At 39.4% G+C, this 260,141-nt stretch overlaps 13 protein-coding genes across 30 annotated transcripts in view; 7 read left to right on the plus strand and 6 right to left on the minus strand.

The window, feature by feature from the left end:
* The first annotated feature begins 4,218 nt into the window (after positions 1 to 4,218).
* On the plus strand, positions 4,219 to 5,648 carry rbp4l (retinol binding protein 4, like). The gene is made up of 5 exons (XM_054757254.1): positions 4,219 to 4,375; positions 4,581 to 4,698; positions 4,777 to 4,913; positions 5,054 to 5,166; positions 5,235 to 5,648. Exons 2-5 carry the CDS (start codon positions 4,582 to 4,584, stop codon positions 5,456 to 5,458), a joined length of 591 nt encoding a protein of 196 aa, XP_054613229.1. The 5' UTR covers positions 4,219 to 4,375; position 4,581; the 3' UTR covers positions 5,459 to 5,648.
* A 2,775-nt stretch (positions 5,649 to 8,423) lies between these two features.
* Positions 8,424 to 62,952, minus strand: si:ch211-243g18.2 (uncharacterized protein LOC559906 homolog). Of its 2 annotated transcripts, none has more exons than XM_054757961.1 (12): positions 62,832 to 62,952; positions 29,400 to 29,544; positions 22,662 to 22,814; positions 19,287 to 19,551; positions 15,759 to 15,884; positions 15,594 to 15,676; positions 15,334 to 15,490; positions 12,663 to 12,827; positions 12,471 to 12,596; positions 10,404 to 10,621; positions 9,908 to 9,936; positions 8,424 to 8,712 (listed from the first exon to the last, which is right to left on the minus strand). In XM_054757961.1, the coding sequence occupies exons 4-12, from the start codon at positions 19,539 to 19,541 to the stop codon at positions 8,597 to 8,599; spliced, it is 1,275 nt and encodes a 424-aa protein (XP_054613936.1). In that variant the 5' UTR covers positions 19,542 to 19,551; positions 22,662 to 22,814; positions 29,400 to 29,544; positions 62,832 to 62,952; the 3' UTR covers positions 8,424 to 8,596. The 2 variants fall into 2 exon arrangements, with proteins under 2 accessions (XP_054613936.1, XP_054613935.1); XM_054757960.1 differs by having other exon boundaries at positions 8,424 to 8,730.
* ndufa8 (NADH:ubiquinone oxidoreductase subunit A8) lies at positions 59,310 to 62,370 on the minus strand. Its single transcript, XM_054757966.1, has 4 exons — positions 62,168 to 62,370; positions 61,481 to 61,644; positions 61,133 to 61,298; positions 59,310 to 59,612 (listed from the first exon to the last, which is right to left on the minus strand). The coding sequence occupies exons 1-4, from the start codon at positions 62,216 to 62,218 to the stop codon at positions 59,475 to 59,477; spliced, it is 519 nt and encodes a 172-aa protein (XP_054613941.1). The 5' UTR covers positions 62,219 to 62,370; the 3' UTR covers positions 59,310 to 59,474.
* Positions 62,389 to 77,425, plus strand: morn5 (MORN repeat containing 5). Of its 3 annotated transcripts, none has more exons than XM_054757963.1 (6): positions 62,389 to 62,431; positions 62,878 to 63,014; positions 63,095 to 63,242; positions 65,878 to 65,989; positions 66,057 to 66,188; positions 76,551 to 77,425. In XM_054757963.1, the coding sequence occupies exons 2-6, from the start codon at positions 62,968 to 62,970 to the stop codon at positions 76,649 to 76,651; spliced, it is 540 nt and encodes a 179-aa protein (XP_054613938.1). In that variant the 5' UTR covers positions 62,389 to 62,431; positions 62,878 to 62,967; the 3' UTR covers positions 76,652 to 77,425. The 3 variants fall into 3 exon arrangements, with proteins under 3 accessions (XP_054613938.1, XP_054613939.1, XP_054613940.1); XM_054757964.1 differs by having other exon boundaries at positions 62,393 to 62,436; XM_054757965.1 differs by lacking the exon at positions 62,389 to 62,431 and adding an exon at positions 62,726 to 62,757.
* Positions 77,426 to 79,306: 1,881 nt separating this feature from the next.
* On the minus strand, positions 79,307 to 103,500 carry lhx6a (LIM homeobox 6a). 2 transcript variants are annotated; one of them, XM_054757150.1, is made up of 10 exons: positions 103,079 to 103,500; positions 102,710 to 103,009; positions 102,114 to 102,170; positions 101,826 to 102,011; positions 100,340 to 100,461; positions 84,687 to 84,907; positions 81,871 to 81,971; positions 81,683 to 81,778; positions 81,373 to 81,547; positions 79,307 to 80,072 (listed from the first exon to the last, which is right to left on the minus strand). In XM_054757150.1, the coding sequence occupies exons 2-10, from the start codon at positions 102,773 to 102,775 to the stop codon at positions 79,993 to 79,995; spliced, it is 1,104 nt and encodes a 367-aa protein (XP_054613125.1). In that variant the 5' UTR covers positions 102,776 to 103,009; positions 103,079 to 103,500; the 3' UTR covers positions 79,307 to 79,992. The 2 variants fall into 2 exon arrangements, with proteins under 2 accessions (XP_054613125.1, XP_054613126.1); XM_054757151.1 differs by having other exon boundaries at positions 84,687 to 84,904; positions 102,710 to 103,500.
* Positions 103,501 to 103,655: 155 nt separating this feature from the next.
* On the minus strand, positions 103,656 to 120,244 carry rbm18 (RNA binding motif protein 18). 2 transcript variants are annotated; one of them, XM_054757153.1, is made up of 6 exons: positions 120,049 to 120,244; positions 119,462 to 119,575; positions 114,115 to 114,241; positions 109,917 to 109,997; positions 108,422 to 108,522; positions 103,656 to 104,830 (listed from the first exon to the last, which is right to left on the minus strand). In XM_054757153.1, exons 2-6 carry the CDS (start codon positions 119,566 to 119,568, stop codon positions 104,659 to 104,661), a joined length of 588 nt encoding a protein of 195 aa, XP_054613128.1. In that variant the 5' UTR covers positions 119,569 to 119,575; positions 120,049 to 120,244; the 3' UTR covers positions 103,656 to 104,658. The 2 variants fall into 2 exon arrangements, with proteins under 2 accessions (XP_054613128.1, XP_054613127.1); XM_054757152.1 differs by having other exon boundaries at positions 109,911 to 109,997.
* Positions 120,245 to 120,390: 146 nt separating this feature from the next.
* On the plus strand, positions 120,391 to 146,989 carry mrrf (mitochondrial ribosome recycling factor). Of its 2 annotated transcripts, XM_054757800.1 has the most exons (8): positions 120,391 to 120,460; positions 121,037 to 121,183; positions 126,433 to 126,585; positions 126,660 to 126,812; positions 132,692 to 132,810; positions 138,376 to 138,467; positions 143,255 to 143,414; positions 146,665 to 146,987. In XM_054757800.1, exons 3-8 carry the CDS (start codon positions 126,435 to 126,437, stop codon positions 146,740 to 146,742), a joined length of 753 nt encoding a protein of 250 aa, XP_054613775.1. In that variant the 5' UTR covers positions 120,391 to 120,460; positions 121,037 to 121,183; positions 126,433 to 126,434; the 3' UTR covers positions 146,743 to 146,987. The 2 variants fall into 2 exon arrangements, with proteins under 2 accessions (XP_054613775.1, XP_054613776.1); XM_054757801.1 differs by lacking the exon at positions 121,037 to 121,183 and having other exon boundaries at positions 120,394 to 120,460; positions 146,665 to 146,989.
* Positions 146,990 to 162,609: 15,620 nt separating this feature from the next.
* Positions 162,610 to 171,812, minus strand: LOC129170455 (programmed cell death 1 ligand 1-like). 2 transcript variants are annotated; one of them, XM_054758061.1, is made up of 10 exons: positions 171,605 to 171,812; positions 169,390 to 169,450; positions 169,043 to 169,308; positions 168,870 to 168,966; positions 166,603 to 166,869; positions 166,465 to 166,524; positions 165,419 to 165,538; positions 164,963 to 165,040; positions 164,549 to 164,655; positions 162,614 to 163,648 (listed from the first exon to the last, which is right to left on the minus strand). In XM_054758061.1, the coding sequence occupies exons 2-10, from the start codon at positions 169,442 to 169,444 to the stop codon at positions 163,631 to 163,633; spliced, it is 1,068 nt and encodes a 355-aa protein (XP_054614036.1). In that variant the 5' UTR covers positions 169,445 to 169,450; positions 171,605 to 171,812; the 3' UTR covers positions 162,614 to 163,630. The 2 variants fall into 2 exon arrangements, with proteins under 2 accessions (XP_054614037.1, XP_054614036.1); XM_054758062.1 differs by lacking the exon at positions 166,465 to 166,524 and having other exon boundaries at positions 162,610 to 163,648.
* Positions 171,813 to 178,972: 7,160 nt separating this feature from the next.
* plgrkt (plasminogen receptor, C-terminal lysine transmembrane protein) lies at positions 178,973 to 186,999 on the plus strand. Of its 2 annotated transcripts, XM_054756527.1 has the most exons (6): positions 178,973 to 179,121; positions 179,353 to 179,498; positions 185,446 to 185,576; positions 185,714 to 185,823; positions 185,961 to 186,043; positions 186,853 to 186,991. In XM_054756527.1, exons 2-6 carry the CDS (start codon positions 179,418 to 179,420, stop codon positions 186,928 to 186,930), a joined length of 483 nt encoding a protein of 160 aa, XP_054612502.1. In that variant the 5' UTR covers positions 178,973 to 179,121; positions 179,353 to 179,417; the 3' UTR covers positions 186,931 to 186,991. The 2 variants fall into 2 exon arrangements, with proteins under 2 accessions (XP_054612502.1, XP_054612503.1); XM_054756528.1 differs by lacking the exon at positions 185,961 to 186,043 and having other exon boundaries at positions 186,853 to 186,999.
* Positions 187,000 to 187,863: 864 nt separating this feature from the next.
* rln1 (relaxin 1) lies at positions 187,864 to 190,500 on the plus strand. Its single transcript, XM_054756529.1, has 2 exons — positions 187,864 to 188,050; positions 189,736 to 190,500. Exons 1-2 carry the CDS (start codon positions 187,876 to 187,878, stop codon positions 190,020 to 190,022), a joined length of 462 nt encoding a protein of 153 aa, XP_054612504.1. The 5' UTR covers positions 187,864 to 187,875; the 3' UTR covers positions 190,023 to 190,500.
* Positions 188,341 to 217,938, minus strand: jak2a (Janus kinase 2a). Of its 6 annotated transcripts, XM_054756523.1 has the most exons (24): positions 217,689 to 217,938; positions 212,206 to 212,463; positions 210,796 to 210,919; positions 210,598 to 210,718; positions 209,610 to 209,755; positions 208,060 to 208,351; positions 207,854 to 207,973; positions 205,269 to 205,426; positions 205,089 to 205,200; positions 204,342 to 204,528; positions 204,149 to 204,270; positions 203,788 to 203,922; positions 200,103 to 200,190; positions 199,906 to 200,033; positions 199,699 to 199,837; positions 199,483 to 199,634; positions 198,051 to 198,201; positions 197,838 to 197,971; positions 197,576 to 197,765; positions 195,424 to 195,548; positions 195,176 to 195,348; positions 193,600 to 193,717; positions 192,207 to 192,320; positions 188,346 to 192,131 (listed from the first exon to the last, which is right to left on the minus strand). In XM_054756523.1, the coding sequence occupies exons 2-24, from the start codon at positions 212,441 to 212,443 to the stop codon at positions 192,027 to 192,029; spliced, it is 3,372 nt and encodes a 1,123-aa protein (XP_054612498.1). In that variant the 5' UTR covers positions 212,444 to 212,463; positions 217,689 to 217,938; the 3' UTR covers positions 188,346 to 192,026. The 6 variants fall into 6 exon arrangements, 5 of the variants coding, with proteins under 5 accessions (XP_054612499.1, XP_054612497.1, XP_054612500.1 ...); XM_054756522.1 differs by having other exon boundaries at positions 188,344 to 192,131; positions 199,906 to 200,190; XM_054756525.1 differs by lacking the exon at positions 217,689 to 217,938 and having other exon boundaries at positions 188,344 to 192,131; positions 212,206 to 212,455.
* A 5,964-nt stretch (positions 217,939 to 223,902) lies between these two features.
* On the plus strand, positions 223,903 to 258,602 carry rc3h2 (ring finger and CCCH-type domains 2). 4 transcript variants are annotated; one of them, XM_054757329.1, is made up of 21 exons: positions 223,903 to 224,224; positions 226,350 to 226,578; positions 230,179 to 230,480; positions 230,544 to 230,661; positions 232,605 to 232,838; positions 235,004 to 235,179; positions 237,114 to 237,314; positions 237,380 to 237,512; positions 239,266 to 239,384; positions 239,522 to 239,634; positions 240,699 to 240,926; positions 241,000 to 241,184; positions 243,590 to 243,879; positions 243,964 to 244,110; positions 246,070 to 246,222; positions 247,471 to 247,635; positions 248,607 to 248,859; positions 250,918 to 250,990; positions 251,792 to 251,939; positions 253,394 to 253,530; positions 253,670 to 258,602. In XM_054757329.1, the coding sequence occupies exons 3-21, from the start codon at positions 230,250 to 230,252 to the stop codon at positions 253,812 to 253,814; spliced, it is 3,249 nt and encodes a 1,082-aa protein (XP_054613304.1). In that variant the 5' UTR covers positions 223,903 to 224,224; positions 226,350 to 226,578; positions 230,179 to 230,249; the 3' UTR covers positions 253,815 to 258,602. The 4 variants fall into 4 exon arrangements, with proteins under 4 accessions (XP_054613304.1, XP_054613306.1, XP_054613303.1 ...); XM_054757331.1 differs by lacking the exon at positions 226,350 to 226,578 and having other exon boundaries at positions 253,617 to 258,602; XM_054757328.1 differs by lacking the exon at positions 226,350 to 226,578.
* Positions 258,603 to 259,708: 1,106 nt separating this feature from the next.
* The window catches only part of LOC129170453 (rab GTPase-activating protein 1), a 111,995-nt gene continuing 111,562 nt past the window's right edge, over positions 259,709 to 260,141 (plus strand). For both annotated transcript variants that reach the window (XM_054758058.1, XM_054758059.1), the window contains exon 1: positions 259,709 to 259,851. The gene's annotated coding sequence lies outside the window, so the exon portion shown is untranslated. The remainder of the gene's footprint in view (positions 259,852 to 260,141) is intronic.

Consider the following 260,141-nt stretch of genomic DNA (forward strand, 5'->3'; position numbering starts at 1 on the left):
AACACTGACAAGTTAACAGACTAGTAGCGAACGGAAAAGAAGACGGCTTTGTTTGTGTCGAATACAGAAGATGAGGACTTTGATGGATTTGTGGATGAGGATTGATGAAAAATAACGTGAGTACATTCTAAAATACTTCAATTAAGTACAACCCAACTCAGTTTTGCTCCCGCTGCCGCATGCATGCTAGCGTATGTTTTTTTTTTTTTATTGTAGTGTCGCTGGGAGCACGTCCTGTTCCCAGCCTTATTTGCGGTAATGTTTTGGTGCAAATGCTCTTAAAGTTACATGTTTGACCAGGAAATAGCAAGCTCAAAAGAAGACGGCTTTTTTATGTGGAACAACTGACAGTTTGTGTGGATCTTGTGAATGATTGTGACTGAGCTAGGACTCAGTAATTAAAGTCTACACACGACAGCCTCATTGATTGAAAAACAAAACTTTTTCGTGCATGAAGCTTCTACTTGAGTTGGTAATTTGGCCGCTATATGCGGTCAGATATTGACCAAGGGAGACAAAATGGGTGGCCGCTGGCCGCATTGGACAGGTGACTGCTATACACAGGGTCTATAACATGTAAATTTGCTGGGGGGGGATTTTTCAGTGGCTGCTATAGGCAGGTGGCCGTTCTATAAAGGTGGCCGCTAAGACAGGTTTGACTGTATTTAAATTTGTTTGATGATCTGAAACATTTAAGTGTGACAAACATGCAAAACAATAAGAAATCAGGACGGGGGCAAACCCTTCTTCACACCATTGTATATGAATACTGTCTGTCTCATATAATTTTTTTATTGACAGGTTTTTTATCTAAAAAATCATACTTATATCATTTTTTGTTATTTATATACCTGTATATTTTCTGTTATAGTATTATCTCCGACAGTGTGTTACTTATGTTCTTAGTATTTCACAATTACCTTTTTTGTTTTCTCTATTTGTCCATTTGAGTCCACGCAAGAAGGATTAAAGGCCAAGTGGCAGAGTGGAAAAAATAGACTTGATTGGCTTCCGTGCTTGCGTCTCTGTCTCACTGAGGACACTTTGTTTGCCAACCGTCAAATGAGTGTTCTTTACTGTACGTGCTTTTTGGATTGTTACCGTCATGACAACAATAACATTAAACAGATTATGTCAGCAGTAATCTCAGGTGACCGGGGTTAATCCAGGAAGTCAAAGTTCGTGAGTTCACGGTGTGCGTGCCATCCAATCCGCTGTATCTTTACACACATTTGTCAAATAAGAGGTTGTTATAAAACGTTATAAATTCAGCGTTAATTAACAAAAAAATTGTTGATTGCTTACGTGGGCCTGCATAAATGACTAAAACACTGTAATATAGATGCCAGACCACTAGTTGGCACTGTCACCAAAATAAAAATAAAATAAAAAACACATTTTAACAGTGTCGGGCTGCCTGAAGTCAATTACTTAGCAAAAATGTATACTTACGTACTTCTTCTTTGCTCCTTTTTAATTATGGGCCTTATTATGGGCCATACGTCTGTCTTTTCTTCTTCTATCTTACACTAATACAGGCCAAACCATGCAAAGACAGGTCTCGATGGTGGCCAGTGTGCTTCTTACAGTGTGTAACCGTGGCAACACAGCTGATGAACCAAGTTGAAAAGTGGCCACTTGATTAGGAACCACCTCGCTTCAAAACCCCAACACATGATATGTCACTGGATAGATCTCGGTTGAAAAAGGGCGGATTGCTCGAGGTGCAGGAATTCGAGCATGTTGGGGTCTTGTTCACGAGTGAGAGAAGGTCTGCAGTAATGCGGTCGCTGTACCGGACCGTAGTGGTGATGAGAGAGCTGAGCCAGAAGGAAAAGCTCTCAAGTTACTGGTCGATCCATGTTCCCACCCTCACCTATTGTCATCAGCTTTGGGTCGTGACCAAAAGAACAAAATTGAAAATACTATCGGCTGAAATGAGTTTCCGCCGAGATAGGGCGAGGAGCTCGGTCATCCGGGAGGAGCTCAGAGTAGAGCCGCTGCTCCTTCACATGGAGAGGAGCCAGTTGAGGTGGCTCGGGCATCTAGTCCGGATGCCTCCCGGACGCCTCCCTGTTGAGGTGTTGTGGGCATGCCCAGCCGGGAGAAGGCCCCGGGAAAGACCTTGGACATGCTGGAGGGATTATGTCTCCCAGCCTGGGAACGCCTTGGTGTCCTCCCGGTGGAACTGGTGGCCGGAGACTTCCCTACTGAGACTGCTGCCCCTGTGACCCAGACCCGAATAAGCGGAGGACAATGCATAGATGGTGGGGGTAGGAGCCCCGACATTCTGTGTAAACCTGGCGATGAAATTGACAATCATGATTAGGAAGCCACCATTCAGGTCATACCGTGTATATAACAAGCTAGCAAACTGCAAGGTTGGACTTTTCATGACAGAAAATAATTGAGAATCACTGGGCTAGAGGTTCGTAAGCAACAGGCAGGCCAATTACAAATTTCAGCTGAAATTTTTCTTGTTGTAAATTGCAACCACTCAAGTTAGCCTCTCCCCTTCCGCTATGTTGCCAAGGTTGCGATGATTGAGGGTGATTAGGCTCCCATTTGGGGCGTGTTGAGTTCGGTAGTGATGGCGCCCCACATTTTTCCTCAGTTTCATGTTTTCAATGACCCTCTTTGGCATTTATGTGAGATTTTAAATGTGACTTAAAGGGTCCCTGATATGATTTATCAACTTTGCTCAAATGTTATATATTGTCATAATTATGTTATACACTGTTAAATTTTTGAAAGTGATCGGTAAATTTGCAAAAATGACATCTATATTTGACGCCGCCAGCCATGATGAGCTAGCTCTCGCTGTTCAGTCTCATTCCTGGAAGTGACACAATCGGAGTACCATCATTCAGGTAAACAAACATGGCGGTGTACATGACAGAGGATGTTTACAGTGATTACATTCAACATTCAAGAGTTTTATTGTCATATGCACAGTAAAACAGGTAGTTCTGCTATGCAATGAAATTCTAATTCTGTTCATTCTCCCAAAAAAGAAAGAAAACAAGAAAATTAATAAGAACATAAGAAACATAAATACCAATAAATTAAGCATCAACAACAGAAGATTTGAGCGATGTGTCAATAGTTGTTGAGGAGAAAAGAAGGGAGAAACATTTGAAGATGAAATGGAGAACTTGCAGAACATGGACTTAAAGCCTTAAGACACAGAGATGGAGATTGGTCACCTTCAAAACACAGAATGGTAAGTGTGAATTACTCTGGAGTTGCTTGTCCTTCAATTATTGTTTTAAATTAGCTTCTTAATGAGCGTACAGGGGTCTTTATAGCTGATTTATTTCACATTTTGTCACGGTCGCAGTGGCAGCCGCTGTGAAAACATATGGCTGTGAAAAGATGTATATAACGTGTATAATGCTTTACAGCCTTGTCGCTATCATGGAATAGTGTTTAGAAGACATTATGTAAGCAAGACATGACTTACTCTGTTCTGTGGCAACATTGACGTAGTGGTCTTGTCTTGTTTTTTTCCTGTGAACTATTCAGCTGGCGGAATAGCATTCTTTTTCAAAATGCATTTACACCGTACTTTCAGGCCAAATGCTTCTTATAAAGGTGTTCCTTCATAGCAGTCATCAGTGGAATGATCACTGCAAAGAACAGAACTCGAGGTGGGCGTCCAGCTGTCTCTTATTCTCTGCACTTGCTTCGTCCTGTTTTGTCTTAAACCTTCCTCTTTTGGAAAAGAAAACAAGCTTACAGTATCACTCGGATACTGTGAAACACGACGTTTGGGCATGACTAGTATTTTGATGAAATATATAACGAACCAAGTCAAGGCTACCTCGAGAAGCATTTGTTTACTCTTCTTTAGCTGAGAGGAGTCACTACGATGACGTCACTACGACACTGAACACCAAGAGCTAACTCGTAATGGCTGGCGCCGTGAACTATAAATATCATTTTTGCAAATTTACCATTTGTATTCAAAAATCTTAATTAATTCCTCTCTCGGTTAGCTCAAGCAACACAAAGAAAAATGAATACTATGGCTGGTAGCTAGCAGTCTTGCCTCACAACATGATCCCAGTCTGGGGTCTTTTAAAAAAAAAAAAAAACAGTGTGTGATTGCTCCTCTAAATTAGTTACATAAAAGCCCAATTGTTTTTATCGTAAATCTATGGCCGGTTCCAACATAGAAACCAGATTACGGTAAGGATTTCTCACCAACAGGATTACCTCTAGATTTAAGCACCTTATTTAGTTCCCGGCAATGAAAATCAGGCGTAAGCTGGTCTGCGTCTGCCATATATAAAGACGTGGCGTGGACGCCAGACCCACTCTGGTGTTTGTCCACGTCCACCTCATTCTTCATCATTGCTTCCACTTTGAGAAGGTAAGACAAAGATATTTGTGTCTGGCTGGAGCATTTGTGTGGATGCCTTCAAGTGTTACGTTTAGTGTTTTGGTTTAAAGACCCTCTGTGATGTTTTCTCCCATAGAATGCAGGAAACAGTACATGTTATCCCTTAATCTTTGTTTGGGATTCTTTCACCCGGACCCACAGTTTTCTAATATGAATAAAACATTTCTTCTCCCAGAATGGCGTCCTCCAAACTGGTCCTTCTTCTGGTCCTGCTGTCCTGCATCGAGAGCAGTCTGGCCACCTCCTGTGTGGTCGACAGCTTCATGGTCAAAGAGGACTTTGACCCCAAGAGGGTGAGTGCAGCCGAAGCTGTTTCTCTGACAGCAAAAACCTACAAAAAACAAATGGCCGACTTCCTTGATTTTCCACAGTATTCCGGGAAGTGGTACGCCCTGCAGAAGAAAGATCCGGAAGGCTTGTTCCTGCAGGACAACATCTCCGCAGAATACACCATTGACGATGACGGCAGCATGACGGCTTCCTCCAAAGGACGTGTCACTCTCTTCGGGTAAGTCAGTATAGTCCGAAAACTGTTGGAGAGTCTTAGGTTGCCGGGTCAAAAAGTTGTTGTCCAGACTGTTCTTGATCATAGAGATGGAGAAGTGGAAATTCTCTATGTTTACATACATCTGTAATGATTTCTTGTAGCTTCTGGGTGGTATGTGCCGACATGGCCGCCCAGTACTCCGTCCCAGACCCCGCCACCCCCGGCAAGATGTTCATGAATTACCAGGGACTGGCCAGCTACCTGTCCAGTGGAGGTCAGTGTCATCCCATACCCCCTTTCCACTCCCCTCCTTCTTCCTAACACTTTTCCATCCACCGCCAGGTGACAACTACTGGGTGATTGACACCGACTACGACAACTACGCCATCACCTACGCCTGCCGCACAGTGAAGGAGGATGGCAGCTGCGACGACGGCTATGCCCTGGTCTTCTCCAGAAACCCCCGCGGTCTGCCCCCAGCCATCCAGCGCGTTGTGCGTCAGAAGCAGGAGGACATCTGCATGGCTGGTCAGTTCCAGCCCGTGCTGCAGTCCGGAGCTTGCTGAGGAAGAGAATGCGAGTGCCACCGAGCTGCAGTGTTTGTGGCTTCAACGCAGGAGATGTTTGCATGAACAAATTCTGTAAAAGCATACAAGAGCGACCACACTTTACATCCTCCACCTGGAGTCCAAAGTTCTGTTGGTCTATGAGTGAATGTGACATCACAACATAAAATAAAGTATTTTTTTCTAACAACTTCGTCTTTGTTTTGTTTTTTTTTTAAGGGGGGGGGGACATAAAAAGCCTCTTTGCTATGCTAGCTGAGGCTTGAGAATATGCTGAACTTTGAGCTGCTGATCCCTCCTGAGCCCATAAGAACCTGCAGCCAAACCCTGACGGTGGAACACAGAGCAGTAATGGGCTTACTGGTGGTCTGATGTCTGCGTACTCTAGTCCTGTTACTAGTGGAGGTTCTGGCTTGAATGACGCCCTGGGCGGACCAATGCTGTGCCCCCCCTCCCCTTTTTTTTACACAATTACACTACGAGTTCTTCTTTACAAAAACAATTTCTTGTAACTATATTAATTTATACCTTTATCTTTGGCCCCTGGTTTCCTCTTCTTCTTTCCAAGTTGTGCACCTGATGGCTTTAACTTTCTCATTTCCAGTTTTGTTGACAAAAATAGCGTCACTCAACTAGCAGTGAAGGCTAAACCTTCACTGACATTGACTCAGTCGCGATTCCCTCTTATTTATGATTTTTCTTGTGAAAAAACACATTTGAGACTCTTGCGACTCTTTGAGACTCATTATATCTGCGATATGATGAATATAATATAATATGAAGAATGAAATATGTTTTCTTTTTGAGCAATTACTGCTGTAATTTATTTTTTTTAACCGTATAATTAAGCTGAGCCAGGGCTGAGGCACAGCAGTGAAGTGATTCCCCACCCCCACCACACTCTGTTTGGTTTGGTTATGATCTGACCAGCATGGGGGTGCGAGTATCCCGCCTGTAGAGGGCGCACATCTGCCACATCCTGACTTGATGAGCGCTGAACACAATGTGATTCTGAACTCACCTGCCATAATATTTGGAAGCCATGCACTGTGAAAAGCCCAACTGTTAAGAAGTATCAGATAAGCAGTTCAGCTTTTGAATGAGCAGAGTTTTTATGGGCAGAGTTTTGATACTTAAACTGGCTTAGCTCGACTGATCAACCTGTCAACAAGCGGGTTGATGAAAAAGTCTTTGTGTCCAAACTGTTTTGGGAGCTTCTGAAGTGTCCATCATCACTCATGACCGGAAAATTCCCGGGACAAATCAAGAAATCCGAGACATTCCCAGCGTTTGATCTGTGGCTGGGGAGGAATTTGGATATTGAGCTCCGTTTATCAAACAAGGAGAGTCTTTTGTATTAAAAAAATGGGCCATCTGTTGAGATAAGGAACCTGTAATAATATAACGTGTACTATGAAGTAGCACCATCTGTATTTGTAACCTTCTGGAACCCATCCATCCATCTTCTTCCATTTATCCGAGGTCAGGTCGCAGGGGCAGTAGGGAAGCCGAGACTTCCCTTTCCCCAGCTACTGCATACAGCTCCTCTTGGCGGATCCCGAGGCGTTCCCAGGCCAGTAGGGAGACTAAGTCTCTCCAACGTGTCCTAGGTCTTCACTGAGGCCTCCTACTGGTCGGACGTGCAGAATCCTGACCAGAAGCCTCAAAGTTTCTCCTGAATGACAGTGGTTCTCACCGTATCTCTAAGGGAGCGGCCAGCCACCCCACGGAGAATACTCATTTTGGTCGCTTGTACTTGCGATGTTGTCCTTTCAGTCACTACCTAAAGCTCATGACCATAGTTGAGGGTAGGAACGTAGATGGACTTGTAAATTGAGAGCTTTGCCGTTCGGCTCAGCTCTCGTGTTCCATCCTTGTCTCACTTGTGAACAAGACCCAGAGGTACTTAAACTCCTCCACTTGGGACAGGATCTCATCCCCAACCCGGAGATGGCACGCCGCCCTTTTCAGGGTGAGAACCATGGACTCGGACTTGGAGGTGCAGATTCTCATCCCAGACGCTTATGGAACCTAACGCTATGTATTGATGTTCTTGAAGTTAAAACTGAAAGCTCTATCCATTGTGCCCGTGACCCCCAGCAACACACGCCACAACCTCTTAATTGTAGGGTTGATGAAGTCACATGGTAGCTTGCCTTTTAAATAAAGCCTGTAAAATAGGGATGCCCAAAGCTTCTTCCAGTGAGGGCCACATAGTGAAAAATGAAAGGATGCAACCTCGCCACTTTGATATTTTGTAAAGCAACTCATGTTAGATTACAACATTTTTCTCAGAGCAATTTTGACTTGATTCTTGTAAAATTTTTGCTGTTGTTTTCATTGTTTAATTGTATTTTTAGAATGTGCTGCAGGCCGATAAAACACAGCAATGTCCCGTAAATGGCCCCCGGGCTGCACTTTGGACACATCTTCTGTAAAATGCCTATAAAACCTATTTTTAGACTATGATTGTATATCAGCCGAACGGTGGCCTAGTGGTTAGCATGTTGGCCACACAGTCAGGAAGAACTGGGTTCCAATCTCTGTGTGGAGTTTGCATGTTGTTTTCTTCAGGTACTCCAGTTTCCTCCCACATTCCAAAAATAATAAAAAATTAATTAGTGTACCCCGCCTCTCACCCGAAGTCACCTGGGATAGGCTCCAGCATATTTCAGAGCTGGGAGGACCAAAAAAGTTGAATCTGTGTTATGATGTCAAACCAGGTTTCATCAAGATCTAATTCAGACTGCGTTCACACTTGGCAACAATTTGAATTCAACTGGGAAAAAAAAATCCCCTTTAACAAAATCAAATATTTTGACCAAACTCTTAATTGTTTACATCAATATCATATTAAATCAATAACAATGTGAGAACATCACTGTGACTTTGCTATTAGAATTGCAAAGGTAAGGCAACATTTATTCCAACAAACACAACTGCCATTATTGTCTTAGATGCACTACAGTACACTCTACTACACTAAGAAATAAATATTATAATATTCAGTCCACTGAATTTTTTGTTTAACGCTTATTTAGCTGGTTCTTCAGCTACAAATCTAATCTAAACTTGGTATAAGGATACATGACTATGTTGTATTATTCAAAGTAACGAACAATACGTGATATTTCTTTCCTATTTCTTGGTCTCCTCGATTTGCTCCACCTCGCTGGATTCGTCCACCACCTTGCCATTGACCATGGTCTGGGTCACCACCTTCACGATCTTCCTGGTGCGAACGTCAGGCTCTTCTGCACAGACAATGTTTTCTGATTCATTTACAATCACTTCTACAATTAATTTTTACTTGCTACTACCAAAAACCCGTAACTACTATACCTACATTCTACCCGCTATTACCAAAAAAACACTACCTGGTACCTGTTATACAAACTTTCTACTACCTACTACCAAAACTGGTAACTACTATAGTGCTACCTATGACCCAAATCCACGCCCTGGTACCTACTATACCTGCATTCTATGACCTACTGCCAAAAAAACACTACCTGGTACCTGTTATACAAACTTTTTACTAGCTACTCCAAAAACCAAAACCTGGTAACTACTATACCTACATTCTGCTAACTACTACCCCAAACCCACAATCTGGTACCTACTATACCTGCTTTCTATGACATATTACCAAAAAACCAATACGTGGTACCTGCCATACAAACAGTTTACTGCCTACTACCAAAAACACTACTTGGTTTTAACCATAAAAACGTTCTACTACCTATTACTGAAAAAACAAAACACAGCACCTACTGTACAAGTGTTCTGCTCCCTAAAAACCCATTACCTGGTACCTAATATGCATACTTTCTACTACCTACAGTACTACCAAGAACCCAAAAGCCATTTTCTGCTGTACTGGCAGTACATTCTGCTACCTACTACCAAAACCCCACTACCTCGTAGCTACTGTACCTACTTACTACTACCTACTACCAAAAACCTAATACTTGGTACCTACAGTAGAAAACATTATACTACCTAATACCAAATACTTTCTACAACCTCCTACTACAAACTCACTACCTGGTGCCGACTATGTGTTGACTATGCTGTCCTTCTTCAATAAATTAATCTCCAAATCTAAAACAAAATACTCAATTCATGATAAAAAAAAAAAAAATCTCATGTTGACCTAAGACCTAAGCTGTATTTTTTTTTTAACAAAAAATGGAAATATTACAAGAATAAATTCTGAATTTTAATTAGTGAATGTCAAAATGTATGTGCTGTCATAGTATTGTGAAATTAAAACTTTTTTCTTTTAATGCAATTATTTTATTCTTGAAAACTTTTATATTTTTTCTACTTTTTCATTGTATTTTCTTTGTATATTCCGTGCTGCTCTAATGCTTTCAAAATGAACACATTACCAGTCCTGCTGATATTACAAATTGTTTTATGGTTTAAATATCAAAAAGTACTCACTTTTTGGTGGAGGTGGAACTTCCTTAACACTGAGGGACAAAAAGACAGAAAACCCAAGTGAAAATAAACAAATCGACATTCTGCCTTCACAGTTGAAAATCAACTACGTGCTAATAAACACAGAATGTGGAACTAAGTGAGTAGAAACATTTACATTACTGAAATATCAACAACTTCAGCCAGTAAATGCTAACAGCAGGTGTTAGCTAACAGTAGAGCACATGCTAACTAAAACTCAGGCTAGTTAGCAGCTAACACTACTTGCTAGCAACCATTATAGACAGATGAAATAACATAACCTGGCTAATAATACTCCAGAGGCTCAGTAATCTACACTTTACATCTATCTTATGACTTTGAAGACGGCTAAGCTAGTTTTGTAGATTACGCTAAACTAAGTGGTTGTAGCATTCCTGTTAGCACACTGTATTCATGGCGTAAACAGAAACATCTAAGTTGGCACACACACCATTTTGGAAACGTAAATTGCTCTAACCTCTCCTCGCCCTCCAGCAGGCGCCTGTAGGTGGCGATCTCCATCTCCAGGTTCTGCTTGATGCGGAGGAGCTGCTCGTAGTCGGTTTTGGTGCGCTGCATGTCCAGCCGGAGCTGCGAGAGGTCTTCCTCCAGCTGGTTGAGCGTGACCTGCAGACGCTCCATCTCGGCAGAGTACTTGTGACTCGTCTCGCCCAGGTTACCCTCCAGGGCAGCGACCTGAGGGTCATGGTGGAAACGTAGGAACAACAAGAAATTGGGATTGCTAATACTGACTCATGCCACCGTCTGTCTGCCAAACCGCAAAGAATCTCCACCTTATCTGAAAATGACTTCACGGCCAATTAGCAACAAAACCCTGTGAAGAGACGAGGCATTGCCCTTCCAAAGCAAATATTGGACGGCGAGACGCAATCAGCCAACTCATAGCTGGGAATCTACCCCGTGCTGTGACTCAACAAAGGCTGGAAATATAACATGTTCGTCTGAGCAACCCTTTACTGGCAACACACAATTACTACAGATTATATGTAAGGCGCTGATAGAATAGTGTAGAACAAAGTTGTACTGCTTCCGAAAACCACTACCTGGTACCTGCTATACAAACTTTGTACTACCTACTACCAAAAACCGAAAACCCTGTAATTACTATACCTACATTCGACATTCGACATTCGACTATCTATGACCAAAAAAACACTACCTGGTACCTGTTATGCAAACATTTTACTATCTACCACCAAAAACCCAAAACCTGGTACCTACTATTCTTGCATTGTACGACTTACTACCAAAAACCTACTACCTGGTACCTACAATACAAACCTTATAGTACCTCCTACCCAAAGAACCTAAAACTCATTTTCTACTGTACTTAAATTCTGCCACCTAATATTAAAACCCAGCACTTGGGTTACTATGCATTGGGGGTGCTCCGATAGATCAGCCACCGTTCAGTATTGGCCAATTTCCGTACAAAATGTGCAGTATCAGCATATGCCGATACTTGGAAATATAACATGTATCGGCATATGCCGATACTTGCTTTTAAACTCCGATCCCCTTCGCCGATCAGATCCACCCCCATTGCTGCAGCCAGCCTATAGCAACCAAATGTACACTTAATCTATGTGATCAGTATCAGTATCGGACGATTTCGCTCGTGAATGAACAGTATCGGTATTGGCAGCATAAAAACCTGATGGGAGCATCCCTACTGTACATACTTTCTACTATCTACCAAAAACCTACAACCTGGTATTTAAAAGAAAAATTTTAAAACCACAAACCCTGTTTCTACTCTACCTACATTCTGCTACCTACTACCAAAACCTCACTACTTGGTACCTACTACACAATACTTTTTACTACCTACTACCAAAAACCTCTCTATCTGGTACCTACTATGCATACTTTCTACTACCAGCTACCAAAGACCCACTTCATAGATCAGTACCTACTTTCAACTACCTACAATACAAACTTTCTATGACCTACAACCAAAAAACCGACTACCTGTTACTTACCCTAACTACATTCTACATCCATTCCTAAAAATCTACTACTGGCTACTTCCAATACCCGCATTCTGTGACCTCCTACAACAAAACACAGTACCTGGTACCTGCCTAGTTATTACTACAGACTACCTGCTACGACAACCTACTCACCACCGGATACCTACCCATACCAACTTCCTGTAACCTATCAACCTAATACCTATGAACTAATTCCTGTTACATATGATAGATACTTTTTACTGACTACTTACTACCTGCAACCAATTACCTGCTTATTCCGACGACCAGCTCCAAGTATTGACACCAGGACCATCTGGGTAGCTACTAACACCTACTTCTTACTAATGAAAAGTCATTACCGATGACTTATTACTAACTTCTACGACAGTATCTAATCGCTACTACCAACTACCGGGTTCTGGATAGACTCTGTTGACCCAAATTGAACCTAGTGGTTGTTATATTTGCAGTTGTCTTACTGCATGTGTGAGCGTGGGTCACTTGACGTGATACATGAGGGTTTCTTTTGCAGTGCAACCAGTCCTGACCTGCTTGTGCAAACTCTCCAGCTCCACTTCGAGGTTTTGGAGGAAGCGCTGCCTCTCGACCAGCTCGCTCTGGGCACCCCTCAGGGCCTCGTTGCTTTCCTTGACGTCATTCTGCACCGTCTCCAGCTACACAGGAGGACGTCTGGTCCGACTTTGTGCCGTGAAAGAATAATAATACAGGCAGCATACTACCTTCTTGCGATACCAGTGCTCGGCATGCTCCTTGTTTTTCTTGACAATCCCCTCGTACTGGATCCGTAGATCGGACAGGATGGTTGCCAGTTCTGGTCCCTGGGCCGAGTCCACCTCCACGTTCACCTCATCCCTGGCGATGCGGGACTTCATCTGCTCCATTTCCTGCAGACCGGAGGCACTATCTTGCATGTTTGGTACAAACGTACATGTCTTGGACATATGCGAGAGGCAGTGGAACTGAATGAGAATGTGAGAACATCTGCATTATTTACATGTTGTCCATCAATAGTTAATGAAGCGGTGCTCGGCTTACCCTCCACCTTTTGGCATCCTCCTCTTTTGTACACTTTGTGTCCTCTAGTCGTCTCCTCCCCTCCACAAGAGAGTGGTTATACTATACCGTACTACATCTCACATACGCTGGGTGGACAGAAGCAGCAGGTTGAAGTAACAAGAGCTACCTGCCTTCCTTTTTGTCTGCTGTAACCAGAGGACCCCTCCCTCCCCAAAAGACCACTTGAGACCAACTAATTGGGTCATTCTAATATAGAGCAGTGCAGACTACTTGCTGTTTGAGTGATTTTTTTATTGGATGGGTGCATAGCGGCAAATAAATATTAATAACCATTTACTGAAATCATAATTTTTTATTACAATTTAATCGTCCACCATCCATTTTCTATGCCGCTTATCCTCATTAGGATCGCGGGGGTATGCTGGAGACTATCCCAGCTGACTTGGGGTGAGAGGTGGGGTACACCCTGGACTGGTGGCCAGCCAATGGCAGGGCACATATAGACAAACAAGCATTCACACTCACATTCATACTGATACAATTTAATCAATACAATTCAAATGTTTATTTTGACTTTTTAAATCATTAAAAACATGACATTGACTGAATGGGCCTAATGTGTTAATTGTCTTAATTAAATAGTTAAATCGACTCCTATAAAAAATATTTAGAAAGCCTCATGTATAATCATTTTTTGTTACTTTTTTGGGGTTTTAAAAAAAATGTAAAAAGCTTTTCAAAAAAGTATAGGATTAGAACATTTTAAACACAGATAAATAATAATAATTTTAAAAAACGTCATTGATTTCTTTTATAATATATTTACATTTCTAGGATAATAATGAAAATATTTCTATAAAATATCCCAGAAAATTAAATATATAATGAAAGATATACATTTTTCAAAAGTGAATCTATACATTTAAATATTTTTCCTTTTTAATTATGTATTTATTTTTGTTATATATGATTTTATAACCATAGTCAACTTCATTTCATTTTTCAATAGATTTTTAAACAAAATTGTACTTATTCTGTCTTATAGTGAAATATGGGATCCATTTTCAACATTCGCTTAAATGGCTTAATTATTAATAGTTGTTGTACAAGTAGAAACATTTATCTCCAAATTTGGTGTATTTTTATGTATAAAAAACTGTACATTCTTTGTCTTCTTAATAAAATAGTAAATAACAAATAGTAGAATCTTTACAGTCCATTTTCAACACCCGCTTGAAAGACAAAACATTGATGCTGTCCAAGTAAAAACATGTACTGTATCTCCAAAATCGGTGGTACGTTTTAAAAGTTATTTTCATTATTATCCTAGAAAAGTTAATATATAATGTAATAAATCAATAAAAATGAATTTCTAAATTAATATACACGTGTATAAATGTTTGTCATATTATTATTATATTATTTGATGATAATAGTAAACTTGATTTCATGTTTAATTAAAAATCAATTCTATGCTTAAACACCTATCTCCAAATTTGGTGTATTTTTATGTAATAATGAAATTGTAGATTCTTCTTCCTAATAAAATAGTAAATAACAAATAGTAGGGTCTTTACGGTCAATTTTCAACGCCCGTTTAAATGACAAAATATTTTTGCTGTCCATGTAAAAACATGTATCCCCAAAATAGGTGGATTTAATCATAATAATAATAATCATCATCATCATCATCATAAAATACTAAATTCAAAATGTTTTCAAAAATATTTTCCGGTACTCCAGCATTTTTATCCCAGAAAAAATAATATATCATGAAATAATCAATAACTTTTTTTTTTATAAATGAATATATTTATTTTTGTATGTGTGTTTGTTATATCACGGCAATATTATTTTATGATAATAATAAACTTGATTTCATTTGTAATAAAAAAATAAAAGAAAAAAATTCTATTCATTCTGTCTCATAGTGAAATATGGCGTCCATTGTCAACATTTGCTTAAACGACCAAAAATACTGCTGCTGCAAGTAAGAACACATATCTCCAAATTTGGTGTATTTTTATGTAATAATAAAATAGTAATTAAGAAATAGGGTCTGTAGAGTGAATTTTCAAAACCTGTTGAAATGACAAAATATTTATAATATTCAAGTAAAAACATGTATCTTCAAATTTGTTGGATTTAAATAATAATAAACACAAAAGAATGATGTCTGTGGGATCCATTTTCAGCACCCATTTAACACGTTTGCTTTCCAAGTAAAAACCTTGATAAATAAATAATAAATGAAATAAAAAATAATGGGATGTGATGTTTTGCTTTTCACAAGACAGTGACAATTCCTGACATGGCTCCAATAAAAGGCTACTAAGGACGTCTTTTAGCCACGGGTGAATGAAGATGCGGTACCTCCTCATGGTTCCTCTTGAGGAAGTAGAGCTCCTCTTTCAGGCTGTCCAGATCTCCTCTCAGGGAGGCGATGATCTGCTCGTGGTCGGCCTTGGCTTTCTTCAGCGCCACGCAGTCTCGCTCCACCGACTGACACATCACCAGCTCCGTCTCCCACCTGGTTGGACCCATGCCACCACAAGTATCAGCAAACCAGTCACTCAGCAGGAAGTGAAAGCAAAAAAAAACAAAAACACTCTTGGTGTTCATTGACTACTCACTTGATTCTGAAGTCATCAGCAGCCAGTTTTGCGTTATCGATCTCCAGCATGAGGCGAGCGTTTTCCAAAGTCTTCTTCCTCACCTGGTGAACATTAACATGACGAAGGTGGTGGAAAGGCACAGTAATGATGAACTTCCTGTACTCTGCGGTGGTCCTACAGCACCTCTTGCTCCACGGCGTGCGCCTGGGCCATCATAGTATCCAGGTCGTGGCCCTTGGGGATGCGCTCCATCATCACGCGCTTGATCTTCGCCTCCAGGTCGGCGTTGGAACGCTCCAGCGAGTGCACCTTAAGGACCGACACATCAAAACACCCCAAACACCACTCCGCCGCTTTACATGCTTGGAATGTTAGAATAATCATTATTTCATATATCTTTATTTTCCCTAACTTTAAAAATATATACAGTATATATATATCTTTATTCTCTCTAATTTTAAATAAAAAATAAAATGTCTTTATTTTCCCTAACTTTAAAAAAATAAAATATCTTTATTTTCCTAATTTAATTTCCTATATTTAATACAGAGCAGTGCTTCAAACGCATGGAATACTACAACTTTTGGGGGTCATTTTACTTTTTTTTAAATATAAAATTTGTTTGTTATGTTCCCTAATTTTGCATCCTACCCCTCTGATTTGCATTTATATTTAATACAGAGCAGCTTCACATGTATGAAATCTTCCAAATTTTTTCTGTAATTTTCCTTTCTTTATTAATTAATTTTTTTTGTTAGGTAATTAGCAATTTTTGTTTTTTTTAATATATAAAATATTTTTGTTATGTTCCCTAATTTTGTGTCCCCAACCAGATCCAGACCTGCATTTATATTTAATACAGAGCAATGCCTCACAAGCATGGATTATTCCAACTTTTTTTCTGTAATTTTCCATTTTCTTTTTATTCTAAAATATCTTTGTTATGTTCCCTAATTTTGCATCCTACCACCAGGTCTGCATTTATATTTAATACAGAGCAGTGCTTCACATGCATGGACTATTCCAACTTTTCCTCTGTAATTTTCCTTTTTTTTATATCATATATTTTTGGATGTTCTCAAATTTTTCCTTATTACAACACAGAGCAATGCTTCAAATGCATAGAATATTCCAACTTTTTCGGGGGCCTTTTTACTTTTTAAAAAATATAAAATGCGTTTGTTACATTCCCTAATTTGGCATCCTACCCGCAGATCTGCATTTATATTTAATACAGAGCAGTGCTTCACATGTGTGGAAAATTACAACATTTTTGTAATTTTTCATTTAAAAAAAAGCAATTTATGATCCCTAATTTTGCTTCTTATAACCGGATCCAAAATTAGGGAACCTAATTTTGCTTCTTATAACCAGATCCCCGCAAGGTGGTCGGTGCCAGTCGTGGCGGCAAGCCCCGAACCCGATGGTGGACACCAGAGGTCAGGGCGGCCGTCAAGCTGAAGAAGGAGTCCTATCGAGCATGGATGGCTTGTGGGACTCTTGAAGCAGCTGACAGGTACCGGCAGGCCAAGCGGCACGCGGCTTCGGCGGTGGTCGAGGCAAAAACTCGGGTGTGGGAGGAGTTCACTGAGGCCATGGAACACGACGTTCAGTCGGCCTCGAAGAGGTTCTGGCAAACCGTCCGGTGCCTCAGAAAGGGGAAGCAGTGCCCGGTCCACACTGTTTACAGTGGGGACGGGGGCCTGCTGACCTCGACTGAGGATATAGTTGGGCGGTGGAAGGAATACTTTGAGGCCCTTCTCAATCCCACTGACATACCTTCCATAGAGGAAGCAGACACTGAGGACACGAACGCGGACAGTTCCATCACCGTGGCTGAGGTATCTGGGGTAGTCAAAATGCTCCCCAGTGGCAAAGCTCCGGGGGTGGACGAGTTTCGCCCTGAATTCCTCAAGGCTCTGGATGTTGAGGGACTGTCTTGGCTGACACGTCTCTTCAACATTGCGTGGAAGTCAGGAACAGTACCTCTGGATTGGCAGACTGGGGTGGTGGTCCTCCTTTTCAAGAAGGGTGACCGGAGGGTGTCTTCCAACTATAGGGGGATCACACTCCTCAGCCTCCCTGGGAAAGTCTATTCCAGGGTGCTGGAGAGAAGGGTACGACCGTTAATCGAACCTCGGCTACAGGAGGTGCAATGTGGTTGTCGTCCTGGTCGTGGAACACTGGACCAGCTCTACACCCTTGGAAGGTTACTGGAGGGTACTTGGGAGTTTGCCCAACCGGTCTACATGTGCTTTGTGGACCTGGAAAAGGCATTCGACCGTGTCCCTCGCGGTGTCCTGTGGGGGGTGCTCCGGGAGTATGGGATTGGTGGCGCGCTACTACGTGCCATTCGGTCCTTGTACAACCGGAGCAGGAGCCTGGTTCCCATTGCCAGTAGTAAGTCAAGCCTGTTTCCGGTGAACGTTGGCCTCCGCCAAGGCTGCCCTTTGTCACCGATTCTGTTTATAATTTTCATGGACAGAATTTCTAGGTGCAGCCAAGGTGTCGAGGGAGTCCAGTTCGAGGGCCTTAGGATCTCATCTCTGCTATTTGCAGACGATGTGGTCCTGATGGCCTCATCGGGCTGTGACCTGCAGCGTTTACTGGGACAGTTTGCATCTGAGTGTGAAGCTTCTGGGATGAGACTCACCACCTCCAAAACCGAGGCCATGGTTCTCAGTCGGAAAAGAGTGGATTGCTCCCTCCGGGTTGGGAATGAGGTCCTGCCCCAGGTGGAGGAGTTCAAGTATCTCGGGGTCTTGTTCACGAGTGAGGGAAGGTTGGAGCGTGAGGTCGATAGGCAGATCGGCGCAGCGTCTGCAGTAATGCGGTCGCTGTACCGGACCGTCGTGGTGAAGAGAGAGCTGAGCCGGAAGGCAAAGCTCTCAATTTACCCTTCGATCTATGTTCCCACCCTCACCTATGGTCATGAGCTTTGGGTCATGACCGAAAGAACGAGATTGCGGATACAAGCGGCTGAAATAAGTTTTCTTCGTAGGGTAGCGGGACTCACCCTAAGAGACAGGGTGAGGAGCTCGGTTATCCGGGAGGAGCTCAGAGTAGAGCCGCTGCTCCTTCACATCGAGAGGAGCCAGCTGAGGTGGCTCGGGCATCTAGTCCGGATGCCTCCCGGACGCCTCCCTGGTGAGGTGTTTTGGGCATGCCCAGCCGGGAGAAGGCCCCGGGGAAGACCTAGGACACGCTGGAGGGATTATGTCTCACAGCTGGCCTGGGAACGCCTTGGTGTCCTCCCGGTGGAGCTGGAGGAGGTGGTTGGGGACCGGGAAGTCTGGGCTTCCCTACTGAGACTGCTGCCCCCGCGACCCAGACCCGGATAAGCGGAGGAAAATGGAATGGAATGGAATGGAATAACCGGATCCACATTCATATTTAATACAGAGTAATACTTCTCATGCGTAAAAGATTATTTTTGTAATTTTCCTTTTTTTTTTTTTAAATAAAATATTTTTTTATGTTCCTAATTTTGCTCCCTCCAAGCAGATCCAGATCCGCATTTACATTTAATGCAGAGCATGAATGTGTGCAAACAAACGTTTTTGAAACCATTTCCGTCACCTAACAGCCACCATGGTGTGTATTTTTTTTGTGGAGCAGCCACGATTGTGCTGTACAAAGTCTGCCTAGCAACAAGCGGGGACCATTGGGATTGTGTTGTGGAACAGGTTACTGGGTGTCCTTGGATCTGACCTTGTCCAGGTACTTGGCCAGGCGGTTGTTGAGGCTCTGCATGGCCTCCTTCTCGTTGGCGCTGTTGCCATGCAGCCCGTTGAGCGGGAGACCAGACGGGCCGTTGAGGTCGTGGCCAATGGAGGCGGATCGGGTCAGCGGGCCGGCGGAGAAGGAGACGGAGGCGCGGGAGCGGCCCATGTCCATCAGGGAGCGGCAGGAGAAAGACGGCTGACGGCTCACGGAGTAACCTCGTAGTGACATGCTGGAGGCCATGATGGGAGGGCTGTGAGGCGGGATAGCAACATAAATGGGTTTTTTTTTGCTTAAGTGTCACACGTCATACGAGGACTTGAAAGCCCTCAAAGCAAAGAGGTTTTATTCCTGCATGAAGGAAGACTCGAGGAGCCTCCCGACCAAACTCCACATGATGAAGGCTTCTCTTCCAACCAAGAGTCAGCATCAGGACATTCAGGACAGCGCTCATTTTGTGTCCGCTTCAATTAACACAAAAAATGCAACCGATCCAAAAGGAAATACTCGCCAGGAGAAGGCACCTCAAAGCCTCAACAACATTTTGTATTCAGGACTTAAATACATACAAATATTCTTGCCAAATCACCGGTGACTCTGCAAATCCTTTTAACAAAGCAATAATATTACGACAAGGACATTCATGAAGACTACTTAGGAAGAACTAAGACATGGAAAAATTTGCAATTATTTTACAAGAATGAAGTCAAAATATTACGAGAAAAAAGTTGGAATCTAACGAAAAAAGTATGGCTGTGAAATGATTAAATGTTGTAATCAGATTAACCATATTTTAAAAATGGATTAATCATGATTAATCACCATTAGCAAATATGTGTTTGCCCCCTTCCTGATTTCTAATTGTTTTGTCACACTTAAATGTTTCAGATCATCAAACAAATGTAAATATTAGTCAATGACAACACAACTCAACACAAAATGCTGTTTTTAAATGAAACGTTTTATTATTAAGGGAGAAAAACAATCCAAAGCTACATGGTCCTGTGTGAAAAAGTGATTGCCCCCCAAACCTAATAACTGGTTGGGCCCCCCTTAGCAGCAACAACTGCAATCAAGCGTTTGTGATAACTTGCAATGAGTCTCTTACAGCGCTGGGGAGGAATTTTGCACAATTGTTGTCATTCAGCCACATTGGAGGCTTTTACAGCATGAAGCGCCTTTTTAAGGTCATGCCACAGCATCTCAATAGGATTCAGGTCAGGACTTGGACTAGGCCACTCCAAAGTCTTCATCCATTCAGAGGTGGACTTGCTGGTGTGTTTTGGATCATTGTCCTGCTGCAGAACCCAAGTTGCTTTCAGCTTGAGGTCACCAACAGATGGCCGACATTCTCCTTCAGCAGAATTCATGCTTCCATTTATCACAGCAAGTCTTCCAGGTCCTGAAGACCATCGCACTACCACCACCATATTTTACTGTTGCTGTGATGATGTTTTTTTGAAATGCGGCGTTACTTTTACGACAGATGTAATGGGACACACACCTTCCAAAACGCTCAACTTTTGACTCATTAGAGTATTTACCCAAAGGTCTTGGGGATCATCAAGATATTTTCTGGCAAAATTGAGACGAGACTTAATGTTCTTTTTGTTCAGCAGTGGTTTTGGTCTTGGAACTCTGCCATGCAGGCCGTTTTTGCCCAGTGTCTTTCTTATGGTGGAGTCATGAACACTGACCTTAACTGAGGCACGTGAGGCCTGCAGTTCTTTGGATGTTGTTGTGGGGTCTTTTGTGACCTCTCGGATGAGTCGTCGCTGAGCTCTTTGGCGTCATTTTGGTTGGCCGGCCACTCCTGGGAAGGTTCACCACTGTTCCATGTTTTGGCCATTTGTGGATAATGGCTCTCACTGTGGTTGGCTGGAGTCCCAAAGCTTTAGAAATGGCTTTATAACCTTTTCCACACTGATAGATCTCAATTACTTTCTTTGTGGTGGGCCAACAGAGGGGGCAATCACTTTTTCACACAGGACCATGTAGCTTTGGATGTTTTTCTCCTTTAATAATAAAAAGTTTCATTTAAAAACGGCATTTTGTGTTCAGTTGGGTTGTCATTGACTAATATTTACATTTGATGATCTGAAACTTTTAAGTGTGACAAACATGCAAAAAAAAATACAAAATCATGAAGGGGGCAACCACTTTTTCACACCACGGTATATTTGTGTGTATTAAGAGCTAAATGAACTGAATGAACTGAATATGTCAGTCAAGCTAAAAGGTACAACGTCTCTTTAATAGTAGCAGAACGTCTGAATCACCCTTGAAAGCCTGTTATTATGATCAGTGTGGGGTTGCGTTCAAAGACATCGCGTCAAGGTAAATTGTTTTCAGTGTATTTTCCAGCATACTGAAATGTAGCAAATTGTACATCCGAATTAAGAGTTAGGAAGTGAGCGATAAGAATATCCACGTCATGTTTTTCTTTATCGTCACGCATCATAAAGCCATTTTAAAAAAATGCATCTGGCGTTCTTGTAACGAGAATGAGGAAGCGCGATTCCCAGCTTGAACGGACTGGAGTCGTGTGTGAGGCGCAGATGCGTACAGTACAGTACACGGTGTTGGAATTGCACTGCTGTTGATGTGTTCGGGTCGGAATGAAGTTAGAAAAGGGTGTGGGACGGCGTGGGGACGCTCCGCTGTGCTTCCGTCTGCCGTCACAACAAAGAGGCGTGTTTGCTCTGGTGAGCAAGCGTTCATTACACAAAAAAATGTAACCTAATTCATTACTGTTACTGCCATGACTGCATAGTTTTGACAGCCTTAGAAAAAAAAGTCTTAATTTTCTGATAATTTTTAAAAATTATTATTATTTTGATGCATTTAAAATAAAAACCCGGCAGAGCATATTTGTTTTGGTTTTTTTATATGAAAAGATGCTATGTCCTATAAGAGTCCTTCTGTTCCTGTCGCCACATTTGCCATTCTCATTTCCAGGTGTCACCTTACTTCCTGTATGGGACAAGTTAATGTGTGCATGGCGGACAGTCGGCCTTTGTGTGTGTGTGAGGGGTTTTGTCCGTGATCGCTGGCCTAGAGCTCTGGAGGCGGATTAGCCGTCAAGAGAAGCTCTCTTGTGTCTCTGTCACCTGATCCTCACCCGAAGAGCGCAGAGGAGGCAGGAGGGCACAGATGCTCGTTGTTCACGTGGGAAAATAATGGCAGGAATATGATTGACAGCCAACTCCACTACCGCAGACAAGGGACGAGGTGGTCCTGTGCTTTTCTCTGAGTGATATTGGCGATGTTATCATAATTATCGGTCATCTCCAGCCAAGCGGTGACTATGATGAATATTAGCGAGAGAGAGCGAGGCTATGAAATAAGAAATCTCCAGCTTACCGAGATTGTCTTGAGACGAGAGCTTCAACGTGACCACTCGGTTCTGGCAGAGCAGCAGGCTTTGTGCTGCTGATGCTGCACCTGCGCTTGTTTATATTCAGGTGTGCAGGGAGGGGGCGGAGCCTGCAGGTCCGACGCAGAGGGGTGTTGCACCTGTTGAATATGAAGAAATAGTTCATCATTCTATAAAAATATTCTATACCAGGGGCGGCCAAAGGGTTTTCCAGCGAGGGCCACATAGTGAAAAATGAATATCATTTTGTGTTACAAGTGAAAAAGACGATTTTTACTATCAACTTGGCTCTGGGCTTTTTTGTCCCCCTGTTCTTTTTTTTATTTATTTATTTATTTTTTCTAAATATTTCAACTTTCTTCTTAAATTATTTTCATAAGTTTTCTTCGGGTAATACACTAGGTCCCCAACTTAGTCAAAAATATGCACATTGAAGTAAATTTGACATTATTTTGCCTAAATTAAGCATTCTGAAGCCTAGAAATGGCTAAATGAAGTAAAATACAAACACACTAGGTCCCCAACTTACGAACACAATTGGTTCCAGACGACCGTTCTTATGTTGAATTGTTCTTAAGTAGGGGAAAAGGTAATATTAGCAATGATATAGGTACTACATGTACATGTATACATATACAGTATATGTGTATGTATGTAAATATGAGTTTGGATGCAGTAGTAATATTAAACCAGGATCATTAATGAAAAAAACAATAATAAAAGTGATATAATAATACGTAATGATAAATGTTATTTACCTTTGAAGAGGAGTGGTCCAGCATACGTCGTTGTGGTGGAGTTGGAGGAGTTATTGACAAAAAGGACAAATGGTGGTGGTGGTTAGACTCTTCTAAAAGAGGTAGTGTTCTGTGGGTGGTGTAGAATTAAGCAGGCCTATTAACTCTTCATAAACTTTAATCACACACTCTGTCCGGGTTGTACAATTTAGCTTTCCATTTAGCTTTATCTCCCCAGCGTCTAACGCTGCCTCTGTTGGTCCCATTAGCAGTGTCACAGTGCCCTCTACTGGTCAAGCATGTACAGTAGCAGTATAAATACTAATTGAGCGACTACAAGGCAAAATAAAATAAAATATAGACCAGTTGGCTTGTGTTGGTATCCGCAAATGTTCGCTAGTCGGGTGTTTGTAAGTTGGGGACCTGGTGTATTATGATGTTATTCTCATAATATTATGACCTTTCTCCCAACCATTTTTTCCTAAAATTACAAGTTTATTTTGTTTTGTTTGTTTCTCATAATATTATGACTTAAAAAAAAAAAAATATTTCTTTAATATTTCAAGTCAATGCGACTAAAATGGATTATTTTCCCTTGTAATGTTATGAGTTATTAATATTTATGAGTTTATATATTAACTTTTTTCCTCTTAATATTGTAACTTTATTCTGCTGTTTTTTTTTTTCATTTTCAACTTTCTTCTTGTAAATTTTTCTTTTTATAATTATGACTTCATACCATTCATATTTTGACTTTATTTTTGTAACATCATAACTTTTCCCACAACCTAATTTTCCAAAAATGTACATTTTATTTTGTTTTGTTTGTTTTTCATAATACTTAAAAAACAGCTTTCTTTAACATTTCTTTCAAAAATAATTAATTATCAATTATTAAATTCATAATATTTAATACATTATAAAAATATTTACAATAAAGTAATAAATACAAGTTTAAAAATAAAGGAGATTGGAAATTTGGGAGTTGATATAGCCAAGAATTTTTTTTAAAGTCATAATATTACTGTATGACAAAACAAACAAAACATAATAAAGGTTTAATTTTTGGAAAATTAGATAAATAAAAAATGATCAGAAAAAGTTCAGAAAAAGTCTTAATTTTATGAGTTTTTATCAACATTTGTATTTATTATTTTATTTGATTGTTCATTTGTATATTTTATTAAATATTATTAATTAATACATTCATTTTAAATTATGTTTTCCAAAGAAATATTAAACAAAGTTGTTTGAAAAAAAGACTAAATATTTTTTGGAAAATTTGATTGGGGGAAAAAGTTATAAAATTATGGGGAATGAGGTCTAAATATTACCGGAACAAAGTAATACTATTACGAGAAGAACGTACTCAAAGGTTATTTACAAAGAAAAAAGTGGAAAAATCTGCCGTAATATTGCAAGAATAAGTCTAAATATTAAGACAAAAAAGTTTGGAATTTAATGAAAATAATCATTATTGTTTTTTTTAATTAATAATGTGATTCTTTATTATTATTTTATTATATTTTATTCTATGTATTCATTATTATTCATATATATATATATATATATATATATATGTATATAAAATTGTGTGAATGCCGGTTTAATATATAAAAAGGTACATAAAACACAACAAAGTTAATATTATTATTGTATTTATTATTAGTATTTTATTATATTTAATTATATGTATTCTTTATCATTTATATGTATCTTGAAAATATAATTTCACAAATAAAAAATAAATTAACGTAATATTATTATTAGTGATGTCCAATATTTGCTTTTTGCCAATAACTGATACGTCGATATTGCCCAACTCTCAATTTCCGATTCTGATATCAACCGATAGCCATACCAATATGAGTAACATCGCATATCTTTTTCTTGAGTAAAATTGCTGCAAAGTAACAATACTCTTAAACGAGTAGAGTTGTTGTTGGCTACTCCACCCAGCTCTGAGTAGATCATTCAAGTATTACATGTTTTTAATAAGGATACATTTGCCTTTCTTGTGCCTTGATTGATGTTACTTTTGGAAAGGTTTCATTCATTTTTTAAAAGAGGTATTGTTTAAAATACATGAATTTGTTGATTATTATTTTGATTGATAACTTTCATGTTCTTATTTTATATTTTTATTTTATTAAATTCAAACTTTATATATACACAGTGTATATATATATATATATATATATATATATATACTGTATATACAGTATATACTGTGTATGGTTTTTGGGCACTACTTGGTGCTCTATAGCTGATTTCGCTTTATGAAGTACATTTCCTTGCATTCACTTCCAGCGCAGCCTCCAATATGGCAGCGACGCTGACATACAGCTCAGTGAAGCGGCGTCTACGTGTATGGTTTCCCAGCGTGCTTTGCTGTACTGTTGTTGTAAATAGCCGCTAAATGATGTTATGTTATGTTATGTTATGTTATGTTATGTTATGTTATGTTATGTTATGCTATGCTATGCTATGTTATGTTATGTTATGTTATGTTATGTTATGTTATGCTATGCTATGCTATGCTATGCTATGCTATGCTATGCTATGCTATGTTATGTTATGTTATGTTATGTTATGTTATGCTATGCTATGTTATGTTATGTTATGTTATGTTATGTTATGTTATGTTATGTTATGTTATGCTATGCTATGCTATGCTATGCTATGCTATGCTATGCTATGCTATGCTATGCTATGTTATGTTATGTTGAATGGTCTGTATCAGCTTTCGTTGTCGCGGAAAAAAAACCCGATGCTGGCCGATATCATGTTTTTATGCAAGTATTGGCCCGATTTTTCATTGGTGGCCGATAATATTGGACATCCCTAATTATTATTGTAGTTATTATTATTATTTTATTAATAATGTCATTTTTCTGACTATTTTATTATATTTCATTATAGTTATTCATTATAATTTATAATATATATATATATATATATATATATATATATATATATATATATATATATAAACGTATATTAATAAATGTAGTATTATTATTGTATTTATTATTATTAATATAATTTTTTAGTATTATATTTAATTACATGTATTCATTAAAAATTTTATGTTATAGATATAATTTAATATAGAAAAAAGTATATTAATAAATTCAGTACTATGATTGTATTTATTATTATTTTATTAACAATGTAATTTTTCGTAATATGTTGTGATATTTCATTCTGTGTATTCTTTATTATTGATACATATCTTATAAATAGAATTTTATATACAAAAACGCATATGAATAAATGTTTGATTATGATTGTATTTATTATTATGACATTTAATATATTATATATTTTTGTCCCCAGTGATCAGTCACCATGGGTGGTGGGGGGGGTTGGTAAAAACAAGCTACACTTGCAGTTACCACTGGTGGCCAAAAAAGGGCAGCAACAAGCTGCATTGAAAATCCTTATTTGTGCTTTTACACATTTGCTTGATGTTTTTCAAATATACTGTATATATAAACTATAAATACATATATATTATAAAGAATACATTCTATCATTTATATTATGATATGAATTATTTAAAAAGTAATATTATTCTGCTTATGTTGATAGTCATAACACATAAGCCTGTTTTTAATGACGTGATATCGTGTAGTACTTGCAGTACTTGAGTACAAGAAAGGCTTAAAAGGTTGGAATAAATGACAGAAGAAGTACGACTCAGCTTTCACTTCCTCCTTGGCTTCTCTCTGCTGGACTTTGGCCGTTAAATAAATAAACGTGTGATTAAACGAGCAGGACGTCAGGATGCTCGCCGCGACCCCACTTGACCCCCAGTGACCCCTGTCACAAGTGATCATGTGACGCCTTCGCGGCCGCACGCGGCCTGACACCGAGGGGGGCCGAGTCGCCGGCTTTGACCGTCTTGGTCGGATCAGGTCAAAAAAAAAGAAAGTGTAGCAGAACACGGTGCATCTGCGCGCACGAGTGCCGCCTCTCAAAGCGACGACTTCCTGTTTGAAGTCCCGCTGCCGCCTTTCACTTTCGCTCACTGGTGGACAAACAAACAAAAATGCTTTGCAGTCGTTACTTTCTTCGTTTGGACAAGAACACGCCAGCAAATCCTGGCAATGATGCCCCCTAGTGGCTGCGATCAGTATAGCAAAAACATCCAAGCAATCCCACTAATGCAGGCGTGTTCAAAGTGCGGCCCGGGGGCCCTTCGTTGACAGCGGCTGTTTTTTATTGGCCCGCAGCAAATTCTAAAAATATAATTTGACAAGGAGAAAAAACACAGCAAAAATGTAAAGAATCTGCAGTAATTTGACAAGAATAAAGCCAAAGTCAACAAGAAAAAGTAGTCATTTTAGGAGAATAATGTCGTAACGTAATTAGGAAAAATAACATCATTTTTATAGCATAAAGTTGCAATATTTAAAAAAATATGACCTATTCTGATATTATGGCAATAAAGTCATAATTAGAAGAAGAAAATTTACAAGAAGACAGTTTAAATAGTTGGAAAATTTAACCAAAGGGTGAGGGTTAGGGTTACAGCTGTAATTTTACGAGAATAAAGCCCAAATATGAAGAGAAAAAAGTCCTCTTTTAAGGAGAAAAACGTTGCAATTTTACAAGAATAAATTTGTAATATTTTGAGGAAAATAATGTCATTTTAGCAGCATAGAGTTGAAGTATTAAAAATAAAACCTTCTTTTTCTTTCAAGTCGTAATGTTATGGGAAACAAACGAAAAAAATTAAGTTATAATTTTTGGAAAATTAGGTTGGGAGAAAATTATAATATTATGGAAGTAAAGTCAAAATATTACGGGAATAAAGTCATAATTAGGAGAAGAACATTTACAGGAAGGAAGTTGAAATAGTTGGAAAATTTTTAAAAAATGAAATGGAAAAAAAGCTGTAATTTTACGAGAATAAAGTCAAAATACTAAGACAATTAAAAGACGTCTTCTAACGAGAAAAAGTTGCAATTTTACAAGAATACATTTGTAATATTATGAGGAAAAATAATGTCATTAAATATCACTCAAAAAACAGCAAAAATTTAAGAAAGCTGCGGTAATTTTACAAGAATAAAGTCAAAATATTAAGACAAAAATTATGTCATGGAGCAAAAAAAGTAGTAATTTTATGAGAATAATCTTGTAATATTATAAGGAAAAATGAAGTGTCATTTTGGTAGCATAGAATTTAAGTATTAAATTAAACACTTTTGTTTAAAGTCGTAATATTATGAAAAACAAACAAAACAAAATAAAGTTGTCATTTTTGGAAAATTTTATTGGGGAAAAAATTAAAATATTAAGGGAATAAAGTCAAAATTACAAGAAGACAAACGACCGATGTTCATGCTGAAAATAATGGGCTTTTCCACCGAGAATACAAAAGGTTATTGTTGAAATATACTGAATATAACTTGTTAGCATAAGCATGTGTACAAGTGTTGCTTTACAAAAGTTGCATCATTTCATTTTTCACTATGAGGTTTGGACACCCCCGCATTATCCTTTTTTTTGGTAAAAAATGAACACAGTTTGGAAATACAGTACAGCACATTTCTGTGCTAAACTGTAAGGACGCCAAAGTATTGTAGTTCATGTTTTTGGTTTTTTTTTGCCGGCTGGCTGACCTGACTGATGTCTGACATCCTTTGGGGCCCCGACACCGCATCAGCTTGATGGGCGCATTTCAGCCCAGCAGCTATTTTCTGATAAGAGCATACTACCAATCCAAGGAAAGAAAAAAACATAACAACACATGTTAACCACTCTGTAATACACCCCACCCAACACACCCCACCCCCAAAAACATCAGAGTGTTTGTGGGGATGATGATTTCAGAAGGCTTGCGATATGTTTGGAGATATGCATCTATAAGCCTGAGCTGCAGAGTGGATGGGAGCTTGAAAGGGAAAAAGTGACGCACGGCTATACGTGTGTGTGTGTGTGTGTGTGTGTGTGTGTGTGTGTGCGTCGTGTTTTAACCTTTTATTTAAGTGGAAAGTTGGCCAGGAGCCCGGTGTTGTCCTCTGCGTGGCCCGGGAAAGTCCTCCTCCTCCTCCTCCTCCTCCTCCGGACGCCGCCACTGCAGCGGTGACGTTAATGGTGGTGCCTTGCTCAACAGCACTTCCTGAACCAAAAACATAACCCATTTGCTATTTGCGACAATAAACACAATTAGTGCAACACATAAACATCCCTGGATGACAAATATGTAACATTTATACGTAAATATACAAATATATTAAATATACTGGCGTACGTGTCACTGCAGTCCCTCACACATCATGAAATTCTGCCCCCTTGTGGCCATCACAAGTATAGGGGATGACTTGTGGCGGCTGTTTTTGTGGACATCATGCAATTTTTTTTCAATTTTTGTTGAAAAACAGAAGAAAATTTTTTTTTCTAAATAATATTATTTTCTTAGATTTTTTTTAAACATTTAAATTCATTTTTTTATTTGATTTATTTGTATTCATTATGCGTCTTCCTGCTCCTTTTTGGTTAGTGCAAATGTCATAATATTATGTTTTTATTCCCATAATATTTTGACTTTATTGTCATAATATTAGGACTTTTTTTTTCCCAACAATTGTATTTATTTACTTTTTGTCTTTTCAAAAATGGTCTTTAATATCTTAAGTCTATACTACTAAAATGACATTATTTTTCCTCATAATATTCCAATGTTTTTCTCATAAAATTCCCACTTTTTTTGTTACATCACAAAAGGTTTGTCTTAATATTTTGACTTTATTCTTGAAAAATTACAGAGGATTTTTTAAAATTATTTTTTGCTGTTTACATTTTTTTTGGTTAAATTATATTTGAATGACATTATTTTTCCTCATAATATTCCAAATTTATGCTTGTAAAATTGCAACTTTTTTCTCCTTAGAAGACAACTTTTTTTCTTTTTTTTTAACTCATAGATCTCGTAAATTTGACACTGATTTTTTTGTTAATATTTTGACTTTATTCTCGTAAAATTACAGCTGGGTTTTTTTTGCCAATTTTGCTGTTTGTTTTTATTTTCTTTCTTTGTGTACATTTTCTTTGATGTTTCATGAAATGTTTGTCAGCATTCACACTATACAATTGTCTCTCGCCACATCGCGGTTCGAATTCACGTTTTTTCCAAAATATGTTAATGACAGTACTACATCATTTCTATGCTCAATGTGTCTTATTTTCTCTTATTATGTCTACTATATTGGGTAATAGGAGTGTAAAGGTGACTATAGGGGTGTTATTTCATGTCTGGAGGGCTCTAATAATGTAAAAAAAAAACATATTTAGAAGGTCGTAAACAGCCTTTCTATTTCTTATATGTCTTATTTTTTTCTTATTATATCAACTATATTGGGTAAAAGTGACTATGGGGTGTTATTTCATGTCTGGAGGGCTCTAATAATGTAAAAAAAAAACATATTTAGAAGGTCGTAAACAGCCTTTCTATATCTTATATGTCTTATTTTTCCTTATTATATCAACTATATTGGGTAATAGGATGGCTATGACTGATGACTATGGGGTGTTATTTCATGTCTACAAGGCTTTAATATTGTTAAAAAAAACATACGTAGAAGGTTGTAAACAGATTTTTTTTGCTTAATGTGTCTTATTATCTCTTATTATGTCTGCTATATTGGTAATAGGAGTGCAAAGGTGACTATAAGAGTGTTATTTCATGTTTACAGAGGTTTAATAATGTTTAAAAAAATGTATGTAGAAGGTAGTAAGCAGGTTTTCTATGCTTAATGTGTCTTATTATCTCTTATTATGCCTACTATATTGGGTAATAGCAGTGTAAAGGCGAATATCGGGGTGTTTGTCATGCCCAGAGGGCCCTAATAATGTTTAAAAAGCATATTTTGACGGTTGTGAACAGCTTTTCTATGTTGCAACCATGAAAGTATTCCATTTAGAAATATTGTAAGTACTTCTCAGAAATTCAGGTCTGGGGCCATAAATGAGGGATGACTGTATACTGTATTTTTAAAAATATATTTTTTACTGTATTTCATCAGTAAGAACGTCTGTCATTCATTTAAATAGTATTTCATAAATAGAGCACATTTTTGGTATGCACGCTACATATATTATTTCTTCAATTTGATGTTTTTCGTAATCTGTACGTGATGCAAAAGCACAAAAGTGAGCTTGTGTCCCACAATCATTTTACACAGTTGTGTATGAGTGTTAAGGGTTAAAAAAAACTAAAAATCAGCGCAGTTGTACAACACTGCAAAGTGCAATAATAAACGTATTGTTTATTTAATAGCTCTCAAAGCCAATCAAACGTTATCGTTTGTAAAGGCAGCTCTTGTATTGGATCAATGTGTGCACATGTACGTTTCTTTTGATGATTGATCATGACTGAAGTGGGTTTTCTGTGTTCTTTGCTGAAGCATGAGAATGAATGGTATATCTGGGAGTTCTGTGCAGTGTTTCCAATGTGCAGCATGCACGTGGCCATGAATATGAAAAGGCCTGCTTGGGCAACAAGCAGGCAACAACACGCTCCTGTGCCAGCCCCTGACGGCCGTCCAGAGCCAGGAAAGCCGAGCGTCTGCCTCCAAACAAACATCCAATGATCGCATTAGCCACGGATCACGCAGCGGTGTCATTATTGTCTTCTGTGTCATACTTACAAGGCTTTTTTTGCAATAATCACCACTTTTAATGTTTATTTTTCTTTTAAATCCTCGCAGGAGAGGAGTTGGATTTGTTTAGGGATTTTTTTTTTTTTGGCGGGCTTGTGGGCAGTTTCTGCTGCCTGGTGACAGTAAAAAAAAAACCCAAAAAACAAGTCCATGCGCATTTGATTGGAATGTAAGCATTAGTTAGAAAAACAAAAAGGACTGTGGACTGTGCAAAGGGACGAGCATTAAGAGATGCTGGGGACATTTTGCACCGCATTCACTTTCTTATTTTCAAGCTATTTTGGTTGTGTTGAATATATGGAGGTTATAGTTATTTATATTATTCTTTTTTTTGTCATCTATGTTCCTGGATTTAGTCTGAAATGACAACGCTGGCCCATATGCAAAAACTATTAAAAATACCACATTTACAGTATTTTAACCTGAACTAATGCGGTCTTTTTAGCTTCAAATTTCTACTTGGACTACCCGCTTTCAGTTTTTAATGACTTTACATTTGTCCACCAGGTGGCACTACTTTTTCCCATTCAAAGCATGCAGAAAACCGCTGCAGTGATAAGTGTGGGGCTCACGGTGTCAATGTAAGAGAAAGTGGGGGATATTATTTATTTATTTTTTTACCTTACCAGCAAGTCCTTGTTACTTATTATATATTTATATAATATTCATTCATGCATTCATTTTTTATGCTGCATGTCCTAGATTCAAGATTCAAGATTCAAGAGAGTTTTATTGTCATGTGCATGGTAAAACAGCAGTTGTACCATGCAATGATATACAGTATATAATCTATAATAATACAAATAAATAACATACATTTTATAATATTATCTAAATGATTTATTTATATTACATATATATAATATTATAAACTATTATATTTATATTTTTATTACATTTCTATATGTACTATATATTTATATTGTATACTATTATTATTATTTATCATTTATAATTATAATATATATTATTATAAAATGACAACATATAATTTAAATGATATGAATAAAATAAAAAAATAGTTAAAAAAAATATATATAACATTTATATAATAAAAACCTACCCAATCTTAACCTTTTTTAACCATTTAATGAAAAAACTGTAGTTATGTAAGGACGCTGGCCTTTAAAGGGGAAAAGGGGCTTTACAAAACACAAACCAACGTATTATTTGACACGTTTATTTCAATCTGAAGTAACATTGACTCTTTTAAAGTGTCAAAAATGTTCATATATAATACTCCTGCAGGGGTTTTTAGGAAGCTGACATTTTTTGTCACTAGGAATTCGTGTGAGGTTTTCCATTTGATTTTGGGAAAAAAAATCATATTTATACTGTATTTCTGACTTAAGTAGCTTTAAAATGTTTTTTTGAAAAAACAACTCATTTAAGGCGGTGAGGAAAATATTATTTAACATTTTTTGTTTTTACTTTTTTACAGCAGTTTTTGGGAAGCTGACATTTTTCGTCACTAGGAATTCAAGTGTGAGGTTTTTTTTTCATTTTTATGTTAAATATTTCAAATTTAGATTTCAGATTGAAGAAGTTTTTAAAAATATTTTAAAAGGCTGAGGAGAGTATATATATATATATATATACATATATATTTTTTAAAATATATATATATATATAGAATTTTTTACAGCAGCTTTTGGGAAGCTGACATTTTTTGTCATCACCTTTTTTGTTCTACATCCACATTTTGTTTAACTTTTTTGGAACCATTTTTGATGATTTTGGATCATCGTCTTAGCGCAGGCCACACTTTTCACACTGTCCAGGTGTACCTAATGTTGTGGCCAGTCTGTTTACGCTGACTCAAAACAGGAAGCGTTGCTAATTTAGTCGAGTGAAATTGTATTTTTTGTCCGCTTCGGAATCAGAGAGTTCTTAATTGAAACGTGGTAGCGGTTAGCACGCGTGCTCGGCCGTTTAATAATCCCGAGACCTGTGGCGAGTAGCGTTTGTACATTCCTTGCCTGAGGAAGTTAGTTAGTCAACATGGCCGCCACCGAGCGCGATGAATATGCACAAGGCCTCCTCCTCCTCCTCCTCCTCCTCCTTGGTGGCGGCGACGGCCCGGTAATTGCCGGTCGTCAGGGGTGGCAGGAACCGTAATTTGCATCTTGGGGGGATCCTGCAATCAGCGTTCTATTCATTAGCGCTGCCAGCCGCTTCATCTGCTGGCCACTCAGAGCTGCCAATCTCCCCCCGGCAGGCAAAGCAGCAGACGGATGGAAAAGTTTCAATTACAAGCCGTGGCGGCGCGTAGTGGTGTAACACGTCTTCCAGCCTGTATTTAGGCGGCTTGTCGTGCAGGTGATTGACTGGCGGCGCATTGTGGGACAGAACGAGCTGGAGAACGCGCAATGAAAGCCGGCTTAATGGCGCCGGGTTTCGATGCCACCAAAGGGAGGGGCCGCCGCGAGACTTGGTCTGAAGAGGTCCTTCCAGACGTCCATTGAGACGAGACGCTGACAATTGTCACTTAGGACTATTGTCTCAAAGACGAATATCTTTCACGTCGTCCTGCTTGCTGTCTGAAAGGGAAGATGCACGTGATTCCCGCAGGAAGACTCCTCCATTGTCTTACGGTGACATAACCTCTGTTCCCGGCCTCGTAAATCTACATATTCACGCTCACAGGCCGCTAACTGGGCCAACATGCACAAGCTGTAAAAGTCCGTACAGCACAACGCTTGCCCGCTCGGAAAATGAGCAATTTTGACCTGTGAGGTTTTGGCACAAAAAAAGGTTCATTTGGGCTCCTGGCTTCATTTTTGTGACCTTTTAGACATGTTATACTTTGATTGTATTTTATTACTTGTATTTGATTGATTTATACTTTTATTAATATTACAAATATTAACGTATTATGAATATTAAATTTGATACAATTTTACAAATTTGATACAATTACAAATGATTGTTTTCCAAAAAACAGGAATTTTGCACATTATTATCAATTATTTATTACCATATCTATTATTATTCTATTCATTATTTATATTATTATTAATACTACATTTGACAGCATTTTACATTTTTTAATTGTTTTCCAAAAAGTATTGTTTGTGTCGTGGTTCCCTGCACATTCATGTTTTATTATTATGATCAATTATTAATTATGTATTACTATATTTATTATTATTATTAAATTTGATACAATTTAAAAATGATTTTGTTTTCCAAAAATAAATCTTGCTCATTCATGTGTCATTATTATTATTTATTACCACATTTATCTGTATTCTATTCATTATTATGAATTATTGTTATTCATATCAAATTTGACACAATTTTTAAATTATTTTGTTATTTTCTCCAAAATATTGCGATTGTATTTTGGATCCCAGCACATTCACGTTAGATTATTATTACAAATTATTAATTATTTATGACCATATTTATTAGTATTCTAGTAATTATTGTTAATTATTTCTATTCATATTAAATTTATATTATCATTCCATTATTACCATTAATATTACATTTAAAAATGATTTTATTGTATACCAAAAATATTGTGATTGTATAATGGATCCCTGCACATTCACATTTCATTATTATTATCAAATACTAATAATTCATGACTATATTTAGTAATATTTCATTATTTATGATTCTCTTACTGATATTAATGCATACTGAACTTAACACACTTGTTATGTTGTTATGGTTTTATGTTACGTGTGCTGTGCTGTATTTACATAGCATATAATAACAATACAGTAACATGCAATGTAGGCTGGCACACACATTCATTTTGCATTTCAATTGCTACTCTGCATTAAGTATAAAACACATTTTAGGCCAAAAAAAGCAGGAAAGACTGCAATCTGCTGGATGTGGCCTAAACGTAGTCACCCCAAATTGACCTTGGGACGACCCCGCCGAGCTACGACTGGGAAATGCCTGCCAATTTGCCACTTTTCCTGGGCGTACCCGATCCCGTGTGGCAGCCAAATAGCGCCTTTCTTTTTTCCTTGCCTTTGCACGGCACCTTGAAGGCACCTTTAACGAGTCAAAGCCGGCAGAAACAACACGGCTCTTGACAGGCCCGTGTCAGATGATTAGGACGCGTCCTCCAAAACCGCTGCAATAACACGATTACGCTCGCCATCACCGTGTCAAAACACTTCTCCTGTCTCTCTCGCGCTGCACGGACCAGCGGCTGTCAAAATTCCCCCTCCTGACACAAAAATAAGAAACTTTTGCCGCTCGACTTGTGAAAAGACAAGCGGAGGAGGACGGCGCTGCTGAGAGGAGGGGAAAAAAGAGGCCTAATAGAAATGGGGGTGGTGGGGCCCAGGGGGGGCCACCTTGACACGCACCTGTCAGAGACATGCATGCACGTGCACGGGGCGTGCAAGAGAGGGAGCGTGCAGCTCGGTGGGTGGCAAAGCGCAGCGATGGCCGCCTCTGACAGGAGCTATTTGGCTAATCCAAAACAACAGCTGGAACCTACCAGGAGGGAAAAGGGTCTGGGGGGGGGTTGTATAAAAATCAATCCCGCATGTAAAAGACCTGTTGGGTGATGTCACTCATGGCTGAGGTGGGAGGGGCTAAGGTGGACATTGAGTGAGCCTGCAAGCACGCAGGTGAGAGTGATTACACGTACAGCGACGCTCACGCTTGGCCTTCGTCAAACATCTGCTTGAGTTTTGGCATAGGTGGGGGGTGGGGGGGGGGCGGCGTGAGGGTGGTCCGCTCTCCTCCAGCGGCCCTGTTAACACGGCAGGCAACGTCAGCGTGCTAACATCTTTACATCTCGCCTCTGGCGGCTGCAATGCACCACACCTGCACAGTGCATCGTGCTTTAAAGGCCCCACGTTCAAATATACTGTAGTATTACAGAGTACTGTTCAAATATACCGTAGTATTACAGAGTACTGTTCTAATATACTGTAGTATTTCAGAGTACTGTTCAAATATACCGTAGTATTACAGAGTACTGTTCAAATATACTGTAGTATTACAGAGTACTGTTCCAGAAGTACCACAGTAGCACATTGGAAGTCTTCATGCTGACAGTTTAAAAGTGAATTGATTTTATTTGATTTATTCTATTTGATTTATTTATTTAGTATCTATTCAATGTATTTATCAATTTCTATTTTTTATTTCTATTTATTATTATTATCATCATCATCTTAAAATTACTAAATTAATAAATTATTATTAATTAAATTATTTTTTTTCTTAAAGTCTCACTTTTGTGTGTGTGTGTGTGTGTGTGTAGCTTTAATGCTAATGAGATGTGCTTTTTTTTTTTTTTTTTAAGAATTTTGACTTAAATATTAAAACTTTGATCTCTTCCTCCTCCTGTGCGGGACAGAGGCGATGAACATCAGCCTCACATGCCCAGACACCCAAAGCTGTTTGAATGAGGTGAAAAGCATGTGGAGGCCTCTAGCAAGTCCATGTGACATGAATGTGCATCATCGCAGGAATACATACTATATGTACTCTATGTACTGTATGTAGTGTATGTAGTGTATGTACTGTATGTAGTGTATGTACTGTATGTAGTGTATGTACTGTATGTAGTGTATGTACTGTATGTAGTGTATGTAGTGTATGTACTGTATGTAGTGTGTGTAGTGTATGTACTGTATGTACTGTATGTACTGTATGTACTGTATGTAGTGTATGTAGTGTATGTAGTGTATGTACTGTATGTAGTGTATGTACTGTATGTAGTGTATGTAGTGTATGTAGTGTATGTACTGTATATAGTGTATGTACTGTATGTAGTGTATGTAGTGTATGTACTGTATGTAGTGTATGTACTGTATGTAGTGTGTGTAGTGTATGTACTGTATGTAGTGTGTGTAGTGTATGTACTGTATGTAGTGTATGTACTGTATGTAGTGTATGTAGTGTATGTAGTGTATGTACTGTATATAGTGTATGTACTGTATGTAGTGTATGTAGTGTATGTACTGTATGTAGTGTGTGTAGTGTATGTACTGTATGTAGTGTGTGTAGTGTATGTACTGTATGTAGTGTATGTACTGTATGTAGTGTATGTAGTGTATGTAGTGTATGTACTGTATGTAGTGTATGTAGTGTATGTAGTGTATGTACTGTATGTAGTGTGTGTAGTGTATGTACTGTATGTAGTGTATGTACTGTATGTAGTGTATGTAGTGTATGTAGTGTATGTACTGTATATAGTGTATGTACTGTATGTAGTGTATGTAGTGTATGTACTGTATGTAGTGTGTGTAGTGTATGTACTGTATGTAGTGTGTGTAGTGTATGTACTGTATGTAGTGTATGTACTGTATGTAGTGTATGTAGTGTATGTAGTGTATGTACTGTATGTAGTGTATGTAGTGTATGTAGTGTATGTACTGTATGTAGTGTATGTAGTGTATGTAGTGTATGTACTGTATGTAGTGTATGTAGTGTATGTACTGTATGTAGTGTATGTAGTGTATGTAGTGTATGTACTGTATATAGTGTATGTACTGTATGTAGTGTATGTAGTGTATGTACTGTATGTAGTGTGTGTAGTGTATGTACTGTATGTAGTGTGTGTAGTGTATGTACTGTATGTAGTGTATGTACTGTATGTAGTGTATGTAGTGTATGTAGTGTATGTACTGTATGTAGTGTATGTAGTGTATGTAGTGTATGTACTGTATGTAGTGTATGTAGTGTATGTACTGTATGTAGTGTATGTAGTGTATGTACTGTATGTACTGTATGTAGTGTATGTACTGTATGTAGTGTATGTAGTGTATGTACTGTATGTAGTGTGTGTAGTGTATGTACTGTATGTACTGTATGTAGTGTATGTACTGTATGTAGTGTATGTACCGTGTGTACTGTGTGTACTGTGTGTACTGTGTGTACTGTATGTATCAGTGCGTAATTATAACTAATATGAGTCAAACGGAATATTGGACACAAAATGGACACCTGACCGGTGACTTCATCAGTGAAGAGGTGTGTCCAAATACTTTTAAGGGGTTTTTTTTGCTGTTGGAGCGGCTCACACCATATATGGTCATGCATGATGTCATGAATGATGTGTAGAAAAGAATGAGGATGCTGTAAATATACTGTATGTACTGTATATCCATCTGCATGTTGCACACGATACTCATCATTTCCTCATCGTGTAGTTTGACACTCGTTCTTATTCTTAACCCTTCAGTAGTTCTACACACTCATAAGCTTTAATGATTATGCACACGCCTAACCTGAAGCACCATTCATCCTAACCTGGACAAGTCACTTTGGGAAATTTAAACAAGCTTTCATGTCTGATTGACTCCCACTCGCGTTGTGTGTGTGTGTGTGTGTGTGTGTGTGTGTGTGTGTGTGTGTGTGTGTGTGTGTGTGTGTCTAAGTAGCAACAGATGCCGTTTCTGACCTCAGAGGCTTCCTGGAAACTCAAATTTGTCAAAATGAAGCAGGAAAAGAGAGAAAGAGCAGCAGTTTAGGTAAGTGTAACTTATACAGGACACACACACAGTACTACAGTACAGTAGATGGTATACTGTGTATCGTGTATAACGTATGGCAGTGCCACTCAACTGGTGACCCGCAGGCCAAACCCAGAAAGTGGATGGCATCCCAGTGGCCCACCAACATTTTTGTAGCTGATTCCCCATATATAGTCATATTTAGAGATCTTTGACCAGCGTTTCCGTAGTAGGTCCTTAAAAACAACACAATGCGCTTGTCATAGAGTGACCTTTGACTTCCATTTTGGCAACAAGTCCTCAAAAACAGCAGAGTGAGCCTGTCATATACAGGATCTTTGATTCCCGTATTTGTAGTAGATCCTCAGAAACAGCAGTGATCCTGTCACATAGAGGATCTTTGACACTGACTTTCAGACAGATCCTCAAAAACAGTAGAGCACTCCTGTCTTATAAAGGATCTTGGACTAGCTTTTTTGGGCAGTAGGTCATTAAACTTAAAAACAGTGCTCCTGTCATATAGAGGATCTTTGACTTGCGTTTGGGGCAGCAGATCCTTCAAAAAAGCAGAGTGATCTTGTGTTTGACTCAAATTTTTGCAGTAGATTCTCAAAAACAGCTGAGCACTCCTGTCATATAGATGATTTTTGGATAGTGTTTTTGCAGTATGTCGTTAAAAATAGCAGAGCCTTCTTGTCATATAAAGGATCTTTGACTAGTATTTTTGCAGTAGGTCTTTCAAAACAGCAGGGTACTCCTGTCATGTAGAGGATCTTTGACTAGTGCTTCAGCAGTAGGTTTTTAAAAAGAGCACAGCACTCTTGTCATATAGAAGATCTTTGACTAGCTATTTTGGCAGTAGGCCCTTAAACTTAAAAACAGTAGAGTGCTTTTGTCATATAGACAATCTTTGACTTGCTTTTGGCAGCAGGTCCTTAAAACCAGCAGCTTGACCGTGTTATGCAGAGGATCTGTGATTAGTGTTTTTGAAGTAGATGCTCAAAAACAGCAGAATGATTCTGTCATTTGGAGGATCTTTGAATAGGATTTTTGCAGCAGATCCTCAAAAACAGCCGAGCACTCCTGCCATATAGAGGATCTTGTTTTTGCAGTATGTTTTCAAAAACAGCAGAGCACTCTTGTCATACAGAGGATCTTTGCAGAGTGTTTCTTCAGGGGATTTTTAAAAACAGCAGGGCGCTCCTGTTATATAGAGGATCTTTGATTAGCATTTCAGAAGAAGGTCATTAAACTTAAAAAAAAAAAAGCACAGCGCTCTTGTCATATAGAGGATCTGTGACTGGCTTTTTGGCAGGAGGTACTACAAAACAGCAGAGTGCTCCCTCAAATGAGAGCATCTTTGACTTTCGTGTGTCCTTCGAAACAGCAGAGCACTCTTGTCATATAGAGGATCTTTGCCGAGTGTTTCTGCAGTGGATCTTTAAAAACAGAGGAGCACTCCTGTCACACTGAAATATCTTTGACTTGCGTTTTTGCACTAGGTCATTAAAAAACAGCAGGGTGCTCCTGTCATATAGACGATCTTTGGAGAGTGCTGTTGTAGTTATCATATTTTAAAACAGTCCACATAATATGTCATTGTGGTGGGGAAAAAGGAAATGCACTTTGCTGCGTTATATATGAGAAAAAAAAGTCGAAATGCGTTGCGCTGATGTGTTATTTTAAGCGGTGTAGTTTTGGATGAGGGGTAATTTCCTGCTGGTTTAATGACAGGCCGTTTAAAAAGAGTCAAGCAAATCCTGTTCGGACTTACGGCGTCACACACGCTCCGTGTTTCACTGACATGATTTCACACCCGGCGCTGCCTCACATCCTCCCTGCTTTCCCTTCCACGCTATCTCGCCGACGAGCAGGCGGCATGATATCACCTCTTTTGCAAAACAAGAGGAAACGCGTGCCAGCCGCTCTCATATGCCACCAATTATTGCAAAGTCCAGCAGGCGGGAGAGGGAGGGGTGGTTGAGGCAAGGAGGGTGGTAGCGAGGGAGGGGGGGCGAGAGAGATTCGGCCATTTTCAGCCATTAGCCCTTTAGTGCAGGGATCACAGTGAGGCTAATAGTGACTAAACGCTGAATAAACACATTTGGCTAATAGGTCACTCCCAGCTGAAGCTAGAGGCTGGGGGTCAGCTGATTGGTTGCGAGCTTTGCAGGACGCTATCGTGACGTCCAGGTGCAAAACACAAGCAACAACAACACAAATAATGCTTCATTATCAATATTATAACTAGCAAAGATGTTACGCGCTTTTCGTTAATTAGTTCCTTCCAAAAGGTTCAACAAAAACCAAAAGGTACAAAAACGAGGCCATTTTTCCCATAGGACATGATGCAGACACCCACAAAAATCAAGAAAAATACTTCTCATAGAGAATAATGACAGTTTTACTTGTCGAAAACCATGTGAAATAATTAAAAATGAGGAAGGATGGAAGTTATTGATGATGCGGACTTCTCGTGACTCCTGGCGAGATTGAATTGAACAGTGTTCCACAACTTCTGCATCAAATTGCTGCCACTCGCAACTTTCTGTGGCCCCATGGCGGGTTATTTAGCAGCCACACTCAATAAAAAAATGCCCCGTTAGTGAGTCAGACACTTAGGATACTTTGTTTGGACTGACTCAGTACGCTAGTTTGTTACATGCAATATTGTATGAAAACCAAGACAGTGTACGAAAGCAAAGGAAACATTTTGGCAAAAATTTCGGACGAAAACAGAATCGCACAAAACCCGGGGTGCACAAAAAACGAGGTGTGACTGTAATGACTTTCCCTGCTAACTAATTACATTCATTCAGGGTACTGATTCAATCACTTTATGGGAAAAGTAACTCATGCAACATGACAGTCGCAAGGTAAATTACCAGGAAAAAATGCATAAAAAAAGATGGCCTAAATACTGTGTACTCAAACAAGTAGCAATATTATTATTATTATATTTGATTCTGCATGGAGAATAGGGTGTGAATTGGAAGTAGGCAATCATTGGAGGGAGGCTGTTATTTCCTAAATGCAAAAATGTATTATCCTGTGTATTACAAGTTCATCTTTTTAAAATGTTAATAATCATTTGGAGTGCATGAGAAAGTGGAAAGTCTTTTACACCATTTACCTCATTTATTTTTTAAATTTTAATTTTTTAAATATTTTTTATTTAGATGTCATATTTTTTAATTAAAACATTTTTTATTTATATATCAAATATGTGTTATTTTTATTTATTTTTCATTTTGATTGTTTGTTTTATACGACGGAGTTTTAGGGCCACAAAAAATCTGAGATGTCGAGAACAAAGTCGTAAATTTACATGAATAAAGGCCTAAATTTATGACAATAAAGTAGTAAATTTACGAGAAAAAAAGTCGTAAATCTATGAGAATAAAGCCGTACATTTACGCGAAAAAAGTCGTACATTTACAAGAATGAAGCCGTACATTTAATAGAATTTAAGAAACATTTAAGAGAAACAAAAGTCGTAAATTTACAAGAAATAGTCGTAAATAACCTTCATAACATAACCCAAAGCCAAAGGTCACATAAGTCCCCGCTTTTGTCCCCGCTGTCTCAGGCAATGCCTTTTACGACGAGAATTAAAATGGTAGTAAATTTACGAGAATAAAGAATAAAGTCCTAAATTACGAGTAAAAAAGTCGTAAATCTACGAGAGTAAAGCTACATATTTACAAGGAAAAAAAGTTGTCAATTTACGAGAATAAAGAATAAAGTTGTAAATTTACGAGAAAAAAAGTTGTACATCTACTCTGTTCATCTGTAAGGAAGGCGGATGTGAGAAGAGCTAGCCATGCAAATCAAAATGCTAAATGCTCAAATGCTCTGTTTTGCTGCCACGTTATAAATAAAAGCTTGCTTGAAAGAGCTTCCTGAAGAGCTACGCTTTATTTTCCCTACCTTATTCTCGTAAATTTACGACTTTTTGTTTCCAATGTGGAGTTAATACTCCGTTGTATAAAATAAACAATAAAAGCAAAAAATAAATAAAATAACAAATATTTTATGTATAAACAGAACATTTTTAATTAAAAAACATTACATCTAAATAAAAAATATAAAAAATTATTACAAATAAATGAGATAAATGGTCAAAAAGACTTTCCACTGTCTCATGCACTCCAAATTATTATTAAAATTAAAAAATGAACTTGTAATACACAGGATAGGAAATAACAGCCTCCCTCCACTGATTGCCTGGTGTAATTTTATGACCATCTCATTGTTGAACAAGTACGTTGCACAACACAGCAGCATCACAACCAATGTTGTAATCGTGAGGGTTGCCACCATGAAGAGACAAAAAAAAAAAAAAGAACAATTTTTTTTCTACATTTATTCCTGGCGCGGGCAAGGAACTCTCTGGCTGCTTCCAGCACGAATGTTTATTGGTGCGGAGGCCGTGCGAGCGGGGGGGAGGGGGCGTGTGAGCGGGGGCCCCCGAGCCCAAAGGCAAGTCATGTTCTCAAGGAAAAGCGCAACTCTCCACAGAGCTGATATCAAAATAGTTTAAAAAGTGAATTGGCTGATAGTTCCCAGTGAGTGCAGAGCCCCGCCAAACGCTTCCAGATCGCCCTGCCAGCGGAAAGTAAACACAGCCGCCGGCTGGGAGAGAGCAGCGACGCTAACCTGTGTGTGTGTGTGTGTGTGTGTGTGTTTCATTGAGGTCTTTACCACACAGCAGAGCTAGGAGATGTCCAACTTCTAAGCTGGGCCAAGGTTCCCCCAACAACAACATGTAGGGTTTCTTTCAACGTGGTGTAACATTGCTGTGTGTTATCTACTCCTGATCAACAACAGCACACATTTCTCTTCAAGGGAAAAAATACACAACAATGAAGAGCAATCTAGAATGACACTCAATGTGTGCACAAACTCTTACACGTCAGCCTCGTGCATACATATACACAGTAATCCCTCGTTTATGGCGCTTAACTGGTTCCAGACCCGACCGTGATGAGTGAATTTCCTCCACCTTTCAACTTCTAAATGCGCTTTCTAACATTATTAGAGCCTTCTATTCATCTATCAATCACATTTCTTATACAAGATGTCTTCGTCTGAGTCAAGTGTGGCTGTGGGTTTTGATTTTGTGAATTTATATTGTAGTCGACTGATTTATTTGATAGAAGGTGACAGTTATATCGAGCAGAACTGGCGAGGAGCGATCGCATTAATTATACGACACGTCTCCGTTTGAGCGAATGTGGCCATGGGTTTTGACTTTGTGGCTTTATGCTGGAGTCTATTGATTTATTCTATAAATGGTGACAATAGTCACGCATAAGTGGTGAGGAGCGATCGCGTTAATTATGCGACACATCTTCATTTGAGCAAATGTGGCCGTGGGCTTTGATTTTGTGGATTTATGTCGGCATCCATTGATTTATTCTATAAACGGTGACAATAATCACGCATAAGTGGTGAGGAGCGATCGCGTTAATTATGCGACACATCTTCATTTGAGCAAATGTGGCCGTGGGTTTTGATTTTGTAGATTTATTTCGGCATCCATTGATTTATTCTATAAATGGTGACAATAATCATGCATAAGTGGTGAGGAGCGATCGCATTAATTATACGACACGTCTCCGTTTGAGCGAATGTGGCCATGGGTTTTGACTTTGTGGCTTTATGCTGGAGTCTATTGATTTATTCTATAAATGGTGACAATAGTCACGCATAAGTGGTGAGGAGCGATCGCGTTAATTATGCGACACATCTTCATTTGAGCAAATGTGGCCGTGGGCTTTGATTTTGTGGATTTATGTCGGCATCCATTGATTTATTCTATAAACGGTGACAATAATCACGCATAAGTGGTGAGGAGCGATCGCGTTAATTATGCGACACATCTTCATTTGAGCAAATGTGGCCGTGGGTTTTGATTTTGTAGATTTATTTCGGCATCCATTGATTTATTCTATAAATGGTGACAATAATCATGCATAAGTGGTGAGGAGCGATCGCGTTAATTATACGACATAACTTCATTTGAGCAAACGTGGCCGTGGGTTTTGATTTTGTGGATTTATGTCGGCATCCATTGATATATTCTATAAAAGGTGACAATAATCACGCATAAGTGGTGAGGAGCGATCGCGTTAATTATGCGACACATCTTCATTTGAGCAAACGTGGCCGTGGGTTTGATTTTGTGGATTTATGTTGGGAGTCTATTGATTTATTCTTTAAAAGGTGACAATATCATCTAGCTGGAGAGGAGCGATCGCATGAATTGCACGACATGTCTTCATTTGAGTGATTGTAGCCGTGGGTTTTGACTTTGTGAATTTATGTCGGCATCTATTGAGTTAAATCTATAAAAGGTGACAATAATCCATGCATGGTTAGGAGCGATCGCATTAATTGCATGACACGTCTTGATTTGAGCAAATGGGCTCTGGCTTTGTGAATTTATGTTGGAGTCCGTCACCTTTTATAGAAGAAATCAAGTAGTTATCATGTATCACTGGAGAGGAGGGATCGCATGAATTGTAGGACACCGTCCTCATTTGAGCGAGCGTGGCCGTGGGCTGTGATTTTGTGGATTCATGCTGGAATTCTTTCACTGATTTATGTTGTAAAAGGTAGCAGTTATCAGGCGAGGAGCGATTGCATTAATTGTACAACACATTTTTATTTGAGCGTGGCCGTGGGTTTTGACTTTGTGGATTCATGCTGGAGTTCTTCTATTGATTTATTTTATGAGTGGTGACAGTCACGTGTAGCTGGTGAGGAGCGATCGCATCAATTTTGGTTTTGACTTTGAGGATTTACAGAAAATTCAGAATAAATATGCAGAATATGGAAGTGCTACCAGTGAGAAAAGACAAGATGTTTGGTAGCGTTTGTGTTGCATGCTGTTTATTTATTTTGTGCGTGTGTGTGTGTGTCGCTGTGTTGTTTTCTCAGCGTTGCGACGCATCGCTTGACATTACCCAAGCACGTTTTGAGATGCGGCGCATCAGCTGAAAGCAATTTGGTCCGAAGCGCAGCTGCCAGGCGGATAAGACTTTCCTTCTTTCGTTTACTTTGAAATGTTCCTTTTTCTCCCTCCCCCCCCAAACTTCCAAAATACACAAGGCAGCCAAATTGCTGACATGTGTGAGTGAGAGAGACAGAAGGGGGCAGCGAGACTCCGCCTGCTTTTTTTTTTCTCTCTCTCTCTCTCTCTCTCATGCAAAAGTCCACATTGTTTATTTAAAGAAGGCTGAACACTTTAGCACGATTAAGCAACATGTCATATCGTAAACGAAAGGTTTCCTCTCAGGAAAAATCCCTGACAGTTTATTTTTCCGCAGCAAAAAGTTGGTTTTTGACCCACAAGCCGGCCCTCCGTCGCGGCGGCGAGCCGCAGCAGGCCGGCGAGGCTGCCAAAAGACAAACGTAAATGTGGAAGTGCTGCCATTCTTTACGTCTTTGAGAGGCTGGACGAGTGAAGTGGCACGACTGCAGCCTCTTTTGCTTGACATCAACTATACAGTACCTTTACCATACGTGCACTATATACTAGTACTAGTACTAGTACTAGGACTACTACCACCTCAGATAAGGAACATTTGATTAGGAATATCAGAAAACAGCGACATTTATACTCCTTTCACGACGTCAACAACACAGTACAACAATATAAATGGAGTACTCTAGTGAGTATACTACAAAACTTGGAAGTGAAGTACTATAAAGTAAAGTACTACAAGTTCAGCTTACATTGGATCAGCATTATTACATTAAAGGACATTAAATAAATACATAATACACGTTTTCTTTAATTCCATTAAATACATTTAAAAACTGCCGTTGTATTTTAAAAAGCGGCATCTTATGAATTAATGGCCATGAAATATATAAAGTGATTGTCAAATAAAAAAATGTTGGTAATTAAATCTAAAATTTGTAAATAGTACAAATTTAAAATTATTATAATTCTACAAATTATATACTAATTTAACATTATTATTATTTGATTAATTAATCAATTTTTATTAATTATTGCACATTTAGATGTTGAAATTTGTCAGAAAAAATATTTAACAAGAAACAACAGCAAAACAACCAATGATAATTTCAGAAAGTATATTATTTTATTGTGATAATATTAGAACAATAATCCCACTTAAATGGAATGTTTGTCAGTAAATCTCACCAAAAACACTTTATTTGTAAGTTCAAATTCTAGCAGAATTAAATTACATTAAAACAACAGATAATAATAATATTATAGAATATATGATTTTATTCGGAAAATATGAGAATAATAAATACATAACGTAAAATAAAATATGCAATTAATGAATAAAAAGTGTCATTAAATACAAATACAATGACATTAAATAACTACAAATCTGGATTTCATAAATAGCTTCTATTTTAATATGACTTATATATAATAATGGTTATTAAATACTTATTGGCCATTTGACTGTATTATTTTATATTGTATATATAATTACCTAGATACAGTATGTGGTTTTTATATTTACTTAATGTTGTCACAAAAAATATAAAAAGACAACAATGCCAAAACAACAGGTAATAATAATAATAATATTATCCAGTATATTCTTTTACTACAATAACATTAGAATAATAAATACATTACATACAAAAAAGAATAATAAATACATAACAAAATATCAAATACGCAATTAAATCATAAAAAATGTATCACGAAATAAAAATACAGGCACTTAAATCTTGATTTAGTAAGTAGCTTCTAACTTATTGGATAAATTAATTAATTAAATTCATTATTGCACGTTTGAATGTATTATTTCATATTTCAATGATGTGTTTGTTTGACAACGTAACAATGCCAAAACAACAGATAACAATATTATTATTATGATTCATATTTTATGGCAACAATGTTAGAATAATAAACCCACGTAAAATGAAACGCTTGTCACAGGAAACTTTTTCATTTATAGATTAAAATCAATATTTAAAATCCGTTTGACTTTTGTGGCAAATCATCTTGATTCTTTCTATTCAATGTTTGGGCGTTTCAAAAGAAGTATTGAATTCATAAATGTTTTTGTCCCAAAAAAAATAAATAAAACAGAAAATCTTAATATTAAATATTAAATATAATAATTATTAAAATGGGTATATTACTATAATTGTTATTTTATATACAGTATTATTATATAGTGTTTTTTATAAATATTATGTAGAATATTGAAATAGAACATAAAAAATAGAAATAGAACTACAACTGAACTAAATGTTGTTATATGACTGATTTTTGGGATTTTTTTATTCAGCATTGCATGACTCAGAAATCATCCAAATAACGAGTATGCCGCTCACGGGATCACAGCATATCATACCAGCAGTCCCCTGGAACACGTCACATACGCATGCACAGTGCGAGTTTTGCGTGAATGATAAGCATGTCGTACGTCCAATGACTGCCTGAACATTGATTCAAAAGGACCAATCGGACTAAAAACACAAACACAAGCCACTGCATGGGGATGAATGCGTGCGGACTGAGGTTGTGAGTCAGGAGTGGCTCGGAGAAAAGGAAGGAAGACCCCCCCTTTAGGCCGTTATGAGTGATAGCCCACCGGGGGCCTACCGAGCACCCCCGATGCTGGGAAGCAGCTAATACACCCTGACATGCGTAGGAAACCCAAACCTCGGTCAGATAGGAGCCACCCAGAGGAACGGTGTAGCCCGAGCCGCCCGCGTGTCCTCTTTAACTAGCGCTGTTTACATGAGTGCACGGCCCAGGAATGCTCCGGTGCACCTTGAAGAAACCACAAGCACAACAGCGCATTAGGAGCACGTCGGCCGCTGCCCTCCAAGCGCCCCCCCGCCCCACAAGCACCCCGCACCATGGGAACGCGTACGCTTGGCTACCAGCTAGCTCGTATCGTATCCTTCAGTCAATATTAGCTTGGATGCTGTAATATTGTCAGCAAAGGCTTAATGGGAATTGAAAAGGGCAAAGTGACTCCTATGTGGATTTGCGTCAGGCTCGATTTTCAGAAAGGACCCGCGGTGACGTGATGGGAGCCGACGTTCTGGAGGCAAAAAAAAAAAATTCACTTGACTGCCAACAGACTTTGTTTTGACTCCACACTGGAAAAGTTATGAGCTGCAAAAATACTTACAACTTCAACAACTGCTTTTTTGGTTGGGAAACATCCACCCGATTCTAGGCTAGCGGCTAATTAGCTGGCAAGCTAGCTGCACAGCAACATGAGGCTTGACCAAAGGTTGCCACATTGTTGCTTTACTTTCATTGTTAACATTAACATTAGTTTTACATTCTATCTTTACAATATTTCTTTAAAAAACAGATGTATTTAACATATGTATCAAATGGAACTATAACAAAAGAAAAATGGCCGCTACATTGTTCATGTTGGCTTCCATGCTAATTCTCACAATATTGATAAATGGACAACCCTTTCACTTAAAGATTAAATTAAAAGTAAAGATAGCGTCTGAAGTAAATATGACCGCACCGCAATAAGTAAAAGTGAAAAATGTGTGTCCCCAAAATCAATTTGGCTGCCCTTTAACTGAGATGAATTGAGATCTATCAGTGTTGAAAAGGTTATAAAGCCATTTCTAAAGCTTTGGGACTCCAGCCAACCACAGTGAGAGCCATTATCCACAAATGGCCAAAACATGGAACCGTGGTGAACCTTCCCAGGAGTGGCCGGCCAACCAAATTGACCCCAAGAGCAGAGCGATGACTCATCCAAGAGGTCACAAAAAGACCCCACAACAACATCCAAAGAACTGCAGGCCTCACTTGCCTCAGTTAAGGTCAGTGTTCATGACTCCACCATAAAAAAGACACTGGGCAAAAACAGCCTGCATGGCAGAGTTCCAAGACCAAAACCACTGCTGAACAAAAACAACATTAAGGCTCGTCTCGATTTTGCCAGAAAACATCTTGATGACCCCCAAGACCTTTGGGAAAATACTCAAAAGTTGAACTTTTTGGAAGGTGTGTGTGTGAAGGTTCTGCAGCAGGACAATGATCCAAAACACACCAGCAAGTCCACCTCTGAATGGATGAAGACTTTGGAGTGGCCTAGTCCAAGTCCTGACCTGAATCCTATTGAGATGCTGTGGCATGACCTTAAAAAGGCGCTTCATGCTGGAAAAGCCTCCAATGTGGCTGAATGACAACAATTGTGCAAAATTCCTCCCCAGCGCTGGAAGAGACTCATTGCAAGTTATCACAAACGCTTGATTGCAGTTGTTGCTGCTAAGGGGGGCCAACCACTTATTAGGTTTAGGGGGCCATCACTTTTTCCCACAGGACCATGTAGCTTTGGATTGTTTTTCTCCCTTAATAATAAAAAGTCTCATTTAAAAACTGCATTTTGTGTTGAGTTGTGTTGTCATTGACTAATATTTACATTTGTTTGATGACCTGAAACATTTAAGTGTGACATGCAAACAACATGCAAAAAAAAACAAAAATGGGAAGGTGGTGAACACATTTTCAAACCCCCGTATATTCTGTACAGTATATTTCACATCACTTTAGAAATATTCAAGTTCATCCACCGCAAGAACGAGAAGAGCAGCGTATGAAATAGCTTAACAAATGTAAAGAATACAAAATAAAATACATAATATAAAAAATAAAAATAGAAATTGGACAATAACCCTCAGAAGTATTAAACTGTTTATGACATTTTAAAGAAATTCAAACTTAATGTAGCTTCCGATTTAATTAAAACAACACCAAAATACACAAATAAAAATGTTATTTTATGATGATGTCAAAATGTTATTTTATTTGATCATATTATTTATTTTATATTATCACATTATTTATGATATTATTTATACAATTTTATATTCCTTCTTTATGTTTAAATTCACTGTATCTTTTGAAGTAACTATAAGAAGACCTGAAAAATGGTTTTGATCCCCACTAAAAACATGTTATCCTTGTGGTATTCATCATTAAACATGTTTAACATCATTTTAGAAACATTTCCATTCATCGTCTGGAGGAAGTAGAAGAACAGCATATTAAATAGCTTCAATGATGTCCATAATAAAAATAAATTAAAATATATTTTACAAATGTAACATTTAAAGTTGAAAATTTACATGAACAAAAAACAAATCTAAAATTAAATAAAAAATACAAAATCAATATTTAATTAAATACCTGCAACATTATGGAGAAAGGAACTGTGACTGTTTGACATTACACATTTACATAAAAATAAAAATAAAAATAAAAATAAAAATAAAAATAAAAATAAAAATAAAAATAAAAATAAAAATAAAAATAAAAATAAAAATAAAAATAAAAATAAAAATGTCTGCTACAGTATGGAGAATAGAATTGCAACTGCTTGCCATTACACATTTAAATGTAAATTTACATACAAAGAAATAAATAAATCAACCTTTTTTTTTTTTTTTTTTTTAAATGGCCGCTACAGTATGCAGAAAAGAATTGCCACTTCTGGCCATTCCACATAAAAATAGAGATGTCCAGCATTATCGGCCGATACAGGCATAAAAATTAGATATCGGTCCATATCGATATGGAAGGGAAAGTAAACATCTTCCAAGTTCCTGCTAAGTTGGGAGAATAGATTTGTCCCAGAATGTTGTGTGATAAATGATGGATGGATTAAGAGCGCTATCATTAGCAAACAATCCATCAGCTGTGCAAGGACAGGCTGAAAGCCCACACACACACACACAGACACACACACACACACACACACTACAAAAATGATGCATGCTTTTTCCTGACAAGAAGGCCAGCATGTTTAAACAATGAAAAAAAAAAAGCAGAAAGAAAAGGAAAGCATGAGTAGAAGCGGCAAAACAGTCCAGCTGGGTGAGGTCTGACGGGACCAGTGTGACATCAACCAAAGGGATGACAGCGCAGGGAAGGCAAATTGGCTCTCGTGGACGAGGAGGAGGAGGGGAAAAAAGCAAAGTATTGGATGTTGGCACGCAGGGAAAGTCAGCCTGTGAGAGAGCGTATTGTAAATAGCCGCAGGGACGCAAGGGAAGGAGAAATGGAGCTATCAGCAGACAGGCCATGAAGGTCTGGGCTGTGGCCAAGACAAACACAGCAACATACTGTACATACGTACGTCACGCAAACAACACACACACACACACACACACACTGTGCTCAGTGCGGCTCCCAAACCGCAACATGTTGAGTGTTAAGCTGTGTGTGGTTTCATTTCATCACATACTCCACATGAAGTCCACTTTGCTACCACACCGCAGCAGAAACGCTCAAGAAAAACATGGCTGCACTTTTGTTTTGATACATGGGAAATAAACAGACGCAGAAAATCTCTCCTAAGAATAAAATAAAATGTGATTCCTTGTTTTGCAGGAGCGACAAAGAAAGGAAAGACAGCATATTGTAGCAACTGTAGGCAAAAATGAATTTACTGAGTGATTTTAAGTAACATATACAAGTAGCTTTTACAATAGCTGTTTGCATTGATGTTTATTGATTAAATTATTAGTTGAGTGCCTTAATATCAGTGCAGTATAAATACAACTGTTTTGTGCTTTACTGAGTGAGTGATTACAAGTACTTTATAGAAATAATGCTTTATTACATAATTAGCTGGGTCAATGAACAACTGTTTAAGTGTGTCAAAGGTTAACTTGTAGTAGTAGTGAGAGCTCACACATAGTGAAGGCCAGCCAGGACCAGCAGCCAGGTAGGGAAGCACAGTCTCAGACACAGTCCCACTGGGGAAAAGAATGTCTTGTTTATGTTAGCATCATTGTCAACAACTAAGTGTAATCACCTGCTGGCCTCACACAAGCAGAAAGTTATGTTTGGAGAGACTGGCGCCAACGGTCTGAGCAAAACAATCATAAAAGGCAGACGAGGCAGAGAGTTCGGGACCCTCTCACATTCAGCTGGCGTGGAGGACCAGGGGACCGGTGGATGAGACGGGATCTTCGTGGCTGTTAAAATATTCTGTCTGAATTATTTTTCAATACTTTTGTGAATCTAATCCGGTGTCCGAGTCTTCTTTCCTTCTCGTAACTGGACATTAATGACCACGTAAAGGGGAGGTAAAATCGGCTTCATTCATTTTCTAAAGTGGTCCTTTGATCTTTGGTAGGCTGTGGAGAATTTCATCTCCAACACAACCTACAGATACTGTATCAATGCAAACACACTGGACAGTACATGGTCTGTACTCACTCATTATCAACCCACCATTCTGTCAACCATCTTATCAGTTATGATCATTAAGTCTGTAGCTTCCTTTCAGTAAGTATAAACCTTGGCTATGATTGCACTACATTGACATGCAGCCTTACAAAGTACACCTGAAATACAAGAGGTGAATAAATGTATTGCAGCTGATGTGAAACTGATGAGGGGTAGGATTAAATAAGCCTTGCTTCTTCCTACTCCTTTTCAGGCTATGTGATGTGCTCCAGTGTGACTTGTATGCTGATGTTCAGGATGAATTAAACCATTACCATTACCGTTAGCGTTAGCATTACCATAAACAACAGAGAAATGTGAGAAAATGTTAATGCCTGTCTGAGAAAAGTGTATAAAGTGTATGGTGGGGGGGTTTTACAGCCTTAAAAAATTTATAATCGTTGTAAAAAAAAAAAATTAAGTTGTCTACTTCATGGATTTCACTTATTGCAGGCTATTTTGGGAACCTATGCCCCGCGATGAACGAGGGAACACTGTATTGCAAAAATGACAACTTCATTTTGTTTGCTTCTCATTACAATTTAGCTTTTTTTAAACTAACATTTTTTTTCTTTAATATTTCAACTCTATGCTACTAAAACGGCATCATTTTTCCTCATAATATTACAAGCTTATTCTCGTAGAATTGCGTCTTTTTTCTCGTTAGAATACAACTTTTTCTCTAAAAATTACAGCAATAAATTTTTCTGTTATTTATGACTTTATTGCCATATTTTGTCATTCTCGTAATATTATAACTTTTTCTGCATCCTAATTTTCCAGAAATGACAACTTTATTTTGTTTATTCTAATACTGCAGTTTTTTAAAAATAACATATCTTTTCTTTAATATTTCAGCTCTATGATATTAAAATTACATTATTTTTTTTCACATAATATTGCGAGTTTATTCTCATAAAATTGTGACTTTTTGTCCTTGTTAAAATATGATTTTATTCACTATAAATTAGCTTTTTTAAATTTCCAACTTGTCCAGCTTTCTTCTTATAAATGTTGTGGATGATTTTATTCCCATAATATTATAACTTTTCCCATAACTTAATTTTCCAAAACTTTATTCATTGTTTTTTAGCTTCTCATATTACAACTAAAATAACAGAATGTGACTTTATTCACTAAAAATTACTCTAAAAATGATTATTTTTTCTGTTATTTGTTTTAATTTTCAAACTATTCCAACTTTCTTCTTGTAAGTTTTGCTCTCCTAACTTTGACTTTATTCCCATAATATTTAGACTTTTTGGTATTTTGGTAACATTATAACTTTTACACAAAAAAAAATTTCCAAAAATGACAACTTTAGTTTGTTTATTTTATGTTGTATTTTTTCTTTAATATGTCAACTCTCTGCTACTAAAATGACATTATTTTTCTTCATAATATTACGAGTTTATTCTGGCAAAATTGGGACTTTTTTTCTTGTCATACGACTTTCTTCTCAGAAAATTACAGCTGTGTTTTTTTTTTTATTTCTGCTGTTTTGTTTTTTTCCCCCAAATATTGCAACTTTGTTGTTGTAAATTTTCTTTGGATAATTATGACTTTATTCCCATAATATTTTGACTTCATTCTGGTAACATCAGAACTTTTACACAACCTAATTTTCCAAAAAGAACAACTTTATTTGCTGTTTTGTTTGTTTCTCGTAATATTTCTGACTTTAAAAAAATAGTGATTTTTTTTTCTTAATATTTCAACTTGACGCTACTGAATTATTATTTGTTATTTTTTGTCATAATATTATGATAGTGGATAAAGAACACAGTTGGAATCACGCAGCATATTAATAACAAGACGAGACGCGCGGCATATTGTACGCTAACCGGAACACGGACGCAAACATAGGCAAAATTTCGGCCTAAATGTTTTACGTTAACTGAAAAACACGCTAACCAAGGTTCCCCTGTACGGTACAGTGGATCCCTGCCTATTCGCTGATTTCTTTTCTCTGCTTTGAATAGTAAGTATATCTATTTACTAAAAGCGTAAGAAAATAAGCATTTTTATGAGTGCAGACAAGACATTAAGATTGTGACTTGTCATACAAGTGTGAGTAATGCAAAATGAATTTGACTTTTTAGCCATCTTAATCGTCACACAAGTGTAAAAAGAAGTTAACCCATGGAACAATCTACTTCAACTTTGATAAAAAAAAAGGTGAAAAATGCTGACCGTGGAGTCTTATTGTTGGCTTTCTGTGACAAATTTACAATTTCACCACATGGCGTTGTGATATGAGATTAGCGTGCGGCCAAGCGAGCGCGCTCCTGCTCCGTCTTGTCTTTGACCTCGCGACGTAGGCCCAGTGTTTTCTTTAGCGAGAGGCATTCAGGAGAGGTGTCGCGTGGGGGAAAAAAATGTAGCGTGAAAAGATGCTCTGCCGAGCGTGTCTGCATGGAATGCAAAATACGAGTCACGGCTGTCACTCTGTCAAGACGTAAAGCCTCCGTGACATTTCTTGTTGACACCAACATAGAATGAAAAAATACGTCTCGTTTTATATTTGGGGTCGAGAGGTTCGTATAAGCAAACCAGCAGGTGGCGCCAAATGACTACTCCCCCATGTGAGCCAGAGCTCTTCTGCCTGTCACGCACTCACACGCTGAAAAAAAAAAGGCGCAAAAAAAATGATGATAAAGATCAAAGAAAATGATTGATTACAACTCAACGGATATTTCAAATAATGAAAAATAGTAATACTGTCCCCCAAAAAAACGTGTCTTGAAAAAGAGGGGTCAGGAGATTTATGCATGCAAACTGGCAGGTGGCGCCAAGTGACTTCGCTCTTAGGTGAGTCAGAGCTTTTTTGCCCGTCACTCACGCACACACCAGCCATGATGCTGACTTTATGATAACGATGATCAATAAAGACAAATCTTTTAATTAATGATCATCTGTGTCATTATCGACCCTCGTGAGGACAAGCGGCATGGAAAATAGATGGATGGATGATCTGACTCAAAGAAAAATGATTTTTTTATTATTATTATATTTATTATTCTATTATATTATTTATTGTCATCTGCCAGTTATTTCACTATTTAAAGTTACATCGTTTTAAAAATATGTTTTAATAAGATGATAGGTTTAATTATTTTTTAAAAATAGTGAAAATAGAATAAAAAAATTAATAAAATAATTTAAACATGTAAATGTAATTAATAAAAGGTTAAAGTTGAATTACACAAAAAAGTATGTTCAAATGAAATAGTTTAAAAACATTTTAAAAAACAAAAAATAAATATTAAATGAAAAAAATATATATATTATGTAAATATATAGCATATAATATAAAAATACATATAACAAATAATTAAAGAAATAATTTAAATTTTACAAATTTAATGTGTAATAATGTGATCAATTATAGGTGTAATTTTTTTGTTTAACATGTAAATAATTAAATAATAGGTTTATGTATTATATATATATTTATTATACTAGACAATAAAATAATTAAAATAATAAAATCATTGTTTTTAATTGTGAAATGTAAATAGTTTAAAAACCAAAATCCAAATAAAAAATACAAATGTTTTATTTGTACTAATATAACAAGATGTTTGATATAGGTTTAATTTTTTTTTTTTTGCTTAAGATTTGAATAAATAACACTGTGGTAGTTTAAAAACATTACAATGATAAAAATAAAGAATAAAAAAGCAATACAAATTCTGTAAACAAATGATAATAATATAATAAAATGTAGGTTTAATAATTTAATTTTAAAATTTAAATAAATCATTATAATCAAAAAGAGAATAGAAGAAACAAATGTAGAATAATAGAAATGTGAAACAATATACGTGAATGAGTAAAAGCTTGTTGTGGATATTATATTTGGGTGTATCGGGTCATTCGAGGAGAGTACAGCATGTTGTATTTAGTAGCACTGTTGGTCCAGGTTAGCCTGTGGAAGTGGACTCCATCGCTCTTATTCGTGTGTTAGAAGCATCCTGTACAGACTGAAGAGCTGCAGGAAGGAATAAAAACCTGCATGATACAAACATGCTTGTCCGCAGCAGTGGCACTCACGCTACTTGAAACCCAACCTGCATGGCAGTTCAAAGTGCACGGGGTGGAGGGGGTGGGGTCATTGATGTAGCAAGATGACAGGAGCGTAAACATTTTAGTACCCGCACTGCGGGCTCTTCATGTTCTGGATGCTGAGAGCATCAAAAGCATCCTCGGTGCGCTTCAGCAATCCAAACAGGCGTCCCCGCTGTTGGCAGGGGGCGCACTGACGGGAGGCGCATCGACAGGCGTCTTCTGAAGCTGCCATCTTGTTGGGAGTATTTTAGCGAGCGCAGCTCCCGGGCGGGCTTCTTACTTTGAGAAAGTCCCGTATTGTATTTCTTTCCTGCGCCAGCGCACGTTTTCCTGTGGTGGTTGCCCGTGTCAAACGGCGATGACCCGCCGCTTCCTGCGAGTCGCATGGAGACGAGGCCCCGCCACGAGCCCCGGGGGCCTCTCGGGCCGGCCACAAAGACGAGGAGCGTCCCCGCCCCCGCTTTCAAGTCACCAAGCCACCTGGTCTTTTCCATCCTGTGTAGCTTTCTTCTTCTTCTGGATGTAATGGCTTGTCCGTGAATCTTCCCTCCTTATTTACCTCCTCCATGCTTCCTTCCAGCCACACTTCCTTTCCTCTTTGCTTCCCACCCCCCCGCACCCTGTCCAGGTCAGAAGAGGTTCTGTCAGACATTTCCCGTGCAAGCCACTGATCCAGACCACACCTTGTGAGGGGATTTCTCCTCCAATCAAGTTCAAAACAGCCCCCTTCAAGCAACATAGTTTAAAAAAAAGAAGAAAAAAAAAGACGCACTGCACTAAAAACAACACTGGCATGGAAACAGGAGTTCAGAACAGACAGAGTAACTATTTCACATGTATTGAGATGTTAAAATGCTCATTCAAACATGGCCTGTACAGTTCATATACGTAGCCAGTTTGACCCTGGAACAGATTATTTCAAGTTCCGCTGTATTTTGCTGTAATATGAACTTTCCTAAAGCACTTTTCATAGGATTAATGAATAGAAAATTGACAGGACGCCTATAAATGTGTGATCTTGCAATTATGAATGGAATGTAAACTTTGCATCAGGAGGAAAACACTGATTGGATTTTATGACTAACATTGTGCTGTGGTGCTAAATAAAGGAAAGTATTGGTCCCTATAGAAGGTAAGAACATGGCAGGGGTTAAAGACGTGCTGCCCAGCATGTAAAAGATCGTCCTCATAACAACGTGGACCCCCAGAAAAGTCCCGTTTTTGCTCCATGAATTGTTTGAATGGGCTTCTCTTCCCTTGGAGGTCATGCGTACACACACGTGAACTTCGTGACACAAACGCGTCTCATCAGCGCTTCTTCTCAGACATCGTCCCGTCCGGGGGTCAAGCAGGCAGGAAGTGAGCGGGGAGAAAAGGAGGAAGCGGAGGCAGCGCTCTGTGGCTGCAGGTAGCGACCTCCCACTCGACCCTCCGTCAGTCTTGACAGAACCGACCCGGCCCGGCCGTACAAAAACAGACACGTCAAATCAAAAGTTGTGTTTCCAAATGTTTTTTTTTTATTATTTATGACATTTACAAGCTGAGAGAAGAACACAGCCTTCCTTTCATCATCATGATGAAGACAACATTGAGGACCGAACCTGACAAAGTGCTGACATCAGCACACTTCACCAGCATGTTTCCATCCTCACCACGGCCAAAAGAACAACTTGCTGCCGTACTTGGAGGGCTCTAACTTCCCCTCGATGGTGGGGTTGGGCTCGGGGCGTGGCCGGGAGTGGTAGGGGTTCTCAGGCAGGGGCCGCGAGGTCGTCACCTTTGTCACCTACCAAAATGAAGCAACCAGTGAAACAAGGAAATATTCATTAGAAGAAACAAAGGAGCCTGACGCCTCCAGTGAATTAACCGCCCAGTGCCCGGACTGCCTCCTCTGCAGCATCCAGCAGCTTTATCTAGCTCTGCGTGCGCTTTAAAGTGATGCTACACAGCTGTTGGTGGTTACATCACCGGTGCTGTTGCTACTGCCGCTCATAAATAACCTTTCCGCTTTCTCATGCACCCCAAATCATTATTACAGTTAGAAAATGAACTTGTTAATAAATTATCGTTTGCCTCTGAGGTAAATAAACACCCCGGCTAGCATTAGAGCATTTATATCATGTGCATTACACGCTAGCCTTTGCACAGAAAATGATTTATCCTGAGAATACTTTTTTTTTTTTTTTTTTTAAGCAGAGCTGCAGATGTCCAAAATTTGATCGGTTCATTAGTTTGTTACATTTACATTTTATATTTATGTTGAAATTATATTTAAAACGACCTCTCTGCATTAATTTCATTTAGGAAAACAAAATAAAAAATACATGTATATAAAAAAAAAAAAAAAAAAAAAAAAAAGGTTGACAGCCTCATACTTTGGAGGTAACAATGAAAACTGCACTGTTAGAAATCAACCAATAAAATTAAATTAAAATGAACAATAATTCATTAATAATAAATAAAAATACATTAATTAATTTAGAGTGTATTGCTGCAGGGGCTTTTTATGTGCTGAATAATATCAAAAGTATATTACAAATTACACAGCACTATTGATTACTAGCACATGCACTTTATAAATTATACATTGGAGTGTATGCATTTTTATAAATAGTACTTGATGCATGGGTGCTTTTTATGCAGGTTATGCATTTGTAAGGTGGGGTATGATGTGTTGTCGTGTTTTTGCAATATGATACGATGTTTTTTTTATCACATATGCTGTCTCTCAAGCGTTCTGAGTGTCTGTCGACTGTTTTTAAAGGGCTTCGCCACACAAACTCTGGTGCACCCATAGATTCTTTGTCAATAATTTGAAGAGCACACTGTCCATAAATTAATTTAAATAATTAAATACATGCAAAGTGGGTTCATTAAAAAAAAAAAAAGGTAGGCATTAGTGGTATCTCTAGTGTGGTAATTAGGTAGGCAGTAATGGATGATTGCTAACGAACATGATTAAAACAAATATTCATCAATGTACCAAAAAAGATGACATAGAGTGAGTAAAAACAGAATAGATGACTTTAAGCAGTGTAAAACGTGTCACAGTACATCAATTTAATAAGGAGTCACAGGTTTTAAAGGCCTGAAAACACAACAACATCACGCCTATCAACACAATTAGCGTTTCCGTCACATGTACAGTAGATGAGCAAGCAGTGAAACTGAGCCTGTGGCGTGCGTGCTGGTAATCACAATTCAGATGGCATTTTCCGCGTCTCCTCCGCATCATTTTTGCAATCAGCGCCTCTTCATCAACAAGAACAAGAACAAGAACAGCGGCCATCAAAGCAAACGGCTCACCTTGGACAGGTCTCCCAGCCCGGGTCTCTCCCAGCCCAGCTTATCCAGGACGCAGCCGTCGAAGGCGTGCTGCTGCTTGCGGCAATGACGCAGCTCCGCTAAATTAGAATAGTCCAGACAGGTCCAGTACTCGGTGAACGACTCGGCGCAGTTTCCCTTGATTTGCCTAATAGCCACAATTGAAGGGGTGGGGGGTTACCTTGTGGTTACCTGTAGCTCCACGAGAGATGTTTTATCTGCAAACTACAACCACAATGATGAAGCTCGGAGCTGTTTGGGTGGGGTGTCAAGGAGTATGTTTTACGTCCCATATAACGTGTCCTGTGGAAAACACTGGTGTGTCGGTACCTGAAAAAGTTGAGCGCACACTCATTGACTTTCCTCCCTTCTTCCAGACACTTGCGGGGGTCCTTTTCCTCCCAGCGACACAGCATGAACTCCTTGTTGGGCTTGTCACACTGGGAGCCAAGGTGGTGAGCGGCAGCTTTCAGCACTGCTGAGGAAACATTGATCTGGACACAAAATCGACGTAAGTACCTGCCACATCATTAGGTACACCTGCACTACAATGCACTGTAATAACGCTCATATTGGACTGATTAGCACAACTTCCAACTTGAACGTCCGTTTCCATCCAACCACAGCAAGTTTAAGAACATCACACGTGAAAAAACACGCTGACTTTCCAAGGACAAGCTCAATGTGTCAATAGCATTGCTGTCGCAGGCTTTCAAAGCCATAACCAGATACCACAAAGCCAGTTAATGAGGACTTGGAGACAGTCTCCATCATTGTAATGCTAGCTGTTCTGTACTTCACTCGGGCAATGGCTGCAATAAACACCTACAGAAAGTCATTAAACACAATCGGAAATTTGATTTTTGCTTAACAACCTCACGTAAATTTGAAAAACAGTACGGTAGCAGACGTTTCGTGGATAAATTAGCTAGACATGTAGCTGAGGCTCCTGATAGCCTCTGAGCGAACTAGCTAGCTAGCCGTCCCCTCTATTTGTCGATTGACACACAAACTCACCTCGTCCACATTCAGCTCCTGCAAAGTGGGAACCTCCCGCGTCGAGGGCATGGCTGCATGTGTGTGTAATAAAGCACACACACACACAGAGAGAAAGACAAGACGTCGGGTAAACTTTGAAGGTCTTCTCGTCGAGGAGCGACGAGGCGCAGGAGAAGGTCAGCTAGCTTTCCTCTGTTGGCTGTCAACTGGGAGGCGCGCGTCGATGACGTCAGAAGCGAGCGACCCCAAACAACGGAGCCCGCGTGCGCACTAGTTGCCGGGGTGAAGTATGACTTTATAAACTCTCATATTTTTCTTTAATATTATGTTTTTGTAGTATTCAAAGCACATAAATGCTAAATGTTATGTTAGTTTCACACAATGTAGGCTAAACGGTGACGTTTTGCGTTGGATACCTTGTTGCCACGGTAACTGGACACTGCCGAATAACATCGGAGGACGGTTCACTTTTGCTTGTAGTTTGTTGTCATCTTCGCAACTTTAAATAAATTCAATTCAATTGAAAAAAAACGTTGTCTCCGTCAATTTAATGCACACAGAGCAGCTAATAGACAATATAAACACTGGAACAGCCGTGAGTACTGTAGGTAAGCAGCACAGTGCTCAGTCAGTGAATGCACATAAAAAGCATACTCATGTTTAAAATGCAATAAATACTCACAACTTTTTGTGAGTAGTGTATAACACTGACTAGGGGTCTCCAACAGGTTGTCCCTGAGGTACCAGTAGCTCGTCAAAGCAGGCAAATCAACCAGGAAATTCACTTTTGGGAAGACTGCAACTCAAGCTAAAAAAAAATGGAGCTAACAGGAAGCAGTTACAAGGGGCCGACGCTAAATAGCAGGTGAGCGAAAGCCCTTTATTTACACAATACAACAGCAATATTGACATAAAACGATGATATCGTTTATATTCCTTTGTCAGGATGGAAGGAGAAGGCGAGTACACCTTCCCCTCAGAGACCAAGTACGTCGGGCAGATGAAAGACGGAATGTTCCACGGGAGGGGGGTGCTCCACTTTCTGAATGGAAGCAAATACGAAGCCACCTGGGAAAATGGCATCGCAACACAGGTGTGTGTGTGTGTGTGTGTGTGTGTGTGTGTGTATCGACATGTTTCACATACTCATACACGTACATCTGGTCCCTGTTATAGCAATCACGCACTATTCTCGTTATGAGGTTTCTGTTTCGCCTTTTCCTTGGCGAAGGTGTACCTCCATCCCTGCAATTATGCTCATCAATTCATCCGACGGTGATTTTACGCGACAGCAACTATGAACTATGACTAAACTTGGCCAAAACCTGCGTGAGCCTCGCATGGATCCGATGATATCATTCTGTATTCTGACCAATGGCGTGTTGTATCATTGGAGGGTCGTTTGTTGCTAGGCAGATTTCACAGGGTGTGACATTAGAGCTGCCCCATCGACCAATGAAGAATAATTACTGGCACAAAAACAAAGGGGGGGCAGAGATATTAAAGCAGGGGTGTACAAAGTCCAGCCTGGGGGCCATTTGTTGTCACAAAAGTCGCTTTATAGTAGTGGTGGGCACATTGATGACGTGGTATTGATACTGTATGTCGACACTCACGTGAACATCGAATGAGTGTCTGTTAAGCTCAAGAAAAAAGAACGTGTGTCACTTCCACATCTTTTAGGGAGACTTTTGCACTGTTTTAATGTGATAAAAATGCCAAAAAGTCGTCTGTACCAGTAATGGGAAAAAAATTCAAAAAAATTTTCAAAAGCTAAACAGTATCGGGGACAAATGCAAAAAAAAAAAATTGGTACTGGGGGGAAAAAATTGCAAAAAAGTATATCGGAATCGGCATGTAAAAAAATGACAAAAAGGTGATTGGTGCTGGTTACTGAAAAAAAATAAAAAGGGTATCATATCAGTATTGAAAAGAAATGCCAAAAAGGTAAAAAGTATCAGTATTGGAAAAGAAATGCCAAAAGTGTAATTTGTATCGGGAAAAAAATGTCAAAAAGCAAGTGGATGTGCTTGACTTCCTTATTTTGAAGTCTTTACGATCAGGACTAATGTTGTTCAATAGCTAGTATTGGGGGGGAAATGTCAAAAAAGGATAGGTGATATTGGTATCCATAAAAATGCCCAAAGGGGTAATCGGTATTGGTGGTGGAAAAGAGTGACAACAAGGTAATCCTGTTGGGGAAAAATGCTAAAGAAGCTCATTGGTATTAGTATCCAAAAAAAATGCCAAAAGGTAATCAGTATCAGAAAAAAATGACAAAAAGGTGATCAGTATCATGGAACAATGCCAAAAAAGGTCATTGGTATCGGTATCGAGGAAAAAACTGAGAAAGAGCTAATTGGTATGGGGGTCCAAAACAACGGCAAAAGGGTAATCGGTGGGTTGGAATTTGGCAAAAATTACAACATGGTAATTAGTATCAGGAAAATAATGGCAAAAAAAGTCGTAGGTATCAATATTTAAACAAATGTCATTTGTGTCTGTATAAAAAATGTCCAAAAAGGTCATCAGTGTTGGTTATTGAAAAAATTGCCAGAGAAGATAATCGTATCAGAGTAGCAAAGCAATGCCAAAAAGGTAATCGGTTATCTGGGGAAAATGCCAAAAAAGGCAACTGGGATTGTTACTGAGAAAAAGTCCATCGGCGTTGGGGAAAAAATGCCTGCAAATGTTGTGGGTGTTGGTCTTTTTAAAAATGCCAGAAAAGGTCATTTGGTATCCGTATATGGAATGCCAAAAAAGGTAATTGGTATCAGTATAAAAAACTCCAAAAAGGTACTTGGTATTGGTTATTGAAAAAAAAAATGGTTTTGGCCGAAAATGCCCCAAAAAATGTTATCAATATTGGTATCCAAAAAAATGCAAAGAGGGTAATCAGTGAAATGGAAATTGGGAAAAAAATGCCACAAGGGTAATCGGCATCAGTATTGAAAAAAAATGCCAAAAAGGTAAAAAGTATCAGTATTGGAAAAGAAATGCCAAAAGTGTAATTTGTATCGGGAAAAAAATGTCAAAAAGCAAGTGGATGTGCTTGACTTCCTTATTTTGAAGTCTTTACGATCAGGACTAACGTTGTTCAATAGCTAGTATTTGTCATGTGTTTTATCGGGATAAAAATGCCAAAACAGTCATTGGTATCGTATCGAATCAAAAAGTCAGGTATCACACACCACTACTTTGTGGTAGCATTTTCCAGGAAATCAAATGAATCTCGTGTTAATTTCACATGAAAACATTTGCAAGCTGAAACCCAAACAAAGCTGCTGTCTTCTTCAATGATACTTCCTTGTTTAGCGTGTCATGCTAGCATGTCATGAAGGCAGAATAAGGTGTAGAGTTTTGTATCTTTAAGTGGCCCCCGCATCCTTCCATTATTCTCTAGTATGAGTAATTCTACTTTGTAATGAACGTGATACTGATGCGTGGTAGCGACATTGGTGATTAGCATCTGTTTTCCTGTATCGTCAATTCTTCTGATTGCATTGTTGATTTAGGAAAGTCGGAAAGTCCCGGCCGAATGTTTATTTCTCTGTCATTGTCTGGCATTAAAAGAACATCCTCGCAGATTTAGATGTCCATCTCTGCCTCAAACTAAAAGCGGTTAAGGAAAAACAGAGATTTTTTTGCTACTCAAAACAGCAGTTTCAAGTGTTCTTAAATGTTTCTTGTTTACGGAGGAGAAGAGTGATTATCTTTCCCATCAAAAGGGAGCGTTCACCTTTGCAGACGGTCTGCTGTACCAGGAGAAGGACTGGGATTACTGCGTCGGCCAGGACAGGCGCTTCTACACGGAGAGATGCAACGGACTCAGACCTGCAGGTTGCTCTCGTGAGACGTCCGCGTCGGACTTAATGAAGGTCACATGATGTCATTTTGCTGGTGGCAGGTGAATCCCAGCTCACCGACCTGCATCCTCCACGCGTGGTTCCCGACGGCTGCTACGACTGCGGCGACGGGTTTTACGACCCCACCACGAGAACCGTGACCTCCTACGACGGGAGTTTCCTCAGAACGGCAGGTGAGACGTGAAATGTGCTGCTTTCATTTCTAATTCATCAACACCTGATCGGCACGGACGGGGATTATTTGGTGCTAAAGTCTGCAACAACTAATGGAATCTTTTACCATAGCCATGAAAACATCAGGAACATTTGGACCGGGGGGTCCAAACTTCTTACAGCGAGGGCCACATTTTATATTTAGTAGAAAACTAGAAAAGCACTCCGAGTGCCAAGTGCCATACGTGCTAACGTTATCATGCTAACACCTAGCATTATAGTGCTACATGTTTATATAATAGTCCACGTATGAAAACGGCTAAAAATGCAACTATGCTAATGTTAGCATGATAGCAATGCTAACATTATCATGCTAAACACCTAGTGTAATAGTGCTAAGTGTTCAGTATATATGTGTCTACATATGAAAACGGCTAGAAATACTGCTATGCTAATGTTAGCATTCTAAACACCTAGTGTAATAGTGCTAAGTGTTCAGTATATATGTGTCTACCTATGAAAACAGCTAGAAATACTGCTATGCTAATGTTAGCATTCTAAACACCTAGTGTAATAGTGCTAAGTGTTCAGTATATACTGTATGTTTCCACCTATGAAAACGGCTAGAAGTGCTGCACGCTAGCAATGCTAACATGCTAACATGAGCATGATAACACCTAGTATAAAAGTGGTAAGTGTTTATATAAGTGTCTCGCTATTAAAATGACTAAAAATGCTAATCTTTCTTTTGGTAGGCCATAGAACACAATATTCTGTGTGCCTCAAAAAAATGAGTCAAAACGGTCTAAAATGGCCGCCACTGGAGGGGGTGTCCTTTAAAAAGCGGCTGGGATTGAATGAGTTCATATATTTATTGAAAATGTTGAAGTTTTGGTCAAGGTAAGCAATTTTTTATGACCCCTCTACGATGAAAATACTTTGTTTTATTATTTATTATTACTTTAGTTGGGAAATCATCGCATTCATATTGAATGGAAAATAATGAAAATGAATATATTAAACACTTTTAAGTGTTGGTCAAGAAAAGCAATTTTTTTAATAACACTTGTAAATAAAATATCACGTATTGCTTTATTTAAGTTAGAAATGTATATTGAATAGAAAATAAAAACATTTTTGAAGTGATGCTCAAAGAAAGCAATCTTTATGACCCTAAAAGCTTTGCTTTGTGTCATCATGGAACTAATTTAGCGAGGATTTGTCAACATTAACAAGTGCGAATAAAGAAAACTGCAAGTAGAAGTGGTTATGAATGCTAACCATAGCATATTGTGCTAATTCGAATGCCTTTTGCGTCACAGTACGCCTCACGTCGCCGCCATGTGGAGCACTACCACGTCAGCACGTGTGGTCCCCAACTCCAAAAATAAAAGATGACGTGTGGGGGGAATACTGGTTATTGTTCTGCGTGTTGGCACCGTGCCAGCAAGGGATGTTTTGTCGATGTTAGCGACGCCAACCGAGGAGGCAAACGCAAACCTGGTCAGGCAAGTGAAAACGAAGGCAGGTCTTTCCTGTCAGATAAGCTGACTTGTATCTTTTCTTACATCCAGCAGTTCCTCTACTGTTTTAGGATGACCCCTATGACCCCGTTATAGGGCGGGTGTGGGGGCCGGGGGGGTCTCCTTCCTCGTGTCCCATCATCATCATTGCATCCTGGACGGGAAGCCATGAGGCAATAAATCCCGTCTTTACACGCGCGCTGACAAATGCCCCCTGCACTTCCTCGGCTTGGAAAAGAAATCCCTCCAGGATACACCAGCGTTCCTCCGACACAGGGCACACGCGTGTGTATCATAACACACACACACACACACACTCACTCACTCGTGGATTTTTTACTCTTCTAAATTCTCTTGGCCTCCCCCAACAGCAAACAAGTCATTTAAAAGAGCAGCGGGAGTTCTGCAGGGCTCCACTGTAGGTCCCCTTGCAGTGCGCACACAACTCATCTGAAGCAGGGCTGTCATGACAAATAAAAGGATGCAACTTTGCCCCCTTTTGATTTAGTAACGCCGCACATGTGCTGCAGATATGCTAGCGAGTTGCAGATACTTCAAGGAAAAGGTGCTTGACAGCTTTGTCACATCGGGGAAAAAGACGTTTCTTCATGTCAACTTCACACTTTTTTCCCATTTTTTGCTGTTTTTTAAAAATGTTCCAAACATTTCATCTTTCCTCTTAAGTGATCCTTGCAAATGGATATTTTTTTTTTTACTTTGAAAACCTTGATATTTCTATGAAATATAAATGTAATCATTCCCCAACTGAAATAATAGGAAATGTGAAATAATAAGAAATATGGAATATTTGAATCGTAAAGGGCTCGTTAAAAATGGCTTTCTTTGACCAACTCTTAAAAATATTGGTTTGAATTCTTCGCGATGAAATATGAATGTCATTATTTCTTCACTAAAATAGTAATCAAATATGAACCGTTGTAATCACAGAGACGTCATAAAAAAGTGTTCAGTATTTATTTAGATTATTTTCGATTCAACAGAAATGTAATATTTTCCTAACTTTAGTAAGAACACACCATCAAATATGAAACATTTCATTTCATTTCATGTCCACAAACATTTGAATCGTAGAGGGGGGGGTCATAAAAGTGTTCAATACATTCATTTGCATTCTTTCCCATTAAATATCAATGTCATCGTTTCTGAACTAAAATAATAACAAATCATCAAATATGAAAGATTTGACTTATAAAGCGGTCGTAAAAAATCAATGAAACGTGTTCAGTATTTTTATTGTAATTATTTTCTATGAAATATGAATGTAATATTCTCCTAACGAAAATAATAACACATCGTCAAATATTGCGAATGTTCGCTATATTCATTTTCATTCTTTTCTGTGAATATGGATGCAATATTTCCCTAATTGGAAGAATAATACACGATCAAATAGCAAATATCTTACGTTAAAAATGTCTTTTTTTTCACCGTCACTTGAAATCAAGTCAGTAAACATTCATCCACCTTCTGTGCCGCTTATCCTCACTTGGGACGGGCGGTGCTGGAGCCTACCCCAGCTGGCTTCGGGCGACAGGCGGGCTCCAATGTTCAAAAATCACGGTCATAAATGGTCATAAATCACGTCAAAATGTTCAATATATTCATTTTCATCATCATTTTTGATGAAATGTAAAATGCACTCGTTTCCTAACTAAAATAATAATGCACAACAACATTAAAAATGTTCAAATTGTACAAGGGACATAAAAAAGACTTGAAAGACTTCAAGTGATGTTTAAAATGGAAGGAACCCAAAAGTCCTAATAAGACGTGTTGAAAATGATGGCGGGTGTTTCCTTGTGCGTCGTGTGTCGTGTGTAAAGTGAGCGTTAATGATGTGTTGTACAGGAAATGACACGTGCGGCCGTCACGAGGCTGCCTGATGAAACCGCGGGTCATTTTGTGCGGGAACAAAACAAAAAAACCCAAAAGGCGTCAGCAGCAGTGAAGTGGTAAATTTGTCAAATCAAGATAAGCCTCACAATTAGGAGCAAATAACTTCTCGCAGCCACTTCACGCACACAGCACCTATGAAAGAAGGGGGGGGGGCTTTTTATTTTTTTCCTTTATGATTTTTGTGCAGATAATGCTACGTTTTGTCTTGCTAGCGCTGAAATGCGGAGCTAATTGCAGGGAAGTCAGCCTTCTCTTCAGGAGCGCGCCCAGCTGCACGCACTTGAGCCCCCCCGCCGGCCTCGACCCCCTCCAGGTTGGAGCGCGCCGTGCAGGGGCCGTCCATTGTGACGTTGTGGTGGGGAGAGGTGGGGGGGGTCCGCCGCTGTCCGACGTGTGATTGTGTGTAATTTGGCAGCAATGGGCTTGGACGCTAACAGCCACTTCACGTGCTAAACTCTCCCGCCAATCTGCTCTCTTTTTCTACCTGCTCTGATGGGGGGGGGCAATTGAACTTATCAGCAGCTGCAAACATTTTCAAAGGTAATTATCGTGGCCTCCGTGTAGCGAGTCACCGGGTCAAGAGGTTTTTCTGTTAGCCTCACTCCCCCCCCCTCCCCAAAAACCATGCATTGATGACGATCGGATTGACCCCCGCTTGTCACGTGGCACACAGGATGACAGCAGCGTAAACACAACAGCTTGAAGGCTAACATCCTGGAGTCTTTGCTAATCCATCCCGAAAAGATACACTCTTATTTCTTTGACATGTTTTCATTTATTTCACCTCATTTCTTATTTCCTTTGGGGGGGGCTTTAACGTATCTTTGAAAATATCTTTTTACTTTTTCAAACTTTTTTTAGTTATGTACATTTTTTTTGTGGTTGGATTATTTTGTGTAACAAAGATACAATTTTTGGGGCGGGCTTTAAAAAAGTATTTAAAAAATACACACATATACAGTATATATATATATATACAGTATATGTATATATATATATATATACAGTATATGTATATATATATATACAGTATATGTATGTGTATGTATATATATATATATATATATATATATATATATATATATATATATATATATATATATATATATATATATACTGTATATATATTTTTGGGGCGGGCTTTAAAAAAGTATTTAAAAAATACACACATATACAGTATATATATATATATATATATATACATATACTGTATATATATATATATATATATATATATATATATATATATATACTGCTCAAAAAAATGAGAGGAACACTTGGAAAACACATCAGATCTAAACTGGGGGAAAAATGATCTTGAATATGTTTCCTGATAATAAGTGGGTGATGTATTAGTAACAAAATGATGCCACATCATTTGATAGAAATGAAAATGATCACCCTATAGAGGGGGGAAATCAAAGACACCTCAAAAATGAAAGTGAAAAAATGATGCAGCACACTGGTCCATTTAGCTAAAATGTCATTGTAGCAACTCAAAATGATTCTCAGTAGTTTGTGTGGCCCCCACGTGCTTGTACGCATGCCTGACAACGTGGGGGCATGCTCCTAATGAGACTACGGATGGTGTCCTGGGGGATCTCCTCCCAGATCTGGACCAGGGCATCTATGAGCTCCTGGACAGTCTGAGGAGCAACCTGGCGGCACCGGATGGACCTAAACATAATGTCCCAGAGGTGTTCTATTGGGTTTAGGTCAGGTGAACGTGGGGGCCAGTCAATGGTATCAATTCCTTCGTGGACCAGGAGGAACCCAGGTCCCACTGCACTAGCGTAGGTTCTGACAATGGGTCCAAGGATTTCATCCCGATACCTAATAGCAGTCAGGGTGCCGTTATCTAACCTGTAGAGGTCAGTGCGTCCTTCCAGGGATATGCCTCCCCAGACCATCACTGACCCACCACCAAAGCGGTCATGCTGAATGATGTTGCAGGCAGCATAACGTTCTCCACGGCATCTCCAGACCCTTTCACGTCTGTCGCAGGTGCTCAGGTTGAACTTGCTCTCATCAGGGAAGAGCACAGGGCACCAGTGGTGTAGTTGCCAATTCTGGTGGTCTATGGCAAATGCCAATGGAGCTCTACGGTGCTGGGCAGTGAGCACAGGGCCCACTACAGGACGTCGGGCCCTCAGGCCACCCTCATGGAGCCTGTTTCTGATTGTTTGGTCAGAAACATTCACACCAGTGGCCTGCTGGAGGTCATTTTGTAGGGCTCTGGCAGTGCTCATCCTGTTCCTCCTTGCACAAAGGAGCAGATACCGATCCTGCTGAGGGTTGAAGGACCTTCTACGGCCCTGTCCAATATATATATATATATATATATATATATATATATATATATATATACAGTATGTATTTTATTTTTTAAAAACTTTATTTTTTAAAAAAATTTTTACAACTTTTTAAAAATGTTTATTTATTTTATTTAGTTATTTATATTTTTATGGTGGATCATTTGGAGGAACTAAGATACATTTTTCAGGGGGGCTTTAAAAATGTAAAAATAAGTACATATACTTATTTTTATTTTTTTTAAAGTTAGTTACATTTTTATGGACAGATCATTTCCTGTAATATTCTGTTAAAAATGTTTATTTTATTTTTACTTTAAAAAAAATTTTAATTGTTTATTTTTTAGATATTAAATTTTTTTTACAGATGGATAATTTTGTGTAGCATTCTGTTACTTTTCAAAACTGTTTATTGTATTTTTCCTTTTTAAAAACATTTTACATGTTTTTTTTATTTCTTTGGTTTAGTGTGTTATTTACATTTTTTTCTGGCTGGATCGTTTTGTCCGTTTGTTTACACGACGCCGCCGTGCTGCAGCCGACGTGTGCGATTATCCGGTTCGCGTTTTTACCCAGAAATATTCAGAAGCCAGGAAGAGCTCGGCACATGCTTCTGTACAAAATGCTAACCATACAGCGAGCTTGACAGCCACTAGCTTGTTTGTTTCCTTTTTTGCAAGTCTGCTCTGTTTAAATTCGGGAAAGGCGAAGGCTGGTGAAGTTGACAGAGAGCAACACTAATGAATTTGTGCAAAATGCCAGCTAAATTGTAAACGTAATCACTAGTTTGTTTTTGGTTTTTTTGCATGCTAACACTTTGCACAAAATGCTAACCATGTTTTTTTTTCCATGCTAGCTGTGGGCTCGCTAATACCGGCTAGCTTGGTTACAACTGTCGTTATTAGCTCCTTTCATGGTGCCTGTCAATAAAAGAGCTAAAGCTGCTAACCATCTTTTTTGCTAGCATGGAAAAATCCTTTATGTAAGTTTGTTTATATATTTGACCAAGAAATATTCGCAGGACAAGGAGAGCAACAAGGAGAGAGACAAAACACTAGCTAGAACCACCAATGTAATCACATTTTTTTTTTCACATGCTAACACTTTGCCACCAGGTAGCTTAGTTACAGTTATCAGTATTAGTTATCCGTGCTGCCTGTAAATGCCGACGTTGTCCGGCTTTTTCTTCAGTCTTACTTTTGTATGAACGTGAAAAAAAGAGCGAGACCAACGCCTTTGTGCAAAATGCTAATCATGTTTTTTTTCCGTGCTAGCCTTCGGGCTGGCTAATACCGGCTCGCTTGGTTACGACTATCGTTATTAGCTCCTTTTGTGGTGCCTGTAAATGCCATTGTTGTCCGATGTTTTTGTAGGTCTATTTTCCGTATAAAGGCAAAAAAAGAGCTTAAGATGCTAACCATGTTTTTTTGCTAGCACGGAAAAATCCTTGATCTAAGTTTGTTTTTAAAGTTGACCCAGAAATACTCGCAGGACAAGGAGAGCAACACAAATGGACAAAACGGCGGCATCGTCCAACGTTTTCCGAGGTCTATCTTGCGTTTAAACGTGACAAAAAAGAGCTCTGTACAAAATGCTAACCATGTTCTTTTCCACGCTACCACTCTGCTCACAGCTAGCGTGTTTCCATAACTTGTTCACGGGCTCATTGCGCGTTACGTTTCAGCGTAAGAAGCGTTTCTGCAAGTGAGTCAGGAAACGTTGCGCTCCTCAAGCGCCAGCTCGATGCTATCAAGCCGCGGAACGTCTCCGCCGGGGGCCGGCACGGTGGGAAGCAGGGAGGGAGGGGGCCCGTTTGGGTCAGCAGAGGTGCTTGTGTTGGCGCTGGGGTGTTTTTCGCAGCGCAAAGCTTTTGGAAGGGAAGTGCTCAGCCCAGAAACAGGAAGCGTGCACCCAACAACACCGCAGCGGCGGCCGAAGCTGCCAGCCTGGAGACCACAAACACGACTTCACACTTTAGTCTCTTCCTTTACTCTCCTAACCTGCTGTGTAATTAAATACACCTTTTTATACTTTTATACTTATTCTAATAGTAGATGTCCAGTTATTTATATTGCTTATTTTGACATTCTTAATTCATTTGTCATGAAAAAAGGACAAGTCTTTTATTTTAAAAGACTTTAAATGCAAATTCTAAATTTGATTTCATTTGATTATGTCACAATTCCTTTGTAAAATGAGCGCATAAATCATGTCGTTGTGATTTTTACATCCGCTAGTTAGCCGTAAATTTACCAGGGAAAAAAAGTGACATTTCCAGAATAAACAATTTAATTGAAATATTTTTTTGTCATCCAAAAATACCTTTTAGGGCCACATTGGGGAGCCACATTAGGCCACACTGGAAAAAAACAATCTAAAGATTTCGAGAAAATTATGAAAAATTCATAAATTTGCGAGAATAATATTACAAGAATAAAGTCAGAAAATTATGAGAAAATAGTCGTAAATTTAGGAGAATAAATTCGTAAATTTACAAGTAAAAAAATGTTAGATTTCCAGAATAAAGTTGTACATTTTTTAAAATACTATTAAAAAAAAAAAAAATGTTGGTATTATTTATGCATGTATAAAATATAAATTGACAGTCCCTGCGTCCTTAATGCAGAACAGCAATTTAAAAAAAAATACTATTTAAAAAAAAAAATATATATATATATATATATATATATATATATATATATATATATATATATATATATATATATATATATATATATTTTTTTTTGGTATTATTTATGCATGGCATTATTTTTTGTTTTTGATTTAATTCCAAGATTTTTTTGCCATCCAAAAATACCTCTCAGGGCCACAATGGCCACATTTTGGAGCCACTTTAGGGCCGCACTGAAAAAAAACAAAGACTTCGAGAATAAAGTCGTACATTTCCCAGAAAAAAAAGTTGTCAATTTCTGAGAAAAATTTGTAAGTTTGCGAGAATAATATTACAAGAATAAAGATGGAAAATTATGAGAAAATAGTCGTAAATTTACGAGAATAAAGTAATAAATTTGATAAGAATAAAGTTGTCAATTTCTGACAAAATAAGTCGTAACATTACGAGAATAAAGACGTAAATTTACGAGAATAAAGTCGTAAATTTGTAAGAAAAAATTTGTGATTTTTTTACAAAATGCAAATCGTAGTTTAGGAGAATAAAGTTGTACCTTTATGAGAATAATATTATTAGCTAGAGGAGAAAAATCATACGTTTGCAAAAAAAAAAGTAGTACAAATGCGAGAATAAAGCCGTCAATTTACAAGAAAAAAAATCTGAGATTTTGAGAATAAAGTTGTACATTTATGAGAATAAAATCCTAAATTTCTAAGAAAAAAAGTCGGAAATTTGCGAGAATAAAGTCGTCAGTTTGCAAGAAAAAAAGATCAGAGATTTGAGAATAAAGTTTAAATAAATTTCCGAAAAGATAAGTCGTACTGTTACCAGAATAAAGTCTCAAATTGTATGAGAATAAAGTCGTACATTTACGAAAATAAAGTGATATTACGACAAAATGTACGCCTTTATTCTCTCGTAAATGTACAACCTTTGGCTTGTAAAGTTCCCACTTTTTTTTGTAAATTTACAAATTTATTCTCTAAATGTGTCTCGAGTACTTCGTCGTAGCGGGCATTGCCTGAGACAGCTATGGAAAGGGGGGGGCTTATGTGACCTTGAGTAAAATGAGCCCATGAAATTGTGATTTTTACATCTGTTGGGTTTCTTTAAATGTATTTTATGACATTTATTAGAATGTATTTTTATTTATTTCTATTTATGTTGTTACTTTTTATATTTATTATAACTATTAACTTAAAAATGTCTTATTTTAAAATGAATAGAAAATCTATACTTCAAATAAAAAATTGAAAAATAATTCAAAAAAGAATGTATTTAACAATGAGTTTGTAAAATGAGCGCATGTAAATGTGCTTTTTACATCTTTGACCTTTTTGTTTATTTTGTTACATTTTTGATAAAAATGTCCATTTATTTATTTATTTATATCTTTATTACTTTTTTATATTGACATTAATTTACAATTTTCAAATGTATTTTATTTAAATGAACACAAAAGATATCTTTAAAATAAAAATGTAAAAACATAAGTAAAAAAGGACACGTTTAAAAATGAATTTTTTAAAATGAGCGCATGTAAATGTGCTTTTTACGTTTTAGGTTTTTTTTTTTGTTACGTTTAATATAATCATTTATATTTATAACTTTTTTCTATTTAAATTGATTTACAATTTTAAAATGAATTTTAGTTTAAAATGATGATTTATTTTAAAATAAAATAAAATAATTTAAAAAATGATTTTAAAAAATGATTTTATTTAACAATGAATCTGTAAAAATGAGCGCATATGAATGTGATTTTTACATCTCTTAGGGTTTTTATTTATTTATTTACATTTAATATAAAACTGTATATGGATATTACAATTCTATATTACAATTTAAAACATGTCTTTTATTGAAAATGATGATTTCTTTGAACATGAAATAAAAATGTAAAAAATCATTGAAAAAGGACAAGTGTTTAACAATGGATGTTGTAAAATGAGCGCACATGAACGTGATTTTTTGTCACTCTCATGTTTCCAACACCAGATGACTCGGAGCACGAGTGGATCGTGCGCTGCTGTCGGAGGGCGGAGACTCCCGTACCGGAAGAAGTCTACGGTTCCAATGCGGCGTCACAAGAAGCGTAAACAAGCTGCTTGTGCTTGTAAAAACTACAGGAATCCCTCGTTGATGGCGCTTAATTGCTTCCAGACCCGACATGTCGGATTCCTTATTTATACTTCCTTATTTACAATATTATATATCGTAATATTTTGGTGATTAGAGCACAGAAAACCTGTTTACGACCTTCTAAATACACTTTTTTAACATTATTAGAGCCCTCTAGACATGAAATAACACCCCTACATTCACCTTTACACTCCTATTACCCAATATAGTAGACATAATAAGAGAAAATAAGACATAATATAGACTCACACATGTTAGCATCAGGAGAGTTCCTTGTTCCCTTTTTATTACTTTCTGTGGTGTAAAGTACTTCCTGCTGTGGTTATTGTCTCATTAAGGTAACATTACTGCCACCTAGTGACCAGTGTGGAATACTACAAGTATGCCTTATACAAGTATGTGTCTTTTATTTCATGTAGACATTGTTATGCTTGAAAATTAGACCAAAACATATTGTGAAATGTGCTAAAACATGCATTTTTGTTGACTGATTATATGCTGTCGTATTCAAACACAAAACAGCGCCGTTTATTCATTCTTACATTTGGGATTTTCACAGTAAATCACTGCTCTGTATGGTATATAAAATACGCATGAGAAAGAAAGGAGCCACAGTCCGTTTGCCCTCATGCTCTAATTAGATTGCAGAAAATACGTGCAGTTTCAAAAAATATAGATTATTTTTGTATTTCATTATGTTCTATTTTATTGAACAATTTTGCCCAATTTGTCCTAGTTACCCTCAAGGGGGGAAAAAGGGACACAAAAATCCTCATCACTGTTATCAGGATTTTTAGTACATGATTTTTAGTTGAATCGCTGCTCTGTATGGAATATATGATTATTTATATTTTCATATGGTGATTATATATTATAATATTTTGATATTTGACATTATTGACTATAAAATTGACAGTCCCTGCATCCTTAATGCAGAACAGCAATTTTAAAAAGTACTATTTAAAAAAAATAATAATAAATTTGGTATTATTTATGCATGTAATTATTTTTTGTTTTCAATTTAATTTCAAGATTTTTTGGTCATCCAAAAATACCTATTAGGGCCACATTGTGGGACCGCATTAGGGCCGACCTCAAAAAAACAAAATCTAAGATTTCGGGAAAAAAGTGGTAAATTTCTGAGAAAAATTTGTAAATTTGCGAGAGTAATAATAAGTCGGAAAATTATGAGAAAATAGTCGTATTAATATAAATGATATAATAATATAAATTATAATATAATATAAAATAATATTACAAAAATAAAGACGTACATTTTCGAGAATAAAGTAGTAAATTTACAAGAAAAAAGTAGTAAATTTGTGAGAATAATGTCATCAATTTCCAAAAAAAGAAATCTGAGTTTAGGAGAATAAAGTTGTACATTTATGAGAATAAAATCATAAATTTACGGGAAAAAAAGTAGTACTTATGCATATCCATCAATTTACAAGAAAAAAAATCTGACATTTGGAGAATAAAGTTGTCAATTTATGAGAATAAAATCCAAAATTTCTGAGAAAAAAGTCGGAAATTTGCGAGAATAAAGTCGTCAATTTACAAAAAATAAAAAATCTGAGATTTTGAGAATAAAGTTGTAAATTTTTGAGAATAAAGTCATAAATTTGTGTAGAAAAAAAACTCGTGGATTTGTAAGAAAAATAGTTGTAAATTTGCGAGAATAAAGTTGTCAATTTACGAGAATCCATCCATCCATTTTCTATGCCGCTTCTCCTCATTAGGGTCGCGGGGTATGCTGGAGCCTATCCCAGCTGACTTCGGGCGACAGGCAGGGTACACCCTGGACTGGTGGCCAGCCAATGGCAGAATTTAGGAGAACGAAGCAGTAAATTTATGAGAGAAAAAAAGAGATTTCGAGAATAAAGTTGAAAATTTATGAGAAAAAATTTGAGATTTTGAAAATAAAGTCGTAAATTTGTGAGAATGAAGTCTTAAATTAACGAGAAAAAAAGTTGTACATTTACGAGAAAATAAGTCGTAATAGTCCAAGAATAAAGTCGGAAAATGATGAGAAAATAGTCGTAATATCACGAGAATAAAGTAATACATTTTATGAGAATAAAGTTGTCAATTTTTGACAATAAAATTGTAACAATAACGAAAAAAAGTCATAAATTTGCGAGAATAAAGTAATCAATTTATAAGAAAAATCTGAGATTTTGAGAATAAAGTTGTACATTTACGACTTTTTGCTTGTAAATTTGCCACTTTTTTTCATAAATGTACAACTTTATTCTCAAAATCTCAGATTATTTGAATACTTTGTCGTAACAGGCATTGCCTGAGACAGCTATGAAAACGGGGGGACTTACAGTATGTGACCTTTAGCCTTGGGCAAAGGTAATATTACGACTTTTGTTTCTCGTAAATTTACAACTTTTTTCTCGCAAATTTACGACTTTATTTTTGTAAATTTACAACTTTTTTCTCGTAAATTTATAGTTTTATTCCTGTAAATGTACAACTCTCAGATTTGTTTTTCCAATATGGCCCTTATACTCTGTCGTAGAAAAAGGCAATCTTTGGAAATGACCCCTCTTTAAAAAAAACAAAAAGAAAAAGGACCAGAAAAAAATCTCACATTCTCTTTTTTTATTGCATTTATGACACAAAACATGGATGATGCACAAATAAACTTTTAGTGTTTTCATTTCATTGCCAGTTACGTTTATTTGACTTTTTTTTTTTTGACTTTTTTTCAAATTTTCATAACAAAAGCATCTCGGAAAAGAAGAAACAAAAGTGCTTTACAGGGATTTACCATGTCAATAAATTATTACAAGGACATTGAGGTCATGTTGGAGTCGCTTCTTTACACGATGGCCAGTAAGTACATGAGGCGCGCGCACACACACACACACACACACACACACACACACACAAAGAAAACCTGACATGTTGTGTTCCATGTTGTCAGTTTTGTACCAATACTGTTTTTTTTTGCTCCTCACACATGAAAAAAACACAATCTGAGAGCATTTTTTACTTGACTTCATGTCAGACTTTGTGCTTCTCCTTCATTGTCGCCCTATGAACACACACACACACACACACGAGTGACATTTCCAGCAATTAGACGGCTCCTGATTGGTCCCGCAGCCGTTTCCTGCCCAGGTGGAATATTCTTGTGTTTGAGGATGTCCTTGTCTGGAGGCGGGGCTAGTGTCCTTCTTGACCTGGGCTCAGTGAAGGGTGAGTCTTTGTAGAGGTTTTTTTTTGTTTTTGTTTTTTTGAGGGGGCGGGGCTTGAAGGTCGCTGTGGGCGTTGCCGTGCGGCGCTAGCGACTGAGGGGCAGCTGGGGCAGCGACATGGCCTGATGGGGGAGACTCTGAGACGTCAGGACCGAAAAGGGGTGGCCTGGACGGAGAACATGAATTCTAAATAAATGACGGCACAAAAAAGTTTTTGATTGTTTTTAATTTTAATGAATCATATACTTGTAATTAGTTGAACTTCAACGTATGCTATTTTTATTTTAAAATAATTGTATTGACAAGCTTTTTGTATTATTTGTCATTGCTAAAAGGTAATACGTGAATATTACAGTACAAACGTATTGTACTCGCAAGTCAGGGTGTATTATTTTACACTTCTTAGTATTTTTTAACATTGTTTGTATCGAGAATATTTTATTAATGAAATAATTAGCAAGCTAAGACCAATTTGACCTTATTTTATCATCAGAAGTTATGTTCACACTGTTGATAATTGTATACTTTTGATTATTTACATTATTTGATGGTTGAATATCGTATTGGCAAGCTAAGATCAATTTGACCATTTTTGGATTATTAAAACTTGAATTTTGGTCTATTTTTTATGACTTCTATTCCTTTATTTAGAAAGTGTTTCATTGGCAAAACACAACTCATTTGAATGATTTTATCTTCTTGTATTTATTAGTTGTGCTATTTTATTTCTAGTTCATATCAATAATATACACAATCAAATCATGATATTTATTTTTTATGTTCTTTCTTTTGAGCAATTTCATCCAAATGTAAATGCAATATTATTTCATATTAATCCCTAATATGTCATTTTGACAAATGTCATCTTTTATCATTGTCTTATTGTTGTATTTCTATGAGTTGGGATATTATTTCCATCAGTTACATGATTTCATATTAATAACACATAGAATCAAATGAATATATGTAGTTTTTTGGTGTATTTTGTGCAATTCTATCCACATTTTAAATGTCTATTATTTGTGATATTATTTGTATCATTTCATATGAATAATATAGAATAAAAATATGTATTATATGTATTTAATTTGACTATTTTAGCATTGTCTCATTTTTGTAGGATCAACATTTTTATTGATATTAGTTGGGATTTATTATTTCATCTTAATAATCTGATAAATCTGTTTTTTAAATTTAGAATTGTATTTCTTTGGAGTAATTTTATCCACATTTAAATGTTGATTAGTTGGTATATTATTAGTATCATTGATATCATTTCATAGGAATAATATAAAATAAAAAGATGTATCATTTAATCCTGACAAATTGAATCTTATTTTATCATTGTCTCATTTTTGGATGATCAACATTTTTATTGATATTAGTTGGGATATCATTTGTATCATTCATATTACTAATATTTAGAATTATTGATTTCATTTAGAAAGAAAGCCAAAGGTGCCTACTGTCGATGTATCCGTGCAGGGCGACCATGCGGGCGCGGTCGGGGCTGCCAAAGGGGGAGTAGTGGAGCTCGTCTGGCAGAGAGGAGGGTATCCTGGCCTGGGGGTGACCCTGGGGGGCCCCGCCGTGCTGTGGCGTGTGCTTTTTGTGTCGCGCTCTGCAGTTCTGGAACCACACCTGCAGGGAACAATGGCGCCACACGTGAGTGACCGACACTAAGTACTGCAGTACCATGCAGTACCATGCAGTACCATGTAGTACCATGTAGTACCATGTAGTACCATGTAGTACCGAGGTGACAGGTGTGCTCACCTGGATGACTCGCCTGCTGAGACCCGTCATGTCAGCGAGTTTCTGTAGCGTTTGAGCGTCGGGATTGTTGTCTTGGGCGAACTGAGCCTGCATGATCTGCATGAGGACACGGACAGCACGTCAAAGGACACCTAAGGAACGTCGTCTTTGGCTTTGCTGTGTTTTGGCTGCGTGAGGTGATGTGTCACCTGCAGCTGCTCTGCAGTGAAGGACGTTCGCGCCCTCTTGGCCGGTTTGGGCTGATTGTCTTGTTCCGTGGGAACGGCTCCCTCTAACGTGATACCGTTACCTGCAAAAACATCAGAACATCATCAGTGAATGACCGCACGGACATGACTCACTAAAACTAAAGCATCAACACTCATATATAATCATCATATATACAGTACATATTCATATACATATACTGTACATACAGCATTAGCTGTGCATTGCTCATCTATACTGTATCATACTTCATGATATACCGTATCACACATCATGACATACCGCATCACACATCATGATATACTGTATCATCTGTATCGTACATCATGATATACCGTATCATCATACATCATGATATGTCATATCATACACCATTATGTACTGTATTGTACATCATGATGTACCATATCATACATCATGATGCACTGTATCATTCACCATACATCATGATGTACCGTATCATACATCATGACATACCATATCATACATCATACATCATGGCGTACCGTATTATACATCATGATGTACTGTATCATACATCATGACATACCGTATCGTACATCATGATATACTGTATCATTCATCATACATCATCATGTACCATATCATACATCATATATCAAGACATACCGTATGGTACATGATGATGTACCGTATGGTACATGATGATGTACCGTATCGTACATGATGACGTACCGTATGGTACATGATGACGTACCGTATCGTACATGATGATGTACCGTATCGTACATGATGATGTACTGTCTGAAAACGAGTCAACACAACACAGTCCTTTGCTGGGTAAATGCTACGATAACCCAGTCAAGCATGGTGGTGGTAGGGTCATTGTCTGGGGCTGCACGAGTGCTGCTGGCACTGAGGGGGAGCTGCAGTTCTTTTTGGGGAAAGATGAAGTCCAACATATACTTTCTGAAGATTGGCTCCTGTGGAGGCGGTAGTGTCACGGACCTGGACTGCACAAGTGCTGCCAGCACTAGAGGGAGCTGCGGTTAATTGATGATAAACATGAATTTCAACATGTACTTTGACATTTTGAAGATCAGCTCTCTTGGTGGTGGTAGCGTCAATGTCCGGGGCTGCACGAGTGCTGCCAGCACAGAGGGAGCTGCGGTTAACTGACAATAAACAAAAATTCCAACATGTATTTGGACACTCTGAAGATTGGCTCCTGTGGTGCTGGTAGAGTCACGGTCCGGGGAGGCACGATGGCTGCGGGCACTGGGCAGATGCGGTTCATGTTTGGGAAAGATGAATTCCAACATGTACTTTGATATTCTGAAGATCGTCTCTCTTGGTAGAAGTAGCATCATGGCCCTGGGCTGCACAAGTGCTGCCAGCACTGGGCGGAGCTGCGGTTCATTGAGGGGAAACAGGAATTCCAACATGTACTTTAACATTCTGAAAATTAGATAGCATCCCAGTCTGGGGCTGCACGAGTGCTGCCGGGACTGAGGGAGCTGTGGTTCATTGAGGCTAAACATACATTTCAACTGGAATTTGACATTCTGAAGATCAGCTCCCTTGGTGGCGGTAGAGTCAAAGTCCACGGTTGTATGAGTGCTGCCACCACTGGGGGGAGCTGCGGCTTATTGAGGGGGAACCTGAATTTCAACATGTACTTTGACATTCTGAAAACTGGCTCCCTTGATGGAGGTCGTGTCGCGGTCCGGGGCTGCATGAGTGCTGCCGGCACTGGGCAGATGTGGTTCATTGAGGATAAACATACATTTCATCTTGAATTTGACATTCTGAAGACTGGTTCCCTTGATGGAGGTCATGTCCCAGTCCGGGGCTGCATGAGTGCTGCCTGCAGTGGGCAGATGTGGTTCATTTTTGGGAAAGATAAATTCCAATATATTCAAATTGTTGTGGTATTGTGAAGCATGAAGCATGAGAGTTTTCCAACATGATAAGGACTCCAAACGTGCCTCCAAGATGACGTGAAGGTGATGGAATGGTCTCCTACGTCCGTGTGTTTCCACAAATCCCCCGCGGACCGGGGGGGTCGTACATTATAGCAATCTAATTGATCTTATGTATGATGTATTGTGTAAAACTAAGACATGAATAACATCAAATTAAAAGCACAAAATGAATGTCGACCCACCATCCACCAGTTCAACTTCCAGCCAAGTTTTTCCAGAGAGATGATTACATGGCTGTTTGACGTGTGTGGTAAAAGGCAGTGCGCTAGCATGAATTAACTTGAGACAAATGTGCACATTAGCACTCAATAAGTCATCAAAACTTACCTTTATGCATTCCCACATAGTATCAGCATTTAACACCAAATATGAGGTGAAAGAAAAATGGTAAAAATACAGTAACAGTATCTGTGCGGCATGAGACAAAGTTAGCACGCCCACAATTGGACATGCGTCAAGTGAGATGGATGGAACAGAGAGAATCCGGCCACTTTTCAAAATAAAACATAAAAAAATGAAATAATGGAAATGATTTTTTCTTTCTGTGCCGCCCGGTACCAAATGACCCGCGGCCCGGGGGTTGGGGACCACTGCTCTAGCGGAAGGAAGAAGGCGTGTGTCATGTGTTTAACATCCATCAGATCCGCATTTCTCCTAAATGAACCGCAGCTCTGCAGTGCTAGCAGCACTCGTGCAGCTTCAGACCATGACACTACCCGGGGAGTGGTAGTAGCCAGGTATTTCGACCATGTGTGTTGACTCATGTCAGCGGATAATAAATCCATGCAAGCTGTACACAGACTACTCTAAAGTAAAAATTTGATTCCACCAGTCCAATCGTCACCACTCACCGCTCTCCGCTGCCCGCTTGAGGTTCTCCAGCATGGTGTCGTAGTGGATCCTGCAGAGCACCTTCTCCTCCACCAGGCCAAACTCCTCCCCCGTGGAGAGCTGCCGCTTGCAGGAGAAGCAGGCGAAGCATGCCAGGTGGTAGGCGTTGCCCCGGGCGCGCCGCACCCAGTCGCTGGCGTAGATCTGACGCCCGCAGCGGGCGCACTTAGTACCAAACCTACTGTGAGGGACAGAGGAGGACACACACTGAGGCACGGGAAACGTAAACCTTTTTTCGTTCCCCTGATGACATCTGTGTGTTTCAACTCCACAGAGCCTTGGAGGAGGTATCCTGGCTGAGATCTGAATGCAAACAAAGCAACACCTGCAATCTCCTGGCTGATGCATGCATGACACACACACACACACACACACACACACACACACACACACATACACATACACACACGGACGTAGATGACATCACTCAGTAACCGATAGCAACACTGAGGTCAGCCGGCAAAACAAGGGGAAAAAAAAAAGGTTGGGCGTTAATATGCGAAATAAAGACGTGTGGTCCATGAGGAATATTCCGGAGGTTGTAAATGTGTGTGAGGACGGAGCGAACAAACACGCTGCTGACGGAGGCAGAGCACTTGTAGCTTTCATGATGCTGATGCTTGTTAATAATAATCATTCCTGCGGAAAGTTTTGAAAGGGCCTGCCTGTTACACGCACGGGATGGGCTGAAGGGTGTGTTCCTAATCAAGTGGCCCGCTTCCAGCTTTGTTGGTCAGTGACGTCGCCATGGTTACACAGAATGCTACCAAATATAAATACAGCTCTTACGCCCATCGTGATCTATCCTATCCAGTGGTATAACACATGCGGGAACTTTGCACGGTGTGGGCTGAAGGTGGGAAGGTGGGCCTCAATGACGTTGCCACGGTTACACACTACCTACAATTAAGACCTTTCCTGTGATATAACATGCGGGGGTTCTTCGCACGGTATATAATAATAACAAAGAATAATAATAATAATAATGAATTACAACTATATGGAATAATAGGACGGGCTGCTGCAGGCCTGCAAACAACAATAATAAAGCACTTTTGTGGGTACGCAAACTAATGCAATCACTCCTCCCACCAGTTACTAACTCTTTCAATACCAAAGACGTATTTATGCATCTTTTACACGTTTTTGCGGCAGAGGCAAAAAGAGGTGATGACGCATCTGCACACGCATGGATGTTCACTTTTAGAGCAGTTTTACGCCATAGAGTAAAAACGGCCACAAGGTGGCAGGAGTGCATTTGATAAGAGCTCACCATGCGAATTTGAATGGAAAAAAAACACACGACAGGAAGAGGAGGTGAAGGAGTGGGGCATGCAGAAGGTTAGGCATTGCGGGGAAATTTTAACGCATGCACAGGCGCACGGTGTTATATTTGTAAATAAATTATTTTGATGTGAAACAACCCTCTTTTGTGTTGTTTATGTTGGTATAGTTGTTTACATATTTGAGCTGTCACAAAAGCAAAAAAAGATTTGCATCAAAGTGAAACTTATGCTTGGAATGTATCTTTTCAGGAAAAGCTGCTTTTCTCTCTCTTTTTTTTAGTCAGGAACTGATATTTTCCTGAAACTTACCTATGTTCTACTGCTGATTACTAAAGAACAGAAAAAGGTAGAAACAAACATTTTTTTGGTAGCTTCCATGGTTATGTAGCCATGGAACACAATATTCTGTGTGCCTTGGAAGATCGGTCAAAATCATCTAAAATGGCTCGTAGTGAAGGGGTTGTCTTTTGAAAAATGGCTGGGATTGAATGAGTTAATGACAAAAATAACCACCTTGCTAAACACCGTAGAGCAGTGCGAGTGCTCCCGAGGTCAGCCACGCATGCCTGTTTTCACCACTCATGCAAAAAATAAAGACAAACTTCTGCTCCTGAAGCACTCCACACAGAAGGTTGAACATTTGCCAAAATGCGCCCCCTTGCCGTGTTGCCCTTGCGATTATTGTTGGCGCTGTCGCTAAACCCTATAAGTCGGATCGACTTGAAATTTCTCACACAGCCCTACGGAACACGCACTGTACCTTTTGGGTGTTTTGACGACGTTTGCTACACACCTTTAGAGAACCGACACGCACACGTCGGCGCAATTTGAGCAAGTTGGTTGAAAAACATGGCCGCCATCAAGCAAAACATCTTAGCAAGTTAGCATTTGTCTAATGACGATACAACTTTGAAGATATCTGTGTTGCATGCACACTAGCATGTCTTACAAAGCATTTGCACCACAAGCAGTGTTAAATTTGGACCACCACATATATTTGGCATTACCCCTTAACACATAACAACGGGACTGTCTGGGAATGTAGCTTGTTGTACAAACTCTGTCCAGTAGACGGCACTGTAACTCTGCTTCCTAACACCTCTAATACACAATAAGAAGACGTAGCAGGAGGTAAATAGTGAAATAGTGTGCATACAAACTTCTCAATAAAAAGTAATACTTATCAAGTATGTTGCATGAAAGCAGCTCCACAACAAAAAGGACCGTCAAAAATAGAAAATATCCACTTTTTAACATCCAAACAAGAAACTAAGGCTACGTTCACACTGCAGGGTATGATGCTCAATTCCAGGTTGAAGCCCCAAATGTGCCTCATGCACGTATTCAACACATTGTAAAGTATAAACTGTGTAGATGCTCACCACTAATCAATGATAATGAAGGATGGTTGGCAGAAGAAATGGAATGGAGTCATGGTGAACAAAGATGGTGGTACGCGGCTCTGCTGCTTATATGCAGGCCACTCGCACACCTGGAGAAGGAGTTTCTCCAAGCCGAGTCGGCATAATCCACACCGCTTGCCTCTTTTTAACCAAACCATGTATTTTCTGTGGGGGGAAGAAAAACACCAACTTACGGAGATTAAAATAAACATTTAACTAATGAAATCATTTTAAAAAAATATTTTTTAAATGTATCCATTTTCTTCTGCTTCTTTTGCGGGTCCAGGTCGTGGGGGCAGCAGTCTCAGTAGGTAAGTCCCGGTCTCCGGCCACCTCTTCCAATTCCACCAATAATTTAATTTTTTTAATGAATGAATTCATTGAAAAAAATATTTATTTGAATTTTACATGTTTTACCAATATTGCACAAATAATTTGTAAAGTCTTCAATAAATCGTAAAAAGCGCTTTTAACTTAATTGTTTTAATTTCACATTTTTATAACTCAACAAGAAGAATGACGTCAAAGTTTCCACAGAATGTCTTCTAAACACTATTCCATGAATCTTGGCTGTAATCACTGTAACCATCTTCTGTCTCGTATGCCGCCATGTTTGTTTACCTGAATTGAAATGAGACTGATCAGCGAGAGCTAGCTCGTCATGGCAGGAGCCATCAACTATAAATGTCATTTTTACAAATTTAGCGTTCGCTTTAAAAAATTGAGCAATGTAGAATATAATTACAAACGTATTTAAGCAAAGTTGATCAACCATGTCAGGGATCCTTCAACAACACATAAAACACACACGAGCACTCAGGCTAGCAAGAAAAGCAGCAAGTAATAAAAAAAAAAAAGCATGAGGCGAGTAGAACGAGAGATGTGGGCGGAGGGGGTGGGGGGACTTGTATGAGGGCTGACACTTGAGTGGGTTTTGGCACAGCACTCCAGTCCACTCTGTCTGGGATGAAAGCCCATGTTGTACCTCCAAGCCTCAGCAGCGTGTTCTCCATGCATGCATGCATGCAGGGGTGTGAAAAAGTGTTTGCTCTCTTCCTGATTTCTTATTTTTTTGCATGTTTGTCACACTTAAATGTTTCAAATCATCAAACATATTTAAATATTAGTCAATGACAACACAACTCAACACAAAATGCAGTTTTTAAATGAAACTTTTTGTTATTAAGGGAGAAAAACAATCCAAACCTACATGGTCCTGTGTGGAAAAAGTGATTGCCCCCCTGTTAAAACATAACGTAATTGAGATGAATTGAGATCTATCAGCCTGGAAAAGGTTATAAAGCCATTTCTAAAGCTTTGGGACTCCAGCCAACCACAGTGAGAGCCATTATCCACAAATGGCCAAAACATGGAACAGTGGTGAACTTTCCCAGGAGTGGCCGGACAACCAAAATGACCCCGAGAGCACAGCGACGACTCATCCGAGAGGTCACAAAAGACCCCACAACAACATCCAAAGAACTGCAGGCCTCACTTTCCTCAGTTAAGGTCAGTGTTCATGACTCCACCATAAGAAAGACACTGGGCAAAAACGGCCTGCATGGCAGAGTTCCAAGACCAAAACCACTGCTGAACAAAAACAACATTAAGGCTCGTCTCAATTTTGCCAGAAAACATCTTGATGATCCCCAAGACCTTTGGGGAAATACTTTGTGGTCTGACAAGGCAAAAGTTGAACTTTTTCGAAGGTCCCATTACATCTGGCATAAAAATAATGCCGCATTTTAGAAAAAGAACATCATTCCAACAGTAAAATATGGTGGTGGTAGTGTGATGGTCTGGAAGACTTGCTGTGAGAAGGTATATTCAAGTAGCAACATGAATATAAAAATACTAACGTTTTGTTGTTGTTTTTTAAAAGTGAGAAAGCATTGTTGATGGTGTCATACTGTCAGTCAAACAGATGAAAGCACAGCAAACAGTCACCAATCATCGCTCAAAACATCCATTTTTATACCACTTCCTGTCTCCAAAATAGAGGCTTGAGCCTATCCCAGCTATGCGAACCGCTACACTAGCAATGCAGTGTAAAAAAAACTAAGGAAATAAAAGGCGTTGCCATTGGTTGTTGGGATACATGATCATCAAAAATGTTCTCCTCCGATTTCACATCAACATTGCCAATAAGAGTGACTTCTCTCTTCAATTGCCATTGTTCACTCGGAAGCTAACAAACTAAATGTATAAAAGCACAATCCAGGTTGAAGCCCCAAATGTGCCTCATGCACGTATTCAACACACTGTAAAGTATAAATTGTGTAGATGCTCACCACTGATCAATGATAATGAAGGATGATAGCTAGAAGAAATGGAATGGAGTCATGTTGAGCAAAGATGGTGGTACGCAGATCTGCTGCTTATAAGCAGGCCACTCTCAGACCCGGAGAAGGAGTTTCTCCAAGCCACGTCTACATAAGCCACATCGCTTGCCTCTTTTTAACCAAGCCATTTATTTTCTGTGGGGGAAAAAAGCTTACTTATGGAGATGAAAATAAACATTTAACTAATTACATCATTAACAAAATAACAATAGTTTTAAATGTATCCATCCATCCGTTTTCTTCTGCTTTTCTGGGTCCGGGTCGTGGGGGCAGCAGTTTCAGTCAGTAAGTCCAGAGTTCGCGGTCTCTGGTCACCTCTTCCAATTCCGCCAATAGATTTTTTAAAACTAATTAATACATTAAAAAAAATACTGTGATTGTTTTAATAAAAAAATTTTTTTACTGATATTCCACCAATATTTTTAAAATGTTTTTATTAATTAAGTGTAAAAAATGTTTTGAACTGAAGTTTTTAATTTTACATTTTGATCTTTTTTTTAAACCAATTTTCCACCAATATTTTGCTTCAAAAATAATGTTTTTAATTCAATTGTTTCAATTTGAAATTGGATACATTTTTTTTTTACAGATATTGCACCTATATTTGTAATGTTTTTTATTACAAATTGTTTTTAATTCAGTGTTTTATTTTTTATACCCTTTTTTAACCAATATTCCACCAATATTTTTTTATGTTTTAAAAAATTTATTAATTCTAAACATTTTTTTAACCAAACTGCTTTAATTTTACATTTTTATAAACCAATATTCCACCAATGTTTTTTTTTCCAGAAATAAATAATTAATGAATTAAAAATAATGTTTTTTTATTTAATTATTTAAATTAAAAATGTATGTTACTTTTTTTAACCAATATCCCACCAACATTTCTCAATGGTCTATCAATTCATTTTTAACTGTTTTAATTTTACATTTTCATAGATTTTTTTAAACCAATATTCCACCCAATTTTTTAAAATCTTATTAGTTAATAATTTAATTGTTTTAATTTTGCATTATTTTTTTTTTTACCAATATTGACCAATATTTTTAAACTACATTTTAAAAAAACATTCATGAATTAATTAAAAAAATTATTTAATTGTTTTCATTAAAAAAATTTCTACATAAAAAAAATAATTAAATAATTTTTTGGGACCAAAAATCTGCACATTTGCAGGGTGGCGAATGCTGAATGGCGAACACGCAGGGATGCAGCGTAATGCTAAAACCTATGTGAAACACTCCACTAGCGATTGTTAAAGGCAACGTTGTTTCCACGCTTTTACATCAAAGCAAAAAAATGACAAAAGTGACAATTTGTTTCCTAGCATTAAAAAAAAAAAGTGCATAGGCCATGCAAGCCAGCGTTTACACAAGGCCGATACAGGTGGTGACACGACCGGGTGTTGAAAAAGCTGGCAGAGGTAGTGGAGGCATGCAGACAGGGGGCAAACTGTAGACCTGTGGCCCCAGCGAGGGATTCCAACCAGCTTGCCAGGGCGGGAAACATAAATACACTCCGCAAGAGCGATACGCCAGGTCTCCTCTCACCAGGAAGTGCGTGGGACCTGAGGGTCGACCTTGGAAAGCAGCTACAGTTCTCCAGGGAGCTTGCAGAAAGGTCACTCCCGCCAGACCTGGTAATGTGGTCGGTAGCTTGCGAGACTGTCCTACTGGAGGAGCTCACCGTGCCGTGGGAGGAGAACTCAGAAGCAGCCCACGAGCGGAAGCATGCTAAGTATGCAGATCTAGCAGCAGAGTGCAGACAGGTTGGCTGGAAAGCCATACCTTCCCCGTTGAGGTGGGGTGTAGAGGCTTTGTGGGAGCCTCAACTGCTCGCCCACTCCGTGATGTGGGAGGCAAAAGAGTTGCACGTCGGAAAGCCATTTAAGAAACGGCCGAGGAGGCAGAGAAAGGCAGCTTCTGGCTGTGGCTAAGGAGGAAGCACAGGAGTTGGGGGCCAGACAACACCTAGGGCATTAGGAGGGGGTGGTAGGGATAGATCCCTACCATCGCTCCGCCACCAGGAGATGTACTGGGGTTAAAGGAGCCAAACATGGATGACTGGTGGTCCCCAGCTGAAGACCCGCTGAGGTCCATAGGTGTCGCACCTCAAGAAAAGGCACTGGTGGAGGTGTGTCAGGCAGAAATGCCCAGCAGGCAGACCTCAGCCTGTACAATTAAGATGAGACAAAATTCAGAATTTGAAAAGAAAATTCGGAATGTGACAAGAAAAGGTCATCCTTTCATGAGAAAAAAATTCAGAGTTTTAGAAGAAAAGGGTCATATTATGAAAAACAACTGGTAATTCTAGGAGGAAAAGTCCTGATTTACCTCATAATATTATCATATCAAAAAATGATTTCACAAAAAAGTATACTGTATGCGGTGGAGGGAACGGCAGCACAGAGACAACAAAAGAGAGAAAAGACGGGGAGGTAGCTTTGTAATATGGGCATGCTTTGGTTTCGATAGAGCAGATGCGGAGCAAGACACCGTAAATATGCAAAGTTTGCAAAGCAGCGGTGAACACGACAAATCTCAAGTACGAAGAGTGTGTCAGGAAGCGTGAGACAGAGTCAGCAAGCACGTCTACACTTACTCAGTCAAAAATACTGGGGATGTCCGATATTATCGGCCAGAACTAATTATCAGCCTGACATTGCTATAAAAATGTGAAATCAGCCAACATTTGTATCGTTCTTTTACAAGCTAGCAAGCAAGCAAGCTGGCGATGACACAGGAGACACGGCAGGGCGGCACGAAGGAGATTGATGGAAAATGGTCTACAGCCAATCAGGACGCAAAAAACAATGGGCGGTGCAGACAGACGAGCGAGGGAAGAGAGACACTCCACTTTCCACCGTGCATTTCTTCCTAAAGGCCAGGCTCGTCCTGTAACAGCGATCATACGCTGTCATAAAAAAAAAAAACACAAAACGAAGCATTATAAAATAATTTGCGAAACCGCGACAGAGCGAGGGAACACTGTGCATCAGTGGCGGAGCCAGAAATGTTTCATTGGGGTGGCCGAGGTGAGACCATTGCTCACATAGGGGTGGCGATAAGTTGATACCCGAATTGTCTAGATGGCCAACGGGGTGTCTGCTGCTACAGAGAGCTTCCAGTATTCACCCATTTCTGTGCTCACTCACGCTTGAGAATTGAAGTCAATGTCAACATCGTGAGAAAACTTGACCGGAACGACCAAAGTAATCGTGGAAAACGTACCCCGCGCTGGCACTTCATGTAAGACGCGCTTTTACTGACAGCTCCTCCACAAAACAGGCAGCTCTCATCTGTTGTGTGCTGCAGCGAAATGTGTCCAAGCGGAAACGGAAACTGCTGCACATGCCAAGGTCCATACGGCCCAACCCTCTTCAGAAGTCGTCATTGTTAGTGAAAGTGGTCACACTATTATGAGACTAAAGTCCTCATTTTATGAGGAAAAATGAGACGAGAACAGGCTCAGAAGGTTATCAGAAAATTGTCATGTTATGAGAAAAAAAATCAAAATTTGAAAATAAAAGCATCAGTCATAAATATCACGTGGAAATATTTGTAGATATATTTATCTATAGTTCATTTTTAATGACAGAAAACAGTCATAATGTTATACAAAAAGTTCGGATAGAAGTTATGAGAAAATAAGTCCATGACTATTCATCATTTTTCCCCACCTCTTGAATGTTTGTATAAAATAAGTGTCTGATTGGTCGTAAAAAGAAGATGTGTGTGTGTGTGCTTTTAAGTGACTGAATGCAATCATCACGCATAAAAAAAAGCAAGCAGGAAATAAATGAGGCTTTTATGTGGCGTCGTGCGACCTGACAGATGTCTTATTGTCATTTAGATTCATCTGTTGCCATGGAAACCCAATCACCTAAGCAGAGGTGGCTTGATGAAGACTGGCAACAATGCTTGGATACATTACAACAACCATGCAACTTCCTTCATTTCCTGTGTGTGTGTGTGTGTGTAAAACCCCAAGTGGCACAGCAAGGGCTCTGTCCTGTCCCCCCCCCCCCCCCCCCCCCCCCCCCCCCACACACACACACACACACAGACACCAGCAACCTAGCTTACCCTACCTCAGCCAAACACACGCTGTGATTTCCTGCTATTACTCCTCATTAAAGCATCCGTCAGTCCAAAGCCAGATGACAGAGTGACACAGATGAGCAAACATCTCCGCACCTTTCAAAGCCGGAAACAAATATTGAATAAAAAATACTCTTCTGCACCCCTTCGCCGGTGCACAGAGATGATAGACGCACAGCCAGATAATTATGACATAGTTAACTGCAGGGGACAAAAACACCCAAAGAAAGGAGGTTGTTGTTTGTTTGTTTTTTAATAATTAAATAGGACAAAAAAATAAGCAATTGATTTTTTAAAAATGTACTGTAAGTGTGTGGATTTATTTGATTTTATTTACTAATGATAAGATAAGGATAAAATATAATAAATGAACAATAAAGTCATGCAAAACTATTATATTCATTTCTATTATGAGCGTGTGGTAAGTAGTTTTATATGACAAAATCAAAACACAGACAATTAGAATTCATTTCGGTTAAAAAATGTGCAGACGTGCTTTTGTTTTAATCAGGAAATTTGACAAAAAAACAAGGAATGTATTTGTTTATTTTAAGGAATTCAATCTGACAAAAATAAGCATTTAAAATACAATAAATACATAAGTTTAATAAATCTAACACAATTATATTAATTTGTATTATTATACAATCATAGTTAATTTCATCATAATTAAATAGGACCAAAAATATGCAATTCATTTAAAAACCTGTATAGTAAGTGTGTACGTGTGTGTTGACTTTTTTTTTTACAATAAATTCTATTCATTTATGTTATTAGTGATGTGTACAGTAGTTTTATATGACAAAATAAAAAAAAAATATTCAGCTAAAAATGTGTATACATGATTTTCTTCAATAATTAAATGTGGCAAGAAATAAGCAATGTATTTTCTTGTCACATTTAATTATTTTTAAAAAGAATTAATTATTTGTATCCGATTTAATTAGTGCAACAGAACAAATCCACACACTTCTAAGACATGTTTTTTTAATAAGCCATGTTTTTTAAAAAAATGTATTAGAAGTGTGTGGATTTGTATATTTGCACTACTTCAATCGGTAAAAAATAAGCAATCCATCATAAATATATCATATGAATGAATACAGTATGATTATATTTATTTGTATTATTGGTGCGAGGAAAGCAGTTTTATATGACAAACAATTATAAGTCATTTATTTAATTTTTTTAAAGTGTGAGGAAATACTTTTTGTCACAATTAAATGACAAAACAAAAGCAAATCATTCCAAAACCGGGATGATAAGTGTTCGCATTCACTTTTAATTAATATGGTAAAAAAGAAAGATTTACATTCAATTCATAAGAAAATAATTTGATTAATTTATGTTATTAGTGTGCGTAAAGTGGTTGTATACGACAACATTATTATTTTTTTAAAAGAAATATTTGTTATAAATGTATCCAGTTTTTAATGTTAGTGGAACCCGTTGTTTTGAAATAATGAACTATGACAAAAAATAAGCAACGCATTTTTTAAAATATATATATTTTATATATAGATTTTTAGAATATATATATTTCATAAGTAACTATTTTTGTAATTAAATATAACAAAAAAAGAGTTGTGTGTGTGCATTTCCTGATTTCAAAACAAGCAAAGAGTTTTTGAACAAGAGACAAAAGAGCATTTCTGTTATCATCATTCCATCACACCACTGCTTTCGCTGATGCTTTTTTCCAACATTCTGATTATTCTTTTGAGCTGACTGTCTGAGAGAAAGTGGTTTGGTGTTTGTTTGTGATCCCTCGTGGAACCAAATATGGTTCCTTAAACGCCATAAAGGGCGACTATACCAGGGGTGTCCAAAGGTTTTTCTTCCAGTGGGGCCCACATAGTGAAAAATGAAAGGATGCAACTTTGCCGCTTTGATATTTTGTAAAGCTATGCTAGCAAGTTATGTTTATATAAAAAAAAATAAAAATTAAAGTGATAAGGGCGAAAAAGACTAATATCAACCTCGCTTTTTCTTCTTTTTGCCCCATTTTTGCTGTTTTTTTTCTTTTCTTTTCCAAATATTTCAACTTTCTTCTTCTAAATTTTAGTCTCCCACAATGTTATAACTTTTTCACCCAACCTCAGGTTCCAAAGATGACAACTTTATTTTGTTTTGTTTCTCAAAATATTACGACTTAAAAAAAAAAAAAAAAAAAAATTCTTTACTATTTCAACTTTATTGCTAATAAAATGTTTATTCTTGTGAAATGTGACTTTTTTCTCATTAAATTCCAACTTTTATATCATATTTTGACTTTATTCTCCTAAAATTACATTTGTTTTTGTCATTTTGGCTGTTTTTTTTCTTTACTTTCACAACTGTTTCAACTTTCTTCTTGCAAATAATTTTTTTCTCTTAATTATGACTTTATTGCCATAATACTTTGACTTTATTCCCACAAAATTATAACTTTTTCACCCAACTTAATGACAACTTGATTCTGTTTTGTTTGTTTCTCAGAATATTAGGACTTTTAAAAAATGGTCTTCTCTTAAATAATAATTCTTCTCTTTGTTGCCATAATATTTTGCCTTTATTCTCGTGACATCCTAACTTTTTATTCTTTTAATCTTCCAAAAATGACAACTTTATTCGTTGTCTTGTTTGGTTTTCGTAATATTATAACTAAAAACAAATACAAAAATAAAAAAAAGGTCTGTCTTTAATATTTCAACTTAAGGAGACAAAAATGACGTTATTTTTACTCACAATATTGCAACGTTAAGGTTCTTCTAGTAATTTTCGGACTTTATTCCTATACTATTCTGACTTTATTCCCATAATAATATTATCATTTTACCCCAACCTAATTTTCCAAAAATGACAAGTTTATTTTTTGTCTGTTTCTCATCATATTACAACTCAAGTCTACGCTAATAAAATGTTTATTCTTGTAAAATAGAGACTTTTTTCTCATTAGAATACAACTTTTATATCATTATTTTCCTAAAATTACAGCTGTTTTTGTCATTTCTGCTTTATTTTCCCCTTTACTTTTCCAACTATTTCAACTAAATTTTCTTCTCTTAATTATGCCTTTATTGCCATAATATTTTGACTTTATTCTGATGACATTCGAACTTTTTTTTCTTTAACTTTCCAAAAATGACAACTTCCTTCGCTGTCTTGTTTGGTTTTCTTAATATTAAAACGTTATAAAAAACATCTCTCTCTAATATCTCAACTTAAGGAGACAAAAATTTGGTTATTTTTCCTCAGAACATCGCAACATTAAGGTTCTTGGAACTTTTCTCCTCGTAATTTTATGTCTTTATTCCCTTAATAATATTCACTTTTTACCCCAAACTAATTTTCCAAAAATGACAACTTTATTTTGTTTTGTTTCTCATAATATTACGATTTTTTTTAACATATATTTTTGTAAATATTTCAACTGTATGCTAATAAAATGTTTATTCTTGTAAAATAGCGACTTCTTTCTTATTAGAGTACAACTTTTATATCCCATTTTCACTTTGTTCTGCTAAAATGACAACTGCTTTTGCCACTTGTGCTGTTTTTTCTTCACTATTTCTTCTTTCTTCTCGTAATTATGTCTTTATTGTATCATTATTCTCGTGACCTTCTAACTTTTTTTTTTCTTTCATTTTCCAAAAATGACAACTCTATTTGTTGTCTTGTCTGGTTTTCTTAATATTACGACTTAAAAAAAAAAACTCTTTCTTTCATATCTCAGCTTTAGGAGCGAAATTACGTTATTTTCCCTCGTAATATTATGCTATTCTTGCAAAACGATGACTTTTTTCTCTCAATATTTTACCCTTGTTATTGCTGATTTTCCCATTTTTGCTGTTGTGTTCTTGTTTAATTACATCTTGCTGTGGGCCAATAACAAAAATAGCCCCGGGGCTGCACTTTGGGCACCCCTGGGCTATATTCATTGTAAAGCGTGTGGCGTTTTTGCAACTTCCACGAAAGGGACAGCAAGTAATTGATTTCCTATGCTGTTGCTGTTGTGTTATGAGTGTAAGTAACATCTAGCCAACATGTGACAGCTATTTGTACCTTTCCCTCCCGACCACTTGTGGAAGGCGCCCAGCCCTGCATGCCGCGTACGCTTAAGGCGTACTTTACATATTTAATAATAATGGCTCACAGTCCGGGAAAAGGGGGTCAGGGTAGAATATTAGTAGGAAGCTGGCAGGGCAAACAGACGTGTGTGCTGTGAAAAAGCCAGTGACTGACAGCTGCTGGACATGCATAAATAAACACGGGCTTCAAGTGTGTGCTTGTGTGTGAAGGTGATATACAGTACGTGTGCTAGGGAAGTGTCGCTTGCTGGATAAGAATCACATTCAGATTAGAGCAAACATGCTGACCAGGCGCTCCGAGCGCTTTAATTGCTGGTCTGGAGGCCTGGAGGCGGAGGACGACTAATTGCTGGTGATTAGAAAGCTGCAGGCGCGGGGGTTTGTGTCAGGTTTCCATCACACTAAATGACATTTATGTCCACACACGCACACACAAGATAACACATAACTGCCTTTAAAAGTAACACAAAGCACGTGACACAATGTGCGGTGTATTATTGTGTTTAGTGCACATCCTCCTCCTCCTCGTCCAAGTTGAAGACGTGACAACACCCTGTGTTTGTCCCTGAGTGGGATTGCATCATGCAAGTATTTGGGCGGCTTCTGCATATCTTTCAGGATTTCATAAAGAATACAACATTATTATTATTATTATTATTATTATTATTAATATTGTTGAAAATATACTTTTACTGCATTACATTTACAACATTTTTATTTGAATAACTGGTATTATTTTCATTACAGCGAGAAGCAAAAAAAAAAAAAATGCGTAAATCATTTTTTCTCCTGCCTCTGCAATGCTGACTTTAAACAAGCTATCATTTTCATTTTTTTTCTGCCTTTTTCTGAAGTCTGGATTTATCATGTTGCCTTGTTTAGTTGTTAACGTGCCTTTTTATGCACATGTAAAATACATTTCTCCACTAAAATGCAAATCAAAACTACAAATGGACATTTACTTGCGTGTAAATAAATAACACCGCACGGTATTTCATCATTATAAAGGGTCCTCTACAACAAGGGTGCCCAAAGTGAGGCCCGTTGCAAAAATGTTTGCACGTTGCAAAAATAAAATCAAATTTAAAAAAAACAGCAAAAATTAGAAAAATTGAGCAAAAGCCAAAATGTAAAAAGAAGAAGCTGAAAAGTTGACACTAATAAGTAACAATGAAACAAAGCTTCGTTTATAAAAAATAAATATTTTGCCTTTTTAACAAGCTGTCATTTTCATTTTTTTCTGCCTTTTTTTTTTAAGCCTGGAATTCTCATGTTGCCTTGTTTAGTTATTAACTTGCCTTTTCTTTCCGCGTGTAAAATGCGTTTCTCCACTAAATCTACAAATGAGCATTTACTTGCAGGTAAATAAATAACACTGCACGGTATTTCATCTAAGTAAAGCATCCTCTACAACAGGGGTGCCCAAAGTGAGGCCCGGGGGCCTTTGGCGGCTCACGGCATCTTGTAAAAATAAAATTTAACAACAAAAAAAATAGCAAAAATTAGGAAAATTGAGCAAAACTCAAAATGTAAAATGCAAACACTAATAACTAATAATAAAACAAAGCTTTGTTTATAAATATATGATATTTTTACCTTTTTACAAAGTTAAAAAGTAAAATATCAAAATATCAAAGCAGCCCCCTGCATCCTTTGATTTACATCGTGCTCCAGAAGCTAGCACCAGTTGATACCATCGCTGTTGCTTCTTTAATTTTTGTGTTTATTGTGGGTCCGGTTGCACTGGAAAGTGTTCAACCGCCATGAAAGCAAATGACATTTATTTTCACATTTCACAAGCCTGCAGTATAGGTTGCTGTAAACCAAAACATATCAAAAACAACAACAAAACAACCCAGCACATATAAGATCACACAGTCGCTGAAAGTTATATATATATATATACATATTTTGAAAAGAAATGCCGTTTTCGGTGAGACTTGACTCCAGTGCTTTATTTTCTATCCCGCTATTCTTATTTATTTGATTCTGACTTACTATAAAACGTAGTTATTCTCAACGTCATTATTATACACATATACGGGCGACACAATTCCAACAGTTGGAAGCAACCAGCTTGCAATAATTGACTGAATTGCCTATTTTGTCATATTTAAACAGTAAACAAATGCATTCTCCACACACTTACAACGCATGTTTTTAGATTAACTATGTTTATTTAATGTCATATTTAATGAGCAAAACAGGTTGAAACAGGAGCAAAACACGACATTATAATCATTGAAATTAAAAATGAGTTAAGAACCTGACCATTTTTAACGATATCCCACAGAAATGTTGCACATTCAAAGGGCCCTTTATCGCCTGAACCGCATCTCACACGCGCATCTAATGCGTGCGTGCGTGCGTGCGTGTTTTGTGAAAACAAAGTCGCAGACTTACCCTACCTGAAATAATCCACTTTGCAGAAGATCTCCTTGTTTTTGATGTAGCAGCTGCTGTGCTGACGTAACGACGTCCTGCACACCGAGCACTCCAGGCAGCGCACGTGCCAGATCAGGTTGTTCACCTGTGTGTCACACACACACACGCAGGCGCACGAATTAATCTCTACAATATTTATCTTATTTATATGACAGCATCCGACGAAAATATACTGTATCGTCCTATTAGGGCGTCGCCATTACGAATATTTAATTGGTGCTTATTTCGATTTTTTTAAATAATAATAATAAAGCATGATGTATGTTTTTTTTTTGCTGAAATTGAGAAAAGCAAAAAGAATTGGTAAAATACCCTAATCGTAGCATTTATCTCAATCCCAAAAAGAGCTAATACACTTTTCTATCAACAAAAATAATGAACACATCAGTTAGAATAGATATATATATTATATATATATATATATATATTGATGCCAATCCCTTTTACAATACCTGAATATCAGACTACGGGAAGCCTAAATTGACATGAATTGATAGGCTAAAATGTTTGTTTCTTCCTCACAAAATAAAAAAAAAAACAAGTCTGAGAGAAGAAAAAAACAACATCGTTTTAGCTTTCAAAAACAAAGAAGCAGGGAATCACCTTAATTCCACCGCTAAAATGCAACAAAATATATATTTCTTACTTCAGTTATTTAAAAAAAGAAGAAGCTAGTACTCATTTGTCATTAATCAAAAATAATAAACATATTCATTAGAAGAGATTCCAACTGACAATCAATCAATCAACCAAACTAAAAGATGTAAAAAAAAATGAGATCGATGGATAGGCCAAAATCTATCAAATCTACACACGTTCATTATGCTTCTTAGGGGAAAAAAGATCGTTTTGGCTTAGAAAACAAATAACCTTCACGTGACCGCTAAAATATAATGGCAACACTGACAACTATCATTTCTTTTTATCTCAATCATTAAAACAAAGCAAATAAATCCTTTGAATTAAACAAAAATCGGCACGTCTATTATGCTGCTAATACGCATAAAAATAATTTTGGTCTTTAAAAAGGGATCCACTTTAATGTGACAAAATGCTGCAAAACTAAATAATGCAAATGTAAACATTTTGCACAAGTGGTTTCCGTCTTATTGGGGGTGATATTTACTGTTGTAAATGTGTCATCATCACGCATTTATATTATTTATATTTCAAACGTTTATTTGTGTCCAAGTTTAAACACTTGAGTCACGTGATCAATAACATATTACACATGTGCGACGTTTATAAATAATACTGTGATGGCTAAAAGCCAAAAAATAAATAAATGTGGTCTGGAAAATCATGTAAAAGCTGAATTTGATGCGTTTTAAGCGAACTTTTTGCGCTGAGTGGTCGCCATGTTTGTAGTTTTCTTTTTGTTTTTAGGCCTGCAGCGTCGGAGGCCTTTACCGCAAATACTCACATAAAGTCACATTTGGGACGCCTTACCTTGAGCAGGTATCGATCCAAGATCTCCAGGCCGCAGCTGGCGCACACGTTCTTGCCGGTGGAGGGCACCGAGCTGGCGGTGGAGGTGGGTGAGCACACCGAGGGCGTGGAGGGCGTGCTCGGGGACGACCGCGCGTCCTCCCGCTCCATGACGTTGGACCGCTGAGACTCCGCGTCCGACTGAGACTGCACAAGTCCGAGTGTTTTATTTGATTGATTGATTGAAATCCACGCAATAAAGTGAACGAGAAGAGAATAATCGAAGGAGGAGGAGAAGGAGATGCTGACCATTTGCTTGGAGTCCACGCTGCAGCCTGCTGCACTCTGACGCTCAGTGGAGATCACCTACAAGCAAACAAACATCTCCATCACTTCTGATAAAGCAACCAGTGAATGCTCTGCTTTTATACCCTCGTTTGCATGGACAATAAACCTGCAAAAAAGCCCCCCCCCCCCTCCCTTGATAGCAACAAAAGGCAGCTTTAAATGATCTCAAATTGGCCTCCATGAATAATAACATTTTTCCCCCTTGCAATCCAGGCGCGTGGAGAGGAAGAAAGGGGGAGGAAGATGCTGCGCGGCGTGTAAACTACCTGTAATTACAAATAGCTGCAATGGGATAAGAGGGCAGCACAAGTGTCTATTTCACGTGTCAATCAGAGGCAGGCGACGGGTCATGCAAAGAGGTGCAAATGTGATTTTGTTGAAATGCCTGCAATTAAAATCGCATTCAGGGGTTTGTAGAGATGCTCGGGGGAGCTTAAACCACGGCTTGCAACCTGGCTGCACGACCCAAAACATCAGCAAAAATGTGCACAATGCAGCAAAAAAGGAAAAAAAAGAGAAAAAAGGGAAAAAGTAAGCATTAATTTTTTTTTTGGTACCTGCTTCGTGGTGGGAACGGTGTTGCCCTCTGACAGAGGGGACAATACTTCATTTTTCCAGTACATGAAATCCCCCGGAGCCTCACAGCCTGCAGAGGGTCTCCTCCTCCCGAGTCAGCAGCAGCACTCAAGCCGGGGTAAAGCCGTCGATGGTCGGCCGGCAGAGCGTCGACCGTCCGCTGCTCGCATGGAAGTCCGCGACGTTTCACGCCCGGCTTGGTATCTCCTTCCCCGGTCTTGGAACGTTCCTATGCTGGCTTCCCCCGGTCCGCTCGTTATGTGGTATAAGAGGCAGCTCCACTTTAAGAGAGAACGGTAATAGCAATAGGTACATGCATGTATGCACACCCTCCCCTTCAACCACTATACCTCTTCCCTCACTACTGGGATGGAGTTGTGACTTGCAGGAAGTGGAACTCTTTATTCCATGCAAAGCTTCCAAGGTGCAGAGCAGGGAGGGAGGGAGTGATGGAAGGAAGGGAGGAGGCTGCAACTAAAAGGAGCAAAGAGGAAAGTTGGCAAATGTGGCCTTTGCATGCAGCAAAACAAAGATACATCCAAAATCACCGATATTTGACGTTTGCCAACGGATATATTCAGATGATTTCACAACAAACAATTGCAAATATTTTCTCAACTAAGCCCGGCCGCTTCAACATCATTCGGCCAAAACACAAACAGCAAACAAACATGCATTTCAGCGCATCATCCAAATTCAGCAAAGTCATGCGCTCGTTCCATTTCATTTCAAGCAACCACGTGATATCATCACATTCCCAAATGACGACCAACCGTGACGTACTTTGGGTTGTCTTGACCGAGAAAACAGCTATAAATAAAAAATAAATCACCACTTGCATTTTTCCCTCCCAATAGACAACAACAATCGTGGCAATAGAATTAAAAAAAAAAGAAAAAAGGACGAGCATGCACGAGCACTCACATGTTTACGCTGCAAGAAAAAAACATTTTAATAATAAACGCATTAAATTCGTTAAATAAATGTAGAATACGCTCGTTTGTGTACAATTTCTTGGGAAAAAAGCCATCAGGACAAAAAAAACCTAATAGAATGAACAATAAAGGGCTTTGTGTTGCAACGTGATATGATTTGCTTGCATGCCTTTTCTCCGTTTGACAAAACATGCAGGCACTGTTTGATTGGACTGGAATCATTTAGATTATGCTTTGACATGTTTTTTTTTTTTTGCACGAGGTGTTACTGATATTATGTGCTAATTCATAAATACTGTAATTAAGGCAAAACGATTATTAAACATATCATTTTACAGCAAAAATTAGGCTGCATATAAAACAAAAATTGCAGGAAAAGCTGAAACACAGCATTAGAATATAATATTTTGACATGGTTCAAACATATTCTGTACACAGCTCTAGTAGTAGTAGTAGTAGTAGCAGGCTATGCTGTACTCTTGCATAAATATCACTAAAATGGATAAGTAAAAAGAAACTATCAGTTTTTGATAAAGATTAAATGAAATTTAATACAAAAAACTGTAGGACCTAAGAAAAAAGATCTTATACATCAAACACATTCCTTCAAAATATTTTGTTGGTTTGCAGATACTGTAAATGTAAAAAAATAAATCCAGTCAACACAGTTATGCATTTCAACGCCAAATCAATCAATCAATGTATGGTGTCATTCCTGAATGGCGCTTCTCTCTCTCACACACACACACACACACACACACACACACACAACTAAATGATACTAGAACACAACAAACTGATGTCTTTTTTTTTTTTTTGTCCGTGCTTGTTCACAACAAAAATTCTTTCATTAAAAGTCAGTGGGGGGAAAAAGCTCCAGGAGGAGTAGTGGTTGGGGTGGTGGGGGCTGTGGGTGGGTTCTGAGGTGTTGCAAGAGAGGTAAATATAGGAGGTGGTAGGAGTGATGGCTTCTCCATGGTAAGTGGGAGGACGGGTCATCTTCTAAACCTCCGAAAGGGCCTGCTGTGTGATTTGGAGTAGGGCTCCCAGCGCTTCCTCTCCGGTGGCTTGTTGTAGACGTACGCAGACGGGCCCGACGGGTCATCATCTGGATTCTCCTCCATCATCTGCAGCTTGGCCTCGATGGCGCGGATCTTAGCGCTCGTACTTGACGGACAGGGAGAGCGAAATGGAGAAAGTTAGCGACGAGGCTCAACAAGATAATACCTGTGCCAAGTATGGAGGGAGGTAGCGGGGGGATTTAAACGGAGAAATGCAAGCTGAAGCGTGGTGGACTAAGAGGGGGGCACACGGTGCAGGTGAGAGGAGTAAAGAGCGGCGAGACGACGCCTCGGCGCTGAGGAAGGGAGTGTTTTTATTTCCTCTCTTGCGAGGTGTGAAGAGAGCCATTTGGAGGCTACACTAGAGCCCAAGTGTGCAGCGCCGTCTCGAGGAGAGCCCTTGAGATGGCATCCCACGCTCGCGCAGACCGTCTCTCTCTGAGAGCTCTCACTCTGCTTTATTTACGCCGGCTGCAGACATGAAAGAATAGTAGCACTCGTCGGCATGCAAATACACTCGTTTGTGACGTGTGCGGTTACTGGGGTGATTCTGTAATTGGGACGCCTTAAAACAGGGGCGTCAAACTCGATTTCACCAGGGGCCCCATCGCAGTTAAGGGTCACCTGTAACAGTGAAACCATTTAAATGTATCATCGTCTCAAACATTTGATTATTTACTTCTATTATTTATTTACTTACCTTGAAATAAGAAGGTGCCGAGCATGAATTCAAGTATTATATAATTCTGTTAAATGTGGTTCGTACAAATGTTCTGTCAAAATTGACATAAATACATTTACAACCAAGATTGTGTGCCTTTTGGATTTAAAAAAAATAATCTAAATTATTTTTAATGGAATAAAATACACTGATATATGGAACAATTAAACAATCATAATATTTAAGAAAAATAAGCTAAAACAAAACAAGATGAGTGTATGGAGGACAGATCTACATTCAACTGGATTGGGAAAAAATAAAATAAAATAAAAAAATAGGCCAAAGAAAACTGCTGAGGCTTGGTTAACTACAGAAATGCATGGCGCTAGAGGACTGCATGCATGTGCTGACTTTTTTTTTCCCCCAAGCTATTAAAGAAATCCCAATTAGAGCTCTACCTAGTGGGGAAGTTGGTAAATGACAGTTTCAACAACCATTTTGACAAAAAAAAAACGTGGGCCGCATACTGAACAATAAAAGGTTACTGATATTTTTCATTGTGTGAAGAGGTTTGAATCTACGACGGAGTATTAGGGCCAAATAAAAAAAACAAAACCAGAAAAAACAGAGAAAAAAAAAATCGTAAATTTACTTTATTACCTTTGCCCAAGGCCACATATGTCCCCCCTTTTCATAGCTGTCTCAGGCAATGCCTGTTACAAATGTTAGAATAAATAAAGTCAACTTTATAGTCACAAATTTACAAAAAAACCCTCGTAATATCACAAGAGTAAAGTCGGAAATATACGGGGAAAAAAAAAATCATAATTTTATGTTACAGGCATTGCCTGAGACAGCTATGAAAAGGGGGGATTTATGTGACTGTTGGCCTTGGGCATGTGGAGGGGTTGTGGTAAGGAAGACGGAAGTGACAGGGACTAGCCATGCTAATCTGTTTGTGCTCAACTGCTCTGTTTTGCTGCCATGTTATAAATAAAAGCTTGCCTGAAGCAAGAGTAAAGTTTCCTTCCTTCCTGAAGAGTGATGCTGTATTTTCCCTCTGACATGTACATTTACGACTTTTATTCTTGAAATCTTAGACTTTTTATATTTTTCCAATGTGGCCTTAATCCTCTGTCGCATGAACCAATCCAACATACAGGCTAACAAAATATCAGCTTTGTGTTGTAGGTAACAATGTAGGGATGCACAATTTATTTTTTCAAGCTGATACCGATAACTTCCTGCTTCTCATGACCGAAACTGCTAACTTTCCATATACAGTAATCCCTCGCAATAATGCGGTTTGATTATCACTCCCCCAGTTTATCGCGTTTTTTTTCAAAATTAATAAATGATCACTGTTTCGTGGTTGAATGCGGCCTATTATTGTTTAAAAAAAAATGCATATTTAAGCAAATTGTACATACTTTTGGCCTAAATGAAGCATTTTTAAGCATACAAATGGCTACACGGTCTAATGAAATGAACAAAATACACATACAAGGCAGAAGGAGCATTATAATTGTGAATGTAGTACTGTATTCTACATCGGCCACTAGGGGTCGGTGTTCGGTGAGACAGGCACTAGACTCGTAACTAAGGTTCCCAAGGGGACACATTTACTGTGACACCGATCGAGCAGGAGTTTTATTTACGTCTTACATGGCTTACTCACTCTTATTCTGTCTACTATATTAGGTAATACAAGTGTAAAACAATTGAAAGAAGTACACTGAAAGTACGCTGACCAGAAAAAAAAACAAGGAACTGCTAATGTGTAAGTGTAAGTTATCTTATTTATGTCTAATATGTTTTATTTTCTCTGATTATATCTAATATATTGCGTAATAGGAGTGTAAAGGTGACTATAGGAGTGTTATTTCACGTCTTGAGGGCTCTAATAATGTTAAAAAACGTATTTAGAAGATTGTAAACAGGTTTTCTATGCCATAGCTACGAAAAATATTCCATGTATTAATATTGAATCCTACTTTGCAGAAATTCACTTTTCGCAGTTGGGTCTGGAACCAATTATCCGCGATAAACGAGGGATTACCGTGTATATTATTTTTAAAACTTTGATTTAATTATAGTTTGTGCACACCCGTGGGTAGGTTGGATTTGACAAGGCGTACCTGCAGATTTTTCGTAACTAAACATCATGATATCACTACTATTAACAAAACAATAAAAAATGCTCCAAGGGGTTTACTAGCTGACAAAAGCCGGTATCTTCAACAATGGTAAAGGACTGGTCATTTGGCGCCATTGTTCCGTAATTAAATCACAGATCGCTTTAGCCCTCGGGTCGTTTCTGGCAAACTATTTTTCCCCTCATGGCAGAGCATTTGGTACTAGCATGTGAAATGTCTTTTTCTGCAACAGTGAAGCTCTGGGGACGCTACGCTAACGTCACAGGCAGGAGAAAAAAGGTGCGCCTGATTTGTTCACCAGCACAGCACTGTCTCATTGGGGCGTTTTTTTTTTTAAATTATCGGTTACTGGAGCTATTTTTTTCATGTTATCAGATTTATCAGCACGACTTCATAATTCCTCCTATCAGCCCAATAATTATCGCTCTCCCCTATAATATTATTAAAAAAACTACCGCTGGAGGTGCAGCAGAGCCTTCGTCCGGACAGCCAACGCTTACTGAGGCGTTTGGTCGACAAATTTAAATATAAACAAAATTGTGCAAAATGGTGAGCTCTCCCAGACAGTGTCGCTAGCATTACAAAAGAAAGACAACCATTCAATACGATTACATGGCATAAATTTTATGCCATATAATTAAAGAAGAAAATTGCCTTAAATAATGTTGATAATATCGATGAGCAACGATAATTTGTAGCACAATTATCAACCAGCAAAATTTGTTACTGTGACTGGCCTACTTGCATGTGATGAGTTTTATGAGTTATCACCTACTGTTCTAAACACGAATATGAATTGATGACGGCAATAAATCCACTGTTTCCTATGGCATACAATAAAATTACAGAATAAATGCGTGTATGAGTGTGCCCAAACAACCTGAGGTGGTTTGTCGTCAGTGCTCCATCCGCCGCCGCCCCGCTGCTTGACGGCTCCAAGCTGGAAGGCATCGTCTTTTCGTTGCGGAAACCCTCAAACCTCTGCACCATGATGACGATAACCATGGCCGGAGAACAAAGTGACGTGAACAAACAGTGATGGAGACACAATCAAGCACGGACGGGATGAAAAGAGACAAGCAAAAGAGGTCAGAAAAGTTGAAAGAAGGAATAACGTTATTTAACACACACACTTAAAGTGAAGGAATGAAGGAGTTTAGCATTTAGCATCGTGACTGCAGAACAAGCTGCAGAAACAAAGAGAAGGAGGATGTAAGAATAAGACGCCCAACAGGCAGCACTCATTTCCTGCAACACTGACTTCTCTCCACACCTGCGAAGAAATAAAGAAAAAGAAACAAACAAAACAACAGTCATGTGAAATGTGGAACAAAGCCTAATGCTCGGTGCTGCATAGAACAGGATGTTAAACTAGGGGTGTCCAAAGTGAGGACCAGGGGCCAAATGTGACACGGTGCTTGATTTCAATAGCTCCCATGGGAACATTCCATCCATAAACTTAAACATGAAACATTATGTATGAGATTAGTGCCACATTGCAAAGAGAAAAAGTATTAAAAAAAAACAGCTCAGCACATGCAAAAATCAAGAAAAGTGCATAATATCCAAGTGTGGATAATATCTGTGTGTGTGTGTGCGTGCGCTGTTGTGTCCCTGGGCAAGACACTTCACCCACCATGCCTCCAGTGCTGCCCACACTGGTGTATGAATGTGAATAAATGTTTCGTGGTAGTCGGAGACGCTCTAGGCGCGAATTGGCAGCCATGTTTCCGTCAGTCTACCCCAGGGCAGCTGTTGCTACAGATGTAGATTACCACAACCAGTGTGTGACTGAGGGGTGAATGAATAATGGCTTCACTTCATTGTGGTACCTTGAAAAGCGTTATATAAAATCTAATCCATTATTATTAAAATTAATATCCAAGTGGCCTTTCATTTCTGTGTATGTGGCCCTGGGTGGAAAAAGCTTGGACACCCGTGGGTTCAACAGAATTTGATATTATAGACTTTTTCTGCAAGTAAAGAAGATCAAGGCACAAGGTATTTATTTAAAGCTTAGGAAAATGGTGACAATTGTTACAACAAATAGGCAGTGATGGAAATGTGTATGTGTATGTGTATGTGTATGTGTGCGTGTGTGCGAGTGCAGGGTGTGATTCATCTCTATTCAGGATATCCCTCCACTATTTGCCAGTAGGCAGTCTATTGTTAAGAGACAGATCCCAGTGCTCTATTTTGTAAACTAAGTACCTCAGATGCAAGGCAAAGTATAAAACATCCCCTTTAGCCTCGTTAGCGGCAGTAGCGTTTGGCACACACCTTTTTTGCACGTAGCAAACATTCTACGGTCACAGTACTCGCCGCCGAGCCTTGTGTGTCGCAGGTGCAGGTGCAAGCATGACACTTACCCTTACCTGCGCGTGCGCCCATCGCACCACCAGCTTCTTGGACAGCGCTAGCTTGCCATTCAAGCACTGGATGGCTCTTTCGGCCTCCTGTGGAAAAAGAAGAACAACAACGACGATGGAGTACGTACTGTAGTAATAATAGTTCAGTGGCTCTGATGACAGCGTATGAATGAAGTACTTAATCCGGCTGTGTGAGTATGTTTGAGCAAGCGAGTGCCAAAGATAAACACACACTTCCTCGGTAAAAGTCTTCAGGGAGGACTTCACAGCCCACCAATAGACACTGGCTGTGAAACTAGATGCTTATCATGATTCCCCCTGCCCCGGCTCAATCTGAAACAAATACAGGCCGCCCAGCTCATAAAGTCTAGAAGAGGGAGCGCTTTTAGCACAAAACCTTGTCCACCACGGTGACATACACACTGTGATGTAGTGCTCTTTAAATGCAGCAAATTGTTGAAGATGCACACATACAGTATTAGTGAATAAAATACCAATGGGAAAATATGTGCCATAAATTAATACATGTTAAAAAAAATACAATACAGGTATATTATTTTAAACACATGCAGATTCTTCTTTTCTCCCGATCACCGAGCAATTAAATCTGACATTTCATGTTTGTTCACGCTAATAAGCATCTGCACAAATGGGTTTGATATTTGATCCGTGATGCGTAAGTATTAGGCTTGTAGATGTAAGGAAAAAAAAAAACAAAAACATTATTATTAATATTTTACAAATATAGATATTCAAAAAATACAAATAATAAATGAACATTTTCAAATACATCATTAAGAATTTTTTATATTTGATACATGATGCATTAGTATTGGGCTGATGTGTAGGGGGAAAAAAACAAATATTCATATTTTGTGGTGGTCTAATTTGCATAATGATGTCACATGTGACATGACACATTTGCATGTCATTTTACTGGACGCTGTTGGAGAGAGGAATAACGTGGGAGACAAAAAGTGAGTACAAAAACAACAACAAACAAACATGAAAAGTAGACCAAATATGTTTAAAGCTAAAAATGAACTTCTGTCGCTTCCTTTTGTCATTAAAAAATAAAAATAAAAATAAAAACAAGATGAAGCCCCTTGTGAGTGCTTTGAGATGGGAGAGGGGCCTGCAGCGACACCTGCTGCCCGTTGAGAAAAGCAAAAACTCTTTTTACGTGTATGTATGTCTTCGTTTCATTAGGTAATGCTTTTTTTGTCAAGCATTATTATTTCACACTTTGTTCTGCAGTCTGTGAACGCAGCACATGAGACGCAAAATTGAAACTTTCTCAGACGCTGCCACAGCTTAATGACTCCACCAAATACAGTGGTGGGAAATAGTGTTTGCCCCAGATCATCAAATAAATGATAGTCAAAGACAAATATTGGTCAATGACTACACAACTGAACACAAAATGCAATTTTTAAATGACACTTTTTATTATTAAGGGAAGAAAAACAATCCAAAGCTACATGGCCCTGTGTGAAAAAGTGATTGCCCCCTAAACCTAATAACTGGTTGGGCCCCCCTTAGCAGCAACAACTGCAATCAAGCGTTTGTGATAACTTGCAATGAGTCTCTTACAGCGCTGGGGAGGAATTTTGGCCCACTCATCTTTGCAGAATTGTTGTCATTCAGGCACATTGGAGGGTTTTCCAGCATAAAGCGCCTTTTTAAGGTCATGCCAGAGCATCTCAATAGGATTCAGGATTGACTAGGCCACTTCAAAGTCTTCAGTCATTCAGAGGTGGACTTGCTGGTGTGTTGTGGATCATTGTCCTGCTCGTCAGACCACAGAGTATTTTCCCAAAGGTCTTGGGGTTCTTCAAGATGCTTTCTGGCAAAATTGAGATGAGTCTTAATGTTCTTTTTGTTCAGCAGTGTTTTTGGTCTTGGAACTCTGCCATGCAGGCCGTTTTTGCCCAGTGTCTTCCTTATGGTGGAGTCATGAACACTGACCTTAACTGAGGCAAGCGAGGCCTGCAGTTCTTTGGATGTTGTTGTGGCATCTTTTGTGACCTCTCGCATGAGTCGTTGCTGCTCTCTTGGGTTGGCCGGCCACTCGTGGGAAGGTTCACCACGGTTCCATGTTTTGGCCATTTGTGGATAAAGGCTCTCACTGTGGTTGGCTGGAGTCCCAAAGCTTTAGAAATGGCTTTATAAGCTTTTCAACACTGATTGATCTCAATTCATCTCAGTTACAGTATGTTCTGTTTTAACAGGGGGGCAATCACTTTTGCACACAGGACCATGTAGGTTTAGATTTTTTTTCTCCCTTAATAATAAAAATTTTCATTAAAAAACTGCATTTTGTGTTCAGTTGTGTTGTCATTGACTAATTACATTTGTTTGATGATCTCAAAAATTTAAGTGTGACAAAAAAAAAAAGAAATCAGGAAGGGGGCTTACACTTTTTCACACCAATGTACAGTCATGGAAAAAATGATGAGACCACCTTTGTTTCTTTAGTTTATTGATCCATTTTAATGCCTGGTACAACAAAAGCTACATTTGTTTGGACAAATCTAATGATAACAAATATAGCTCATAAAAGCTGAATTTAAGAGCTGATATCTAGCAACTTCCATGGTTTTCTTGATAAAAAACAAAATCACTTAAGTTCTTACATGAATACCTATCGTACAGTATAGCACTGTACTGCCAAAAAAATGAACTCTTATGAGCTATTTTTGTTGTCATTGTTATATTTGTCCAAACAAATGTACCGTTAGTTGTATCAGGCATTAAAATGACCACAAAACTGAAAAAACAAGGGTGGTCTAATAATTTCTTCCACGACTGTAGATGTCAAACTTTGTCGTGTTCTTGAACTTGATTCAGACCTTTACCACTCTCAAACATTTTTTTAAGTGTGGCTGGAGAGGTCTGATCACTCATTAATTATAGCGATAATGTCACCAAGTTGGCAACACTGATCCCTCCTGCTACTGTTCTGTAGAATTTGACTTATTTGAGAACATATTGTTAAAAAATATGTGATAAATAAATAAATAAATAAATATATGTGTGATGATCAAAGAGTATGACAAGTCTTCTGATGATTATGATGCTAAAATGCTTGTCTCTGACACAAATATGATGCAAAATGGTCTTGTTTGATACCTATGACATGCATTATATGATGTTACGTGGTTGTACAGAGTAAATAATTGCTAGACTTAGTGGACTGATGAAAAGACACTGCTGCTGCTTAAATGACTGCTACATGAGAAGACAGACTTGATGAAAAGACAATGCTGCTGCTTAAATGACTGTAACATGAGAAGACCGGAGAGACCAATGGTATGTAACAACTTTTTGCTTCTAAGATACTGTGTTTAGTCTGGGTGGTAATTTGATGCCAGTGATCCTAACCTGAGCTCCTGTAAATAGCTCAAGTGTGAAATAAAACTCAAGAAAGTCACTGGAGTTGAGTTGATAAAGCGTCTTCTGCGATCTTCTCTGCCTTTTCAAATGCAGGCTGGCGTGAGTCCAAAAGAACTTGACAGCTACGTCTTGTTATTCTCTGGCAGCCCAGGTGCGTATGAGCTGTGTTAACAAGCGAGTTACACACAAAGTCCCATTACAATGTGCTTCCGGGTGAGGGCCAACAGTTAACGCCAAATCCTTTTGTGTGGCGGACACTGTGATGCAAAATTTTTGGGGTGAATGTAGGACGAAATATTAACCTTTTTTTATATTAAAAAAAACAAAGCTGAAAAATAACATGTAAAAAAAAATACAATGAAATAAACACTAAATAAGTTACAATTCATAAAAATAATAAAAACAATGTAAAAAAAATCAATGTAAAAAAACACTTTTAAAGTTGGTATTAACAAAAAACTACTGAGGTTAAAAATAATAAAATTCAATAAATAAAATGTAAAAAATAATTTCAAAAATAAAAATGATTTAAAGAAAAATACTGGTATTAATCTGATAAATAAATAAGTAAAATAAAATTAAAGACTACAAAAAAAATGTAATACATTTTAAAAAATAATACAAAATTTAAACACTTTTTTTTTTAAGTTGGTATTAATCTGGAAAATAAAAAGAAAGTTAAAACAACTGACTTTAATAAAATATATATACAAAATATAATATCAATCAAAATGTAAAAAATCAAGATTAATAAAAATAATGAACATTTAAACAGTTTTTAAAAAGTTGGGATTAATCTGGTCTGTACCTCTCTGGTGTTAAAGTTGACAAAGCAGTACCCACGCGGCTGCCCTTCCAGAGGCCCTGACTTATGGAACAGGAAGTCAAACTGTTTGACGTTTCCAAACTTCTCCAGGAGCTTCACCAAGTGATACCTGTCAGGATAGGGCATCCATATAAAGAACAAATTAGTGTGTCTCTTTATTTATTGAGTGCTGAAACAAAGGGAAATAACTCTTGTCATCCTGTGCACTGCTACTGTAGAGTGTGAATCTGTCAAGTACATGGGATAATGAGAATGGCAGCTCCCCCCCTTACCCCCGACACCTTTTTAGCAGCGGCCCAGCTGCGGTGGCACGCCTGAGACAGTAAATCTTTTATTGAGACAATGCAACAAGGATACAGTAGCAGGACAATGAGGGAATAAAACAAAGGAAACCTCCAGCTCCCCTCCTGAGCGCCGCTCTCTGCACAAACAACATCCGAACGAGCGACTGAACATAGATATGTCCTCACTGAAGAGCTATGTACTGTTTGTGTGTGTGTGTTTGGGGGGGGTATAAGTGACTGGCCTCGAGCGGCATGGGAAAAAAAAAGTGTCTTCTGGGAAAAGAGACCGTACAATGAGACCTGCGTCACCTGCCGACATCGAGGCTCTGCTTGGCAGCGCTTGTGTCCTTGTGTCATGACTCATGTTCAATTAAATGCATAAAGGACTGATCTTTTTCCCATACTTGTTCAATGCATTCTCACAAGCACTTTGCAGGGAACTGAGCACCATATTTAGTCTATAATCGATGGGTTACCAGCAACGCTAACCTACAGAAACAACAAGATCTACGAATTTGATTTTGAAATAGCAGCGACATTACTGCTCTGGTGATGTTTAGTTGTGCTTTATGTTTAATGCGTAGGAGGTTTGTGAAAATGGCCCCACAGTGGACAACTGTATAACAATGTGACAATGCTCCAGGTTGCAGTAGAGGTCTATACTCCCTTGAGGGGCGCTTTGGACTACGGACGACTTCTGCTTTTCCCAGACAACACCCTGCAAGCCTAACTTCTCCACTTGACCACACTTGTCTGGCTCAAGGCCACATTCGGGGCCGTATTCGGCCCGCCATATCGTTTTCTGCAGCCTGAGAAAATAATACAAAATAATGCATGTCAAAAAAGACACTTTTTAAAAAAATATTTTGTTATTTTTTAAATTGTTTTATGTATATATTTTTTTTTATATATTTTTGTTAGGTTTTATAGTGCTCCCTCGTTTATCACGGGGATAGGTTCCCAAAATAGCCTGCAATAAGTGAAATCCGCTAAGTAGGCAACTTTGTTTGCAATTAATATATATGTTTTAAGGCTGTAAAACTCCTCACAATATACTTTTCTCAGACAGGCACACATTTTCTCACATTTCTCTGATTTAAACACTCTCAAGGTTAAAATTTCGTTTGAATTTTAATGATCACGTATTCACTCCTCTGACGTGCCTCGTCTGGGTGCTGTTCGGCTGTAGCGCTTTTGTATCCTTGTTGAAACATACGCCTCCTGTGGTATTATTTTACTCCTCCTTGTAGTCCTCTATGAACTGAAGATTAATTTAAGTATTCCATAATGGCACGCTAGCAAACCGGAAACACGGCAGTGGTGCATGAATGAGACTGATTGACAATGGTCTACACCAATCAGAACACAATTGGCTCGTTCTCCCTTAGCCAATCAGCACTGTTGTGGCTCTATATTTAGCCAGCTGACGAGGTGGAGAAACAACATCTTTACTCCAGCGGCACACGTCTTCAACTCTCACATGAGTATAGTGCACTTAAAAAACCCGCAAAATTGTGAATCCGTGAATCCGTGAGGGAACACTATAAATTAGGGTTGTCCAATAATATCGGCCAACCGGTAAGATTGGTATCGAGGGTTTTTCCGCTAATGAAAACTGATGGACATTTTAATATTTACATGGCCAGGATGACACCACAGTTTGTTCACATAGGGTGCAAGCCCATCTCATTAGCGCTTTCCACAGGCTCTTTGGTTCCTACTTAATCACAAAAAACCAATGCAAGACATGAGCGATAAGAAAAACAGAATAAGAATAAATACAGAACAGAGTCAAATTTGTAGTGTACTACACATAATAAATAACATTTAATAAGGTAATAAGTCCAGTCTAGCCCTTCTACGTCAGTAGATGTGTGATGTTACATATATTGGTATCAGTTGATATTGGAATCGAAAATTGAAAGTTGGGACAATATCAGCATATCCGGTTATCAGCAAAAAAGCCAATATCGGACAACCTATTCATGAAGTACATTACATAAAAATTTTAAAATCCAAAAGACAATCTTTCTCGCTAAATACTGTATATTTGTTCTGTCCAGCTTGACAGAAAATTTGTACCGTATGCAATTAGTTTCATTTGTTGTTGTCAAACCCTTTTTAAAGGAAAAGTGCACTTTTTAAAATTTATTTTGCCCATCATCCAGAGACAAACACATCTCTCTTATCTGTGTTCTAAAGATATAAAAACAGATAAAAAAGAGGAAGCTAAGAATGCATGTAATGGTACACACCTATTCCCCCTATAAAGCCTTCTGAAAAAACCTCCAAAAAGCGGCATTAACATTAACCAAGCTACAGCAACATTGTTATTGTTAATAACACTGTTACGCCCAAAAACTACATTATTGCCGTGACACATCGCCACACCACAATGGCTAGCTACAAGCTGGCTACCGACTAGTTTCACCAAACACTCGCTCACAATGCCTCAGGCCACTTGCGAAAGGTGACACTACATATTGGAGCTGCCGCCACTGCTCATGTTTTTGGTTTTGAGTTTGGAAAAGTTAAAGTTAGCATTCCTTTCTACATTGCTGTGTGAAATCAATGCACCCAGGAACAGCAGTGGCACCCAAGAGGCAGAGGAGGAAGTTACGGCTGTAAGGCGCCATTACGAAAGGAGGAAAAGTCGACGACAGGAGCAATGTTTTAACAAGGATACAAAAACGCTACAGTACAGGGGAACAGCGCCAGGACGACAACGAGGCACGATCAGAGGAGTGAAACACACAAGTCATTTGATAATTTCTTGTGTCCAACCATGTAGGATGATCATTAAAACTGTACTTTTGAGTTTTTAAACAAGAGAAATGTGAGAAAATTGTAATGCCTGTCTGAGAAAAGTGTAGAGTGGGGTTTTACAGCCTTAAAACATGTATAAAATAGCTGTAAAAAAAATTAAGTTGTCTACTTGGCAGGTTTCACTTATTGCGGGCTATTTTGGGAACCTATCACCCGCGATAAATGAGGGAACACTAAAACTTTGTTGGAGGTTTATGGAGGCGTTTTAATAGCGGGCTTTCTAGGTGTGTCCCATTACCTGCATTATTAGCTGCCTCCCTTTAGCTGTTTTTATGTCTTTAGAACGCACAGAAAAGAGAAAGACGAGTGTTCATGTCTCATGAGAATTGTGGATGATGGGCAAAATTCCTAAAAGTGCACTTTTTGTTTAAAGCGAATTATACAACAGTCTTATACTCAAATTTCTACTTGGCACCATAGCTTCTGATTTCAATGTGAGTAAATAACCAATGTAAGTAAATCATCAATTGTGCAATAATATCATGATGCCACAATACATTTCATTTATATGGGTTCACCGTTAAAGGCGGCCCTACTGCAATGTGGCCCATGGTGAACACCAGTTTGACGCCCCTGCACTAAAATACTAACAATGTATTGTAATGTAATTGTATTTATTTTATAATGTTAGCACACACTTGGATAATACCTAAACGGGTAAAAAAAAAAAAACTTGTTGGGAGTGTTAAACACACAGAATCCAAACAGGCCATGTGCGTAAATGCGAGAGCGTTTACAATGCAAGACACTCCAAGAACATTTTTGGATACTCGCAGCAGAACCACAATGGACTGCGTATCTCACGGGAGCAGTAAAAAACGCCGGAGGAAAAGGAGGAGGAGATGGGGGGGGAGGAAAGGGTGGGAGAGCGAGAGTAAAGTTCAGACAGGGAATGTTGGCGGCGAGGTGAAAGGTGGAGGCAGCGGGAGGATACGGAGAGGTGAGAAGCCCAGGGAGGGCAGCCAGGTAGTGAGGAAAAGGAAAAGCAGGAGGAAGTTTATTCCAGATAAAATACGGCAGGGGGGTGGAGCTACAACAACAGTGTTCGTGTCCACCTGAATGAATGGAAGTGTTGAAAAGTAGGCGACAGTGAGATGAGATACATCCTGATCAAGAAAACAGGAAAATGAACAGTTTTGGAATGACCCAGTCAGAGCACAGATGTAAATCCAATGGATCATCTGTGATGTGCCCTGGAGTGGGCAGTGCCCTCGCAATCAGACTTGGAACATTCCTGCAAGAAACAGTGAGGAGACGTATGTGCTGTAATTGTAAATTCGGAACAATTTGCCAAATAATGGCAATGTTGGACTGCAGGTCTCGAAGCTCTGGAGCAGGGACAAGAGCTACAGTACACGGTAATTAATCTTCTCAATCAGCAACGAGGCAGTGGGCATTTCTCATGTTTTCCCTCCACACGGTGAGCCGGTAGGCTATTTAAACAGAAGTGGAGCAGAGCATAGCAAAGCAAAGGGAAGGAAACGCCTGTCTAGACGCCCACCAGAGCTGCAGCATGTATATTCTGCAGAAGGCCCCCACAGGCACACAAAAACAATCTTAGTACAAAAAAAAAACAAACTTGTCTCTCTAGCACATTGTGCAATAAAGTTGCTCTCAACCATGTACTGTACTTCGGTGCTGTTGTCACATTGAGACACTTTCCAAGAAGCAACAAGAGAAGGCTGTATGAATATAATAGAATATAAACAAAAAATAATGCATAAAACACACAGAGCGCCAGGTTGACACTGAGAAAGTAAACAGGGCAGGTGGGTGAAGAATGATGGCTGCCCACTTTTGCAGAGCACCTCCACGCCTCGCTGCCTCTTTTTCACACACACGGGCGACGTCTGCTCTGTCTCAGCCTGCAACACACACACTACACACACACACACTACACACACAGTTCATCAATCATGCACACAATGCAGTGCCTCTCCTGGAGGCACAGCCTGGCAGGTTTGGAAAGCAAAGTTTGGGATTTATAACGTAGGCTGCCAATCATCAACCTCGCGTCTACCGCTTTTGCGCTGCTTAAAAAGTTGGCAGCTTCATGTGTTTGAAGGCAAATTTGCTCGCTTTACGGTTTACTAGTCATGACATTTGATATAGTTACTATGACACAAGTACCGATCATTGAGCATTTGTCCCTCCAAAGTCAGGAAAGTCAGAGTATGGTGGTAAGACAATATTACACAGAAAGCAGGTCATTTACTCACTCAGTGATTTTAGGATCAATGTTGCCTATCCACAAGCGGTTTCCCTCATGGGTCCCACTCTCGGAAATGATGGAGGCATTTTCCACAGTCTCTGCTGCAGACGACATGTGTCCTCTGAGGGAGAAAATAAATCATCAACGCAATGTTCAGTAGCTCTGGAGTGCTACTGAAGAATTACACCAGCAACCACTATCGTTACATTTGAATGTGACAAAATTGAGGGTGGCTTGCTTGCTGAGACATTGCTAACAGTCAGTTGCTTGCCCTTAAAAAACTTTAGGTAACATTTTTCTATTATCGCGAGATCATTATGACCAAACACTTAATTCTGTAATATGGCGCCAATTTGTAGCTTAACAATGCAGGTGACAAGGTAGCTAGTAACGTTAGCTTATAAACATCTCCCAGCTGGACGACTAACATCCATTCTGACCGCTTTCTGCTTGTGTGTATTCATCATTATGTTCACAATAATTACAAGTACAAGAAACACGTGAATTACGAGTAACAATCTGCTAATAAAAATATTAGCTGATTCGGGCAGTTTGTTTCTAGCTGCTCGTTTGTCAGTGGCTACTCGCACTTACCTCTTCGCTCTGTCAAACTTCCTTTCGAAAAAGCAGCTTCTCTGACTTGACTTCCTTCTAATCCCACTTTCGGGATGCTACACTGGCGTCAAATACTAATAGCGCTCATTTTTTTAAATATATCTTGTCTTTTTCTAGTTGCTTGCTAAGATAATGCAGCGGGCTTTGCAACCGTCTAACAACAATGGCGCATTGTGATGTCGTATCAAGTGTCACTGTAGTGCAGTTGTTTTATAATTTAGCACATCCCAAAAGCACACGGAGTCTCAGAGCCGGGCGAGATCCCCGCCCGGTTGAAACCTAGGGTAACCATTTTAAGCGCTACTGTTTTAAAAAGCTCGTCGAGTGAAGATGACGAAACGCATGTCAAGTATAGCTTCTCCGTAAGCATGCTCCTGTAAATAAATAAAACGTAAGTAAGCTTATTTGGTTGAGTATATTGTTACAATATATGTCTATTACTGAAATGTATTTTTAATTATGTCTTTGACTACTGTTTATGAATTATTGTCGTGTTAAAAATTGAGAAAGGGGGGTAGAAAATGACCCATTACGCCGACCTTCACCCTGCTAGTTGAAGCAGTTAGTCCATCAATCAATTAGCCAACACAAACTTTGCATTTTTTTTTATTTATTACAGTATTGTTACGTGCAATGGTAGTGTTTTGTGCCAATTTGCATAAATTTAACCAAATCAATTCCAAACAAATCATTACAGAGGGGTTGCATTAAAGATTGCTTTTCCATCCTGTTTTTGTCTGATGGAGAAGTCGTGATGTTAAACCAGGAAGAGCGTGATCAGATACTGTGCTTTATCTCCTTTTTGTGTGTGTTAAAATTGTAAAGTGTACAAAGGAAAGCGCAATGCGGGCTCACTTACTGCTTCTGTAGGAAAGGTGTGAGTGCAGCTGCATGCACAGGATGTGTGGCTACAGTATCCCGCTGGAACACCTGTGCTTCATATTTTCTGCTTGACTTCCCCTCCAAGGAGCTCCGTCAGCGTCCCACATCACAGACCTGCTCTGCCACGGCGGGTGGGATCGTATCAGCTTGCTGCTGCCCTGCCTTCAAAGCCTGTCAGGGATCTGTCTGGCCCGGTTTTGGCACATATTTGGATATCTGTTGATCACTGGAGGTACATTTCACAGTTTAGGTTTGAGATTTATATCGATAATGATTCAGACTGAAGCCGGACTTGAAAGTGTTAAATGTCGGTGCAAGTCCGGATAAAAATTCTTAGAGAGGACTTTAATTTGTCTGTCTCAGTCTCATTCTCCTACAACCAGGAAGCAGATTGCTTACTTAATAATCTAATAAATATAGCAGCCTGCAATTTTTTGCGGTTTGCAATGGGGGGAGGGCCCTACATCAGCTCCCACTGCTTGTTGAGAAGAGTGATACGTGCTTTAATCAGTCAGTCTCCAAATGTCCCAAATAAGTACCAGAAAAAGTCGCTAGAAGAAGAGTCTGAATACTCATTAAATATAGCAACAAAGTTTCTGACTTGGTAAAACTGATCCCTCCTGCTACGTCTTATTCTGTGGCAGACCAGGTGCGGATGAGGTGTGTTAAGGGGGCAGCGTTCCAATGAGGGATGTAACGGTATGAAACTTTGATACCATGATTATTGTGACCAAAATGATCAGTTATCGGTCACATTTTACACTTTACAGTACTCAGAAACTAATGCAGAACTAATGAGGAACTAATGAATAAGGCACATAAATTTAGACTAGTTATTGAGAAACTAATGAGTAGCTACTGAGGAACTAAGGCACATCAATTTAGAGTAGTTACTGAGGAACTAATGAACTAATGAGTAGTGGTTAGGGTTAGGTAGGTTCATTCCTCATTAACTACTGTAATTTTGTGTACCTTATTGCAAAGTGTTACCCAGTTATCATTATCATGATATTCTTGAATGTGCTCAACATGTTTGAAAAGTACTGATACACAAATACTATTACTATTATTATATGATGATTATTATTATCATCTGTCACACACACACAAACATTACTCCTGTAAAAACAAAACATGTTGCAGTGTTTCCACTAGGATTTGTTAACACTGAATGTTTTTATTCTCAAAATTAACCGGACCTATGTCAGCCTTTCTGTTTCACTCAATGCATCTGCTCAAATTTGGAAGCAGGTTAGGCGATAATGAAGTAGCAGCGGTCGTACACAGCAGAAAACCCATAGAAACAATTACCCATTTTGCTCCGCTCCGGTGTAAGTCGTGTGCACACACTACTCCGTTGCTGAAACGGCCCAATCACCCATCCAACCATCCAACCATCCATCCAACCATCCATCCAACCATCCATCCATCCATTTTCCTCCGCTTATCCGGGTCCGGGTCACGGGGGAAGCAGTCTCAGTAGGGAAGCCCAGACTTCTTGGTCGCCGGCCACCTCCTCCAGCTCCATCGGGAGGACATGAAGGCGTTCCCAGGCCAGCTGTGAGGCATAATGCCCCCAGCGTGTCTAGGTCTGCCCGGGGGCCTTCTCTCAGATGGTCATGCCCGGAACACCTCACCAGGGAGGCGTCCGGGAGGCATCCGGACTAGATGCCCGAGCCACCTCAACTGGCTCCTCTCGATGTGAAGGAGCAACGGCCCTACTCTGAGCCCCTCCCGGATGACTGAGCTCCTCACCCTATCTCTGAGAACCTGAGTCCAGCCACCCTGAGGAGGAAACTCATTTCCGCTTGTATCCGCGATCTCATTCTTTGGTTCACGACCCAAAGCTCATGACCATAGGTGAGGGTGGGAGCATAGATGGGTGCGTAAATTGAGAGCTTTTCCTTCCAGCTCAGCTCTCTTCACCACGATGGTCCGCCGATCTGCCTATCGACCTCACGCTCCAACCTCCCCTCACTCGTGAACAAGACCCAGAGATACTTGAACTCCTCCACCTGGGGCAGGACCTCATTCTCAACCCGGAGGGAGCAAACCACCCTTTTCCGACTGAGAACCATGGCCTCGGATTTGGAGTTCCTGAGTCTCATCCCATAAGCTTCATACTCAGATGCATGCCCCCGCAGGTGGTGCGTCTACGGGGGGGAGATCCCATGTAGCTTCTTCGACCACGGGTGACGGCTCGACCACTAGGCGCTCGCCTGCGAGCCCCTCCCCCGGGCCTGGCTCGAGGGTGAGGCCCCGGTATTCCACGTCCGGGCGAGGTGTGGTCCCTCCTCTTGTTTTAAGTTCATAGGGTCTTCTGAATCACTCTTGGTCTGGACCTGTTTGCCTTGGGAGACCCTACTAGGGGCATATCGCCCCAGACAACATACTGTAGCTCCTAAGATCACTCGGGCACTCGTGGTGATTTTTTTTAATGAATCATAACCTTCTGCACACTACACTCCTCCACGCTCTCTCACTTCCTCCTTCCTGTCATGTGTGATTCTTCACTTCTGCCATGTTTTTTATGGAATAAAAGTTCTCTGAAAAGTTAATGCATTAGTGGAGAGTTGCATCATCACCTTTTTTTGCCTTTTGCGCAAAAAAAACCCCCTTAAAAGACGTATGAATACGTTGTTGGGATCGGGCGTTCGGGGTCCTAAAAGCCTAGTTGCTGAAGACAAACAAAAGGATGAAAGTGACAGCTTCCATGTCTGAAGACAGCTGACATATAGTTGGCAGGCTGCATTTTAAGATGTGTAGCAAAGCCTGCTTTTTCTTCATTTTTTTTTTAGCTTCCTCTGTGAAGGGGTTGGTGTAGGAGTGGGTCAGAGGCGGTATCATGTCCATGAGGAGATGTGAGAAGTGACCATCTAGCCTGAAAAGTGGAGCAAAGTGAGGCAGATGATAGATTTTTCTCAAGTTTGGCGCACATTAACGGGCTGGAGGGACACCTGTTACTGCTAGAACGTCATTAAAAAGTACACTTTCAGAACTTTTAGAGGTGGCGGAGCTCTGCTTTGCGGTGTGTAGTTGTGCATTCCTCATGTTTTTTATTGAGAAATGTGTTTTTAAGCGCACGCAGCGTGGTATGTTTCCACCTTCATGGCATGCCGGAGGGTTCTTCACAGCCACTGACGATGAAAGACGGGCTTTAGTGTGTTTGTGTCTGTGGCCTTTTGTTACTCCACGAGTTTGTCTGTACTTGTGTGCGCTTTAAGGTTCAGCGCCGCAGTTTAGCAGTCTGCAAGGTGGGAGGTGGTGAGTCCATAATAAAGGAGGAAAGGGTGCACGGAGGTTAGTCCGCTAGTGTGTTTAAGACCGGGAGTTTCCCCTTTAGGAAACCCCAAACAACTGCCTGGATGGTGCAAAGTACAAGATGAATGTCTCCCTCCTACTGGCAGATATGCGCCATTACTACAGTGTACTTCATAATTACAGTAGTATTATATATCAAAAGAATAGAATATCAAATATATGAACATAGATTTTACATTTTTATGGATCAGTATGGATTGGATGGATAGATTCTTTCACGGATCTTCCTGTTGCATTTTCAGCCAATCCACACATGAATAATAATTTGAATACGTTCAATTAAAAGTATAACAAATTATATCATACGGTTAAAAAGTACAAAAAAATCTTACAAAAATCAAAGTAATTACTAATCTTTTTAAAATGGGTGAAAACATTTAGAAAAAAAAAAGTTTCATTTTCAAATATGTTCAGATAAAAGTAAAAAAAAAATACATTGTAAATGTATTACATGCTTGTACAAATAAAATAAAATAATATCAAATCCCAAAAAATGTAAATAAAGTAAGCACTAATCTTTTAACATGGGTGAAAACGATAAAAAACAGTACCATTTTCAAATATGCGTACATAAAAGTGCAAAAAAATAACAAATGTATTATATGCTTGTATAAATAATATCCAGATTTGGCCGCCGAAGACCAGGTCGCCTAGGCGCCCGCCCTCAACCGCCACACAAAGCACAATGCACCGGACCCTTATGCTAGCCCCCAAGGGTGGTGTGGGGGAGATCCCGTGTGGCTTCTTCGGCCACGGCTGATGGCCCGAGAGGGAGGGAGGCATCTAGTCTGGATGCCTCCCGGAAGAAGGCCCCGGGGGAAGACCTAGGACACGCTGGAGGGATTATGTCTCACAGTTGGCCTGGGAACGCCTTGGTGTCTTCCAGGTGGAGCTGGAGGAGGTGGTCAGGGACCGGGAAGTCTGGGCTTTCCTACTAAGACTGCTGCCCCCGTGACCCAGACCCGGATAAGCGGAGGAAAATGGAATGGAATAAATAATATCAAATAATATCAAATACAAAAAAATAATATAAATTTATAATTTGCTTGTATAAATAAAATAAAATGATATCAAATACAAAACAATTAACATAAATGTGTTATATTCTTGTATAAATAAAATAAAATAATATCAAATACAAAAAAGATTAATGTAAATGTATTATATGCTTGTATAAATAAAATAAAATGATATCAAATACAAAAAAGATTAATGTAAATGTATTATATGCTTGTATAAATAAAATAATATCAAATACAAAAAAGATTAATGTAAATGTATTATATGCTTGTATAAATAAAATAAAATGATATCAAATACAAAAAAGATTAATGTAAATGTATTATATGCTTGTATAAATAAAATAATATCAAATACAAAAAAGATTAATGTAAATGTATTATATGCTTGTATAAATAAAATATCAAATACAAAAGAAATTAATATAAATGTATTATATGCTTGTATAAATAAATTAAATATCAAATACAAAAAATAATGTAAATGCATTATATGTTTGTAAAAATAAAATAATATCAAATACAAAAAAATTATATAAAAGTTTTATGTGCTTGTATAAATAAAATAAAATAATATCAAACACACAAAAATCTAAATAAAGTAAGCACTAAATCTTTCATTGTGAAAACAATAAAAAGCAAATATAAAACTATATTACCAATCTAAATAAATTAAGCAGTAACCTTTTCAAATGGGTGAAAACCAAAAAAGACAATATAATTTTCAAATATGTTCAGCTAAATGTCCAAAAAAATATAGACTGTAATACACTAAATGTATTATAACCTTGTATAAATAAAATAAGAAATCTAAAAATATAAATAATATAAATCTAATAGATCAATTAAAAAAAAAAACACACACAATCATTTTCACATATGTTCAGGTGTATCTGTGTGAGAATGAGTAAAGGTCCAAATGTGATCCAAATAGAAGATCCCATTTAACGTAGTAATAAAGTAAAGTAATAAATCAATCAGCGCTCATCCTTTCTGTTAGTAATGTGTTGCGCGTATGTGGGCTCTTATTACAGAAGAGGCTACATACGATATTTTCTTTCCATTTTTACGATAATCTCAGCATACAAGAATATCCCCAAAAAATAATAATGTCACTGTCTGCATCTTTACTCCTTGTCAGCCATGGCGGCGAACGGTCTGATCCGACTGCGTCCGCTGCTGTGCCAGTCTGTGGTGCGAGCGCTCAGGTGTCCCCCCGTGGCCTCCGCCAGGGTCGGCACCCCCTGCCACCCTTCCGCGTGCGCACGACTCTATGCCACCAAGAAGGCGAAAGGTCAGTGTGGTGAACACAGTGCGCTTGAGTCACTTGCACGCTGAATGGTTTTTATGTCGTCCTGGTCCTCTCAGCCAAGGCCAAGGGGCAGTCAGCAAAGGTGAACATTAGCGCTGCCCTGGTGGAAGACATCATCAGCCTGGGTGACGTGAAGGAGGACATGACTGCCGTTCTCAGTGCGCTTAAAGACGACTTCACGCGCAACCTCAGCATCCGAACCTCACCAGGTACTCGTCTCACTTTTTCTTTTTTTTTTTTTTACCCCCTCCCCTATGAAGCCCCCCAATCTTGTTTGTGCCAACCAGATCCCCACATGGCCTTACCTTGACCTCACGCTTGACCTTTCCTTCCTCCACTATATCCTGGTCATGACCTGCTGCCTCTTACCCTCCAAAGGAAGGGGGGGGGGGGGGGGGGGGGGGGGGGGGTGAAAGGGAAGGTCTACACAGGTATCAAACTCAAGGCTCGCGGGCTCCATTTTATCTGCCCCAAAAAACTATGTTAAAAAAAAGTGTATTTTTGCATTTAAAAAAGGTGTCCATTTAGAGGAAAAAATGTGTATTTTTTCATTAAAAAAAGGTGTATTTCAGGGTGGAAAAAGTGTTTTGCAGAAAAAAATGTGTATTTTTGCAGAAAAATGTTTTTAGCAGAAATAAGTGTATTTTTGCATTTAAAAAAGGACTCCATTTAGATGAAAAAGGCTGAATTTTTGCATAAATAAGGTAAATTTTTGCACTACAAAGTGTATTTTTGCAAAAAAATGTATTTTTGCATTACATTTTTTTTTGCATTTAAAAAAGGAGTCCATTTAGAGGAAAAAAAGTTGACTTTTTGCATAAAACAGGTGTATTTTTGCACAAAAGGGTGTATTTTTTTTGAGGAGATGTGTATAAAAGGTGTATTTGTGCATAAAAAAGGCATCCTTTTTAAGGAAAAAAAGTTGAATTTCTGCATAAAAAGGTGTGTATTGCATAAAAAAGGTGTTCTTTTGGAGGCAAAACGTTTTTACATAAAATTTTGTATTTTGGAGGGAAAAGTTGAAATTTTTGCATTAAAAAAATACATTTTTGTAGAAAAATGTTTTTGCATTTTAAAAAAATGAGTCAATTTGGAGGAAAAAAGTTGTATTTTTGCACTAAAAGTGTATTTTTGCTGAAAAATGTTTTTTGCAGGAAAAATGTGTATTTTTGCATAACTAGGGTGTTTTTTGGGAGGAGAAAACGTGGGGTTTTTTGGATTAAAAATTGTGTATTTTTGCATAAATAAGGTGCCTTTTTTCAGGAGATTTTTTATTTAAAAAAAATTATATTTTTGCATTTTAAAAAGTGTATTTTTACATAAAAAGTGTATTTGTGCATAAAAAAGGCGTTCTAATGGAGGGGGAAAAAAAAGTAAAAATTTTGCATAAAAGGTGTATGTTTGCAAAAAACAGGTGTTTTAATGAAGGAAGGTGAATTTCTTCAGAGAAAGGTTTTTTTTATGAAAAAAAACTGTCTCAACTCTAACTGCCTTTATTTTTGAATTGCCTCTTTTTCCGTCTTCCGATTGGGTAAAGTGCACTGCAAAGGCAATTTTCAAGATGCCGTCGGAAAAGATGTAGGACGCAAGTGCAGCACAGGCTTCCTTATATGGTCGCTCTCTCAAGATGCCCTTTTTTTCAACCTCATCAGCCCCCCCTCCGCCCCAGCTCATATTTGTCCTTCATCTTTGTAATGTTCTGGCTTGTACTCAAACATTTGCAATGAAACGGCCGTTCAAAGGAGAAAGAAACTCTCAATCCCAGCTGCTCGCTCCCTGCGTCCATCTCTCAATCCGTCCTCCCGCCTCTTCTGTCCAGCTGCGTGGTAATCCAGACAGGCAGCGTGGCTTAGAGGGCTGACAGGAGGGATGAGATGGCGGAATGGGATGACGTCAGTTGTCCGAGTCTTGCCTTTTTTTTTCTCATCTGGGTTTAATAAGGCTTACAAATAAGTGTGTGTGCGTGGAAGTCCGAGATGGATGGAGGCTTGTTGTCGGAGCGCTGTTGCCGTGGAAACGTCCGTGCAGCATCTTCCTATTGGAAGCAAGCCTTCAAAAAGAAGAGTTGGAGGGATGAAAGATTATTTCACCACCCGATATCCTGTGGTCATTTCCCTGTAGCTAGAAAGTCATGTCGATGGAATGAATGTGTTCCATCGCTAACATAAGCCTTCCATGAACTGTACAGGCGACATACTACTTTTTCACAGTGTACCAGCCATACAAGTGGAATGACTTGAAAACTGAAATGCATACGTTGCACAAACAAGTGTCGCGTCTGGAATAATGTGTGGATTATGGTGATGTAATACACATCTCTATACGCGCAAGGTGTCCAGTGTGGACGAATTTGGGGAAATGAACAGTCAAATTGAACCAAAATGTAAAAAAAAAAAAAAAAAAAAAAAAAAAAACAAGAAAAAGAATGTGGTGAAACAAATGAGCTGCTGAAGGAATAAGTTTGATTGCAGAAGCCTAGATACTATGGGGGTGAAGGGGGAATTACAACAACAAAAATTACAAGAAAAATGTGTATAGTGGCCACATTTTTTTTTGGGAGTATTTTATTATTTTTTCAAAATGATTTTAATATTTATTGTTTAATATTTTTTTATTTATTTATTTTATGATATTATATTTTTATGGCAATCATTTCTTGCTTGGTTTTATTTTATTTATTTTTTTTAATTGTATTTTTGCAGAAAAAAAGTGTATTATTGTATATAAAAGGTGTTTGTCTGTGTAGGCTCTCAGTCGTACAGGAGTTGTCCATCGAGGGAAAGGCTTCTTGAGACGTCATCTGTACTTCTGTGAAGAAGGTGTCGGACGTTTCGCTCCTCATCCGAAGAGCTTCGTCAGCGAACTAACAAGTGCTGGTAGCCTAGGCCTTAAATACAGTAAGAGTGGGCGGAATTGGTGTGCCAACACCCTCCTCCTATTGGTTCCTTACACTAAGCCTGGGCGGAAACGTCCGACACCTTCTTCACAGAAGTACAGATGACGTCTCAAGAAGCCTTTCCCTCGATATAAAAGGTGTATGTTTCCTGGAAAAAGATGTGTATTTTTGGAGGAAAACATGTATTTGTACAGAGAAATTATGTAATTTTGGATGAAAAAAATAGAATTTTTTGCAAAAAAAGGTGTGTTTTTTGAATGGAAAAAAACCCTGTAGTTTTGCATAAAAAGGTGAATTTTTTTACAGAAAAATTTCTGTTTCTGGATGATAAGGTGTATTTTCCAGAAAAAAATTATGTATATTTGCACAGGTGTATTTTTGCAGAAACAAGTGTATTTTGAATTTTTTAAAAAGCGCTAGTTTTGGAGGAAAATCTTACATTTTTGAAAAAAATAGGGTGTGTGTTTGCACAAGTGGATTTTTGCATTTTAAGAAAAAGGTTTATTTTTGGAGGAAACAGTAATTATTTTTTGCAAAACAATTTTTGTATAGTTGCAGGAAAAGGTGTATTTTTTGAGGAAAAAAGTTACATTTTAGCAGAAAAAGTCTCTATTTTTGCACAATTACATTTTTGCATAATGAAGTGTGTTTTTGTAGGGAAACAAGTAAAGTTTTTGCACAAAAAGATGTATTTTTGCAGAAGAAAATATTTTTTGGAGAAAAAGGTATTTTTTTTAAGAAAAAAACATTTTTGCAGAAAAAAGTGTACTTGTTGCATAAGAAGGTGTATTTTTGGAGGAAAAGTGTGTATTTTGCAGAAAAAAGTGTACTTCCTGAAATGCGTATTTTTGGACGAAAATATGTATTTTTGCAGAAAAATTATATAATATCGGAGGAAAAATTTAATTGAACTTTGAATATTGAAAGGTGTACTTTGGAGGAAAAATGTGTATTTTTGCAGAAAAAAAATTGAGGAAAAAGGTGTTTTTTGCAGAAAAAGTTTATTTGCTTTTTTAAAAAAGCTGTATTTTTGGAGGCAAAGTTACATTTTTGCAAAAAAAAAAAAAACAGGTCTGTTTGCACAGGTGTATTTTTGGAGGAGAAAAGTAAATTTTTTTGCAGTAAAATTTGTATATTTGGAGGAAAAATTTCATTTTTTCAGAAACAAATTCTGTTTTTGCACAGGTATATTTTTTTAATTTAAAAAAGTGTATTTTTGGAGGGTAAAAAGTAGAATTTTTGCAGAATACATTTATTTTTCATAATAAGGAAAATGGTGTATAGTTGGAGGAAAAAAGTCACAAGAATAAAATCATAATTTTAATAAAAATTGTATTGCGTGTATTTAAAAAAAAAAGAGAGAGTTATTTGTTAAAAAACACTCCTGCATGGTTGACGATGGGACAAAGCCACCAAAAGAGGTGACTTGAATAGCGTGTACTTGTTTGCCAGGTAATCCATGTAGTTATCGCATGTCACGTATTCCTACACGTTAAGTAATGCGGTTAAGTCGACTTTTTAAGCGCGTTTCTGATATGTTCCTTGTCAGACCCCTCGCCCTCCTCACCTCTCGGGGTAAAGAAATGGCCGCCTGTCTGGCCTGCGTGCGTAAGTGCTAACAGATGTGAAGGTGCACATCGTCAAGGCACAAGTAACAAAGACGGACAGGCAGAAAGAAGGTGGCTGGTATGTACTGTATACGTACGCATATGGACGACAACCCTGCAGCCTTTGTTGCCACCTTCTGTGCCTGACTGGCGCTTGGAGTCAAATGATAAAATCATGGAATGGAGAAAGTAAGCCTCGCATCTCCTTCATCCCCCCTCCTTTTCACACACACACACGAAACATCCCCAGCAGCAGCAGCGATGGAGTGATGTAAGGCAGAGGTGGAAGAGAAGGAAACAACTGTGTCTTGAGGTTAGCCAGATGGAAGGGAGGTGGGGGGGGGTGGAGGTCAACACACCTTTGCCTTTCTCATCACTGAAGGGAGGCGAGGTGCTCGTCAAAGGCGCATTTTCACGGACATTTCCATCCCATGCTCTTACATTCAAAACAAAACAAAGCTCTGTGTCAAATGTTTGAAGACATTTTGGCATGCTATTGAATGGGAAAGTGTCTCCAAATTTTTGACTGGTACCGTACGCTGCAATCAAGTATTTTAAACTGCGTTGTCCTGCTTTGCTGGGTTCTGTGTGGAGTGCACAGGTGACTAAATGCCCCATCGTCTGTCATGAGTCCGGCTCCGCTGTTATGAATCTGATGCACTGATTTGTTGGATCGCTGTGTGAAAAGGGCTAACCAGTCAAAAGTTTTCAGACACTTTGTTATTGTATTGAATAGGGGAGTGTTTCCAAACTTCTGACCGCTTCTCCATATTGTGGACAAGTATTTATACTGCAGTTTCCCACTTGGCCGAATGACTAAATGCCGGATCCTCTCTTATGAAGCTGATGCATACACTTGTGAGAGTTCTGTGTGAAAGACGCCAAGTAGCCAAAAGTTTGGAGACACTTTTGCATGCTTTTGTATGGGAACGTGTCTCCAAACGTTTGACTGGTACCGTGCACTGTAGACAAGTATTTTATACGGCATTCTACCACTTTGCTGCAGTCCGTGTGAAATGCACAGATGAATAAATGCCCCATCATCTGTTATAAGTCACATTTGCCATTTTTGTGGGCTTTCTGTGTGAAAGAAAGCTAACTACTCAAAAGTTTTAAGACACTTTGACATGCTATATAATGGGAAAGTGTCTCCTAACTTTTGAGGGGTACATATTTTATACTACAGTTTGCTGCGCTCTGTGTGAAATGCACAGCTGAATAAACGCCTAATCATGTTTCTGTATAAAAGAGGCTAACCATTGAAAGGTTTTGAGACACTTTTGCATGCTATTAAATGGAAAAGAATCTCCAAACTGTTGACTACTTCTGTATACAGTATTTATACTGCAATTTCCCACACTGCTGGTGTCCTGCATTTGGATGAGAACATGCTGGCTCCTCTGTTATGAGTCTCTGTGGAAAAAGGCTAACTACTCAAAAATTTTAAAACACTTTTGCATCCTATTGAATGGGAAAGTGTGTCTGAACTTTTGGAAGTGTATACTGTAATAATAATTCCTTAATAATGACATTGCAGGTTGATAGTAATGAGAATTCCATTACAGTACCTGCGCTTGTGTTTTAGGGGCTCTGGACCACATTGTGGTGTCAACCCAAGACGGGAAGTTCCCCCTCAACCAGCTGGGTCAGGTCTCCATGAAATCCCCTCAGATCATTCTGGTCAACATGAGCAGCTTCCCCGAGGTAAGACCACCACACACAACAACAAACACACAAACACAAGTGGAATGTTTCCATCCCAACTCAAGAGGCAAAAAAAAAAGAAGATACAATATCAGGCTGCGTAGAAAAAATGGAGCCTAATCTTACCCCGTAGCCCCCCCGCCAATGAAATCTCATATGCTAATTGATTGATCACTCGGGGGACACTGGTTCTGCAGTGAAAGATAGCACCGAAAACTTGAACTTTGTGTTCAAAGTGTAGACGTGTGTGTTTGTGTGTGTCACAAGAGGAGATGACCTCATCTTACCTCCGGGATAGGAAGGAATGAATTATTTTCTTTTTTTTTCTTCTTAGTGTTTTTTTTTTTTTGTAGTTCTTTCTATCCTTCTTTAGCAACACAAGACTAATTAGAGCTGTGCGTCATCCAGTAGGCTTATACTGTCCAGACCTCCAGACTGGTGGTCTGGAAAGTGCAGGCATTTATTAGATTGAAGACATTACACCATCATGATCATGTAGCGTACGAACAGTAGATCTACTGGCTTCTTGTGAAATGTGACAATTAAAGCAATAAAATGCAGGCATTTAAAGGAAAACTGCACAAAAAAAAAGGTTGCCCATCATCTACAATCCTAATGTGAGACATGAACACGTCTTTCCCTTTTGTGCATTGTGAAGAGAGAAAAACAGCTAGTACGAGGCAGCTAACCATGCACGTAATGGGATGCACCTATTCCGCCAATGAAGCCATCTATTAAAACATCTAAACAAACTCCAACAATGTGCCATTTACATAACGTCCATCCATCCATCCATCCATCCATCTTCCGCTTACGTGAGGTTGGGCCACGGGGGCAGCAGCCTAAGCAGGGAAGCCCAGGCTTCCCTCACCCCTGCTACTTCCTCCAGCGGATCCCGAGGCGTCCAAAGGCCAGTTGAGAGACACGTGTCCTGGGTCTTCCCTGAGGCCTAATACCGGTCAGACGTGCCATGAACACCTCGCCAGGGAGGCCATTTTGCTTGCAGTTCCAAGCCCAAACTAGCATCTTTAAAAAAACACTCGTTAGTTGGGACACTTGTATGCCAAGGTACCACTGTATAAATGACAATAAAACAATACCGGCAGTGATTCAATACCTTCCCGCTTCTCTCTGGCAAGTCGATGACGACGTAGTCCGTGACATTTCCAATCACAGCGACAGTAGATACGAATAACTTTGGTCTTGATGCGAGAGCGATCTGCCAGGGATTGGAAGCTACATTTACAAAATACCCTTCTTTCTCCATTCCTGCTCAATATTTGCTCCCGCTTGTAGCTTCACGGTCACCGCTGCTTCCTCAAAGTACGGCGTCGGCCGAGGGTCAAACAAACTTGTGTGTGTTAATCGCGTGTCAAAAAAAAAACAGCCCTGGTTGTTATTAAACTCATTATATATAAAAACTACATTTTCCATCTTTTAATAGTGCATGAACTGAACAAGTGCAAAGGGAAATGTATCTCTTTTTGACCACTTGGTCATTTAAGTACATTGTACAACGCAGCAGCAAACACAACCACTGTTGCAACAGCGCCAAGGAGCAGACTGCTCAGCGCAGGTAGAGCTAGATAAAGCTTCTCGATGATACTGCAAAAACCAAAAAACAAGCCTACATGAGGAGGTTGCCTACAGCCACAGCTATTGGAAGACCCCAGTGGTAGAGCAAGCACTGTTGCAGTTCCACAGTGTTGCTTGAGGATGTAAACGGCCCAAATGCTGTAGAGCAGCGTGAGAGCGCTAACATCTTTAGCCACTCATCCAAGGGTGACCCCCCCACTCCCCCCAACCCCCCAGCCCGGGCTCCTCTGGTAAGTGTTCCTTCTAACCGCAGACCACACACTGCTCCGACACTTGAGGAGAGCCCACGGTGCCCACAGCTACCAGGCCCGTAGTGATGTCGACCCTTTAGCTTTAGCTTCCATTGTTTGCCATGCAGTCACTGACCAGCAGGCAGCATGCAGGCTGTTTGTGTGTGTAGGTGAGCATCGCTAAGGCACACTACACACGGACATTCCTTTCAGCTCACTTCTTGGCTTTCAGCGCGTCCGTCCGTGTTTGATGTCAAACTTCAGCGAAATTCTCCGCCCCCCCCCCCAAACCCCTTTTTCCTTCGAACATATTAACAAGAACCTGGCCCGGGCCATTCCGCTTCCTTCTCTTTTTTGCCGTTGCGCCGGACTGGTGGTCGTGGGAGCGGAAGCGGTGATGAATTTGATGCGGAGAACAATCAAACAGAGGCAGGGGCCGAATCTATCACTCGGCGCTGGGAGGGAGCACGCAGGGGTCTGAGCTCTCGCTCAGGAAAAGAAACAAGAGCTGAAGGAATTAATTCAACGCACACAAATAAATTCCTTTAATCTGGCTGCCATTTCTTTCCTCCCGGTGGAAAACACCAGAAGGAGCTGTCCAGAAAGAAAGGAGAAAGGGTGGAAAAAAAATGATATTCACATTTTTCTTCATGTTTAAAGTCTTTGGAATGCTCAGCAAAGGGAATTGTCATGCAGCTAATTGTTTGCAAGAAATGCACACGCTCAGATGTTTGCAATCTCTCAATGCTGCCTTTTTGTGGTTACATGATGATTGTCAAGATTGCATTTCTGCACCACTCGGCCCTCAATGTCACGCAGCATGATGGAAGATTTTCAGCCTATCTGATGTCCAGTCAGGCCGACGTTAACGAGGCCTCCCTTTCTCGCAATCTTAATCAGAGCCTGCTTCAAATAACCTCATGCTCAGGTGTATTTGTGGCAACCGCAGCAGATAAACAAGCGCCAGCGATCCGTCAGGGTTCCACACATGCATCACATGACCTGATGAGGAGGAGGAGGGGGAAATGCAACACAACTCTAGCGAGCTCATTGTGTCATCCTGGTAGGAATTTCAATTTACTAAAAATAAATCATTTAAAAAAACAAATTACTAGGATCAGTCATAGTATTGAGAATGTTTTCATTTTATGAGTATAAAGTAGAAATGTTGCAATACTTAAGTTGGAAGATTATGAAAAAACGTCATATTTTATTTAATAAACATTTAAAGTGTATCTGAATTGTTTATATACAGGTATGTACACTCAACATAAACATAAACGCAGCACTTGTGTTTTTGCTCCCATTTTTTTATGAGATGAACTCAAAGATCTAAAACTTTTTCCACATACACAATATCATCTTTTATTGTGGGCAGTCTAAGGCCCACCTGAGCACTAATCATGGTGTCAAATCAGCATCTTGACATGGCACACCTGTGAGGTGGGATGGATGATCTCAGCAAAGGAGAAGTGCTCACTATCACACATTTAAACAGATTTGTCAACAATATTTGAGAGAAATGGTGGTGTTGTGGATGTGAAAAAAGGTTTTAGATCTTTGAGTTCATCTCATAAAAAATGGGAGCAAAAACAAAGTGTTGCGTTTATATTTTTGTTGAGTGTTTATGTTTAAAATGTTAAATAAAATACACAATTTAAATGTATAAAACATATTTTATGAGAATATTATAACAAATAATGTATGTTATATTTTAAAAATACAAAAATTACAAGAATAAATCACTATTGAAAAAGTTTTCATTCTTTGAGCATAAAGTAGAAATTTTGCAATACTTAAGTTGCAAGATTATGAAAAACATCATATTTTATTTTATAAAGATTTTAAATGTATTTATATAGATATGTATATATTTCACATTTAAAATAAAACTACAATTATTTCATTTGATAAAAAATGAATAACTGGGGGGGGAATAACTGAGAACCACTGAATTAACCTAACATGCACACTTTTGGAATATCGGAGGAAACCGGAGTACCCGGAGAAAATCCACGCACGCACGGGAAGAACATGCAAACGCCACACAGAGATGCCCAGCGGCGATTCGAACCCAACATGCTAACCACTAGGCCACTGTGCGGCAAAAAAAAAAAAAAGTAAAATTATGGTGCAATTTTCCAGGACCAAAAGTGTAAATTCTGCAGGATGTTTAGGAGACTAAAGTTGTTAGATCATTGGAACAAAAGTCATAAATGTGTGAGAATAAAGTCACATTTTACACAAAAAATGTTGCGATATGATGGGAGCAAAAAGTCACATTTTGAAAAGAATCACGTCACAGTTTTATGAAAATAAATTGTAATATTCTCCAGGGAAAAGTTGTAAAGTTGTAATTTTACGAGAGTAAAGCTGTAACATTACCTTAACTCATTCAATACCAAAGACGTAGTTAAGCGTTTGTATAAACCCAACCGGCCGATCCCAGTGACGTACTTATATGTCTTTTACGGTTTTTTTTTTGCATGAGAGGTACAAAAAAAAAAAGGTGATGGTGCAACTTTCCGCTAAAGCATGAACATTTCACAGCACTTTAAAGCCATAAAAACGGCCACAAGGTGGCAGAAACGCATTTGATAAGAGCTTGGCTGTGGTCACGTGGGCGGAAAAACCACACGATAGGAAGGATGATGGAGAGGGCGTGGAGGAGTGTAGCCTGCAGGTTACCCATTGTAGGGAAATTGAACGCACACGCGTACGCACACATGCACACACAGTTTAGTTCCAAAGGTGAAAATTGTAAATAGTTCATGGTGTTATATTTGTAATGAAATAGTTATTTTGATGTAAAACAACCCCTTTTTTGTGTTGGTGTAGTTGTTTTGATATTTGAGCTGTCACAAAAGCAAAAAGTCAAAGTGAAAGTTATGCTGGAAATGTATCGTTTCACAAGAAGCTGGTTTTCTGTCTTTTCTAGTTGGGAACTGAAATTTGTCTGAAACTTACCTATGTTCTACTGCTGATTACTAAAGAATGGAAAAAGGTAGAAACAAATGTTTTTTTCTGATGAAAGCCGGGACCTTCTTGTGGTAGATTCCACGTTTATATAGCCTTAGAACACAATATTCTGTCAAAAATGGCTGGGATAGAATGAGTCAAAAGTACTTTTATGAGAATAATGTTGTTATAGCACTAGGAAAAAATGTTGCCAATTTACAATAATTACATCGGAATATTAAGGGGGGAAAAATGTGTCATTTTTAAAAGAAAAAAGTCACAATTTTAAGGAAATAAAGCTGTTATATTCCATTAAAGCAGTATGTGTATGAGAATAAAGTTGGTATAACGTTAGAAAAAGCACGTACATTTACGATTTTTGTTTATTCTGTCACTTAAACACCTTGAGAAGCAACACTTTTCTGTCATTGATTTATTCTTCTAGCTTTTACTGTTTTTCTTTTCAGTGTGTGTGTGTGGGTGTGGGTGTGTGTGTGTGTGTGTGTGTGCGGGTGTGCGTGCATGTGTCGCAAGCAGACACCCTTGTCGGGTCACTGGGGGTCAGCGCCCTGCCCTGCAACCTCTCAGTCCTGTCCCACAGGACTTGGCGCTGACAGTGGCCCAAGGCACTTCCACAGTGCACGGGCCGCCACACACACACACACACACACACACATACACACACAAAACACACCTTAATGATTGCCAGCTGGAGAAAGACCACTACCTGCAGTTTTCTTTTCATATTCACCCCGCCCTTCTTGTGTTTGCGTGCCTTCAGGCTACAACGGCGGCCGCCCGTGCCCTGAGAGAGAGTAGCATGAACCTCAACCCTGAGGTGGACGGGACAATCATCAAGGTGCCCGTTCCTAAGTGAGTCTCTTAAACACACAAAGACTTTCCCTGTACTTTCACTCTGCTTTTCCTGCTCCTCCTCCAGGCAACACATAGATTATATACAATAACACTCAACTGTTATTCTATTACTCAGGACTCAATCTTAATTATAGGGAGATCATTTGCTGAATATAGAGAACTTATTATACCCCCAATATTTAAAAATGCATATTTTTTGCCAATTCAGCCACTTTTATTTTGAAAAATTGTCATTACTCCCTTCCAGTTGTCCTTAGCCCAAAGGAGCAACAAAAAGAGTGAAAATGACAGTTTCAGCAATCAGCAACGTGCACTCTGACAAGAAATTGGTGGTAGATATCAGTGAATGGCCTTTATTGTGAAGGCACAAACAAAAAAGACTGGGATCTTTGTCCTGCTAGCAACCAGTTAACTCAATAAAGCCAGCCTAACATAACATGCGGTACACACACAGGACCATACTTGCACCAAAATATCAACATTTCTGGCTTGGCACCCCCTCTATAAAGTTTAGTGGAAAATGTTGTAGTTTTTTTGGTGCCCTGCCAGCTCACAAGCAAATGGCAATCATAAACAATAACCCCCGCTTTTCTGTGTGCACTTGGTGCTCGGAGACCACATAGGAATATGGACCGTTGCTTAATTTTGCCAATTTGACCACTTGACCTAAGTCTTTTATTTTGGAAAAATCTTCTCATGACTTCCTTGCAAGTATAGTTTGTATGTTTATTTGTTTGTCTCTCAGCCTGTCTGATTGATTTGGACCACAAGTCAACCTTAGACTTAGCTTGTAGCGAGCAGCAGTTTCTGCAATCAGAAACTGAACCATATTGGAAAAAAAATAAAAAGGGTTCTTGCTTGGCACCTGCGCCACCCCTCTGTAATGTTTCATGGGAAATCGCTGAGTAGTTTTTTGTGTAGACCTGCTCGCTAACAAACAAACTGTGATCATTAACAATAACCCCCGCTTGTCTTTGTGCACTTGTCACACACAGAGAAATATTAAAAAATGCTTTATTTTTGCCTTTCTCCACCACTTAAGCCTTTTATTTTGAAAAATCACTTCCTCTGAAGTGTCTTTCCCATGTTTGTCACATTTCCTATGCCTAAATAGTTGGACCACAATCTAAATGAGACTCAACACAAATCCTATTGTGTGGCGCATGGCTGATAAAGGAAGATGATGGGACCATACTTGCACCCACTTACAACGGATTCTATCTTGGCACCTGCGCCATCCCTTCCCAAAGTTGCATAGAAATTGGTTGCGTGGTTTTCTGCGTAGCCCTGCTAACTACCAGACAAACGGTGTCAACAACAATACCCCCCCACACCTCACTTTTATTTTGTAGTGCTTCAATCTGACCCTGCATGGTACAATACCGTATGTGGCAGCTGGCTTTCCAGTGACCAAGCTGCATTAGTTGTATTGTTAGTAACTTGAATGACATGCTGCTATTTTCAGTTGCCTGTCCAGTCTGTGTGCGTTAAACATAACGAAGGCTGCATGTGGTTTAAAATGATGCATATAATATCTAACTGCGCTTCATGTTAATGAGCATGCATGCATGCTTGTGCTTCCAGGCGCATGCAGCAGCAGCAGGTGTTACTCTGGCCGTTTACTCCCCCCTTTACCTCCTCCAATCAGTCTTGGCGCGCCTGAAATTTGCATTTCCAAAGACAAGAAGGCGCTGCGGTTGATTTGGCGGCGGAATCGGTAATTAGGCCGCATTGTTTGCGGTAAATATACGCTGCTCTTGGATTGTTTGCAAATAGTTCCACCCGGCAGAAATTGGCAATTAAGGACAAAGGAGGAGAATGGCCAAGTGGAATATCGCATGTGATTAAAACAAGCGAGGTGTGATTGCAGAGCTGACAACGGAAACCTTGAGTAGAGAATACAAACTTTACACAAGCTCATCTTTGCACTTTGCTCTGCGCTTTTACATTTCCGCACAAAATAGTAGTATCGTCTACAAATACTACTTTACCGGTATTATGTTATTACTATTACTCCAAGGTGGAAATGGTATTTGTGTTTGTTTGTCGGGCCTACGTGAGCAGTAGTTTCAGCAATCAGCAGCGTGCACCCTGGCAAGAATGAAGCAGTAGGTGGCTGTGAAGGGGAACTGTACCATTTTCAGTTTGGGGGCAAAAAGAATAAATATTAAACTATTCCCTCTGAAAATTATGACGCATTTCTTGCAAGATTTTTTTTCTCTCATTAGATTTTTCGCATAAAATTAAAACTTTACATTATTTATTGTATTTTTTTGGCACCTTAAAACCGCATTCACTTAAAATTATGTGTTTTTAGATACAGTGGTACCTCAGTTAACGTCCGCCCCGGTTAGCGTGTTTTTCGGTTAACATACGAAACTTTTGCTAACTTTTTGCCTTGGCTTGCGTTCACCTGCTTCTTTAGCGTCTAAAATACTGTCCCGGTTTGTTTACGTCGCCATCTTGGATCGTGCGCACAAAATGAAATCTCGCGATACTCGTATGTGATCGTGCAATGCATTGTGGGCCGCGGGGGCCATTTTAGAACGTTTGTATCAGACTTGTAGAGAGATGCACGATGTAACAAACACATGGACCGCATAAAAGAGAAAGGCGCTCGACCAAGACAAGGGTGCAAGACATCTGAATTTTACCATTTAAAAAGAAGATTGTTGCCATTTCAGAGGTATGTAAATGTCACGGCGAGGCTTCGTCATCGGCTGCGTGCACACACATGCACACCTACACAGCGTCCCTCGTAACAGTCTATCCGCACTGCCGCATTTGACATCCATAACACTCATTTCTACTTCCAAAAACAAAACATAAGCATTCCAATTTACTGTAGCATGTTTGCGGCATCCACAGTCAAACATAGCACACGTCACCAGACACCTGATGAGGAAACTTCGCCCGCGCTCTTTTCCATTTTTTGTATTAAACGGCAAGGTACATGTTTATTGGTTCTAGAACGTTGATATTGATATTTAGTTTTTGGGAGTATGAACAGAAAAAGAATTTCATTGCATAGCAGAACCACCAGTTTTACTGTGCATATGACAATAAAACTCTTGAATCTTGATATATTTTTAATAGTGGTTGCAGCAGAATAAGTAATGTTTTTATTTTGGGTTATTTTATTAATGAATGGTTTTGTGGGAGGGGTTTATAACAAGACTAGGTAAAAGTGATGTTCAATGTTCATAAATGTGCCCATGCATTTGTCATTTGTAATTATTTTTGCATCATCTTTCGCATGTAAAACTATAATTACTGTTTTACAGTTTTGTGTTAACATTTTTGGGTGTCTGAAACCGATTACTTGGATTTATATAATTTTCTATAGGAAAATTTGCTTTGGTTAGAGTCCGTTTTTGTTTGAGTCGGACCTTCTGGATTAACGTTAACCAAGGCATCACTGTAATATTATGACTTTATTCCCATTAAAAAATGAATTAGTTAAAAATAAAAAAATAAAGTTCTAATATATTTTTTTTGTACTTGACAACTTTTATTAGTCAAATTGCAACTTTCATTCCTGTAATATATTTTCAAGATTCAAGAGATTCAAGATTCAAGAGAGTTTTATTGTCATGTGCATGGTAAAACAGCAGTTATACTATGCAATGAAAATCTTATTCTGTTCATTCTCCCAAGAAAAGAAAGGAAAACACAAGAAAGAATAAGAATAAGAACATAAGAAACATAAACATATATACCAATAAATTAAGCAACAACAAAAAGAAGAGACATAAATACAAATAACTATACAAATAAATAAATAAGTAAATAAATAAATAAATAAATAAATAAAGTGCTATGAGTGTGTGCTTGTGTTGCGTGCGTGTGTGAGTGCTTCGTTGAGAAGCCTGATGGCCTGTGGGTAAAAGCTGTTTGCCAGCCTTGTGGTCCTGGACTTCAAACTCCTGTAGCGTCTGCCTGACGGTAGGAGTGTGAATAATGAGTGTTGTGGATGTGTGCTGTCCTTGATGAGGTTGTGTGTTCTGCGTAGGACTCTAGATTTATAAATGTCTTGCAGTGAGGGGAGGGCTGCCCCAACAATGTTCTGTGAGGTCTTGATCACCTGCTGGAGTGCCTTCCTATCACGTGTTGTACAGTTACCGTACCAAACAGTGATGGAGGCGGTAAGGACACTTTCCATAGTGCATCTGTAGAAGCAACTCAGGATTGTGGTGGACATGCCAAATTTCCTGAGTCTTCTCAGGAAGTACAGTCTCCTTTGGGACTTCTTCATAATTTGTTGGGTGTTGTGAGACCAGGTGAGGACCTCGCTGATGTGTGTGCCAAGGAACTTGAAGGTTTTCACCCTCTCCACCTCAGTCTCATCAATAAACAGGGGTCTATGCGGCTCCTTTTGTCTTTACTCTTGCAAAATTTCAGCTTTTGTTCTTAAAATTACGACTTCATTCCCGTAATATTGTAATATTGTGTAAAAAAAAAACAAAACGAAACAAAACAATTTTTATATTGGACTTTTTCTTTAGAAAATTTGACTTTTTCTTCAGAAAATTATGAATTTATTTTTGTACAAAATATTTTTCCCATAATATTCAATTATTCTCTCCAAAAATTATGACTCTGAATATTTTTTGTAATATTAAACTATACCCTCAGAGAATTAAGACTTGAAATGTTTATTTTAGGATGTGTAGTGAAACCTCCTCTCTCAAAAGTGGAGGAGATGATAGATTTTTCAGCCTGTAGGACCTTAAGTAACTTTTGGAACAAGGTTGAAAAGTCAATTGCTACTACTTCATCGGCAGGGTGACGCGTGAGCACAGAGAGAACCTCGCCAAGACGGCTAAGCAGTTCAGCAACAAGGCCAAAGACGCTCTGAGGAGAGTGCGCTCCAACGCGGTGGTGCAGGTGAAGAAGGCCAAGGAGGGGCACTCGGAGGACACGATACGTCTCGTGGAGAAACAGGTAAGTAGGGATGCCTACCAGAACTTGGTCACATAATGGCATTGGCACAGAAAACCATCTTCTAAGTACATTTTTTTAACATTATTAGAGCCCTCTAGACATGAAATAACACCCCGATAGTCACCTTTACATTTGTACTGCCCATAATCAGAGAAAATAAGACATATTAGACATAAATACAGTAAGATAACATAGACTCGTGCGTTCGCAGTTCCTTGTTTTTTTCAGGGCAGCGTACTTCCCCTGGTGGCCATTGTCTTATCAGTGTATTAGAATGACGGCTTTAAATGGCTTTCCACTCACATTTGCCGCTATAGTAGACATAATGAGAGTAAATAAGCCATTTAAGATGCAAATAAAACTCCTGTTTGTGTGTAAGTAAGTCACACTAACTGTGGTCCTTAGCACAGTGGTTGTCAACTGGTGGGTCGCGGATCCATTCTGTGTGGGTCACAAGTTATTTTAAAGTAAATTTAGCAGTATTTTAGTCATCTTCCTCTTTTGGTATTTGTTCATTGCAGAGTTATAAGGGAAATATCTGATTTCGTGGTCTTATTTAGTGCAATGTTGATATTTCAATTTTGTTTTTGCATTATTTGTATGCATGCAGATATCGTGTTCTTCTTAGAAATTTCTCTAAGATGCAATGTGGACATGTAATTATGCGTGTTAATCATTCAAAAGATGAAGAGGGATTTTAAAAAGCAAATACATTTGCACGGTGTGATTTAAATACAAATATAAGAAATGTAAATAAAATAATCAAGGAATAAATAAATATAAAAATGGCAGTGACTTCAATAAAAGTGTAAAAAATAAAAATACATAAAACAATTTTAAATGACTTAAATAAAAGTGTGTCGCTACCTAATGACCATTGGAAAAGGTAGGGCCCAGGTTGAGACCATTTGAGAACTCCTGCCCTAGCGGACCAAAGTGGCGGGCGGACAGATGTGTAGAGGACAGGAAGTGACGTGATGTCGGAGGTTCAGAGTTGAGTTTTAGCTTTTGTTTGTGGGTTATGGCCCCAACAGTAGCCTGTGTTATTGTTATGATTAGGATTATTTTGTTATTATTGTGTCTGTTGTGAGATCATTTAAACTTGCAATAAATGCCTGTTCTGGCCATCACATCTGGCCCTTGTCTCACTCAACACTGACACCCAGTGGCCAATGTAGAATACTACATTCACAATTAGAACGCTTCTTCTGCCTTGTATTATAATATAGTCACTATATTTTAGTTCATGTAGCCATTTTTATGCTTGAAAATGCTTCATTTAGGCCAAGAATAAGTACAATATGCTTTTGTGTTACTAATAACAGGCCGTATTCAACCACGAAACCACAATCATTTATTAATTACTTTGTGAAAAACCTTGATAGAGTGGGGACGCTATGTTTCACCCTCGTTGTAGCGAGGGACGGCTGCAACTACAAAACTGCAAATCTGGAGGAGACGCCGGGCTTCGCTGTGTGTACGCGCCGCCATCTTGCATAAGTATAGGTCTTCCGCTGAACACGCACAGTATCAAAATAGGCTATTTACAGTAGAACACAAACAAAGACATTCTATGTACAAATCTATGCTCGGCAGCAACCCCCCCATGTGGTCAGAATTCTACAATCGTGATCACATGACATCTTCGCAGATTGATAGTCTAATCAGACTCCTCTAAATCAAATCGGCGAATAGAAGCGGACTGGCGTCTCAAATAGTCTCAATCTGGGACCCACATTTTCCAATGGTCATTAAGTCACAAACCACATTTATTGAAGTCATTTTTTATTTTTATTATTTTCTACATTTTTTTTGTTGTTGAAGAAAAACAATGTAACAGAAATAAGTATTTACATGTGATAATAGATAAGTGAGGGGAGGGTTATTACATGGGCATACTTCTCAACCAACACACAGAAGCTAACACATGGAGAGGGAGTGTGTGTGTTTTATTTACATTTCTATTTTTTGCACTTGTATTTGTCATTTCTATTATTTTTATTTATTTATTTATTTTACACTTTCAAGCCATTTTTATATTTATCCGTTTATATTTATCCATTACCTTATTTTTTTATTTTACTTATATTTTTTAAATACATTTATTTAAGTCAAACCAAGCAAATGTAGTTGTTGTTTTTTTTTAAATCACCTGTCATATTTTGAAACATTAATACACATAATTGCACATCCAAAGTGCATTTTAGAGGAATTTATTCATGCATTTTAGCAACAAAATGAGGAAGAACGTGATAAATGCATTCATACAAATGCACAGAAATGAAAATGAAATATCAAAAATAGCACACCATCAGATGTTTGACTTCTAACTGGTGAATGAACATATACCAAGGAGGAAGACGACTGAAATATTGTTCACATTTACTTCAAAATTAAGTATCACAAATACTACACCATCAGATGTTGAATGAACCACTGTTGAATGAACATATACATATATAGGAGGAAGACGACTAAAATGTTGTTCAAATTGACTTCAAAATAAGTCTGACATCAGTCATATATTACATATTTTTATTATTTTGTGCATTTTTTAATCATTGTTTTTTTAATGTTTGTGATTTTTTGCAATTTTTTCAAGTCAGACATTTGTTTATTACATATTTTAATGTCATTTTTGACTTGCTGTTTGCAACCCACCATTGAGATCCACTCTTCAAGATTCAAGAGTTTTATTGTCGTATGCACAGTAAAACAGGTAGTTATACTATGCAATGAAGTTCTTGTTCTGTTCATTCTCCCAAGAAAAGAAAAAAAACACAAGAAAATTAATAAGAACAAAAGAAACATTAATACCGACAAATTAAGCAACAAGAACAGAAGAGACATGAATACCGATAGATAGAGAGATAGATAGATAAATAAATAAATAAATAAATAAATAAATAAAGTGCTATGAGTGTGTGCGTGTGTTGCGTGGGCGTGTGTGAGTGCTTCGTTGAGAAGCCTGATGGCCTGTGGGTCAAAGCTGTTTGCTAACCACATGGGACACCCCTAATTTCAACGGACTATTCTGTTCAACTTGCATGTCATAAAATTCAGTAAAAATAAAAAAGCTAGTATTTTTAAAGAACCGGTTCCGGCACCGTTTCTAAAGTAACCAATTTGGTGTCGGTACGGGATCATGTGTAAACCCAACCCTACAGCGAAGAGGACTGAGGTCTGTTGTTTTCGCGGCTGCTCGAGCGCCGCCTTTCCTTGTAAAGCGGTTGCGCCTTTGCCTCGGCAGATTCAGCGGATGGCGGACGACGTGTCGGCAGACATCGACAAACATCTGGCAGTGAAGACCAAGGAGCTGTTAGGGTGAAAACCACACACACGGGCCAACGGAATCATCCTCATCATGTTGATATTAACAGCTCTTCCACAATACGTGTCTGAAAACACACGTTGTGGTTGGACAGCAGCAATGTGCGTGGTTCTCCACCATCGCCATCTACTGGCCTGGCGTGCACATTACAGTGTTGTTTGTCTAAAAAACACACACACACACACACACAAAGAAAGAAATAGCTAGCACTCTTCCTGTCTTCAAATAAATACAGCTCTTGGCGACAAATGGCTTTTTAATGGGATTTGTGGGCTTCCTCCTCATCAAACCTCTCGCCACAAGGGCTGTCTGTTTACATAAAACAAGCGCACCCGGCTGCCGGCGCTTTGTCTTGGTGGAACACGCCTGCGTGCAGCAACATCACGGTCAACACAAACGTTTGCTTCCCATGCAACACACACACACACACACACACACACGCCTTCTCTCCAATACATGGTTATTGATGGACTCACCACCGCTTTGTAGTGGGTGTGTGTGCGTGTGTGTGTGCGTGTGTGTGTGAGACATTGCTTTTTATTTTCTTTTTCTCCACTTTCAGCCCCCCCCACCATTAGTTTGAGTGATAATGGACTTTTCCTGTGTGCACGGCACCACAATGGTCCATTAGGGGAGGTTAACAAAGTGAATGTTGCTTGCTTGTCTTTGTTTTGAATTTGCTTGAAATTGCTCATATTTTTAGAACGCTAAGGATTGGAGGAGGGGGCTAACTTCTCTTTTCACTATTCTTATTGTTATGATGATGATGTATACAGTGGGGACAGTAAGTATTTGATCCCCCTTACAAAAAAAAATGAAGAGTCAAGATTTTTTGGGGTAGTTTTATTTTAACCGAGCAAAACAGATTTTTTTGAATGCAGAAAAATATAAACTAAATGTCATAAATGAATTTGGGTTTGACTGAGGGAAATAAGTCTTTGATCTGCTACCAACCAGCCAGCATTCCGACCCCCATGAAACACAAATGAGTCCTGTCTCTTTAAGAAAGTACCCCTAATCTCAAGTCAGTAGGAGTTGGTAAGATTGTAGACCTGCACAAGACTGGAATGGACGACAACGCCATACAAGATTGTAGACCACCAACATGCTCGTGGACCTACACAAGACCGGAATTCACGACAGACCGCCAACAATCTTGTAGGCCTACACAAGACTGGAATGGGCTGCAAGACCAACAAGATTGCAGACCTGCACAAGACTGTGATGGCTGCAATACCGCCAACAAGACTGTAGACCTGTACAAGACTGGAATGGGCTACAAGACCATACAAGATTGTAGATCTACACAAAACTTAAATAGAGCCAACAACTTAAAGACCAACAACTAGCTTGTAGACCTAGACAAGACTGGAAAAGGTGACAAGACCAACATGTTTGCAAACCTGCACAAGACTGGGACGGGGTACAAGACCATCACCGAGGTTGTAGCACTGCACAAGACCCAAATGGGCTACAAGACCATGAACATGACTGTAGACCTGCACAAGACCGGAATGCACTACAGGACTATCAACAAAATAGTAGCCCTACATAAGACCGGAATGCAAGACAAGACCATTAACAAGATTGTAGACCTACACAACACTGGAATGGCCAGCCAAATTGCAGACCTACACAAGACTGTGATGGAGTACAAGACCATCAACAAGGGTGTGGCACTACACAAGACCCCAGTGGGGTACAAGACCATCAACAAGGGTGTGGCACTACACAAGACCCGGATGGGGTACAAGACCATAAACAAGATTGTCGACCTACACAAGACTGGGATGGACTACAAGACCGTCAACAAGATGACTACTACGTTGTCTTTATTTTGTTTGTGGTGCAGTCGGGCATCCCCACAAGCACGTTAGGTTGTTGCCAGGTTTGTTCCAAATAAGTTGCTGCAACGAAGGCAGCGTCCGCCCGTCCTTGGCTTGTCCGTGCTTTTGCTTTAATGGCCTAAACAGAGCACAGTCTTTGGATAAACAAGCGGGGGACGTAAGGCGGCCTGGCGTGGAAATGGCAGCTCTCTCTCTCTCTCTCTCTCGTTCTCTGGCCGCTCCGTGTCCAGATGTCAGCAATTTTGGGGGGCATTGTGTACCTTGGCCTAAAACAGAGGCTTCATGATCGATGGAGGGGCGAAGAAAACCTCCCCGAGTCTCTGGCGCGCAACGCCGGCAAAGCGCAGGCGAGGAAATTGCTTTCAGCTGATAGCTTCATTTGGGTTGACATTTATCAAGTGGAGGACGGCTTCTTTTTTTTTCTTCTTTTTTTTTAACAAATGTTTACCTCAAATACCCGTGCACCCGCCCCCTTGGCATGCGTGCTTTCAATCTTTATCGACGCTCGTAAACATACTCACCTACATGAATTCTGTCAACTCTTTTTTAAAAAATGTTTTATTAGCTTTCGGTGCACAAAAAGGACGATAACCACACGTGTGCAGTGATTCATGTGACAAATGTGAAGCACAAACCACAGGAACATCAAATGATACACAAAACACTACTGCTCACATCATTAGGAACACTTTCACCATGGAAAAACATCCCATACGAGACAGACGCCATCATATACAACCACATGTTGCATGCACTGCAGATCCGATGGTGTCCTGGCAGGAAAAGCCAAAGAAAAAGCAAAACACAGACTTCATCATAGCCTCACTGAACTTCTTCTTGTGGGACTTTAAAGGCATGTGTTTCCTGTAAATTCAAACTTATGATATTTAAACCATTTTGCAATGTTTTCTCAATTTATCTGAATCTAACAGGAAAAACTGTTTTGTGTGATTTTAAATCCCCAAACTTAATGATATATTACAAAACCCTTTTGGAATTGTTTTGTTATATATGTATTTTGGTTTTACGGGAGTAGTTTTTTCAGAAATTTTGAACAAAACTCAGAGGTTTTGGTGTGATTATAGAGGCACATTTTTTCCAAAAATAATCAGGACTTTTTCCAGAAAATTATGATACATTTTCCAGTAAACGGTAAGAGAAAAAAATTGAATTTTGTATGAATTTTTTTGTTTTTTTCCCCCTAATGAAATAATTGTTGTTGTTGTTTTTTATGATAACGTTTTTTTGTTTTCAAGTAAAAAACCCTTAAAAGCTTTGTGTGACTTCAATCACCCTAAAAAAATTCAAAAATGTGTTGTTGTTTTTTTACTCAACACAAGGTTTTTTTGCAGTTGTAATCTATTTTTTGGTTTTGAAAAAAAATCTAAAGGTTTGCGCAACTTTAAAGACCAATATGAAAAAAAATGTAGGAAAAAATATATATACATTTTGATCATTAGTGTTTTTTTTGCAGTTGTAATTTTTTTATAGGAAAAAAAACAAAAGCATTGTGTGACTTTAATGACTGAAAAAAAATTCAAATTGCAGGTTTAATCTTTTTTTTTTGTTTACTCAAAACCTTTGTGCAATTTTAAACACCAAGACCAATATGAAAAAATGCACAAAAATATACTGTATATTTTTTTTTAATCATTGAATTTTGAAAGGGTTTTTTTTTTAGTTTAAAATTATTTTTTTGCTATTAAACAAAATTCAAAAGCCTCGTCACACAAGGCTTTTTAACGTTCAATTTTTTTTTCCAGAAAAAAACTGAAAAGCTGTGTGGGACTTTGCGTGACTGGTGTTGAAACCAACATGAAAAAAGTACAATAGTATACTTTTTTTATCATTAAGAGGGTTTTTTGGCCATTTTAATCTATTTTTGTTTTTTTAAAAATTCAAAAGCATAGTGCGACTTTAAATGCCAATATGAAAAGAATGTACACTTTTTTTTTTTTTTTTTAGTCATTAAGGTTTTTCTTTTTTTACTTTTTTAATGTATTTTTGTTTTCTGAAAAAAAAACAAAAGCTGTACGCAACTTTAAAGACCAGTATGAAAAAAAGTACAAAAATAGATATTTTATTTAATCATGAAGAGTTTTTTTTTCAGTTTAATTTTTTTTCCAGAAAGGAAAACCTCTAAACCTTGGTGTGACTTTTAAAAAAAAAAAAAAAAATTTTATCAGTACTTTTTTTTTTTCACTTTTAATCTACTTTTTGTTTTCGGAAAAAAACTCCAACAGGTTTGTGCGACTTTAAACACCGATTTGAAAGAAATGTGCACATAAATTTATATGTTTGTTTTTAATCATTAAGGCGATTTTTTTTTGCAATTTTAATGGGGGTTTTTTCCAGAAAAAAAACGCTTTGTGTGACTTTAATCTTCTTCTTTTCCCTTCAGGGGTCGCCACAGCCAATCAATGGCCTCCATCTAAGCCTGTCTTCTGCATCCTCTTCTCTCACACCAACTACCTTCATGTCCTCTTTCACTACATCCATAAACCTCCTCTTTGGTCTCCTGGAGGCCTCCTGCCTGGCAGTGTGCGGCTTTGTGTGACTTTAATACGACAGAGTATTAAAAAAATCGGAGATTTCGAGAATAAAGTCGTACATTTACAGGAATAAAGTCATAAATTTATGAGAAAAAAGGTGGAATATAACCTTTGCCCAACCCTTGTTTCTCGTAAAGTTATGACTTTTTTTCTCATGAGTTGATGACTTTAATCTCCAAATCTCCCGTTATTTTTTCCAGTGAGGCCCCAGCACTCCGTCGTACTTCAAAGCGCCGTAATAAACATATTGTGAAACAACAAATGCGCCGCTGTAAACGATTCAAGCGTAGCTGCGCCACCTAGTGGGGAAGTTGGTGAATCACACTTTACTCTTTCAGTCGCACGCAGGACAAAAACTAATGGCGGATCAAAACTGAAGAAAGAGATTTTTGAAATCATGTTGACAGCTCATGTGCTCTTATTTATAGCAAAATATGATAGGGAAAAATACATTTTGGCACAAAACATTTTGAGTTTTTTTTTCCGAAAACAAAAAATACATTAAAACTGGGGGAAAAACTGATTTAAAAAATACTTATATTTTTGTCATTTTTTTCTTTTTGGTCTAAGTTGCGCAAATGTTTAGATTTTTTTTTCAAATACTAGACTAAAACCGAAAAAAAATACCTCTCAATGATAAAATAAAAAAATAAAAAATACTTAAAAAAAATACTTTCTACTTTTTTGAATACTTTTTTTCATATTGATCTTTAAAGTACGCCGGACTACTAGGCCACATTTACAAGAATACAGTCAACTTTATTCTCATACATTTCTGAGAAAAAAATTACGAGAAAAAAGTTGTAATATTACCTTTGTCCAAGGTCAAAGGTCACATGATTCCACTCTTTTCATAGCTGTCTCAGGCAATGCCTGTTACGACGGAGTATTAGCGCCACTTTTAGGAGAATAAAGTTGTAAATGTGCAACTTTAGTGTAGTCAATTTACGTCAAAACAAAATTGATGAAAAACATGTAACTTTGTTACAGGCTTTGCCTGAGACAGCTATGAAAGGGGGGTCTTATGTGACCTTTAGCCTTGGGCAAAGGTAATATTATGACTTTTTTCTCGTAAATGTACGCCTTTTTTCTCATCCATGTTCAACTTTTTCTCGCAAATCGGTGACTTTATTCTCATAAATTTACCACTATTTTCTCGTAAGTTTACAACTTTTCCTCTAAAATTTATGACTTTATTCTTGTAAATTTAGGCCTATTTTGTCGTAAATTTACGACCTTTTCCCTCTTAAATTTATGACTTCATTCTCGTAAATGTACAACTTTTTTTCTCTTAAATTTACAACTTTTTTTCTTTTAAATCTACGACTTTATTCTCGTACAACTTTATTGGCTTGAATTCACGACAATTTAAAACCAAATTTACGAAAAAACATGTAACTTTGTTACAGGCATTGCCTGAGGCAGCTATGAAAAGGAGGGACTTATGGCCTTGGGCAAAGGAAGTAATATGACCTTTTTTCTCGTAAATTACGCCTTTTTCTCATGAATGGTCAACTTTTTCTCTCTTAAATGTGTGACTTTATTCTCGTAATTTTACCACTTTTTTTCTCGTAAGTTTACGACTTTTTCTCTTAAATTTATGACCAAATTCTTGTAAAATTATGCCTTTTTTTTCTCATTTACGACTTTTTCTGTCTTAAATTTATGACCAAATTCTTGTAAATGTATGAATTTTTTTCTCGGAAATTTACAACTTTTTCCTCTCTTCAATTTATGACTTTTTCTGTCTTAAATTTATGACTTTATTCTTGTAAATGTACGACCTTTTTCTCATGAATGTACAACTTTTTTTCTCTTAAGTCTGTGACTTTATTCTCGTAAATGTAACATTTGTTTCTCTAAGTTTGACTTTTTCTCTTAAAATAAAAATTTTTTAAAAATTACCAATTTTTTTTCTCATAAATTTACAACTTTTTCTGTCTTAAATTTATGACTTAATTCTCATAAATGTACGACTTTTTTTCTTGTAAATTTACGACTTTTTCCTCTCTTAAATTTATGACTTTATTCTCGTAAATTCACCAATTTTTTTTTTCCAATTTTTTCTCGTAAGTTTACGAATTTTTCTTAAATTTATGACTTTATTCTTGTAAATTTACCCCAAAAATGTTCTCATTAACTAACAGATTTTGATGTTTTAAATTTATGACTTCATTACTTGTACGACACTTTCCTCTCTTAAATTTACGACTTTATGCCCAGAAATTTACCTTTTTTTTCCACGTGAATTTACGACTTTTTCTGTCTTGAATGTATGCCTTTATTCTCGTAAATGTACGACTTTTTTTCTCGTAAATGTACGACTTCTTTCTCGTAACTTGACCACTTTATTCTCAAAATCTCCGATGATTTGAATACGCCGTCGTAACAGGCATTGCCTGAGACCGCTATGAAAGGGGGGCGGACTCGTGTGACCTTTGGCCTCGGTGAAAGGTAATATTACGGCTTTGTTTCTCGTAAATGTACGACTTTTTTTCTTCAATTCACGACTTTATTCTCGTAAATGAACGACTTTATTGTGGAAATCTCCGATTATGATCATTTTTTCAACGTGGCCCGAATACTTTGGCGTATGGAAGTGCAAACCGTTCCGTGACAGAGTTGGAAACGGCCGTCCATGCGACGCGATGACAAGCATCCCACGGTGTTGTGCAGGTGTAGCCGACGTGTGTCCCGGTGGTCCACAGGTACACGATGAAGCTCAAATGGAAGTAGAGAAGATGTTAAAAGGCAATTTGCACTCAGCATCCTATCATCCTCTTCTCCCTTCAGGCTGATTTTGATATTGCATATGTGAGAGTAGCATCTCTCACACGCTTTCCTCTCCCCCCTCATCACCTTTTGGAGTGTGGAAGAGTGCGTGAAGCCACCCAGAAGATGCCAGGGAGGCTCCAATCAGCGCATGAATAAGAAATGCGGCATAATGGGCTGCTTATGCAAATGAAAAGGATCTTCTGATGCTCGCCGGAGCATCTCTGACCTTTTCAGAGCAGCGGTTCAAACCAAATAGTGCAGATTAGCCTATTAATATTTATAGATGGAGGGTGCTGGTGGGATGGAGTACCCCCACCCACCCCCGTGCTACAGGTGGATGCTCTTACGGGGCTAACAGGGAAATAGGCGAGGAGGAAGCTGGATATCCCTAATAATCAGCTCAACTAAATGGCGGGCGGCGAGAGTGTTTCCTTCCTCCGCCGCGCTCGCCACGTCAGTCATTGGCACAATTGCTCCTGTCTGTCCCCCCCCCCCACACCCCCACTTGAACATTTACCTCCAAGCTTCCTGCGTGCACGCGCTTCTGCAGCAAATGCGAACAAAGCCGCCCTCAGTCCCGCCGTCATGATTACCGGCATGGGAGGAATTACATATTTAGCTTTGTGTCCGTCGCCATTTCCTCCACACGCGCTGATCTGAAGTGACTGGCTAGGAGAGTGCCCTCCATGTCAGAACCCCGCCCCCCCACCAAGAGACGAGCGTAATCAAGTCTTCCTTCCAGCGGGGTAGAAGATGAGAGGTGGACATCGCTGCATGCGTTGATGATGATGAGCTACAGCAGAGGGCAGGACAATGGACGCTAATTATAATTAATGCTTAAAGCTGCGGGGGGAGACCAACTTTATTCTTTTCAACACGCTAAAACCAGCCAAATGTAGGTCAAATGATGCTGACAGAGATATTTAAAGGAAAACACTTGTTTTGATTTTTTGATTTTTTTCTTTTGTATTTCATTTTTGTATTTTCAATATTTTTTTTATTTTTATTTTAAAATTTTTGTTTCAAATTTGAGGCGACTCAACAACATAAAACATTTTTAAAAAATGCAAATAGAATCGTTTTTCTTGGCGCTAGCATTAGCACTTTGCATATCACATGGAGAGTTAGCACTTTAGCGACCGACCCACTGAAGCAACAGATGTTGCCATGTTATCACGATGTACTGTATCTATGCAAGTTACTAGCTGTTAGCGTGCTAGCTGTTAGCATCCTTAGAATTGCCGTTTTGTGGGGAGATTCTCCCAAAATTAAAATTGGTGTCAGGACTTTACATTTATTGTACCTACGGTATCTTGGTAGGCGCTAGCTTTAGCACTTTAGCATTTCACATGGAGATTTGACACTTTTAACAAATGACCGACTGAAGCAACAGATGTTGCCATGTTATCACAATGTACTGTATCTATGCAGGTTACTAGCTGTTAACATGCTAGCTATTTACATTGTTAGCATTGACATTTTGGGGGGGAGCAATTGTCCCAAAATTAAAATCAGTGTCAGGACTTTGCATTTATAGTACCCAGGGTATCTTGCTAGGCGCTAGCATTTGCACTTCAAAATGAAGTGTTCCATACATAGTACCTATGTTGCTAGGCGCGAGCTTTAGCACTTTAGCATTTTGCATATGACACAAGTAGCCCCTGGGCTTACTTTTGGACGAGTAGAACTTCTCACAGAAAGTTCTGAAGGTGTCCCAATACTTTAGTCTTGCATAAAAGTCATGTAATTGGTGTTTTTGTTGTGTAAGGTTAACGCGGGGTGACCGTGTGTCAATTGGAAGTCAAAAGGAACAGCACCACGCTCGCACTGTGAGCTCCGTGCGCGTGCACGTACGCCGTGACCCGGTCTTTTCCTGGTAATTGGGATCAGATGAGTGGCAGCGCAGAAACCCTCGGCGACCCGGCTTCTCCGAGGACCCGCGCTAACCTGGAAGCATTTATTTTATGGAAAAGATGTTTAGTTAAAATGCGGCGCTGCGGCCCGGCCCCTCTAATGACTCACACACACACACACACACACACACACACACACACACGTGCACGCTGGTGATGGATATGACTGGTGAAAGCTCTGAACGCCGCTTCCTGAGTCCTTCGCTTCCTTCCTCGCAGGTCTCGCTCAGTCAAGCCGAGCCGGGTTTCACTTGACTCGGGCCGGATTGGATTGCAGATTAACAGGCTTCCTGTCCGATGGGCTCGGCCCGCGTGTTCATCTGCTTTGCTGCACGGCACCCGGTGCTTATTGACGGCCGGGCGCTCGTGCTATCGAGCGGGCGTGTCTTATCCAAGCCCGCTTTCATCTTCCTCACCTTTCCTTGAACGTGCGTCACCGCGTTTGGTGTTGGGTGTGTGACGCGCAACCTTCCGCCAGAACCCACGTGGCGTACGACAACCCGCGTGAACATTTTTGCCAGAAACCAAATCATACAAAATCGCAGGCGTTGAAAACCCGAAGAAAATAAGTATTTGATCCCCCGCTGATTGGGTAGGGTCAGCGCCTGACGAGGATTTGAACAATCCTCAACTTTTCCATAGGAATGTAGTTTGAATGACGTTTTTGTGTTCATGCAAAAAAAAACAAAAAACAGCAAAACATTTTTGGGGGTTTCAGATCAAAAGGAAAAAAACTCAATTGGAGATTTCAGGAACATAATAAATGAAATGAAAAGAACCAAAACAAATGTTTCCAATAACATGGCTGTCCAATGAAAAGCACGTATCTCCGCATCTTGTTTGTTTTTGGTTTTCCGCACGCAAAAACCCCAACAATACAGTAATCTAACGTTGTCTTTGTCTTTTGGATAAAAAGGAACAGAAATTGGAGATACGTGCTTTTCATTTCATTTCAACGGTGGTTTTAAGAACCACAGCTACTGTAAATATCAGCTGATACGCAACCCAGACACGCCATGCAAGTTAGCTTTGCAATGGAAAGCATGCACCTCCACAGTTTGTACGTTTTTGCTTTTATGCACACCCAGCAAAAATCTAACATTTTGTTTCAAATTAAAAAAAAGAGGGGGGACAAAATTTGGACATACTTGCTTTTAACTAAAACCAAAAGAAATTACGCAAATGAAAAGCATGGCTCTCCGCATTTTTTGCTGTTTTTCGGTTTTATGCAAAAAAAAAACAAAAACATTTTTTTTGTGTTTCAGGATAAAAACAGAACAAATAACCAAATTGGACATACATGCTTTTCTTTTCATTTGACAAGATGTGGTTTCATGAATACAAGTCAATATGGACGAACACGCGGCGTAAAACCAAAACACAACACGCTCACTGGATGTCCAAAGACGTGGATGGCCGGTCAAAAGTACCTATCGCCACTTTTTTTTAGGTTTTTTTTTGTTTTACGCAATAAAAATATACTTATTTGTGTTTTGAATAAAAATGGGGGGGAAAAAACAAAGCAAATTGGAAATACATGCTTTTCATTTCACAAGTTTTTGGTTTTATACACAAAAAAGAACAAAAGTCTAACATTTTGTGTCATTTTCAAATAGAAAAATGTGGGGAAAAGTCTAAATTGGCGATACAGGCTTGTCACTTCATGAGATACTTCAACAATGGAAAGGTGAAAGCAGGTACAGGTACAGGTACAGATACAGGTACAGATACAGATACAGATACAGGTACAGATACAGGTACAGGTACAGGTACAGGTACAGGTACAGATACAGATACAGGTACAGGTACAGGTACAGGTACAGGTACAGGTACAGGTACAGGTACAGATACAGGTACAGGTACAGATACAGGTACAGGTACAGGTACAGGTACAGGATACCCTCAAATACGACCAAAACTCATTCTACTTACTTAAGGAACTTGCCTGTCCAATGAAAAGCACGTATCTCTGCATTTTGTGCATTTTCTTTCTGTTTCTGCTTTTCATTTCATTTCACGAGACACGTCAACAACGGATGAGTGACTAAATGGAAGCACAACAAATTACTCAGACTATATTTCGAGTAACGAGGCTGTCCAAGGAAAAGCGCGTATCTCCACATTCTGTGAGTATTTTGGTTTTATACCTAAAAAAAATAAAAAAACAGGAAAAATCCAACATTTATTTGGCATTTGGATAAACAAAATTGGAGTTACATGCTTTTCATTTGATTTGACAAGAAACGTCAAGAAATACATCCAATGTGCAACAGTAAGTATGAACTTTTAGGATAGGATTATTGGATGTTAAATAAATCAATCAATCTAAACCATTGAGAGTTTTTGGTTTTATGCAACAAAAAAAACAAAACAATGGATAAAAAGACAACACACCAAATTGGAGATACGTGCTTTTCACGCCGTCACACAGAACACTTGAAGAGCAGCTGAATAAAGGCAGTGCATCTCCTGGAAATGTCAAGTCAAATATTCAACAAATGACGCCAAATATACTGGAAGGAATAAAGTGGCTGTCCAGTGAAAAGCACGTGTCTCCACAATTTCTAAGTCTTTTGGGTTTTAATACAAAAAAAAAAGAAAAAGCCAACAAAAATCAAACATTTTCTTTGTGTTTGGATAAACAAACACAATTGGAGTAGTTCAGTAAACGCATCTAAACACGAGGACAGGATCATTGTATAAGAAAGAAAGAAATAATCCAAATTGAATGGGAAAAATTCCAAATTCTTTGTGCGTTGGATAAAAACAATGGAGATCCATGCTTTTCACTTCATGACCCAAAACGCTTCAAGAGCTCATCCGCACACGAGCTCATAGAAAATCTACAAATGATGCCAGAGAAATTGGGAATAAAGTGGCAGTTTTCCTTGTGTTTCTTTCTTTTTTTTGTTTTGAATTGCATATACGCGTTTTTGCTTCCAGGTCACACGTGGGCTGCGTCACTTTTATTCTCAGTGCGTTGAAAAAGCTGAGAAAAAGGCAGATTGCGGCTTCGCGTGCATACAAACGATACACACGAGGAACACAAAGCAATGCAACACAACTCAGTCGCTACATCAGTGATGTCCGGATGGAAGACTGGCACAGAGAAGAAATATCTAGCAGCGCGTGCATGGCTTTGTGTGCACGCGGCGTGCGTTTCATCTCCACATCATAGAAATAATTGTTTCCTCGTGCTTCCCTACTTCGTCGTCGTCTTCTTCCTCCGCCGAATATTAATTACCAGAAGATGAAACCAGCCCTTTGGTCCGCAAGGTTGAGATCCAAAGAGGAAATGGGGGGCGGGGGGGCGTGCATGTTGGGGATGCGTGTGCGTGTTTGGGAGTGAGAGGTACTTTATGGAGTTGTTGTGTTGTTGGCTGTCCACGTCACACACAGCCGTGACTCCATATGCTGTACTGTTCATTCATTTCAATTAGTCACTTTTAAATCAAAGTACTTTCTTTTAAATTGGTTTATTTGTATATTATTTTATTTACACTTACTTACACAGTACTTGAAAAAATAACAACAAGATGTGGGTGATGAACACAAATATCTAATATTATTGTGTTCACTTTATAGGAAATAGTTTTTACACAAAAGGAGGTTTCTGTTCAGCCATTGGACAGGAATCCAACCGTCATTTGTGTTGTTGCAAATAGTGATGGCAAATGATATCATCAGACTAAAGCGTGTCTTGCGGTTCTTGCACGGTGGCGTCTGTGCGGCTTCCGAGGATTAGAGTCCCGTCAGATCGAGGGACTCTACGGAGGATAGGGTAATGGCGCCATCTAGTGAGCAAGCGATGCAGGTTGCAGGGGGAAGCGTGAACTGAAAAAATGTAAAGTTTGTGTTTGCCGCCATACGTTTCCATTGCGAAACGTGAGCCACACAGCACAAACAATACACACTTCTACGTCGTCTTCTCCTTTGGAGCTCTAATCCTCCTGAAGCGCTGCACACAAAAGGGTGACATTTTGTCAAAACGGGCAACCTGAATGTGTTGCCTTTGCTATTATTTTTCTGGCTAATACATCACATGATTGGTTGAAAACCATGGCCGCCGTGTTATTTTCTTTATTCAGCTACTTGGGGCTAAAGTACCTCTCAGTGCAATTATCTGCAAATATTCTATTTCCTTTTATTATCACAACATTTTGTGTATTTTTTTCCCACCTAAAATGAGCACTTTAGTGTCATAACATTCTAAGTTTATTCCTGGAGGTCCCTAATGCTCTACTAAAGCAGGGCCAGCAGGGCCACGTGGTGAAAAATGAAAGGATGCAACTTTGCTACTTTCATATTTTTGAAAGAGATGCTAAGAAGCAGGCCTGCCGCGATAAAAAATGTTGCTGCTCGATAATTGTGCTACAGATTATTGTCGATAATCGATCTTATCGACAACATTCTTTGAGACCGTTTTTTCATTGTCATGAGAGGTGTAATTCACATTTGAACCACTAGGTGGTACTCAAGGATAGTGTACCTGTGTGAGCCACATTAGCTTGACACAGAAGTTGCCTGTAACCGTACGCCATATAACCGTACTGAATGCTTGCATTTCTTTTGCAATGTAGCGAGCGACATGTCTGTGAGCGTGCACCGTTTTGCACTGTTTTGTTTATTTGCCGACCAAACGCCTCACTAAGCTTCGACTGTTGGGGACGAAGGCTCCTCTGCCCGAGGGCACCTCCATCGGTAGTTTTTTGTCCATTTGAGAAAACTGTCCGTGTCGGTCGTTGGTGTTCACGCGCTCATTCTGCTTAAAAACCAAACATTCCCACGCTGGGGCTGTCGGCTACCAAAATGACATTGTTTTCTCATAACATGACATTATTTTTTGTAAAATTAAGACTTCTTTTCTTAATATTTTGACTTTATTCTCCTAAAATTCCAGCTGTTTTTTCTATTTCTGCTGTTTTATATCAATTTTGCAACTATTTCAACTTTTCTCATGTAAATTGTCTTCTTATCGGGTTGATTTCCCAAAAATTACAACTTTAGTGGTTGTTTTGCTTGTTTCTCATATTACAACTTTTAAAAACAATATTTCAAATTTGTGCGACTAAAATTACATGATTTGTCCTCATAATATGACATTATCATTATTTTTTGTAAAATTACACATTTTTTTCTTAATATTTTGACTTCATTCTTGTAAAATTCCAGATGTTTTTTTCCCCACATTTTCTGTTGTTTCATATCAATTTTGTAACAATTTCAACTTTTCTAATGTAAATTTTCTTCTTATTTGGCTCATATTTTGGCTATTCTTGCAACATTATGAGTTCTTCCGCAAACTATTTTCCCAAAAATGTAACTTTGTTTTCTTTCTCATATTACAACTTTAAAAAAACGTATATTTCAACTTTGTGCAACTAAAATGATGTTATTTTTCCTCATAACCTTACGTTATTTTTGTCAAATTCAGACTTTTTTCTCTTAATATTTTGACTTTCTTGTAAAACTACAGTGTTTTTTGTCGCGCTGCACTCGCTGCTGGGGGTGAGCTGCAGCCCTTTAGCCCCGTGTGATTGTGTAGGCTGTGTGCCGTTGCGATGAGTTGGGTTTATAAGCCCAGCGTGGTCACAGGGACTGCGCTGGTTCATTGCCTCTGTGTACCTGGCCTGTGCTGCCACGTAGACGCTTCCTGTATTACCTGTTGCCACCGGCCGAGGCGTCCGTGTATGTTTTCACAGAGCCTTTTTCCTCCGTCGTTTTGTGTCGCCTGCATCCTGTACTTCTGTGCGCACCTGCACCTGCACCTGCACCTGGACCTGCACCTGCTCGTGCTCATGAACACTTTTAATTGCGCGCGGCCTGCGTCTCTGCATACTGAGCGTCCAGCATTCGACAGCTCCACAAATCATAAGGTTGTCTTTTTTTCCATTGCTGCCTTTTTATTTACATTTTTTAACTGTTTCAACATTTTTCTTGTAAATGTTCTTCTCGTAATTATAACTTTATTCCGTTAATATTCCGTTAATATTCTTGCAACATTATAACTTTTTTTCCTAAGCTAATCTTCCATAAATGACAACTTAGTTTGTTTCTCCCAATATTACAACTCCAATAATGTCTTTCTTTAATCTTTCAAATGTGCTATTTTTCCTGATTATGTTATTCTTCTAAAACGACAACTTTTTTCTAGTATTTAGCCTTTATTTTCGGAAAACCGCAGCTCTTTTCTTTTTCATTTCTGCTCTTTTATTTACATTTTCTAACTATTTGATCTTAACGTAAATGTTCTTTTTGACTCTTGTAACAATATCACTTTTTTTGTAATATAATTTCCCAAAAATGTCAACTTTATTTTGTTGATTTGTTTCTTATACGATGACTTGAAAACATTTTTTTAATATTTAAAATTGATGCCACTGAAATGATGTCATGTTCCTCATATTTCATCATTCTTGTAAAAGGACAACTTTTTTTCTCTTCATATTTTGACTTTATTCTTGTCAAATTCCAGCTGTTGTTTTCTTTCAATGTTGTCACCATTTCAACTTCCTTCTTGTAAATGTTCTTCTCGTAGTTGTGACTTCATTCCATGAATGTTTAGACTTGATTCTCATAGCATTAGAACTTTTTCCGCAAGCTAATTTTCCATTTTATGTTGTTTGTTTTTCATATTATTACATCTTTTAAAAAAAACATCTCTTTAATATTTCAAATTGATGCAACTGAAATGACATAATTTTTCCTCATCATATTACGTTATTTATGTAAAATTGCGACTTTTTCCATTAGATTATACTTCTTTTTTTTTTACCTCGTAGTATTTTGACTTGATTATTGGAAAATGACTGCTGATTTTTCCATTTTTGGTGTTGCAGCTAGTTGTTTTTTTAGTTTTCTGTTGAAATTATATTTCTAGGATGTTTCTCGGGCCAATAAAAAACATTGATGGGCCACCAGTGGCACCTGGGCCACACTTTGGACACGCTTGTACTCCACTTTACTGTACGGTGGAAACTCCCTTTTCGTACAGTTTTTGTATTATTTGGTTTTTGAGTAAAACCTTCACCACAATAATTTCTCAGTTTTGGCACAATATTGTCCCGTACTGTGTCGTTCCGAGTTCCCAAAGAAAGCATGCTACCCATTGCTGACTCAGCATTTATTATGGAGTGCAGCTCCAAAATAACCCACCATGGGGGCCAAAGAACGTTGCGAGCGTCAGCACCTTGATAAAGAAGGTGAAGAAGACGTTTCAGTTGCATCTTGCATGGATCTACAGGACGTCCACATTGTTTTCTGCATGTACAACTAAAGAATTATGCTCCATAAAATGGATGAAGTGGATTTACATGATTTCTTATGACAAACAGGGTCTCGGCTTTTATTTTGGAATGAATTGACAACAAAAAGCCACTGGAGTCGTATTTGTCGTATGGAGAAAGTCATCGTGACAAGTATAAAGACTTGTTTGGCTCAGTCCAACTTGTGCTACCTGTACTTCCTGTTCCTGTTTTGGCTAACTTCCCAAACCAAGACAGATTGTTCACAGCGTCACAGGATCTTCTTCTCCCTGACGTATGAAGAGGTAACAGGTCACGTCAAGTCATGCAAAAAGCATTCCGTAGAGGGCGGGGAATCTCTCCGCTGGTTTCGTGACGTCGTTTCATTTGCTGCACATGCTGAGGAATCCCCGCCTGTGACATCAGCGACCGAAAGCCTCGTCAACAACGCAACCCTGACAAATGCAGCAACTCACTTCTGAGCCCCCACAATTCTTGAGGGGAGCGTTTGTGAAAGTGTGGCAGGCGTGAGTGCGCAGGGACGGCCGAAGACTTCAAGGAAAAAGTAGCAGCTTGAGGAAAAAAACAAGAAGACAATAGTTTTTTTTAATTTCCAAACCTTCTCAGTTAACAATAAAACATTTTCTTTAATATTTCAACTCTGTGCTATTCTCGTAAAAAATAAATAAATTCTTCGTGAGGATGAGACTTCTCTTAATATTTGGACTTTATTCCCATATTACAACTTTTCCCCCTCGACTTCATTTTTGAAAAATGACATTTGTTCTTTAATATTTCAACTTTATGCTATTAAATGTTATTTTTCCTCATATTACAACATTATTCTTATAAAATCACATCTCTTTTCTCTTAATATTGTGACTTTGTTCTTGTAAAATTACAGTTTTGTTTTTCATTTCTGCTGTTTTTTTTGCCTCTTTCGTCTGGTAAATTTTCTTCATGTGATATTTGGACTTTTTCCATATTCTAACTTTCCCCCAACCTAATTTTCCAAAAATGACAACTTTATTTTGTTTTATTTCTCCTAATATTGTGACTTTTAAAAGCTATACTAAATTTAAATATACGCATAAAAATATATATAATTCAAAATGTATCTAAAATATTTTTTTCTTTAACATTTCAACTTTATGCTACTAAAATGTTTTCCTCATAATATAACGCCCTTATTCTCTAAAAATTACAACTTTTAATATTTGGACTTGGGGGGGTATCACTTTTCCACACAGGGCCACTAAGGTTTGGATTTTTTTTCTCCCTTAATAATAAAAAGTTTCATTTAAAAAGTGCATTTTGTGTTGAGTTGTGTTGTCATTGACTAATATTTACATTTGTTTGATGATCTGAAACATTTAAGTGTGTCGAGCGTGCAATAAAGAAGAAATCAGGAAGGGGGCAAACACTTTTCCACGCCCCTGTATTACTACCATAGAGTATCACCACTGACTCACTTGTCTTGTAGTCTGTGAGGAAAGGTCTGCACACTTGGCAGCCCCCGAGTGCCTTCTGGTTCTGGAGGTGAGGGCTAAGCAACGTTTCCGAAAGACATCCATGTAACCTGCAGACAAGCAAAGTCGTCCTCGATCGAGTCCTTGTCATGTTTTTTTTGTTGTTGTTGCTATTTTACAAAGAGAAATGGCTTGTAGAGTTCCTCAGGGTTCCATTCTAGGCCCATTCCTCGTTTTTTTTTAACTCAAGTTCCAATAGACAATAAAGACATGACTCATGTTACATTTTTTGCTCAATTCTACTGCAATATCTCTTTAGAAATACTAGTGACTAGAATAAAGAGTACATGTTTTAACCCGCAGCCTCGTAGCCCCTCTTAGAAATGCTGCATCCCTCATGCTTTTCCAATCACTTACCTCGATTACTTCTCCTTTCTTCTTCTTCTTCTTCTTCCTCCTCCTCCATTTGCTTCTTTTCTTTCCCGCAAAGGCAAGCTGGAGATGAAGAATACGTCATAAAAGTGCACCACACCGTACAGTAATCCCTCGCTTATCGCTCTTTTATGATTGCTGCTCGTTAAAGTCTTCATTTTAAAAATTATATTTAAAAAAATAACATTACCCTGAACATATTCATACATCAATCTACAGTAACACTTCCACTTTCAGTTGTAATTTTCCAAAAGCGTGACCAAGCACGTGGCTGGTTTCATTGAAATGAAAATTGTTATGACTACACATCATGTGTTTTTGCCACTGAGTCACTGAGAGAGCACGAGACAAAAATAAAGTAGTTGGTCGTCTACGTCAGACTCTATAAATAGCTGGAACTATTTCTATCTTTGTGTCTATATATATATATATATATCTGACCTTTATGTGGATACGCTAGCAAAAGCACTGCAATGAGGCAGATGGCTGCGATGGCGATACACGTGCCCAGGAGTGCACGGACTAGTACGACATGTTTGGAGGTGTGTAGCGCCACGTCATCTGCAAAAAACAAGAGTGGAAACACCAGTGTCAATCGTGGGGTGGCCGAGTTCAGGAGGTAGACCAGGTGGTTTAGTACGGCGGCGTATGAGGGTCACATTGGGGGGAAAAACTATGAGATTTAGAGATTAAAGTTGTAAATTTACAAGAAAAAGTTGTAATATTACAAGGATAAAGTCAGAAAATGACAAGTATAATGTAAGTTTATCAGAAAAAAAGTCGTACATTTATGAGAATAAATTTGTACATTTATGAGAAAAAGTCGTTATTACAAGAATAAAGTCGTAAATTTACGAGTTGTTGTACATCAAGTTGTACATCTATGAGAGTAAATTTGTAAATTTCCGAGAAAAAAGTCGTAAAATGTACGACAGTATCATAAATTTACGAGAAAAAAAGTCGTACATTTAGGAGAATAAATTTGTAAATTTATGAGAAAAAAGTCGTAGAATTTACGTGAATGTCATAAGTTTACGAGAAAAAAGTCATACATTTAGGAGAATAAATTTGTACATTTATGAGAAAAAAGTCGTTATTACAAGAATAAAGTCGTAAATTTACGAGAAAGAAAGTTGTACGTCTGTGAGAGCAAATTTGTAAATTTACGAGAAAAAAGTTGTAAAATGTACAACAATGTCATAAATTTATGAGAAAAAAGTCGTACATTTAGGAGAATAAATGTGTAAATTTAGGAGAAAAACGTTGTTTACAAGAAGTTTACAAGAAAAAAGAGTCGTACAATTACGAGAATATATTTGTAAATTTACGAGAAAAAAGTTGTGATTCTCGTAAAATTTACGACTTTTCTAAATTTACGACTTTATTCTCAAAATCTCAGATGTTTTTTTTTTTTGATGTGGCCCTCATACTCCGCCGTAGATCAGAACCGGCGGGTTGGTTCCTCATCCCAGTCACGGCTCACCCACCTTGCCCCCAGAGATGCCGAGGACCCGAATCCGGCTGCCCCCGGCTGCTCCAGAGGACGGCTTAAAGGAAGAGACAAATCTCATGTGATAAAATTCACATGTCCACATGTCCTTCCGTGTAAAAGTCCTGCAGCTCACCTGGAAGGACAAAAGTAGCCGAGTGTCCGCCGTCGCGGAAGCTGCACGTGTAGTTGTTCTCCTCCAGCGATCCCACGCGGATCTGACTGGTGATTCGAAACAGGTGGTCCGCCGACGGCTGCACGCTGGTGCTGGCCGTGAGATTTTGCCGACGAGCGTCCTCCCAGCCGACGGCCGTCTCCGGGTATCCCTCCGACTGGCAGGTGAGCAGCAGCTCCTCTCCTTCTGCCGCCTTGAGAATGCTCTTGGTCACCGTCTTGTAGGGCGCTGCCGCAGGGAGATGAGGCGCACACTTTATTCGTTTGGCGATTTCAGTCGTCACGAGACAAAACCACAGAATTGGGACGTACTGGAGGGTAGTCGGTGTACAGCTTGTATAGCAGTATGGATTTCCTGTCCACTGAAATGTGCCTAAACGGTCACCAACACGAGTGGTAATTGTTTAGCATGGTGATGGGGCTGCATGAGTGCTCCCAGCACTATGGGAAGCTGTGGTAGTTCATTTGCTAAGCATGTAAATTGGACGACATACTTTATGTAGCCTATAACTGAGACAAATGGTACAAACAATGCCATTCCATTTCGTTTGGAAGCAAATCGGTAAATCGAATGGGGTGTTGTATAAAAAAGCCCGGGAGACATTTACTGGTAATGACTGCTTTCGTATTGGCCCGCGGATTGATTGACGCGCGCATTCCTGTGTGCTATGAAAAGGCTGTGTCGTCACTGTGAAGTGTTTCACACGCACGCGGCAGTCCTGGAATGGATCATTCACTCCTTCATTCATTTTCGGTACCGCTTGTCTCTATTAGGGTCACGGGATGGCTGGCGCCTATCCCAGATGACATCGTGCGAGACGGCGGGTGCACCCTGGACTGGTCACCAGTCAATCGCAGGCCGCTGGATCAAGCATATCAGTAGAAAAATCCAGTAAATCCAAAAGTAGTGGAAAGTTTCATTTCTTACAAAATGAAGTGGAAATAAAACAAGTTTCATTGTCAGACTTAAAGGGTCCCTGACATGATTGATCAACTTTGCTTAAATATGTTATAGTTTGAAATGATGTTCTACATCGTTTGTTTTGTTGAAAGCTGGCGGTAAATTAGCAAAAATGACATTTATAGTTGATGGCGCCAGCTAGCTCCCGCTGTTCAGTCTCATTTCCGGAAGTGACATGCGGCGAACGAGACAGAGGATGTTTACAGTGATTACAGCCAAGGTTTGAGCGATGTGTCAATAGTTTGAGGGGAAAAGAAGGGAGAAACCTTTGGAGATGAAATAGAGAACTTGCAGAACATGGACTTAAAGGCACGGAGATGAAGATTAGTCACCTTCAAAACACAGAATGGTAAGTGGAAATTACCCTGGAGTTGCTTACCCTTCAATTATTCTTTTAAATCTGCTTCTTAATTAGCGTACAGGGGTCTTTATGGCCTTTTTTGATTGTATATTTTGTAACCCCACAGTAAACATCTGGCTGTGAGAAGATGTTTATATAACATGTATAATGCTTTACAGCCTTGTCGCTATCATGGAATAGTGTTTAGAAGACATTATGTAAGCAAGACATGACTTACTGTTCCGTGGCAACTTTGACGTCAATCTTGTCTTTTTTTCCCTGCCTACCGGCGGAATAACATCCTTTTTCAAAATGCGTTTATACCGTACTTTCAAGCCTGTAAAAGGTGTTCCTTCATTGCAGTCACCAGTGAAATGAGCACTGCAAAGAACAGAACTCCAGGTCTCTCGCTCTCTGCACTTACTTCATCCATTTTTGTCTTAAACCTTCCCCTTTTGGAAATGAAAACAAACTTACATGATCACTAGGCTACCGTTAACATCCAGCAGCAACACAATATTTTGGCATGACTACTATTTTGATGAAAAATACACTGAATCAAGTCAACCATCAACCCGAGAAGTGTTTTGTTTAACTCTGCTTTAGTTGAGAGGCGTGACCCCGATGGCATCACTACGGGAAACGAGACTGAACTGCAAGAGCTAGCTTGTCATGGGTGGCGCCATCAACTATAAATGTCATTTTTGAGACTTTACCGTTTGCTTTCAAAAATCAAACAAATGTCAAACATAATTACAAACAATACAAAACATATTGAAGCAAAGCTGATGAATCATGTCAGGGACCCTTTAAGACATGTTTATGCTTGGAACCTGGTGGGAAAGACTCTTTTTTTCTGTTCTCAGGACACAAATGTGTGCTTGGATGAATTTGGTGTGGAGGAAGCGTGAAGGCGGGTGGTGCTTACCAGTAACAGACAACTTCATGTCCTTGTAGTCGGCGCCTTCGCTTGTCCGCACCACACACTGGTATGTCCCCGAGTCATTGATGCGAAGCCTGGACACCTGAGAGAGCATCACAGAATCACACACACTCAGTCCACATGACGCCAAGGGGGGGTCCCCTCCCAACAAAACCAACCTGCAGCCTGGCCCAGCCGTCGTTAATGTCCTCTGTGAGAAGCCTGGCCCGACCCCTGAAATCAGGATGCTGCGTTTCAACTTGCTCCACCCCGTTATCTATCCGATACACTTCCTGTACCGAGGCCCCCGCCATCCGATACCAGGACACCATCACGTCCTGGCGCGGGTCCGCGGGTAAAGGGAAGAAATGGCATCCCATGAGGATGTCGTCGCCGAGCTGGGCCGTGTAGAACACCCGCTCCGCCTCAGCGGTGAACAAGAGGGCTGCAAAGTGAGAGAAAGGCAGGATTTAAGCTCTAAAGCCAAGGAAGGGAAGAGATGGCGGAGTTCTTTCTCAGTGACCACCTTGGACACGTGCTTGGATCACGACTTGAAAAATGACCACCAGGAACCAGCGCATGAAGACCTGGGGGACAAACACAAACATGCTGTTGGATGATCCACTCGGCAAAAAAAAAAACACCCTAAAGCAGCACAACATTTTGCCTTTAAGGCCTTTTTCACGTCAGCTGTAAACAAGCAGACATATTACCAGGACCAGGATCCTGGTAAATAGCCGGAGAAAAAACATAGAAACATATGCCCAAATCGTGTGGGATTTCTATTATTCACAAAATACAATTTTAGAAAAACCCCCACCAAAAAACGCATTAAATAAACAAAAAAACCTTAACAGCCACCGTGGCGTTTGAAAAGTGCAAAAGGTTTGCCGGAGACCTCCGCGGCGTCACAGCGGCTGTTGAGTGTGCCTGAATATAGTGCACCTTGCTGGGCCACAGCAGGTGGCTCCCTCCCCTCTATACTCTGGTTCTCCTGATAGTAGTAATATTTGGTTAGGACAAATCAACAGGAACACTTGGTCAAATCCTAATTTGTTCCAGTCCTTCTTCCCTCCAGGTGTGCACAAACTACACTGAAACCTACATTTAGGTTACCAGTTATCGGTCTTGGGCTGCATGGTGGTCTAGTGGTTAGCACGTTGGCCAATACAGGAACAGCCTGGAGATCGGGAAGACCTGGGTTCGAATCTCCCTTGGGCATTTCTGTGTGGAGTTTGCATGTTCTCCCCGTGTGCACGTGGGTTTTCTCCGGGCACTCCGGTTTCCTCCCACATTCCAAAAACATGCATGTTAGGTTAATTGGCGACTCTAAATTGTCCATAGGTATGAACGTGAGTGTGAATGGTTGTTTGTCTATATGTGCCCTGCGATTGGCTGGCCACCAGTCCAGGGTGTACCCCGCCTGTCGCCCGAAGTCAGCTGGGATAGGCTCCAGCATGACTTTCAACTCCCTCCAAAGATTTTCTACGGGGTTGAGATCTGGAGACTGGCTAGGCCGCTCCAGGATCTTGAAATGCTTCTTACGAAGCCATTCCTTCATTGCCCGGGATCATGATCATGCTGAAAGACCAGCCACGTTTCATCTTCAATGCCCTTGCTGATGGAATGAGGTTTTCACCCAAAATCACACGATGCATGGCCCCATTCATCCTTTCCTTCACACGGATCAGCCGTCCTGGTCCCTTTGGAGAAAAACAGCCCCAAAGTATGACGGTCCCATCCCCGTGCTTCACAGTAGGTATGGTGTTCTTTGGATTCAACGCAGCATTCTTTCTCTTCCAAACACGACAAGCTGAGCTTCTACCAAAAAGTTCTATTTTGCTTTCATGTGACCATATCACATCCTCCCAATTCTCTTGTGGATCATCCAAATGCTCTCTAGCAAACATCAGACGAGCCTGGACGTGTACTGGCTTAAGCAGGGGGACACGTCTGGCACTGCAGGATCTGAGTCCCTGGCGGCGTAGTAGTCTTACTGATGGTAGCCTTTGTTACTTTGGTCCCAGCTCCCTGCAGGTCATTCACTAGGTCCCCCCGTGTGGTTCTGGGATTTTTGCTCACCGTTCTTGTGATCATTTTGACCCCACGGGGTGAGATCTTGCGTGGAGCCCCAGATGGAGGGAGATTATCTGTGGTCTTGTATGTCTTCCATCTTCTAATAATTGCTCCCACAGTTGATTCCTTCACACCAAGCTGCTTACCTATTGCAGATTCAGTCTTCCCAGCCTGGCGCAGGTCTAAAGTTTTGTTTCTGGTGTCCTTTGACAGCTCTTTGATCTTGGCCATAGTGGACTTTGGAGTCTGACTGTTTGAGGTTGTGGACAGGTGCCTTTTATACTGATAATGATAACGATAATGTGATTTTCTGGATGTTTTTTTCTCATTTTGTCTCTCATAGTTGGGGTATGCCTATGATGAAAATTGGAGACCCCGCTCATCTTTTAAGCGGGAGAATGTGCGCAATTGGTGGCTGACTAAATACTTTTTTGCCCCACTGTATATATACATGCATACACACACACATATGACATTACGGCTTAGAATACAAGTGAATATCATGTAGAAAAATTCATTTCATCAATCAGATTTACTTGATGACATATTTCTTTTAGATTGCACAGAGGTACCATCACAGATATCGAAACAGATGGTTTAGAAAGCTACACAAGGCATAAAGTATGAAGCTTCAGCTTCACAGCAAAGCCAATTCAGTGTCTTACCTTATGGTTCAGCTTGTATGTCACACAACAGAAGGGCTTCAAAAAAAGGAATTGTGTATTCTCTGTTATGTAATATTAATATTCTTATAATAGTTCAGGCCTGCCCTTTTCTGAAAATAAGGAAGTTCTACTGTTTTCTCATAAGGAAGAAGAAGCAGAAAGTAATCTACTCTTGAGCTCTCGATTCTTATCTTTGATGCGTGTGCCTTTATGCAGTAAATCCTGTTCATTTTAAAGTGTGGTAAGACACACCCGAGTGATGATGGGGTGTGTCAAGGAATGTTGTTTGACGTCAATAAAAAAAAAGATAAGAACTCATTGATTTTCACTGGGCAGAAATCATATTATATTTTAAATGCAATTCCTCTTTAATTTATTTCCATTTTAATTATCTAACCTATTCAATACCCACAGAGGGCACACTTTGTCACCTGCCAGCTGCTTGCTCGTTATTTTATAACTTATATATTTTAGTACCGTCACATTTAGACTTTTAATCCCCCCCTTATGGAACGGGTCCCAGACATTCAAGTCCAAAGTCACACAGCGTGGGTGGAGGATTGGCGGCGGGGGGAGGCTCCGGGGGAAGGCTGGGACAGCAAGCCCAGCAGAGCCGACGTGACGACCCCTCTGGTTGCTTGGTGAGCTGAAGGCTGGAGTTGGGCAGCTGTAGGTCGTATGAGACTACCGCAGGCGAGCAGGAGAGCACCTTGGGCAGCGGTGGAGCCAGCGGAGAAGCTGGAGGCGGCTCGTGCGGCCAGGTCCGCGGAGCTGGAGGCCATTTGACCTCAGCCGGTGTGGAGCAGGAGCAGGAGGCAACTCGACCTTGGACTGGCCTGGAGCAGGAGCCGACTTGGTCTCGGCCTCGGCCTGGTGTGGAGAAGGAACAGGATTGAGCTGTGCATCCCCAGTCGCACAGCTTAGGGTACCCCCCCTTTCCAACAGCGGATTCCAGACGTCTTTTATTTTTAACAGATGCAGGGAGGAAGGTCTGATGGTGACTAGTATTAAAACGCTCCAACCGACCAGGTGAAGCAGAAACCAGAGTTGGGTGGAGGAAGGCTTGGAGGAGGGTCAAAGGTCCATCCTGCTCTGACCCCCTGGCCGGAAGAAGTGGTGGCATGAGAAGACATGGCGCCGCAACAGGGTGCGACTCGAGCTTGAGAAGACGTGGTGCCGGGACAGGAGGAAGCTTGACCTCGGCCTTGAACTGGCATGGAGCACGGACCGGAGGTGACGGAAGCTCAGGAAGAAGAGAAGCGGGCACCGGGGGTGTCGGGACGTGAGTAAGAAGGGGTGCCGGAGTGGAAGAAGGAGGAGAACAATTTCCAACCTGACTTGGAACTGGAGGTGGCCCAGATGTGCATTTGCGTCGAGGGCGAGCTGGAGTTGGCTCAGGCTTGCGCTTGCGTCGAAAGCGGACGGGAGCACGAGCAGTGGTGCTGGGGAACGTCGTGTCCGTGGCCGTCAGGCTCCCACATCAGAGTGTCCAACTGCTCTTGCATATTCCTGCTCTGCGGCGTCACAATGTTGGCCGGTTCATTCTGTTACGGTTGCGCACGGTCGTGACCCCAGAATGCAGAGACAGGAGCGTAGTCCAGGTAAAAAGACTTGAACTGAAGTACAGGCAGGTGATGGTACTTTCACAAGCAGGAGTTTCATTCCAAAGTGTCAAAAAGGCAAAGACGGACAATGTAGCGTGATGCATCAAACCTCTATCAACAGCAGACAAAGCATGAACAATCAACCAGCAAACAAAGAAGCTACCAGGGTAGTACTTGTAAGGGAAACCCAAATTAGCGTCAGGTGCACGTACACACTGGCAGCTGAGAACGGAGCCATACAAAACAGGAAGTGTAACAAAATAAAGGTACAAAACAGGAGGTAGTGAGAACCAACACAAGAGTCCAATCAGTCACGCACGGCGTGACAAAGATGATCACTTCTTTTTCTTGTTAGAATCAGACTTTTTTCTCTTAATATTTTGACTTTATTCTGGTAAAATTTTTCATTTTTGTTTCTACTGTTCCTCCTCCCCCAACTATTTCAACTGTCTTTTTGTCAATTTTCTTCTCATTTGACTTTATACTCATAACTTTTTCCTCAAACTAATTTCCCAAAAATTACAACTTTTTTTGTTTCTCAAAAAATTAACAACTTTTCAAAACAAAACTCTTTCTTCTTTAACATTTCAACTTTGCTACTAAAATAAGGTTATTTTTCCTCATAAGTTTATTCTAGTAAAATTACCACTTCTTCTTGTTAGATTACTAGGTTACTACATTACTACTTACTAGATTACTACATTCGATTCTGATACTATTTTGACTTTATTCTTGTAAAATTATGCGGATTTTTCCATTTTTCCTGTTGTTAAATTTTCCTAATATTTCAACTTTCTTCTTGAAAATGTGTTTTTTGTAATTACTTCCCACAATATTTTGACTTTATTATTCTCATATTATGACTTTGTCCCCAACCTAATTTTCCCAAAAAATACACCTTTAGTTTTCTTTGTTTCTATGGAAACAAAATAAAATGTTATTTTGTTTTGTTTCTATGCCAACGCGATGGTTAACAATTGACTGGCGGCAGATGCCCCCTGGTGGTGGCTAATGCAGTGGTTGGCCACTGGCCACGTTTTTGAGCTCGATTTTCACCTCCAAACGAAGCTGGAACACTCTCTCCAGTTCCAGCAGCAAAGCCCTCTGTTCTACGGAGCCCCGGAGGGGACATGGAGAAAAAAAATATGATGGGTAAAAAAAAAAAAGAACGAACTTTTGCGGAACGCAAAAGCGACTGTGGTAAAGCTGGAAACATATTAACATATTCAAACTTCCGGTATCAATAACTCCCAAGTGAATGGTTCTAACACAGCAAACTATACCTCTTTCCAACCGTGGCAACACAGACAAACAGCTACAACCCAATTTTTTATCAAAACGAGCCGTGTTCTGTGCAGTCTGACTTATATTGATCTCTGTGAGAAGCCGGCAGCGAGACCAGAGCGCAGGGACCGTCTACAAATATCTTCTTCTTCATCTGTATTATGGCGGTTGGCATCAATGTTGACAACTCCTCAGAAAGGCAAGTATCTATTGGCTGTCCTGGAAGGCCATAGATGACGTTGTTGGCGAGTTTGCATGTTTTTTGCAAATTATGTTGACTTGAGGTGAGTTTTGTGGTCCTACTCCTCACAGAAGTGACTTTATTAACAACCTAATAAAAAATACCCTAAATTATGTGAAAGTCCATTTTCACAAACTCGTTGTTGCTTCTTATATGTGTTTGTAGTTCTTAACATAATCAAGGTGTTTTTATTTACTTTGTTAATCTATCATATTTATGTTAATCTATCATACAGTACTTATGTTTTTTCCTACATCCCTTACAACATAACAACACCAACAGCAGTGTAGATTGTGATCGATTTAAGCCACAGGATCATAGACTTAGATAAACACCGCACCGGGTGGGTTTTTCCACTGCTGCGATACGTCAACGTTGCCGCCATATTGGATGTGTCAAGGCTGCGCTGTAAATAAATGCAGTACAAGTAAATGTACTTACTTTCATAAAGCGCCTTTCTACAAAGACATTTCAGTTGATTCCTCTCGTTTATACGCACTAATATACTTGGGAAACATTTAGGCACCAAAAACAATCAAACTCACATTGTATAAAAACAATCACATTGTTTTTGGTGCCTAAATGTGTTCCACATAATAGTTTATGAGGAAGTAAGCAAACCGATCACAATGGAATAGTAGTAGAAGAAGTCATGGATATCAGACAGTTAGTCTGCTTAATCAAGGGAAATGGAACAAGAATAGATATACGCTCAAATAGCATGTCATGTATTGATTTAACTCTGCTCTCACATAACTTGGCAAGTTCCTGTGAATGGTATGGAAATGAAAGCACAAGTATAGGAAGTCATCATTTCCTGATAAGTTGTAAAGTTGTAATAAACGCAGAAGTAGATATCAAAGAAAGACCCAGACATAAAAAGTGGTGCTTTTCAAAAGCGGATTGGGGAAAATTCAGGGAGGAATGTAGCAAAGCAGCAAATTGAATAGCAATGGAAGGAGGCATAGAGGAATGCACAGTTAAGATGACAAATAAGATGCAGCAATGAAAAGTATACCTTGGAAGTCAGTTGGAGGGAAAGGAAAATGGTTCCATTGTGGAATGAAAAGTGCACAACAGCTGGAAAAGAAAGAAATAGCGCACTAAGAAGGTTAAGGAAGAAGCTCAGTCAAGAAAATGTAATAAATTATCAGCGGAAAAAAGCTATAGCCCAAAGAGTAATTAAAAACAGTAAACAAACGCATGGAGGGATTATTGTTCTGCCATAGGAAGGGAAATCAAGATAGGAGATGTATGGTCAATGTTGAAGAAGATGAGTGGGAAAAAGGTGTTTGTTAAAATACCTGCATTAGAAGATAATGGAACAATGGCTGGGACTGATCAGGAAAAAGCAAACGTGCGGGGGTGCATAGTGTAGACCATCTGGATAATAATCATAGACGAGGGAAGGAGAGGATGCTAAAAGAGAATAGGGATGTGTTTCTAGTACAGGATGGTGAGGAGAGTGTGATGGATGTTGAAATGAATATCAATGAACTGCTAATAGTATGAAATAAAAGTAAAGATACTGCAACAGGAGAAGACCAGTTGAGTTATATTATGTTCCAGAACTTACCGGAAAATATGTTGGGAAAAATATTATATTTATTTAACACAATATGGGAAGACGGGAAAATACCGACGCAGTGGAAAAGTGCATTAATTTTACCATTTAATAAACCCGGTAAGGATCCAAAACACCCTGTGAATTATCGACCTGTTGCTCTAACATCACATCTGTGCAAAAGGATGGAGAAAGTTCTAGTCAGAAGACTTAACTATTTCCTTGAAAGTCGAGAGTTACTTGCAAACTATCAGTGTGGTTTTAGAAAAGGACGATCAACAATGGATGCTGTAGTGAGAGTAAGTCATGAAATAGAGAAAACCTTTAAAATGAAAGAATTGATGAATGTTGTATTCTTTGATATTGAAAAGGCTTATGATTCCATGTGGCGGGAAGGATTACTGATTAAGATGATTAGGATGGGAATTAGAGGTAGGTTCTATAACTGGGTTCTTGATTTCATATCAGACAGAAAATTCAAAGTAAAAATAGGATCAGAGATGTCAGAAGAATATAGTATAGCAAATGGTATACCACAGGGGAGTGTAACTAGCCCAGTTTTATTTAACATAATGATAAATGATATATTCATGAATTTGCATAGAAGGATTGGGTCGGCCCTATATGCAGATGATGGAGTTATTTGGACAAGGGGACGAGATTCTATATGCAGATGATGGAGTGATTTGGGCAAGGGGGCGAGATTCTATAAATGTGACAAGTAAAATGAAGGAAGCAATAAAGAAGATAGAACAATGGTCATATGACTGGGGATTTAAGCTATCACCCAATAAAACATGTTACATGACGATTACCAGGAAAAAAGGCATAAAAAATCAGAACCTGATGCTATATGGACAAAACATGATAAAAGTAGATCAATTTAAATACCTTGGTATGTGGCTAGATGAGAAAGGCACATGGAAGACCCATGTGGAAAAGGTAGAAGAGAAATGTAAGAGGATAATAAACTTAATGAGAGCTGTTACAGGTAAGGAGTGGGGAGCAGATAAACAGTCACTAATGTATAAATATAGAGCTTTGATGAGAACAACTATAGAATATGGAAGTTTTGTAAATGGAGCTGCAGCTAAAACACATTTAATGAAAATAGAAAGAAATATTCCCAAAGCATTTAGGATATGTACAGGTGCAATCACATCAACACCAATTAAAGCAATGCAGGTGGAGTTAGGAGAAGTAGCGTATGACCTGAGAAGAGATCAACTTATGTTGACATACTGGAGTAGACTTAAAGGATGTAGCCATGGACATCTGGCCAAGAATGTGATGGAGGAATGTTGGGAGTATAATACAACTAAAAGTAATAGCTTTGGGTGGGTAATTAAAGATAAAATAGATAAATATAACATAAAAAATATACATATTAATAATTCTACACCCATAAGCAATATTCCGATCTGGCTATTTCCAAAACCTGAAGTAGATATACATATAACAGAGTTAAAAAAATAAATGGAAAGATAGTGAAAAAGGACATAAAGCAAGTCAATATATTAAAAACAAATATTATGGTTACTTAGATATGTATACAGATGGATCAAAAAGCGAAGAAGGGAAGGTGGGGATTGGAATCTATGTACCAACAATGAATTATAGCATCATAAAGAGATTACCAGACCAGCTCTCGGTTTATACAGCAGAAATGATGGCAATTATTATAGGCTTGCAATGGATAGAGGAAATAAAAGCAGATAGAGTGGTATGTTGTGTGGACTCTCTGGCAGCCTTATATAGTATTAAAAATATGGAATCAAGTCTAGAGGATTTATTATTAGAAATACATCAAAGCCTATTCCAACTACACATGTTAAAAATAGAAATAAGATTCTGCTGGGTGCCTGCACGTGGAGGGGTGGAAGGGAATGAGGTGGCAGATAAAATGGCTAAAATGGGAATTAGAAGGAATGAAATTATAGATATACCTGCTGGTAAAGGCGAAGTAAAAGCAATAATCAAAAAACAAATGATGGAGAAATGGCAAAATAGGTGGGACGAGGGCAGTAGCAGGAGAAAGTATTATAAAGTACAAAGATCTATCAGTGCACAAGGGGTGAAGAAGGGCCAGAGTCGCCTCCACCTCCTGAGGAGACTGAGGTCCTTTGGTGTGTGCAGGACTCTTTTACGGACCTTTTATGACTCTGTGGTGGCCTCAGCCATCTTCTATGCTGTGGGCTGCTGGAGAGGGGGCAGCACGGACAGGGACAGGAGCAGGATCAATAGACTGATCAGGAGAGCGAGCTCTGTCCTGGACGGTCCTCTGGACTCCGTGGAGGAAGTGGGGGACAGAAGGATGTTGGCTAAGCTGACGTCCATCATGGACAACACCTCTCACCCGCTACATGACACTGTTGTTTCCCTGAGCAGCTCCTTCAGCAACAGACTGTTACACCCACGGTGTAAGAAGGAGAGGTTCCGCAGGTCCTTCATACCGACCGCTGTCAGGCTCTACAACACCTGCACCACCTGAACCATGTTGTAGTCACTATGTATTCTTTACACTGTACTCTTTACTTGCGTATCTTGCTTGCTGCTGTAACAAGTGAATTTCCCCGCTGTGGGATTAATATATTACAAATACAATACAATACAGTAGGTGGCGGTATGCACCTTTTAAAGTCATGGTTGCAACCCGCCATTAAACTAAAAGAAGAAGAAGATGAAGTGGGAAGTCCGCAAATGGGAATAGAAACTGCTGAACGCCGAAAGTGATGATTTGACGTTATGACTTATTGGAATTTATGACAGCCGTGCTCTACAGTGACATTTAGCCGTCATTTTCAGCATCTCTAAAATACTTCAGGTATGTGTGTTTGCACAGTTATTGGGCTGAATCGCAGGCGAGGTCTTACATATTGCTTCTGTTAGCAATATGTATAGTAATCGGCTAGCTTAGAAAGTGGCTAACTAATGTCACACGAATGTCATTTGAACTTTTGAATTTAACGGAAAAAAAGTTTATTCACTGGTTTGTTCACGAAGATAGCCAATAGAGAAAAAGTACACTAACAAGCTAATGTACGGTAACTTACAGCAGCAGGTGACCAGGTGTGTACTTGTCGTGGTACCAGGTGAGCAGCACCAACCATCGTCGTCATCATGGGTTTTCTGCTGTCTAAATCCATGGATGCCAACTTGAAGAAGCAACAAGAGTTCATGCTTCACAACTCCAGGCTGCAGGTGAGTGCGCTTGCAAACGCGTCTGCAAATTAAAAACACACTTTTGAAGATTTAAGGTTGGGACTTGACCATTTCCTCATTGAGAGCTGCCAGTGCACGACATTCTTGTTTAGCTGGAGTTTTTGTTTTTTTTACCCAGTAAGAGGTCATATCTCATACTCAAATAGCGACAGAAAAAGTGCTCCTAACTTATGTAATCGCATCTCTGTCCTGGCTACTTAGTACAACTATAATAATAATAATAATAATAATACACCCATAACATGACAACATGCATTTTTATCACAGGCTACCTTAGCAATGGACAACACCACAGGAAGTAAACTTGGGTATACTTCTTTAGAGTAGTCAGTGTACAGCTTGTGTAGCAGCGTAGCTTTGCTATCATAGCTTTATTACTGAAAATCGGTCGACACACAACCATTATTGTCCAAATAGCTGGCAGTGCGAGTGAGTATCAGGAGAATTGTGTCTTGCACAGTGGTGGTAGCGTCACAGTCTGGGGCCGCACGAGTGCTGCTGGAACTGGGGCAGTCGGAGTTGTGGTTCATTGAGGATTAACACGAATTCCAACGTGTACTTGGACACTGTGAAATTGGCTCCCTTGCTTGAGGTGGCATCACGGTGCAAGGGCTGCACGAGTGCTGCAGTTTTGGAAAGATGAATTCCAGCACTTTGTAATGTGTAGCAAGGTAATAGTGTCTTGCCTGTCAAGCGTGGTCGTGTGAGTGTTACAGTCCAGGGCCGCATGAGTGCTGCTGGCACTGCGGACGATCTGCGGTTCATCGAGGATAAACATGAAATCCAATGTGAACTTTGACATTCTGAAGATTGGCTCCTTTGGTGGTGGTGACGTCACGATCCGGAGCTGCACGAGTGCTGTCGGTACTGAGGGAGCTGCGGTTCAATGAGGATAAACATGAATCCATTCACATTGTATGTAGCAAGGTAATTGCGTCTTGCCTGTCAAGCATGGTTGTGTGAGCATTACGGTCCAGGGCTGCACGAGTGCTGCCGCCGCTGTGGTTCATAGAGGATAAACATGACTTCCAATGTGTACTTTGACATTCTGAAGATTGGCTCCTTTCGTAGTGGTGACGTCACGGTCCGGAGCTGCACGAGTGCTGTCGGCACTGAGGGAGCTGCGGTTCAATGAGGATAAACATGAATCCATTCACATTGTGTGTAGCAAGGTAATTGCGTCTTGCCTGTCAAGCATGGTTGTGTGAGCATTACGGTCCAGGGCTGCACGAGTGCTGCCGCCGCTGCGGTTCATAGAGGATAAACATGACTTCCAATGTGTACTTTGACATTCTGAAGATTGGGTCCTTTGGTAGTGGTGACGTCACGGTCCGGAGCTGCACGAGTGCTGTCGGCACTGAGGGAGCTGCGGTTCAATGAGGATAAACATGAATCCATTCACATTGTGTGTAGCAAGGTAATTGCGTCTTGCCTGTCAAGCATGGTTGTGTGAGCATTACGGTCCAGGGCTGCACGAGTGCTGCCGCCGCTGCGGTTCATAGAGGATAAACATGACTTCCAATGTGTACTTTGACATTCTGAAGATTGGGTCCTTTGGTAGTGGTGACGTCACGGTCCGGAGCTGCACGAGTGCTGCCGGCACTGAGGGAGCTGCGGTTCAATGAGGATAAACATGAATCCATTCACATTGTGTGTAGCAAGGTAATTGCGTCTTGCCTGTCAAGCATGGTCGTGTGAGCATTACGGTCCGGGGCTGCATGAGTGCTGCTGGCACCAGGATAGCTGCGGTTCCTTGAGGAGACACATGAATTCCAACATGTACGTTGACGCTCTGAAAATTCGCTCCTATGGTTGAGGTGGCATCATGATCCGGGGGCGCACGAGTGCTTCTGGCACTGGGAGAGCTGCAGTTCATCGAGACACTTTGTATTCTCTACCTTCCTTCCTTCCATCCTCTAGAGAATGCCCCACAGGTGCACAGTTGGGTTTAGGTGTGGAGGAAACATACTTGCTGCCATGAAAGGACGGGATCACGCTCTGCTTCACGATGCCACAGTACATGTCCGAATTCATGTTTCCCCCTTCATGAAGCACAGCTCCCCCAGCGCCAGCAGCACTCGTGCAGCCCCAAGCCGTGACGCTACCACCACCAAGCTTGACTGCAGGTAAAACATAATCATTTTTGGGGTTTGTTTGTTTTATCAGATGTTAAGGCAGTAATGGCTTTGTGTTGATTCTTCACACTGCGCTACAAGCCGTACATTGATTACTCTAAAAACAAATGATTGTCCCTTGAGACGATGAAATGAAACGCTTGCTGAAATGTGAGGGCTACTCCAACGTAGATTTGCCCGATGAACAACTGCTTTCATTTCCTGCACCCCCACTTTTGGGGAGAGGGGTGGCAAATTCCAGTGACAAATAATGGATGTAAGCAGCAGGGCAGCAGCTGGGCATATGTCATATTAGGCATCTTGTCACTCGTGCGCCTTCATTTCGCACTCTCCACCCAGCTGCTCCAGCTTCTCCAGGAAACACGTCTCATTTGCACGGCTTTGTCGTATCCACGTGTGCAAACATGCTGCAATGCAAATCTCATTTCTCATTCTTTCATCATTAGCATGAAAGACAAATCACCTCAGTCGTACAAATGAAAGTCATATCCTACACATGAGTAAGCTAATATCTCTTCATAAATGTCACCTGCGGGAAGACCCTTCTTAACTGTACAATGTAGAAAATGCATCATAATGCAAATACGTTGTTTCCCCTTTTATTTAAGAGCTGCTGCATCAAAAAGGGCTGTCATATTGGTTTCTTTCGATGGTGCATGTGTGCCTATTTATTTATTTATTTATTTGTATTTATCTGTATTAATGTCTCTTCTGTTGTTGTTGCTTAATTTATTGGTATTCATGTTTTTCATGTTCTTATTCATTTTCTTGTGTTTTCTTTGTTTTTTTGGGAGAATGAACAGAATAACAATTTCATTGCATAGCAGAACTACCTGTTTTACTGTGCATATGACAATAAAACTCTTGAATCTTGAATCTTGACATTACTAAAAGTGTAGGAGGAATATGATATTCGCATGTATTCAAAAAACGAATCAATTGAAAGTTGCACTAAATAAAGCCAAAGAATGACATAAATCACTGATAAACACTCTTGATCAAAATCTTAAGACCACACATTTGGATCTTAATGAGGTTTAAGTAGAGCTACAATATGCAAAAACAAGAAGGGGGAGTGAGACAAAAAGCATTTTGAAAAAGTCATTTATTGAAAACAGCAATTAAAGTGAAATAGGCTGTTTATCAGCTGATCAAAAGTTTAAGACCACAGGCTATAAAAGCCTAAATCTGCTCAAAATGTTCATTTTCTGTCAGGCATCCACCCTGTCATGCCCTCCTGATGGTAAAGCTAAGAAGCTTTCTCTTTTTCAACGTGGTGGGATTGTGGAGCTGCATAAGCAAGGCCTCTCGCAGGGTGCCATTGCTACTCAGGTTGGGTGCAGTAAGACAAAACTTGTTTCAAAATAAAATGTTGTTAGTATTTCTTTGCCAAACGGAGCTTTACCCATGCGCGATAACCAGAAAATGTCAAATTTGATCCTGTATGGCCTTGAAAAGCGAATTGTTTCTGCTCAGGAAGTCAAGTAAGTAATTATAGTTTCCTGTCACAATAAAGAGATAATACTGTACTTTCTTGGTAAAACAGCACATTTAAAAAGTCATGGAAAACAAAAAAGTGTTTACTGGACTATAAGTCCCTCCGGAATGTAAGTTGCATTTGTTTCAAGAGCAAGAACAGACATTTAATGTGGAAAGGCAAGTTATCCAACCAACAGTAGCACACACAACAACTGTTTGAATAGGTGTCTCGTATGTTAACACTTATTCAGCCACACAATAGCATAAACATACCTGGGAGGCTGAAGTTCACCGAGCTCCCGATCTCATTCCACGTCACTCAATCCACGACGAGAGCGCCCTCTCGCGGCTGTCAATGGTAATTTTGACTCCTTGGTTCATGTCAGTCAATATGAATTCACATTTAAAAACATTATTTGGATATGTAGCTCTAAGCCAAGCTGTGAAAAAAGCAGACTTTTAGTCAGGAAAATAGGGTATTAATGATATTTTGGCATTAAACATATGAGTTGGAAGCGGCCTGTCCGGTAAGGTCAGTGAGTTCTGTTGCTGGGTTTGCCGTCTGACGTCACTTAGACGCTCCTTTGCTTGTCATGAAAGAAATCTGCACTTGTGCTGCAGCGCCACATGACTACTTCAAAGTTAACAAATGATGTGAAGTGTGGTCAATCAGTGTAAACAGCATGCATCAATAGAGGGCTTGATTGCTGTTCATTTTCTGCAGTGGGGGTTATTACTTTTAATGCACCTTTTGACGTGTGGCTGCAGGTAAATACACCTGACCCCTTCTAATTGTTTTCATGCTACACAGCCAAGTCTTGCGAGCCCACCCACAGTCGCCATAGGAGGGCGCGGCTATCTGATTCATGGCGTGTAAAGCACTCCTATTCCACCCCTTTAATAGCTGGGGGTGGGTTGGAATGCCAGAATCACCGTCCATTGTTGTTCAGGGCATTTTTAGCTCACCTTTGCGTCATGTTTGTTCAACATTCACTTTTGCCCACAGGACTGCAATCTATTTGTGGTTGAGGCGGGGGTGACGGCATCATCGTCTAATTTGCATAAGTGGCCATGACGCACGTGCATGTAATTTTTATGGACGATGTGGGAGACAAAAAGCGAGTCAAAAACGTGAAAGTGTCCAATAAGACTAGGGATGCACCGATCCACATTTCTTCACTTTCCGACCCAATCCCATTACCGGTATTGGGGTGTCTGCAGACTTGTGCTGTAATAAGCCACCGCGCCAAAAGAATAACAGCGTGACGCATTCACTGTAACTCTAAACATCGCACATACCTGTCTGGTCGCTACATTATTATTATTGTTCATTTGATTTGAGGCTGGAATTAACTTCTCTCTACAGACTAGTATGATATTTTAGTTACCCGCGGCTTTTGGGTATTGCTAAGAGTTTGTGATGTCTGGAGCAGACGCGCGCAGGATGGCTGCAGTGCACGTGTGGACACTTCTGTTTGCTGATATTCTTCTAGCTACGTTTACTGATATTCTTCTAGCTACGTTTACTGATATTCTGCCAGCTACGTTCGCTGATATTCTACCAGCTACGTTCGCTGATATTCTACCAGCTACGTTTGCTGATATTCTACCAGCTACGTTTGCTGATATTCTTCTAGCTACATTTGCTGATATTCTGCCAGCTACGTTCGCTGATATTCTACCAGCTACGTTTGCTGATATTCTACCAGCTACGTTTGCTGATATTCTTCTAGCTACGTTTCCTGATATTCTACCAGCTACGTTTGCTGATATTCTTCTAGCTACATTTGCTGATATTCTTCTAGCTACGTTTACTGATATTCTGCCAGCTACGTTCGCTGATATTCTACCAGCTACGTTTGCTGATATTCTACCAGCTACGTTTACTGATATTCTACCAGCTACGTTTGCTGATATTCTACCAGCTACGTTTACTGATATTCTACCAGCTACGTTTGCTGATATTCTACCAGCTACGTTTGCTGATATTCTACCAGCTACGTTTGCTAATATTCTTCTAGCTACATTTGCTGATATTCTTCTAGCTACATTGGCTGAAATCGTTAATCCATCCTTAATATGACCAGAAAAAGTTGCTAGGTTTGTCTCGCTTAACGCCTTTTGGAAAAACAGGGTCTAGAGGGGTCGGATTAGCGGTTAAATATAGCAACAAAGTGGCTAAATTGGCAACGCTGCCCCCGGTGGTTGTTTTTGCTTTTGTAGCAAACACCCGGCGACTAAAAGGGACTGTGCAGCTAAATGAATGGAGACCTTAACTGGAGTGTTGAGCTATTTTGTGTGTGTTTGTGTAGATGGAGCGTCAGATGGAGATGCAGAACCAGATGCGGGAGCGACAGATGGCCATGCAGGTGGCCTGGTCCAGAGAGTTCCTCAAATACTTCGGAACCTTCTTCCTAGTGGCCTCCACAGGACTCACCCTGGGGTGAGTTTTTACACCCTTTTGGAGATTTCACATTTTCACGTTGTTGGGCAGGGATGCAAAATGTCAGCTTTGACGTGTCAGCAACTGCAGTCCAATCAGCAGCAAATAAGCAATCATAGATGATCTTTCTCATGCAGGGCCATGAAGAGAAAGACGCCAGCCATGTTGGCCCCCATCTTTCCTCTCAGCTTCATCCTGGCCTACCAGATGGACAACGCCTACGGGACCCTGATTCATCGAATGAGAGGTACATCGCTTCCGAAATCATCTTTTACCAAATAGAAACTTGGATGTTCTCAACTCATATCAATCCTGATCCTGATCCTGATCCTGATCCTAATCTATTCATATCTCCTCCTAACTCATGCTGTTCTTGGACATAAGTATTGGGACACCTGGGCGTTCTCACCCAGAGCCATCACATTCCACTCTTTTCACATAAAGGATCTTTGACTAGCATTTTTGCAGTAAGTATTTAAAAATAGCAGAGCTCTTCTTTACAATAAAGGATCTCTGACTAGCATTTTTGCAGTTGGCCCTGAAAAACAGCAAAGCGCTCCCTTTAGAGAGGAGCTTTGACTAGTGTTTTTGCAGTAGATCCTTAAAAACAACAGAGTATTCCTTTCTTATAAAGGATCTTTGGATAATGTTTTTGCAGTATGTTTTTCAAAACAGCAGTGCACTTCTGTCTGATAAAGGATCTTTGACTAGTGTTTTTGCAGTAGGTCCTTAAAGTCAGCACAGTGCTCATGTCACATAAAGGATCTTTGACTAGCATTTTTGCAGCAGGTATTTAAAAAAGCAGAGCTCTACTTTTATAAAAAGGATCTTTGATGAGCTGTTTGCAGCCAGTCCTCAAAAACGGTAAAGCTCTCCTTTTTAGAGAGGATCTTTGACTCGTGTTTTTGCATTAGGTAGTTAAATACCACAGAGCGCTCCTGTCATAGAAGGATCTTTGCATAATGTTTTTGCATTACTTCTTTAAAAACAGCAGAGCACTGCTGTCACATAAAGGATCTTTGACGAGCATTTTTGCAGTAGGTACTTAAAAACAGCAGGGTTCTCCTTTGGTATTAAGGATCTTTGACTGCTTTTGCAGTCGGTCCTTAAAATCAGCACAGTACTCCTGTCATATAGAGGATCTTTGACTTGCATTTTTGCAGTAGGTCCTTAACAACACGTATTAGAATGACGGATGTGAACGTGAACATGGTGAGTTTTAGTACAACAAGCTTTGTCTCCATGACGCCGCCGTGTGCTGTCCATCGCCCTCTAGGGGAGGCCGAGAGCATCATGGCGTCAGAACGCGAGCGTCTGGGCCTTCCTCATGGGACTCCAACCTTCGACAGCGTAGAGAAAGCCCGCCGCGCTAAGAGCAGCTTGGCCTCCATCTTGGACAAGTGACGGCTTTCTTCTCCTTCAAGAGAAGGGACAGCTAAGTCACATGTTGGCAAACAAGACCTTTTTTGTGCCAAAATTAAATCCTGATTATAAAATCATAGATTAGATCATCCATTGTAAAATATCCTCTCTTTTTAACTTTTTTTTCTTCTGTTTACAAATTGAAATCATTTGAAATGTCATGAAATAAATCAGTTGGGCATGAATGAAATATTTAATACAAAATTTTAATAGGTAATACATTTCCAATTGGATACATTGAATATTTCTTTCAGACTGTAACTAAGTCATGTTGTTTATTCATCTCATTTGAGCTTTATTTGTCATTAATGTTGGCACAAAAAACCATTCATCCGTTCCAGCGTCAAAGTGTCCCCCCCCCCGTTTATGAACACTTGTTCACCAGAACATTCTCAAGTGCCATGCAAGTGTAAAAAGAAGACGCCACTGTATTATTGCTATATGATGGTGGACAAAGGAAAGAGTTTTTGTAATAAAGCCAGAAAAAGCCAAAGAAAAAGCTAATCCTCGTATGCCGTGTTCAGCCCATGTGATAGCGTCAGCATTATTGGTATTGCTAGTATGGAAACACGTCATGTTGTTGAAAAGAAGAAATGTATTGCCCAAGAGTTCCTCGTCTGCGTGTGACTTGGAGGTGCAAATAGAGACGCGTGTACGCCTGCAAGAAGTAACTCGGATCATGTCATCAATGGAAATGACGCACGTGCGTGTTTGTGCGAGGGAGGGAAGGATGGAGGGAGGGACGTGCTGACTTCACAGGTGACGGTTAAAGAGGTCGCGTCCACACGCCAGCAGAGAGCAATCCAGAAACCCCCGTCGTCCGTTCAGACTTGGAACTTGCATCAAGTCAAACTTGTGGAGTGGCTCGGCCCTAAAAATGCTTTGCGGAGGCGCAGTGCACGTGCTCACGCTCACACTGGCGCTGTGCGCGGGCCACGACGTGCGGGCTGAAGCGCACATACCCCGGGAATACGGCGTCAAGCTGTGCGGCAGGGAATTCATCAGAGCCGTCATTTTCACCTGCGGGGGCTCACGCTGGAGGCGCTCCATGGGTAAGTGCATATTTGTCTTCTTGTTGCAGTCACATTGTATTTCTACTCTATTTTTAAGGTGAAAGGTTAGAGCTGTACCCATTTCAGCACCATAGACAGTTACCTCAGCACCGTCTTTCATATTTGACCCGGAATGACGACATGCTAACATTCTTATGCTGCAAGATGCCTTCACACGTCCCAAAGAACTCCAACGTGAGCAGCATGAACGCAGCGTGCAGAAATCTTGTAAATAACGTACATGTTCAACCCAGCAGATGGCATTTCGGTCTGGAATGTTTGGGTTATGTTATGAAACATGTCACAAAATCTGCCCTTTATAAAGATATTTTAGAAGCTTGTGGTGGAATCTAAGACGGTAAAAATAATAATCTACGTTAACACAGCAGGCAGCATTTTGGTTTGGAATGTTTGCATTATGTCACATAATATGTCACAAAAGATGCCTTTTAAAAGTATATTTTAGAAGCTTTTGGTGAAATCTAGGGTGTTAAAAATAGAATATAAAAATAACCTACGTATTAACATAACAGGCAGCAATTTGGTTTGGAATGTTTGTGTTTTGTCACATAATATGTCACAAATGCTGCTCTTTAAAAGTATATTTTAGGCAGTTTTGGTCAAAAGTAGCGTACGTATTCAAGCCAGTAGGCGTCATTTCAGTTTGGAATGTTTGAGTTATGTCACGAAAGCTTTTGGTGAAATCTGAGCTGCTAAAAAAAAAAGGAAAAATGACATAAGTACTCAACCCAGCAGACATGTTGTTTGGAAAGTCAGAATATGTCACGAAAGCTGCTCTTTAAAAGTATATTTTAGAAGCTTTTGGTAAAAATGCAACATGCTCTTTTGAAGCTTTTGGTGAAATCTAAGCTGCTAAAAATGTAAAAATAACGTATGTACTCAACCCAGCAGATGGCATTTTGTTTGGAATGTCAAAATATGCCACAAGATCCTCCCTTTAAAAGTATATTTTAGAAGCTTTTGATGAAATCTAAGATGGTAAAAAATAGCAGAATATAAAAATGACTCACGTATTCAACACAGCAGCTGGAATATTTGAGTTACGTCCCATAAATCTCACCAACGCTGCACTTTGAAAGTATATCTTAGAAGCTTTTGGTGAAATCTAAGCTGGTAAAAATGCAATACAAAATCAACCTACCGGTAGGTATGCAACCCATTGGGCGGCATTTTGGTAGGGAATATTTTGAATTACGTCACAAAAGATACCCTTTTAAAAGTATATTTTAGAAGCTTTTGGCAAAATCCAACCTGGTAAAAATAGCAGAATATAAAAGTAATCTACGTATTCCCCCCAGCATATGTATTTTGGAATATTTGAGTTACGTCACGTCATAAAGGCTGCTTCCATTTTAAAAGTATATTTTAGAGGCTTTTGGTGAAATCTGGGCTGGTAAAAATAGCACAATATTGAAAATACCAATGTATTCAACCCACTGGACGACATTTTGGTCTGGAATATTTGAGTTAAGCCACAAAAGCTGCCCTTTTAAAAGTATATTTTAGAAACTATTGGCGAAATCTGAGCTGGTAAAAATAGCAGAATATAAAAATAACACCCATATTCAACCAGCAGACAGATATTTGAGTCACGTCACAAATGTCCCAAAAGATGTCATTTAAAAGTATATTTTAGAAATTAATTCTTCGTTGTCATCCTCCAGAAGCCGTCCTCTGGAGAGACAAGACGATGGACACCTCCTTCCACACCCGCAGCCTCCTTTCCCCGCGAGCCCCCTCGTCCTCTTCGTACTCCCTGGAGGACCTCCTGTCCATACGTCGGCAGCAGTGGGACACGTCTTACTTGTCTCACATTTTAGGTGTTCTGGCAGCAGAGGACCAGCCTTCGAGCAGCAGTAGTTGTAGGAAGAGGCACCACTTTTCTGTGGGTGTAGCAGGGACTTGCTGCAGCCAGGGATGCACCAAGAATGATATCGGACTCTTGTGTTGAGTGCTTTGAGTCGTGGACGTCTTTTCTCTTTCTACACACATTGTCATCTTTCTGCATTTTTAAAATAAATAAAATATTGTCTTTATGTGAAACAAACCACTTATTCTGCCTTTTTATTACCATCTTCTATCTCCATATAGCTAAACACTGATTAATCCCTTTTATTAGAAAGGAGGGCATTTTAACTGTACATACACAGTAGTTAAGACACTGAATGCATTTTATATACAGTACTGTGGAAGAGTGTTTGCCTCCTTCCTGTTTTATTTTTTGCATGTTTGTCACACTTAAATGTTTCAGGTCATCAAACAAATGTAAATATTAGTCAATGACAACACAACTGAACACAAAATGCACTTTTTAAATGAAACTTTTTATGATTAAGGGAGAAAAACAATCCAAAGCTACATGGTCCTGTGTGAAAAAGTGATTGCCCCCTAAAGCTAATAAGTGGTTGGACCCCCCTTAGCAGCAACAACTGCAATCAAGCGTTTGTGATAACTTGCAATGAGTCTCTTCCAGCGCTGGGGAGGAATTTTGCACAATTGTTGTCATTCAGCCACATTGGAGGCTTTTCCAGCATGAAGCGCCTTTTTAAGGTCATGCCACAGCATCTCAATAGGATTCAGGTCAGGACTTGGACTAGGCCACTCCAAAGTCTTCATCCATTCAGAGGTGGACTTGCTGGTGTGTTTTGGATCATTGTCCTGCTGCAGAACCCAAGTTGCTTTCAGCTTGAGGTCACCAACAGATGGCCGACATTCTCATTCAGAAGAATTCATGCTTCCATTTATCACAGCAAGTCTTCCAGGTCCTGAAGCAGCAAAACAGCCCCAGACAACCGCACTACCACCACTATATTTTACTGTTGGTATGTTCTTTTTCTGAAATTTACGCCAGATGTAATGGGACACACTTTCCAAAATGTTCTTTTTGTTCAGCAGTGGTTTTGGTCTTGGAACTCTGCCATGCAGGCCGTTTTCGCCCAGTGTTTTTCTTATGGTGGAGTCATGAACACTGACCTTAACTGAGGCAAGCGAGGCCTGCAGTTTTTTGGATGTTGTTGTGGGGTCTTTTGTGATATTTTGGTTAGCCAGCCACTCCTGGGAAGGTTCACCACTCTTCCATGTTTTGGCCATTTGTGGGTAATGGCTCTCACTGTGGTTGGCTGGAGTCCCAAAGCTTTAGAAATGGCTTTATAACCTTTTCCACACTGATAGATCTCAATTCATCTCAGTTATTTTTTTAATGGGGGGACAATCAATTTTTTCACATAGGGCCATGTAAGTTTGGATTGTTTTTCTCCGTTAACAAGAAAAAGTTTCATTTAAAAACTGCATTTTGTGTCCAGTTGTGTTGTCATTGGCTAATATTTACATTTGTTTGATGATCAGGAAGGGGCAAACACTTTTTCACATCACTGTATATTATTGAGAAGGATGCCTAACAAGACAATGTGCATCAATCACAATATTGTTTTTTATGTGTTTAAAAATATTCTCTATATATTGAAGACAAAAAAGCGAGACTGTTTGAAAGCATTACTAGCTTGGCTGTATTGTGTTGTAACCGTGTGTGTCCAAACTACTTGAAGCAATTTTGAGTACAAAAAACCCCTCTGATTCCTTTTATGTAAAAAAAAAAAAAAAATGTCAATGTTAGCACAGTGAATGCAAAAATAGAAAATAAACGCCTCCTTTCTCCGACTTAAAAAAAATATAATTGCATGACAAGATATTTTCCTGCACTTACATTCAACGAAAATATACATCCCATTCATAAAATTTGATTTGTTTTTGTTTCATTCATATTTCTTGTCACACATGAAAGCACAAAATGAGCAACGTTTCATCTATTTACACAATATAAAAATATATTATTCAAAAATGTATAGAAAATTGCTGCGTCTTTAAAAAATAATGGGTAATTCTAGACTCTTGAAGGGAACCCTCTTCAGGCGTAGTGTATCGAGTCCTCACGTCAACGACACCAAGCGTCTCCGTGCTAGTCCGTGTTGTCTCGCGCCGTCTCCACGCTGCGGATTAACATCTGGAAAGTGGGCCTCCGTCCCGGCTCGCCGCTCCAGCACTCGGCCATCATCTGCCGGATCTGCGAGGAAAGCATGGTACGTGCGTCAGCTGGCCTCATATTCAATCCTGTATTATCACAGAAGGAGCTGCGGACCTCCTGGGGACATTTGTCAGGCATGGGCAAGCGATAGCCTTGCTTGAGAAGGTCGATCAGGTGATAGACGATCATCTGGCCTTGCTTCTCGTGTCCCATCTGCTCCATAAACACCTGAAAAGGAGAGGGAGATGATGACTGGAGGAGAGCGGCTCACGCAAGAACTGATTCAGGAATCGTAGTTGTACCGTAGCGATGTGTCTTTTTTCTCTAAAAGCCGCTAGCGATTGGTCAAAATGTGCGGTGCCGCGTGAAGGGGGGGCAGGAGGGGTTTCACACGCAAACAAGCTGTTTATGAATGCCCATCTTCATAATGAGCAAAAGCACATTTTAATTCAGATTTGGTTGCATAACGCTTTGTTATTTCATCATTTTAGTTTGTTTTTTGGGGTGTTTTTTCTGTTCCATGTCGAGCACGTAAATCAGGGATGTCCAAAGTGCGGCCTGGGGGCCAATTGTGGCCCACAACTTATTTATTGGCCCAGAGCACATTGTAGAAATAAAATTAAACCAAAAAAACCCAGCAAAATGAGAAAATTAGACCAAAAAGGCAAAATGTAAAAAGAAGATGAACCGATACTATAAAAATAGAAATATATATATATATATATATATATATATATATATATATATATATATATATATATATATATATAAAATGTATACTAAAAATCATGTAATATACTTCTCTTTAACCTTTTTACAAAATAAAAAATGTGTAGGCCCTCCTGCATCCTTTTATTTTTAGTATGTGGCCCTTGGTGGAAAAACTTTGGACAACCCTGATGTAAGTGAAGCCGTGGAAACAAACATTTGATGCAATTATATTTTTACATGAAAAATTCATTTTAAACATTTTGGTAAGAAGCACTTCTTAGGCCCCAAAATGGCCCCTCACATAATGTCATAAAAATTGAAAATACATATTGTAAACTATTTAACCACTTCGGAAATGAATATAAAAATAGATTTTTTAAATGTTTTTATCGCCTTTGTGTCCGGCTTAACAAAAAAATATTTTTTTAAAAAATGTATACACTAATGGGAGTCAATGGGACCAAACTGGTCCCGAGGGTAAAGAGTGTAGGCATATATTGAGCCAATCTTCTATTCTATACATTGTGCAATAAAGATCATGGAATTTTCAAAATAGTCATTAAAAAAATTCTGGCCACATTTCATAGAAGCCTTAAAACTGACCGATACTGAGAGTTCAAACAATCAGACAAGCAGAATGTACACGTTTGGGCCCCTTAGGTGCTTTGGTTAAACAACAAAAAAATCTGTGGAGCCGTTTGAGAGCCAAAAGACAAGTCTTTTTAGGAGGCTGAGCCAAAAGAACCGGCTGCCCTAAAAGAGCTGGAGATGCCGTGAGTATAGTGCGAGTAGTCACCGCAGGTGGGCTGTAGCCTTTGTCACAGTAGGTGAAAAGCTCATAGAGGACCACGCCAAAACTCCACACGTCCGAGGCCACGGAGAACTTGCTCTCGGTCAAAGACTCTGGAGAATACCTGGCAGGGAAAAAATAACGTCACGATTTGGTTAATTTTTTTCCCAACAGAAAAATCAGTGGTGTGAAAAAGTGTTTGCCCCCTTCCTGATTTTATTTTTTTGCACGTTTGTCACACTTAAATGTTTCAGATCATCAAACAAATGTAAATATTAGTCAATGACAACACAACTCAACACAAAATGCAGTTTTTAAATGAAACTTTTTATTATTAAGGGAGAAAAACAATCCAAAGCTACATGGTCCTGTGTGAAAAAGTGACTTCTCTCCTGGATAAAACATAACTTAACTGAGATGAATTGAGATTTATCAGTGTTGAAAAGGTTATAAAGCCATTTCTAAAGCTTTGGGACTCCAGCCAACCACAGTGAGAGCCATTATCCACAAATGGCCAAAACATGGAACAGTGGTGAACCTTCCCAGGAGTGGCCGGCCAACCAAAATGACCCCAAGAGCGCAGTGACGACACAAAAGACCCCACAACAACATCCAAAGAACTGCAGGCCTCACTTGCTTCAGTTAAGGTCAGTATTCATGACTCCACCATAAGAAAGACACTGGGCAAAAACGGCCTGCATGGCAGACTTCCAAGACCAAAACCACTGCTGAACAAAAAGAACATTAAGACTCGTCTCAATTTTGCCAGAAAACATCTTGATGATCCCCAAGACCTTTGGGAAAATACTCTGTGGTCTGACGAGACAAAAGGTGAACTTTTTGGAAGGTGTGTGTCCCATTACATCTGGCGTAAAAATAACGCCGCATTTCAGAAAAAGAACATCACAGCAACAGTAAAATATGGTGGTGGTAGTGTGATGGTCTTCAGGACCTGGAAGACTTGCTGTGATAAATGGAAGCATGAATTGTGCTGAAGGAGAATGTCGGCCATCTGTTGGTGACCTCAAGCTGAAAGCAACTTGGGTTCTGCAGCAGGACAATGATCCAAAACACACCAGCAAGTCCACCTCTGAATGGATGAAGACTTTGGAGTGGCCTAGTCCAAGTCCTGACCTGAATCCTATTGAGATGCTGTGGCATGACCTTAAAAAGGCGCTTCATGCTGGAAAAGCCTCCAATGTGGCTGAATGACAACAATTGTGCAAAATTCCTCCCCAGCGCTGTAAGAGACTCATTGCAAGTTATCACAAACGCTTGATTGCACTTGTTGCTGCTAAGGGGGGCCCAACCACTTATTAGGTTTAGGGGGCCATCACTTTTTCACACAGGACCATGTAGCTTTGGATTGTTTTTCTCCCTTAATAATAAAAAGTTTCATTTAAAAAGTGCATTTTGTGTTCAGTTGTGTTGTCATTGACTAATATTTACATTTGTTTGATGATCTGAAACATTTAAGTGTGACAAACATGCAAACCAAATAAATCAGGAAGGGGGCAAAGGGGGCTTTTTCACACCACTGTACGTACATGTAGCGCTACAGCCCTAATGGTAAAGCAGTTACCAAAAGATGGGGCTCTCTCCGGGCTGCCTCACAGTGTAGTACTCCTTGTCCTGAGGCAGCACCTTGGTCAAACCAAAGTCGCCTATCTTCACCCTCATTTCGCTCTCCACCAGGATGTTCCTAGTGGCCAGGTCTCTGTGGATATAGCGCTTTGTGGCCAGGTAGTGCATGCCCTACGACGTATTGCACTCTTAATATGATGTCTGAGACAAATACTGCACCTCTTCTTTTTCTTCTTCTTTTATCACCTTGCAGATCTGTAGAGCATACAGCAGGAGTTTCTTGGAGTCAAAGTACTCCTTGTTTTTCAGGAGGTAGTCCCTCAAGCTGCCGTAGGGAAGATATTCCATGATCAAGCGCAGGTTCTTCCGTCCTGAAAGACGGCGACATTTAAAGATCCCCCAAGTATGCCAAAGCAGGGCTGTTCAAACTTAGACTGAAAAATGAAAGGATGCATCTTTGCCATTTTGATATTTTGTAAAGCAACACATGCAGATGCACATGCAGTTATTTACATTTCAAGAAAAAACTGCATCTCAGCTTGGTCTTATAAGTGAAAAAATATATTTTTGCTGTTTTTTTTTTTTTAAATTTTCCAAATATTTCAACTTTCTTCTTAAACAATCTTGGTAAATTGTATTTTCGTAATATTACGACTTTATTCCCATAATAATATAACTATTACCCCAAACTAATTTTCCAAAAATGACAACTTTATTTTGTTTTGTTTCTCATAACTTATTTTTTCTTTAATGTTTAAACTCTATGCTACTAAAATGCCAATATTTTTTCACATCACGTTATTTTATGACTTTATTCTCTTAAAATTGTGACTTTTCTTGTTAGAATACAACTTTTTTTCTCTTAATATTATGACTTTATGCTTGTAAAATTACAGCTGTTTTTCCATTTCTTCAGTTTTTTTTTATGTTTTCCAACTGTGGTAACTTTCTTCTTGTAATTACGACTTTATTCTCACAAAATTCTAACTTTTTCCACAACTTTATTGTTTCGGTAACAAATTTTGCTGGTCAATAATTGTGCTGCAAATTATCGTCGATAATATGGCCGTTTTTAGACCATTTTTTTCAATTATCGTGAGGTGTAATTCACATTTGAACCATTAGATGGTATTCAAAGTATAGTGCACCTGTGTGAGCCAAATTAGCTGCCTATGTAGACCCTGTCTCTTAATAAAAACGACACACACAAAGTTATGTAGTGTATTGTTAAACTAATGTAGGGGGTCGCTAATATTTGAGCTGGACCGCATATTTGTATTGGTGTATTGCTGGAGTAAAATACAATATTGCAGATTATCCACCTCTTTTTTCACTCGGTTATACAGTTCAGGAATTGCTGTGACATGTGCATGTACGTTGTCCCAGGCAATTCTTAATGTCTGTCAAACATTTCTAACACTTCCCGAAATGTTGGCTTTTCAACCGTATTAATAGGTTGCATTTCTTTTGTAACCTTTTGAGCGACACGCACCATTTTGCGCTCTTTTCGTTTTATTTTTTTATATTTACTTCGCCGATCAAACGCCTCAGTAAGCATTGGCTTACGGCTTAGAAACTTTAGCTTTTTTGCCTTTGTTCATATTAGCGTTTGCTTGCTAGCTGCTAGTACTGTGTGTGTCCACTCACGAGGGGCCTCGCATCAGAGAGACGAGGAAAAAGAACATGCATACGTATATGCACGTCAATTTATTGAGGCCGTCAAAATGATCAACTTTGTTTTGTTTTTTTAAAATAATCTTTCGATTAAATGATTTATCGTGACAGGCCTCATAACAACTTTGAGAGAAAAATCTATATTTCAACTTCATGCTACTAAAATGACTTTCTCACAGGTTTATTCTCTCAAAATTGCAACTTTTTTGTCTTATTTTGACTTTATTCTCGGAAAATTACAGCTGTCTCTTCTATTTCAACTTCCTTCTTGTAAATGTTCTTCTCATAGTTATGACTTTATTTCCATCATAGTTTTGAGTTTATTCTCGTAACATAACTTTTACCGCAACCTAATTTAAAAAAAACCAAAAACGACTTTATTCATTATTTGGTTTCCTCAAAATATTACAATAATATTATTAATAATAATAATTAATATATAATATTATTAGAAACTTCTACAATGTCTTTTTCTCTTAACTTTAAGTTCTTCACTTTATGGTCCTAATAATATTAGGACCTTTTCTTGTTAGACTGGAACATTTTTTCTCTAATATTCTGTACTTTATTCCTGTAAAACTACTGCTGAGTTTCTCTTTTTTTTTTTTTTTTTTTTTTAATAAATTGTCATGTTAAATTCTATTTTCGAATGTACCCAAAGCCACAAATGGCCACCGGGCGGCGCTTTGGACACCCCTGCTGTCAGCCATGGAGGGCTCCCTACCTGCGCTGTAGCACACCCCTTTGTACTTGACGATGTTCTCGTGGTGGAGAGACTTGAGGATCTCGATTTCGCGTTCAAAGTCCCTCATGTGCTCGGCCGTGCTGTGCTGCAGCTTCTTGACCGCCACCACCTCCCCCGTGCTGTCCTGCAGGGGGTCGTACCGGCACATCTCCACGCTGCCGAAGTTGCCCTGCGAGGCGGACACGGAAGTTCAGATAAAGACCACCGGTGCGGCCGTGCGGCGTCTGATGCGAAGTCTGACTTTGCCCAGCTGCTTGAGAAAGATGAGGTGTCGCTCCTCGAACTGCGCCGGCTCCTGGCTCTCGGAGGCCCACGGAAAGCCGAAGCCTCGCGTCCGCGTGGGCAGCATGTCGCTCTCCACCAGCAGCTCGTAGTCTGGCCCACAAGATGAGGAGAGATATGAACGCAACGCTCCTCGTCTGGAGCCGTGTGATGGGAAAGGAAGTCTCCCTGCCTGGCGTGAACAGCCTGTTGAGGTCTCGGATGATCGCTCGGAAAGACGGCCGGTGTGACGCCTCGTAGTCCATGCAGCTGGTGATTAGGTTGGCCAACTCCGTCCATTTGGGTGCCGGCAGCTGGTGCCTGTCCCGGTAGAACAGCATCTTCTGCAGCCCAGAAGGGAACATTTTACTTTGGAATATTTTAAATGATATCAAATTTAAGGTGGCAAAAATAGCCTACGTGTTCAACCCGGCAGACGGACTCTTTGAGTTACGTGACGTCATATGTCACCCAAGCTGCCCCTTAAAAGTATATTTTAGAAGCTTTTGGTGAAATCTCAGCTGGAAAAAATAACAATCTAACAACAATAATTTGCTGGCAGACTGAATGATTTGAGTTATGTCAGGTAATATGTCACAGAGGCTGCCCTTTAAAGGTATCATTTAGAGCAGGGGTGTCAAACTCGTGCCATGGAGGGCCGAGACACTGCAGGTTTTCTTTCCAGCCAGTCACTAAAGCAGGTGATTTTAATGATCAACACCTTCAGTTTGAGGGAAGGAGCTCATCAATTAAACCACCTGCTGGAGAAACTGGTTGGAGAGAAAACCTGCAGCGTCTCGGCCCTCCAGGGCACGAGTTTGACACACGTGATGTAGACGCTTTTGGTGAAATCAACTATGAAAATCTCTCGGAAGACGGAATATTTGTATTATGTCATTCAATAGCTCACAAAAAGTTGCCCTTTAAAATTATATTTTAGAAGCTTTTGGTGAAATTCAAGATAACCTACATGTTCAACCCAGCAGACGGAATATTTAAGAATATTTGTCCCCAAAGCTGCCTCTTAAAAGTAGATTTTACCAGCTTTTGGTGGAAATTAAGGTGGTAAAAATAATATAACAATAATCTACTGGCAGACTGAATTAATTTGTTATGTTACTTAATATGTCTGCCCTTAGAAAGTATATTTTAGTAGCTTTTGGTGAAATCCAAGCTGCTAAAAATTTGTGTTCACGCCGCTGGACAGCATTTTGGTTTGGAATGTTACGTCACAAAAGCTCCCCTTTAAAAGCATACTTTAGAAGCTTTTGGTGAAATCTGAGCTGGTAAATGTAGCAGTGTATAAAAATAACTTGCATATTCCACCCAGCAGATAGAATGTTTGAGTTATGTGAGAATGTGTCACCACAACTGACCAAACAAGTCCTTACTTTATGCATGTGTTTAGCATAAAAACAAAGGCTTTGCTACACATGTTAAAATAAAATCTGTCGCTCAGTCACAGACGTGGGAGCTGTAAGTTGGGTCATTTACTTCTCCGACTAGGCTAAGCTAGCATGATGTCGCTGTTACAATGCGAGTGGAATGTTAGCACTTTAGCTCACGTTGCCAAACTGTCAACTTAAGCGTGGCTCTCCATCTGAGGGAATTCTGCTTTTGCTGACCTTGCAGCAGTCGAGGGTGCAGAGGGGCTTATCTCCGCCACTGCAGATCTCCCAGAGGGTGGTGCCGAAGCTCCACTTATCCGTGGCTAAACTCAGATTGTGCGGGTTTTGGATGCATTCAGGGGACACCCACGGGATCCGCTCCATCAGAACTGTTGAGGCACGAGTGGGAGATGAGCGAGGAGAGAACGTCTTCTGACGTTCGTGCGCGGTCACCTTCTTTGGGAAGTACGGTGATGCTGATGCCGGGGTCACTGAGCTTGACGAAGGGCAGGCTGCCCGTCTTGCGGTCCTCCCTTCGGATCACCAGGATGTTTTTGGCACACACGTTACCGTGGACGACGTTCTTGTCTTCCTGCGGGACCATGTGCTGTATAATGTCACCGAAAAAAAATCCTGGCCAAGGCAAAAAAGACGACCTACCAGGTAATGCATGGCCCAAGCCAGCTGCTTGGCCACCTCCAGCTTCCACACGATGTTGATGCTGCTTTTGTTCTTCTTCAGGTACGTATCCAGAGAGCCAAACTTTCCATACTCTTGAACCGTAATGTCTGAAAGACAGTTTATCTTGAGTGTGGTAACAATCGCTATGTGGTCACGTTTGTGTGATTTGGGCTTACTCTCGTCTCCACAGACACAAACGCCGTAGTTTAGGAGCAAGTGCTTGTGGGAAAGCTGGCTCATCATGCTTGCGGCTTCGAAGAACGACTGCAAAAGGACGGGCGTAGACAAACATTGAGATTATCAGTCAGTACTCGGGGTTTAACGGTTTTGAGTTTCCTATTTGGGAACCTTCCCGCTGAATCACGTAAAGGGACAAAGACGAGTGGATACGATGAATGTGGTGTGCCGCCATTGCTCAATAAAGATGCAGGACGGCGCTACGAGCTGGAACTATTAATACTACTAATAGTCGAGCCAATAAGCAACCTTACTTTACTAAATAAATGTAATTACACCTGCAGGCGCTCACATCTGCATTATTGCACTAATTTACCTTGTCACCTATAACACAAAGCTAACACAGTCGTCTCTCACCACTTCACACAACAATATTAGTACGTCATTGCTGCTTTGTGCATAAAAGTATGTTTAAAAAGCATTAAAATGGCTAAATTAAGTCAAATACAAATATAAGGCATTCAGAACACGCATAGAAATGTGTTGTGATGATATGTAGTATTCTACACTGGCCACTAGGTGGCATTAATGTTACATTGATGAGACAATGGCCACTGCAGGAACTACTGCTAGAAACCGGATAATTTTTTTTTTTATAAAGAACAAGGAAATATCCCAATGCAACATGTGTGAGTTTTATTCATGTCTTATTAAAAATAAAACTACACATTTAAAAATAAAAAATGCGGCCACACAGTCTCCCTAATGGCAGTGAACCAAAGAAAAGGAAAGCCATCAACATGGATGTGAAAATGAACATCATAAAGCAACAGCAACATTTTAAAAAATGACTAATTTCAATAATTAAATTAATTAAAATTAAAAAAATAAAAATGCTAAAATTGCAAGCTTAAAACATTTTTAAAAACAAATTTGAAAATGTGGAACATCATAAAGCAACATTAAAAAAATAAAAATATGCGGCCGCACGGAGGAGTTTGCGTGCTCACCCTCGTGTGTGTGGGTTTTCCTTGACTTCCTCCCACATTCCAAAAGCATGCATGCTAGGTTAATTGGAGACTCTAAATTGTCCATAGGTATGAATGGTTGTTTGTCTACATGTGCGAGATGATTGGCTGGCGCCCAGTCACCAGAGTGTGCCCCGCCTTTCGCCCGAAGTCAGCTGGGACCGGCTCCAGCATACCCCCGCGACCCTAGTGAGGACAGACGGTATAGAATGGATGGATGGATGGATGGATGGATGTCTACTCTACTGTGTAATAGGTGAGTAAAGGTGGTGACTGTAGGGGTCCTATTTCATGTCTGTTGAAAAGCATATTTAGAAGGTGGTAAGCAGGTTTTCTATGCTTTAGCCACCAAAATCTTCCATTTATAAAGACGGAATCCTACTTACCACAATCGGGTGTGGAACGGACTACTGTATGTCTTCGACCTACTTTGGATTGCTTTTAGCATCTTTAACGCACAAAATGTATCAACGTGTGTCAAATGGCAGCCGTGTGGTAAACTATTATAACATTTCAATTACTTATATTATTTAATATTTATTATTGTTTGTATTTATGGGAGAATGACCTGCAGTTGGAGTTTTATGTTACCCAAAATGAACCAAACCATGGTACGCACCGAACCATAACAATGTTGTACCGTAAGCAGAGCCGTATATAAATGGGGTTTGGCCAACTCGGTTTCAGAGCTACTACGCTGTAATTGGTCAACTGCTGGTCACATGACATATGGACGCCATGTTGCTACCCTGCTGCTGCAATTTCATAATGTCAAAGGAGAGGAGTGGAAAGCAAATAACACTTCATTTGAAGTTGGGGGTGGTCTAGTGGTTAGCACGTTGGCCAACACAGTAACAGTCTGGAGATCGGGAAGACCTGGGTCGATTCTCCCTTGGGCATTTCTGTGTGGAGTTTGCATGTTCTCCTCGTGTGTGTTTGGGTTTTCTCCCACATTCCAAAAACATGTATGTTAGGTTCATTGGAGACTCTAAATTGTCCATAGGTATGAATGTGAGTGTGAATGCTTGTTTGTCTATATGTGCCCTGCCATTGGCTCGCGACCAGTCAGGGTGTACCCCGTACCCCGCCTGTCGCCCGAAGTCAGCTGGGATAGGCTCCAGCATGCCCCCGTGACACTAGTGAGGAGAAGCGGTGTAGAAAATGGATGGATTTGAAGTAGGTGGGACTGCACTATGCAGTCTAGATGTTGGCATTTATTAATGGTCTTGAGGAAAATGTTAAGTAACAACAGTTTCATATGTACATGTATGTATTTATTTTTAATTTAAGCTCAAACTTGTGTGTGATCAAAATTGAAATGGAAATCTGTTTTCATACAATAGATGAATAAATCAAGCAAGACAAGTCATTGTTCACTTCCACTATTGTTTACCTTGAAATACAATCATTTCCATGCAGTTATCTGGTATCATGAAATTGGATGTATTGCATCAGACACAGTACATTTGTTTTCATACATGTATGTTCATCTCAAAAAGAGTTTTCATTATTCTCCTATGAAGCCATAAACTTGATATTGTACTTGTACCAATGTTCAAATACGTTCATTAAAACGTTCACCTGGTGTTAACATGATCCAAAGTTCTATGCCTTCTGTTCATTGTGGATCTGTACAGTATGTGTGTATGGCATGTCTATATGTTCTGGCTTCTGTTTTATCAAGAGTTATAATTGAAGATAAAAATATAAGCCTGTACAAAGTAAACGGACTTAAAAAAATCTTTTTTCGATTTTAACTCCTATAAATCAGGGCCCATAATCTGGAAATGAGTTATTGTGGATTTTGTGTTATAAATAAAAGTTGTAAATATTGTATATATAACTGAAAGTCATTGCTAAAAATTAAAGAGAAAATATGACATTTGGTTGTCACTTTTAAATTTCAATTTAGGACCATATATTCATTATGACAAACAAATTAGAGGAACCTGTTATAACACATTCATTGGTACCATGAAAATGGCAGCCATCTTGCTTGTTATATCAGGAGCCAAAGACAGGAGATAAAGCAAATACACGTAATCAGATCTCTTATTTGAACATATGTGTTATGTATGAACACACTGATACATTCCCAGCATTCACAACATTGAAAATCTAAATCCATGTGCAGTAAAAATATAGCATATACTAGTAATAGCCTGTATCATACATGCAGTGTATTCCTTATATTATCGACTTGTCAAATACCTCAAAGGCTAAAAAATCAAACAAGGGAAAAATAGAATGAAATAGAAACTGTACACCTAGTCTGTGAAAAAAAGTGTTCTAGTGTTTTGCATGCAAAACGATAGGCATACTCATGGGCTACATCACATGTGTCAAACACGCTGCAGGTTTTCTCTCCAACCAGTTTCTTCAGCAGGTGGTTTAATTGATGAGCTCCTTCCCTCAAACTGAAGGTGTTGATCATTAAAATCACCTGCTTTAGTGACTGGCTGGAAAGAAAACCTGCAGTGTCTCGGCCCTCCATGGCACCGGTTTGACACCCCTGGGTTACATGCTTGAGCGCACGCCCCCCCCCGTCCTGTGGCTGAGGGTAGCAACATAGCGTCTGTGTTTTCAGTTGGCCAAACTCTCTATATACGGCTCGGACCGTAAGACCCCCCCACCCAGTGAGTAAAATAAAGCCCACCTCGGAGTAGTTCCGATGGGCCTTGTCCAGGATCTTGACGACCACGTCGATCTGATGAATCTCTCCGTAGTCTCCCAGCTCCTTCCTGATGCTGGAGAAGATCTTGGTGAACGTTCCCTGGCCAAGACTCTCATTCTGGAAAGTTGAATGGAAACGGGCGGAGGGGGTGTGTTTTATTAGCCATGGAGATCTCAGATTCAGGTCTGCATGTTCTCCCATGTGCATGAGTGAGTGTTTGTCTGCATGTGTCTTGTGATTGGCTGGCAACCAGTCCAGTACCCCGCCTCTCCCCCACAAAATCATCCGTGACCCCAATGAGGACAAGCAGTAGAGAAAATGGATGAATTGGGGGTTGTCTTACGATGATGAGGTCCTCCTTTCGTATCTTGTGGAAAACCATCTGGCTGATGTTTTTGTGGAGAGACGGAGAGAGAAGCACCTCAGGACTTTGGTTATTTCGACACACCAGCAGGTTGGATTTGTCTGCAGACATACAGTAGATACACCACTTAGGACTGGCAACACCACATAGTCATGTGTGTGTCCGTACTGACGTTTGGGGCTGGGCGGGCAGCACTTGGTCAGCTGGAACGTGTAGCCGTCGGTGCGCAGCGCCTCCTTCTGGTAGAAGTTGAGAAGTTCCCCCAGTGAGCCGAAGCTTCTCTTGGAGCCGTTGAGGATGTACTCTCCGGACTCTGTGTTCATGATCTGACAGTGCTTGTAGTCCACCATGGCCTCGTGCTGTCCAATTCACAGAGAAAACACACATGATTGACACTGCAGCTCCCTCTAGTGGTCAATTCTGCAGTGCTGCGGTCCTCAGCCTTTTTGAGCCCACAAATGGGCTCGTTTCTGATGTACATTTACATTTAATATGACATACTGTAGCATTTAGAAAAATAAATGAAATAAAAAAGATCTACAGTATGTATTGATTTTACTATTAGATGTGTACGTTTGTTGTGGAGCGTTGCTGGGTTGGGGGCTGCAGAGCTTCCTTGCTTTGCTTCCTGTCTTCCTGTGTTTGTTTGCATCGAGCCTCTTAGGCCACGCTGTGAAGCCGCAGTTTCACCTTCCTAACCGCCCTGCTTAATCTCACATTTAGTGTGTGGGAACCAAAGGAAAGCTGACTTGTTAAGACTACAAATTCCCTCAGCAACGTTAAGTATTTATTTTGGTCAAATAGGGCCGCATTGCCAGTGCGCGAGATAGCAGTTGTGCAGGATCCTCACACAAAGGAAACGGGGATTATTACTGTTATTACGACTAACGGGCTCGATAAGGATGGAGTGCTTACTTACCCCCACCACAAAGGACATAAAGAATTTGTGGTAGTCTCTGGGGCTACGACGCAGCATGTAGAGGCCCTGCTGGTTGCCGCAGCGATGCAGCGTGCTGATGCTGAACTCCATCCTGTGACGAGAGAGATCGCATCATGTGCTGGTGTGCTTCCCACGTTTGGCTGTGTGTGTGTTACTCACGACACGGGGCCGTGACAGTGGCTCTGGATGCACTCCAGAAGCCTGGGCGGGGCCACCTCCCTGCACAGGTAATGATGCGCGTCCGCAACCAGTCGGTAATAGCCGTCCACTAACGATATGAAGGACAAGGCCGCTGGGAGAGATTCAAACTCCAGTTCCTACAAACACAAACATCAAATCAAATTCAGTTTCAAACAATAAAAACCTTTACAATGTGGAGTAAAACGATGGACGATGGACCCTTTAATGTACTACACCTTGAGGTCCTCTCTCTCCCAAACACGGCTATAAAAACTAGGGCTGTCAAAAATAGCGCTTCAACAACGGTAGCTAATTTATTTAATTAATTAGGTTAAAATTCTTACCGTCACATGGGCATCATGTTAAGCCACACGTCTTATGCTACAATAGCGTCCTCACAGAGTCACAGAGTCTGCCGCTCTTTGATAACTTTATTCCGTGTTGAACACATCAATATGTAACTCCAACTCACAAACACGTCTCTGGTCAGCTGGTCCTGGGAACGACACTGTCTCATTGTCGGTAGACGACAGGGAGGTGCATTGACAGGCACTCCGAAAATCTCAACAACCTCTTTATTATGCGTGCGTGTGTGGTCTAAATAAACAGAAAGACAAAGAAAAACAGCAAGTGCATATTCTTATCCCTCACTAACGCAGTGGTTCTCAATTATTTTCTGCCATGCCCCCAATGGGGGACAAATGTTTTCACGTCCCCCCTATTTGACATAGTATCGAGAAGTTGATAATATCTATTTATTTATGTGTACTGTACAGACTGAATTCAAAACTAAAACCAGCAAAATGAAATAAAATGGAGAGCAGTGAAGCATACAAGCGTATTCAAGAGTCATATTGCATGCTGTGTACAACTAATTCGTACAGGTTGCACTAATATTGAAAGTCCTCCCTGCCTCTCAAGCCCCCCCTGACAGTTCACCCCACCCCCCTACTGCACTAACTCTTACTGCCCAAGTACAATTTCCTGCATTTAAGTTTGCTCTGAAATCCCAGGAAATACATCTACACCCAAAACACAGGAATTCAACTTAAGTTTAGTGGTGTCCTTGAGCGCAACCCTTTGTGGCTCATAATAACGCGGTCTGTGTGGTTCAAATGTTATACTACTGTTAAAGAGACGAGCGTTAATACATTATTAGACGTGTGGTATCTTTAAGCGTGATTTAAACATTCAGTTCATTTGGAGCTGTTAATACTGTACATCCAAATATATAATATAGAATTGTATGCTGTCATTTAGCTTTCTGTCCATAAAATACAGCAAGATGGGCATATTTCACACATAGTGGCAAATGCTGATTAATCCTGACTGATTAATTTGATTACAACTTTTAATCATTTGACAGCCCTAACAAAAACTAGGGATGTCCCGATCCAATCTTCAGGACCAGGATCGGCTGCCGATCCGCTGTATTTTCAAGATGGCATAGTATCGGCTTCCGCCACAAGATCGGGCCGATCCGGTTGCCGTATAACGTTCGTAACTCTAGGCCACACTCCAGCGCGGTAGGTGCGGTCATGGGCCTCAAAGCTGTCCGCGGTGTACCGTGGTGAAGTTAGTTTCACGTTGGACGTTGGGTATTCAGCTCTGTAGCTACAGCGGTAGTTCCCCTTCACTGTGCCCGGGCTGCTGTGTCATGGTGCGGGGAGCTCGCACGGAAAGTGCCACTCTAACCGCTGGTTGTTTATACTAGGGACCATCAATAAATTACGATTTTGTTGAAGAGAGTTTGTTAAAAAAAAAAAAAATCATATATTCTAAATCACACAATTGATCTATAACCACGTCAGATGATTAGTCCTACACTAAAAGTATTTTGCACGCCCATTTTCTCCAATTGGCTCTTTGATTGGATTAGGGACCTGACTCACAGAGGTTTGTTACAAAAACCAAACAGTATTTTTGGTCTTGCTGAGTAATAAAAAAAGTACATTCAGCAATATTTTGGTTGCATTATTTGTAATGATTTGAAGAGCTATTTTCATAACCATATTCAGTTCCACAAATTCATGTTTGGAACAAAAGCTTATTATTTAAAAAAAAAAAAAAAAGGATCGGTATCTGACTGGATCGGATTGGCAAGACTATATATAAAAAAAAAAAATCTAATCTGATTGGCAGCCAAAAAATGTGGATCAGGACATCCCTCATAAAAACTTCAGATTCTTTTTTTTTTTTTTTTGCTCAAATCTTTCATTCAACCTCAATCCTCATCAAAAATACCAAATATTATTTTTATTATTTTGGCTCGTTTCAATCAATGATGTCACTGTATTGATGTGGAAAAATACACAATGAGTTTTTTTCCATGTAACACATGTTTAAGATGAGTCATAGAAGTGGTTTTGCTTCTGAGAAAACCAAGCAGGAAGCACATGAATCGAGTTTGCTTTGGAAATGGTGACAATGCTGATCCGCGCCAATCAGATGACATAGGAATACGCCCCCACAAGGGAAATATCTGAATTACATCATGATGTTTTGTTAAATGAGCAAACACATTGTGGTGGAGCGTAGATGTAGAAGCAAGTGGTGTATCCTACCAGGATCTGATTGTCTTGTCTGGTGAGGGTGACTATTCGACTCTCTGCCGAGCCCTCCTTGTTGGCCTGTTTGATGCTGATGTCGATCACTTCTGGGAAGTCACAGTATGTCTGCAGCTCCTGGAAAGCAACACGGAAGAAATTAATCATCATCACTAACCATGTGCTGCAGCTCACACGGCGCCAAAATCCTCTCGCCTCCTCACCTCCTCCGCTCCCTCTCCTTTCCCTTTGGACCACTGGATGCCCTTGTTGCCCGAGACGACGATGGTGACGTCGTGCGCCAACAGGTCGGTGACGTGGAAGCGCTCCGAGTGGAGCGACGGCAGCAGCATCTCCAGGCTCATCAGGTACTTGAGGCGGAGCTTGCACACCGTGGCCTTGCACTCGCTGAACTGCTGGACAAACTTTTTGAAGCGGAAGCGGATGCGCTTGCGGGTCAGGAGGTTGTACTGTTGGATGCGGTGCCGCATGCAGCTCGGCAGGAAGGACTTGTAGCTGCACGTTGGGGAAGGAGGAGGGTGCATATAAGTAAGAAGAAAGCATTTTATCATAACTTCTCAGGGAACAATACTACAGAAAGTCAACTTGGACATACAGTACTTTATAGTCAGTGTGCAGCCTTGTATGGTGGTATAGATTCACTGTCTGTTATTTTCGTGCATGAGTGCTGCGGTTCATTGAGGAGAAACATGAATCCCATCACCTGCGTGCCAAGATCATTGTGTCTTGCCTACAGCTCAGCATGGTGGTGGTAGCATCATGCTCTGGGGCTGCACGAGTCGGGGTTCATTGAGAGAAACTGTCGTCTGAAATTGAGTCTACATATACACATCAAAATGGTGTCCAAAGTGGGAATATTTTATGTGAGCACCATTGTTATCTAGCGCAGTCTTAATCCATGATGACATCACTGGTGGAGCTGCTGGATGTTATACACCTTCCTTTCACTTGGGGATGCCCCACTGGTGCTTAATTGGGTTCAGGTGTGGAGGAGATATACTTGAGTACACCATTACCTTCCCCTCCCTCAGCAGGGAGCAGGGCTCTTGATCATCTTGGAGGTGTGTTTGGGCTCCTTACGATGGAAAACTGCCATGCATGTCACAGTACATGTTGGAATTCATCTTTGCCCTCAATGAACCGCATTTGCCGGCAGCACCCGTGCAATCCCGGACCATGACGCTACCTCCACCGTGGGAGCCAATCTTCAGAATGTCAAAGTACATGTTGGAATTCATATTTTCCCTCAGTGATCCACAGCTCCCCCGGTGCCAGCAGCACTCATGCATCCCTGGACCGGGTTGTTACCACTACCAAGGGGGCCAAGCCTCAGAATGTGAAAGTACATGTTGGAATTCATGTTTCTCCTCAATGGAAAACAGCTCCCCTGGTGTTGGCAGCACTCGTGCCGCCCTGGACCGGGACCTTACCTCCACCAAGGGAACCAGTGTTGAGAATGCAAAAGTACATGTTGGAATTCATGTTCCCCCGCAATTAACCGTATCATCCCAGTGCCTGCAGCACTCGTGTAACCCCAGACTGTGGCGCTACCGCCACAATGCTTGACTCAGTTATCTTACTACTCACTTGTGTGGCCATCTATTTTGTCAATAACGGCCGTGTGTGTTGATAGTACATCAATCCAAGCTGTACAGTGACTACTCTAAAGCGTGTTTCCTGTCTGCAGTATTGTCCCTTGAGAAGATATACTAGCGTGTTGGAATGTGAAGAGGGGTGAGATAGTGTCTAGTACCTGGTATCATTGTAGATGGTGACAGGTGATTGGCCGCTCTCTTTGGCGAGACGCATCATGTCCAGCACCGCCATGCCCAGACACTCTTCCTGGGCCTCGTGGCCCATTGGGATCACCACCCTGCCACCCAGGAAGTCACTTCGCCACTACCAAAAAAAAGCAGTTCCAAATTCCCTGAAGAAAATGACTCAGTTGGGGGGCCCACCACAGGGGTACAGTACCAAAGGGGCACAGTCAAATACACACGACTGCATTGAGTCTGTGTAATCACGGAATATTATGGGATGTTGACCGTTATTGTTCTTTGTCTTTCTGCGCCGTGTTTGTAACGCGACTCCACAGGCAGGCATGCTTAACGTGGCGTAAAAAAAACCTTCACAGTCATGTTTCCTGTGGAGAAAATTGTCTGATTTGCTAAGGAGCAGACATTTTTCTCTCTGTGTTTTTAACTGCAGTCAAACCTCGGTTTTAATGCGCCCCACTTTTCGTATGATACGGTTTTCACCGTAAATTTGTGCTAAAAACCCGATTGTTCTGACAATATTGCACGACTGTGCTGCACCGCATCGTTCTGTTAAATGGAGTGCCCAAACAAAGCACCCTACGTGATGCCGACTCATTGTCCGTGCATTTTTTATTAAATGCAGCTGCTAAAATACCCCGCCATGGGGCCAAGGAAAGTTGCAAGTGGCAGCAATATGACAAAGAATGTGACAATCACTGTTGAATTCAATATTCGCAGAAAGTATGTCCTATCCATTCCTCATTTATAATTATTGCACATTGTTTTCTGCAAGTAAACTAAAATTATTCTCGCTAAAATGTATTTATGTCTGGAACATTGCATTAATTCAAATAGGAACAAATTTTGACTGACCTTTTGGAGTGAATTAATGACAAAAACAGGGACAACTGTATACTTAATTACACCATTTTGTTCCATCATGTCTGATCTACTAAAGACTATGTGATGTAAGTAATAACTAACCTGAAAAAACTGGTAGGTCATGACGCAGTCGTCCATCACAGGGCTGTCCAGGCCCTTGGAAAGACCACAGCGGTGGGCGTATGATGAACTGCCGCTATTGTACCAGCCAGGAAAGTAGTACCTGCTCGCAAGGCGAGCGCGAGAATCGTCAGCAAACTCTATAGACAAACACGCGTGGATCGTGTGACCACCTTTTACCTGATCCTGAAGTGCAGGGTGTCGCTGGCTGGAGGGTGCAGTTTAAAGACGTGATTAAGAGGGAACCACATGCCGTCACTTTCCCTCATCAGGCCGAACAGGTTGAAGTACAAGGGAGTGATACCTGGTAGGAGACTTTATGTTAGACAGGGGGTGCTATTTGCTATCACAGTCCACCTCCATGATCACATGTTCAGAGAAAATGCTGAAAAAATTATTTTGTGTGTGTGTGTCTATATATATATATATATATATATATATATATAAACAATGTAATTATGTATAATACTTATTTGTTTTCATTTTTTTTACATGTATTTTTATTATTTATTTAAATATAATATATATTATTATTTAGCTTGTAGTTATTTTTTTTAATTATAAAATAATATAAATACATTTATTTTTTTAAATTAAATTAGGGATGAGATGTGTTTTCTGGAAAAACATAAATCTCTATTTTCAGATACTTGAATTTTTTTTTTTTTTTGTAATTTTTTGACCAACAATCCACATATTTGCTGAGTAGCTGACTGATTGATAGTTGGCACAGCTGCAGGCTTTACTTCAACATGTGTAGCAAAGCCTCTTTTTTTTTCCTTGTTAGAATACAACTTTTTTTCTCTTTTTGGACTTTCTGGTAATATTGCAGCTGTTTTTTTTCCATTTCCACTGCGCCCCCCACCCAACACTAACTATTTCAGCTTTCTTCTTGTAAATTTTCTTTTCTAATCATGACTTTATTGCCATAATATTTTGACTTTACTTTCTTCTTCCACAACAATCGTCTTTTTTTCTTAAAAATTTAAACTTTGTTACTAAAATGACATTATTTTTCCACATGACAACATTATTCTTGTAAAATTATGACTTTCTTGTAAGATTACAACTTTGTTCATATTTTGACTTTATTTTATTTATTTTTTTAAGTAAAAGTAAAAGTCAATTATATTTTTAGAATGTGTCCCAAATGGCCCCCGGGCCACACTTTGGACATCCCTGGGTGTCTAGGGACATACCGTATAATATTATTAAAACACCAAAATAAAGCCACTTTTGCTTACTGGAGGATCTTCAAACAGCGTCAACATGCGGTTGTGTCGACTTGTCTGGTCGTGTTATTAGCAGACAAAACGTTTCTCAACAGGAAGGACTGATGTCTCATGAACGCTGCCTTTTTAGAGGAAGTGCAAACAACCACAAGAGCGGAAGTGGAGGTTCTTACAGAGCTAACCTACATATTAGGGACTTGTACTTCATCATACATTTACTCTGTTGTGTCTTCAGCTGCTTTCACTTTCTGTCTAGCATTGCTGTTGATGTCCCCTCACAAGTTCATTCCAGGGTGTGGACTCCATGTTGGCGAAATGATGCATAGAAGATGTAACGTCAGCTAAGGGAGCCGCTCACCACACGCTTTGGCCGCAAGGATGCAGAGCTCCTCCGCCACATACTCGCCAGGTGGGAAAGTGAGGACACGCTCCTCTCCTCCTCCCGCGTGGTACAGGTGGACGCTCAGGAATGTGCCGTCCTGCTTGGGGTCGGGTCCGGCGCTTGCGGGGCTCCGGTCCGGGGGGAGTCCGTTGACGAGATGCGGAGCGGGACAGGAAGTGGACGGATTCATGTTTGTCAGCAGAATACAGGCCATGTGCTACATCCGACATCCACCTGTCAAGACGACAAACAAAAAGCACTGATTATTTCCCCAACATTGGCCATTTGTGTTTTTTTATTGGCCCGCAGCATATTGTAAAAATATAATTTTACAAAAAAAAAAAACATAAAAAAATTTAAAAATCTGTGATTTCACAAGAATAAAGTCAAAATATTACGAGAAAAGTTGGAATCTAATGAGAAAAAGTCATAATTTTACAGGAATAATGTCATATGAGGAAAAATAACATTTTAGTCGCATAAAGTTTAAATGTTAAAGAAAAAGAAGCCTTTTTTTAAAGTGGTAATATTTTCAAAAAAAAAAAGAATGAATGAAGTTGTAAAAATTAGGTCGCGGAAAAAGTTATAACTTTGCGAGAATAAAGTCAAAATATTATGGGAATAAAATCAGAATTACATGAACAAAATCTGCAAGAAGAAAGAAAACAAGAACAGTAGAAATGGAAAAAAAAAATTATAATTTTACGAGAATAAAGTCACAATATTAAGAGAAAAAATTGGCAACCTTTTGAGAACAAACACTTAATATTATGAGGAAAAATTATGTCATTTTAGTAGCATAAAGTTGAAATATTAAAAAAAATATATCTTACCTTAAAAGGTTTTTTAAAATATTTTTATTTGGAAAATTAGGTTGGGGAAAAAGTTGTAGTAGAGTATTTTGGGAATATATTATGAGAGAAAAGTCATAATATTACAAGAAGAACATCTGCAAGAACAAAGTTGAAATAGTTGGGAAAAAAAACATGTAATTTTACGAGAATAAACATGTAATATTACGAGTAAAAATAATGTCATTTTAGTAGCATGAAGTTGAAGCCATCCATCCATTTTCTATGCTGCTTCTCCTCATTAAGGTCGCGAGGGCATGCTGGAGCCTATCCCAGCTGACTTCGGGCGACAGGCGGGGTACACCCTGGACTGGTCGCCAGCCAATGGCAGGACACATATAGACAAACAAGCATTCACACTCACATTCATACCTATGGACAATTTAGAGTCTCCAATTAACCTAACATGCATGTTTTTGGAATGTGGGAGGAAACCGGAGTACGCGGAGAAAACCCACACACTCACGACGATGAAGTTGACGCATTACAAAAAAATACGTCATTTTTTAAAAGTCACAATATGAGACACCATCAAAACAAAAAGTTGTAAATTTGGGAAAATTGGGAGAAAAACTTGATGATGGGAATAAAGTCAAAATATTCCAAGAAGAATATTTACTAGACGAAAATTGAAATACTTGGGAAAAAAAACACACAGAAATTAGAAAAAGAACAACTGTAATTTGGCTAGAATAAATTCAAAAATAATACAATTTAAAAAGTCACAATTTTTTTAGGAGCATGAAGTTAAAATATTACAGATACTTTTTTTAAAAGTCATAATATTATGAATATAGTGAATTTCCCCGCTGTGGGATAAATAAAGAACAAATACGAAACAAACAAAATAAGGTTGTAAACTTTGGAAAATTAGGTAGAAGAAAAAGTTACAATATTGTGACATTACACTATGTCCCCAACTTACGAATACAACTGGTTCCAGACGACCGTTTGCAAGTCGATTTCTTCGTAAGTCCACCAAAAGGTAATATTACCAATGATATAGGTACTACATGTACGTGTATACATATACAGTATATGCGTATGTATGTAAATATGAGTTTGGATGCAGTAGTAATATTAAACCAGGATAACTAATGAAAAAAACAATAATAAAAGTGATGTAATAATACGTAATGATAAATGTTATTTACCTTTGAAGAGGAGTGGTCCAGCATACGTCGTTGTGGTGGAGTTGGAGGAGGAGTTATTGAAAAAAAGACAAATGGTGGTGGTGGTTAGACTCTTCTAAAAGAGGTAGTGTTCTGTGGGTGGTGTAGAATTAAGCAGGCCTATTAACTCTTCATAAACTTTAATCACACGCTCTGTCCGGGTTGTATCATACAGCCACAATGTAGCTTTCTATCCCAGGCGTCTGTTGGTCCCATTAGCAGTGTCACAGTGCCCTCTGCTGGTCAAGTATGTAGCAGTATAAATATGGAGTTACCAAAATACATGAAAATATAGACCAGTCAGCTTGCGTTCGTATCTCCGAATGTTTGCATGTCGGATGTTCGTAAGTTGGGGACCTAGTATAAAGTCAAAATATTATGGGAAAAAGTCAAGAACATTTACTAGAAGAAAGTTGATATTGTTGGGAAAAAAACAAAATTAGGTCGTGGGGAAAAGTTTTAATATGGGAATAAAGTCATAATATTATGGGAATAAAGTCAAATTATGAAAAGAACATTTACAAAGATTATTTAAGAAGAAAGTTCAAATATTTGGGAAATTAAAAAAAAAAAAAAGAGCTAGTCTAGTGGTTAGCATGTTGGCCACACAGTCACAGTCAGAAGATCTGGGCTTGATTCTCCCTTGGGCATTTCTGTGTGGAGTTTGCATGTTCTCCTCGTGTGTGTGTGGGTTTTCTCCGGGTACTCCAGTTTCCTCCCACATTCCAAAAACATGCATGTTAGGTTCATTGGAGACTCTAAATTGTCCATAGGTATGAATGTGAGTGTGAATGGTTGTTTGTCTATATGTGTCCTGCCCCCGCCTGTCGCCCGAAGTCAGCTGGGATAGGCTCCAACATACCCCCACGACGCTAATGAGGATAAGTGGCATAGAAAACGGATGGATGGGAAAAAGAGCCAAGTTGATACTAATAATAGGCTTTTTCCACCTACATCACAAAGCTGAGATATTGGGGGGGGGTGCACTGCGAAAGTAAAAAGTCCCGGCACAGCACTTCTCTTATTGGTGGCGAGAATGGAAACAGGAAGAAGGATTAGCAAGTGGGGGCGGGGGTGCCATAAAGGGGGGCTGTAAATTAGGACAATTCCAAGGGCCCCTCCAAAAAATAGGTACAAATTCAAATGATTTTGCTATCTGGTTTGACATTTTTTTCCTAATATAGTCATACAACAACCAGAAACTATTTGTTTTGGCAGTGCTTCCAGTGTTCATTTCACTGATGACTGAATGCTATTCCGTCAGCGGAATAGTTCACAGGAAAAAAAACAAGACAAAAACGACCATTACGTCAAAGTTGCCACAGGACAGAGTAAGTCATGTCATGTTTACATAATGTCTTCTAAACACTATTCCATGATAGCGACAAGGCTGCAAAGCATTGTACACGTTATATAAACATCTTTTCACATCCATATGTTGACGATGGAGGCCGGGGGCGGTGACGGCGATGAAATATGAAATAAATCAGGCTATAAAGACCCCTTTACGCTCATTCATAAGCCGATTTAAAAGACTAATTGAAGGGTAAGCAACTCCAGAGTCATTCACACTTACCATTCTGTGTTTTGAAGGCGACCAATCTTCATCTCCATGTCTTAAGGCTTTAAGTCCATGTTCTGCAAGTTCTCTACATTTCATCTCCAAATGTTTCTCCCTTCTTTTCTCCTCAAAAACTATTGACACATCGCTCGAATCTCCGTTATAATCACTGTAAGCATCCTCTGTCTGGTGCACCGCCATGTTTGTGTCGCTGAGTGATAGTACTATTGTATAGATGCTGTCACTTCCGGCAATGAGACTGAACAGCGCGAGCTAGCTTGTTATGTCTGCCGCCATCATCTATAAATGTCATTTTTGGGAATTTACTATTCACTTTCATTGGCTGGCGACCAGTCAAGGGTGTACCCCATCTCTCGCCCAAAGTCAGCTAGGATAGGCTCCCGCATACCCCGGCAGCCCTGGTAGGACAAGCAGCATAGAAAATGAATGAATGAATGGTTTTCATTTCTCAAAAATGCCTGAAGTCGGCTGGGATAGGCTCCAGCATGCCCCCGCAAACCTAATTAGGAGAAGCGGAATAGAAAATGGATGGATGGACTATTCGCTTTCAAAAACTAAACAGAACGACATACTTGCTCACGGTGCAACAAAACAAAAACAAAACACACCCACAGCAAGTTAATGCATCACATGAATCAACTATTACTTCCACTACATGGGTGATAAACAACAACTAAGCGCTAAACATAACACTAAATGCCCGCAAGGCATGCTGGGTAGTCCAGCAGCGACAATATGAACTATGAAGACTAAAACATTGGATATACTGTAAGAGTATGTCAACTCATTCCCTGACGACCTCCTCAACATATTTTGTAATCAAGCAAAAATGCGACAAACAAAGCAAAATGTTGGGAGAAAGAGTACCACAAGCTACCCAGCATACCTTGCGACGGCAATACGTGGGTGTTTTTTTGGCATGAGTATTGTGCGTAGATATTTATTTGTATGCCTGCATGGTGCAGTGGGTCATGTGTGTTGATGTTCTGTGTTGTTTGAGTGGCTGTTTTGCACAAACCACAGTTTGCATCTGACTATTTTGGCGACTCTGGCGTGCCACAGTAGGGCTGCAAGTCATGTTGCCAGCTACAGTTTCAATGTTAAAGGTTCTTGGTGGTCCGGAAGTGGCCCACGGGCCGCAGTTTGCCGGCCCCTGCTTTGAGAAGACCACATGATTACATTAACAACATGGTAAACACAAATTTGTGCCCATGAAGTGTCCCCACAGCAAAACTGCTTCCTGTATCAATCCTTGCAACCAATCAGAGAAGAGATGCTGTCTCGTTGTTTTTTCGTCCCATCTTTCATACAAACATTTCGGTTCTCGTACAGTATTGCGCCTAACACACTTAATTGTTCATTGTAATGAATTCGTATTGTTTTATGCATGTCAAACTAGGATTATTCCCAATACAACCGTTTGTGCCTCTGGGACGAATGAATTGCATTGACATTATTTCTTAAGGGCCACCGTACTTTGGTTCCCCTGCGTTTCGCATCCGTTTTCTACCTCCGTTTTGGGTGTTCTGGGCGTGCAAGACTTCTGCGGAAGTTCTGTGATGCAACAAAATGTAACACAGTTTATAGCACATGTCGAAGAAGGCAGGAAAAGAGTGTGTTTACACACCCGGCAACATTTATCACGCTGCGGACACCCACAGTTACTTCCCCTATCAGGAGTTTTTCTTATCAGAGTCGGAACACATTGCAGCAGTTACACGACGACATTCTCACGCCATAATAACACTGTCTTCTGCACAACACACACACACACACACAACAGCCAATTTTAACAACTTTGCATCACAAATTCTTGAAAGGAGTGACACTTAATAAATAAATAAAATCACTTACTCAGTTTGTCGTCCACACGGCAGCTCGGCAAGTGTTAGCTAGCTAACCTTCGTACGATGCTAACACCAGCAGGCGGCTCTTCGCTTCGTCCCTTTCAAAGCTGTCCAAGTGCCACTTCCGTTCACATCTTTGCCCCCAGCCCCGGAAAGTGTCCAGAAGGTTAATGAAAGCAAGAGTTGTAAGAAGAGCTCTCCTCTGACTTTATCCCCTCACGACTGAGCGTGTGAGTCGTGAGTGACAGCCTCACGAATAGTGATGTGAGGTTCGATACTGAACTACCGATAGTCATGATACCAGCTGTTCATGCTCTAAAGTCGATTCTTAAGTCAAAATAGCAATAGTTTTGATACTTCTGTCATTTGAGGTAATTGTGAATACAGTCTTATATTAGTTCTTAATAATTAATCATTTATTTCAATGGTTTTATTATTTTACCATTTTTACATGTTTTATATTATTTTGTCCTCTGTTTTTTCTGTTGTTGTGTGTTAGCTTGGCTATATTGTAAATCACCCCGCTACCTCCATATACTTCAGGGTTTACAATAAATAAATACATAAAGAAATACATTAATTGTTAAACTTGTATTTTTTATATTAGTAATTTATTTAATCCATAAATTAATTAAATATCATATATTCTTTATGCTATCATATGAAATACTCAACTTTCTAGCGTTTAGCAGACACATTAGATGAATTTGCACAATGTATCGGCTCGGTATCGCCAATACAAGCCTGAATTTTCCTCACATGGCACATCACTACTCCGGCTACAGCGGCGATGACGTCAGGTCTTCCCCTGGTGGCGCTATGTGTTATAGCAGGGTGTTAAAAAAGGCGATTTCTCATGTCTTTTTGGGGCAAACTGCCATATTTTACGCTTCCGTCCAGTCACTCTCCTCTTTAAAGAGTTTCCGATATTTTAACTTTCATCCAAAAAAACAAAAACAATCATCACTGGTACTGCAGGTACTCATGGACATTCCGGCTCCTTTTAGAGAACCGGTTCTTTTGTCTTGGCTCATTGAAAGGAGTCGGCTCTTTCGGCCTTTCCCAAGTGGCTCCTCAGATGTTTTTATTGTCTTAAATGATGTGTATTGTTTAAAATGAATTACTACTGTAAAAAATACATGATATCAAAGAGGGAAAGGCTTCTTGAGACGTCATCTGTACTTCTGTGAAGAAGGTGTCAGACGTTTCGCTCCTCATCCAAAGAGCTTCGTCAGCGAACTAATAAGTGCTGGTAGCCTAGGCCTTAAATACAGTAAGAGTGGGCGGAATTGGTGTGCCAACACCCTCCTCCTATTGGTTCCTTACACTAAGCCTGGGCGGAGTCGTGGTCTAACCCTCTCCTTCCATTAGCACCTCCGATAAAAGGGAAGTGTCTCCAAAAAAGGCTTTATCAACATCGCAGGGACAATTCTAGTGGTCCTCAATCAGCAGTACATCTACACCTTAAAGCAACCAATCACTCTTTTCAGGACAGCGAGGTAAAGGTTTTGGCCAAAGAAAACAGATGGTTTGAAAGAGGAGTAAAGGAAGCTATTTTTGTCAAACAACAGAACCCATCATTGAATCGGAATGGTGGTTTGAGGTTTAATTTGGACCCTGTGTTCAGCAGGTTACTGAGACCAAAACCCACAGCTCTTAGTCTTGCAAATGAGGTAGAGCCAGGGCCGAGCCAGAACAATAGATGCTAACGAGCCAGTATCAGAGTCGTTCATACCCAACTCAGGGAGCGACACTTCCCTTTTATCGGAGGTGCTAATGGAAGGAGAGGATTAGACCACAACTCCTCCCAGGCTTAGTGTAAGGAACCAATAGGAGGAGGGTGTTGGCACACCAATTCCGCCCACTCTTACTGTATTTAAGGCCTAGGCTACCAGCACTTATTAGTTTGCTGACAAAGCTCTTTGGATGAGGAGCGAAACATCCGACACCTTCTTCACAGAAGTACAGATGACGTCTCAAGAAGCCTTTCCCTCGATGGACAACTCCTGTACGACTGAGAGCCTACACAGACGCATGATATCAAAGGTTTATGGATTTCTTTAAATCCTCAATGAACAGCTATAATAAAATATAATAATGTATTATAAAATACAAAAACAAAGACCCATCTCAATAGACAATTTTTGGTCGAGTACGTACACAATTCCTTGATCAGCACTCCCACGGCAATGTCTCCCTTCTGCTCGGTTTATGGGTTCCAACCCCCAGCCTTCCCTTCTCAGGAGTCTGCCGTTCCCTCACGCCAGCACCATCTTGGCCAAGCCCGCCGCACCGCTCTAAGGAGGACGGCTGATGGCCACCCCATCCCGACTCCTTCATATTACCCTGGTCCCTGCATGGTCCCCGCATTTTTTATTAAGTGGGACTGCTAAATAACCCACCATTGGGGCCAAAAAAAGTTGCGAGCGGCAGCAAATTTTTTTTTTGGCACATCCTACAGGCGTTTGCCTTCCTGTATTGTCTAATGGGCAAGCTGGCTCTGAAACAGATGGGTTTTCAGTTTTGAAACATTTATACATTATTTTTTTCAAGAGTTGTTTTTTTAAATAATTTTATTTTAAATGTTTTTTTTCTGTCATTTTCATCTTAATTTTTGTGGGAGATTTGTAATGCTTGAGCCTCGTTCTTATTGTGAACTGATTTAAGTTTGTATTGAGAAATTTTCATGTTTTTTTATTTTTATTTTTTTTTATTGTGAATCGTTTTCAGTTTCTACTTTTTCAAAACTGTTTTTTTTCATTATTGTTTGTCATTTTTTTTTGTTGTTAATTGAAATGAATGTGAGGTTTTCCATTTAAGAGTTTGTAGTTTTAACTATAACTAGTTTTAATATAAGGATGTACAGGAAGCCCGCGTCAACCATAAGTTCCATCCATTCTTCGCTAATGTTTTCACATTGTTTTCTGCATGTAAATCTATAATTATTCTCTATAAAATGTATTTTTTGGGCGTCTGGAGCAAATGAATAGTATTTACATTATTTCCTATGGGAAAAGTTGCCTCGGTTTTTGTGTGTTTTGGTTATCGCTTGACCTCTTGGAACAAATCCATGATGAAAACCAGAGTTAATGAAAAATTATAAATGAAAAAAAAAACTGAAATCAATGAAATCAATGATTTGAAGGTGACATTTTTAAGTTATATTTTTGGAAATTTTTAATGCTTCATTCTTTTTCTTATTTTCTATTTTTATTTTCTTTAAGATTTTGAGAAATTTTCATATTTTTTTTTTTTAGGTCTGTCAAAGTCAACAAGATAACGAGTTAATGGAAGCTCCCTTTAAAGCCACTATTTTTGTTTGGCGCGAGGTTAACGTGCGCAGGTCATACTTGACCCTCGACCAGCGCCGTAGCTTGAGAAAACGCAGGGGCGCTGCAGCCGATGCCGCAACCCGCAACCTTCAGGTTGGGGGACGACCACTCTAGCACCTGAGCCATGTCGCCCCCAAGACTGCAGCCATGCCACAAGACCAAAAGCACGGCGAGTCCCAAACGCCACCCGCTGGACCCAGCTGGAGAAACCGTCGCAGAACTGCAGGTAGTTGTTATTGTCTTTTATACAGTGGTACCTTGGCATTCGACTGTCCCAACTAACCAATGTTTTTTAGATGCTAGCTAAAATTTGGGTTACAAGCAACTATTTGGAGGGCTTGTGTCACCTCAGTATGTGGGGACAAAAGCGGAAGAAGAGATGGCAGGAAAGGCTTGTTATTGAGTTATTATTAGTTAGTAGCCATTAATTAGCGTTTCTGCTTGAACTGCTGTGTTTGTCAAAGAGGGCAGAATGTTGCATGTTGCATGGTGTCATACGTCCACGCTGCTCAAGTCACTAGATCAAGAAAAGTGTGATAAAGTGTGTGTGTGTGTGTGTGTGTGTGTGTGTGTGTGTGTGTGTGTGTGTGTAAAAGAGTATTGGGAAGTGAAGCCTGACTGTACCGCAGGATATGGGCGCAGTCCTAAACTACTGACTCTTCTTCAGCGCTCTATTTTTTCTAAGTTGTCAGTATTTATTTTTCTAACAGTCTGTTTTCATTTCACTTAGTTGTTGGGTGTTTTTGCAAAACTTTATTTGGAATGTTCGTCAGGACGATATTTGCTGGAAGAGAATGATATTTGAGTGATGGACAGTTGGCCTCACCAATGTCTTGTTGTACATTTGGCTTGTTTTTTACACATTGAGCTCCATTTTGTGTTGAGGTGTTTAAAAATACAACAACAAAATGTTTATTTAAAAAAAACAAAAAAATTGCATAAAACAAACATATTATCCAGTCTGATGTTGATGGGTGTATTCAAAACTTTAAAATGATCTTTCAAATGTACACTTGTTGTAGATATAAACTTCTTTCTATCTGCAATTAACTGCAATTAATCAGTTAACTGTGGACCAAATGCGATTAATCACAATTAACTTTTTTACTCAATTTACAGCCTGATTTTTATTTTGGGACATTTTAAATGTTTTTTTTTTTATTGTGAATTGTTTCAGCTGTAGTTTTTCAAAACTATGCTTTTTAATTATTATTTTATTTTTGTTATTATTAAAGTTATTAAATGTATTAATATTATGAAATGATTAATTCATGTAAAATTAAAGTGTGTCACAAGGGGGTGGAGCCACGGATGATGTGGCGGATCCCAACGCAGAGACAGGAGTCCAAAATAAGATACAAAAGGTTTAATAACAGAAGGTGACCCGAGAAAGGGAAAAACACAACCAAGGCAAAAGTACAAAACCAAAAGTATCAACAGAAAACGCTGTCAGCAAAAGGCTGACAGGAAATAACTATGACTTAACAAAGAACAACCACAGGCAAACCTAAGCCGGAACAACGGTAGGTATATAGTCCAAAAGCACGACATAGAGCGGTAATGAAGGGGAGCCAGAAAGCAGGGAAGCAGGTAAGGAGCCGGACCAAGCGGAACAGGTAACAAGGGGTAGCAAGGAGTACAATCTGGCACTGGCTTCTCGTTGCCGCTGGGTATATGAAGGGTGCTTGATGTGATTGTCAGCAGGTGTGTGCTGGGAACTCCACCCACACCGGCTGAAGCTGCACAGAGAGCAAACAGACAGAAGGCGGCAGCAGAGCGACAAACACCATCGTAACAAAGTGAGGTTATCAATTTTAGAGTTTATACTTGTAGTAATAATTACTTTTAATTTTAAAGGTGGCCTTTTTTCCCCCAATTTTTGGCGCCCCCTGCAGGCCACGAAGCCCTTAGCGTTTGCCTATACTGTATTGCCTGATGGGCAAGCTGGCTCTGACGGAAACAGATGGGTTTTCAATTTTGGAACATGTTTACATTATTTTCTATTGTGAGTTGTTTTCAGTTGTGCTTTTCAAACCTGTGTGGGTTTAAAAAAAATATTTTATCTGAAATGCCAATTTCAATTTTCAGTTATTTTTCATTTGTTCTTTTTAATTTTGTGTCATTTTCATGTTGTAGTCATCTTAATTTTAACCATTTTCAGTTTTTATTTAGAATACTTTTTTATTATGGGACATTTTTAATAATTTTTTAGTATTGTGAGAATTATCGTAGTATTAGAATTATTGTATAGTATTGTGAGTCTTTTTCAGTTGTTCTTTTTCAAAACTGCGTGTTTTTAAAATTATTATTATTATCTTTTTACATTTTTCTAGCATTTTAACTAGTTTTAACATAGTTATATTGCTTGTGAATTTTTTCACCCCTGATTTTTGGCGCCCCCTGGAGGCCACGGCGCCCCTTGCCTTTGCGTATATTGCCTAATGGGCCACCCGGCTCTGATGTAAACCTATGTAGTATACTGTACCTTTGAATCGTGTGGTCTACTTGTTTTGTCAGTTACTTTTTAAAAGAAAATCACCTTTAAATCACGTGGTTGTGCTGCGTTACGTTACCAGGAATCGTCACTGTAAAGCATAGTATATCGTACATTATTTGTATTAATTAGCCTATAAGTATATCAAACAATAACTTTGAGAAAATGACTACAGTGAAAAGCTGACAAAGGGTGTGGAGGTTATGTGTACATCAAGAGTATACTGTACAATGTAGTTAGTTGCGCTACTACCGTACTGTTTATACGTAAATAAATACATAGTACAATAAAGACATGTCACCGTCCTGTTCCTTTAACAGCAGCCAGCCCACGCCTCTGAAAAGCGGCTTGTTCCGGCTTGCCCACTCTTTTATTTTTTTTATTTGATTTTGTGTTTTCATATCCTTGCTCGCTCTATGAAAATAGTGCCCGAGCGCTCCTCCGCGGAGCACCGCCCTCATTCTGTGCTCTCGCATGGCGAAGAAAGAACCGCTCCTCGCTTTGGCCCGGAGGTGCGCGGTGATGAGCGGCCGCCTGCGCAGCACCGTGGCCGGCTGAGGAGGCTCCATCACCGGCGGAGCGTCAGAGCAGCACCCCGCTGGTGGATCGGGCCAGGCGGACAAAACCAAAGTGTGTGTCAGGCATCGAGGCTGACATCCATGCTGACAGCTTTTCAGTCCTGTGGATGGATGTTTGTGCTGAGGGGGTGTGTGTGAGGTAAGTTCCTCTTTCTTCAACTTTCCCTTCTTTCTGCTTGTTGTGAGACAAACTGCTGCTGCTGCTGCTGCTGCAGGAAGGGAGAAAGAGGAGCAGGCAGGTGGTGCGTGGATGTTGTTTGGCAGCAAAAACAGCAAACATGTTAGGATGATGATGGCGGAACCTACTTAACAATGTGACAAAAGTCATTTCTCCTCCCTTCCTGATGCCCATTTACTTAAAAGCGCACGTTTGGATTAGAGTCAAGGTAAAAAGTGGCTGAGCTGGAGCCTACCCCAGCAGGCGATGTGACACGAGGCAGGGGTTCATCACATAAAGACAAACCTTCACGCTCACAGTCGCACTGGTGGACATTTACAGTCTCCAACGAGCCTACCGTGCATGTTTGCGGATGTGGGAGGAAGCTGGAGAGAACCCACACAAGCGCAAGGAGACGTAAGAGTAGAGATGCCATTTGCAATTGTCAATTATTTAATGAATATTTTCAGTCATTTGCAGATTTATTTTTGTTATTTTCAGTCATTTATTTCTCATATTTGTGTCATTTTAATGTACTTTTTATTGTAATTTAAAAAAAAAAGAAGTCATTTTCATTTCAGTCATTTTTTAGACAAACAAGCATTCACACTCCCATTCATACCTATGGACAATTTAGAGTCACCAATGAAGCTAACATGCATGTTTTTGGAATGTGGGAGGAACCCGGAGTACCCGGAGAAAACCCCCACACGCACGGGGAGAACATGCAAACTCCACACAGAGATGCCCAAACGGCGATTCGAACCCAGCTCTCCTGACTGTGGCCAAGATGCTAACCGCTAGGCCACTCATTATCTTAAATCAAATTTAGCCCATTTTCAATTGTTAGTTGTTTTTTTTGTTAAAGTTTTAGATTTATTTTGAAATTGTTATTTTTTGTTATAATTTGGAGTTATTTGGTCATTTTTATTTTTGGGTCATTTTCGTGTTTAAGTCATGATTTTTTGTTGACATGTTTTAATGTTCCCTTCTTCTCATTTTGTGATCCATTTTCAGTTTTTATTTTCTTTGAGATTTTGAGACAATTTAATTGATTTTTTTTTCAATTTTAGAACCTTTTTTGTTGAGTCATTTTCAGTCGTACTTTTTCAGAACTGTGTGTTTTTTTTATTTATTTAATTCTAAATTGTGAACCACTTAAAATTTTTAATATTTTTGAATTATTTTTTTATATATATATTTTTTTATTTTGAGTCATTTTCAGGCTTTAACCATCCCAAATTAAAAAAAAAAAAATTGTCATTCTTTTTAATTTTTTATAGAGATTTTTAATGTTGGATTTTTTTCTGTTTTTTATTTTGTTTAAAATTTTGCTACATTTTCCTTTTGTTTTTTTTTAAATTTTGGGACATTTTCAATAATTTTTTAAATATTGTGAGTCAGGTTATAGTTAGATTTAGGGTTAGTTAGTTGGTTAGGTTAGATCAGTTTTCAGTTTTACTTTTTCAAAACTGTGCGTGTTTAATTTTTGATTATTTAAAAAAATGTTTGAATCATTTTCAATTTTTAGTATTTTCTTAAAAGAATTTGAATATTTTTTTTCGCTTATATTTTTTTATTTGGAGTTTTTATTGTTGTATGATTGTTTTTATTATTTATTTAAACTCGAGGGTTTTTTTTTTTTACTGATTTAAGCTTTTTTATCTTTAATTACGTTTCATTTTCTTCATTTATTTTTCCATTAAAATTTTTTTTTCACTGTAAAAAATGGACTCAATTATTGTGCATTGAAAAAGTATTTTTTTAACATTTATTATTGAAAGAAATAATAATATTGCAGTGCATTTACAATAATAATACATTTCATCATTTTCTTTCATTGTACTTCATTAATAGCGTGTATTGTTCTCTGTCAGCGTGTTCTACTTCTCCTTTTCACTTTCACTTTTACTAGACTTGCATGGCAGTCCGTGCTCCAGCAGCCAAGTTTAGTTAGCGGAGTTAATAAGTCACAGTTTCATTGATGAGGTTTGTTTCCTGCAATGTGAGAAAGTCCTTTTCTGTTCTACAAGCTGTAAATAAGTTTCATGTGATGAAACATTCCAAAAAAAACAACAACAATCGCTGCCTTTTCTTCCTGCCGAAGGAAACTCCAGACTGATATCCTCCCCCGCGCGTACTAGACCAGGCCGTGTGACACGCGGTACGCCCAGACAGATGACATCTTTGACAACTGCAGACGCGCTACGTGCTCGTACGACATCAACACCAAGCTTCCATGTTGAATCAGCACATGACGGAGTGTGCTCACAGGACATCGAAGCCAAAGTCCGAGTCCTGTCAGGCTAACCGGAACAAAAAGGCAACACTTTCAGGTTTAACTTCACACAACAACACAATTCACAGCAGTCACACCAGTCGTCAGAGATCCTCCATGTGACAGGAGTGCTTTGCTGTTTTGAAGGATTTACTACACACACACAAAAACACACGAGTAACTGTTTTTAAAGTACATGAAATTACATCTATTTTCTTAATAGCTTTTGTTTATTTTTAACGATCCATTATATTCCAAATGTGCTGTGCTGGGAGTCTGACGAATCTGCTGTACACAAACAAACCCACACTCAACACACATCAAAGATCCATTATTTGTTTCAATGAAATGAAATGTAATTTAATTTAAATGAAATTCAAATTAAATTAAATAACTTTAGTTTAATTCAATTTGGATTTTTTTATTTACTAAATTTAATACCACTGCATTTTATTTTTTCAATATAATTTAATGAAATTATTTAATTGTTCTTCTATTATGAATTATTGACTTTTATCATATACTATTATTAATATTATTGCATTTAATTAATTTAATATCATTGGGTTGAATTTTTAAAATAGAATTTAATTGTGTTTAATTATTATTATTATTATTATTATTATTATTATTATTATTATTATTGTTATTATTATCATTTAAAGATGCTTTATATTCCAAGTGTGCGCTACTGTTTTGGGGAATCTGCTGCACAGAACAGAAAAACACACGAGCCGAAGATCCATTATTTGTTGTGATGAAATTAAATGTAATTTCAAGTATTAATTAAAATGTAATAATAATAATGATTATTAATTAAATGAATATTTGATTTATTTTTGTCATTCATTTCTTAAAAATCTTTTAAAGATCCTTTATATTACAAGCGTGTTCTGCTGTTTTTTGTTTTGTTTTAGAAATCTGCTGCAAGATTGGTTTGTTAGTCCCAAATTTTTAAACTGAAGTTTCGTGGGGGGGGGCGGGGCGCTACGATGTTGTTCACGGGCTGCATTTGGCCCAGGGGTCACCTGTTGACCACAGCTGGTATGTATGGCATTACAAGTGGCAGAGGTACAAAACTACAAAGACAAGTCCGGCCTATGAAGTTGAAAGTCTTAATAAAGAAAGTCATTGCAGTGTAATGTGTTGTTTGTGGCCTTGTTGCATCAATGTGTTCATGTTCAACGGCCTTCTTACGGTGAGAGACGGCCTGAAGTACTATGAGACGTGATGGAAGTACAGCATGTTGGTGGCAGCTGTGTGCGTGTGTGTGTGTGTGTGTGTGTGTGTGTGCGTGCAGCACAGGAGGAAAACAGGATGTAACAGTTGTTGAGGACGAGGAACAGGTGCGAGTTGCAACGTGACTCCTTTGTGGCTCTTTCACGCCGCCGCCACTCCCTCTTCTCTCACTTGATGCGTGGCCAAGGCACACACCGCTTAAAGCTCCTTGCGCCGCGGCCGTCCGTGCGCCTGTGAGAGCATGACGCTGGGGGTGCACTCGTGCTCCGCGTGGCGCTTAAATTTGGGAAGGAAGGAAACATGACGCCGTGGAGGCCTGGTAGCGGCCCGAGCGCGCCACGGAGCCCTCGGAAGGTGCGTAAATGAGAATGTGAGGTTTTTGGTGATGTTTGCCGGCTGTTAAAACACAATGAGCGACGATTCTTGTTGTCTAATCTTACCTGGGAGTGTGTTTTGGCACTAGTTCATAGTTTCCCTTGCATGACGGTGACGAGTTCGTAACATCCACACACTAAATGGACCACACGCTATACTTCTACTGTGTATCATTGCAGTGTTACTGTGTCTACTTTTCAGTTGCAAGTGCAGAATTCCAAAGAATGACAATGAGGATGTGAAATGATACCATCGAGGCAAAACCGCTATGAATGACTTTATGACTTTATTCATGCATAACCAAAGCCAGACAAATCATGTTTTTCCTGTCTGCCCCAAGAGCGCTCCAAACATGAGGGCATCACACATGCACAGCACCCCTTAAGGTCACCCCACTTTTTCTTTTTAGCTTTTTTTGTTGTTTTTTTTTAGCCATTCGCAAATTTTCCTGTATTATTAAGAATTTAGTATTTTAACCCACAGGGAGAAGTGCAAAGGATGCAACCTTTATTCTATAAGAGCCATTAGCTTGAAATTTCACGCACTAATAGCAGCGTTTGCTGTACAAAATAGGCGTTGAACCACAGTCGAAGCGAACGTAAGGCCTGTCACGATAACAAATTTTGCTGGTCGCTGATTGTGCTACAAATTATCATTGATATTCAATATTATCGGCAACAGACTATTTTTTTCCTTTTATTATTTTCACGACGTGTAATTCACATTTTAACCACTAGATGGTACTCAAGTATAGTTTACAGTGTACCTGTGTCAGACATTAGCGTGATACAGAAGTTGCCTGTATGTATGCTTTTCCGATATAGTGTGAGTGCGCCCCATTTTGCACTGTTTTGTTTATATTTGCCGACCGAGCACCTCAGTAAGGGTTGACTGTCAGGACGTTAGGCTCCGCTGCCCGAGCACCCCCCCCCTTTTTTCTCCCCAGTTGAGAAACCTGTCCGTGTCCGTTGTCGCTGTTCATGCGCTCACCATGTTCATTCTGTATAAAACCGAAATTTTCACACACTGTGGCTGTGGCATTTGCCTTAAAAACTATTGCTTTTTTGGGGGGCGGATGTTAGCATAAAATTGGCCCTTACTCATGGTCATTTGTCCAATCGTCATGAAACCTGGAGGACACCTTCAGAACACGTCTTGGCATATTTTAATTCGTAGGGGGCAGCACAAATGCCACAACCTTTATCCTGTAAGTGTGATTAGCTTGAAATTTTGCGCACAATAACAGCGTATGGTATACAAAATGGCCGTCAAACCATAGAAAAAGTGAATGTCCTTATTGTGTTTGAAAAATATCTTTATTAAACATACAAATATGGAATTTTAGTGAGATCGGTTGAAAATCATGGCCACCAGCAGCCAAAATGTGCTTTTTGGGGGCGGGGCTTAGCATTAAATTGGCAATAACTCATGGGCCATTTATCCAATCGTCATGAAACCTGGAAGACACCTTCAGAACATGTCTTGGCATATTTTGACCATAGGGGGCAGCACAAATGCCACAAAGCATGTAATCTTTATCCTATAAAAGCCATTAGCTTGAAATTTCATGCACAATAGCAGCATATGTTATCCAAAATGGCAGTCCAACCATAACCAAAGCAAATGTCTTTATGGAATTTGAAAGTATCGTTGTTAAACATTGAGCAAGATGGGTGGAAATCATGGCCACCAGCAGCCAAAATGTGTTTTTTCGGGGGGCGGGGCTTAACATGAGATTGGCCATAAATCATTGGCCATCTGTCCAATGGTCGTGAAACTGACATATTTTGACCCCCACCCATAGGGGGCAGCACAAATGCCACAACCAAGTCCAGTTGGATTCAAATTAGCAGAGTTTTAATGAGTTTTTATGTCTTTACTTTGTGTTTTCATGCATTTGAATGCAGTCTGAAGCAGCAACCAATCAGATTGTTTAATCAGACGGCCCCACTCCACAATATCCCGTCCACAGAAAAGAAGCCCTTTGAAGCCTTTCATGTGCTTTGTTGTTGTAATCCACAATGTCACGTTTGGCATCCCCCAGTCTGTCCCGCCTGTGGCCCGCAGCAGACGTCGCCGGCGCCCGTTGACATGTCGTCCCCCTGAGCCCGCGCGATGCCGGTGCAGGCGGCCCAGTGGACGGAGTTCCTGTCCTGCCCCATCTGCTACAATGACTTCGACAGCAGCGGCCACCAGCCCGTCAGCCTAGGCTGCTCGCACACGGTGTGCCGCGCCTGCCTTCACAAGCTGCACCGCAAGGCCTGCCCCTTCGACCAGACGCCCATCAGCACCGACATCGACCTGCTGCCCGTCAACTGCGCCCTGCTGCAGCTGCTGGGGGCTCAGGTGAGTGCAGGCGAGACGACTGGGAGGGTTTACTTTGGAATATGATAAGCTGTGTTTTCTTAGCTTCCTGATGTGCAGCCCGTCAGCCTGAGCTGTGCGGCCGACGTGGGACACTACGACGCCTGCAGGGCGTGCGTGGAGGACATGGCGCTCTACCTCAAACCAATCAGCGGCACCAAAGGTGGGCTTGGAAAAAATCAGGCATTTTTATCAAAAGTACAAGTTGACATGCCAGAAAGTACATCAACTAGACTTTTATAAAATATCATAAATGCGTACTGCAGTGGAATTCTAAAGTTGGTAAGGAACTTCAATTCTTCTGTTCCAGGGTCAAACCGCTGCCATCATAAAAGGCAACAACAAAGGAGCTAACCCGCTCACCCTTTGCACTTTTTAACTGTCATACAAGTGTTAAAAGAAGTTAAGCTTCTGCACAAGGGAATTAAATAAAAGTAAAGTACAAATACTCACCCTTTTACCATGATGAACTGTCGTACAAGTGTATAAAGTTCATTCACTGCATAATGAAGCTAAACTAAGAAAAACTCTTTTGTGCTTTTAACTGCTGTGTAATGAGGTTAAATAAAACAACAAAAAGGTACAAATACTCACTTTTGTGCTTTTTAACTGTCATACAAGTGTAAAAAGAAGTTAACCTTCTGCATACTGAAATGAAATGAAATAAAACAAAGTAAAGTAAAAATACACAATCTTTGTGCTTGTTAACATGATTAACTATCATAATATAAATTAATCCACTGTATAATGAAACTAAACAAAGCAAAAATTCAAAACACTGTGGGATTTTTAACATTATTGTGTAAAAAATAAAGCAAAAATACTCACCCGTTGTGCTTTTTATCATGGATTGTCATACCAGCGTAAAAAGAAGTTAAACTACTGTATAAGTAAAATAAAACAAAAACAAGTAAAAATACTCACCCTTTTTGCTTTTTGACATTATTAACTGCCAGTAGCGTAAAAAGAAGTTAACCAGATCAATAATTACATTAAATAAGACAAAATAAATAGTCACCCTTTGTGCTTTTTAACACATTTAACTATCATACAAGTGTAAAAAGAAGTTAACCTGCTGCATAATGAAACAAAATACAACAAACATTAAGCAAAAAATACTCACACTTTGCACTTTTTAACATTATTAAGTGTCAGACGAGTGTAAACCACTGTATAAACTGTATAAAGATACTAAATAAAACAAAAATTCAGTAAAAAATACTAGGTCTTTGTGCTTTTTAACATGTATTGTCATACGAATGTAAAAATAAGTTAAACTGCTTTATAAGCAAAATAAATAAAACTAATAAGTAAAAATAGTCACTCTTTGTGCTTTTTGACATTATTAACTGCCAGTAGTGTAAAAATAGGTTAAAGTGCTTTATAATATAGTCACCCTTTGTGCTTTATAACACATTTAACTATCATACAAGTGTAAAAAGAAGTTAACCTGCTGTATAAATAAAATTAAATAACCCTTTGCACTTTTCAACATTAACTGTCATGCAAGTGTAAAAAGAAGTTACCCTGCTGTGTAATTAAATTACATAAAACAAAAATAAAGTAGAAATACTCACTCTGTGCTTTTTAGCGTGATTAACTGTTAAAAGTGTTAAAATGAGTTAATGGGCTGCACAATGAGATGATATAAAAAATGAAGTAAAAAATACACTACTTACTCTTTGCACTTTTTAGCACTAATATCTTGTCATCCAAGTGTAAAAAGAAGTTAACCTCCTGTGTAATATAACTAAATAAAACAAAATCAAGTAAATCTCGTCACCCTTTGCGCTTTTTTAACATGAAGTGTTGTAGAAGTGTAAAGAGAAGTTAAGCGTGAAAAGATGACAAACAACAAAGTGTAGACGTGAACATAAGGATTCTCTTCCATTCGCTTCTTCTTTGTCTTATTTATGATGGCTTCACCCATGTTGTACTGAGCAGCCAGGGCACACACGTGCTTCCTGCATCATGTCATTTTTGATTCTGATACATTTTCGTCAAATGTTGCCTTCGGAAGTTCCACTCAGTTCCATTGATATTCCACAAAGTCCGTAAAGATGGTGCGGCACTGATTCACCTCAACCAACCTTTGACCCGTTGCAGGTGTGGCGCCGTCGAGTCCGAGCGCGCTCAGTCGGCCCATGCAGAGGAAGCTGGTGACGCTGGTCAACTGCCAGCTGGTGGAGGAGGAGGGGCGCCTGCGAGCCGTGAGAGCGGGCCGCTCGCTGGGCGAGCGCACGGTGACTGAGCTCATCCTGCAGCACCAGAACCCCCAGCAGCTGTCTGCCAACCTCTGGGCGGCGGTGAGGGCGCGGGGGTGCCAATTCCTGGGGCCTGGTGGGTGTGCCTTCAGATCCAACAACTTTACACTCTTCCCTGCACGCACGTTCGTTTAGGAACTTTGAAACCATCATGAAGATCCTGTAGAAAACTCCTGTTTTTCAGGACCTACTTCAAAAATGCTACTCAAAGATCCTCTATATAGCAGGATCACTCTGCTGTTTTTGAGAATCTACTTCAGAAACACCAGTCAAAGATCCTCTACATTACAGGATCACGTGACTGTTTTTGAGAATCTACTGCAAAAACACTCGTCAAATACCTTCTATAAACCGAGAGCTGTTTTTAAGTAGCTACTTGCAAAATGCTAGTCAAAAATACTCTATATGACAGTAGTGCCTTGCTGTTTTTGAGGATCTACAACAAAAACGCTTGTCAAAGAAAGATCTTTTGTATTGCCAAAGTACTCTGCTGTTTTTCAAGATTTCCAACAAAAAGCCTAGCCAAAGATCCTCTATATGACAGGAATGCTCTGCTGTTTTTCAAAAATACTAGTTAAACAAAGATCGCTGGACAAAAATTCTCCATAGGGCAAGAGAGCACTGCTGTTTTTAAGTACCTACTTGAAAAATACTCGTGAAAATACTCTATATGACCAGAGTGCTCTACTGTTTTTGAGAATCTCCTACAAAAACACTAATCAAAAGGAAGATTCGTAGTATTACCAGTGTTATTTTTCAGGATTTCCAACAAAAACTCAAGTCAAAGATCCTCTTTATGACTTTATGACAAATATGTTCTATGAACCATGCAGCGCTGCTGTTTCTGAGGACCTACTTCAAAAATACTATTCAGTGATTCCCTATCGGACAAGACAGCTCTGCTGTTTTTAAGTACCTACTTGAAAAATGCCAGCAAAAAATAATCTCCAAGACAGGAGGGCTCTGCTGTTTTTAAGGATCTACTTCAAAAACACTAGTCAAATACCTTCTATAAACCAAGAGAGCTCTGACCTACTTTAAAAACGCTAGTCAGAGATCCTTTATAGGACAAGAGAGCACTGCTGCCTTTAAGTACCTGCTTGAAAAATGCTAGTGAGAACAGGAGTGTTCTGCTGTTTTTGAGGGCCTCCTACAAAAACACCAGTCAAAGATATGTTGTATGACAGAAGTGCTCTGCTGTTTTTGAGGATTCCCAACAAAAACCCTGGTCAAAGAGCTTCCAAATGGCAGGAGCGTGCTGCTGTTTTTGAGAATGAACTGCAAAAATGCTTGTCAAAGATCCAATATGTGACAGGATCGCTCTACTGTTTTTGAGAATTAATTTGTCAAAACACTAGTCAGAGATCCTCTATATGACAGGATCACTCTGCTGTTTTTGAGGATCTACTGAAAAATGCCAGTCAAATATCCTCTATGTGACAGTATCACACTGCTGTTTTTGATCACTTTCTTGTTTTTGAGGATCTACTGCTAGTCAAAGATCTCTTTGTGACAGGATCATGCTGCTGTTTTTGAGGATCTACTGCAAGGCAAAGATCCTCTGTGACAGGATTACTCTGCTGTTTTTGAGGCTCTACTGCTAGTCAAAGAGCCTCTGTGTAGCAGGATCACGCTGCTCTTTTTGAGGATCTACTGTGAAAATGCTGATCACAGATCCTTTTTGGGGCAGGATCACTGCTGTTGTCTGAAGATCGGCTGCTAGTCAAAGATCCTCTGTGACAGGATTACTCTGCTGTTTTTAAGGATCTGCTGCTAGTCAAAAGATCCTCTGTTAGACAGGACCACTCTGCTGTTTTTGAGGATGTGCAGCTCGTCAAAGATCCTCTATGTGGCAGAATCACACTGCTGTTTTTGAGGATGTGCAGCTAGTCAAACATCCTCAATGCAACGATCACTTTTCTGTTTTTGAGGATCTAGTGCAAAAACGCTGGTCTCAGATTCTTTGTGTGACAGGATCACTGCTGTTTTTGAGGATGTGCTGCTAGTCAAAGATGGTGTATGTGTCAGGATGAGTGTGCGTGTTTTTGAGGATGTCGTGCAAGGGGTCCTGTGATGACGACTCATAGGGCAGATCCTGACTGGGACGTTGGTTCTCATCATGATATCACAATGAGTGTCCAAGTCTGGGGACACCTGCAGCCTCCAATCTCCGCCGTGAGACGTGGATCTACTTGGATTCCATGTGACTATTCTACGTGACATGCTTCTGTGTCCGCTCAGCCATGCAGGAAGACGCCCTGAAGCTGGTCCTGCTGGCCCTGGAGGACGGCTCGGCTCTGTCCAGGAAGGTTTTGGTGCTGTTTGTGGTGCAGAAGCTGGAGGGCCGCTTCCCTCAGGCCTCCAAGACCAGCATAGGACACGTGGTGCAGCTGCTGTACAGGGCCTCGTGCTTCAAGGTACCGTACATCACCCACAATCCAAATCTACTAGTACTAGCACTACTAGCACTAGTAGTAATAATCAAGTAGAAGATGCGTACGAGTGCATGCGGACATGTATTTGTGTCCCTGTTAGGTGAGGAGGCGCATTGCCGAGAGGGCACACACATGCCAAACATCTCCAGGTGATGTAACGTGCGTCTATATTTGGACACATGTAGAAATAGGTCACGTAGTGCAGACTTATCAAATGCTGATCTCAGCACAATGATTGGCTGAAAAGGTGGCGCGATGGCGTCTTATGATGATTACTCATAGGGCAGATTCTGACGAAAGGGGACCATCCCTTTTGCCTGATATCATATCGAGTTGACGTGTCTGAAGACGCCTCGCACGCCACCTCCAAGTACGCCTTTCATACGTTTCATACTCGACACAGGAAGCTGAGCCGCCTTTCCTTTGACTCCTTCCACTGTGGTAAAAACATTTTTGAAATTGTATTTATTTATAGTTGATCTTGGTTTCTTTTTATTTTTATTTTTTATCATAAAATCAAAACAGAAAAATAAAATTAAAAAATAGTGATTGTACAAGTCACACTTTTTTTTAAATCTAAATTTCCATATTAAATATGAAATGCACATTAAATATTAATGCATTTTTCCTTTTTTAAACAACTGTTTAAAAAAAGTCACATTAAAACTATTATTAAAAATGTAATATGTGTGCAATATTAATGTGTTTGTAAATATAGTTTACATTTTTTTAAATAAAAATAAAATAAAAAAAATCCGAAAAATAAAATTAAAAATACAAATGTTAATTGTACAGGTAAAGTCACATTTGACATTTTTAACTAAAACTCTTTATTAAATAAGAAATACAAACATTACCCTAAATATTAAGTGTTATTTATTTGTTTGTTTATTATTATTATTTGAAACTTTTTTTATTAAAACAAAAATATAAAACCGTAACAGTAAAACAATTCTTCATTGCTTAGGCAATGTCACATTTTAACATTTTAACTAAAACGAGGAAAAGGCTTCTTGAGACGTCATCTGTACTTCTGTGAAGAAGGTGTCGGACGTTTCACTCCTCATCCGAAGAGGTTCAGCGAAGCTCATTCCGAAGCTCATTCCGAAGCTCATTCCTCATCCGAAGAGCTTCAGCGAAGCTCTTCGGATGAGGAGCGAAACGTCCGACACCTTCTTCACAGAAGTACAGATGACGTCTCAAGAAGCCTTTCCCTCGATGGACAACTCCTGTACGACTGAGAGCCTACACAGACGCATTTTAACTAAAAGTAAAAAAAAAAAATCAATATCAAATACGAATGAAATATGAATGTTTTAAAATTTGTAAACTTTATTTACTTGTTTATTTACATAAAAACACATTTTTTATTTACAACAAAAATATTCTAACAAAAAAGTCTTAATTTACAGGCAATTCTACCATTGTTAACTAAAAGACTTCTTTAAATATAAATGTGTTAAATGTTAATACAGCCAAACCAAACACGGCAAGATGAATTGATTCATTATTACTTGAAAGGTCTGGCAATGGATTGATAATCATTAAACGCCTCATCAAGCAACGGAGTCAAAATGGAATGCACTACTTGGCAGCAACCAGAAGAGGCGCTGTTGAGTCCGTCTGAACGAGTTTGCGAAGTACGATAATGACATCTGTCATGTTATTTGATGTTACGCTAAAACAATCACAGCAAACAACAGTTTTACATTAAAAACACTTTCTTTACCATTTTTGTCAAACATTAATATCCAATAATATAAAAAACAACAGTTACTAGTTAACATTCCCTGTAAAAAGTGCATTTGTTGAAGTTCAAACAATACATTTTTGAAGTGTAAAAAGGAAGGTAGCCGCAGTCAAGTCAGTGATAAAACACACCATTTGTTTGTGAAGACAAAGTGTCCCCCTGTCAGGTGACCAAGCGTGACGAGGACTCCTCGCTCATGCAGCTAAGGGAGGAGTTCCGTACGTACGAGGCGCTCCGCCGAGAACACGACGCCCAGATCGTCCACATCGCCATGGAAGCCGGCCTCCGCATCTCCCCCGAGCAGTGGTCCTCTCTGCTGTACGGGGACCTGGTCCACAAGTCCCACATGCAGTCCATCATTGACAAGGTCCGCTTTGCACGTCGTTCATGGCACATAATAACAAAAAGCTTCATTACTCCCTGCTTGTGCAGCTGCAGTCTCCTGAGTCCTTTGCAAAGAGCGTCCAAGAGCTGACCATCGTCCTGCAGAGGACAGGAGACCCTGCCAACCTCACCGGCCTGAGACCTCACCTCCAACTGCTGGCCAACATAGACCACAATCCTGGTACCGCACTTTCACCCTAGTACAGTACACGCTTCCAAAACACTGGTCAAAGATCCTCTATATGACAGGAACACGCATCTCTTTTTAAGCACTTACCCCAAAAACGCTGGTCAAAGATCCTCTATATGACAGGAGCTCACATCTCTTTTTTAAGAACTTACCCCAAAAACGCTGGTCAAAGATCCTCTATATGAGAGGAGCACACATCTCTTGTTTAAGAACTTACCCCAAAAACGCTAGTCAAAGATCAAAGATCCTCTATATGACAGCAGATCCTTTATATGACAGAAGATCCTTTATATCTGTGATCCCCAACCCCCGGGCCATTTGGTACCGGGGCGCACAGAAAGAAAAAATTATTTCCATGATGTTTTATTTTGAAAAGTGGCCGGATTCTCTCTGTTCCATCCGTCTCACTTGACGCATGTCCATTGTGCGTGTGCTAACGTTATCTCATGCCGCACAGATAGACTACTACTGTATTTTTACCATTTTTCTTTCACCTCATATTTGGTGTCAAATGCTGATACTATGTGGGAATGCATAAAGGTACGTTTTGATGACTTATTGAGTGCTAATGTGCACATTTGTCTCAAGTGAATTCATGCTAGCGCACACACGTCAAACAGCCATGTAATGGTGATGTTTTCCATCTCTTTGGAAAAACTCCAGAGATAAGATTAATTTGATCGCTATAATGTAGGCTATAAACCCCAACCCAAGAGATGTGTACAGTATTCAGGAACACACCTCTTTTTAAGAACTGACTCCAAAAATGATGGTCAAAGATCCTCTATATGACAGGAGCGCACATCTCTTTTAAGAACTTATCTCATAAACGCTAGTCAAAGATCAAAGATCCTCTATACGACAACAGATCCTTTATATCAGTGCTCCACAACCTTTTTGGACCCACGGCCCGGCTCGTGTTCCCACAAATCTCCGCGGACCAGGGTGGTGGTGGTGGGGGTCGTATAGCGATGTAATTGATCTCATTTAGTGTGTATTGTGTAAAACTAAGACAGGAACAACATGAAATGAAAAGCACAAAGTGAATCCAGACCCACCGTCCTCCACTATAAGCTTGGAGTTTGACATGATAGCCCCGCTGCTTGATGTGTGCTAACAGGCAGCGTGCTGGCATGAATTACCTTGAAGCTGTGCACACAACAAATATACACATTAGCACTCGATAACGTCATCAAACTTTACCTTGATGCATTCTCAGAGTATCAACATTTGGGAGCAAATATGAAGTGAAAAACCCCGATAAAAATACACTTCAGTTGCCAATCAGTGCAGAGTGGGAGAAGACTAGCGTACGTACAATGGTGCGTTCAAGGACTGTCAAACAAAGTGGGACGCTCTCAACAAACAACATAAACACGCAAAACCTTCAAACTATATTATTTTTTGAATAAAATAATGGCCAGTATTTCCAAAATTGACATGCATTTACTTAAAATTGTATTTAGTTATTTACAAAAGTATTTTTTTTGTGAGTGTATTTTTTTCATCATTGCGCCTGAAAGGTTTCCTCGGCCCAGTTCGGCCCCGCCCATGGACCGGTACTGGGCCCCGGCCCGGTCACTGGGGACCCCTGCTTTATATGACAGGAGATCCTCTTGACATCAAAAATGCTGGTCAAAGATCCTCCAAAGATATGACAGGAGTGATCTGCTGTATTTGAAAAAAAGAGCACTTGTCAAAGATGATTTGAGTGCTCTTAACTTTTTTGGGAATGTTTGCGTAGATGATCCGGCTCCATCTTGGCAGGAAGTGGAAAAGGTGATGTTGGCGGTGAAGCTGGTGGTTCACGGCCTGGTGGAATTCATACACAACTTCAGTAAGAAGAACCAGGACTCTCCACAGGTACTGGACATTTTGGTAATCATGTGGATATTTGTCATGCACTGTGCTGTTGAAGAAGGTGTAGTATTATGGTGTATATGTAATGTAGATGAACGAGTAATGTGCTGTACATGAAAGTGTAGTATTATTGTTTGCAGCCTCAGGTGAACAGCAAGTATAAGACCAGCATGTGTCGAGACCTCCGACATCAGGGAGGCTGTCCCCGAGGAAGCAGTTGCACCTTTGCACACACGCAGGACGAACTGGAGAAGTGAGTCCTTTACTTTTACACCTACTGATTCACTTTAATACCTACTGATTCACTTTTACACCTACTGATTCACTTTCACTCCTAGTGATTCACTTTCACCCCTACTGATTCACTTTTACATTTACTGATTCACTTTTATTCGTAGTGATTCCCTTTTCCACCTACCGATTCACTTTTAAACCTCCTGATTACTTTTAAACCTAGTGATTCACTTTTCCACCTACCGATTCACCTTTACACCTAGTGAGTAACTTTTACACCAAGCGATTCACTTTTACACCTAGAGATTCACTTTTACACTTACGGATTCACTTTTAAACCTAGTGATTCCCTTTAAAGCTGGTGACTCACTCTTACACCTATTGATTCAATTTTAGATGCAGTGATTCACTTTTCAACCCACTCATTCACTTTTGCACCTACTGATTCACTTTTACTCCAAGTGATTCACTTTTACACATACTGATTCACTTTTACATTTACTGATTCACTTTCACACCTACTGATTCACTTTTATACTCACTGATCCAGTTTACACCTACTGAATCACTTTTACTCCAAGTGATTCACTTTTACATTTACTGATTCACTTTCACACCTACTGATTCACTTTTATACCCACTGATCCAGTTTTACACCTACTGAATCACTTTTACTCCAAGTGATTCACTTTTACACATACTGATTCACTTTTGACTTTTGACTTTGAATCCGAATGATTCACTTTTAGACCTAGTCATTCACTTTTAAACCTAGTCATTGACTTTTACACTTGCTAACTTGACTAGCCTGTGCGTTTGACTCAGTTTACTTGATGAATGGTTAATGAGCTGCTGTAAATGGATGATTGATTTAGATATATTATTGATAATGATTGACTAATGCTGCCGGAGGTGTAGTGCCTGCATGAATGTAGCTCAACTTCTTCCAACTTCTTTAGACAGCAAACAGCCTATCAGCTTAAAGAGTTGAGCTTGAATGGATGGCGCCCTCCATTGGCGGCTGCCAAGTAGTGGCACAACACCAGATGATGGGTGATTGATGTCCCCCTTGTGTTCTTCCAGATTTCGACTGAGGAACAAGAAGAGCAGCAGCGTTAGCCGTGCCATCCCTTTACCGTCCTCTAAGACCTCCGCCATGGATGGCGGCGGCACCGCTGACGGCTCTGCGGGAGAGAACACGCCAACACAGCTGGTGTCCAGAAGAGGAGACACGATGGACGACATGAAGAGAGGACTGTCCAGTGAATCAATCGGCCTGAGCAGTGTGACCTTACTGGCCTCAGCCGAGCAGTAAGACCAAGCCTCTGATTTGTGATATGACTTCCTGTCCACATTTTATAACTTTATTGTCTTTGTCCGAAAGGAAGCCCGTGTCCCCGCCTCTAGCAGCGCCCGCCAGCCACTCGTCCGCTTCATCTCCTTTGGGGCGGGCTGATGGGACTTCCAAACACGTTCCTCTCGTGCTGAGAGTCCCTCATCCTTCTCAGGATCTCATGTACCAAGAAGCACAGGCAGCGTACGACACCGCCCACCACTTTCACACAAGCTGTAAGTCACTGCTTTGCAATCATATATATTCTGTATATTTATACTGTATCTGTGTCAAAATATTTTAATCAGCATATATGATATGTACAGTATATATTTCTTAGCATTGTTCATCATGAATAAATATGATTATGTGTGTATAGTATTTGTAAAAAAATAACCAAACATATTTGCATGTTTTTATATTCAATCATTATTATAAGCTTTCAGAAGTAAATATGAACACTGAATTAAAATAACATTTTTTACAATAATGGTCCAAAAAATAATATATGTATATACTGTACTGTATTGCATTTTTTAAATTAATAAATATCAATATATGTGCATAGCATTTGTCAATAAAAAATGCATATTTTTAAAATCATTTTCCATGAACAAATGTGGATCTACAGTATGTGTATTTTTTCCAGATTGTTTGTATATAATAATATAAGTTTTCAAAAATAAATATGGAATATAATATAAATTAATATAAATATGAAGACAAAAATATATGTAAGTATATGTTTTTTTAATATATACAACTAAAATATATTTATTATAAAGAATATACAGTATGTATATATCTATATTTTTTCATGAATAAATATGAATGTATGTGTATAGTATTTGTTACAATAAAAAATAAAAAGTGTTTGCCCCCTTCCTGATTTTTTATTTTTTGCATGTTTGTCACACTTAAATGTTTCAGATCATCAAACAAATGTAAATATTAGTCAATGACAACACAACTCAACACAAAATGCACTTTTTAAATGAAACTTTTTATGATTAAGGGAGAAAAACAATCCAAAGCTACATGGTCCTGTGTGAAAAAGTGATTGCCCCCCAAACCTAATAAGTGGTTGGCCCCCCTTAGCAGCAACAACTGCAATCAAGCGTTTTTGATAACTTGCAATGAGTCTCTTCCAGAGCTGGGGAGGAATTTTGCACAATTGTTGTCATTCAGCCACATTGGAGGCTTTTCCAGCATGAAGCGCCTTTTTAAGGTCATGCCACAGCATCTCAATAGGATTCAGGTCAGGACTTGGACTAGGCCACTCCAAAGTCTTCATCCATTCAGAGGTGGACTTGCTGGTGTGTTTTGGATCATTGTCCTGTTGCAGAACCCAAGTTGCTTTCAGCTTGAGGTCACCAACAGATGGCCGACATTCTCCTTCAGCAGAATTCATGCTTCCATTTATCACAGCAAGTCTTCCAGGTCCTGAAGACCATCACACTACCACCACCATATTTTACTGTTGCTATGATGTTCTTTTTCTGATATTTGGCGTTACTTTTACGCCAGATGTAATGGGACACACACCGTCCAAAAAGTTCAACTTTTGTCTCGTCAGACCACAGAGTATTTTCCCAAAGGTCTTGGGGATCATCAAGATGTTTTCTGGCAAAATTGAGACGAGCCTTAATGTTGTTTTTGTTCAGCAGTGGTTTTGGTCTTGGAACTCTGCCATGCAGGCAGTTTTTTGCCCAGCGTCTTTCTTATGGTGGAGTCATGAACACTGACCTGAACTGAGGCAAGTGAGGCCTGCAGTTATTTGGATGTTGTTGTGGGGTCTTTTGTGACCTCTCGGATGAGTCGTCGCTGTGCTCTCGGGGTCATTTTGGTTGGGCGGCCACTCCTGGGAAGGTTCAACACTGTTCCATGTTTTGGCCATTTGTGGATAATGGCTCTCACTGTGGTTGGCTGGAGTCCCAAAGCTTTGGCTTTATAACCTTTTCAACACTGATAGAGCTCAATGCATCTAAGTTGTTTTAAGAGGGGGGGGGGGGCAATCACTTTTTCACACAGGACCATGTAGGTTTGGATTGTTTTTCTCCCTTAATAGTAAAAAGTTTCATTTAAAAACTGCATTTTGTGTTGAGTTGTGTTGTCATTGACTAATATTTACATTTGTTTGTCGATCTGAAACATTTAAGTGTGACAAACAAAAGGGGGCAAACACTGTATATTCTTTGTTGTTTTAATATAATATAATATGTATGTTTTTATAAGTAACGATATGTAATTATATGTAATGATATTTTTTCAAAAAAATATGGAAGCAATTTTAAAATAACATATTACAATATTGGTCAAAAAATAATATTATATGTATCTGTTTTGTAGCATTTTTTTCCGCAAAAAAATAAAATTTTTACAAAATGATATTGAGGCATATTTGGGAAAAATAAATATGGATGCTTACTTTAAATAACATACAATATTGGTCACTTTTTACAAACAAAGTAAAATGACTATTAAAATAAGCAACATGCTCGGTGGGTGCTGCTGATTTGGTTAGCAACCGAGTTCACAAATAATTCTAGCTACCGTCCATTTTGTTTCCCGAGGCTGTTGTTTGAGGAATAGGCGCGAAGGCCCCTGTTTTGATAGTTCTTCCGTGGTGGTTGCTCCCCAGCAGGTTCCTTCTACCCGCCTCCTCTGCATCCCCCACACAAGCCCTGCATGGCTCGCTTCCTCAGATCTTCCAACGTCCCGGAATCCTCTCTGCCGCCTTCCTCCTTTCCCGCAGACCCTTCATCCTCTCCCTCCTCTTCTCCCTCGGGGTACCCGCCACCCCCGCCGCCACACCAGCTAGGCCCCCCTGTCTTCCACCCCCACCCTGGGCAGCCCCAGTATGGAGCTCTGACGTCCGCCCATGGTGTTTATGCTCCGCTCTACGACAGCAGAAGAGTGTGGAGGCCTCAGGTTGCTCATCACCACCGCACCTGTACTACACCTTTTTTAAAATCTTTTTTAAAAAAACCTCTTTAACTTTGAGTTTTATTGCAGTTGTACCACAGAGAGGACGCCAGGAGTAACTCGTTGCCTCCGGAGCTGCTGCATTCGTCCGTCTACCAGCCTCCACTCAGGGAGAGATTCAACTCGCTGGACAGCAACTACTGCTCTGCATCGGAACACCGTGCAGGACTGCACAGGGTACGCTAAATTATACACACAATACATGGTAAAAAAGTACCAAAATGGAGGTACAAAGAGAAGAAAATACGTTAGAAGTCGGCGCTGGTGTTCGTGGGGTTGAGGTCAGGGTTCCTACGCACCAAACACATTCAACCATGCCTCTGTGGACCTCGCCTTGTCAGGCCAAAACAGGAACTAGCCACCCGATTTCCATCTTTCCTCAAATAGTGGCCTCTGTTTTATTATTTTCCTCGTCACCTTAAGGAAATTAATACCACACCTCGAATAAACGCCCCCGCTGGAGCTAAATGAACTGCCACAATAGCCGTCTTTGCCGTAGGACACACATGCTGCCTGCACGGAAGACGTGGCGGCATCTGTAAAGCCGACGTGTGCAGTTTCTTAGTATTTCAACATTGACCCAAAAAGAATTAGTACTAATATATTTCATATTATTATTTACATATGTATTTATTTTTAAAAGAATATGCTAATATATTAGTATTTACTGCTGTATTTCAAATTATGTGCAATTATGCATCATTTTTTAATTGTGTAAAAAAACATTATTATAAGATGTTTTATAATGATATATATGTTATAAATATATATATATTATATATAATACATATATAATAGGTCATATTTCAAAATATGTATTATATATTAATTGGATTAAGCTTTTTTAGTTGTGTAAAAAGAATACGTTATTATAAAAAGCTTTATATAATGATACATATGTTATAAATATATATACTGTATTGAAATAATACATATATAATATGTTGTTATTATTTACATCATTATTATTTTTAAAACAATATGCTAATAATTGTATTTGAAATTATGTATTGTATAATATATTCATTTGATTGAGCTTCATTTTTTTAATTGTGTAAAAACATTTTTAAAACATTATTATAAAATGTTTTCTAGTCTATATATAGTCTGTAGTCTGACATATATGTTATAATTCTATGTACACTACATATACAGTATGTCATATTTGAAATTATCTATCCTAAAATGTATTTTGATTGTGTAAAAAAAGTGTTCTAATGTTATATATATTATGATTATATAACATGCAATATTTCGAATGATGCATTATGTGTAATATGTCCATTTGATTAAACGTCATTTTTAAAAATTGTGTTAAAAGAAATAGAAAAAAGATGGTCCTATAAACAATCAATTTGTATAATAAATTGATATAATAAATAAATAAAATAAATAAAAACCTCTCCTGTAATAAACGCCTGATGTCTAATAGACCCCTGGGACTCTCTGCTGTTGAGTACATTATTATATGAGGAAATATGGAATTTCGGCCAAGATGGAAGGATGGAATTGTCCAGGTAGCAGAACTTTATGAGACTGCCATGAGGTCTTGTGAATCTCTCATGTCACAATGTCATGTACTTCATGTATGTTAACTTTTCGGGTGTCCAGCGGCGACCGTGCGGCCGCTTTTTCTTGAAAATGGCAGCCAGAAAGTGTTTTTGGATTAAGAAATGTGTGTCCGAACCAGAGAAAAGGCAGCAATGGGAGCTAAAGACCTACTTCATGGTCACTGCTCCTGTGCTTGTCTGTTTGGTGAAGGAAGCGCAGTTCCACACTAACAGTGAGTGAGTAATTACTGTAGTATTGCTGTCATTGTTAGCTTAAATCATGGAGCCTGGCATCCTCTGCCAGGGTGTTATTGCACTGCAAAGATTCCTTCCTCAGCAAGAAGGAAAGCTTTCTTCTTGGTCTTCGCCCACATATCTCACCTCACCTCCACCTTCACTGCAGGCCACGCAGCCTCAACCTCCTCTGCGGTCCATCCTCCCACTGCTACACCTAAATATGTCTGCCTACCACCCCCAACCCCCCACACTCACTTGCATCCGTTTCACCGGCTAAAGTCTTTGAAGTGTTCTACCGGGTATCGTACGGTGCATCACTGGAGCTGACTTGTGCCCGTTGTTGTTTCAGGACTACGGGCGCGTTCCTCTGGGCTACGACCAGCTCTTCCGCCAGAAGCAGGAGCAGTGGGCACATCATCACCACCATCACCACCACCACCAGCACAGCTCCAGCAGGCCCTCCCAGTCCTCCGCCATCTTCAACGTTGATTTTGGACCCGAGGTAGGAAGTTGCGTGTCGTGTGAGCGCTCGGCGTCGCACGATACTTTGCTTAGCCGGCCCCGCTGCCGTGCAAGCGGGAGATAACTCTGGTTGCCTAGCAACTGTGGGCTGTGATGATATCACGGAGGCAAGTGTGGCGTGTGCGTGGGCGCGTGTGCGGGAGAGAAGAAGCGACAGTAGAGACTTGAAAAAAACAAGATTTCTGCTGAGAAGAGCTTTGAAAAATTACACTTATTTGATATATTTTTTATTTTTATTTCATCTGTATTTATTTTCTCGATAAATAATGAAATATTTTAGTTAAAATTATAATGTATTAATTTTTTAAACATTTATTTAATGGTTATAATTTTATTTGATTTATTATTATTATTGATTGTATTATTTATTGTAATGAATAACAAATTATTAGCATTAGTCTTTTATTTTTTAATGATTTAAATAAAAAATTGTTAATTCTTTTTATATATTTTTATTTTTTCTGGACAAATAACATATTTGTAAATGTTTGTTTAACATGATAAATACGTCATAATAACAATGAGAATTTTTTTAAGTAATACAAGAAATTATTTTATGATTTTCTTTTTTTATTTAAATATTATTTTATACACATATATATATATATATATATACACACACACATATAGTATAGATTTGTATTGATCATTCTCTGTTTCTATATTATATATTTGTATTTTGTAATACATATATTTTTTTTTTATGTACGTAATTGTGTTAATTATAATTTACCTACGGTACCTAAACTGCAAAAAGGGACGAGGCGTTATGGAGCGATAACTCATGAAGTTGATAAGGATATGGAGTGCATGAGAAAGTGGAAAGGAAAAGCAGCTCTCTCTGACCACATTAACAAGCATATTGATACAACACAGCAGTAACAGAACCAGTATTGTAACAGCGGTAAGAAGCAAGCATTAGCCTAGCATTAGCTTAATGCTGATGAGTTCCCTGTGCGGCAAATGACTTTCACACCAACAGTAGTGGCATGGCAACGCTTGAAAGCGCATGCAGAGGTGCATAAAGCTGCTGGATGCTCACCACTTGCAGCTACTTGGAAAAAAAACAAGACCTCAAGTGGTTGCCTACAGCCACAACTGTTAATGCTTTTTGAAGGTGCTTGGAGAGCCCGGCGGTTTTAGCTTTGTCGACCACGCACCAGGCGACCACAGGAGAACTTGAAGACACAATGGTTCCATTTTTCCAAATGTGTCTTGTGTCCTCCAGAACGTGGACAGCAGCGCGGGACAGTGTGCGGGGTGTCGCTTCCGAGGCGAGGAGAGTTTGGCACGCTACTCGCCGTGGTCCTGTGGCGCCGTCGGCCCCTGCCTCAGCCCCTTTGAGCCCGAGGCGCTCCAGCGTGCTGCACCTCGCTCCTGCTTGGAACAGACGGTAGGGAAATCAAACAACAACAACAACAAAATCACAACCCTGCGACACATGGTTGACATGCTACGCTGGATTAAAGCCGATCACATGTGTAAATGTTTTAGCGTGCTATTGGCTATTTCAGGGGTCACCAAAGCCAATATGCTTGTTTTACCAGAACATGGACAAAATGCTGGTATCCATAACGCACATTTCATTTTCTATTTCACCACGCATTTCTTTCTAGTGTTCTCACATTATAACTGAAAACCTGAATGAAAAGCAGGCTTGCAGGTGCCTCGTGTGGTCATGGGGGCTCATGTTGGTGACCCCTGGGGGAAACCATAACATTTACACAAAAACATATTTGACTTACTTTTTCAAAATCACTGGTGAAACTTAGAGGATCAGGCGCCCTCTTTATGGCGCTCCAGCAGGACCCCCAGGCAGTCCCACCAATCCAGTCACTTTTCCGGCTGTCCGCCTTATGGGCGCCACACACGGGAGGCGACGGGAGGCGACGGGCAGCTGCGGGCCGGGCGGCTGTGGCCGGCTGCGCTGGGGGGCCATGCATTCACATCCAGAGCAAATTGTCAACACAGGCCACTTTGATACCCCCAAATTCCCTCCACATTAGACAGCCAATCTAAACCGTGGAAGACTCGTACAATTCGCACTGGATGTGGGTGCGTCGCTCGCCGGTGCGGCTGGTCGTAGCCGCTCGTCGTGTCCCGTGTGCATGGTTTGCTTGCTGCGCCTTAGCGGTGGGTTTCGCATGAAAAGATGTAGAACCAACACAAAAAGAATACTCAACTAATACAAAGACAGCCTGAAGCCATCGCACCCCCTGCTGGTTGTCATCAAGCACTTCCATCCATTGCTTGAAGACGTAGCAGCTATCCAACTTCATCTTGTTCATATCAGCATGAAATAAATCCAATTCTACAAGATCAACATCATTTAAACAATCAAAAAATGAATATGATGTCACGTAGGAGCTGGACGGCGGCGGCGGCGGCGGCGGCGGCGGCGGCGGTGGCGGCGGTGCCACAAAGCGATGGCTGCACTCGTTAGATCAGTACAGGCGACTTAAAGAAGAGGACCCCATCATCCCCTTCAGTGAGGGGCCCATCATCTCCAAGTGGGGCGCCATATCCAGAGCGTCCCGCTCGGGATACCACCCCACCGACCCCGTCCAGGCCACCGCCTGCCAGCGCAGCGCCAGCACCACGCCCGTTAACTTTAAAGGTAAGGACCACAAGAAACACCTCAATTAGCTTACTTGTTTCCTTTTTTGTCCTTGCTCTCCTTGCTCTCATATCCAGTATGAGAATTCTGACTCTTTTTAAACACAACATGTTTTTACATTGTTTGTTGTTTATCATTTACATAGTGAAAAATCAAAGCATGCAAGGGGCTGCTTTTACATTTTTTAAAGCAATCCATGTGCTGAGATGTTATTTATGTTTATTTATTCCTTACATTACGGTGTTTTGCAGTTTAAAAAAAATAATTTCCAAAAATACTTCAACTTTGCTCCTGTTCATTTTTTTCTCACAATATTTTGACTTTATTCTCGTAATATTTTGTCTTCCATCCATCCATCTTCTATGCCACTGATCCTCACACTGATCCTACAATTTTCACATTTGGAACTCAACTATGTATGCATGTGTGTGCACGCGTGTGCGTGTGCATACGTTCAAATGTCCCAACAATGCGTCACTTGCTACACTCCTCAATGCTCACTACTTCCTGTCATGTGTGTTTTTTCCATCCGGGATCCCTGCCGAGCTCTTATCAGGTGCATTTCCGCCACCCTGTGGCCGTTTTTGCGGCTTAAAATTGCTCTGAAAGTGACATTAATTAGTGGAGAAATTGAAATAAATTTACATCATCACCTCTTTTTGCCTCTTGCGTAAAAAAAACATAAAAGATGTATAAATACGCTGGAGGTTTTAAAAACGTTTAACTACGTCTTTGGTATTGAGTGAGTTAAATACATCAAGTTTTTACAATGTTTATAATTTGCATACTGAAAACTCAAATGATGTGGGGACCACTTTTTACATTTTTTAAAGCAACCCATGTGCTGAGGTGTTATTTTTATTCAAAGGGAAAAAAAACGTGTATTTGTATGAACTTTTATCCTTACATTACGATTTTTTGCTGTTTTAAAAAATATATTTTTACAAATACTTCAACTTTGTTCTTCTGCATTTTTTTTTACTTTATTCTCATAATATTTTGACTTTATTATTGTAATATAACTTTTGCCCCAAACTAGTTTTACAAAAATTGGTATTTTTTCTTTGTTTCTCATATGATGTTTTTTCCTTTCATTTTTCAACTTTAAGCTATTATTTTCTTATAATATTTTGACTTTACGCTCTTAATATTTCATATTTATCTTTCAAAAATTACTGCTTTGTTCTATTTTTATTGCCGTTTTTAATTTTTTTTTTTTTTTTTTTTTTAGAACGTGCCACGGGCCAATAAAAAATGTAAAAATTATATTTTGGCTTTTTTCATTACCAGTTTAAGTTTGACTTGAATTAATTACATTTTTAGATTATTTATTATTTATTTGAATTATTCTATTTTTTTCCCTCGTAATATTACGGCTTTATTGTCGTATTATTTTATTGTCATAAAATAAATAAAAACGTTTTTCTCGTATGACTTTATTCTCCTCTTTTGTTTTTGTTTCCCACAGTATGACTTTAGAAAATAACGTCTTTTTTCATTAATATTTTAAGTTGAACTTGAATGAATTGTATTTTTTATTTGATTTATTATTTATTTGAATTATTCTCAGTTTTTCCTTTGTAATGTTACGACATTATCCTTGTAGAATGAAAACTTTTTTTCTCGTAATCGTATGTCTTTATTCTCCTCCTTTGTTTTGTTTCTCTTAATATGACTTTAGAGAATAACAGCTTCTTTTTGATTTATTTTTACATTTATATTATTGACAATATTTCAGTTTTCTTCTTGTGAAATTACAGCTGTTGTTTCCATTGATGCTGGGGTTTTTTTCATTGGCTTGTTGAATTATATTTTGAGAATGTACCGAGGGCCAATGAAAAAACAGCCACGGCTGCAAATGGCCCCCGGGCTGCACTTTGGACATCCCTGCAATACAGCAAATAAACACTGGGTTGGATAACATGGCTAAAAAAAGCCTTTAAAAGGTTTGAAGAAGGTTATAGTGAGAATAACTTTTGAAAATAGATGAAATGGCATATTTTTGTCTTAAGTTAAAGCTGAAAGTCTAACCAAGACATTTTGTTGCTGATTTTCTAGACTACAATTCTCACGTGGATCACGGCGAGTCCAGGTGGGGCTCCAGAGGATCGTGTCACGCTCCGCATGACAGGTTGGACTCTTGCTTTGGTTCTTCTCTTATTTCCTCTTTGCTGCTTTTATTTTCTGGTTTCTATTTCCTGTTTACTGTCTTTGGAGCGAATGCAAGCAGCTGCAATGCCAGTGCTGGAGAGAGCGCTCAGCCACCTAGCCAAAGCCTAGCGAGGTCCCGGCGGTCTCTAAAGTGAAACTGAGTTCTTCTTGCTCATATGCCTTCCGTGGAGGCGGTCCCAACGATTAGGAAGATCCCGTGAAGTGTTTGTTGGTGTATTGGTCAGATGTGTGTGTGGGCGTGCGAAATAACTAAGAGAAACGGGCTTGCTTTGTTGGAGATGAAATTCTCCGCAACCTAACAGGTCTCAAGGACCACTCTGTTAAATAAATGTCACCTCCCCTTACGTCTCCGTTAATCTCCAATTATAGGAAGGAATAAGACTCACACTGTATTGAAAATAAGTCAGACAGAAAAGGATAGCAATCTTTCCGGAGCTCCGCGTCTAATGTCTGTCGTGCAGCAGCCTCCTGACCAGAAGGAGAGAGTCAGCCTCGACCAATGGGCTCCCAGCTTTTTATACACTCCTCATCAAAATCTTAAGACCGGTTGAAAAATGGCTTTGAATTTGCATTGAATTTGCATTTTGCACATTTGGATCTTAATGAGGTTTTATGTAGAGCTACAATATGCAAAAACAAGAAGGGGGAATGAGACAAAAAGCACTTTGAAAAAGTCATTTATTGAAAACAGACTGATTTTTATCCACGAAATGCGGATTTTGTCGTGTGTTGTTGACTTGTGTTCTTTTGCGGCTGGCAGTGAGCAACTATGTGCACCGGATCTGCATCAGCATCCGTCAAGCGAGCGACAGGCGGGCTTCAGCCAGGACGACACCCACCGGGACCGAGATATTGAGCTGGAACTGTGCACCCTGGACCTGGCGGACCCAAAGGCCCAGGAGATGGAGGTACATGTCATTCATCTGTTCCAAGGTCAAACTGTGCCCATCGCAGAACCTTTATTACACTGAACAGCGGGGTGTCCAAAGTGTGGCATGGGGACCGTTTGTGACCCGCGACTGTTCTTTTATCAGCCCACAACACATTCTAAAAATTTATTTGAACAAAAAGAAAACAACAGCAAAAATGGAGGAAGCAAATTTTACAAGAAGAAAGTCAAAATATTAAGAGAAAAAAATGGTAATGTTATGAGAAAAAGTCGTAATTTTATGAGAATAACGTAATATAATGAGGAAAAAAAACGCCATTTTAGCCGCATAAAGTTCAAATATGAAAAAGACAGATGTTATTTTTTTTTAAGTCAAAATATCTTCAACAACAAATCAACAAATAAAGTTGTCATTTTTAGAAAATTAGGCGTCGGAAAAAGTCAAAATATTCAGGGAATAAAGTCATAATTACGAGAACAAAATTTACTCGAAGAAAGTTGAAATAGTTGGAAAAATAAAACAAAAAACAGCAGAAATAGAAAAAAACAGCTGTACTTTTATGAGAATAAAGTCAAAATAAGACAAAAACGTTGTATTCTAACGAGAAAAACCGTCGAGAATAAACTTGTAATATCATAAGGAAAAATAATGTCATTTTAGTAGTACAGAGTTGAAATTTTAAAGACAAAGTTGTATTACTATGAGAAACAAACAAAACAAAATAAAGTTGCCATTTGTGGAAAATTAGGTTAGAGAAAAAATATAATATTATGAGAGCAATGTCAAAATATGATGGGGATAAAGACATAAAATTATTTTTAAGAAAAGGTTATTTTCACAAAAATGGGAAAAAAGAGCAAAGAGTGAAGTCGATATTGATAATGTGCTGTTTTACTTACATGACAAAGCTGAGATGCGCTTTTTTCTTGAAATATATACGTACGGTAAATTCCGGTGTATGAGCCGCACGTGTCCATAAAGTAACATACTGTGGCGCGTACAAGTCCGTGAGGACCAGGCAGCTCTTTATTTGACAGGAGCCAATCATAAGCTATGAAAAACCCACTACGCGCTTGTCAACCCAGGAGGTCATTACTCAATATAACAGTCTCACTCTTACAAAGAACACTAAACTCATCACACAGCAAGTTAACACCCAAAAGGTATACCCAAACATGTAAAACCAACATTTTAAAGTTTTCCCATAATGCGTTTTGTTTGAGCAAAACATTTAATTGGAGGAGTTGTTTAAATGTTTGCATATTTCTGAGGTATACCTTTTGGGTGTTAAGTTACTGTGTGATGAGTTTAGTGTTGTTTGTAAGATGACACAGTGAGTCAGACTGTATTGTTGTACTGTTATACTTTATGGCCTCCTGCGAGTTCCAGTGGCTTGACAACCTCATTGTGAGTGCACTGATAGCTCGTGATTGGAAGAAAGAAAGATTTTTGTCTCATTTTTGGCCTCTCAGGAGTCGGCTGACCTGGCCGCCTCGTATTCCGAGGATGACGCCCACCCCCTCCCGCCACCGGCGGAGGAGCATCGCCACGATGGCAACGCTTCCACAGACAAGGTGGACGCCCACCTGCTGAAAAAGATGGCCTTCAGGTGACTTGTGACGTCGTCATAGGAACATGAGTCAGGAGACTGTGCTTGCTAGCAATAGCTAACGTGTGTGTTTTGTATCATCAAAGTACCCGCGAGTACCCGCTTGAAACCAAGTGTGTGGTCTCTGATGTCACTCCAGGAAGTCGCTGTCTCCTGTGGGCTTGGTGTCAGGAGGTTTGGGTAAGCTGGTGCTGAGGACCGGAACCCCCAGACCAGGTGGTGACTCCTCTCGTCGGGCCGGTCCTGAAGCGGCGGGGACGGAGATGCTGCTGGGCGGAAGCTAAGCTACGCTGCTTGTATTGTTGGAGCAGTGGTGATGTTTACATCTGTTGTGGTTCAACACAGCAGTCACATGACAAAGATTCTTTTTGCAATCAGCGTATTTGTGCTGCAAACACAACAAGATACACCACCAGTCAAAAGTTTAGGCACACCTTCTCATTCGATAGCATGGGTAAGTGTCTCCAAACTTTTGACTGGCAATTAACATTTCAGTCTACTTTTTCATATTGTTGCTCGTGCCTTGAAAGAAGTTGGATTTCTCCTTTTTGACATTTTGACTTTCAGCCTTGCATGGCCATATGTGCCGGTTGCATCCAGTGGTTTCGCTTTATGAGCCTTTACATTTGTTGTGCTCTCTGGAGAGAGAGCCGACCTCCGCCAAGGCTTAAACCAGGGGCGTCCAAAGTGTGGCCTGTGGGCCATTTGACTGCTTTTTATTGTTGTTGGAAAAACAACAACAGCAATGGAAAAATCTGCAGTAATTTTACATTAATTAAGTCAAAATATTAAGAGAAAAAAGTTGGAATCTAATAAAAGAATAACAGGACGATATTTGAAGTCATAATATTATGAGAAACAAACAAAATGTAATTTTTGGAAAAATTAGGTTGGGGAAAAAGTTATAATAGAGAGAATAAAGTCACAATATTATGGGAATAAAGTCGTATTTCCAGGAAGAAAATTCATTAGAAGAATTTAAAAAAGCAGAAATGGAAAAGACTGCTGTCATTTTTCAAGAATAAAGTCAAAATATTGACAGAAAAAAATTGTAGTCTAACAAGAAAAAAGTCACTATTTTATATCATTTTTGGAAAATTAGGTTGGGGAAAAAGTCACAGTATTATGGGAATAAAGTTAATGTCAATCAAAAACTGGGGGATTTCTAACTGTGTATTATTTTTGAATAAAATAATGGGCCATATTTCCAAAATTGATGTCCCTTTCCATAAAATTTGATGTAGTTATCGTTATATTTGCCTATCGAATCGTTTACCACAAAGACATTTACATCCCGACTTATTAAAAATGCAAACTTTTTTCATCTGCGACTAAATGCGATTATGAGTTAACTATGGACAAAATGCGATTAATTGCAATTAAATATTTGAAGCGATTGACAGCCATAATTCTAACAAGAAAAAAAGTGTACATTTTACGAGAATAAATTCATAATATGAGTGAAGATAACATGATTTTTGTAGGATAGAGGAGAAATATTTTTGGATTTTTTTTTTAAGTTGTAATGTCGTAACGAAAAGTTGTCATTTTTGGAAATTTAAGTTGGGGGGAAGTAAGACTATTAAAGAACAATAAAGTTAAAATATTGTGGGAACTGTCACACTTATGAGAAGAAAATTGACTACAAAAAAGTTGAAATATTTGAAAAAAAATGCAAAAATGGGAAGAAAAAAGAGCAAAGAGCAAATTTGATACGACTAATAGGCCTCGAGATCACAAAGATCAGATCACTGCATGTACTGTAACTTCTTAGCATAGCTCTTCCAAAATATGGAAGTGGCAAAGTTGCATCCTTTCATTTTACACAATGTGGCCCTCGCTGTAAGGTGTGGACTCCCCTGGCTTAAACGTATAAAATCAGCGAGCGAATGGTAATTTTTTTGTACTTTGTGTTTCTTTGCGCGCTCGTCTTTGGGGTGTTTTGGCATTTCGTGCGCCGCTAACTTCTGTGAAGTTGTTTGTCAAGAGTATTTTGTATCAGGACATCCCGTCGCTACGGTTACATTTGACAGTTTTCGTGGTAGTAGAACACCATTAGGGAAAGTAATGGTTATTCATTTTGTACATTTTACGCGCGGCGTGCCGTGCGTTCGTTTCCAGTGCTTGAGGTTAGATGCTACGTTGCTCGCTACACCGCCTTCTTTCATTGCATTTCTCTAAGAAAAATATCTTCATACTCATCATGATACATCTTGGGAAAGGAAACTCAGGGACAGAATTCGGACGCCACGCTATTATAGTCATTACTTTAGCGCACACAGGCCCTGCTTCCAGCCTTGAACAAATAAAAACACTCAACTGCAAAGAGTGCTTATTGAGCCATTTCATTTTTAAATAAGTTCAATATTATGATATATTTTTCACAAATATTTGCCATTAGAGTCATTACTATGACAATACTATACAGTGTGTATTATTGGTCAAAAACACCATGCCTCCAAATCAACTGCAGATGTGCTTATTAAGGCATTTATTTGAAGAAGTTCATTTTTACATCATAATAATAATATTACTACATATTTTTTCACCAATATTAGAGTAATGACACTACTATGACAATATTATACAGTATGCATTATTGGAAATACTGGATTATTTCTTCAGATATATCTATGGAGGTGTTTATTATTTCTAGAACGTATTTTTTTAAATAATAGTATATTTTATCCACAGGAGTAATTTGTATAACAATGTTATACAGTATGTATGACTGGAAATATGTATTTCCTCAAATATAAATCAACACCTTCCCTCCATTTACTGCCGGATGCGGAAACTCAACTGCAGAGAGCACCAGGCCTCGATTTATTAGGCGTGCAAATGTATTTTTTTTATGTATTTAATTTATTTGACAATATTTTGTCTTATAGGATTTTCCTTTTTAGTCTTTGTTAATGATGCATTAGTTTGCGTGACTTACGACATTATTGCCGTCACATTTTCGGTTTCTTTCTCACGATTTTACTTTTGTTGCGAAATGGAATGAGCTGCGGGTGGACGCTGCGATTGCATGGTGTTGTCGTGTAACGTCAGCTTTTCAGATGCCATGTCTGCTGTGCGGGCGGCTTGTTTGGCGCTAGAGACGTACAGGTGGGGTTGGGCATCGGTTGAATTTGAGCAATTCCGGTTCAGATTCCGATTTCTCGTTTCGATTCTGTTTCCTAATGAATCTCGATTCCGATGCTCAGAGGTGGGGTCATAAAAGCGCTAACCAAAGTTATCAAACCATTCAACTTGAACGTAAATGTTTAGAAGTCTCTTTACATAGGAGTACACGTTCACAAATGATTTTGAATTTTGAAACGCTCATGAAAAAACAATGACGCATATCCTGTTGTTTATGTGTTGGCGAGTGTCTTATGATGCAGAATCGACAAAGTGTAACTTAACCATGTTAGTGACTTGCTGCAAACCTAGTTTGATTTAGAATATATATTTTTTTAACAAACTCTCTTCAATCCAATAGTAATTTATTGACGGTCCTTCGTATAAACAACCAGCGATTAGAGCGACACTTCTCGTGCGACCTCCCCGCACCATTACAGAGCAGTCCGGGCACAGTGAGGGGGAACTACCGCTGTTGCTCCACAGCCGAATATTCAACTGCCAACATGAAATTAGCTAGCTTCACCACGGCAAACAACCACTGTGAATGGACTAACATTTAACAAGGGGTCTGGTCAACTTCATGGCCAAAGCTAGCATTAACGTCAGGTCGTTTGTCTTATGAAAAAGTACGCAGCCTTGCGTAAGCCGGATATTTGAGTTGGCTGCCGTATTCGCAGTATAAAGTGCAATTTGTTTGCTTCGTCAGTGTTGGCATAAGATTGTTGTAATTTATTGTTGTACTCACCTGACTGGTTGGAAGAAGTCGGGCGGAGCAGGTCAAAAACAGGGCACTCCGCTTCTTCTTCGTTGGTGTTGGTTGATCACTGAACGTAGGCATCGAAATTGCCGGGAGACGTTAGCGTTAGCCCTGGTTCCCATCGATGCTCAATGCCCAGCCCTACGTACATTACAGTGTAGGATTTCTGTTTTTCCATCCGCTCTGGAGAGTTTACTGGAGGCGGGGCGCTAATTGTTCAAGCCGGCGAGGCACCTGATGATTCATGTGCGGCGTCTATTTGAGCGGAGGCAACTGCTTGAGGAAATGCGGTATTTGCAAGGATTTGCTGATTTTGCTCTGCGTTGTGTTACTTTTCAGCGTCGCCGCCCGGCCGTGCTGCATTGTCAAGCAGTCGAAATTGTAAATACTGCCGCCTTGTTTCCTGTTAAAGATTCTATTACTTCCGAATCTGTCATCCTTTGTCATGCATGCCATATACTGTATAATATTGTGACGGCAGAGGAGTATCAATGTAGTTGTGATACAACACACACACACACACATGCGCACGTTCTGCACATGCCCACTGTGTGGCCACGTCAGGTGCTGAGGTTTTCTTGCAGCATGCTCATTCAAATGCGTTATAATTGTAATGATTATGTTGTGATGCTGTTTCTTTGTCCTATTCTTGAACTTCTCAATATGAAAAAAAGCCTGTTTTCATGTTTTCCGATGTCTGTATTAGACATTTTTATTGAAACTGTTATTATTATGAAAGAGATGGCACACATCTGTCACCGTATCACCGTCTCGGCAGCCATCATTGAGATGGATTTAGATGCTTATTTATTGGGGCAGCTGTGATGTTTCAGAAAGGCGGTGAAATGTCCCCCGTGTTGAATAATAATAATAATAATAATAATAATAATACTGTTATGTATTCCATGTATTTCCTTGGAAATGTCACACGCGTGAAGGGTTTGCCTTTTACTTAACTACGCACTAAAGCAAAAATGGAGTAAAAATCTGTGATGAAAAATGGACTGCGTGTGCTTTTAGCTGATGAATGAGTAGGAGTAACATGTGATGTGGATGTTCTTGCATATCGCAGCCAAACGCTTCTGTGTGTCACTGTGAAATCACGAGGCGATAGCGGATCATTTCTACACATGTACAATTTGCATGCAACAATAAAGCAACGGTAAACTGCATTTTGGTGCGTCTTTTCTTGCAGGTGTGGTTGTCGCCACCGTTTTAAAACACACGGGGGCGCTGTATCCTCTCACAGTTGGTGCTAATAAACGCAGGTTGGAGGTTTCCATCCATCCATCCGTTTTCTATGCCGCTTCTCCTCATTAGGGTCGCGGGGGCATGCTGGAGCCTATCCCAGCTGACTTCGGGCGACAGGCGGGGTACACCCTGGACTGTTTTTTGTAAATACAGATTTGGAAAAAATTAAGATGTAAATTCATTTAATTTTTAATAAAATAAAATTAAAAAAAATAATTTAGATTGTTCTTTTTTTAAAAAAAGTATTAAATTCCAATTTGTAATACAGTAAATGGATGACTGAAACAATTGTATTGATCCTATTTATGTGTGTTGTGTGTGTTATTTATTTATAATATTTATACAATGCTATCATAACCAATAGTCTATTGGTGTTCATATTAACTACATAAATACGTGACGTCCCATATGCTCTATATTGTAACATTTAGCATGCTATACAAATAACATTTTATTAAATAATTTAATAATGGTAATGTTTTTACAAACTTATCATTACAAATATTTATTTTAGAAGTACATTATATTAATGTTCAGAAAAAATGACTGCATGAATAATAATATACTACTTAGATATTTGTAATATACTAGTGTAAAATCAGTGTAATAAAATAATAATCAAAACAAAAATAAATATAGCATATTGCTAGTATGAATATTTAGCATGCTATGCAAATAACATTAAATTATTTAGTAATGATAATGGTTTTACAAATGTATTAAATATATTATTTATTATTGCATTTATTAGACATTTATTATGATAAATACTTATTTTAGAAGTACATTATATTAATGTTCAGAAAAATGATTGAATAATAATATACTATTTACATATTTGTAATATAATAGTATAAAGTCAGTGTAATAATCTCTATATAAATATAATAATAAAAAAATATATATATACATACAGTAATGTATACTTTTTGATGACAAAAGTTCAAGCACACCTGATTTGTTAATGGTACTCCTGCGCATGCGCTATTGAGAAACGTCTCGATGCAGAGGCGCTCGCGGGCCCGGACGCGCATGCGCAATACCGCCGCCAGCGGGTTGGTGGGGATTGTGTTTACAGCGTTGCAGGGTGGATGCTGATCTGCTCGTTGCCTTTACGACCAAACTGGCTCACTACAATGTTGTGTCAGCTGACGTTTGACTGCATATAAGTTGCGGTGACACAGGTAAGATGCCTTGCCTTGCAGATTAGCGTCCGCTTAGTGTTGACTCTGGACTGGAAAAAGACAACATTGTGTCGGTGGGGACTGTCATGGTGGCATGCTAGCTTGACAGCAGCAGTGATGGTGGTGGCCCGCATCCCCACTTTCCTCTTCCTCCGTGCGATTATACTTTATATTTATTCATTTAACACCTCTTCAACACCTTTTGACACCGACATGGATATTGTGGAGCTTTGCCGGCTGCTCGGCTTGCTGTCAACTGCTCTTTAAATGGGCGGGTAGCTGCCATGCTA

Source organism: Dunckerocampus dactyliophorus, chromosome 17 (genome assembly GCF_027744805.1).
Source record: "Dunckerocampus dactyliophorus isolate RoL2022-P2 chromosome 17, RoL_Ddac_1.1, whole genome shotgun sequence".
NCBI lineage: Eukaryota > Metazoa > Chordata > Actinopteri > Syngnathiformes > Syngnathidae > Dunckerocampus > Dunckerocampus dactyliophorus.

Coding starts and splice junctions, on each gene's coding strand:
- si:ch211-243g18.2 (XM_054757960.1), bottom strand. CDS start 19,541: ATGGCCTCCAGCATGTCACTACGAGGTTACTCCGTGAGCCGTCAGCCG. Junction 15,677..15,758: donor CGCACGCCGTGGAGCAAGAG/GTGCTGTAGGAC, acceptor AATGTTCACCAG/GTGAGGAAGAAGACTTTGGA. Junction 8,731..9,907: donor AGTTCCACCTCCACCAAAAA/GTGAGTACTTTT, acceptor TAAATGAATCAG/AAAACATTGTCTGTGCAGAA.
- mrrf (XM_054757800.1), top strand. CDS start 126,435: ATGGCGGCGAACGGTCTGATCCGACTGCGTCCGCTGCTGTGCCAGTCT. Junction 126,813..132,691: donor CAGCATCCGAACCTCACCAG/GTACTCGTCTCA, acceptor CTTGTGTTTTAG/GGGCTCTGGACCACATTGTG. Junction 138,468..143,254: donor ATCAAGGTGCCCGTTCCTAA/GTGAGTCTCTTA, acceptor CTTCATCGGCAG/GGTGACGCGTGAGCACAGAG.
- rc3h2 (XM_054757329.1), top strand. CDS start 230,250: ATGCCGGTGCAGGCGGCCCAGTGGACGGAGTTCCTGTCCTGCCCCATC. Junction 235,180..237,113: donor ACAGGGCCTCGTGCTTCAAG/GTACCGTACATC, acceptor TCCCCCTGTCAG/GTGACCAAGCGTGACGAGGA. Junction 246,223..247,470: donor ACGTTGATTTTGGACCCGAG/GTAGGAAGTTGC, acceptor TGTGTCCTCCAG/AACGTGGACAGCAGCGCGGG.
- ndufa8 (XM_054757966.1), bottom strand. CDS start 62,218: ATGCCCTCGACGCGGGAGGTTCCCACTTTGCAGGAGCTGAATGTGGAC. Junction 61,299..61,480: donor TGTGCGCTCAACTTTTTCAG/GTACCGACACAC, acceptor TGTGGCTATTAG/GCAAATCAAGGGAAACTGCG. Junction 59,613..61,132: donor GGCTGGGAGACCTGTCCAAG/GTGAGCCGTTTG, acceptor TCATTTTGGTAG/GTGACAAAGGTGACGACCTC.
- morn5 (XM_054757963.1), top strand. CDS start 62,968: ATGGAGCTAACAGGAAGCAGTTACAAGGGGCCGACGCTAAATAGCAG. Junction 63,243..65,877: donor AAAATGGCATCGCAACACAG/GTGTGTGTGTGT, acceptor TCCCATCAAAAG/GGAGCGTTCACCTTTGCAGA. Junction 66,189..76,550: donor GAGTTTCCTCAGAACGGCAG/GTGAGACGTGAA, acceptor TTCCAACACCAG/ATGACTCGGAGCACGAGTGG.
- plgrkt (XM_054756527.1), top strand. CDS start 179,418: ATGGGTTTTCTGCTGTCTAAATCCATGGATGCCAACTTGAAGAAGCAA. Junction 185,577..185,713: donor TCCACAGGACTCACCCTGGG/GTGAGTTTTTAC, acceptor TTTCTCATGCAG/GGCCATGAAGAGAAAGACGC. Junction 186,044..186,852: donor CTTTGACTAGCATTTTTGCA/GTAAGTATTTAA, acceptor ATCGCCCTCTAG/GGGAGGCCGAGAGCATCATG.
- jak2a (XM_054756522.1), bottom strand. CDS start 212,443: ATGGCCTGTATTCTGCTGACAAACATGAATCCGTCCACTTCCTGTCCC. Junction 204,271..204,341: donor CTGCCCGCCCAGCCCCAAAC/GTCAGTACGGAC, acceptor GTATGTCTGCAG/ACAAATCCAACCTGCTGGTG. Junction 197,766..197,837: donor TTCTCAAGCAGCTGGGCAAA/GTCAGACTTCGC, acceptor TCCGCCTCGCAG/GGCAACTTCGGCAGCGTGGA.
- LOC129170455 (XM_054758061.1), bottom strand. CDS start 169,444: ATGCGCTGGTTCCTGGTGGTCATTTTTCAAGTCGTGATCCAAGCACGT. Junction 166,870..168,869: donor CATGAAGTTGTCTGTTACTG/GTAAGCACCACC, acceptor TCCCTGCGGCAG/CGCCCTACAAGACGGTGACC. Junction 166,525..166,602: donor GGCTACTTTTGTCCTTCCAG/GTGAGCTGCAGG, acceptor TCTTCCTTTAAG/CCGTCCTCTGGAGCAGCCGG.
- rbp4l (XM_054757254.1), top strand. CDS start 4,582: ATGGCGTCCTCCAAACTGGTCCTTCTTCTGGTCCTGCTGTCCTGCATC. Junction 4,914..5,053: donor GGACGTGTCACTCTCTTCGG/GTAAGTCAGTAT, acceptor GATTTCTTGTAG/CTTCTGGGTGGTATGTGCCG. Junction 5,167..5,234: donor CAGCTACCTGTCCAGTGGAG/GTCAGTGTCATC, acceptor ATCCACCGCCAG/GTGACAACTACTGGGTGATT.
- rbm18 (XM_054757152.1), bottom strand. CDS start 119,568: ATGTCGTCTGCAGCAGAGACTGTGGAAAATGCCTCCATCATTTCCGAG. Junction 114,242..119,461: donor ATTGATCCTAAAATCACTGA/GTGAGTAAATGA, acceptor CTATCCTGACAG/GTATCACTTGGTGAAGCTCC. Junction 104,831..108,421: donor CTGACGACAAACCACCTCAG/GTTGTTTGGGCA, acceptor CTGTCCGTCAAG/TACGAGCGCTAAGATCCGCG.
- lhx6a (XM_054757150.1), bottom strand. CDS start 102,775: ATGTACTGGAAAAATGAAGTATTGTCCCCTCTGTCAGAGGGCAACACC. Junction 102,012..102,113: donor GCGTGGACTCCAAGCAAATG/GTCAGCATCTCC, acceptor GGACTTGTGCAG/TCTCAGTCGGACGCGGAGTC. Junction 81,972..84,686: donor CAAGCGGGCAGCGGAGAGCG/GTGAGTGGTGAC, acceptor ATGTTTTTGCAG/GTAACGGTATCACGTTAGAG.
- rln1 (XM_054756529.1), top strand. CDS start 187,876: ATGCTTTGCGGAGGCGCAGTGCACGTGCTCACGCTCACACTGGCGCTG. Junction 188,051..189,735: donor ACGCTGGAGGCGCTCCATGG/GTAAGTGCATAT, acceptor GTCATCCTCCAG/AAGCCGTCCTCTGGAGAGAC.